At 41.6% G+C, this 256,245-nt stretch overlaps 10 protein-coding genes, 1 long non-coding RNA gene and 1 other non-coding gene across 21 annotated transcripts; 6 read left to right on the forward strand and 6 right to left on the reverse strand.

Annotated features, from left to right (window-relative positions):
* Nucleotides 1–6: 6 nt before the first annotated feature.
* Nucleotides 7–6,232, reverse strand: LOC121851616. Its single transcript, XR_006085936.1, has 4 exons — nt 6,152–6,232; nt 3,186–3,280; nt 962–1,028; nt 7–85 (listed from the first exon to the last, which is right to left on the reverse strand). It is a non-coding gene; the product is annotated as an uncharacterized LOC121851616 (long non-coding RNA).
* Nucleotides 6,233–11,745: 5,513 nt separating this feature from the next.
* Nucleotides 11,746–26,008, reverse strand: lamp2 (lysosomal-associated membrane protein 2). 3 transcript variants are annotated; one of them, XM_042345664.1, is made up of 9 exons: nt 25,828–26,008; nt 22,380–22,495; nt 21,266–21,479; nt 20,528–20,689; nt 18,409–18,602; nt 18,202–18,321; nt 17,996–18,059; nt 17,266–17,436; nt 11,746–12,379 (listed from the first exon to the last, which is right to left on the reverse strand). In XM_042345664.1, the coding sequence occupies exons 1-9, from the start codon at nt 25,871–25,873 to the stop codon at nt 12,237–12,239; spliced, it is 1,230 nt and encodes a 409-aa protein (XP_042201598.1). In that variant the 5' UTR covers nt 25,874–26,008; the 3' UTR covers nt 11,746–12,236.
* A 4,263-nt stretch (nt 26,009–30,271) lies between these two features.
* On the reverse strand, nt 30,272–51,746 carry cul4b (cullin 4B). The gene is given in 21 exon segments (XM_042345666.1): nt 30,272–31,056; nt 32,047–32,070; nt 32,073–32,201; nt 32,417–32,589; nt 32,886–32,991; nt 33,151–33,264; nt 34,969–35,076; nt 35,806–35,891; nt 36,494–36,604; nt 37,244–37,348; nt 37,717–37,909; nt 38,861–38,979; nt 39,217–39,284; nt 39,720–39,802; nt 41,397–41,486; nt 41,571–41,733; nt 45,976–46,049; nt 46,200–46,269; nt 47,371–47,474; nt 48,579–48,702; nt 51,328–51,746. Coding segments are annotated over 21 exon segments (2,544 nt in total). The 5' UTR covers nt 51,732–51,746; the 3' UTR covers nt 30,272–30,960.
* A 2,130-nt stretch (nt 51,747–53,876) lies between these two features.
* On the forward strand, nt 53,877–58,402 carry mcts1 (MCTS1 re-initiation and release factor). The gene is made up of 6 exons (XM_007893410.2): nt 53,877–54,069; nt 54,308–54,460; nt 54,670–54,767; nt 55,569–55,702; nt 56,857–56,924; nt 57,512–58,402. Exons 1-6 carry the CDS (start codon nt 54,059–54,061, stop codon nt 57,591–57,593), a joined length of 546 nt encoding a protein of 181 aa, XP_007891601.1. The 5' UTR covers nt 53,877–54,058; the 3' UTR covers nt 57,594–58,402.
* A 550-nt stretch (nt 58,403–58,952) lies between these two features.
* Nucleotides 58,953–64,370, reverse strand: c1galt1c1 (C1GALT1-specific chaperone 1). 2 transcript variants are annotated; one of them, XM_042345672.1, is made up of 3 exons: nt 64,318–64,363; nt 62,853–63,107; nt 58,953–61,365 (listed from the first exon to the last, which is right to left on the reverse strand). In XM_042345672.1, the coding sequence occupies exon 3, from the start codon at nt 61,355–61,357 to the stop codon at nt 60,407–60,409; it is 951 nt and encodes a 316-aa protein (XP_042201606.1). In that variant the 5' UTR covers nt 61,358–61,365; nt 62,853–63,107; nt 64,318–64,363; the 3' UTR covers nt 58,953–60,406. The 2 variants fall into 2 exon arrangements, with proteins under 2 accessions (XP_042201606.1, XP_042201607.1); XM_042345673.1 differs by lacking the exon at nt 62,853–63,107 and having other exon boundaries at nt 64,318–64,370.
* A 14-nt stretch (nt 64,371–64,384) lies between these two features.
* On the forward strand, nt 64,385–92,233 carry LOC103178559 (non-POU domain containing octamer binding). Of its 4 annotated transcripts, none has more exons than XM_042345671.1 (11): nt 64,385–64,531; nt 66,087–66,453; nt 67,493–67,794; nt 68,613–68,708; nt 69,007–69,203; nt 70,231–70,315; nt 70,822–70,933; nt 71,299–71,353; nt 72,341–72,379; nt 72,676–72,803; nt 91,472–92,233. In XM_042345671.1, exons 1-11 carry the CDS (start codon nt 64,458–64,460, stop codon nt 91,505–91,507), a joined length of 1,491 nt encoding a protein of 496 aa, XP_042201605.1. In that variant the 5' UTR covers nt 64,385–64,457; the 3' UTR covers nt 91,508–92,233. The 4 variants fall into 4 exon arrangements, with proteins under 4 accessions (XP_042201605.1, XP_042201601.1, XP_042201602.1 ...); XM_042345667.1 differs by lacking the exon at nt 91,472–92,233 and adding an exon at nt 77,675–78,723; XM_042345669.1 differs by lacking the exons at nt 64,385–64,531; nt 91,472–92,233 and adding exons at nt 65,641–65,737; nt 77,675–78,723.
* A 1,743-nt stretch (nt 92,234–93,976) lies between these two features.
* On the forward strand, nt 93,977–105,513 carry LOC103178602 (heat shock factor protein 3). Of its 2 annotated transcripts, XM_042345677.1 has the most exons (14): nt 94,023–94,074; nt 97,156–97,338; nt 98,176–98,284; nt 98,704–98,831; nt 99,658–99,782; nt 100,279–100,354; nt 101,086–101,147; nt 101,713–101,791; nt 102,092–102,216; nt 102,613–102,825; nt 103,610–103,715; nt 103,825–103,890; nt 104,026–104,104; nt 104,546–105,513. In XM_042345677.1, the coding sequence occupies exons 2-14, from the start codon at nt 97,333–97,335 to the stop codon at nt 104,875–104,877; spliced, it is 1,506 nt and encodes a 501-aa protein (XP_042201611.1). In that variant the 5' UTR covers nt 94,023–94,074; nt 97,156–97,332; the 3' UTR covers nt 104,878–105,513. The 2 variants fall into 2 exon arrangements, with proteins under 2 accessions (XP_042201609.1, XP_042201611.1); XM_042345675.1 differs by lacking the exon at nt 97,156–97,338 and having other exon boundaries at nt 93,977–94,074.
* A 4,152-nt stretch (nt 105,514–109,665) lies between these two features.
* On the forward strand, nt 109,666–117,407 carry LOC103178603 (myelin protein P0-like). The gene is made up of 7 exons (XM_007893441.2): nt 109,666–109,751; nt 111,789–112,154; nt 112,912–112,950; nt 115,521–115,631; nt 115,870–115,891; nt 116,027–116,062; nt 117,245–117,407. The coding sequence occupies exons 1-7, from the start codon at nt 109,700–109,702 to the stop codon at nt 117,405–117,407; spliced, it is 789 nt and encodes a 262-aa protein (XP_007891632.2). The 5' UTR covers nt 109,666–109,699.
* A 4,712-nt stretch (nt 117,408–122,119) lies between these two features.
* Nucleotides 122,120–122,199, forward strand: trnam-cau. Its single transcript has one exon. It is a non-coding gene; the product is annotated as a tRNA-Met (tRNA).
* A 37,595-nt stretch (nt 122,200–159,794) lies between these two features.
* arhgap20b (Rho GTPase activating protein 20b) lies at nt 159,795–193,711 on the forward strand. Of its 2 annotated transcripts, none has more exons than XM_007893442.2 (15): nt 159,795–160,243; nt 175,311–175,396; nt 179,469–179,639; nt 180,973–181,122; nt 181,273–181,314; nt 181,656–181,740; nt 182,231–182,308; nt 182,606–182,681; nt 185,119–185,307; nt 186,558–186,736; nt 187,086–187,247; nt 187,403–187,512; nt 187,725–187,914; nt 188,505–188,622; nt 188,976–193,711. In XM_007893442.2, the coding sequence occupies exons 1-15, from the start codon at nt 160,025–160,027 to the stop codon at nt 190,688–190,690; spliced, it is 3,570 nt and encodes a 1,189-aa protein (XP_007891633.2). In that variant the 5' UTR covers nt 159,795–160,024; the 3' UTR covers nt 190,691–193,711. The 2 variants fall into 2 exon arrangements, with proteins under 2 accessions (XP_007891633.2, XP_007891634.2); XM_007893443.2 differs by having other exon boundaries at nt 159,795–160,210.
* Nucleotides 193,712–194,739: 1,028 nt separating this feature from the next.
* On the reverse strand, nt 194,740–201,684 carry fdx1b (ferredoxin 1b). Its single transcript, NM_001292498.1, is given in 4 exon segments — nt 194,740–195,689; nt 197,564–197,693; nt 198,965–199,092; nt 201,475–201,684. Coding segments are annotated over 4 exon segments (549 nt in total). The 5' UTR covers nt 201,654–201,684; the 3' UTR covers nt 194,740–195,577.
* An 8,589-nt stretch (nt 201,685–210,273) lies between these two features.
* msna (moesin a) lies at nt 210,274–248,610 on the reverse strand. Of its 2 annotated transcripts, none has more exons than XM_042345674.1 (13): nt 248,585–248,610; nt 228,043–228,126; nt 221,382–221,477; nt 220,650–220,924; nt 219,085–219,168; nt 218,653–218,799; nt 217,515–217,611; nt 216,662–216,825; nt 215,766–215,896; nt 215,420–215,580; nt 214,833–214,925; nt 212,743–212,979; nt 210,274–212,416 (listed from the first exon to the last, which is right to left on the reverse strand). In XM_042345674.1, exons 1-13 carry the CDS (start codon nt 248,594–248,596, stop codon nt 212,252–212,254), a joined length of 1,746 nt encoding a protein of 581 aa, XP_042201608.1. In that variant the 5' UTR covers nt 248,597–248,610; the 3' UTR covers nt 210,274–212,251. The 2 variants fall into 2 exon arrangements, with proteins under 2 accessions (XP_042201608.1, XP_007891636.1); XM_007893445.2 differs by lacking the exon at nt 248,585–248,610 and adding an exon at nt 233,418–233,438.
* Nucleotides 248,611–256,245: the final 7,635 nt, after the last annotated feature.

Consider the following 256,245-nt stretch of genomic DNA (forward strand, 5'->3'; position numbering starts at 1 on the left):
CTAACATTTGACAGCCCCAGTGTTTTTGGCAAAATTTGTTTCCCTGGGGTGCTGAGATGAGAAGATGCTACTGTCACTAATGCAACTGGAAAGAGTAAAACAAGATTGTCACCTACGGTTATGAACACAAGAAGGACGGCAGTTACAAAATGTTCTTACATGGTTGTATTTGACAACTTCAGGAAAGGCAACCCAAATAACTATTAAATTATCTTAAGGAAAGAATCCACTGCACGAGGGCTGCTCAAGTATAACAGACAAAAACGCACAAACATCTTGTGTTTAAACATTACTACGAGATAAAGGATGATAAACATGTAGCAGTAGCAGATATGACGGGCCCAAGTGACTCCTATGTCGAAAATGTTTCTATTTTGTCCACTGCCATTTGATCACAAGCATCAATAACTACAGTTTGATGAGATAAAGGTTTATTCCTTCAATCCACAAAGTCAGAAATTCTCATTCTGATTACACCATTACAGAGGTGTATTGTGGAAAGAAAAACATTTCAGGCCACACTCAAGCATATCTCAGTGGCTGGCTTCAGAGTACAATTGGCAGAGGTTTTCAAGTAGGCGGTCTGGCTACAAGAGATCAAGAAAGGGAAAGGGTGAAACACCATAGCTTCTAACAATGAGTTTATTTACCATCATCAATTTACAGGCCAAAGCTGCCGCCTCCCATTTTCAACTTTTTCTTTCAAGTAAGATTCCTTGCCCCTCTCCCACTTTGAACAGAGCAGATCAGGCAGCACCCGCTGCAATTCTGCCAAATCTTTTAATTCCAAAACTGTACAAGCTTACAGAACCTGATAGTTGTGTTTGAGTCAGCCCAGAACATTCCACCCTCCCACCTGAAGGAAGATGAAGCGTTCTGTGCTTGTGAAGAAGGTGACAGATAAACAAAAAACTTCAAACCATGGGGAAAAACTGGAGCAGCCATCAATAAAATTACTTACTTTTTGCTGGGCTAATATTTTGATCCGTAAAAACTTTGATCTCCCCATTAGTTTCTATTATCCCAACCTATGAAAAGAACACAACACAATGCTGGTTTAAGTGCTTCATAAGCATTGTAATCAAGGTAATTTTGAATATTTCAATATGACTTAATTTTTGTTTCTGTTCATGACCAGAAAACGAGTCAGGTGTGAAATCTGTGCACAGGTATCCACCAACGCTGCTATATAACCAAGCACTGAGGGCCAACCCAACAACAAAATTACACTGATATAGTGGGAGAATGCCCCAAGGCAATTTTGCCTCAAATTGGTCATCTAGCTTCCACTCTGCAACTTTACTAATCCACTGCATAGCACTACATTTCTGTTGGGCATCACTACTGTCCTGAATGTTTCATTCAAAACATCAGCATTACCATCAAAAGAACACACCGGGAATGTCTAATGTTCGGTTAAAAAAAAAAGTGGTTTCTGAAGATGGACTGAAACAAAGCAGGAAGGGCTACACCCCAGTAAAATAGCCCTCTTTACAACATTTATGGTTATGTAGCAATTCAGTTAAGTGCAATTCCCCATTAATATTGCACTATTTCAATGCAGCTATTCCATACGTCGAATCCCTTTGATGCAACAGAAGATTTTTGATCAGTTTTTGCAAGTAAGCAGCTCCTTCTCCCCAGAAATATATTTGCATCATCTTTTTGAGGTCATATATTCAGGAAGCAACTGCAAGAAACTATAATAGTTGGGGGTGTGAGTAACACACACACAGTGGAAGTGAAATTCAAATAGGAGCAGTTGAAATGTAATTAGAAATGCAATGTACTGTAGTCACAATCTTTCGACTGACTGCTCAGTACACATTAAAACCCCATTGCTGGTGCATGATCACATTTCACAACACTTATTTTCGCAGCCTGGGACAGAAGAGCTATAAACTTCATATGAAGTAAAAATGAAGCCAAGTCATTATTGATCAGTAACACAAATTTTTCTCTTCTCTCTCCAACGAAAGATACTGTTTTAGGCACATTGACATAATTCAAACTTTTTCTTAAGAAGTTGATAACCTGTTCTGACATGATTCACGAGGTAAATGTACCAAAAGGCATAAGATCAGGAAGGCCCGTAGTCTGTCTGAGTGAGGTAACAACGATTAGTGGCACAACCTCAGTATCCCTGATGGTGGGGTAGAAACAAAATGAGAGAAATAAGTGAACCTAATATTGGGACCATAATGTTCCAGGAAGCTGTTCAGGTGGACTTTAAAGAGCCCATGACTCACCAAGAATTGTGCTTACAGTTGGACTGAATAATATGGCACAGAAACCGGCTACTCTGTGTAGCGGTGTCTGATCTCGCTGATGCAAATGGTTGCCACTCTGCCTACGAGAGCAGTCCTTGCAGCTCATAGTGATTACTTGGAAGAATTTGGGGCAGTTCGACAGAATGTGACACTCTAAAAAATGCAGTTGCTCCTTTTGTTCACGCCACGAGAGCGAAGGGAGTCACAAACCTGAGATGGAGAGGCAATGAGCAAACAAGAGATGGGAGTTCCTGAGGGAGAAGTGGGCACCACAAGAGGCAGAGAGATGCCCGTGGGGTGTAACAACAACAACAACAACAAGATTCCATTTATAAAGCGCCTTTCACGTCAGGAGGACGTCCCGAGGCGCTGCACAGTTGGGTCATGACCCGAGCATTGGGGGGGAAAATGGTCAGGGTGAGGGGAGGGAAGGGAGGGAGCGAGGAGGGGGGACATGGTCAGGGTGAGGGGAGGGAAGGGAGGGAGCGAGGAGGGGGGGACATGGTCAGGGTGAGGTGAGGGGAGGGAGCGAGGAGCATTCAGTTCAGTGAGCAAAAGAATATGGGGGGGGGGGGGGGGCATTGAGCCAGAGGGAAGATAGCAGCAACACTCTTCCATTCCACCCACTGCAGAAGGTCCTGGGGATGGAGCCTTCTCTACAAAGGCGAAGAGAGAGCCCCCCCCCCCCCACCACCAACATAGACATTCCGGGTTGACTGGTGAAATAACACCTTTATAAGGCCGGGGCGAAAAAAAAAAGTTACCGATATTTACATTCTTTTTAATAAAAAGTCAAAATCGCTTAACGGGCTTTTAAGCGGAGAACGATGAAACAGCGCAAAAATAAAAGAAATAAAAAACAAAATATATACATATATATATGTATATATATATATATATATATATAGCACTTACATCTTTGGCCATGTTAATGGTTCTTTTATTGCTGAATTCGGGGTTCTTCTGTGGTCAAAGCTGGAACAGGCAGAGGGTTCCCACCTACACAGCACCTGAACAGAAACACGAATGCAATTACACGCGTTTGCAAACGAATCCCCTCTTCTCCCCCTCTCTCTCCCCCTCTCTCTCTCCCCCCCTCTCTCTCTCTCTCTCTCTCAGCACTTACCGGGCGCTCCGACGTGGAAGTCCACAAAACTTACGCGCTATTCGGCAACGAGAAAGTGCTCAGTGACCCCCCAGTGAAACTCCCACGTCGGGGGTGGGTGGGTGGTGTTTGTCGTGAGAAAGCAACACATGTGTCCCTGTGCAGTCACAGGGAAAAGGAAAACCCTCCTCCAGCGTCGGTGGTGCTCCCCCCACTCCCCCCCCACCCCCCCCACTGATGTCCCACAGGGGCTAAATTACCGGTGGGCGCCGAAGCCACAAGGCACCGGGAGGGGAGTAAAACGTCACGTTGAACCGAGTCCGGAACCGGCGGCTCTCTCTCCGCACACAACAACAAGAAAAGCTCTTCTCTTCTCTCTCTCTCTCTGTCTCTCTTTTTTTTTGTGTGGGGGGGGGGAAATATATACACACATGTACACACACACACACACACACATGTACATCAAAAGACGAGCGCGGCCTAGTAAACCCCGCAATGCGAGTGGACAAATGTGTGCGGGGAAAAAAAACCCCTAACGCGACGATTTGAAGCCTGGATTCGTCCACAGCGCCCCCACCCCCCCCCCTACAGCCCCCTCCCCACCCCCCCACAGCCCCTCCCCACCCCCAGCCCCCCCCTCCCCCCCCCACAGCCCCCCCTCCCCACAGCCCCCTCCCCACCCCCACAGCCCCCACCCCCTACAGCCCCCTCCCCTCCCTCCCCACCCCCCCCCCACAGCCCCCTCCCCACACACACACCCCCCTACAGCCCCCTCCCCACCCCCTCCCCACAGCCCCCCCCCCACAAGACAAAAAAAAACAACTCCTGATTTGCAAAAATAACGATGCAACAGTCCCGGCAAAGGCAACAAATTGCCACGACTGTTTCCCGCGGACGGTGCGGCGCCCCCCCGGGGTGGGGGGTGGTGTGGGGGGGGGGGGGGGGGGGCTGCCGGGCCTCATGGCCTCTAACGCCGAATAAACAAACATCAAAACCCCCCCTACAGAAAAAAACCCAAACAGCACTCACTTTTATTTAATAAAGGCGCGCGTTTTTTTTTTCTTCCTTCCCCCCACTCCCCCCTCCCCCCCCACTCCCTCCCTCCTCTCCCCCCCCACTCCCCCCTCCCCCCCCCCCCCCCTCCTCTCCCCCCCCACTCCCCCCTCCCTCCTCCTCTCCCCCCCCCCTCCCCCCTCCCCCCCCCCCCCTCCCTCCCCCCCCCCCCCCCCTCTCCCTCCTCCTCTCCCCCCCCCCTCCCCCCTCCCCCCCCCCACCAGCGACTCGTGCTTTCGCATTTATTATATGAGGTGAAGGGGTGAGTTTTGACCAACAACGGATAAGGCCATTTTTTAAAAAAAAATGTACAAATAATAATTTTTTTTTAAAAAAAATGATGGGAGTTTTATAAAGTTTGCGGACACGCTGGAAGCAAACCTCACTCTCCCCCCCCCCCCCCCACCTCTCTCTCCCCCCCCCCTCGGGGGCTTGGGAGCCGCCTCCTTCACTCAACTTCCACCACCACCACCACCACCAAAAAAAAATATATATATATATACCCTGAGATGTACATTAAGGATCACAACCGAGTTTTTTTTAAAAAAAAGTCTCTACTTGTGTGTGGGGGAGAGAGAGAGAGAGGGGGAGAGAGAGAGGAGAGAGGGGGAGTGAGAGAGAGAGAGAGGGGAGAGAGAGAGAGAGAGGGGGAGTGAGAGAGAGAGAGAGAGAGAGAGCAGTGCCTCTGTGAGCGCTCACTTCTCCTCTGGTAACAGCGGCCCCGGTTTTAAGACACACACATAAAAAAAAGAAAAAGAGAGAGAAAAAAATAAACCGCACCATCTATCAACGGTGAACCGAGACATTCACGGGGTGCGGGTGGGGGGGGGGGGGTCGGGTCGGTCTGCATTTGGGATCTGTGCCCCTCTCGGCTGTGTGTGAAAACTTGGGGACCCCCTCTTTTTATTTTTTTAGGGGGTCGGACAGTGCCCCTCAAAGCCTTCACTCACTCACTCACACACTCACTCACACACACACCCTATACTCTGTACTCTCCCTTCCTCACCCCCACCTCCTCCCTCTCTCTCCCCCTCTCCCTCTCTCTCTCTCTCCAGCCTAGGCCCAAAGCCAGGGTCTCTCTTAACTGCAAACACAAGCCAACTGGGATGGGATGTGTGTGTGTGTGTGTGGGGGGGGGGGGGGGGGGGGGGTTGAAGGGGAAAATATCTGTACATTATTTCTCTCTCTCTCTCTCTCTGTCTCTGCTCCTCCGCCCCATTAAAAAAAAAGGCAATCGTTAACGTCCCGTGAAAACTCAAGGCTCTGACACACACACACACACACACCAGAGAGAGAGAGAGAGAGAGACCACCAAACACGTTCCTCTACCCACTCACCCCCCCCCCCCCACACCCACCACCACCTCATCGAACGAGAATCGTGTTGGAAGAGAAAATATAATAATAATAATGTGTGTTTTTTTAAAAAAAGATATACAGATATACAGAAAGAGAGAGAGAGAGAGAGGGAAAAAAAGGCGTTTAACCCTTCGAAGATGGAACTTGGGGCCCTCTTCAACCCCCAACACACACACACACACACACATAGATATATATATATAAATAAATCTCTTGCAAGAGTTCGGAAAGAAAGGTTAATTCCCGCTTCTTGAGTTAACGTTAAATGTTTTTTTTTCTTTCTATTCCACACACACACACACACACACACACATAGATATATATCTATATAGGTATAAATTTTTTTTAAAAAAAAAGAGCGATACCTTTTCACACATCAATCTGTCGGGTCTCCACTCCACGGGCGGCGATTTCTCTACCCTTTACTTTTGGAATATATATATAATATATATGTATATATATATTATATATATATATATAGTGAGGGGACGGCGGGGGGAGTGGGAGTGTGTGTGCGGTGAGGGGTGGTGTGGGGGGGAGGGGAGGTAGGTGTGTGTGTGTGGGGGGGGGGGGGGAAGGTTTGCGACAATAATATATATATTTATTTTAAAAGAAAACACGAACGGGGAGTGCACTGGAGAGAGGGGAAAACGATGGGGGAAGTAAAGTTTTTTTTCTCGAAAAATAAAAGCCAACCGCCGAGAGCCTTCTGCCTCGGCCACTGCCACTGCCTCCTCCTCCTCCTGCGGTACCACCTCATACACAGGAGCGAGAGAGCCGAGCGAGTGAGTGAGGGAGGCCCGAGTGAAGCTGTGAGGTAGAGGGGAGGCGGCGGGGAGGAGAGAGTGGTGGGGGGTGGGGGGATGTGTTGGGGTCGGGGTGGGTGGGTGGGAGAATTACATGGTGACCGGGTTGGGGCAGTGCCGGTTGTGGAGAGAGAGAGAGAGAGAGAAAGGGGAGGAAACGGGGTGGAAGGGCCGCTCGTCTTGAGAGAGCTTTCTCGTCTGGGGACGGGTGGGGGGGGGGGGGGGGGCGCCGGGCGCAGACACCGACTAACACCACGACCACGGCCTCGAGCCGCTGCCCCCACCACCACCACCGCCGCCGCCGCCGCCGCCTCTCCTCCTCCTCCTCGCGACTGTTTTCATCCTCAACCGATCTTGGCGGCGCTCGAGCCCCGCTCGGCCGCCATTGGCCGCCCGCCGGCCCGGCCCCGCCCACCCTCCGCTCCCATTGGACGCCGCCTCGCCCGCCCATTGGCCGGCCGGCCGCCAGCCCGGGCCCAATGGCCGGAGCCGCTCCACTAAACCCCGCCCCCCCGCCCCCCCTCGCGCTCTGATTGGCCAGCTGGTGGAGGAAAGGGGGCGGGTCGCCCGTTGGCTGGTGGAGTAACCCCCGCCCCACCTGCTGACTGTCACTAGAGCGCGCTGCTGAGCAGCTGGTTCCCAGCTCCAGGTGGGGGGGGAGGAAGGGGGGTGGGGGGGGAGGAAGGGGGGTGGGGGGGCATTTAATAATCCTTATAAACTTGATACAGCGCCTCACCACCTCTTCAAGACGACTCAAAAGCACTTCCCAGCGAATCGACCGCGCGCCTTTGCGGGCGGAAGGGCAAAAGCCCGTCCGCTCCGCTCCGCGGGGATGGCCGAGGCCGGGGATTCCCCCCAAAAAGATTTCGGAGGCGACACGCATTTCCCCGTCGCTTAAATAGCAGCGGGCGCGCAGAAAGGGGCGCTACGCCCCGACGGAAAATTCACGGCGTCGAGCAGAGGCGCCGTCCTCCGTCTCCGCTGAATCTTCAGGAGTAAATAAGCCGCCGCCTGCCTCCCCGGCCCCATACTCCTGCACATTACGCTTGGTTTTTATCGATGCATCGCACTGAAGGAATAAGTCGTGTTGTTCGTAGCACATTAAAGATAGCTACACCGCTTGTCCTAAAAAACCTGATCCCTTCCACACGTCGCACCCCCTCCCCCCCCCCGCCATTGCGACGAAAGGTTATCGATCTGAAACGTTAACTAATTTTCCTCTCACCGTAGACGCTGCCTGACCCGTTACATGTTCCCACCGACTTATGTTGTTATTTCAGATTTCTCGCATCTGCAGTATTTTGCCTTTTGAAAGTTAGCATACTTGAAAAAAATAAATGCGTGCGACTAAGGGTTAGTGCATGCAATTCTCAACAAGGGTATCTTACTATGGAGACTCCTACTCGGCAAGAAGCTATGTGGTCCCTTACAGTCCCAGGCCTGCAACATCTTTTTAAGTAGCTGGCCTCAAAACTTAAGAGTATAAACCAGGGACTAGTCCTGAAGGGTTGAACTGGGTGTGGCCCCGCTTTCACTTCATTGCTGTACAAAGTTTTTCCATTCAGTGCTTTTCACATTCAAACTTTTCGTACTATGCAGCGGTCTGTCAACAAAATTGTCAAGCAAAAGAACAATCAAATCAAACGTAAACCAGTTGGATTAGTGAAATATCAGATGACAGAAAAGCACCTGATCTTGAAACAGGAACTAATTTTTTATATTATAAATAATAAGTTAACTCAGTCCAAGCTTTTTTTCTTGCTGCAGCTGAAATGAACAGAACCAGATACAATCCTGGTATTGCATGATTAATTTAGGTGACAGGCAATCCATCCAGAGGTGCACAGAATCAACTGGACAGTCCCTAGTTCTGTATTATGTACACTAGGACTGCAGATTTTTAACACAACACTGCTGGGACAAAATGTTGAAGGACATTTGCCAGCTACTGCATTTCCTACATTAATGGTTAGTCAAGATATTTGAAACCTTTTTCTGGACAAAATAAATTGCTAGTATATGTAACTTCACTACAGAAATCTTATGGCAATACAATATTTGCCATAAGAAACATCATAGCAACCTGGATTGTACAATGTATTGAATGACTGCAACATTATCTATTCCTGAATGAATGGATAAATCAAAGTTTTGATTAAATAACGATAAATGCTTGTGGAATAAAGTCTCAGCTGCTTTGACATTTAAGAGGCATTTTTCCAGAATAGTATGTGTCAGATAAATCAATAAAAATGCAACATCTAGTCTGGGATTAATCCTCATGAAATCCAATACAACTACTGCAAATTAACAACTTCCATTTTGAAAGTGGGAATTTTTTTTGCCTAAAACACTGATATAAAACCCAAGGTTGGACGAACCAGTAAATGTAAACAATCTTATTTAAGGGATTAAGTCAGCACGTCTTGGATAGGTATAAAGAAAACATTTTGATTCAGGTCAGAAGTCTTTTTAATGTCTGCCGGTCCCAAGTACCTGCTCAACACCAATGATGCCACCTTGTAAACCAACCAAAGGAGCAAAAAAAAACACACACCCAGCTGGCTCTGACTTTTCCCCTCTTCCCCAAGTACATTTTAACGCAGCATAGCTCAGAATGGGGGTTGAGCAGATAGAAGTCAAACCTGCATAGAAACAAATTCTCATCTGTGTGTGCAGACTCACATTTCTTCAAAATGCCATGCAAACATTATAGAATTTGCAACGAAGCTGTGATCAGTGGAGGGAAATGGAGACATGAATTGTTTGCGGCAGGAAATAACCTTAGCAGCTTAGTCAGGCACTTTCAGCCACAGTGATGGTTTGCAGCAATTAAGACGAGGAATGTGAGCAAAGAACAGCGATTGACTGCCCTTTAATGATCTCCAGACTGCGTGACAAGTACAATTTATCAGGTTTCACACTGTAGTCAATCAGGAATAAGATGAAAACAATAAACTGGGTTGAAGTGGCTATGGGCTTTTCTCTCTTGCATCTTCAGCTAAAACAAGTGTCACTCAGTGTCTCACTTGGGGCTTCTATCACTTTTTGATAGCTGGTGATGAATAGGCCTGAATACTTTGGCCTAACAGGCCTAAAACTCATTAGGATTAAGACATTACATTTGTAATTAAATTTAACACTTCCCTCCTCCACGAATCAGTGATCTCTTTAGCCTTCAAACCATTTGGGAAATACTTGTACATGGTGAAATATTGTACATTTGTCCCCAATCACAAGGTAGATCCAATGGTCTGACTTGCCTCCTTGCTTCCATTATTTGTCAAAGTCGGCAACTTCATTTGCAGTTTCCTTCACAGAGGCTTGTAAACGCAACGTAAGCTTAGCGTCAACCTGTTTCCAGAATGATGATTTTCACCTGCCTGTATTCACGTCTCACATCCAAAACAATTCAATCTGGTAGTGACAAATCAGCCAATTCAAACCTACAGAAGACAGGCCGCAAACAGCAGGGGTTTCTGGTGCAGTAGTCTAGCCAACATTGCAACAGGAATTGCTGCACTAAATCTGAAAATATAACAGCACACAGAGCAAAAAAATCATGTGCAGTATAATTTGCAAGAATCATCTCAGTTATCTTCAATTGTTCAAGCATGTTGGTATATTCTTATTACAAAAAAAGGTTAAACTATCTGTAGTATTTCAGATAGATTCTTCCAAATTCACCTAAGCTTGTCTCTTTCTTCTACATTCAGCTTGTTTCACAAAGCACTTACAAACGAGCATTTCATAAGCTGCTAAAGGTCCTCCACCTTAATAATAATCTTTGCATTTGATATAGTGCTTTTCACGTCTTCTAGACGTCTCAAAGCGCTTCACAGAATATACTGTAAAGTGAAGAAAAATAAACCTTACTGCCTGATGTTCTACTTATGCGGTCTTGGTTTGTTCTTGCCCACCTCCACTCTATACAGGAGTCTCAAGATTTATTTGAAGTAGAGAATTCTGGGAGTGTTGACATTATACACTGAACTGTCCTTCAACATATCTAGAATCAACAGAGCTGTATTGGGAGCTCCTGATAGGAAATATTTTAAAAGCCTAGAAGTGTGCAACAAACCACATTGCAGCACTAATGCAGGGTGCCAGAATCAAGAAGCAGGCTGTTGAGTTCCGGATCTCGGTTGCAGCAATAGAGGAAACCTACCAAAGCTCATCCAAAAAAAAACTCAAGGATACAATGGAAAGTTAGGGGGTAATACATCAATCTGCCCTGTCAAATATTAGTATGTCGTAATGTGAAGACACATCAGCTGACATACTTCAACAGATCCTCAAAACTCTGCTGAGTCAAAACCAAAAATGTACAGTTAAATCACTTGGTTAAAAAAACTTATTGTATTATAAAACTTTGGCCAGCATGTCACCTGATTCCAAGTGAATGACACCACATGAATGAAACCTGAACAGGAAGCCAAAGTATATCTTGTTCAGCAAGTTAAAACCAGTTAAAGATTAAGGATCCTCTTCCCCATAGAGAAATACGTCTACCTGGCTTCATGTGGGAGGAGCTGCGACTAGGGCAAGATTATGGGTGCTAGTGTGGAAGTTCACACCAGCACAAATCACCACCTTCGGAGGAATGAGAGCAATTATTCTAACTAGTGGATTCAGCAAACAACATTAATTTTAAGTGTCAGGCAGATCCAGTTCAGGAGATTATCATATATTAAAACAAATCCTAAAGTGGAACTCATAAAAGTTATGCATTTGCAAGAGTTGAAAAAGTGTTTTTGTCAAGCTATTAGCTAGAGCTTTGAATAGAAACATAGCGCACAATCTCAAAATAAACTGTTGTGATATTTTTGAAATAGAACAACCCCACCCCAAGCAGAAGAGTGCTTTTAACAGAAAAAAACCCCAGAAGTGACAGGTGATTGGTTGCAACTTTATAATATCCTGGAATTTGGCAATGGAACAATTTAGTTGCAGAAGGTCTCACCCAAGAAGATTTCTAAGCGTATTTCCTGAAATATTAAACCAGGAAAAAAGTGAAAAAAGTTGAAAAAACTTCCCAAGGGCAAAATGCAACACAAGGGAGACGCAGAGTCAGATGCACACTGAAGCAACAAGCAGCAGTCTTGTGTTCTATGCCAGATCATGAACATTAAAATAAACAGTCTACACATAGGTCTCATTAACACTTTATTGGAACATTTCACTGTTATTGCTCATCTCCTAGCATCAAGAATTTACTGCACTTAAAAGTAGGTCTATCTATCTTATGGTTTGCAAATCATGACAAGCTAAAAGCTATTTTTAGTTACAGCCCGATTGTAACCAAAAATTATACAATGCTAAAAAAGTTATGTTACTCAAATATTAATTTAGCAGCAGTGTATTTGGCCCATTCCTGAATTTGTAAAACAGAAGATCCCATAAACATAGAAAAAAATTAGATTAATACAAATCACATGACAAAATCACCAGTGACTAAGGCATTAATTGAGAGAACCAACATGCAAGATGATTTTTTTTAAATGTTAAAAATCAGACGCAATACTTACTAGATAGATTGGTACTTAGTTTGCCAGAAATGCTTGACAGAAGCTTGCACAGAAAGTTAATCAAAGACAGTGAGGGCCTGAGTTAAAGACAGATGGCAGCATTCGAAAGGTATGGATTACACAGATTGATAGCCAGTCCTGCTTTTTCTTCGCCCAATTATATAAGAGATAATGACAAGAATTATTAACAAGCCCAGTGCAGCTCCAACAGCAATTGGCACCAGAAAACTCAAGTCAGAGTCAGCAAGACATTCTTCAGCTGCGATAGAAAGAAGTTAGAGAGTTAGTGAAAGCCAGGTGTATTTGGAACAAAGCAATGACAAACAAAGCTATTCATGTCAACATGTCATTATGAAACGCATGAATCCCAGTTGCTCACAAGTAAGCCACCCAACATGGTGAAAGGGGGCAATTCTGAAGTATTTTACACCCACATGATTGCTTTGCGAGAAAGGGATGTAATCACAAACAACTGTGATTTGAACACCACTGCAGGGAACTTTGAATTTAATCATTGGTCAACTTCAAGAAACTTAAATGTTCAATTTTAAACAGTTGCCACCAGGAACAGTTCACACATTTTGATGATCCACAGCATTTATGAAGCTCTAGAATTGTAGCTTCTGTGCATTTTTGATAAAATGTTCTTTGCTGTCTTTTTTTGACAAGACACTGCTGTATCCACAAGTACTGAACAAAGGTGATGCGTACAATAATTTTAGTGCTAAACAAGTTCTGACAGATTCTCTAAGTAGTTATTCTAGTCACTCAAGGGAAATATTCTGATAGAATACTTTGTCCATTCATGACTTGAGAAAAATATACATAGGCTGTTTGCATTGGCAGGTAGCTTGGTAAACGACTGCACAAAATTTTGCTTGTATATATTTAACTCCTAAAGTATGTATTATATTATTCACTGCATAGCATTTGTCCTGACTTCTAAACGTTCTTGAGCTAGTTCCACAAAATTTCAGAAACTACTGCTGTAAGCCAAAGCTTAGCCACTGGAAGCGATCAAACCAAACATTTAAAAGACTGATCAGTATTAGTAGTGCATTCCATTTTATTCTGCCACTAGGCATGCATTTGCTTCAGGTGTTTTCAGTTAACAGCCAAATGATGCTGACTTGCATGGTGAACTGACAGAGGGAACCATTCGGGTAGCCTGACATGGTCTTCAAATGGCAACACACATTGGGGGTTCATAGGCAGCAAAGATCAGCAAGAATGAACAATCTCCCAAGACAGGGAACCCATGCAAGACCCCAAGCAGATTTAAATGTTCTGTATGCATTGCTTAGTTTTACTCAGAAATGTTTCAGAATTTTTTTGTGCATCAGTGCTTTCTTCTCAAAGCAGCCATTCATCCTCATTCCATTCCCTCTGTACTCTCCAATACCTTTCCCCTACAATTGCTAGTCTTTAATATCCCCAAATTGCACAGCTGTGACAGCCACACCTAGAAAAATCATCCCAATACCCACTGATCAATTTGAGATTGTTTAAAACCACATTTCAAGCCTGTAACACAATGCAACAAGCAAGTTATTAATGAGCCATTCAAGCCTTTTATAAACATGCACTACAAAATACACACCATACCAATGGATCTGGATCAGACTCCATTATTATTGTTGCATATGGAAATTAATAGCAAATTCAGCAAAGTAAGATAAAGCTTCAAGAATAGGTTGGACAAAAACATTATTAGCAGCAGTAATGCTACATATAGCAAAGCCTCAGTGCGGCAAATACTGTACATAGTGTTTTATTTTGTAAGCTTACAAAAAACTCAGCATACAAATGTTTGTGATCAGGCAAATAAAATCCAGGCTTGGAAATGCTTCCGTGAATTCATTTAAAGCTCCAAAAAAGAAAAAAAAAAGCTACTTTTTCAGCAACCAGAAATTAACTGGTTTATTCACTTTCACTGTGCAAATTGACAATTACAGTGCAATTTTACAATGCACCATAAACTTTGCACTCCTGAAACCACAAAGCTTAGAATTGCTGATATCCTTCACGATTTCGCATACCGCCAAAGAGGTAGACCACAAGCACTATTAAAACTAGGGCACCCAATGCTGCTCCCACTGCAATGGGTACAATGTAGTTCTCATCCTGTTTGCAGTCTTCAGCTGGATTTGAAGAAATCAACAAATAATCGGTGAAGTCAGTGACCCACCACAAAATGAAAGAAAAAAAGAACATTAACAGTACAGCCTAATATGAAGACCATAGTCCCAGAATGAACAGAAAATGCTGAACACCCTATAAGAAATGAGCAATTTTTACTCCAGAGGTGAATTCCTGATGAACTACACAGAGAATCAAGTAAACATCCTGCAAGCACATTTCTGAAGGAATGACTTAACAATTCTAGTTTAGTGAAAGGTTTTAGCATTGGTAATTACATTGCATCTGAGTAATATAAGGAAGACCATAAATGGCCAACCTCAAAAGCCAACACTTTCAGAGATGTGCTTTCCATAATCAAGGTGGCACATTAATTAAAATCTAAGAAAAGCAAGTAATTAGAGGCTTGGGATCAGTTTTCTATACATCTCAAATGATTTGGTTCATGCAAGTCTACAATTAAGAAGCAAGGTTGTAAATCCATTTGCTTTATATCACTGAACACTGATCGAAAGAAGCATTTGCTGCACTACCTATCTTTACACCAACACTGAAGCTTAAAATCAAATTGAATCTGGAGTATCCGATACAAATATCCACCAAAATGCCTGACTATTTATTGCTATAGCTTTATCTAGAACTAGTCACTGGCACAAATCACAAGTTTGAAATCTGATGACTGAACAGCTTCCTATTTATAATATACAAATGCAGGGATTGGCAGCTCACTCCATAGGTTTTAAACAAGGTAAAGATAGCCAAGTCTCAAAAACAGCTCCACAATCCAAACTACAAGAACATAGTTCCAAATAACTGCTCAGGCTAGGATGATTAAAAGTGGTCTATACTTTAGTGGCTGAATAATAAAGCTCTTACAGGAGTAAAGAAACTCTCGAATCACAACCTGAGTTACCTAGACATTCGGGTAGGTTTATCCAATGCAATGGTGCTCCACACAATATAAGCTATGTAAACCAAGATCAAAAATTTGACAATGCACAGCAGTCTCATCAACTCTAAACACTACATTATTTATAACCTATGGAAACACTATCATTAAAGAGCCTGAAAGCTAAAACCCAAGAACCACACAGTGGTTGCAAGGTTAAAGCACTAGAATTACCTAAGCACCGGACTACTAAATAGAGGAATGGGTTGGAAACCCTTTAAAACTAATTCTGGTTAGTCCAGTTTCATTGTGCTTTGAAACTATGTACTGTTGCTGCCTGGAAGCTTTCTAGTTGGATACTGGATGTGTAATAAAGCCACAACACTATAGCTTCAGAAGATTCTTTATTATAAATTTGAGTTAAACTTTACATACAATTAAACCACAGAAATCCTAAATAAACCTGGTAAAATCAGTATATCCAAACAGCCGAGTTTCCAGGAGGAAAGGCCAAACTGAAATTTCAAAGCCGAGTGCAGTGCTCACAACACTATTAGTCAAATTAGAAAGATAGTCAGTGGCCAAAGTTAGAACTAAAGTCAAGACACTCATTAGAACACTGACACAAGGAACGTTATCTGCATAATTCAAGGCTTCCAACTAACAAAGTTGTCCTGTATGCCAACTGATGGCTTAAAGATCAGCCAAAAGTTTATATACAACTGTTATTAACATTTATACAGTTTTCCACAGGTACATCTAGAGCCAAAACCAAGCTACATCTCTAGGATCCCACTATACAACACATGTTCATTTCAAATTTCATATTAATTTAATCATTGGCATAAGATGTTGACAGTAGAAGTGCTGGCAATTAAGTGGTTTAACAGGACCACAAATGTTAAGGGAAGTTATTTGTTCCAGACACACATCACCAAGACAAGCTTGCAAGCAACTTTTAGAAACTGTTCCCGGAAAGCATTTCCTGGGAATAATGCCAGAGGGTCAGTGTAGGTGAGTTTTGTTATCCCTTCATAAATAATGCCAGCAGAACACTCCTCAACATTTCCTCTGTGTCCATAGTGTGGATGCAAGTTTAACACCAAGAAACAAAGGCTGAATAGTGCAATTTAAAGGAGCTTTAAAAAAACAAGACAAAACATGAACTTGCATCTACCACCATGAACAGGAATCACAGGTCAGGATCAAAACCAAATCAATATTTAAAGCGTTTGATATCCAGCGTAGCTCTTCCTTCTACCAATCACATAAGCAATCACAACAATCACAATCAAGCCAGCAAGAGCAGCACCAACTACAATTGGGATAAGAATGCCATCATCATCCAGGAAACACTGTTCAGCTGTGGACAGAAAATAGTATTTAATAAGGCATATTAATTACCAGCATGATCAAATTTGTCGCAACTGCAATATTCATCCTCCCTTTCATAAATTAGTTAAATAGATGATTTTTGAATTCTGACCCTTCACAAAAACATTTCAGTCAAGCACTTAAGTCAGTGTTACTCTACTCAAATGCAGTAGATGGGGGGTAACTGTACTTAGTGGCTTCAGGTGACATCTAGCAAACAATCTATTACACAAAATGCATGTACTTACCTATGAACATGCTTATTACAGGAAATTTATCCTTCAACTGCAGTGTACAGACACTGTTATTAGCTACCCAATATTGATATTCAGGTAATGCATTAATAATCCACTCATAGAACATATGCTGCTTTCTCCTCCCCCCCAACCCCATTTGACCCATTCCTAATTCACTTACCTTTCTGCAGGTCTTAAACCTATTTGACAATTGCAGTTAGTTCAATCCTACTTGATTGCAGCAAAGACAAAGCTAAAGATTAAACTGGCGTGGTTGCACCAATCCATGAGGATTGGCACAAGTTCACATATGGAAGTCTCCCACACCCTCAAACTGGACTATAACAAGCAATCAGGTGAATCCTCTTGAACTGAGTAAATTACTATAGTTGATCTTGTGTAAATGCCTTAATTTGAAGGCTGTAAGTACATGTTGAGGAAAGATGCATTCCAAAATCAGGTTAAGTAGTTATAACTTGCCACCACTGAACCAGTAACTTAGCTTACCTTTGGAGAAATTTTCACCCTTCAACTGGAAAGGCTGCACCCACACATTGAAAGTATTGATGGTGAGGTTGACAGACACGCTTAACCTTTGCTCCTTGTTGCACAAGTAAGAACTCCCTAAAGATGCGTGCCAGTAACTCAGATTGCCATTGGTGTCGGCATGCACAGATTCTAAAGAAAAGAACAAGTTAATACAATTTAGAGCTACAACTATCATATCCAGCCGGTCGTTTGATGATTACAAAAGTAGTTTGAAAAAGGTTGCCAACATACTATCCATAAATCAGATTGGAAAGTTTGAACCAAGGTTACTTTTTGGGCAGGCAGTGAGTGTACAGTAGCTATCAATATACAATTTACATGCCACAGTACTTAAGAGATAACAAAAAGGATCATTACCCAAGTCTTCTCAACTTTTCACATTGTGCCATATTCTTGCCAGAACTACGATTTTGCTCATTGCAAGTTTCAAGCTACATGATTGAGCACCAGTGCTCATGCACTAATAAAATGTGCCAGTATTGCCTCACATCAAGTGCTCAAATTTCAAAGCAGTCTCCTCTATCCAAGGCACTGCAAGTTTTAAAAGTAGGTCTCATTTTAGCACTTAGCTTAAACAGCTAAGTGTTTAGTTGTACCTAGTTGTAATGTACCATAATGGGTCATCCTCCCGACGTGAAAGGCGCCATACAAACGTAATTTTGTATCGTATCAAATGCACAAGACTTACCCGTTCCGTTCACAACAAAGCTTACATTAGCTTTCACCTCATTCAAGAAGAATTTCGAGTTATCCTGCAATCAAAAACAGCATATATAAGCAACGACAGTAACCAAGAGCACTCAATTTGACGAACATTATGCATTACCTTAATTCTATTGTCAAGCATCGCACTGCAGAAATGCTACAATTACCACACACATCTCAAATACTTACCACTCTAAAATGGAACTGAATAATAGCAACACTGTCTTTTAGCACCAGAGTTGCATCATGTTTCCCACATTGTCCAGTTGCATTGGAATGTGGATCAATATTGTGGACAAAAAATTTAGTCTGCAGAAACAAAAGTGAATTCAAAATTTAAGAGCAACCAATTTGCAATTTAAAAATTATAAAAATCTATGCGCAATATGGAAATACCTGGTTTCCTTCTTCAAATGATTGATTTAACTGGAGTCCAAAATTGGCAAGGAGGCAAGAGTCACTTCCATTTTTAACACTATAGTTGCCTACTGTTGGCTTTTCCAGTGGTGGAGGTGTGGTTGGGGGTTTGGTTGGTGATTGTGTGGTAACAGGTGCCACTGTGGTGGGCTGATCTTCCTTGCACGAGGTTTCTATAAACAAGATGTGCCTTTGTGAGTTCACCAAATATAGAAATAGTTAACTTATACAATACTATGTAGTTTTAACGTTTGGCTTGGGGCATAGGAGAGGTGGGGAAAAAGAGGTATACTGGTTTTAAATAAACAATTGGATCTTGACAGAATAATGGGTTAGATAGCATAGTGCCTGATAAAGGTCACAAGCAACAACAACAAGATTTCATGTATAGAGCGCCTTTCACATCGGGAGGACGTTCCAAGGCGCTGGACAGTTGGGTCGGGACCCGAGCCTTGAGGGGGAAATGGTCAGGGGGAGGGAGCGAGGAGGGGGTAGAGAGTCGAGAGGGGAGCTGAAGGCACGGTCGAAGAGAAAGGTCTTGAGACCAGCCTTGAAGGAGGAAAGGGAGGAAGCAAGGCAAAGGCACTGGGGGATGGAGGTCCAGAGCCTCGGGGCTGAGAGGCTGAAGGCCCGGCCACCGATGGTAGGGCTGGGGATGTGGAGCAGACCGGAGCCAGAAGAACGGAGGGTACCGGCAGGTAGGTAGGGGGATAGTAGGTCGGAGAGGTAGGAGGGAGCAAGGCCGTGAATGGCCTTGTAGGTGAGGATGAGGATCTTGAATTCGATCCTCTGGGCAATGGGGAGCCAGCGGAGGCGAGCGAGGGTGGGAGTGATGTGGTCCCGAAACCTGGTGCGGGACAGTACATGAGCTGCAGAGTTCTGAATGACCTGCAGTGTGGAGGGAGGGCCGGGAAGGCCGGCGAGGAGAGAGTTCCCATAGTCCAGCCTTGAGGTGATAAAGGCGTGGACCAGTGTTTCAGCAGCGTGAAGGGTGAGGTAGTGCCATAGTCTGGCGATATTCCGGAGGTGATGGAAGGCAGTGCCAGTTGTAGCGCGGATATGAGGAAGAAAGAACAGCTCAGGGTCGAACAGAACGCCGAGGTTCCTGACTGCTTTGAGAGGTGGAGAGTGCAGCCTTGGATGCTGATGCTGTCAGTGCCTGAGGTGCGGAGGCACTGACGTGAGCCAATCAGGAGGGCCTCAGTTTTGCACATGTTGAGTTGAAGAAAGTTGTCTCTCTTCCAGGACTCGATGTCGGACAGGCAGCTGTCAGGACATCGATGGTCGTGGATTGAGGGTAGAGGAGGAAAGGTAGAGTTGGGTGTCATCCGCATACATGTGGAAGTTAATCCCATGTCTGCGGATGATGTCACCGAGGGGGAGCATATAGAGGGTGAAGAGGAGGGGACCGAGGACAGAGCCCTGAGGGACACCGCATGAGACAGTGCGGGGGCTGAAGGAAAAGCTGTTTGTGGAAACAAAATGAAGACAGTGGGAGAGGTACGACCTAAACCACTCAAGGACAGGGCCTTGAAGGTTGAGGTGGGAGGACAAGTGGTAGAGGATAGCGTGGTCGACCGTATTGAATGCGGCCGATAGGTCGAGGAGGCAGAGGGAGCCCTGGTCGCAGATGGTGAAGATGTCATTAGTGACCTTGACCAGGGCGATTTCGGTGCTATGGGCAGCACGGAAACCCGACTGAAGGGGTTCGAATAATGAATGGGTGGAGAGGAAAGAGCGCAGCTGGGAGGCAACGACTCTTTCAAGGACCTTGGACAGGAAGGGGAGGTTGGAGATGGGCCGGTAGCTTGATAGCTGCGATGCATAAAGGGAGGGCTTTTTCAAAGTGGGAGTGATGATGGCAATTTTGAGGGGAATGGGAACAGAGCCAGAGGAAAGGGACAGGTTGATGATGTCTGTGAAAAGTGGGGCAAGGAGGTGGAGCTGGGAGATAAGGAGTGGAGTGGGGATGGGGTCAAGGGAGCAGGTGGTGGGTTTAAGCAAAGATCAAAGCTCAAGTCTTATGATATGACCTGGCCTAATTTGCTTTCTCAATTTAAAAATCCCTTTTCCAAAGTTTTACCCAGGTTAAACCTACCATTTGTGCTGATTGTTCCATTCTTCACAAAAGCTTGAATGCTGACATTCCAAAAAACCATGGTGACAAGTCCTTCTGCAACAGCTTCAGCACTTTTACATGTATACAATGTGTTGAGGGGCACAGGCATCATTAAAGCATGTATAGTGACATGCTGCACACCTGTGTGGAAAAAGGATAATTTGTGCGATAAACCAATTTGAGATCATGTAAACAAGCTACTTACACCGCCTTGCTGAGTAAACCATTTGTATCAAACCCCCACACATTCCAGCTGAACCATCAGGGAAACATAGTTAACTTTGACTCAATAGACCTCAATGTCTCCATTTAACACCAAAGGAGACACAATGGAGATCTGTAGCTCAGTGGTTAGAGCAACCGCCTCACAAGTAAGAGACCTGGGTTCGAATCTCAGCAGGGCAAAACCTTGGACAAGTTTTCTTACTCCACACGCCTCTATTTACCCAACAGGAACCCTAAGTAGGAACCTTGTTGTTAGTCGATTGGCGGATTGCTTTTCCGGGATAATAATTCCTTCAAAAAAAATTGGTCATTCAATCCACAACTGTTTGTGGGACCCTGCTGTGTGCAATTGGCTGCTGCATTTTGCCCACAAAATACAGTCAATTCACTTTAAAATATATTCTGTGAAGCGCTTTGAGACGTCTAGAAGACATGATAAGGCGCTATATCAAATGCAAGGATTATTATTATTATAATAGAAAATTGCCATACTTGCATTTTGTGCTCCTGGAAACAGAGTTGAGTCACTGGTGTTGTAGGTGAGAGTCAGAAAGTCACCTCGAAAGGTTCCAGTAGAATGGGAGAAATTTAAACTCAAAGAGTGACCAGTGCCAAAGGTCATGTTTATCAAAGGGGCAGTCTTATCATCTCCACAGAGACTTCCATTTGTGGATACTTCACTTGGCAGCTGAAATGATGCATTTACCTACAGAAGAAAAACTTCCAATAAGTAGAAAGCAGAGCAAAAGTCAAACTAGATCAACCCAAGTTCTGTGAGCAACCTGGATGACATAGTCTCCTGTATCATAAAAGAACAAGTGTGCATTGCAGACCAGAGGTGCAAAAGTTGTAACATGTATATGCAACTAGACTTCCAATCCTTTTAAGATTAGTATCGTTTAGACTGCTTTCACATGTGTATGCAACTAGGTCGAGGACATCTTATTTTTTGGCTCAGAAAAAGTGGCTAACCTAAAAATAGTTGATGGAAAAGTGAATCAGGAAGAGATTCAGCAATTCCACCAGTTAAAGGTGAAAACAACAACAAAATTACATTCATAAAGTGCCTTTCACATTGGGAGGATGTTCCAACATACTGAAGAGCTGAGTTACTCAGTAATCCAAACATCTGCCAGAAATTTACAATTGCCAAGATCCGCAAGCAGATTTTGCAACAACAGTCAAAAGTCAAAGCAGAACCTTGTAAATGCCATGTTGTGCAGAAAACTAACCAGTACCAAGGTTGAAGGTTAGGAGTATTCTCAAGGATTTCTAACGAAGGGTAGTATAAATTGTAGATACGGTGGAAAGGGGAATACAGTACTAAATAGGTGTTCCTCAACAGCAGTCTTGCTTATTCAATAGACAAAAAATTCTTGCTCCAAATAGAAAACAAGAGGTCATCATCCAAGTTGTATAATATAATGGGTGAATCAAGAAAGTCAGGAAGCAAATGATCAAAATGATCATTCAGACTCAGACAAATATGCCGGACAACATCATTCTCCTTCTATAGTTTTACATCTTATGCAGGATGTCGTTTCAATGAAGTCAAAAACCACACAAAACCAATCCACTTATACAAGTAAAATAGTACAACACTTACCATGGTCTCTTTCCCTTCATAGCGAACAGTGAAGTTCACAGATAGTGCAGCGTATAGGCAGACTTGGCCACTCGTGTCACGCAATTCAATCGTCACTGCTTCAGACAGTGAAAATCCTAAAAAAATGTGACCAGAGTTCAATATCATTTGTGTTACTGGAGATTACTACAACTTGTAAAATGACACAGCAAAGGTAAACACTAAACCACTGAATAGGAGTTTCTTATGCATGGATAAGAGGGGAGGACATAATTTCACTGTCTCAGATTAACCCAGACCTTTGGGTATCTTCCTAAACACGATCTGCACCACTTGTGACGGAGATTAAGGATGCATTTAGATCTACAAAAAGTGTATTGTACATTCCTTACATGTAAATGAATCCTCAGATAGCCTGGATATTCATTCAACCAAAGTAAATAGGAGGTGACAAGACACATGCATGCCTCACACCAATTCTACCATACAAGGCATCCATCACTAAAGTAATTTCTACCTGAAAGCTACAAAGCTTGATAAAGCACTTATTTAACAAAGATCAGAGCAATATTCTAAGTGTTGAAATGCCCAGTCTTCATTTTAGAACAGGTTTACAACTGATCATATCCAGCGCACAAGTTTATAAGTTACTTGGGCATAGAAATTTAAGACCTAAAAGAATGAACATGTTGCTAAAGTATGTAGAACACTGGAATGTGAGAACACTCTGTGCCTACTAGTCCACAAATGGGCAGTGATCAGGCCACCTGGAATGGAATGCAACTCATGCAAGCTCTCCATCGCAGCAGAAGATAAGAAAAGAAAATAACCCGTACCCTAAGCTTCTAAACCAACTTCACTATGGGCGAGGCAGGGAGGAAAGACAAAGAGCTACTCTGGCAATTGGTAATAGGAGTTAAAGCAAATAACTGCAACAGTAGGTAGGTCCATTAGGTGGCAGCTCAGCAGCACTGCCCCCAAACCCGTCAGAAGTTTGCCAGGCCAGGCGAGCAGAAAACAACAACAACAACATTACATTTGTATAGTGCCTTTCACGTCAAGAGGTCGTCCCAAGGCGCTGAAAAGAACCCGAGACACGACTCAAAAAGAGAAAGGAGTTTCTCCTGGGCCAACAATTATTATTGTAAATCATTACAGATGGAGCCAGCCTGACATCACACAACAATGCTATCAATCAATTAGACTGAGTAGAATAACTGTCGAGGTTGGGGAAGCAAAATAAGATTCAACATTGCAGCCAATTCCGGGAAACCAGGGGAAGAAAAGGGACTTTAAATGGTTCAATCCTGATAGCATTAATTTAATAAATGTGCTACAGCATTTTGTACTTTAAACAAGAAAGAGTCCTGCAACTCAGTGGTTAACCACTCGCCTCACAAGCGAGACATGGGTTTGATTCCCGGCAGGGCGAAACCTTGGGCAACTTTCCTTTCTCCGCACGCCTAATAATCACTCAAGAAAAAAAAATTATAATTTGGTCACTTCAATCCACAACTGTTTGTAGGACACCGTTGTGCGCAATTGGCTGCCGCGTATCGCCTACAAAAATGCAGTCAATTCACTTTACAGCGTCTTCTGTGAAGCGCTTGGAGACGTCCAGAAGACGTGAAAAGCAGTATATCAAATTCAACGATTATTATTATTATGTATTAAGAATGGCCACACATTGCAGAATATAGAGAAACTGCTGAGGTTGTACATTTACTTGAATTTCTCCCCTTCGCCCCCCCAGCAGCCTGCACCATAGAGGGGCTGAGGCTAGCTCATTTACCATTTTTATTTGCTGGTGGGAAAAATTAGCTTCCATAAGCAGCAATAATAATCCCTCCAAAACCAAAAACAATAATAAATTGGTCATTTTCAATCTACGACTGTTTGTGGGGCATTGCTGTGCGCAATTGGCTGCCGCGTTCGCCCACAAATATGCAGTCAATTCACTTTACAGTGTGTTCTGTGAAGCGCTTTGGGACGTCCTCCCGACGTGAAAAGCGCTATATCAAATGCGAGGATTATTGTTTTATTATTTAACTCGCGTCTTCAAATTTGCTCCTTTGCCAAAAACAAGTCTGTAGCCCACTTTAGTTTAACACTTAATTGATCGACATACATTATAACCTGAAGGTTGAAAGGGAGGCCATACAGACTATTCAAGAGGAACACGACACATCCAAATGACAGGCCCACCACACTCGCTGGCATTTTAGTCCTTTCATCTTACTCTTAGGATTAAAAGAAAACCTGAAAGCTGTCTCAGTGAAATAAAATGGTCCATTCCGTTTCCAACGTAAAGCGCTTTTTTTTAAAAAAAATTATATATATATAATATATATGTATATATATATATATGTATAAAAAGATGTTGAGGGATGTCACAGTGTAATCGAGAGCCACAGATGCCAAACGGGTGCCAGATCCCATCTGCTGATCGGTGGCGTTGTTATCTAAGCTCAGACGCGGAAAGCAGCGCAACAAGGCCTCGGGAGATCTCTGCGGGAAGTGGGAAGGGAAAGGGAGGAGACGGAGGAGGAATAAGTGTGTCGAGGGACCGGCGTCAGGTGCGGGTGAGCGGTTTCTTGGACACGGCGGAAAGCCCCCCCCACCCCCAGTGTGGAGCGAGGAGAGGCCACGACAGACAGCGACGATTACAGTCTTAGCGATAAGAAACAGCAGCGTCCGATAACGAAAGCGGGTTGGGAGGGAGGGAGGGAGGATGGGAGGGAGGGAGAGAGGGAGTGAGTCTGAAGGAACGAGGTCCCTCCCTCCCTCCCTGAGCCGCCAGTTCGCCATTTCTGAAGCCGAAACGCTTACCCCCAACACTTCACTCCCTCAGGTTTTGCCACTCATTGAGGGGGGGCGGAGGGGGTGTGTGTGTGTGTGTGTGTGGAGAGAGAGAGAGAGTGTGGAGACCAGAGCGCCTTTTTGTAGCTGTCGGGACGTTTCATATATACACACACACACACATTATATATATATAATATAAAAACAAGTTGTTGTTGTCGTCCTTGACGGTGCACCAAAGGAGCGTCGCCATAAGGCGGCGGCACCGCCCGGACCCACGCAAACAGCTGCTGGCGGGGCGGGGGGGGGGGGAGGGATAGAGACCAGCTCCGTTGGCGGGGGGGGGGAGGGCGCTTGTTATCCGGGGCTGACGACGACCCCTCTCTCCCTCTCCCTCTCTCTCCCTCCTCACAGACTGCTCCGACCCGCCTGAGCGCGGACACAACGAGGCGCGCGTACGCACACACACACACACACACACACAACCCCACCCCCACTCCGTCAAAGCGACTTCCTTCGCCGACTGACGAGACAGGACCGACTCGCGCGCTGACCCGAGTCCGACCGCTCCGGAGGCTTCTGCCCCGCCGCTAGGCCGTCAACACCCCGGGGGAGGGGAGGGAGGGAGGGCTACAGCCTGAGGGGCCACAGGAGGGAAGCCCACACTTACCTAAAGCCACCAGGAGGATAAGGCAGAGACCGGAGGAGCGATGCATTTTGTTTTCGGTGCCGGGAATCGTTAGACCCCCAAAAAAAACCGCGCGCACACACACACACACAACACACGACCGGAGGGGCGCGAGACCGGACTTTCCTCCTCGAGCGCAGCAACGACTGAAGGCGGCGGGCGTCACGTGATGGCGCCCGCCGTCACCCACACCTGCCAATCACTGATCGGGCCCCCGCCCCCACCAGCGGCCAATCCGTCCGACAGCCAATCAGAAGCGGGTATTTGTCCCCCCCCCCCTCGCCTCCTCTTCCATCACTCAACCAATCGAAGCGGGTATTTGTTCCCCCCCCCTCCTCCTCCACCACTCATCCAATCAGAAGCGGGTATTTGTTTCCCTCCCTCCTCCTCCTCCACCACTCAACCAATCAGAAGCGGGTAGTTGTTTGCCCCCGCCTCCTCACCCCACTTAACCAATCAGAAGCGGGTATTTGTTCCCCCTCCTTCTCCTCCCCCCACCACTCAGCCAATCAGAAGCAGCTACTTGTTGTCGATCAGCCAATCAAACGCAGGTGCAGGTATTCTCCCCCCTCCCTCCCCTCCTCCTCCACACACACAGGCACTGCCCACTGGCTGTAATGATCAATGAGCCAATCACATACCACGTCCAATGAGCCCCCAGGAAGGGGCAATGACCTGCCCCATGCAATTCATGAAGGGGGATTTAAACAGCAATATTGAGGCTTGGTTCATCTTTCTTATGCACACACATCATACACAACACACACATCATACATACATACACACACATCATACATACATACACACACACATCATACATACACACACATCATACATACACACACACACATCATACATACAACACACACAACAACAACACACACACATCATACATACACACACACACACACACACACATCATACAACACAACATAACAAAAAAAAAAAACATACATACACACACATCATACATACACACACATCATACATACACACACACACATGAAATGTAATTGGAATGGATCACCTGGTAATTTTTGGGGGTGATATTTTGGATTATTCCTGCGTGTTTGTGCAGATGGTGGTAGATGATGTCACCTGCAGATCACGAGCTGGGACCGGTTTGCATTTGCAGTGCAAAACACACACACACACGCACACACACATCACTCGTGATGATGAAATGATTCGTTCGCCACGCTGGGAATGTGCTGCGAAGGCTGCCAATGGGATTGTTTTAACAACATTGTCCAGCTTGCAGGGCACTGTTGAAATGCGAACAGAAAGTGGGAACGAAGCGCACGACTAGGTCTATGGGTCGACTTAATAGTCAGCCTGTCCCGATGTGCAGTCTCAGAGCGACGTAGCTTTGAGCTGCAGTAGCCAAAATATAAACCGACTACCATTTCTTGTCATATGTAATCTGTGGCAGCAACAATGGAAGTTTCCAACTCAATAAGGAAACTTAATAATAATAATAATCCTTGCATTTGATATAGCGCTTTTCACGTCCCAAAGCACTTCACAGAACACACTGTAAAGTGAATTGACTGTATATTTGTGGGCGAACGCGGCAGCGAATTGCCCACAGCAATATCCCACAAACAATCGTAGATTGAAAATGACCAATTTATTGTTTTTGGTTTTGGAGGGATTATTATTAGGCTCTGTGTGGAGTAAGGAAACTTGCCCGAGGTTTCGCCCTCTGCCTGGAACTGAACTCAGGTCTCTCGCTTGCAAAGCGAGTGCTCTAACCACTGAGCTACAGGACTCCACGAATAATAATGAAACTATCCGAATAAAACACAAGGTATTTGTTTATACACTAGCATAAAGGCGGATTACAGTATCAATGCTCTTGATTGTTTTTATAACTTTTAAGATTCTTTTAGTTTATGATATATAATGTAACTAAACCCATGTGGTTGTGAATATAAACTGCAATCTGTGGGATAGGTGACCACCATTAGGGATCAGGAAGCATCTATTCAGAACTTTTCCCGGGAGGAAGAGCGAGAGAGATGAAAGTATATTAAAGTGTAAGTTTTTCGTGCTTTGTAAAATACTCAAGTTTGAAATTGTCCTTTCTTGTTTCATTTTTTCTTCCCAGTGACACACACGAAGCTTGGGAAATCAGCGAACCAGCATCCTATTAACTCTTATTGCCAATAAGATCATGTTATTATTATTTAGTCAAACTAAAACATGTACAATTTCAACCCCTAAATTGATCATATTTCTCCCAAATGAACAATTGAAGAAAAAGTCCTGCATCATTCAGGCTAAAATCAGGCTTCATTTCAAAGAGAAAACAAATAATATCAATGTTTATAAACTGCTATTACAAATGCAATATTTTTTAAACATTTGTTGTAATATTGATATAAGAAACATATGATCCAGAAATCGTAGGGATATGTGAAGTATAATAATCTTTGCACTTGATTTAACCCCTTATCAGATTTTGATGCATTCCAAAGTGCTTCATAGGATTTTACTATGAAGTATAGAGACTCTGTAGATCTAGGTGCAATATTAGCAATTGATTACATAGCATGGACTGCAAGAGAGTTAAGAGATCTGGACTTCAGCCCATACATTTTTAGTACAACAGAGGAAATGCAGTTCAAGTTATACTGAATTTATTACCATCTAAATTAGATCATATCGATTAAACTTTAACACCGGAACATTGAACAGACAGTACAGAACAGAGGGATGCCATGCATTCCTGGAATGTTGCGTGTTTTAATCTTTTGAAAATTACAGGTGAATCTTTACAGTAAGCATACATTCAGATTCCAACTGACTCCTTTTTACTTGCTGAATTACCACCCAATGATGCACTAACAAAAGGTGAGACAATTTAACTGTGGGTCTGTAGTTTAATGCTAAATGTTTGCTTACAAAAAGGCTTTGAGACACGGCGGCGGTTTTTTGATATGCCTTTTTACACCAGTTTTTTTTTTAACTTTGACCTTTCAGTCATCTTGGTGCATTTGCTCTATAAATAAAGCTCAGCGGTACCATTGTTTGATAATGGGGACTGTAGGAATTGTTCAATGTCATCAGTAGTTAAGCACAAGTGATGTAAACAAAATCACTTGAATTGTTTGTAAGAGTTTAATCTGGACTCTATGTTTCCGATTGAACCTTGTGCTGGTACTGATAAACTTAAAACACATTGAGTCGATCAATTTACATAGTGGTTTACATAAAAATATATTAACATAGAAATCTACAGCACAGAAAGCAGATGGACATTCGGCCCATCGACTCCGCTCACAGAGCAGAGATCAGTTCAATCCCTCCGCCAAGCCTTATCCCCAGTCAAGCCTACCCCTTACTATTAGCCAGTAACAGCTTTATTATGCAAAATCCTTATCTTTTTTTTAAAAAACTGTCCCATTACATTTAATAGCAGCACAATACAAATAGATAGGCCTGACAGCCGTTATTGTAGCATGAGCCTACAAAATATAGTCACTACACTTCACAGTAAATCCTCGTGCTTTGTGATGTCCTCCCGAAGTGAAAGATGCTAAAAGCTTTTTGCACTATTGAGTGATGTAGGACTGGGAACATTATCCCATCTGAAATCATATTTTCATAGAGAAAGCTTAAGAAATTGTACTGGAGCAAGCTTATACTACTGCTTAAGCCAGAAATGTTCAGTTAAAATGTACTACAAAGCAATTACAATCAAACAATACCCACATGGTTTGTTTCCAGCAGTTTAAGCAACACTGTCAATTAAACAAACAAATGAAAGACCCAGACTCTGACGATCATGCCCAGTGTTTTTTTTTGTTAAAAAAACCTTAGGGATTTCCAGATCATAGTACACAGCCAAAATGACCAGCAAACACAATTAGTGGCACAGACAATTAAAGGCTTAGTACACAAGATTTTTTTTCAATATTTATTCAACACGGAAAAAAAACTTTTGAGTATGGATTTGTTTCACTTTTTGTAAGGGACATGTATGTACATATATAACAATTTAATTTGGAAACTCCACAGTAGTCTCTGTGCATGCACCTCCATTGTCCATTTGTAATTACAAAGGCTTCAATTGTGCATTAGGTGTTCGATTTTCACATTCTCAAAAGTACTGAGCAGTTTAGTTAACCTGCTTTGACAGTTTTTTTCTTCTTCCCTGTGTTAAAACGTTTAACAGTACAGGAAATGAGCAAAGTTTTATACAACTACAGCTAACTGTAAAGGCTGAAAAAGAAGTTTTGTTTCATGGTATTATGATTATTGAACCTGCACCCAGATGAAAGGGAGAAGTTATTAACAGCATTAAGTTTTCAAATGCTGTTGCTTTCTCAGTGGTTAAATCTTTTAGGTCTGTGATAAATACAACATAGTAAATGCTTTGGCATTTGCAACAGGATCAAAATACAAAACAGAGATCACCAAGTTACACACAATATTTTATATCCACATTCCACTTTGGCACCTCCTTTAGTTGTCAAGAAAGGCTGGCAAAATTCGAACAGAATCCACATTTGCGAATTAAAACAAAAGATAATGTTTGCAACTAAGAGTCAATACCATTACTCTTCACAATACTAAAATCAATGTTAAAACAAAATTTCAGAAACAGTGAGCAATTCTGTCTTGCCTTGCAGCTGTTTCAAATGTGAAGAACAACAAGATGTGGGATGACAAATGGTGCCAAAACGCCTGCCGACTTCTCGTGCTAGTTTACAAAAGGATGAGGAAATAAACAAAATCCAAAATAAGACGGACGCAACTCAAATAAAATTGTTCAGTGATGATGTGGCTATCATCAAGGTAAAAACGATGAGGTGCAGTTCTGCGTGGTGTCTGTTCCTCGCAATTATATAGTTTTAAAAATCAAAAGTTAGTTTAAAGGAGAGGCTACACTGTTTTGGTTGTCCATTGCTACCTCAGAAACGTGTGGAAGTCCATCAATATTCTCAGAGATTCTCAAAGCTCCAGATGGACCAGTTTGCCTTCAGAGAGGTTCTCACCCAGTCATTTCAGCATCGCCACTCTCCATACATTTCTGGGCAATACAGGCGGAAAAACTCATTTCCTGGGATCAACGTGGTAGTAATAAGTGAAGCGTTTCTTCCTCTAGTTCTATGCCACATAGTTGTACTGGTTGGTATTTTCTTTGTCTCTCTCCATGTAGTCCCTGTCAATTAAAGATTCTATTCTTTTCTTCAGATCAGCGGGCTGAAAAACACAAATAGAGTTTAGAAAATTGATACAAATATGTAGCGCCTTGCAGGTCAGAAGGACTTCCCAAGGCATTGATATCTTGGTTTCAAATTGCTTAACAGTCTGTATAATGCACCATAAACTCAGGCCAACCAATTGGGAAATAACTGTACTGGCACATTTTGGTGACCCACAATCTAAGTGAAGGTAGTTTGGACAACTGAAGAAATGTGTGCTCCAATTATATCAACCTCAGCAGCATGAGTAAGGTGCTTAGAATAACACTGCGTTGCTGAAATAAACAGGTTATGCTTACTGTGCACAGTCGCTATGATTTTATCTGCAACTCCACAGGCACACAGTCTGAATTGTGCATTGATCATTGGTAGCTTCAAGTTCAAATTAAGTTGAAACAGCATCACCAACATGGTCATGTACACAATACATTGACTGTGCTGATTCTATCAGCCTGAGGGGTTGGAGAAGGCAGGTCCAGGTCGATTTCAATGCAAATCAGAATAATTGAAACTGATTGCAATTAGGTAGCTACATTCAATTCTATGATTTGCAAGTTCAGATATAAATTTAGTGTAAAGGCAATTAACAGGGGGGGCGCAAATGTATGACATTTAATGCAGTCAGAAAACAGCGAATGCACAATAAAAATATTTAGTTATGTTAAGCATAAAACCCTCTCCCTACCCAGTGATTGTTGTACTGTTTTTCCTAGATTGGATCAGCTTGGCAGCCACTGGGCTGCACTTTGCTTTAGTTTCCCACCATCGCATAAATTAAACTATAATGACTGAAAGCTTAAATGGGCCTCTGTTACGAGCCCCAAAGCTCCTTTGGAAGACAATGAATCCATTTTATGTTTAAAAAAACACTCATTATGGCTAAATTCAAATCAGTTAGCTATTCTCCATGAGGTCACAAGCTTTTGATTCTCACATGTGCTTTGCATTATCTATACCAGAATGGACCTTTAAATTAAAAATTACATACCTTGACTGGAAACTTCAGCTGATTCCGTACACTTCTGATACAAGAAGGTTGTGGCTCAGAGTTTTTCTCATTTTCATGATTCGAACAATGGCAGCATCAATCTGATACTGCCTGTCTTGGAATACTCTCTCAGTGGTACTGGCCTGTTCTTCCACCTTCCAGAAAACAAATAACAGTTTCAGAAGCTGTGTTTACATTCTACTTTTTAAATGTTTGCTCCCTCTCCTCCTTTCTACTTAAAGCAAAAAAGTTCAGTTTTATGAAGCAACTTCAATCGAGTAACAGATTTAGTTAGATTGAGCTGAAATCTTAAATCTTTCCAGTACAAGTATAGTGTAAGTAAGTCTTTGCGAGAAAATATGTAACATACCGTTTCTTTCATCTGGATCTGATTAATCTTGATCCTGAACAACTTGTGCTTGAAATCATCATTGCAGGTGAACTTATCACAGTCTTCGACATCTTTGCTTTTTGGAGTCTTGGCTAATACACGAGCTTTGCCACAAGCCAAAGATTGCAAAGTTCTTCTCAACTCTCCGTCCTCTGAAGAAAGAAAGATTTTACTTTTAATGAAACTTGATCATGTTCATCTATTAAAGGGTAATGAAAGTCTAGGGTAAGGTTACTTGAAAATATCTGTCAAGATTTTTTTGCCTCAACATCCACCAGTTCTTCAGTAAAACGTGTTCAACAAAACTCTCAACATTGAGCAAACAGTGAACGCATTTCACCCACAAAATATAGTCAATTCACTTTACACATATTCTGTGAAGCGTTTGAGACGTCTTGAAGACGTGATAAGGAGCTATATCAAATGCAAGGATTATTATTATACAAACCTATTCCAGTTGCAGCTTTTATTTCTTCCAAGCTGAACTCCTCCCCTTCGTTAAACATGAGTAATACCAGAGTTTGGAAAAGTGACACCTGGAGCTCTTTCTTACCCTGTTATGAAAACAAGTTTACATTTTAATATTTGAAATCCATGTAAAGTATTTGGAAATTATATCCTACACGAAAAGCACTTTAAAAATACTCTTGTTTAAAAAAATGTCTGCTGTTTATTAGGAAATCAATTCTTCAAATAATTTTTTAAAAAATTACCTCTTTAAATTCTGCTTTCAGCACACAATGCCCCAACGTTGACTGCCACTGCAGCTTTCTACCACTGTGCTTACCCAGATAAAAATCCTTGAACACTTCCTGAAGTTTCACCATCTATATTATAAAAGGAACACAAGCAAGAGTTTTCTTCAAGCTACAAATTCCTCCTTAACCATACATCAAACAAGGGTGGGAGTGGAGAATGCAACCCACTCCTTGGCTTCCAATTCCATTCCAAGTGACTGAAAAGGCAGTCTTGTACAGTTGGTACCAATGTGATTGTCCTCTTCTGATTGCAGTGAATCATGCTGAAATGCACTTCAATGGTTGATGGCAGATCTCCAGTAGCTTACACAAGAAGCCATTTTTTCCTTGTAGGATAATGAATGTCGGCAGACAAGTCACAGCCAAGCCTAATGGTGTTCTTGCCTGAGGACCAGACATGCCACCCTGCATGCAGCAGGGGTCACTGGATTCCATAACCCACACATCGCTCAATTAAAAATACTTAAAACAAGTAACAAAAATTCTTTACAAACCAGCAATCTCACCCAAACAGCATTCCAAAATAAACCTGGTTCCATCTATTCTTAAATCTGCCTGCTTATGTGTTTCACCGAACTTAGTGACAATAGCTCATTATTTTAAAACTACAGATTACAATCAATTTAAATGGTGGTAGTGCTGTACACTGTGCTGTCGCTGTTTTCACTGACTGTTCTTACTTCAGTTCATCAATGACACATTAACCTGTATCATAATTATATAAAGAAAATTAAATACAGAATAGAAACAAATTCTAGCTCAAAACTGAACATTGTGTTGCGCCTATAAAATGCCAGAATAATCAAACATTAATTCAGAATCAATCACGACTAGGGATACCCATATCCAAACGTGTAAATCAAAGATTCAGATTATTGACAAAACGCTAAATACCTCAGATGCTGGAAATCTGCTTCAGTTTTACGAATATGAGTCAAAGTTTCGGATCCACGACCCGTTCTGACGAAGGGCCGTGGACCTGAAATGTTGACTCATTTTCCTTTCACTATAGATGCTGCCTGACCTTCTGAGTGTTCCCAGCGACTCCTGTTTTTGTTTCTTATCACTTCTTGTTTTTCCTATTGCCCCTTTGGCCAAATATTTTCTATGGATGAGAGGACACGCTGCTCCTAGGCACATATTCTGTTCAGAGATGTGAGACCAGCCATGTGACAACTTTCTCTGATTTTTTTCATTGACTCCATCCACCAGACCCTCTGCTAATAATATCTTCAAACACTGTAGCTGAGATCAGGAATTCAGCAAAGTTGGGATGAAATCTGATTTTACTATTTTGTATCACTAACCAGTAAGTTTGTGTTTCAAAAATTCTGCTAAAATATGCTGTGGCTACAGGCATCTCCATTGACCTAAAAGAGAAAGGGCCACACAAAGTACTACAAAGCATCCCCCTAGCTTAAGAGAGAAGAAAAATCAAGAGATCTTATTTTTTGATTGATATCTGGTAACCTCGACTGGAAATGACATAGGTAAGGAACAGATCAGGCTCAACTGTAATGTTCCAACACAATCAAACAACCCTGCTAACACCTACCTCACACCTAGAAGAAAAGCCCAGTACAGAAATCTGGCCTGAGCCTAGGGTATGGAATTACAGTAGGAGTCTGTCTTTAGTATTAAATACTAATACATTGGAATCCATGGAAAGTTTCATTTTCATTCTGGTCTGCGTTTGATTGCTTTTCATCATAAGTCAATTTTTAAACACTTGGATTGTAAAACTGCTGTATGTCGCTGATGCAAAACACTTACCTCCAGGGGTAAATGGACCTCCATAGGTACATAAGTAGGCCAGTAGCCCATTGTAAGTATGTTCACAGTCAGCTCAAGGTTGCCTGGGATGTTTTGATTCTGTGTGTACTGTAAAATAAAAAAGCACAACAGTTTTTTAAAAAAATGTCAAGCTTAAGAACGTCAGAAAGAAACAGATGAACAAATAAGTGCAGCACAGTAGCCTGTAGTTGAGATAAATCCTGCCCCTTCAAGAAATTTGAATTATACTTCGCAAAAATAACAGTATAAAATAAGCTTGTCTGACACTATTTTGCAGTACCTAATTGTTCTTTCAGAAAATTACTAATTCAATTTGCTGCCCATTTTGATCTTCAATCTGTAAAAAGCGTCCGTGTAGCACTTAAAAAAAAAAATCCTAATTAGAACTGGTAAAACCCAATTGCGTTTCTTTACAAATATATGTTCTGTTATCATGATGGTTCATTCTTGCTTTCAATGAATTCAACAATGTAATTACCAATTTTAGTACAAAAATCTTACAGTATTACAGACCAAAAGGCTTTCCAGATGTTTTTGCAAATTAGTGTCCCAAATTCTGGAATTGATAGCTAAGACACTATACCAGGGAAAATTATTTGCACCTCTTTTTAAGTGATATTCCTTTACAGAAGGCAGGCAGATAACCAGCCTCTAGCTTTTGCCAGCATCAAGGGCAAGGATAAAATACAATTTTGAATCAGTAGAATCATGGTTTTAAAAGTTCTAATTGTATCAGTTTTATTAGTTGATATTTAGAAATATAAAAGCTGAATATTATGAACTTTTTTTCAAAACAGGATAAAAGTGAAATTTTACCTGTTTAAAATGGATCATAATATCTTTTGAAAGCTCCATGTCTCTGAACATTCCTTCCAGTTTGCTGGTGAATGCAGCTCCACATTCTAAAGAAAAAAAAGCATGAGTGAAACAGATTTTTTAAAAAAAATGCAACTTATTTGATTAATTACGGCGTGCTGCCAGAATTATTATTATCCATTTAATACAAAATCTGTGGTTTTGGTTGATGCTTTGCATTTAACCCTGAAGGATCTGATCAGGGCTAGATGAACAAATATGAATTGATAACTGGGGTGCAAGTGAAAGCTCTCTTCCTAGAAGGAGCTAATCCAGGCAGATACTTGCACCTACACATCATCATTCTAGTTGCTGAAATGAAAGGAAAAATTAAATTGCAATTCAAAGTTGGTGAATTAATAAGAAATGGAACAGAAACATTTGAGAAAAGGACAAGCAAGACTTTGGTACACTGCTCAGAATATTTTTTTAAAAATTAAGAAATAACTGCTGCTAAAATGAAAAAGAACACCTGCAAAAATCACATCATTGGTCAGGAACAGCATCAACGATTTCCCGTTTGGGTGTCAGCCTGTTGAACTGATGGTTGAGGATGAAAACGTACTCTAATATAAAACCAAGTAACCAGTCACCTGAATTGCACACCCATTTGTGCTCTATAACTTGATTATGAGAATTGGAAACTCACCATGTTTCAGTTTGGAAAGCATAGATTTTTCTGCATCCACCGACGCACTCTTTCCTACCAGCAGTCTCTTTGCCAAGTCTTTCTTGTAAAAGGCCTCAAACACGTCTTTTCCTATTTTTGGTACATATATAATGCAAATCAGAAACAAACCAAGCAAAGGGTCCAAATTGCTTTACCCTCCTCACATAAGAATCTGGAACTCTACTAATAACCAGGCTTCAAATTACGTCTCAGTTTCCTACAGACAAAATGTCTCCCAGAACATTAAGTATTTTGTAAACTGCAATCAGAAATACGATTGCATTGCCAATTTCCCAAGCAGATTTTTCATTCAATCTTGGAAGATGCTATTAACATTTTGTGTACTAGGTTCACTGTGAATTGAAGCATTCCATGACTTCATGGCTCTTAATATTCCATTTTACAAAATTTGGCAATAGAAAATAAAGAAAATATATTTTTAATCAACAACAACCTGCATTTATACAGCGGTGTTCATGCGGGGTAGCGTCCCGGAGCCTTTTACACACTGCAGACTAAGTCTATATCCGAGTTAGTGCTAAAAAATTGTTTAATAGATTACAAAATCAAAAGTAAAATATCAATCTCTACTTGTAAATTCTGTATAACAAACATTACCAATGCAAGCTGTATTTAATATTTGAAAATTACAATGAACATTTTGTATTTTATGACATTAAAATGCATATAGACACCAATATTTTGAAATACTTATTTCATACTGCTTACCATAAATGAATCTAAATATTATCATAATTTTGTCCAGCATCTTTTCAAGTTCTTCATCGGTAGCCTCTTTGTTTCCGGCTCGAAGTTTGGAGTCCACATATTTGGCTGAGACAGAAAATATAAAAGGTATTTTGTAGGCACACAGAACAGCTCATTCGCATACAGTAATCTTCCCGCAAACAGTCATGAAGTGAATGACAAATTTTATCTAAAAGATTATTGCCCCTTTTAAAGGATCTTTAAACCTGATGAAGCAGACAGGACATTAGTTTAATGTCAAATCTGAAGGACTGCACCTCTGACAATACAGCCCTATCCAACACTGCATCAGTATGCCAGCCTAAACCATGAGCTCAAAATACTGACTCAGAGGAGAGTGTTAACAATGGAATTAGGTTTCAAACTTCAGATGAAGATTATAACGACTGAATTGCTAATTTTGTTTCTTAATCTTGCCCAGAACTTGGTCTTACCTATCAATTCAGCTGGTTTGTTCGGTCGTTTGTTTATGAAGGTTTCAAAAGCTTCCTTCATTGCATTGACAAATTTTTCATTCTTCAGGAAGCAGACATCGACTACATGATCCACTTTATCCTTGAAATCCAACAGTTCTTGAACCATTGTTTTATCTTTTTCTGGATTAATTACTATTGTACTTCCAAAGGTCTGGGGAGAAACACGAAAGAAAAATGTATTATTCTCAGTAATAACAATGTTATTAATACAACATTAGATTAGGATTCAGAGTGGGTTTCTGATACGAGGATACAAGTTACTCCTGAAAATACCTATCCATACAGGCACAGATTTTTTGAAAGGATTTATTATCTTTAATATTTAAACTCATGCTAGTGCAAATGATAGTCTGTTCACTGTATTTTACGCTTACAATGGGAAATTCATTCAAGCAGGATTTTCTGGGCTACACTTTTTGCCACAAGGTAAACATAAGAGAAAGGGGTATGGGAAGACATTTAAGATTCATTTATTTTTGTAACAAGATTAATATACTTTTAAAGTTATACCCCAAATCAGTTGCTTTATTACCGTGATATTACCAATTTATTAATGAACTCTATCCAAGTTGAAATTTGATCTTTTGAAGAAAACTGTAATTTTGATACACCTGGTGGCAGTCTATGGTCTAATATCATCACCACACAATTAAACAAATGATGGTTTATAAATACATTAACAAAAACCTACAAGATACTAGTATAGAACTTGACAATGCACAGTTATAATCTGATGGCAACATTTGTGACAAACACTCAGGTTAGCTTGCACATTGCCGTAAGAACATAAACCCAACATTATCATGGACTGCAAACCAACCTGGCTCAGGTATCGGACCGGTATCAGGTTGCGAGACTGCCACAGTAGATCAATTTGATTCAGATTTTATATTGCCAAATGCATCACTTTGGAGTCGACTCAGCTTCAAAGAAATCCTGCTTACATACTTGTTACTCACTCACCACCTGAGGATACCTACAACATGTACATATAACTCAAACCTCAACAACTAACTAAACACCTATACTGCTGCATTATTCCACACCTACACACGTCACAAGATCACTTGAAAAATAATCCATAAATTTATTCACAACATACCTTTATATATTCAATCCAGTGTTGCAAAAGAACTTGTACCCCACCTCGAACCCTACTAAAAAGTTGGTAGAGAAGACAAAGGTCCTGTATCCGGTTTTCATCCAAAAGGCTATTTAAACCTAAGGTAGTTTAAACATAATTTGGATTACAAGACAAAAATAAAATAAGCATCACAATACCCTAAATCCATACTGAAAAAATGCACTACAAAATCAAGATCTAAACTGCCCTAGTGGTTTACATCATCATTCTCTGGAAAAAGACATTAAAATTAACCCATGAATTATTTATTGCTCAATACAAGTTTATATTTGTGTGCAACAAAATAAATGGTGATATTAAATAAATTCACTTACCTTTTTGGAGAATGGCTGGTAAATGTTCACCTAAGAGTTGTTTTTCCACAGTAGCTATTAGAGGTTTCCTGAAAGATCAAAGCAATCAAATTTAAGAAAAATAGAATTAATGCAAAACAATATTTTGATGACATTTAAGTCTTAAGTTGATATCAATGTGGAATCTGCTCCATAACCATTCTTATTCTCTGCATTCTTTGAATATGAAAATATTCAATGAGTTTCCCAACACACTAGGAGTGAAGTGACAAATTGGGGAAAAAAATCCTATTAAAAGGTCCCAAGTAAAGGCTAATTTATTTTATTAGCTGGGATACTGCTGTTTAACTATGTACCATTTTTGCTTACCCCTAGTTTGGTTGGGTGCACATCTGTCATTTCAAACAAGAGTCACTAGAATACAAAGTAATTAATATAATAAAATAAAATTGTGTAAAGGTGAAGGGAACAAGATAGATAATTGTAAGATCACATTATTAGAATTCTTAAATATTCATACTTACTGCGTGCTTTGATCTAAGTAAGTGATAACACGGTCTGCTTCTTCCTCTAAACGTTTATTAACATGGTGCAAATACTCTGGAACCTATAATTGAATTGAAAGTACAGAAACAACTTAAGCAAGGACTGATCAGATGATTGGGGGAGGGAGGTAATGTAGGCAATGATTTGTGCCGAAATCCACTGATTACCCAATGATTTGCTGAATATAAATCTAGGGAGAGAATACTTTCTTGTAAGTGATGAATTCCATAAAACAAGGGTCAAGTGCTTCCACACAGGAAGGAAAAAAGATCAATCACTTCGGCCTACTTTCACATAAAGTGCACATGTGCTGGAATTGTATCTGTCAAGAGAGAGCAATTTACCATTCAATCCAATTTCTCACCAAGGAAATACAGTACAATACAGATACAATAGAATCATAGATGAATCTGGGAAGCTACTGGAACTGGACAAATGAGACTGGCTAGGGTAAGGAGAATTAACTCTTAAGCTCTTTAAATATAACTTATTGTGGTTAATTCGGGCGCTGACACCATCAGCATCCAAGGCTGCACTCTCCACCTCTCAAAGCCAGTCAGGAACCTCGGCGTTTTGTTCGACCCTGAGCTGTCCTTTCTCCCTCACATCCGCACCACAGCTGGCACCGCCTTCCATCACCTCCGGAATATCGCCAGATTACGGCACTACCTCACCCCTCACGCCGCTGAAACCCTGGTTCACGCCTTTGTCACCTCAAGGCTGGACTATGGGAACTCTCTCCTCGCCGGCCTTCCCGGCACCTCCCTCCACAAGCTGCAGGTCATTCAGAACTCTGCAGCTCGTGTACTGTCCCGCACCAGGCTTCGGGACCACATCACTCCTACCCTCGCTCGCCTCCACTGGCTCCCCATCCCCCAGAGGATTGATTTCAAGATCCTCATCCTCACCTACAAGGCCATTCACGGCCTTGCTCCCTCCTACCTCTCCAACCTACTATCCCCCTACCTACCTGCCCGTACCCTCCGTTCCTCTGGCTCCGGTCTGCTCCACGTCCCCCGCCCCAACCGCCCTACCATCGGTGGTCGGGCCTTCAGCCTCTCAGCCCCCAGGCTCTGGAACTCCATCCCCAGTGCCTTCGCCGCTTCCTCCCTTTCCTCCTTCAAGGCCGGTCTCAAAACCTTTCTCTTTGTACCGTGCCTTTCAGCTCCCCTCTCGACTCTCTTCCTCCTCCTCGCTCCCTCCCTTCCCTCCCCTCACCCTGACCATTTCCCCCCTCCTCTCTCCCCTCCCTTTCCTCCCCTCACCCTGACCATTTCCCCCCTGCTCGGGTCATGACCCAACTGTGCAGCGCCTTGGGACGTCCTCCTGACGTGAAAGGCGCTCTATAAATGGAATCTTGTTGTTGTTGTTGTTGTTGTTAACCCTTGCAACTTAAAAATATTTTCCCAGTCTTCTTAAAGTGGCAGCACATCAATCAATTTATGATGAGGCTGGCTCTATTTCGAAATTGGAGAATAAATTGACAAGCAAAGAAGATCAGATGGAATCCTAGTATTTCTGGATAGATGGCAATTCTTGCTTTTATATGCTGATTCATTCTGGGAACTTGCCTCCGAACAAGATAGAAATGCACAGCACCAAAAATGATTTTTGAGGTCCTTCTGAACAGTAACAAATTTAAAAAAATCAGATACCTCTCGTTCCTGCATTAGTCGTTGACCTTCTGCAGCATACAGACGATTGGTCTCCTCCAAAAACCTTTGTTCAAATGAATCTTGATATATCTGAAGAAAAAAATAATAATGTTGTTTTAATTGTTACGAATAAAAATTGCTGCCTTAGTTGCACCTGAAAGCATTCAAACGTACCTGCAAATCTGAGAGCATACTTAATAGACTTCGAAGTAAACTCCGATCAATAGCTTCACCATTTCGCTCCCTCTCAATTAACAGAAGAATACCATCAATAGTCTTATTTTGAACCTTCCGATCACTTATTACGTGGCATCTGAATAATTCCAAACCCATATCCCTGCAAACAAAAACAACCCAAATAAGTATCATTAAGTCCCAGGCGCAGCTGTATCCATGAAACATTTGTGAACCCTGGTCTGATGAAATATTTTCATTTTAAACTACAAGATTATGTATCGATTAATTGTAATGTTTCTTAAACATCGAATTTTTACCTTTAGAAGCGCAATCTCAAATTTTAATTCTTAAAACGTCTCCATGCTGCTGCATTTGAAATTTATGATCAATATTGCACACACACTTATTTGGCAAGTTTCCTGACTCAGTTGGTAGTATTCTCACCTCTGAGTCAGAAGGTTGTGGGTTCATGCCCCCAGTCAGGTCTTTGAGCTCATAGTCTAGGCTGACACTGCAATGCAGTGCTGGGGGTGTGCTGCATTGTCAGAGGTGTCATCCTTAGGAATGAAACGTTAAACTCAGGTCCTATCTGCCTGTTCAGGTGGATGTTATCGCACTATACAAAAAGAGAAAGGCGTTTCTCCTGGTGTCCTAGCCAATAATCTGCCAGATAAAAATTTAACTTCATGACTATTTGTGGTACATTTCTGAATCCAAATCGGGCTGCCGAGTGTCACTCACAACAACATTTCAAAGTAAAACAACAACGACGACAACTTGCACTAATATAGCACCCTCCACACAGGGTAGCATCTCGGAGGGCTTAACAGCGGCAGAGCCTGACTCCATAAAACCCTGTGATGTATTTTGAGATGTTGACAACATAAGGTGTTATATCATGTTACATATGTTCTCCAATATCAGTGGGTAATTCAATCACTATTGTGCCCAAACAGATTCCAATGTTGTAACCAATGTGTACATTGAATCAGCAATAACTGGGTAGTGAAGGAGTGGGAACACAGATGCCACCAACACTCGTATCCCATACAGAACACATTCTTCAAAGTTTCTAACAATGCACAACATTAAATGCGATAAGAATTTTGACTCAAATCAAGTTTTTCTTTGAAAGAAATCTGTAAAATCTTGCATCTCTGCCGTCTTATCAATAGGAATCGCACGTATATCCAGGGAAGAAAAGAACTTTAGAAATTTTATTAAAGAATGCAATTTTCATCAGGCATCAACTCATGTCATTCTTTATGCCAGTTGTACAATTTGAATTTTTGTTGGTGCAGAAATAGATTGCCATGAACAGAGCAAAATATGAACCAGAGAAAATAGAACACTGATAGTTTCCAAATTGTGCAATAATACAAATAATACAAACATTGTATTGGTTTTAGGGGAAGAACTTAAACACAAAGGAAAGAGAAACAATTGGAAAAAGCAGATTTATTAACCATTAAGAACAGTAATTAAAAGGCAAACTGCACAGAATATGGGCAAGGTAAGCAATACAAGACGAAAAGTCAGCAGGAATCTAATTGGCTTTCCCTTGTCACACCTAAATGAGCCTCCACAAGCAGTCCTCTTCAGTTCCTAAAACCATAGAGAAGTAAGCTGAATAGCAAAAATGCACGTGGTCATTTCCCCAAGGACAGAAACCTCTCAACGAGTTGAGCAAGTCACAGAACAATTTCTATCTGCGTTTAGTTTTGCTGGAAAGGAACCTGAGCAGAACTGAATTAAATACAGTAAAAGCTATTTACGTCAAAGCAAAAAAAAAATCAGTGTTTTCAACCTTCAAGTAGTACAATAGAAAAGACCCAGATAGGTATAAACTGGGAATTGATACGTGGAATATACCTCCATTTGAAGAACAAGACTACTTCATCTGAAAGTAACATTCTTTAATTCTTTATTTACGGCATCCTCTTTCCACATCTGGAATTTAAAGATCTTGATGCTTCAAATGGAAATGATTTGGGCATTGAAGGCATCAAATGATACCTCCCTGGATTAGGAACTTTATGGAATTACCCAACAATTGATGCCATGTTTTCACTATTCTCATCTGAAGAAAGCCTTCTTGCTCTAGAGGAGACTGCACTATAGGAACGTGCTGTCAGTACCTGCCCTGGATTAGAATCCTGGTGGGAAACCCCATGATCGATGCCATAATGTCTTCACTATTCTCAGCCGAAGAAGAGAGCCACCTGGCTCTACAGGATACTTCACCGCAGGATCATGCTGTCGGTGTTGAGCTAAGATGGCTCACGGGCATAAAATCCACAGACGAGATCGAACTAGCACCTGCCAACATTAAGGAAAGTGCCTTAAAAATCTGACCTTTAAGGTCAGGGTTTCATGTAGGTCAGTACACCTATTGCTCGGGGTTAATGGTGTTTTTTCAAGGCTCTGTCCCATGGAACATTTTTGCTCCAAATAAGGGGTTTGGAAAGTGTTGACAACAAGGAAGTGCCAGCCACTCACCCAGGATGACTCCTGAGGACCCAAATACCTACACTTCCCCAGTTGGGGGTGGATTATGCATCCGAAACCTTGATCAATTACCCACATTGTAATCGGGTTGCTCACCAGTGCAGTGAAAGTACTACTATATCAAAATGGCTGGATTACACTGGAGCAATTTTGTCTATGACTCCACACTGGCTGTCGAATGCAGGACATCAACTGAGGGTGGTGATTTCCTCAAGGACTTTTCTTACCTACAAATGTGGTTCTTCACTGAATGTATGCTGCTGCACAATTTGTAAGGAAAATGATCTTGCAGCCGAAACTATGGCAGAATCCTTCCAACATCTCACGTGTCCGATGGAATTAATGATTCAGGAAGGAAGTTGAAGGACAAGGGTTCAACCGATCCAAGTCCTTCGACTTGTTTTGCTGCATCTTGCGCAACATGCTGCATGTCATCTGGTTCTAGATGATCTTAGGGAGCTGTTTTAGTCTTAATCTTTTCATCATACCTTGAAAGTTCTGGCATAATTTGCAATCTTTGAAGCAGTGGTCAAGCAGGAAATCAAGGACAACAAATGTGACAATTGGTGGCCAAAAATCCCCATCCTGTGACCAATGCAAAACTTGGGAGTCTGGGCCTAGGATAGCCCAAGATCCTATGACAATCACAGATGAGCACATCACAGGACAACTAAAGACTAGTGAGAAAGAAAACTAGTTCGGGAAAAACAAAAATAATTGCTTATACAATAATTCAGGTCCATCTCATTCAGTAACACCTCCAAGCCTCCTCACACAGATAGCCATCTTAGTCAAGCAGAGGTCTCGAGAATAAACCAGACATTTTAACGTATGAGGAGGATGAAGAAATGTTGAGACCACTCTTATGCCTCAATCTATTGAAGGAATGGAACAGGTCACCTGCTCTTCCTCTCAGCTGGGGATTGCATGGGATGAACGGAGGAGATTTCCACAGTGTTTAATGTTTTAAATAGACGTTCAGGAAAACAAATGCAAGTAACACTCCCAGAGAAGATGCTAATCTTAATTTTTTTCTAAGCAAATTCTGGTATGAGATTCTCTTTTGAAAAGGATGTTTTGCTGAGATGTGGAACATTACACACAAACAAACTTTGATTTGAGCAGTAAATTGATAAACAGAAGACTGGAGATGCCATAATCCTGTACAACTGCTACTTTATCAGTAACTGACTGATTTTAAAAATAATGCATTCATGTTTGTACTTTCAGAAAAGGTAATTTCAGTGCATTCCTTAAAACGTGTCAGTTTCCATTCATCTAAAAGTTAAACTTGCCAAGGATTGCTTTACAAACAAAAACACAGAATGTGCTTGGACTTCAAAGACGCCAGCTTGGCACTGAGCAGTTTTGCTTATTAAACTAATCAACATCCATTTTATTTTGGTCTGATGAATGCTGTAAAACTCGTTAAAAGACAATTATGCTAAAGAAAATATTTCCTTCATATTTTTCTCCCCTTCCCAATTATGCCTTGCCTTCGCAAGTTCAACATTTCTTAAAACAACATCCAGTATTTTAATCCCCTTTAATCCTCAAGTAAAACAAAGTTTTTAACTATAATTAAATGTTCTTTAAGAGAAGACATCAGTGAGATCAATTCAATGGTTAACAGGTAAGTTGACAGCAGTTACAGTATTAAATGTACTTTGTAACTACAGTATAAAAACATTCCTGCCATACAGTACATCAAAAATGTTGAGTTCAATATTAATTGAATATTAATTCATCAGGGAAGGGGTCAATGTACATTTAATTCTGGTATAAACTTACTGCTGTTCCACGTTGAACCAAAATGGGCTTCATGACAAGTACTCTGAGCCAAGCCCATACTGTCTTCAATATAAAACAAATTTGATGAAGTTCTTAAACTTACCAAATGGATGGAAGCATTGAATTCTGCAGAACATAAGTTCTATCCAGAAACAAGAAGATACTCCTAATCATGATCTGGTAATAAACAGAAGTAAACCAATAAATTCAAATTGCAAGATTAAACACACAGGTTTGTGAAGCATTTGATTAAAATTTTCAGTAAATCAATGGCTAGTGAATCAGTTCTTTTTCTGTCCCAAGAGACACCAATTATACCATACTTACCATTTGTCTGCAGTGATCCTGCCAGCATTTATCTATCTTCTTTAGAAACAGGACACTATCTAAGGAATCCGTACAGTTGGTTAAAGAAAATTCTTGATTGAATGTAAAAGAACAAATTAAGTACTCAATTCTCAGAAGTACATTTGTTAACATGTTATATTCAAATATAATTTAACCAACAAATAATTCCTTTATCTACCGTTGTACAATTTTCTCCAGTATTCTTTAAAGACCCTCCACACTATCTCGCAGCTTGCGAAGCTCAGTGGATTGAATGAACAGTTTTAGGATAATAGGGGATTGTTGGCCAAGACATTATAGAAACTCCATTACAGCTTTGAAAAGTGCCATGGAATCTATAATGGAAACCTAAACAGGCAGAGAGGATTTCGGATTACGTCTTATAATAATAATTTTGTCACTCAATTCACAACTGTTTGTGAAACACTGCTGTGTGCAATTGGCCGCTGTGTTTTGCCCACACAATATACAGTCAATTCACTTCACAGTATATTCTGTTAAGCGCTCTGAGATGTTTTGAAGAGGTGATAAGGCACTATATCAAATGTAAGGATTATTATTATCCAAAGGATGGCAGTTCTGACATTGTAGCTCTCCCCCAGCAGTGCACTTGAGTGTCAGCCTAGAATATTCAGGTAACAATGAACAAAATGTGCGTATACCAGGGTTCTTACTACAGTGGTAATCTCTATATAAGTGGTGAATGACAAAAATAAAATATCAATTGATATGATCAAAAGCTGTTGCAATACACTTTTGCCATTTATTAACATCTCAGTGAGCCATCTAATAGCAGTTCCATTTTTTTTAAAATCAAATTTTAAAACAAATGAATTGTAAGCGTGGTTCAATCTATAATAGGCATCCTTTTTTTAAATCTTCAGTTATTCACTGATAAAGGCACCAGTAATTACTCGAAAGCAGATTAGTCACTTCACACCTAGCAGTAGAGCCATCACACGTATAGCACATCCTACTCAGTTGGTTGCTACGGTTACCAATGTTTTCCACAAAGGACGACTGATAATTGAAAGATGAATCCCATATTTTGTGACTCAAGATAGAGATGGTTCAATAGCACCGATAAGGGTAAAGTCTATTTAACCATAAACATATTGTACAAAAGAAGTACTGAACATAGAAAGGATATTCTCTGAATTGGTGAATTTGAGCTTTGATGTGATCCTCACAGACCTGCCTCAACTGCTTGTATAAATTTGCTGATACTTTGTAGGAGCAGAGATTCTCAACAGCCTAGAAACATGAAGAACATTTTATCATCACATATGCAGAAGCATTTTAGTAAAATGGAACATTTCGTAGTTACTTAGCAGAACACATTTTCTAGGAATAAGTCCAAGTGTCCCTATAGCCCAAACCATACACGTTTGAAATTCCTGACATTTTACCAAATATTACAGGACTTATACACAGAGTAGGACTAATGGATAATCACTTATTTTAAAAACTTCTTTCAATTTTCAACCGAAGTGTTTTCATGACTTCACCTTTTGTTATCCTCCCAAACTCTTCCTAATGTATGAATTCAAGCTCAGATTTCACTTCAACTGACCTATTTTACCTCATCTATGCAGCTGTTCTTCACAAGGTGACCAGAAATAGTAAGTGTTGGCAAACTGTCCCATCCTGAGGAAGGCCAAATATGATCCTAGTCTCATTGCAAGCCCATACACAGTCATACTTTTTGGGGTTTTTTCCCATTCAACTCCTCAGTTGAAGAAGCTGAAACATACCAAGGTATTATTTCAAACCCTCGACTGTCCAACGCCTTGGGACCTCCGCTTGACGTGAAAGACGCTATACAATTGTAATGTAAAATGAAAGGTACTATACAATTGTTCACATCCACCCTCCTATATCTCGTCCAAATGACAATTCTACATATACAAGCCTAAAGAATAATCAATACTAGCCACCCCAGCTGAGCCAGATACATTGCTTGTGTAACATGTACACACTTCAGCAGATGGAGGTGATGGATGGGTCCTCCAGATACTCCTCAGAAGTATTTGCGATTGAGATACTTCTCTCCAACTTCAACTCTGATTTTTGCTCCATGAATAATAGCAAAATTCTTCTTCAGTAAAGGAACCTGGGTTAACGGAATGCACAAAGGAATTTGGTTTCTGACTGAAAATCAGCAGCTTTGTACGCAAGATCCCCAGACATCACTGCAATTTCACATACATGGAACTAAAGCTTTTTTTTTGTGCGGAGGAGAGAAATAAACAAAAACTATAAATTAACATTTAAAAACAGAATCATTGTATTTCCTGCAAAACTTATTAAACTACCTGAATCCCATGGGATGAATTGGACAGATATTCCATCCATTACCTGATAAAGCTCCTCCAAATTATATTTGATTGAAGTACTGTTCTGAATTGCTTCCACCGCTTCTTTCAGTTTCTGCCAAGTCTCGTTGGTGTAATTATCAGGCAATTTAGGTTTATCTGCAAAAGAAAACGCTATATCACAGTTCACAAGAATAAAGATTGAAAATAAATGTACAACATGATGCAACACATCTCAAAGCTGCTCTTTGTGTGCTAATATTTGAATGATTTTGGTATATTATTGCATACGATGCATACCCAATTCAAATAGGAGTGGTAAAATCCATGCAAAATATCTAGAATAAACAAGATGTCCTGAAGTTCACCACAAATTTCCAAGTTAAGTTGAAATCTACAATCGGTAAAAGTTGACTGAAAAAACAATTAGTTAGTACCCCTTGCAAGTAAGTGAAAGAACCACTAATTTACATGATTTTCTGCGCGTTCTTTCACCTACGTTATTTTTATGTAACAAGAGCATGTTATAGTATGTGGCGCCCACAGGCTGTTATTTCAGCTGAATGTTACATTCTTTCACTCATATGGAATACCAATTAGTGTACCTAAACTTATCACTCACATTCATAGAACAAAATTCTACACAGGTTGCATAGGCTTTATAAAGCAAATAAATTCAGCGTCCTACAATCCAGAAATGCCCTGTTTGTTCATCCCAAACCACATAAAATACTGTACAAACATGACTAAGTTTGCATTGACAGATGATTATTCCTCTTGTTGTTGATTATTCCTCAAGAAAAAAAATCGGTCACTTCAATCCATGACTGTTTGTGGGACACTGCTGCGTGTAGTTGCCTGCTGCGATTCGCCCACAAATATAGTCAATTCTCTGTACAGTATTTTCTGTGAAGTGCTTTGAGACGTCTCGAAGACATGAAAAGCACTATATCAAATGCAAGGATTATTTATTATAAACAGTCCAGAGATTGACCCCAGACATTCATATTTACTAGAGCCCAGGCAGTTATACAGCTGCTATTGCACTTCAGTTATTGTGTACAAATTGCAAGCACCCTGTACCTGACTGAACTATGAATCACAAAACACCATTAATATCTGCTAGTGTTTTTGTTTTTAGATTTTAAACATTTAAAAACAGTCATAATGGCATTAGAATTAGCATTTGCCCCCCAAAAGTTGTTGGTAAAGGCACTATCTTCTGCAAAACAGGTCTAAAGTTCAGAACTGTCAGTGTAATATTAATTGATCTCAACTCTGCCAGTGCTGGAAGGAGGGCCCTGGCCTATGATGAAAACAAAAAACAGTCAGGATTCTGATTACAACTCAGTGACTTCTGGTGAGAAGTACAAATGAGGACACAACGCAGATTGGCTGTAACATTCCCTAAATATGAATAGCTTGCCCATTCAAAATTTGGGATCACAAAGAAAGAACTTGAGTGGGGTCAAGAGAGAACCAGTTCCCCCACTGCAACACAAATCAGGGCCTTCAAGAGCAAGTGGAGTAAGAAGATTTAATCTACATTGAGTGTGAGAAACATCCAGCAGTGCAATTATAGATGTGAACTGAACAGACCTGTATAACACTAATATAAAACATCAGTGGCTAAATAAAATGCAAGGATTATTATTATATATAATACCACTTCCTTATGACACAGTGCCGTTCATGTCAGGAGAACATCTCAAAGCACTTCACAGGATTTACTGTTAAGTGGAGTGACTTTCTTTGTCTATTAATAGTTAGTAGAGGAATTAATTTGACCTCATGAAATGTGCTTCCTGGTACAATGTTAAAGCATGCGTATTAAAGTGTGATTGTTTCCTGTACCATATTAGTGCTAATATACTAAGTGTCTTGTAACAGCAGCCTTATAATTTGGAAACTGATTCAAACGCTTCAACCATGATCATGACAAGGTAACAATCGTAACAATTTTAAACAGTGCTTGTTAAACATACTGCCTAAATATTTCACATTGAGAGCATAACTGAAATTCTTTCAAATTTGTGCTCAAAACACCTACCATTTTTGTAAAGATTCAATTTCGCACATTACAAACGTGAACTATAAATAATAAAAATAAAAATAATTTCTGTAGAAATGAACATACATATCATGCCACTGTCGCAATCAGGCAGCACCTGTAGATAACTGGAAGTTATGTAAACGTATAATTTTTCAAATATAATTTATTGATCATCGGCCTTCTACCAGTAACCCTTTGTTGCAGTCTTCCTACTTGCAGGAAGGTGAAGGGAAAAAAGCAAAGGACGATTGCTATTGTGCGACAACGGGCATAGGTGAATGTGCCCGAATGGTGAATGACGGGTCTTTCCTTTCCAAACTTGACTTGTCAAATTACGAGACTGGCAGACCTTGTTTCGGCATGTGGCAGGCGTACAAAGAACATGGGTGTCATTTCCTTTTTTACACACCAACACACACACACACACACACATCGCCGCCGCCGTGATCAGCAGAGGCCCTACGGTAGCTTCGTCCCTACGGTTAGCTACACATTACGCAGGCCACCAAAAAAAAAAGGGGACTTGCTGGAGACGAGAGGCTTTATGCACATCAAAAAAAAATGCAGCGACAATTCAACAACACAGGCACAGCGGTCCCGATTCCTAATCCCTTGCCCGAGGACCTTATTATTATTATTATTATTATTATTATTATTTTTACACACACACACACACACGCGCGCAAGAAGCTCGTTTCGCCTCAACCCGCGTCCAAGCTATTCCGTATACCTTTGAAATTTTTTTATGACTAGTTTTTTGGCCGTCCCCGGTTTACTGTTGGCGAACGTGGAGGATTTGGTCAGCCCGTTGGCGTGCACGCCCGTCAGGACGGAGCAGCCGCTTTTCCTCTGGGCCGCCTCCTCGGCCATCGCATCGAGTCCGATAAAGTCCAGCGAGTCGTCGTCGAACTTGACTTTCTTGTGGGGGACGTGGTGGTGGTGGAGGTGGTGGTGGTGGTGGGCGGCGGCGGCGGCGGACGAGGCGGCGGGCCTGGCGAAGGGAAGGTGCTGGAGCTGGGCTTCGGGCTGGGGCTCGAACTCGCCTGCCTCTGCCTCGGCTAACTTTCGCTTCCTCGGGCCGACATCGGCCTGCTGTCGCACCTCCTGCGGCGAATTTGGAGACGGGAGGCCCGTTCGAAACATCAAAAAAACCGCCGCCGCCGACGACGCCGCCGCCGCCGCCTCGGGTTTCGCTGGGAGTCCCCCTCCCCCGGTTATGAGGCGAAAAGAAGCGGAGGGATCGATCGATCGATCGATAGATAGATATAGAGAGAGAGAGCGAGGGAGGGAGGGAGGAAGGAAGGAGAGAGAAGGAGGAGGCTGGGAGAGAGAGAGAGAGAGAGAGGGGAGGAGGGGAGGGGAGGGGGAAGGGAGGAATAAAAAAAAAGCCTCCGAACCCGAGCCTCCGGAGCCGCTTGTTTTGTCAATAAAGCAAAATGGCCGCGCTTCCGAGACAGCGGCATGCCGGGAACCGGAAGAGGACCCGCTGCACTCGGCGGTTTACCCGCCAAAACGCCCTCCATTTCCCTCCACTTCAAGTCACACCGCCTTAACCCTCTGTCCGTCTCTCTCTCTCTCTGTCTGTCTGTCTGTGTGTGTCTGTGTGTGTGTTTGTTTGTTGCTGCAGCCGTGCTTCGGTCAGTCTGCACTGTGCTGCATAATGATAACATGACTAAGCTTTGCACCTGATACGGCGCCTCATCACGTCTTCAACGACGACAAGATTCCATGTATAGAGCGCCTTTCACGTCTCCGAGACGCCTCTAAAAGCGCTTCACAGAAAACGTACCGTACAGTGAACCGACCGTGTATTTTGTGGGCGAGACGCGGCGGCCAATTGCGTCCCCCGCAAACGGTCGTGGATTGAAGGGACCAATTTGTTATTTCTTTGAAGGTATTGTTACCCCCGGAAAAGCCATCCGCCAGTCGACTAACCACCGGGTGCCGACTTACTGCTGGGTAAACAGAGGCCCGTGGAGTAAGGAAACTTGCCCAGCATTTGATACTGCATAGATACGAAGGGACGATGCAGTTCTGCGCCTGGAGGCAAGTGCACAAGGGAGAGACCGAGGAATAACCCGCCATCACCACCCCAGTGTGCAGTGGAATGAGTTGAGGCAGGATCAGACACTCTGGTGTTGAGAGAAAAGTCAATGTTGAGAGAAAACGCCTGGGGCGATCTTGCAGAGGTGTATATCAATTTAACTTGGATTGAAAATGTAAACCCAGAAAAAATACTTTAGGATGCAGTGGAAAACAAAAGGACATTGATTTAGAATTATAATGGGCAAATTCAGGACAAGCACCAGGAAGTTTAATTTTATCCAGATGGTAGTTAATGATTGGATCTGGTTGCCAGGAAGGGTAGTTGAAGCCAGGACTCCCTTTTCATTTAAAAAGAACGTTGTGATGGGAGAGGGTGGGTGTTCTGCAAGATGAGAGAATATGGGGCTGAGGGTCTTCATGTTGATTGACTTTGCTTTATTTCTTCCGCCTCCCCCCAAAAAGCGTACCTGCCTGCAAACACAGTCACTGCACTTGACAGCAAACGGATGCAAAGACATTACACAGGCACAACATTATTAATAATAATCCTTGCATTTGTTAACATCGCACTTCATCACTTGGGAAGGACGACTCAAAGCGCTTCGCAGGACTGGTGGATTGCAAAGGGCAGTGAATGCGTATTCGCAGACAAACACCGCAGCCGATTGCGCACCGCGCAAACAGCCCCAGCTGCGCGGACGATCATAAAACGTAAGAGTATCGCAGCGCAGAAGGAGGCCGTTCGGCGACCCGAGCAGTCCCACTACGCCGCTCTTTATAATAATAATAATAATAATAATAATCCTTGCATTTGATATAGCGCTTTTCACGTCGGGAGGACGTCCCAAAGCGCTTCACAGAACACACTGTAAAGTGAATTGACTGTATATTTGTGGGCGAACGCGGCAGCCAATTGCGCACAGCAATGTCCCACAACCAGTCGTAGATTGAAAATGACCAATTTATTATTGTTTATTTATTTATCTTTCTCCACCGCGTAGAAATGGGACCCCGATCAAAAGGAGAAGGTTTAATTCGTAACAGGTTGAGGAAAGTGAACCACTGACCGGGTCTTCCCACTCCCCCCCCCCCCCTCTCTCCCCACTCCCACCATAAGCCTCGTGCAGAGAACGGCAGGTGGCGACACCTGGCGGCCTCTTCTCTGCACTCCCAACGGCAAACCGCGATCCACTTTACGGCCGGCGGTCGTGCTCGCTGTCGCCCGCTCGCGACGTGCCGCAAAGCGTTGCGTTTTGCTCCGGCGGTCGGGTCGGGTCGGTCGGGTCGGTCGGGCCTCGTGGAGAAGGCGCTGCTTTTTAACCCCGAAAAAGCTCAGGAGAGGGAGAGGCTGTGAAGGCGCAACGCCGCGGTCGGGGTGGGGGGGATCTGACTGGACTGCAAACCGCCGAGCTCCGGGTCGCAGGATGTTTAAAAAGTGAGTCCCCTTTTCCTGCCTGGTCTTTCTTCTTCCTCTTCTTCTTCATCTTCTTCTTCATCATCTTCTTCATCCCCATCATCATCATCATCAGATGTTTTTTTTTTCGCCTCAGGGACGGCGAGTGCCAATTGTGTCGCCGTTTTTTTTTAAAAAAAAAGAGAGAGATTCGGAGGGGGACCGAACCCGCTGATATAACGTCTTTTGTGACCGTTTTTTTTTTTCCCCCCGCACACAGGTTTGACGAAAAGGAGAATGTCTCGAACTGCATTCAGTTGAAGACGTCTGTCATTAAGGGCATTAAGAATCAGTTGGTGGAGCAGTTTCCCGTCATCGAGCCGTGGCTGAACCAAATTATGCCAAAGAAGGACCCGGTAAAAATCGTGAAATGGTACCGACTGGAGTTCTTTTCTCTTAAAAAAAATATCAAACCTTAACCATTCTTACAATTGTACTGACTGTCTTTTTTGTGGGATGTCGCTTTTCGCTCAAGAGGCGGGGGATCCGGTGGGAATAATTTGGTCTTCAAATGCTATCCATTTTTTTTTTAACGCGCCCAAAAAAAAATGTGGTGCACTCTTTTCTTTTCTCGTCCTATAGCCATGAACATGTAGAAATTCTGACTGTTAATGGAGAACTGCTGTTCTTCAGACAGAGGGAAGGACCTTTCTACCCCACGTTACGATTGCTTCACAAATGTAGGTCTGCGGCATTTAATTGCGAATCACCTTATTTAAACGTGCTGATATTAATTTGTAGCAGTTGTGCTATTTTTCACTATCTTATGTCATTTTACAATCGGCACAAATGCCTTTTGAGTTGGAGGGGATGATTATTGTGAAAGACTGTTGTTTTGAGCTTTCTGATATATTAATTTTGACCACAAATTTCTTCAGTGGTGGTGGGGGAGCGCATTCACAGGACAAGCCTTACCAACCTTTAATATCCATGTGTCTTGCTTTCTAAGAATCATCTGGTGTAATCATTTTGTTGTGGATGCTGGTATGCCATCAGGAAGTGGAATATATTTAAAAATATGTAACACTGGATGTTACACTCGAGTGCTCTGAGTCGCTACGCTGTGTGGAGGGTGTTATATAAGTGCAAGTTGTTGATGTCATTATCCTATGTTCATAGGGTGACTTCTGGAAGGTCTTCGTATGGTGTTACAGCTTCGCTGTCATGCTCCACGGCTGATTATTCATGACCGAATAACCCATTAGTATTTATTGTACAGGCTCAAATAGAAAGGAGGAAAACTACAAACCTGCACATTAAAGTATTTTTAATTGATTGTTTTAAATTGGGTTAAACTTTACCCCTCCTCAAACGCTGGTAGATAAATCCATTATAAAGGCCAGCCATAGAAGATGCCTTTTAAACTCTAACCTGTTCTCAGATGTGACTTTGGATGTGCTTTGTCAAAGTGAGTAAGTATTTGACTTCAGGGTTTACACTATAGTAATGTAATTTCTATGTTCTCCAATTCTTTATTACAGATCCATTTATCTTGCCACATCAACAAGTTGACAAAGGGGCCATCAAGTTTGTACTGAGTGGGGCTAATATCATGTGCCCGGGTCTAACTTCTCCAGGAGCCAAACTTCATCCAGCTGACACGAATACCATAGTTGTATCCTTGATATCAATGATATTTTTAGCTGTGGTGTATTTCAAAGTAGGAAAACTAGAATGTGTTTTGCTACAACTCAGGTCTTTTGAGGACTGTTTATAAGTCAGCAGTACATCTGCACAAAGGGCTTCTCTTCCGCTTTCACCCGGTTACTTGCAGGGTACCCCAAGGATCCATCCTTGGCCCCCTCCTCTTTCTGATCTATATGCTCCCTCTTGGGGATGTCATCCATAGATATGGGGTACACTTCCACACGTATGCGGATGACACCCAACTCTACCACCTCACTTTGCGACCCCCAGTCGCCTGATGTTCTGTCAGCCTGCCTGTCAGACCTCAGGCGCTGGGTGAGTGCAAACTTCCATCAGCTAAATGTTGACAAGATGGAAGCCATACTCCTTGGCTCTCGTCAACGTCTAAAATTTCACGATTCTCACCTTCTCCACCTACCCAACCTCCCCCTAAAACTCTCCGAACTCGTACGCAACCGAGGCGCCTTGGTCACCTTCCTCCCCCTCCCCCTGGCTCGGCCTCGGGATCCGTTACTATGAAGCGCTCTGAGACGCCGTCCGGCGTGGAGGGCGCTATATAAATCCAAGTTGTTGTTGTAGACTACCCTTGCTGCAGCATCCTTATAATTATAATGGTCTATGATTTAATCTAATCTCTTAAAAGACAAGCTTTTACTGGGGCAATAATTTTAATTTGTCAGCAAATCTGCTGTAACCATTGTACTAGCTCAACACTGTAGCAGTTTTAGGTTTATAAATTAACACCCTCCCAACAAAGCCAACTCTTGTAGATGATAGTATGTTAGCCTGTTTTCTATGAGAAATTCTTGCTTTTAAATTCTATACTTTTTATTTTTTAAAGAAGGTTATGGGTCCCTCTGCAGAGACCTGCAGATGCCCACAGAGAACATGGATTACTCACTAGTGTTAAAATTACATTTGTTTGCTTTGTTTCAAAGATTTTCTTTTAAAAAAAAACTTATCAGAAAACTTTATTTGTCTGCAGCTAAAATGGAGGATTAACAACAAACTAGATTATCGTGTTTTTTTGTTTGAAACCATTTATGTTGTGGTTTTGAAAAAAAACATATTTTAGGTTTGCTGTTTTGGCACTGCGTTTTCCTTAATTGAATATATCTCAAGGCTATAATGGCAGAAGGCAAGCAGCATGCATTGTGTGTTGGAGTCATGAAGATGGCAGCTGAAAAAATGTAAATATATTTACCATTTTATTATTATATTGGAGGGTGAAATGAACCTGATGTTCTCAGTAAGGGTGCCCAAATTAGAAATCACTAAATATCACTTTGTAATCTTGTAGTCCTGTGCATAGGACAAAAATGCAAGTAACTGCTAATAGCTACTAAGGCTGCTAATACTCTTTTCGCAGTCAGTAAAAAAAATAGCTGCAGTGTGGTGCAGTGGTGAATACTGTGATGACCGTAACAATTTGGTGGAAGGCCTCGCTTCCTTCTTCAGTTCGTTTAAGATCTGTCTCAAAACATACATCTTTTGAGTATGCTTTCAGTCATTTTTCCCCTTCCCAATCCCTTCGGCTTCCAGTCCCAACCCGGGTCCCCATCCACCAGTGATAAGGGCTTTTACGTCCTCCTGATGTAAATTGTATTTCAAGAACAGTGTTTATTACCTTCAGCTCCCCTCCCCCTGCCCCCATGAGGTTAAATGATTACCACAGAATGTTAAACTTATTTGTAGTTGGCCACAGTCTTGGCTAAAAAAAATGTAATCACATGAAACGTCCATTTCTAATTGTGGATCTTTTGGTTTGTTTCCGCAGTGAACAAATTAACAAAGGTATTGGTATTGAGAATATGCATTATTTAAACGATGGTCTTTGGCACATGAAGACATACAAATAACAAAGGATGTCGTCGGCGAGATAATCTACTGTATGGACAAATAGACAAAACTTATAGACATCTGCATTATTGTTTTTTTTCAAAAAAATGGTTTGAAAAAGTCATTTCATCACAAAGCCTTATTTCCACTTAAATGCTGGGTTTAGATTACAGCACTGTCGCTGTTTGCAGCAGGGCTAAAATATAAACAAAGTTTTGGTGTTGCCTATAGAGGCTGTTACTACAAGTTCCCAAGTAGGATCATCATCCCAACTGCTCCTACACCAGACTGCCATGTTTATCTAGACTTGGTGGGTGAGGACTGTTAACCTGTCCTGACATGCTAGCAATGTGATTTTGGCATTATCGGCTTGTAGGTACAGAGCTTCTCCAGCTCATAGTTAACGAGGAAGTCAAGTAATTACCGTTGCATGCAGTGACTTTTTGTAGGCAAATGAGGCAGCCATTTTGCACACAGTAAATTCCCACACCAACCATATGATGAATAACCAATTTATTTGGAGGAGCTTGAACCCTAAAATAAGCACACAAGTTTTTTCTGGTTTGGGCTGATCAGTCTCTTCCAGTTTAAATATCATTTTCTGAACTTTGAAACTGGTTTTGGAAAAGACCTCATAGCAACACAAAGGCGCACAGAAACAGTATCGCTAGTGCCCAGGTTGTATTTTGGAAACAATTTGACTCATTAAACTGTGTTCTGGGAAAATGCTAAAATGCAGGTGTTTTTAGCACTATAATTGTTTTTTACAATTGTTGTATTGGTGAAACATCTGATGCCTGAATGTTCATTAAATTAATACTGGAGTATATGCAATGTCTTGAAATTATTTTAAAATAAAGGTGTACTGATAGTTTTTATAATTCAACCTTTGGTGGTGGTGGGGACTTGAAAAATAAAATTTTAGAAGTGGGATTCCAACAGCACCCCCTCAGCGCCTTGGGACGTCCTCCCAACGTGAAAGGCGCTCTATAAATGGAATCTTGTTGTTGTTGGTGTTCATGAAAAAAAAATAGACGTAAGTGACCACTTTAACAAGGGAAATTGAGAAAGTGCAGGTTATTGTTTTGAAACGCTGCAATTGATAGTTTTGATTGGCGAGAATTTAATTATGAATCTACAAGCTACTGAAAACCATATTTATCTTGCAAACTTAAAAACCTGGAATCTCTGTAATCAAGTCTAAAAGACAACTTTCAGTGGTGTTATTCCTATTAATAATGAGGTCAGAGTGGGAAGGAACCAGATCTTACTCTCCAAATAGAATAAAATTGTAAATATATTTAGTTTAAATCCAACAATTAGATTTAAGGTCATGCCAGAGAGTTGTAATCATTAAACAATTAAAACTGCTTAATCAATTTTATTTCACAATTTTAATTCAAGGTTCACAATCAAATTTTATTCACCAACAGAAAATATTGAAGTTTAGTTTTTCCAACATAAAACAAGATACTGGATTTTTACAAAACATCTCTTAATGGAATGATTATATTGTCAAGATAGGAACCCCATTGATTCAGATAGGCCAAAGCAAGAGTTTATGAATATACACAACCATAGACCCCTGTATACCACTGTCTATAAATTCTGATACACAAGTGCACGAATTTTATATGAGCCCAAACCCTAAGAAACATTGTTTCTGATTGGAATAGTAGTTCTCCAGTAGTTTAAATGCAGAAGAAAAAAAGTTTTCAATTGTGGAATTAACATTGATGTTTCAAGACAGACTTCCAGTTAAATCTATAAAGGTTCCCTAAGAAAAATTATATTATTCTTCCAATCCAGGATTTTCTTTTGTTGATTCGTCAGATAATTAAAATTGCAGCAAAATGCTTCCAAATTGCTAAACATTCTGCAATAACCAATGTCTTTTGAGACTCCAGATTTGTGACTTCGCTGTTTTAGGCAATAAATTACAAATCTTGGCAATCAGTCATTACGATCTTATACTTTGGGGAAAATTTGATGGGTGAACTAAAGGTAATGGTATTCCATGCAAGCACCAGTCATTGGTGTCTCCAACTGACATATTGGAAGGAGTACTTCAAAGTAAGGATGTGTAAATAGCTTTATCGCGTTTCCATTAAAAAGTTATACACTGTACAAAAGCTACACTGATAGTTGGATGAATCAAAGCCACCATTATGCTTGATTCCCATCTTGAATGGAGGCTGAGGTTTAGATAAATTATTCAATTTCCTGATTGTTGTTTCCAACACTGAAGCAGAATTAAATGGAAAGAAAATCCCTCAAATTTAGCTTCGGCATATTTTAATTGGGGAAACAACAAAACAATATCATAGAGATACTCCATTGTATAAATAGAAGAGAACTTGCAACATTATAGTAGGAAATGCTTTTTCAGCCTCCATTCAAGTTGGGAGTGAAATTAAAGTGTTTTCACAAACAGGCAACCCATAATGGACAAATGCAAGTTAATTGTATAATGCGGTGTTCAGTACATCCCTTTCCACTTAAAATAGACATTTGTGCTAAGATTTTGTGCTCACTTACATGAGGGGAAATTCTACTTTAGGTATTCAGTACTGTTGAGGCCGGGAAAGCACAGTAAGTTGCAGATACCCATACCTGTTCTGCAACTCAATCAAATCCTACATTATTATTATATACAATATATACCAACTAGCCTTTGAGATTGACCACATTGAAGGGTGGTGTTCATCTAAAAACAGTGTTTCTTTTGAGGTTTTTCAAATTGAACTACTGAATGGACAAGTTATCTGTTTGCCATCATGGTATTCACAGTTAACACAGTCTGGAATGACTCTATAGTAAATATCAATGGTATTTAATCATTGATAGAATCTTTAGGTGGCATGAAAATCAGTGCATCATTGAAGATATGTCCGTAAGGTCGTAGTCTGTAAACACCATACATCATGAAGTGCATATGATTCGGGGAATCGGTACGAAAAGTAACAGCAACATCAGAGCAGCATCCTTCCACAACTTGGTTTGGACGATTAGACATTGCCTCGGTGACAAGGGTGCTTACAGACTTTGTATTAAATAATTCTTTTCCTTCAGCATCTTCTGCATTTTCAGCAAAGACTCCAGTGTATTTTAAGCATTCAGCTAGTCCTTTATCTTCGGACGTCTTCCATAATAAACCTTCCTGTTCTGGGCATTTCACAGGATCATCAAGAACTTCATGAAGCCTTTCAAATGCTTCAATACTCAGGACAATCCCAGCTGAAAATTCAACGTACTGCAAGTCACCAGATTTTACAGTATGACCAATATAGAAAGGCTGGGCTGGGTCTTTATTTAATACAAAGAATTTAAGATTTTCAATTATTGCGAACGTAGTTGAATCAACTAAGAAGATCCAGTTGAAATCACCTTTATAGTTTTCATATGCATGTTTGACAGCTTTCCTGGTCATTATCCATTTGTTTTCTGTTTCTAAATTGACTGATGGGAAGATTTTAATGGATTCTGGGCTATAAAAAACAGCCTTGTCACAATGTTTAGTCCACGTATCTCTTACAGCAGCCCAATAACCAATTTCTTTTGGTTGAACCATGACTAAGCATAAAACACGAATGCTCTGGCTTAGCTCTATACGCTTTGCCTCTGGTAGAGACAGAAGTTCCTCCTTATTGGGAACTTGTAGGTGGTGGTGTTGATGGTTTGGCAAATCTCCGTACATTCTGGTATTGCCAAAAAGGGTGATTACTAAACAGAACAGTCCACCAAACATAACACCTTTCACAAACGAGTTGCCTTCTGCAATCATCTTTGCCTCTAAAAGATACACAGAAAGTCATAGTGTCACAAACGTAAGTCAGTTCAACTTAGATATATTGATAAAACAATAAACTTGCATTTTATGATTAAACGCTTCAATTTCATACAACGTTACAGAGACTAGCTCTGTGACAATACAAATGAAAAGGCCCTTAAAAGTTCTTAAAACATAAAATATGTTGGAAATCTGAAACAAAAACAGAGATCACTGGGAGCAGCTGACAAAGGGTCAGTCCTCCATAGATACTGCCTGACCTGCTGAGTGTTCCCAGCGATCTCGGTTTGTGTTCCTTAAATGTTATTAACTGGTCCATTCGACAACACAAGAAGCCTTTAAGAAACGATTTCTGTACAGAACCCGAATCGATTTTAATCACTCAAGATTTACACTGCAGCAGGTACACCAGCGTGAATTTGCAGCATAGAGCGGACACCGCATTAAATTGACCGCCAAGTACCTCTTCTTTCAAATAATAAACAGGAACTCCAGGACTGTGTTTTTTTACACAAAACGAAGAAGAAAAAAGAGCAGGAAAACAATTAGGACCTCTTACGACCTCACACCACGACAACGTAAACCTGAAAGGGCGCTACACAAATGTCATTTTGTTGTTGTCATTGTTGTTGTTGTTGTTAACTCAATCGATTGCCCGACTCACTCAAGAGAGGACAGTAAATTCTCTGGTGTGTTCACTCCGACCTTCTTCTGGACAGGACACAAGGCAGGACTGACAGACAGACAACAACAACACCACCACCACAACAACAACAACAACAGGGGGGGGGGTTGACATCATAATAATATGAACGATTCTAATCTCGGGGAGACTTTGGGAAGATGATCTCAATCCAATCTCAAACGATAAGGGAAGCCTCGGCACCCAGGCCTGGGGAGTGAGGCCTGAGGAGTGAGGGGGGGAGGGGGGCCTGGGGAGTGAGGGGGGGGAGGGGGGTCCTGGGGAGTGAGGGGGGAGGGGGCCCTGGGGAGTGAGGGGGGGAGGGGGGCCTGGGGAGTGAGGGGGGCCTGGGGAGTGAGGGGGGCCTGGGGAGTGAGGGAGGGGGCCTGAGGAGTGAGGGGGGCCTGGGGAGTGAGGGGGGCCTGGGGAGTGAGGGAGGGGGGCCTGAGGAGTGAGGGGGGCCTGGGGAGTGAGGGGGGGAGGGGTCCTGGGGAGTGAGGGGGGCCTGAGGGCTGAGGGGGTCCTGGGGAGTGAGGGGGGGTGGGGTCCAGGGGAATGAGGGGGGGGGGGGAGGGGGGCCTGGGGAGTGAGGGGGGCCGGGGGGGGGGGGGGGGGCTAGGGAATGAAGGGGGGGGGGCTGGGGAGTGAGGGAGGGGGAGGGAGGCTTTGGGTGTGTGTGTGTGGGGGGGTATTTGGGGGGGAGGGGGGCAGCCACAGGGCCGAGGGGAACCTCTACCAGGGTGAGAGCAACAACAACAGCCGCCTCCCCCGGGGACGGGTCAAACTGACCACCGGACACTCACTCACCCCTTGTCCGGTCTCTCCGAGTGCCTCACTCACCGCCCCCGGTGCTTCCCCGCCCCCTCCGTTGACTTCCACGTGTGTATTTCCGGGTGAAACAGCGAGTGTTGGCAACTCCTCCGGTGACTCATCGATGGCTCACACGGCGGCCATCTTTACTGCTGGCAAACAACTCCCCCCCCCCCACCACCACCACCAGCATCACAGTGCTACTGACTGGTCTGGTCAGGTCAATGCTAATCCTGATGTTTGATTTAACACCTATTCCCGTGAAACAAATAATAATAATAATAATTATTAATAATAATAATCCTTGCATTTGATATAGCGCTTTTCACGTCGGGAGGACGTCCCAAAGCGCTTCACAGAACACACTGTAAAGTGAATTGACTGTATATTTGTGGGCGAACGTGGCAGCCAATTGCGCACAGCAATGTTCCCACAAACACTCGTGGATTGAAAATGACCAATTTATTATTGTTTTTGGTTTTGGAGGGATTATTATTAGGCTCTGTGTGGAGTAAGGAAACGTGCCCGAGGGTTCGCCCTCTGCCTGGAATTGAACTCAGGTCTCTCGGTTGCAAAGCGAGTGCTCTAACCACTGAGCTACAGGACTCCACAAATGCCACCCCCCCACAGAACTTCTTGGGTAATCAGAATAAATTATTCATCGAATAAATACAGAAGTGGCTGCGAACACTCAGCAGGTCAGGTAGCATATTCGGGAAGTGGAAAGCGGGTTAACGATTCGGGTCAGTAAACCTTTCGTCACAAAGTGTATATTTTGGATTTCCAGCATCTGCAGTATTTTGCCTTGTTTTTTTAATAGTAATATTCATAATACGTACACTTGATGCAGTGTCTTTCATGTGGCGGGTGGGGCCTGTGTCAAAGCACCTCCCGGGACAATAACAAATAATAATAATAATAATAACAATAATCCTTGCATTTGATATAGCACTTTTCAAGTCTTCTAGACGTCTTAAAGCGCTTCACAGATATTACTATAAAGTGAATTGACTCTATATTTGTGGGCGAAACACGGCAGCCAACAGCAGTGTCGCACAAACAGTTGTAGATTGAGTGACCAATTTATTATTATTTTTTATCTTGACGGATTATTATCAGACATGTGGAGTAAGGAAACTTGCCCAAGGAATTGAACCCGGGTCTCTCACTTGCGAGACAAGTGCTCTAACCACTGAGCTACAGGATTCCGTAATAGTCCTTGCATTTGGTATTGATGCCTTTCACGTTGGCATCTTTCTAGCTTTCATGTTTGCTTCATGTATACCTTCCAATATCCGGGTGCACTTCACCTCAAGTCTCTGCTCCACATCCTGTCTGTACTTCAACCTTTGTACCTCAGAGGTTTATTCTGCTCTCGACTGTGTCCGTCCTATTTTCCTCACCTCTGCCCTCACCCTTTCTCCCCTTCCCAGAATTGTGATAGGGTGCCCTCAGTCCTCACCTTGTACCCCACCAGCCTCCACATTCAACGGATAATCCTCCGCTATTTCAGCTTCAGCTTCATCAACCCCTGCGGAAAAAGACGGAGCAATAAAAAGAAGACAGAAACAGGAAACGTGGTAAAAAGACTGCGAAAGAAAAATGTGGCTTGGGTACCCTCAATCAACTTTTGTACAAAGAGTTTACAGTCAGTTAAAAGACAAGCCTCATGATAGGTATGTTCAAATCTAATTTTCAGTAAAAAAAATATTACGGTTGCATTTGATGTAGTGCCCTTTCACATCGGAAGAACGCCTCAAAAGAGCTTCACAGGATTTAATGCGAAATGTGGACAGTGTAGACAAACGCGGCAGCCAATTTGCACGCAGCAATCTACCGCAAACAGCCATGTAGTGAATGGCCCAAGTTAATCTGGGAGATTTTTTGGCCAGGACATGGCTGTAATGTGAAGTGACTGTGCACTTGGGGGCAAACATGAATTGAATGTCTCAGGGTGTGGACAAAAAGCTTTATTTATAAGCTAACTTATGACAGGAGCTTATAATTTTTTTTCATGATGATGTTGAATTTATCACTGTGTTGCTGAGGCTCGGGTTTCATCATCAACAGTTTGGTTGGATGTTAGATGTACGAGTTAAACTTTGGGGAGAGGGGGAGAGGGGGAGGAGGGGAGAGGGGGGGAATCATGGAATCCAACTTGAGAATTTTTTTAAAAAAGTGCAAAACCACCAACACGGGTAAAGCTATCGTAGGGACTCGTTCTGCAGCATTCCTTTCCATTGATGAACTCCCCACTGGAAATGCGTTGTAAAATATCAGGTTGCAGATTGCAACCCCACTCCCCCACCGCGGAGGGAACGCCCTCCCGCGCGCGAAAGACAAGAGAACCGCAGTTGCTAAACAGAGAATTTTTAATCCGGTCCCCGCCGGCCCAGATCTCCGGGAAAAAACACCCGAGAGGTGCCACTCCCGCCGCTATTCCGCGCGACCAGACGCGCCGGGAGGACGGCCGAGCCGTTGTCTTTCCACTCCTGGCCGTGTGTCCGTCCGGAGGCGCGGAAACCGAAACGAACGGAACCGCGCGATTCGTCGCGTCGCCGCCCGCGCCGCCGCGGAGAGGCCAGCACGTGCCTCCCGAGCTCCCCCCCTGCGCTCGCACAAACGTGCTGGCGGTTTGCTGAGTGACAGCGGCGCCGACCGATGAGCAGCCGAGCGCGCTCTGGCCCCGTTGTGACGTCGCCGCGGCCTCCCGCCAATCCGAGGGGCGGAGGGGGGTGGGGGTGGGGAGAGAGAGAGGTCGGAGGGCGGGGCGGGGCGGGAGGAGAGCGGAGTGGCTGACGTTCGCCTTCAAAGTTAGGTCGACGCGCGCGGCCGCCTCCGCTGCCATTCGCGAGAAGGAGGGAGCCGCCGACATCGCTGAGGTACGTTAGCCGAGAGGAGGCGGGAAAAGGGGGGGGAAAAAAAATAGAAAATAAAAACACTTTAGCCCGACCGAATATTTTCAGCGGACTCCCCACACCCCCCTCCCCCCCCGCCCTCCCCCCCCACTCCCCCCAAAAAAAAACACGCGTTTGAAGGCCTCACCGACTGTTTGGAATCAGTTTGAGCGTCAGAAGAAAAAAAAGCTTTTCAAACGTCCGCCATTAAAGATTGAGCAACGGCCATCGCCTTCTCCCTCCCTCCCTCCCCCGGTGCCTCGTGTTCCCCCCCCCCCTTCCTACTAATATATTTTTCTCTCTCTCTCTCTCTCTCCCCCCGTCCGGATCCCAGAATCATGCAGGACCACATGCAGAAACCGGGAGGGAGGAACCGAGGGGATACCAACAGCCCGAGGAAGCGAGACCACCGCCAGGAGCAAACGCCCGCCAACAACCACCACCACCACCAGCACCACCACCACCATCAGGCGGCGGCGCAACATGGCGGCGACCAGGCCCCGGCCGGCCCCGCCATCACGGTCGACCTGACCAATTTCCGCAAGCCGGGCGAGAAGACCTACACCCAGCGCTGCCGGCTCTTCGTGGGTAACCTGCCGAACGACGTGTCCGAGGAGGAGTTCAAGAAGATGTTCGAGAAGTACGGGGAGCCGTCTGAAATCTTCATTAACAAAGATAAAGCGTTCGGCTTTATCCGGCTGGTGAGCGGCACATTTCCCCCCCCTCCCCTCTCTCCCCACCCCTCTCTTTGTTCTCTTACCCCACCCTCTCTCCCCCCTCTCTCTCCCCCCTCTCTCCCCACACTTGTAACATCGAGGCTGCAGCTCAGGTCGATTCCGCCGCTTTTTACTGTGCCTTTTGAGGGCTAAACGGAATATATTTTTACAGCCGCAGATACGTTCATTTTTTTTTCTCTCTCCCCCCTCCCCCCCCCCCCAAAAAAAATTGAATTGAAGTTTTTTTAAAAAAAATAAACCTCCCCTTTCTGGGCCGAAGGTTTCCGGTGTAAAATGGCACGTTCTCTTCCTCCCCGTTCCCCCCGAACAAAACCGCCATTGATTTAATCTTTTTGAGAAATGCGTCCTTCTGGGTGTTGAGCATCAGTGGTGGGGGGGGGGGAGAAAGGGGGGTAGAGAAGAGAACCTGTACCCAAGGTGCGGTTAATGTTGAAGTAGTAAGGATTGTTTTTTTGTGAACTGAGTGGTAAAGATTCTCGCCTGGACTTCTCGGTGCTCCAGGAGAGATTGCAACGTTTTCTGTAAAGGGAATTGTGTTTGCTCTGGCGCAGTGCACCCGGACTTGGTGTATTTCGTTTGATGACCTTGCATTGTTCCGAGCAGTTCTTCACGCATGTTTCTTCGCAAGTTTTAGCAGTCACGTTAGATTAGCTGCACCAGTGTGTAAAAAAAAATCCATGTTGCAACTGATGGAGAATAAAAAAAAATACTGTACTGAATTTGGAGGATGTATATTCTACTCTTCACTTTATATAGTTCCTTAGTTTAGGAACCCGGTTGTTTAGTCAATTTGTGGATTGCTTTTCCAGGGGTAATAATTCCTTTTAAAAAAAAATGGTCACTCAATCCACAACTGTTTGTGGGAAATTTTGTTTCTTAGTTACTCTTTAAATGAGGGACTTCTTCAAGTTGTTGTCCTTCGCAAAAGATGTTTACATTCAGATGGCCTAAATGTCAAATTTTGAATCTTCAAAATTAACAATTGATGAAATATTCAATGTAGGAAACCAGGACTCTGGCTGAAATTGCAAAAGCAGAGCTCGATGATACTACACTGAGAGGAAGGCAGATAAGAATTCGATTTGCAACACATGGAGCAGCTCTGACGGTGAAGAATCTTCCTCAGTTTGTATCAAATGAACTGTTGGATGAAGCGTTCTCAATCTTTGGACCAGTGGAGAGAGCAGTGGTAATTGTAGATGATCGTGGCAAGCCAACTGGCAAAGGCATCGTGGAGTTTGCAGCAAAACCTGCTGCTCGAAAGGCGTTGGACAGATGTACAGATGGTGCATTTTTACTGACAGCGTAAGTAAATGCCATATTCATAATTGATGTGACATTAGCAGAATATTAATAAATATTAAGCAAATGCAAGACCAATATTATGATTGTACTTCTAGCTAAGTCTCCATGAGTGATCTTCTGGCTTTATTAAACCCTTGTTCTGTGATCTTGAACTTTTCACTTGCAGGATCGTACCTAAATATAAACTGGTTCACTGCTTTTGGAGTATGAATTAGACAACAAAAGCTACTTTTTAAAAACAAAATTCAAATAAACAATGCAGGCATATAAAAGAGGAGCTTGAGACAATGGGATTGAATTGATTGCCAACAAATTACTGTGTGGCCTGGCGTGGAATTGAAGACTTGAATGGCACACAGACATGCCAGATTTTAGAATAGAATGGTGATGTTTTACGATTGTCTATTCCACAACACTCTATAAAAAGATGTCAAGCAGCAGAGCAAATGCCCTGGCAATGTGAAGGAGAAATATTTCAGCAATGTTTAAAGCTGGCACTGCCTATGAAATTTGGTGTCCTAAGGTTCAGTGTCTTGAGCCTCTCAATTCTTTGTTAAAATTCTCTTGGGATTTTAGTAGGTTTGAATCATGGTTTTCCACATCTAAATTCCTTATTTCGAAATCATTTGGTGAAATTAAAAAGTTACTAACTTAATTGACCAAAAACTGTAGATCCCATAATTTATTTTAAAAATTAGGACTTTAAGGGGATTGTCATTGATGGAACTGGGAATGTAAAAATATTACTATCTTAAGATAATACCAAGTACAGAGTTGATTATGGTATATTTATGGTAGTTATTCTTTCTCCTTTTTAGATTTCCAAGACCTGTGACTATTGAACCAATGGAGCAGTATGATGATGAAGATGGGCTTACAGAGAAACTGGTCCAGAAAAATCAACACTATCACAAGTATGCACAGGCTATTGTTTTGAATAGATGTAACTTTCATAATATCAAACCAGATTGTTAATTAATATAAGACATTCTTTAGTATTGTCTAAACAATCCACCCCAGTCAAGTGCTTAATTGAACCAGTTGAGGATCCATGATCTGTTCTGTTTGCAAGATCAGTATGGGTTTCTTCCAGTTGTCCTAAATTCAGATTTCCTTGAGGCATTGGCGGGACAGTATTGAATTAGTTTGCACAATACTTGGCCAGTGTATCAGTTGGATAACAGTAAGTCTTTGGTTGATTTGTTTTCAAAGGGAACGGGAACAGCTTCCCCGATTTGGTCAGCCTGGGACATTTGAGTATGAATATGCCATGAGGTGGAAAGCTCTGCTTGAAATGGAGAAACAACAACAAGATCAGGTGGACCGAAATGTGAAGGAAGCACGAGAGAAACTGGAAGTAGAATTGGAAGCTGCACGACATGAGCACCAAGTTATGCTGATGAGGCAAGGTGGGTTGACAGTGTATGATTGAAAAGTAAAATCAGCCTAATTGATTTGTTGTGTGGTGGGGGGGTGGAAGAGGAGACATTTAGGACTTTGTCCAGTGCTTAAATGCAGTATGGCATGTTGAGTGAGTTTTGGGTGAAATTATGAGAATGCAAGTACGTTTCAGACCTGGTAGAAAATTTTGCGATGCTGTTTTAAATTGAATAACCATCAACATTATGAACCATTGAAACACAAAAATAGATGTGTTTGGAGCTGATTTCTTCCTCTGAAACCTACGTTACATGTTGTTACATCAAGCCCCAATGTTTAGTGTGTACTTTGTTTCTGTCTTTGTATGTGTGGGATCAGAGCCTAACTATTCCCCAGTGTCACGTTGCGCTTGAATATTGTTTCATCACCACTTTGACATAATCACTAATCGTTGCCATTTTAAATGTAGCAGCAGCCATTTTGTAATGGCCATTTACAGGTTTGATGTGTTCAGGGGATTTCGGGGGCAACTTGGGTAATGTCCACTTAACCTAGTTGTAAAAGTTATGATCATGAGTTTTGTTTGAAACGTGTTGAAATATAGCTTCCTAGTATTAGTATTATTTTCACCTGAAAGGCTGGAGTATTATGGTATAAAATGTGTTGGGCTTCTAATAGGAATCATTTTGAGGGATTAGAGATGTGCAAATGGGTACAACTTGTGGTGATAAGCATTATGTTCATTGACATGTAGGAACTCCACTCTGACTCCAACGTCTGTGTTCCTGGGGGGGTCAACGTCTGTGTTCCTGGGGGTCCATGTGTGTTGTATTCCAATTGGATTGTTCCTCTCCCCGCCCCCCCCCCCCCCCCCCCCACAAACATACATTTATTTAGTAGCTGGTGAGAATTTTAGTACCATTTTTGTTGATTTTTTTACTTCTGGAGATGAGAAAACATTTCACAGATGTACATACTGTTTATCGTACAAAAATTAACTTTTTAGGACATTTCTTAATTTGCAGATTTTTAATAAACACAATTTGTCCTGAGCAGATTTAATGAGGCGTCAAGAAGAGTTGAGGCGTATGGAAGAACTTCATAATCAGGAGTTACAGAAGCGAAAGCAAATGGAGTTGAGGTAAATAATATTGAAACCACGAATGAGCTACACCACATTTGTGAAATTTCATCACCTTTCAAAAACAAAATATAATTTTATGACAAACCTATACAATTTGAATTGTTACATAGAATGATGCGACACAAAAACAGTCCAATTAATCTGTACTATTTGTAATTACACAAGCCCTCAATCCTCCTATTCCCTTACCTATGCCTCTTTATCCCTTCGCACTCGTATATCCAATTAATTATATGAATAATAAAACTATTTCACTTTCATGGATTCGTATACCACCAGTTTTAATTTGTCTTAAATTCCTGACCCGTTCTGTAGAAAATATTAAAAAAATCAATAAAATGTAAGATTTATGTTTATTGCTTGAAATGAGGAATTGGCTAGCTCTATTTTCAACAGTTTTAATGGTGTTAATTGCTTTTTGTAACTCAGACTTATGAAAAATTAGTCTATCATTTTTTTAAAAGTTGGTCATTGAACTCAACTGAATGTGTGCTTCTCTGCAGGCAAGAAGAGGAACGGAGAAGACGTGAAGAAGAGATGCTTCTTCGTCAACGTGAAAAGGAAGAGATGATGAGAAGACAGCAGGAAGGATTCAGGGGAAACTTTGGTGAAAATGTTAGTTTGTGAAGACTTCATTTGAACTTATTGGACGTTTTTAGGGGTGAATGAGATGCCCGTGGGGTGGTTTAATTTGTACAGTGGTGTGTGCGGCTGGGGGAGGTACTCGTCACAAAGGAAAGAGCTGCTATAATTTTTTTCCCCACTTCGGTTATAAAGCAGCAAAATTTGTGACCTTGAGGTACAGGGAGTATTGGTCATAGAGTGAACGAACATTGTTTTAACAGAAGATAAAGCATCATTTTCAACTGAATAGATGAGGAAGGCACAATATAGAACATGGAATGAACTAAGATACTCACTTGTATTGAATGGTAATCCAAATTAATATACAAATAAGCATACAATCAATCTCTTTTCAGAGAGAAAATCTGAGGATGGAGGATATGAGTCAACGTGGTGGAATACCAATAGGAGGTAAGATTCTAAGACTGCATTTTTGTCATATCGATTTTAGATTTCTAAACGTCTTGCTGTAATTAGCCATTTTGTGGTATCCATATTACTTAAATGGATATGCAAACTGGAAAGGACTTCAGATTCTGCAATTGCCCCACAATTGTACAGAGTGATTTACATTATGCTGCCTTTAAAGGTAGAAAAATAAGTTGATAAGAGAGAAGAGTCATGATGTGATTGGTTTCATTTAAACATTTGTGCAAACAAATTGTGTTTGTATTTTAATAGTTTGGGATTAATGTGATAAAGCTGAACTGGTGTCTGTAGATCTGTTGCCAGTCATTAAAAGTTGAGAATAAATAACAATATAAATATAATAATCCTTGCATGTGATATAGACACCTTATCACGTCTTATAGATGTCTAAAAGTGCTTCATGGAATATACGGTAAAGTGAATTTTAAGTTTGTACCTAATGAGCATAAATTAGTTTTTTTGAACAATCCATAAATAAGTCAAAGTAGTTTTCCTTCTTGGGTCCTTGAGTAAATATCCACACCCCCCACCGCCCCATTTGGGACTGATGTATCCTCCAAAATACTATACTAATTAAGCCTGGCATAGTGCATTCTTGACTATGTGTCAGTGGGATCAATTTTATGGTTTCATTATTTGAAACAAGCAATGGTTCATTCAGACCAGTCGTGTTTTGTATTTTGAGAATTGCAACCAGAAATTGTGCTTTCAGGAAAGGTCTCTGCTGTACAAATGCCTCTGAAGTCCCATGATTCTGGAATAGCTACTCTGTTAGACCTTTTCCTTTTTTTAAAAAAAAAGTTAAAAGCTAAGAAATGAATAAGTGGGAATTATTTATCTTGTGTTACAAGAGTAGTTAATTCTTACACCAATTTCTCATCTCGATGAATATTTCAGGGATTCTTCAGTCTGTAGATTGAAATACAACATATAGATATATATTTTGTTCCCTATTTCCATTATTTTCAGTGGGACTGACTGCAGCTGAATTTATTAATCTAAAAGCAGGTATGGTTTAAATAAGATCTTGAACAAGTCATTCTTGAGTTATGTCTAATGTTCTTGTATTGTAAAATGAGCCAGAAATTCAGGTGTTGCAATGTATTTGCTAAGAAGTTGATTTTATAAGTTTGAATTTTTTTTAAGAATTCCTTGCATTTGCAAAGCAATTGTTTCAGTGTAGAAATAGAAGCTGATCTTTGTTAATTTGCTAAAGTAACATTTTTTTGTGAGCCAGGTACTTGACTTAAAAATTGGCTAATGTATTTTATGCCCATGCTTTATCAAAAATATTCTATTCCCAGCTGCTGCAAACCAAGTTCCGCAGCCACTTATGGGAATGAACAGAGGAGCTGTGAGTGCAAATGCAGCAAATCCACAAGGACCACCTGGAAACCTGGGAAACCAAATGCCTGAAGGCAACATGGGAATGGTAATGTATTGCAATATGTAAAATAGATAAAATTGCCCTTGTGTTGTAAATTGTCAGCCCGAGGAAGAAAACCTTTGGTTAAAAATACTTTCCAAGCATTGGGAGCGCTAGATTGGCACTCTATGGCACTGGTTGAAAGCCCATGGAAAACTACTGATATTTTTTGAAACAGCTCATTTTTGATTTTAGTGCAAGTCGTAGTTCTTGACCAGTTGGCTGCTACAAGTGCAATGTTTTTCATTGGGTTCAAAATACATAAATAATTAAATAATGCTAGGTATTCCTTTAAACTACCCCCTAAAATGGCCCCCTAAAAGGAAGCACTGTAATCTGGTTTGTTGAACTTTTTGAAAATTGATATGTAGAATATTTTTGTTTTGTCCATGGAAATCCTGATTAATCTGGGATATAAGAATTGATCAATATATAATTGGTGTTCGAATTCCATTCTTAAAATGCACTTGTTAATGTCATGATTGGAGTTGTCATGAAGGCTTGTTTTCCTGTTATTCCTTGCCATTTGCTGATTTGAAATTTGAAAGCTTAAAAAGGTAGTTCATTTAACATGCACAAAAGTGTCCAGTGAATTCTTGTAAACAAATATATTCAAATTGGAAAACTATTACCTGGCAATTGAGTGGCATACACTTTTATTGAGACATGACTAGTTTGACTTGTTAGTTTGCTTATATTTTACTTCCATCAACTTAAAAAAAAAACCCAATATTTTTGTTTCATTTGTGGAAAGATGTTTAAAACTATGGTGTAGAACAACTTTATTTTTAAATGCACGAGAAACTATTTGAAATAGGGTTACAGCACAGTTTTACTGTACTTTTGGTATTTCTTGATGAGTCTGCTTTTTCTGCTGTGGTTTTCAGTTATTGTACACCTTTTCTGATGCCATCACATCTGCTATTGGATACATTCTTAAAATATAATCAGTAATCGAGTGCTTATATTGTTAAGAGGCTATATGCCAAACTCTTCACTTGCTTTATTGTGAATAAAAGGAAAGGTTTTATGCTGTAAGAAGAAACAAAGGGAACCATGGTTACCTCTAGTTTCTGTCTTGCTTTTCCAACCTATAGCCTTCATTTCCATACACCACTGTACTTTGAAGACCAATTGTAGTTGCACAATATCTTCTGCAATGTTTTAGTTGTGAGTAGGTTCGTGAATTTTTACAACAGCTGGGTAACTTGTAGGCTGATTGATAATGAAAGCTTCTCTACTTTAAAATGAAGTAACGAATGTGATGTTTTCCTTTAGTAATTCATTCATGTGTTGGGTGTTTTTTTACATCAAGAATTACAAGTTCTTATATCAGTTAGGTCTAAATTTGAGACAATCACTCTTCACCATTTCATTGAATTACTGAATTTTGTATGCAATATGAAGACATTTACTAAGGGACAGCGATTATTCAGAAAAAGATTGAAGACTCATCTGTTACTTTATTCTGTTTGGTGTGTGAAAGTAACTTCAATGAGTGGAGTTTGGGAAAGGATGATAGAAATATCCTTCTCTTTGAATCGTTTATTTGTATCGTTACTGCCACCTTTTTGGTGGTGATCATAACTATGGGGAATGAATTATTGTCTTTTCAAAATAGCTGATGTTACATTGGTATAAACGTGTACTATAGCAGTCTGTTAAGGTCGTAAATGACTTTGTAGGCTGCCTGGGATTTCGAGCTTGTACAATACTTGGGCTTTAGTGAAGTTAAATTACCAAATAGATGTTTTAAACTATTAAGTATTTGAATAAATGCTTTATGTGATATTACCATTTTCATCTGTTCAATGTGTGTGATCCTAGAAAAAATCCTTACCAATTAGGGACTATAATTAATTCACAAATTGTAAACTCAGCCAATTTGAGCACATCAATATTACCATCTGACAAAATATCTAGCTAGAAATTTGAAGTATGCTTCACAAGTAGTTTCAGTGTTGACTATGAAGCACCATAAGTACTTAAACAAAGTGTAGTATTTTCTAAGTACACATTGGTATTCTAAATCAAAGCAAGCATGTCATTGAAGTTGAATTAATTTTACTGCCATTTTTCTGTAGACAACCAGGTGATATGGTGATTTGTTGTTTTTGGGTGGTTGCTGGCCTATCGCACACTGAGGGAGGGGGGCTGGTTTAGAAACACTAGGAGTGTCTCTGTGCCAGCAACTTCTTGCTGTTAGCCAGAATTGGTTTAAAAAAATTGTGTATCACCACAGTTGCTATTGCGACTCCTGCCCTCTCTACAATCCCCATTTCAAGATAATGTGTGCATTAAGCACTGCAACTATTCCTGCCTGCCAGCCTGGAGCTGAGATGTTAAACTACCATTGTCAAAGGTTATTTCCTCTCCATTCAATGTTTCCTCTTTGTGTACACTTTTAACAGTAGTCTCTGGAAAAGAAATGAGATTTCACATCCCTGAAACCAATAGATACCGAGGCTGATGTACATTTTTATATATTAAATATGTACATAGTGTAAAAGTTAGGAATGTAAGCTACTGTTCTGTATGGTTGGGTAAGCAGAAATTTCCATTGAATATTTGAAATGCAGTTATAAACTAGTTTGGTTTCAGTGACAACCACTTTTGGAAGCTCGACTAACTGTCCATTCTTATTCATAATCTTGGAGAGTGTGTGTGAAGACCAGTTGAGCAGACTGAGGGAAGAAGAGAGATCACATAAGTGACCCAGATTTGTGGCAGCTGACCGTTTATATATTTAAAAAAAAGGGGGTTGAGTAGGAATTACTTGATTATAGGAGCTTGCTCGGGAGACTTGAACTTGTTGCATTTATGCAGGGATTTAATTTTCTTGGAAAAATACAGGTTGAACTAGTAGTTCTGAGTGTCTATGGTTTTACCTCCCAACGTGAAAGGCGCTATACAAATGTAATCTTGTTGTTTTAGGCACCCCCATTTTAAGAATGATATGGGGAATGGGAAAGGTGAAGCATAGACTCTCTAGAATATTACTAGACATGATTGGTTTTGGGTAGGAAGATAAGTAAAGGATTACAGTTGGGTAGGTACATTTGGATTACTTCCACGTGTCAAGTCATTAACTTCACAGTTGAAGTTTTTTTAATTAAAAGGTGTGGTGTTAGAAAACTTGACAGAACATAATTAGATTGTTGTTGAAGTAAGTTGTGCATTTTTTTTGAAGGAGCTAGATACTTGGAAGACTTGCTGAGCTGAGTGGGCTGTTTCTGTGCTACAGTAAAACTCGCATAAATCTTATCTTTATAAATTGTTTAATCGGTAAGTTGTACACGCGCCCAAGCTAATACATTTGAATCGTGAGACATGAAGTTCTGACCCATGCGCACTTACTTGCTGCATTGTAATATGCATTCGCAGTGTGGATTATTGGTTAAATCTGATTTTATACAGCTTACGCAGGTTTGCCTGTAACTCTTACATCACGAAAGTCATATTAAATGTTATGGTCCACATTGATGGAACTTGTGAGTTTTACTGTAACATTCGAAAGTGAGAGAAACTAGCTCAGTACAACCAGAGGTATTCAGCTAAACCTGGTTTGTGTAACTCCAGTTTAGAATCAGCAGTATCTTGCAAATAAGATGATTTCCTCTTCCTATTATTTCTCTACCAGTTGTCACATTCATATATATAAATGTGAAAAATATTGATTTTAGTTTTTCAAAATCCATTGCTTATTGTTACTTGTTCCATGGTGCATTATAATTGGAACAAAATGTGATTTTATCTCCTGTTGGATTGATATGGCTGGTTACTTGCTTGGGAAGCATTTCAGCAATTCATGTGTCATAAGACTTGTGTCTGGAGACGCTGTTAAATCTATGAAACATGGTTTGTAGAACTTGTTGATGACAGTTAGTGATCGACTTACTATTTTTGAAAAGTATTTTTGTGAAATCTTACGTAGTGTTTTACTAAGGCAGGGTTGCTGGTGCTGAATAGCTATTTGAAATAGGTGACAGCTGAAGGCATCCTATATGTATAAATAAACAGATTGTCTTGATAGGTAGTGCAACTTATATTGGTTATGCTTTTTAGAGAGGGAATGCAAAATTATGATTATAAAATCACTGCTTGTGTATTGAATTGAGACAAGACGTTCTAAAGCAGGCAATAACATTACAGTAGACTACAATAATGGTGAAATAGATTGGACAAGATGGGCTTGATGGGATGTTTCTACATTTACAAGATAAATCTGTATACTGTAAAAGCAACCTTTCACTAATCAAGGGTTAAACAGTTTTGAATCTGTTTGGAGTGTTTAGTAATGCTACGATTCTGTAATCTTTTTTGTGTTCAAGTTGGTGATCTTACGGTGTCTCAATATTTCACTTGAATATATTTTCCACCTTTTAACTCCTTTAAGAGAAACATGCTTTAGCTAGTATCTACGAAGGCGTGTACATGGTGTGAATCATAATACTCAAAGCTGAGGTTATAGACATTTTTGAGGAACACAGCATTTTATGAACTATGAAAATGGTAATATTTGAACAGAAGTATTCAATGTTTTATGGTCCATGGACTATTTATTGAGTTCAGAAAAAAAGTTGAACAGATTTTGTAACTTTTCTGATCTTAATTTTAGTCTATTTCATCTTGAGAGCAATATTTTCAAGTTTTGGGAAACTTTATGTGAAGGCAACGAATCAAGGGTGTTTTTCCACATTTTCTGTTTAGATAAGTCTAACGTCGTTACGCCTTTCCCTTTCCTTTTTTTATCGGTACTTCTGGACTCTGCTGACTTTCATCGTTCCATTGGGAATATCAACCTGCCTAATGTTAATTCTACGTGGGACTTGCAATGAACATTAATCAATTCTATATAATTGACTAAATATAAATAGCCTAATGATCGATTTGTTCCTGGAGGTATGGATGGTCAAGCAAATAACATGGGTGGACCGATGGTTGGAAACCCTGCTGGGTTTCCTCGTGGAAATCAAGTTGGAGAGTTTGGTGCAAAACGCCGTAGATACTAATTGCAGACCTTGAAAGTACAGTAGCCTTTAGCCATTCCACTTAAAGTTGGCTTTAAGTATTTTTGCAGACTGTATCGGTTGTAATGAGCTTTAGTACATATAAGGTCTTTGATATTTTAAATTACTGTTTTGAATATTCTTTTAACTTCCTGTTGGATGTCTTGGTAAATGTGCATGATCTGTTCAGTAATCAACAATGTACATAATGTATTACATGTTGCAGAGAAATTGGCAAGGATACACATTTGGATGTTACTATTTTGATATTTGTTTAGCTACTTCAGCAGCCTTCTCCAATTACACAGTCCTGAATAATTTTCATATTTTGTGACGTATTTGAATTTTTTTTAAGTGATTTCAGATGGTAAAATCTGAATCTAAAGAGCTTTGTGTACTTATTTTCTATTGCTGATGGCTTTTGTGCCTAGTGCGTTTGGTATTTTACAATGGGAAAATAAGAGATGGGCTTAGGTGGGTTTATGTTTTAAATAATTGATACTACTTAAATATGGATTGTAGAAGTTAATTTGGCGTAGTATAACTTTTAGTCCAATAACACAATTCCATAATCTTTGATGGTTTAAAGCATATTTTGATCATATCTCTGAGAAATGTGGGTTTGTTGCATAGGTCTACAAATGCCTTCGAACGTGGGCCTGATTTACAGGAAATGTAAATCAAACATAAACCCACCTGTTCAGATTTTCAGCCTTTTTCAATCTTATTTTGAATGAGACATCAAGCAAAGATACCATTCCACACTTGAAAATGCAGATAAAGTTCTCAGCAATTTTTCCTGTTTTTGTAATGTATTCATTTACTGCCCTAACTGTACTTTTGTTCAGAGAAGTTCTTGTATTGCTGTTGCTGCTCATTTCAAAGCAGCTAATTAAACATTTCTGTTTTGAAACTTCTGTAATTCTGTTCCTAGTTATTTTTGGATGGAAGGTGAATGTAAAAGGACCTGATAAAAGTAGTTCCAGTTTCTAGTAACTTTAAGGGAGATGATATATTTATGGGGGAAGGGAGTTGAGGCTTCTGAACTTTTTCAGGCAGTTTCAGTGATTTTTTAAAAAAAAATCTTGTACAATTTATTTATATTACCAGATTTATTAATTTGACATTGAAATGATACTCAGTTTTGTAAAAAAAATTGACTGGTTAGTGAAGTTTGATTTTGCAACTGAACCCTTATTCATAGTACTAATTTTATCAATTTTCCGCTAAACTGGATCTCTAAATAAATCATAATGTTTGCTTTTAAAGGATAATGATATGGGATGGGTTTGATCCAGTGGTTGTGTTGCTAAAGCTGAGCATTATCAGTAATTAGAATATGATAATATGGTGGCAGGATAGTTTGGCTTTATTAACAACAATTGGATAAACAATATTGTAAGCTATGGAAGTAAAACAAAGGGGGCTTCTTGCACTCTGGATTTGTGTTGCTACATGACAGAAGCTGATATCTATAATCAGGACTGTGGCTTTAGGATTATTTAGGCATTTTTTTCCTCTCTGTGCCGATACCCTTCATTACTGATAGATTTTGAGTTTCTGCTTGTACAAAATATGAGGTGGAAATTGTTTTTCAACGGATAAGTCATTTATAGTATATATGTACAATAAATTCTTGATAACAAGACCAAGTCACTGCTACTTAAGTAGTCATGTTGTCAAAATCCCACTGCTTCCCATTTCAAAATGTTAAGGGACTTGTTGCCCCACTTAATAAGTAACTCGTTGCAATATAGGAAGTCTTGTAAGTACTTATTTCGAATAATTTGTCCTATAAAGTGACATCTTGCATCGTGGAGGCCTCACAACCTATTCTGTGACTGATGTGCGCATGCTTAGTTGTACCGCAGAGGCCTCTGGCCTCTCTGTTATTGGAGGATTTTGCTATGGCTTCCTTCCTTATCCTGTGACAGAATACCTCGGAGGTGGGTTTGGGTGGTCACCTTTTGGCCTGGGAGGACCTATGCCTAACTTGCCAGTCCGGATGACTAGTTTCTGAGACTCTTTCCCTTGGAGTGATGAGTTATCGTGAGTTTACAGTTCATATTTGGCTGCTTTGATAATTTATCAAAAGATCCCATCCCTAAAATAACTTTCTATTATGAGAAGCCAATAAATGCCTGTGTGAAATTATAATTTTTTTTGTAGAAAAGGTCCTGTGCAATTTTTTTCTGTATCTATAATTAGCTTGTTTTTAAATAATCTACTTTTAGTTGTTTTCATTTAATTTTTGCTTGAAACTGATCCGGTTAAGCTTGATAAATGTATGTTCTCCGGTATCCTGGGAGCTGGAAAAGTCATGTATAAAATCAGTTTGGGTAGTCTCAATTATTTCTAATGGATGTGAGCTCACAACAGAAAATCCACACTTATTTTGTTGAACTCCAGAGGAATGGCTTTTGTGACTCACTATTTGCACATTGGGGATAAGCCAACTTTTTGAGGCAGAGTTTATCAAGCTCTGATAATACTATATCGACCTGTGTACCTGAAACTTTTTGTTTTATCTTGAGGTTAACATCTTCTGTATCTTGAGTTCAAATACTTAACTGAGATCGCTGCTTTCGATGTTTTATGGTGGAGATATCACTCCTTACGTCTCCAATCAGATTGCAAAGTAATAAGAGTTTTTGTCATCAGCAATCAATTTGAATTTGATAGATAGCTGACATTTTTCTGTGTCATGCCTAAGAGTTTTTTTTATAACTGATGGGTAAGTAAATTGCTTATTAAATTGAACTGTTGGCCAGAAAACTATGGTTTTTCTTTACCTTTTCAACAAAATAATGTACAGAATTTGTCAGCCCCTCTATAGCTAACTTGGCATGGGGTACTTCCAGTTTGGAAGGTGAATGGAAACAAAATGATAAATGGAAATGAGCATTGTTTCACTTCCTGATTCCTTTTTCTCAACTTTCTTGTTCTTTCCCTGCCACATGAATTTTGCTGCAAATGGAAAACGTTTTAGTGAATCTTTTTTGGAAGGTTGGAGATGTTGACTTTCAATAATCTCAAAAAAAGCTAATAGTTATCCAAATAATGGACTTACTTTATTGACCTTAAATATATGGTAACCCGTTTAAATACAAGTTGTTTCCTCCAGTTTTTATGAAATCTGTTGATTTATGTTGACGTGATGAGCACAGCACCTTGGCCACCTCACACTCATTCGCAAGATGTCATCATGGTAGAATTTCTGACCTGCTGTGGTCATGTCTGTCAAACTCATGGCCATTTGGAAGGGCTTATGGTGAAAGAAGAGTAATAATTTTGATGGATTCAGGATCTCCACAAATATTGGTCATTGCTTAATTGTATTTTAAAGGTAAACTACTTTCAAGCTACCTTCACTTCCAAGCATCTCCCTATCTCTGATCTGCTTGAACCCTCTCCGCTCAGATATCAACAATAACAAGATTCCATAGAGCACCTTTCATGTCAGGAGGACGTCCCAAGGCGCTGGACAGTTGGCTCAGGACCCGAGCCTTGGGGGGAAAATGGTCGGGGAGGGAAGGTTGGGAGAGAGGAGGGGGGAAATGGTCAAGGGAAGGGAGGGAGCGAGGAGGGGGTAGAGAGTCGAGAGGGGAGCTGAAGGCACGGTCAAAGAGAAAGGTCTTGAGACCGGCCTTGAAGGAGGAAAGGGAGGAAGCAAGACGAAGGCACTGGGGGATGGAGTTCCAGAGCCTCGGGGCTGAGAGGCTGAAGGCCTGGCCACCGATGGTAGGGTGGTTGGGGCGGGGCATGTGGAGGAGACCGGAGCCAGAGGAACGGAGGGTACAGACAGGTACGTGGTCGGAGAGGTAGGAGGGAGCAAGGCCGTGAATGGCCTTGTAGGTGAGGATGAGGATCTTGAATTCAATATCGCAAGCTTGCTGTGCGTCCTGTCCTCCATGTCGCCACCAGAGGTGAAACCCTCAGTCATTGCACCTCTGGGACTCCCTGCATCTGTGACTCTGCCTAGTCGCCCTCTATCCATCTTTAAATCCCAATTTAAGCCTCTTCCCATCTCTTTGACTATGCATATGGTCATGTCCCCTTACTCAGCAAACATCCCAACCTTTGTGAAGTGCTCCAGTGTTATCCTACGTGAAGTGTACTATGTAAATTAATTATTTTGACGTCTTTGAATCTGAGCCTAGTCATTTTCGCTTTGCTTTCTGCAGATAGCAGTTCACACTCTGCTGTTGGGAGCAGATCCAGTTGCCTTCCAACTGGAAATTGCAGCACATGGTAGCTAGAACTGATTAGTAAAGAGAGACTGGCAAAGGTAGTTAAGGTATTTCTCTGGCTACCTAAATTTTATGGGGTGGGTAGTAAAAGTTAACTTCATGAAATTGTAGGTTGAAGAAAAATGCTGCATGATGCAGATAAAGTACAAATGATCCCCAAAACTAAGCTTTTGTTTTCTGAAGGTGAAAACGCTTTGAGGTCGAGATCAGTTCCATTTGTCTCACCACCTATGTTATTTCTAATTTTATTTAACATTTTGAGTGCTGCTAAATGGAATGTTTTGTTGCTCAACTTCCTGTGCTACCTCTTGGGCCAATTCTGGCAGCTGAATATCAGCTAGACTTTTCAGTCTACTCTGGTCACTTCAATGATATGATCAGATCAGGTCCAGTGTTCACTCTCCAGATTGGCCAAAAAACCCAACCTGGCCTCAATTGGAGGATGGAGGAGACTGAGAAAGCAAGGTAAGAATCTTATTTCAAATTAAGAAAATTGCCAAATAGAAGTTGAAACTACTAGTGTAAAATAAATTGACTGTAGAATAGGGGAAACAAGAATCCGTTAATTTCATTTGAAAGATGGTGTATTAGTACAATATTGATAATCGTAAAGCTCCTGATGTAAGTGTTGCTGTGAATTCTTTTCCTGGCTGTAGACTAAAATTGGGGAGGAATTGTGGTTATATTTAAATGTGCTATTTGAATTCAGTTGGTTCTGGAAGCCGTATGGAAACAAGAGGAGAGCCTGAATTTAACAGCTAATGGGTGAGATGTTGCAAAGCACATTGGACATACCAGGACTTTTTAGTGGGGAATCTAGTGGTTTGTCATTGCAGAGAAGTATTGGAATTGAGAATAGTTCTTATTTTGGGAGGCAGGTTTATATATTATCCCTGAGTTTCTCAAGATCTGCTTTACTTAATGTTAAGCCATAGTGCCTTTAAATTAAATCAATTTTAATTGTATGTCAATAACTTCTCACTGTTGACTAGACAGCAAATTGAAGAGGACCAGTAATCGTCCCAAATGAAGACTTGAACTTCTGATTGCTACATATTTACCTATGTTCAGTAATATTCCTGATTTATACAATGGGATCAGTCGAATTGTGGGAGTGCAGATTGACATTTGTCAATCCATGTGCAGGATTCTCTAAACATAGACTTTTTGCCAAGTTAGATGTAGTATGGTGAGAGGAAACTATAAAAGTGAGACAAAAGAGAAATTAATGGAAACCAGCTGGTAGAACATACTGCCAAATTGGTTATGTGTAAAATAAGATGATGTGTATTTTGAAGTAAATGCTCAATTGAACATCTTTATCTTTAATTTGTCAATTCTTATTGATGTTCATTGGATTTCCATGCAATATCATCTAATTAAATGAGCATTTAGACTTCCTCGTTTCCATTTATTGCTGCCAGCCCCACAGAGATTAGCTGTGGCAAAGAATGTTTAGTCACTTTAGAATACAGTGATTACAAAATTGCAATCACAGCTCCTCCAGGTTAAAAAGATTAGTTATAGGGAAAATTCAGTCTTTTAATTGAAGTGATCATACATCTGCAATGACAAGCCTGTATAGGAATATTCTGAAATCTTAAGAAAAGCAATACTGTGTTGCTAGCGTCACTTATGTATACAAATGCTACTGTACATACTATGTATAAGGACAGCTACCTGTCTGCGGCAATAAACTATACCGTAGCTTGATGCACAGTGAACGAGGCCCATCGTCCATGATTACCTATTAAATTTTGAAATTTCTCAATTAACCTTTTTGCCATTACAGACTTCTCAGCTGGAAGCCAGGTTGCATGTACAGGAACAAAGAAACTCGCAAAGCAAATTCCTCCTATTATTTCATCAATGACCCATCTTGAAAATTTTTATTATTCTACACATATTCAAGAAACCACTCATATCATTATACAATTGTAAATCCATTCCTTACCATTCTGAAATTCCCAAACCCCATTGTCCCAAGTACCGAGTGGAACAACAATGTCTGCTACTGAATTCAAACCCAGTGGACGAGCAGGAGAAGTTTTATAAAGTCTGCTCTTCAATAATTTTGGGTATCACAATTTAAAAATTGTACAGATAATCTTTTTAAGTAATGCTAGGCAGGTGTACATCAGAAAATGGCTTCGGGGTCCCTGATTACTGGAGGTTAACGTCAACAGTTGCTCCATAGTTAAAACCATCACAAGTGGAGGTGATTTTTACAAAAATCTATTCAGCAGTGAAATGAGAGTCCACATCTGTAAGCTGCTCTGAGTACCATCTGGAGTAAGAAGAGCATTGCATCTTTTTTTTAAAAAAAATCAGTTATACAATTTACATTTATATGTGTCTTTCCTGTTGGGAGGAAGTCCTCTATTCCTTGCAGAAAGGAATTGGACTCCCATCTGTTTAATATTCAGTAAGTATCCTGGTCTGTATATCTGTTTACCTTCAATGGGAATAAAAATACATTTTTTTTTACCGTATCTGCTATACAGTTATAAAGAAAGGCATGTATTAATCCTTTGCATTCATCAGTGGATTGATTATACCTTTTCAAAATGTTTCCGAAAGTAATTTAGGAAACATTTATACATCTTGCGTACCTATTCTGAACTTTGTGGTTTCGAGATTTATAATATTGTGCTGTACTTGTCCGTGGGGGGGGGGGAGGGGGTGTTCTTTGTTTCACTAAATGTTCATCCTTACTCTGAGGGTGACTCTTCCCTTCATCTGGGATACATGGGTACATGGTGCTGTCTAGTACACAGGGTCACTAGAAATAATAATAATAATCCTTGCATTTGATATAGCGCCTCATTCACATCTTCGAGACATCTCAAAGCTTTGACAGTGATGGTGGCAGACTGCAAAAAGCATTACAGTGAGTCCTGTCCTTGCATACAGTTCCAGAAGGTTTTGGGATAGTTATTATAAGGGGAAACCACTCCCTTCCTCCAGGCACTAAAGTGAACTTGTGTCCTCGAATATTGCCTGGCTGAGAGAGCTGGCTGGTTCTGTTGGGATTGGGATCTATATTCTACATTGAGTGATTGGGCATGGAACCTAGCCATTTGGCCCAACGAGTCCATGGTGTTAATCTCCACACTGTTGAAATTTGCTTGATTCTTTCCTTGTTATAGAAAACTGTTGGTTCCAAAAGGCTATTTTATCGGCCTGCTGTAAATTATTTCAGTTGAGTTGGCTTTAAATCTAATATCAATACTTGAAATATTTAGTACATGTTAAACCACAAAGAATTTTATAAGCATGGGAATTTTAAAAATATATATATTTTTAATACTGGTACGATTCGTCGTGCTCCTGCAAGAAAGAGGGATGGGCGAGACTGGGGATTTCTCAATGCCTCTTTGCTTCTGCAGATAAAATTATGTATCCATGTGATGCAATATCCTTGCACAATAATCATTCTATATACCAGGCTTTGTTCTGATACAACTGTCAATGGAGAAGTACAGGGTGACATACCTGCCAGCCAACCCACTTGATATGCTTGGGTTGAGTTGTCTGCAGTAAACAAACGGTTGCTATGTCGGTCTTCATTTTGCTGAATAGTCGTAAATTGTACTTTATCCTAAAATGGAGAAATTTCTTAACCCAGCTGACTCTTTCATAGGGCGATGCTGTATTTAAATCTAATGGCAGGGCATCTTGTCACTGGGGGCCTACAGCAACAGACATTGTTCTGATAAGTTATAATTAAGCACCTGAGTTATAATGGCCCACAGAAGCTGGGAATGTTCACACTGAAGTAAAAGGTTCTGCAGGTCTTATTGATGTATAAAAGATCCTAAATACTGAATCCTAATGATGTTTAACATGAGCAATTAATCTGGAATAATGGGACACTGACAATGACTCAGAGAAAGGGATGTTTAGTTGAGTTTAATTATTTTACCTGGAGAATGTAACAGACAATTCGGAGACGTTTTTTTAAACTTTGGAACTGACTGTCAGGACTACAATTGTCTATGGTCCTGTGCATCCATTTGCAGTAAAAAAAGGATATCTGGTTCCTTTGTTATTAAAACATTTCTCACTTTACATTTGAAATATTTCTAGTAATCATAGACTTGTAAATTGAAGTTGTGCTCTTAATGTTGCATTGCTGGATGGTGATCAGGAGTGTGAACTTTGACCTGATTGTTTTTTCTCCATCCTTAATCCAGAATCCTGAGGCCAGTTAAGAAATGGGCTTCAGTAATGGACTAAGCTACAGTATGTCTTTGAACAAAACCAAAGAGAGGGAGAAAAAAATGTACTGAAAACACATATGAAAACACCATTATGAATACACATTTTCCAGAATTGCTATTTCAGATCCCAATCTAGAAAAATGAAACATGATCAATAATATTCAACAACATTCTGTTTATGATGTGTAATGTGTCAATACCAGCCATTCCTTATGACTACTCTTAATTCTGACAAAACGCAGGCAGGTGTGTCAAATATATGGCAATTTGGAGCTGCCATTTCTGATTTTAAAAAAAGATAATTTTTTTTTAAAAAATCACTTATTCCAATGTTTTATATTTAACATCTTATTTTCATCATGACCCAAGAAGCAGCAATAAAACCATGTAGTAATAATGAAATATGGATAGAGGTATAACTTGATGAATCATTTTAAGGATTATAAACTAGGATTATTTACTGCATTAGTACTTTAATCTTTTATTTTTCTTAGCTCTGTTCAAATAGGTAAGGATTAAAGTTGAATTACCGATCGCAGCTAATTTTGTACCCAGGCAACTTACAAATATTCCAAGATTATTCTGTGTTACCTTTTTAATATCCCCGCTTTGATGTGCAGTTCAAAAATGATTTCCATGTCTGATTAATCTTGGCAATAAGTAAGACAACCTGTTGTATCTCCTGGAAGCTGTGATCGGACTGCTGTAATTTACAATTGGGGTCCATGGAAGATGCTTTAATAAAAGTAGTCTAACCTGTCTAACTCATGCAGCAACACATGACCGTGTTTATCAGTATCCAAACTAGATAGAATTTCTTGTGCGTATGCCATCTACACATTGGAAATTTCTGCATCTGGAATGGAAAGCGTATTTTTTCCCTGGAGGAATGCTTCCTGCTTACCTATTTCCAGAGAGTAATTCTGCACGAGTTGACGAGAGACGGGACTTGGTTAAAAGCAATTTCCAATTCTTTAATTCCAATGTTTCTTCAGATTTTAGTGTCTTCAACTTTAATTTTCAGGGTTGCTTTGTGAAGCTCTATAATCGTCTTTCAGGCAGTATGAAATTATACAACTTTGTGGATTTAGGACAATATTCCCCTGTAGCAAATCTGGATCACAGAATACAGATTTATTTCACTTGAAAGAATGACTCTGAATTCATAAGAGACCCAAATCAATTTTGAGTTTAAATGACTGACTGTGATATTCCAGATTGTCAAATGCAGAACAAATTACCCATCCCGTACTATACAAAAGATGAGGAAGAATGAATGAAAATGATTCAATTCCAGGACACTTTAATGACCTATAATCTTAAGAGGCCTGGTGATTTCTGACCTACGAGCATCTTAATGGCTTGGAATTAATTCATTCCATTTAGGACACTTATTTGGAGACTAAAAGGTCAAAATCACTTCAACATTAGAATCAGAAGGACCCCATCCTAGTACTCTAGGATAAATGTAGACAATAAGCTGTCCCTACAATGGTTTTTCTTCAAGATTACATTGAGATTTCATGAAGTTCTTGTCTTATTGCCAGCCTTCAAAGCATGAAGAAACCCCCACAAGGTAGGTAATCTCTCTTTAAGTTATTTTCTGTTCAACTCATAAATAGGATATCACACAAGTTGAATGTGTAGTTGCATGATTTGTTTTATTCAGTGTAAAAGACTGGGTGGGTGGCTGTAAATTGGAAGCCAATCAAATTAATACCTTGGTAGAATCTTAGAAATTACAGCATAAGGCGAGAGCAACCTGTTCTATTGAGTGTAGAGCTTTGCTAGATCTTCCACTGGAGCTAACTCTTCTAATCCCCAAATCATATCCTTTGTCCCTGTATTCTTATTTTGTTCAAACGTTTATCAAATTTCCATTTATCTTATTGAATCATAGACCATATGAGTGAAATACATTAAATACCCAATTCCAATAAAGATTCAATGCTTTGCTGAATACGGGACTACAGCTATCACCACTTAATATCAACAATGATTTCCTCTTTAGAATATACTGGAGGAAAGAGTTGGTCGTAAAAGATTCAACAGTGTATCCTGCTGCAATTGGTACTGTGAACTGATCTTTTTTGTTTAGGAATGTTCTTTGGATTGAATTTAGCAGGAAACTCAAAGCTAGCAGCCTTGCATTAAATCGATTAGAATGGAAAAACGTCAGGACAAATATTTTATGTAGTTGTAGGTGGAACCTGCGTGGCTTCCAGAAATCAGGCTGCCTGATGTAAATGGATATGGTGTTTACACTTGTATAATTGAGGACTTTATGCCACAAGAGCAGAAATCCCTACTTTGTCAACATTTTAAAAGGGGAGGATTATAAATGTTTAGAAAAATTATGAATGCAAGAAATTAAGACAGGATATTTATTAGATACGCTTCGACCTTTGAGCCCACACCTTGAAGAAGTGTTTTACGAAAAGGATAGCTTTAGTCATGACACTTCATGAGGGACTTGTTTGGTCACCTTTCATCTTGATTGTTGCTTTATTTGAAGAGAGAGACTTGAGTAACCAGATTTATCATTGCATTTCATGCTACTGTAGCATTAATAAAACAGGCCTGAAAGTAGCAAACAGAACCAATGCTTAAAAAGATTAATACACTATAACGTTGTCCTAATTATATAATGTTAGTTTCTGGTTGTGAAATTAGCTATCAAGATTTATGCAACATGTATCAATTATCTGGTCCACTTGGATGAGCTCAGTTTCATATGCAGGTTTTTTGGGTTGGAATTGAATCTTGTGTTAGTAATTAACAACCTTGGAAACTATATAAGTACAATTTGTTCAGGGAAAATCTTGCGTTGACTCCATTGTATTGCTACAACAACGTACTGATTTGGGGGTTGCGTTAGTGTAAGAAAATTTGCTTCCACTGAATAACTAGAGTTTTCAATTGAATGATCTTATGTGTTTATTTGAAATGGTATTTTTTTGCTGAAAAGGTGCAAAGAATCATTTTTGATTAAGATATAAATTTTACTGGTGATGTATGAAAGCACAATTAGCCAAAAAGTGACTTGTTTTTTTTCTATATTTTGTCTATACTTGCATAGATCATTTCACTTCCTAAGCATTATCCCGTTCATCAAATTTATTATTGGCTAATCTTGCATTTCAATGTAGAAGAATGACTGGCGATTGCAGCCGTCCCACCTGTCCTGTCTCAATTTAAATAATCTATACTTTTCTTGCTCGTTCCTGCAAAATTGAATTCTTCACTAAACTCTAGCTTCATCTCTTGAATTTCCTGGTCCAATCTCTACCATTTTTTTGTGTAATCTATTTCACATTCACTATTTTCTCTGAAAAAATATGAATATAATTATGAGCAAACAGAGAAATTTCAAGTACCAAGATGGCATCACAAGTAAAACTCCCAAGCCCCAGCCTGATAGCCTTCTGCTTCTACTCAAACCTACTTTATTTGACAAAAAAAATTATTCCTCAAAATAGCTCAACCATAATATTCAGAAGTTGACAAAGCCATTTGGGGATTACTGTTGGTCATTTTTGCTTGCTTAGGACTAATTTTTCTAAACTTCTATTTTTCCCCTCAAAAAAATCTCTGCTGAAACTAGTACCTCAGGCAGGAATTTGAATAACTGAATGGATAGCCTGTTCAAAGAATATGCAACTGCACTATATGGATAGCCTGTTCAAAGAATGCATCTGCAAAGAATGGTAAGCATGGCAACCATGATTCATGGAACTGCTCAATGGCTGAAGAAAGTCTTCTAGTCCTGAGCTCCAATTAATCTCTTTGGATTTCCCTATATCATGTATTTTAACATACTAAGTGCACAGTAATGAGAGACCTGCAAAACTTACAGTTAACATTCTTCTTGGGGGTACATTTGTTTAAACATTTATGATCTATAGAAAAACCTGAGTCTTGAAGATTACTGTGTCGAATGGAAAAGATTAGTCGTCATCATTAAACTATGAGATGATTGATTTCTTCAGCAATTTCTTGTTTGTTTGATGTTCAGCACTTGAGATTGAATCTGGGACACTCTTGGTCATTATGATATAAAAATGCCACACATTGTATGTGACATACTGAACTATCATTCTGTTTTGTGATGGTGTATGATTGCATATGTGCTGAATATTTCACATTACAAATTTCACTTGTACTCTGGAATACTTTTGACTATTTTAAATAATGAAGTAGGTACATTAGAACTTTTATCATTAGACAGTAATTGCCACAGTTGGTCGTTCCAAATGTCTTACCATTCTGGCGCCATAATAAATTGCTGGTCAACGGTTTCTTAAAATAATTCCGTCAACCATAAATGTACACAATCAGTGGATAAGCCACACAGGTTTGTGTGTATGTATAATAATATATAGAGTGCCACAATAGTTTTCGGTTGAACAGTTTGTTCATACTACTATTTGCTCAGATTGATCAATTATTTAAATCAAAAGCATTTAAGAAGGATATCTTAAATAAATACCTGATGGTGCTTAAGTGTGGAAGACATGTTATTACTTTCCAGGTGCATCATAAAATATATCCCTTTTATGTTCATCAGCTCAAATCAAAGATTATCAACTGATTTACATTATAAATACATTATTCATATCTGTAAACAAAAGGTTTAAAGCACTCTAAACAAAAGGGGAAAAAATGTGAGACTTGTGACACAACTACAAATCATGTTTGGTGGGGAATTGGGGAGACTGAAGGCAGACCAGATAATAAGCTTGTTTGTTCTGTTAGGCAATATTGCCTTGGGAAGCACTGCAAGAGATTCTGAGTTTTTTCTTTGCTGACTGAACTTTTTGATCATCGATTTACAATACAAAGACAGGAATTAAGAGTTTAGTTTTAAAAATTGCTATATATGTGCTAGGTTTGCATGCCAGTGGATTTTGAACTAAAATCTTGAGTGGCAATCCTTTCGATATACAGGAAAATTTCCATTTGTAGGTGGTGTACATCTGAGGAACTCTGTCGTAGAATCATACAGGATGTGAATATGAATCCTTTAAAATTATAGGCCAGTCTTGGTCTTCATGTCTGATTTAGACAGTTCTTTGTCACTGTAATTCAAATAACTTTCATATTCATTAGCAGTTGTAGCACCCGCTTGCTGATAAATGTGTTCTGTATGTTCTCATTTCCACAATATTGACTGAAACATGTTTTACTTACAGGTTCCTAAGAAGAAATCCAGAGGTAGTAATGGCTGAAAGGTTTGTACTATTGATGTATATTTCTTCCCCCCTCACTCCTAGTTGCATAATTTCTCAACTTTGTTACTGGATATTTTTTTTCTTAGGAATTGTATTTCTTTAGTCATTTGCCTCCAATTATTGTGGACAATCCAAAAGATCCCTAGGAAATAGATAATTTTCACCATTCACAACCCATCTTATTTACCTGCCCATATTACATCTAGCATCGCATGGTGATGAGCAAAAACAAACTGGGTGTTTTTGTATAAAAACATTAAAATACAAAGCTGCAAATATAGTTAAATTCCACTGGGTCATCGAATATGACAGCAATATTCATAATTGTTTAATTAATGCAAAACAGTCAATGACTAGTTATCCTTATATTGTCTACTTTTGTTAGTGTTTCCATTCACATTGGTCTCTTCAAACAAAATTATAAACAAGTAAGTTCATAATCGTATGAAGTTTTTTTATTGTAAGCTATCTTAATATTTTGGCACCCAATTCCCTATTTTCTTTGATTTCCGTCTGCCAGCATATTGCTGGGAGTGCTTTGGGATGTCCTCCCGACATGAAAGGCGCTCTGTAAATGTAATTTTGTTGTTGTGCTACTCTTTCGCCCATCAGAACAGCCGAGTGCAATGTTGGATAATTTGCTGATTATTTTCTTTTTAAATCAGAAAACAGATCCCGCATGATCTTTTTTATAAGTTAAATAAAATGGATTTTGTACTTAAATGTGTGTGGTGTGCTTATTTGTCCATAAAGTAGTCATAATTACAGAAATATTGTAAACATTACAGATTTGATTGTTATATAATGTACATAAAACTAAACCTGCAATCACTTGCATCTTAATACAGCCATACATTGAATATAGTTCCTTATCACATCTTTAAAACATCTCAAAAGCACTTCACAGGATTTACTATGGGGTGTAATGACTGTATTTGTCATTGAATGCAGAAGCTAATCTGCATACATCAATGTCCCACAAATAGCCATGAAAGATGTGGCCAATTTTAGCTGGAGGATTGTTTGCCAACTCACCGGAACTTAATGGGGATCACAACAGATGCCAAGATACACAAGTTAAGCGTCAGTTGGTAGCGCTTGCCACAATTCAGAAGGTTGTAGATTTAAGCCCCACATAAGGACTGATTCCATTGCAGTGCAGGAGGTTTGGTGCACTGTTGGGAGGACGTGTTAAACCAGCTGGAAGTGTTCTACCAAACATTCGCACAAGCCTAGGCGAGTATTTTAAATCAATGTTTTGTTTCCAGTTTTTCCCCCGATTGAATATTTTTTAATATGGCATAAATCAATATTCAATTGAGAGCATTTATTTTCTTGATTGACCAAAAAGGTTGGCCACCAGTGTGCTGGTCCAAGCTCTTGTCTGCCTCCTTGGGTAGACATTGATAATAATACTTGCATTTGCTTTAGTGTCTTATGTTGAGACTTCTGAAAACGCATCAAAGGATATACTGTAAAGTGGATTGACTGTATTTTGTGGGTGAAATGCGGTAGCCAGTTGCGCGCTGCATTGTCACACAAACAGCCGTGAAGTGAGTGATCAATTTTATTTGGAGGACTGTTTGCCAAGTCATTGGTAGAAACTCCCTTCTCTTTTCAAATAGTGCCAATGGGTCCTTAGAGGACTCCCGTAGCGTCCTGGATAGCTTGCTTGCCATACTAGTGAGAGGACTCGAGTTAGGTTCCCAGGTGTGTGGGGGGGTGAAATCTTAGGGAAGTTTCCTTACACCAAATACCTCCGATTACCCAGCAGTAAGTAGGAGCCCGATTGTTAGTCGATTTTGGATCGCTTTCCGGTAGGGGGTGGGAACGGTTTTTTGAATAGTGCCGCTGCACCTTCGAGGTTCACCTCAACGGGCAGACGGGACACGGGTTTAACGGCGCGACCGAAGGACGGCAGGTGCTGACGAGGCCACAAACCGCGCCGCCGCCTCTCTTTCCCCCCCCATACCCCCCCACCACTACCCCCACAGCGCTGCCTCGGAGGTGAAAAAAAACGACGACGACAACGCCATCGCACTCCTGGCCTTTGATGCAGCGCTTTTTTCTCCCCCCCCACGTCTTCTCGCCGCCCCCGCAGCGCTCGAACCCAATATTTGTGGGCGATAACTTTATAAACCCTCGAGTTTTTATTGAGAGGTGACATCAATTCCAAATGCTATGGATAAAAAGTTGAACCGACGTGGGGTGGGGTGGGGCGGGGGGGTGGGACTAACCGACTAACTCCTCCTCCCAGCACCCCGGTCGGTCACGTGGCACCTGGCTAGCCAATGAGAACCTCCCCCTCCCCGACCACCAGCCGCGGGCGCCATGTTGGGTGCGTGCGGTGCGTGTCCGTGCGTGCGGTGTGCGTGCGTACGCTCGTGCGTCTGATTGCGTCGTCGTCCCGTCCCCCACCACCACCACCACCCTCCCTCCCTCCCCCCCCCCTTTACAAATAAAGCACCGACATGAAGCACGCGAGCGCTGTGCCGGCGTTCCTCACTAAGCTCTGGAGTTTGCTGGAGGACCCGCAAACTGATAGCATTATTTGTTGGAACGGGGTAAGGATTTTGAAGGGGTGGGAGAGGGAGGGGGTGAGGGAGGGAGGGCCAAGGCCTCGAGCGCGCGAGTTAAAGGAGAGGTAACAAGGCCCCGAGGGGGGGTCGTCGGCGGCGGTGGCGGAGGAGGAGTAGTCTGTGAGGAGATTTAAATAAATCAGTGGAAGAAGCTGCGTTTAAAAGCGTCTCTGTTTTTTGTTGTTGTTGTTGTTCAAATCCTTGGGGTTTCCCCCCCCGAGAGCTCCTTCAACTTGAGGTTTATATATTTTTTTTGGTGTGTGTGTGTGTGTGGTGGGGGGGGGGGGGTATTATCCTGTCGTTTAAAGTCACTGTTGTTTGCAGTTTATTCTCGTGGGAGGGGGGGAGGAGGGGGTGAAAACATTTAAATTTAAATTTTTTTTCAAAAGGAAGAAGGAAGAGAAAGCGAGAGAGAGATTGAGAGAGAGAGAGAGAGATGAGAGAGAGAGAGTGAGTGAGTGGCGATGCCGCGAGTGGCGGTGTGTAAACCGCCCGAGGCCCACCTCTCAGGCAGTTTTGTAAACTTTTGAGCCGGTTTCGACCTCCGGGGATTGTTTCCACGGGACGAGACTCTTTGCGACCGAAATAAAACGCATGACCGCCCTCAGGGGCTGGTGGGGGGGTGTGTGGGGAGGGGGGTAGTGGGGGGGCGGGGGGGGGTAGTGGGGGTGGGGGGGGAGGGGGGTAGTGGGGGGGAGGGGGGGTGTGGGGAGGGGGGTAGTGGGGGGGGGTAGTGGGTGTGGGGAGGGGGGTAGTGGGGGGGGGGGGGGGTAATGGTTGCCGAGTTGTAAAGCAACAGGATTTTAAACCTACTTTAAAAAAGTAAATCCTCATAGGGGTGGGGTGGGGGGGGGTTTGCTTCTGTTTGTTTTGTGGGTTGGGTTTCCTGATCCCTGTGATGCACTCGAAGGCGTTTGGGGTTTTGTTCAGGGTTCAGGGTTTAACCCTTCAGCTTCAGCTTCAGCCTCGGGAGGAGGGGGAGGAGGAGGAGGGGGAGGGCTTGTCGTCATGGAGTGGTCTGACCTGTTGTCATGGAGCGGTCTCTGTCTGGTTTGAGGATGGCCACGCAGTTACAATCGCGCTTGCACCTCGACGCGGCGTCTTCTCGGCGCCTCGCGGCGCTCCGGCGGATCCGCCGCGGAGTGAACTGACCGCACGTTTGCGGGCGAGGCGCGGCAGCCGATTGCGCACGGCAGCGTCCCACGCACCGTCGTGGATTGAGTGACCCAATTTATTATGGGGTTTTTTTTTCTTCTTGAGGGATTATTGTCAGGCGGGTGCAGTAAGGAAACTTGCCCAAGGTTTCACCCTGCCGGGAATCGAACCCCGGTCTCTCTCGCTTGCAAAGCGAATAATCTAACCACTGAGCTACGGGACTGTACATTTGTTTACAATGTTATTTTGACGGGATGGGGAGAAGGAATGCACAGATAATTAACCACATATAAAGAGCAGACACCAAAGAGTGATTTAAAGATTGAATGCCGGTGCCTACAGGAGGCTCTTAGCTTCACGCTGCTGTGTTAGCCAGTGATTTTGTTTACATTTCATTGCGATTAATTTCTTACCCTTTAGGAGTACCAAACACTAACCATTTTTTTTAAAAAAAACCTAGGGAACGCTTACGTCCACCTCTTCTACCTTTTTCCAATTGCAGAATTGGTCATTTTTGATCAGGAATATTAATTGTAAACCTGAACTTTAGCACAAAATGGATGATTAAGTGGTATAAATTAGTCCAACTCATGGCTTCCACTAGCTTGCAGAATACGTAGATTTAATTTACATTCAGTAATTCTCTTTTTTCTTGAAGTATTCTGGAGATATTATTTGGCCAGCAAAATGCCTGTTGGAACTTTTTTAAAAATATAAACAACATACCCAGGACATTGAGCAGCTTTATTGGAGTTGAGGATGCACATTGTCATCTGCCTAAATACTGGAAGTATGAAAACTTTTGGGGTTGCATGGAGATAATACACCCTGGGTTTGAAAAAGTGCACCAATGTTCTAACCCAACCTACTGAGCCCATCTTTGGCTATAACAATAGGCTACAGGAGGTTGTCGATGTACAGCCTTTTTCTTCTTAGTCTGCCCATATTTAATATTGGTAGTAAAGCACCATAATATAGTAGTATGTGGATCTGTGCCCATATCCCTGAATGAGCTGAGCTCTTAATCTCAGTTGAGGGTAAATATTGAACCAAGACAAACATTAGGGTAGAAGGGAAACGTGGAGACTCGCAATAGTCTTCCAGCACACCCAGCAACAAGTTTCAGAGTAGTATTGGTTAAGACCTTGGCTCTTGACAGTGATAGTATATCGAGATTCAGTGAAGAAAGTTTATGATGCAACACTGACTTAAAAATGTAGCAGAGGAGTGAGAGCATTGCTCTGCTTTCAATTGCGTTTTCTCACTGAATATTTTTATTTTCTCAAAATTGTTAATCACACATTGCAATTCCAAGCTCTCTTAAGATGCTACCCTGCCTGAGGGTCGCTATATAAATGCAAGTGAATTATTCATTCGTATTGGATGAAAGTGGGGACACTACACTCTTTATATTCTTCTTTCGAATGACTGAAAATACTTTGGGGAATATTCTTTATTAAAGGCAAACAAAGACAATTTAAGCAATATTTAAAAAAATCTGTATATGCGATTTGTGTAGGTTTTTTTAAAAAAATTGCGTCTTGAGGTGTATTACAGTACTGAGTTTAAAAGAAAAGTAATTTTCTGTTAGTGTGTGAAAATGCCACCTGGTGGCAGACAGCAATATAATTCTGCAGTTCAATACTGACACACAAAGCTGTCAAATGACAATCAAGCTGTATTAAATACTTACTTTAGATGTAACACCTGGCCCATTTGATATACTGCCTTAACACATCATTGAGACATCCCAAAGTGCTTCACAGGGTATATCATAAAGAGGATTGGCTGTATTTTGTGGGAGAAACCACTCACACATTTACCACTAAGTAAACCATATGAACAGAATAATGAAACTCACTATTTCAAAAAATCTGCACATTATCAAAATTCTCTTTTTAAATTTGACAGTTTATTGATGAGCAAGAAATGAAGTGACTGATGGCTTTTCACCAACTCAACCACTGGAAAAACTCCTGCTGAAAAATCAACCCACCTCTTCCACAGTGCCCACAGTTACTCCAATTTGGCCTCCACTATCCCTGTGAAGCTCTCTGAGACCTTATCCTGTGTGAAGGCGCTATATAAATGCAAGTTGGTGTTAACTATTTACTGAATAGAAGTTACTGAATTTGAACCTGCTGTTGATCACCGAAGAGAAGAGAAAATTTAAATGTTACAATTAGACATTTTAGAAATTAAAATATTGTTGATTTAAATGGCAATCATTAGAAGGTGGTGGGGGCAGGGTGAATGTTTGAAGGCACTCATTTTCATAATGCACAACGTGGGAAGGGGAAGTGTAAGTCACATCAAGTGAGTTATCCTGTTGCCCACATTCTTCTAAATCCCCCGACCCCAGAGGTTAGTGAGAATGTGGAACTCGCTGGCAGAAGCTGTGGTTGAAGCAAATAGCATCAATATATTTAAGAGAAACTTGAGGAATACATGAAGCAGAAGGGAATAAAAATGAGGGGAATTGGATAGGGCGGATGTTTTATATGGAGTATAAATGGAGTATAGCATGGACTAATTGGGCTGAATAGCTTGTTTCTGTGCTGTATCACTCTAATATTTCTGTCCACCAACTCGCAGTATCCATAGCCAGACAGCAAATCTGCTGAAGTTCCACTAGTGCTTTTCTGATGCCCCATCCCACAAGTGGCCCGAGGCAGTATTCCCTCAGCTGTTTCCTTTTTTGTGGGAAGAACCTGACTGTTGCTTAGTGTTTCCATACAGTGATGTGAAGAGAATGCAAAAGCTTTGAGTGTGAACACATATCCCATTGCTAGGTGTGCCACGAGTTAGTCCTCTTGCACAGTCAGATAGTGCAGCCCTACACTGCAAAAAAACACACACCGATGAAAACTTGATGAATACTGGCTTCATTCCTTTATAGCATTCAGATCTTTTAATATTCTTTGCTTGCAGAATGGCGAAAGCTTTTATGTCATGGATGAAGCAAAGTTTGCAAAACAGATGCTTCCTAAATACTTTAAACATAACAACATGTCCAGCTTTGTTCGTCAGCTGAATATGTGTAAGTACAGGGTGAATGGGGGGAAATAAAACTAATTATCAATAGCTTTATAACTAGGAGACTTCCTGTGGTTTATTTATGATTTAAATCATAACATTAAAAGAGCATGTTAAGATAAGGAAATGTAAGAGATGATTAATCCAAAGTGATTAACTGTAATGGTGGACTGCACGTTATTTGGTTACAGTCAGACTCTTAAGTGGAAATTAATAACATGGATGCGAGTATGATTGTTACATGTTTAAATGCTTGTTGTGAGATCTCTGTTTTGAGATCCCTTATGCAGACATAGAGGATATGATATGGGAATTATTGTGCACTGTTGAGAGAGAGCATTAACTCAAAATCATCATTAATCTGTAGTTTAAGATTGCCATGTCTGAATGACTTCATGTGCTGTGTTAACGCATTTGATGTAGATGGGTTTCGGAAGGTGTTGCATATGGATGGAGGTCTTTTCAAGCACGACAACGATGGAATTCTAGAATTTCAGCATCCTTTGTTTCAAAGGGGAAAAGAAGACTTGCTGGAAAACATCAAAAGGAAGGTGCGGCACTTTTACTGTGGAGCAGGGGCTGTTATTACAATAAAATACAAAATTACATTTGTAAAGCGCCTTGAGGATGTCCCAAGGCACTGAACAGTCAGGGATTAGGACCCAAGCAGGTGGGGGTATGTGATATTACATACCACAGCGTAACTATTCCAAGAGTGGAGCTCACATTTACATGTATAAATCAGAAGCACTTGAGTTGAATTAAATAAAAGTAATGCTTATGTAGTTTTTTCTTGTAGTTGTTGTAGATAAAGCTTCTTCACAATAATAATAATCCTTGCATTTGATATAGTGCTTTTCATGTCTTCTAGATGTCTCAAAGCTCTTCACAGAATATACTGTAAAATGAATTGACTGTATATTTGTGGGAGAAACACAGCAACCAATTGTGCACAGCAGTGTCACAAATAGTCGTAGATTGAAGTGACCAATTGTATTATTGTTGTTATGACGGGGATTAATGGCTTGGGCTAAAGAGGAAGTTTCACAATCGAGTCTACGTTTTCACAAAGAAACCATTGCAAATAGATATTTATTGACTTAAGTTTTATTGTTTTCCCCCCTTCCTCTATAAATAGACACACAAACGCACAATCAAACTCATTTTCATATGGGTATGATTTTGTATCATACACATATGAAATCATACCCATATGAAAATGAGTTTGATTGTGAGTTTGTGTGTCTATTTATTGTATCATACACATATGAAAGGCAGGAGCCCATGTGGAGTATAAACACCAGTGCAGACTGTTAGGCATGAATGAGTGAAGAATATTATGAACAAAAATCTGATATTAAAAATGGTGTTTTGTAGGTACCATCTTCCAGACCAGAGGATGTGAAATTCTTTCCCAGTGATCTGAGTAAAGTTTTGTTGGATATTCAGGAAATGAAAGGAAAGCAAGAAGGCCTAGACAACATGCTCGTCACCATGAAGAGGTAAGCAGTGCACCTTTGACAACTGGAAACTGAACGAAAGTATCATTATGAATAGTTTTGTAAAATCAAAATCAGCAATAGGAAATTTGATTTGATTTTTCCATTCCCTAACATGGGCTTTAAAGCCGATTGAACGTCCAACAGCAACATGTCCTGAGACCATCAAATTCAACACGCATCAGGCATCGCAAATCAAGGATTCAAATCTTAAAACTTATAATTTCTGTCTTCTCCCAACCCCCAATAGTTGCACCAGAAATACATATTGATAGGAGCTGCATCTTAACTTTTAATTAAATTGCTTCCTTATTCCTTGGTGAAGATTGGTACACCAGAGATTGAGTTGTAGCAACCGGACATTTAGCTCTAACGTTTATTCTGCCTTCATATTATGTGCAGATTAGTATTTGTATTTTAGACATATTAGAACTGTTCTAATTTATTGGCTGGGGAGGAAAGAAGGACCTATTGAAAAATGCTCTGTGCTTGTCTGCAGAGAAAATCAGGCCTTGTGGAGAGAAGTGGCTTCCTTACGTCGGAAACATGCACAGCAACAGAAATTACTGAGTAAGGTAAATAATCTTTGGCTTCAATGGCCCATTTATTAAATTCTAATGTGATTCTCTCTTTGGAGGCTGCTACAGTAAAATGCTGTTTGATATTTGTCTTTCTTCCTGAAGTTTGCTGTGAGGAAACCAAACCTCTTTGGTGACCTGGTCTAAGCAAACATTGAGTTTTCCTTTCATAAGTACTGTAGGTTTGCTGAGAACCTATGCTTACCTTCTAAATCTGCAGTTTAAAACACTTTGAACTTTTAGAAATGTCTCTGACTGTGATCGATGGCTCCGAGCACTAAGAATGCAGCTAAATTCAGTTCTGTGATGCAGAGATACAATTGTCAGGAGGAAAGAAGTCAAAAGTATGTGCTCTGGAGTCTATTGATGGGGGGGAAGGAAGAGGGAGAGAGATAACTGGCAGCTGAATTGCTCTGACTGCCCTAGCATATCTTAATGTAACCAGTTGCAGGTTGACCGTTTGCCCTGCGTGTTGTGCAGAAATATAACCAAGGAGGAATCATAAATAATATTTTAGGAACGCAAGATGTATTTATTCTATAATGCTAGAGTACTGCATTTTTTGCAGTCTGTGCGTGTGGAAAGTTTTACTTTTGAACCTCCATTTGTCGACTACTTAATTATCGGTGTAGAAACCTCTGGTTAGCACAGTTGCCTGATGTTGCAGCGCAGCTCACAGACTCCTCTGATTTTCCACAGTGAAGAGTTGGCTCTCTCTTATTTTGCAGGTTATTGACTTTATTGTCCGCCTAATGCAAAGTAACTGTCTAGTAGGAGTTAAACGAAAGAGGTAAGATCAAATACTGACTGAGTGATTAACTACTTAACCGGATTAGTATAATGTACTATTGATGTTGATTTGCATCATCAGACTGTTTTGTTATTGTGCAATTTTATCTGGATAAATGGATACTTGATCCAATTGCATACATTGGCCAGTTGTCTCAGTCCTTCTGCCTTGCCCGTCTTCAGATCGCACCTTCCCCTTTGATCGTGCCTATGGTCGGTTTCCCCTCTCTCCCCAGCTCGGTGTCAAACTCTGCCACTATTAAGTGCTCCGAGACACAAACCAACGTCAAGAGTAGTGTATAACTGCAAGTTGTTTGTTAATGTGAGGAGAGATTGTTCTACTATTCCTCAATATTTCATTAAAGTACATGTTTCCTAGTTCTTCAGTTTGTAGCTACAGGTGAAATATGGTGGCAGAATGACCAGAAACAGCATTGCCTATTGTGGGGAATCATTTACCTGTAACTCAGATGACCCCGGAGATTCTTGAATGAGAACATGAACAGTGGTTTAAAAAGACGTTAACTTGTAAACAATCATATTTCAGCTCTTTTTTTCATTTTTAGACCATTTATGATCGATCTGACGGGGTCTCCGTCTGCAAAGCACAATCGTCAGGCTGCACTGAAGTGTGAAGAAGCTTCTGTAAGTATTAAATTGCTAAATTTTTACAATCCTGCACAAAAAGCGCCCTCCCACTCACTCATTCCGAGAGCTTAGTGAGTCCATTCAGTAGGTCTCCAAGCAACTTATAGGAGCCCCCCCAGGTCAAATCCCTATCTTTTGCTGCATTAACAAATCTACTATGCTGGCTGTGGAGTACTAAAACTGATCTCATAAATGGGTTCACGAAGATTAGGTCCGTGTCAGCAAGTAACTTATCAGTGAAAGAAGTAAGGTAAATGCTTGAGTTGTCTTTTTAACCAACTACACTTTACTTTGTAGGCAGAGGTTTCAGAGCATCGCACTGCAAATAACGAGGATTGCATTAACGATACTGGATATATTGTTGAGAGAAGTCAAGTGGATCAATCTCTCCCATTATATTCAGGCACAGATTTGGTTGGTAGGTAAGTATTGGCCATTTGCTTTATCCTTTACGTATCTGATTAATCATAATAATAATAAATAAGGCTGCAGCTTGTCATAGCATTTCTTATCAAAAATCACAGAGCAGTCGATTTAGTAAAAATCATAGATTTAGGAGGAAAATATTGTGTGAAGTCAGGCATCAGTCCTGTAGCTTCTTATAGTGGGGAAGGGGGCAAAGCTGCACAAAATTCACTTAACTGGACTGAAATAAATACCATGAATTATATGGATGTGCCAACAATAAGAGATTAGATTATCATTTTAGAGGATCCTTGTAGGATCGCCTTACTCATCTTGTTTGCATAATTCCCCCCCCCACCCCCACCCAATTGTAGGAGAGAAATAATTTGTTGTCTTCAAAATTAAATTCACAGTGATGCTCCTGTTACCATGGATCAAGAAGTTGCTGATTATACAATTTTACATCATTTATTGGATCAAGATGCCGCAGAGCCTGATTGTGAATCTGCTGCTGGTCAGACGGACACCCAGGCCAACGTCACAGAGGACCCTGTCACCATCATCAAATCCTTTCTGAACGAAAATGAGAATAACCTACCTGCACAAAGTGAAATTGTCCTGGACAGGTAACGATAACATTATTGACATGATTGCTGCTGTTGTAGAAATTTCACCTTTGTGTCTCCACGTGGAGCTCTGGGTAAAAACCGCAAGAACTTTGAAACTTGATTTAAATAGGTAATTTAGTTCAGTGATTCAGTTTCAATCACTTTAAAATGTCGCCGTGAAAACTTTGGGGAAAAAAAGTAGTGTTTTTTTAAAACAGTGGTGCACACAATATAATCTGCAGCTTGTTGCAAATGCAGGTAACATCAGAGTTTCTGTCTCATAGTGTGTACTGTAGTATCAGTATGAATTCCCGTATAGTGTACAATACTGGACCTGCGAGACAGCTCACAGAGATGGTGACTTCAGTGCTAAAGTAATGCATGGGGTGTTTTCTGACATTTCTTGGATAATAGCTTCCAGCCTTTGGAGAAAGTTATTTTCTGGGATGGATTGGCCATCTACAATACATCTGGCTGCCAAATGAAGCAAATACACAAACGTCAAATAATATGTACCTCCACGACTAGTTAGCGAGTACATTCGGAAATGTTGTGAAATAAAAAAAGAGTAAATTGTGCCATATAAATCGAATCCACGCAGGCATTGTGGTTCGCCAGAAACAAAATCACCCCTGTGGCAGTCAACATAGCTTATTCAGTCCTGCCCCAAAGTAGAATTCAGTTGTTGAGTGGTTCTCAATAGTCTGCATTCCATAAATCACCAAGCCAAAACTTGTATGGAATGTGATGTCTAATTAATGACCTACATCATTTTTTTCTTTCTTTGTAAATAATACAACAGAAGTGAAATTCAGGATTTTCTGGACTGCATCGATTTGAGCCTAGAAGAGCTCCAAGCACTTTTGTCACAGAAGCAGTACAATATTGACAGCGATTTTATCAGTGAAGTAAGTTTTTGTGTATATATATATATATGTGTATATATATATATTTTATATATGTAAAACTTCTCTCCCCTTTTCACTCCACCTTTCTAACCTGTTGAATTTTTTTTAGCTCTTCGGTTCTGATCTACCTGCTTCAACTGTTGACCTGCCAGATACTACTCCCAGCACAGCAACTGTAAGTATACAGCAACAGCTTGCATTTATATAGTGCCCTTTATGCTGGGGAGTGGAAGTGCTTCCCGATATGTTCTCTTTATATTTTAAATTGTATTATACGTGTTGAAAAAAAAATTTCTGCCTCTTATCCTAGCTTGAAGAGTTAGTTGAAAGCACCAGTAAATTAGCAGCATGTGAAGAGGTGGCTAAAAATGAAAAGGATCCAAGTGAAGGTTGGTATAAAGTATTAAAATTGAGACTTGTTTGGCACTGTCATTGCTTCCATTGTCAAGCTCATGTCGGGACTTTGATTTCACATAGTCTTGGCTGATGTTTGTGGATCAATTTAAGAAACTAAAGAGTATTCTGTAGTGATAAATCTCCCCAATTTCTCTTACAATTTGTGGCACTTATGTCAAGATATCCATTGATATGAATAATACAAGAACAACTCGACTTGTAATGCTGATTTGTGATAGTTTTGTATTTGTGGGCTGCTGCATTCGCCTGCAGAACTAGTCACTACACTTTACTGTATATTCTGTGAAGCACTTCGAGAAGTCCTGACGTGAAAGATTGTTATTGTAAGCGAAATATCTGGGGCGAAATCTTGAAGTTATGGTGCATTTTGTTTATGATCTGTTATTTGCCCCCCCCCCCCCCCCCCTCCACAGCCAAGCAACTGATCCAATATGTCGGAAACCCAATACTTACCAAATTGGAAGAACTATCTTCATTTGAAGACAAATTGACAATCCCCAAAGATGTTCCTCATATTTCTGAAGAGAAAACCCCATCCTTTGTTACATTAGTACAGGATTCCTCTGTGGCATCATCTTCACAGCCAAACGTAGAAGCACCTGTGCCCTTCACGGGACCTTATGACTTTGATCTCTCACCGGAAATCGTGAATGGAGATTATGCTTTACTCCCTTTGTTTGGATTGACACCGGTTGAACATCTGGAAAAGGAGAATGATGAAGCGACAGGAATTTCACCCTTGTGAGAAGTTACCATTTTAATAAGTACTCAATGTGGAGTATTTACAAAATGACTGAGGACATGGGCTATACTTTTGCCTGCTGTAAAACATTTTTAAAATATTTTTCTAGTATTTTAAGTTGAGTTAGTGGCCTCCTTTCGTGTCGCACATAATTGCAATATAATATCATGAAAGTATCACCTGTTTTAATTTTTCATCCTACAACACATTTGTTTTAGAAAAAGTGAGAATTATGGTGCAGGCAGCGGTTCCGACTGCCAGCAACGATGACAGGACAGAACGCAACTGAATGCTAAATCGCACAAAGGTCTTGCAAATATTAATACTTGCAGAACCAAAAACAGTCAAAAAATCTGTGGTAACTGTCTTTTGAAATGGCATCACTTCTTTCCATTGAAATGAATGGAAGACTTAACTCACCTGAACAGAAAATAGTTATTTTAACATAGCTCCGAGAAGCTATCCCGCATGAAAGGCACTGTATAAAGGCAAGTTGTTTTCATTTATAATTTGCTGAAAATGGTATGACTCCCACCAAAGGCAATAATAATAATCATGGACCCTATAATGGTAAGCTATTTGAGGCTATTTCGGCCACAAAATACACAGTCACTCCACTTTACAATATATGCTGTGAAGCGCTTTGAGACATCTCACTGACGCAAAAGGCACTATATCAAATGCAAAGATTATTATTTATTATACCCAAAGTCAGCAACTTTCAGATATTGTTGAAATTGCTTTTGATCATAACTGCTCAATGACACAATTATTTTCTATTTGATTTGGACTGTATTCAAAAAGATCTGTAACAACACCTTTTGGGTTGGTCTGTGAAATATTGAAAAGTACAGGGGTTCAATTTAAAAATGCTTGTTTTATATGACTGGCAACTGACCCAATAAGTAACTGCAATGTGTCTCAATATATCAGATATCTAGAATGCATCCATCATTTGTTTCTATTCTACTTTTGTACATAGTACATATCAAATGCAAGGATTATTATTATAGTAAGAACTATAAACATAATTGAGGCTATTGTTACCAATGTAGGANTTTTTTTCAAACCTGTAATGGGCATCATTTACATATGTATTTGCCTAGAGAAGATTATTCACGTGACTTAACTATCAGCATTTTTTTAAAAAAAGCCTAGTGGACTAGAATGTACAAATTCTCAAACCCCTATTTTGTTTTGTGTTATCAACCAGGTATATATTCGTATTTTACTTCTCAGCAGAGAATAATAATAATTTTGAGTAATGTTTCTAATGTCAGCCAGAACATCTAATTTCAGCTGTACTTGATGTGAAATATCAGGTCAGTCTCCGAGACTCTATGACACCCTTCATAAACCCATTGCACCAAATTAACCATTGAGGCTAGGGGTGTTAGAACTGGTCTCAATCTCCCCGGACAAGGGAATGGAAGGTTCAGCCAAGGTGACCCTTTGCTGGTGGTGTGCTTGGGTGTCCCATGTTGGGTGTGACGTGGACAGGATTTGACTGATTTCTCAATGATCCGCTGACATTTAATCATTGAGGCTTGGACGTGAAGAAGGGCCCCTAAGGGTAAAATACCAGAGAATTGCTGGCATCTCTCTGGAAACGTATGCCATCTTGAGTCATGACTTTCAGGAGAGAAGGGAAAAGGATAGAAAATTGGGGATTAGGAAGAAAAGGGAAAATACTGGTGTCACATTTTATCTGAGGCGTTTATCAAATGGAACAAAATTGCTGCTGAAAACCAAATTGGGTTTAGAACCTCTTGTTTTGACCACATGATGAATTTACTTTTCTCAGTGCAGTTAATGTTGATGAAGAAGTTGGTCTCCATCAGTGACTTGTTACAGCTGCAACGCTGTACACTCTTTGCAGCTTTTTGTGGTGCCTATGCGAAGTGGAAACGGTCAAATCTTTGTCCTTGGTGTCGAATGTTGTAAGTTGTGCTGCACTAAGAATGTGCATGAATGATAGATCGTAGACATTTTTTTAATTCGGATTTTCTAAACGCTAATTGTGAAATCCATTGGTTCCAGTCTGTTATAAGTGACATTTGATTTATAAGTTGGCATATACACAGCTGATAATTCAACAATAAAGGTGTCTGGATTCATATTTGTGTTCTGTGTGAATAGTCATTAATCCGGTTTGCACATTCTTACCAGACCATCAATTCTAAAAAAAAAGGAGCCATTTCATAGCAAGACTTTTAATGCTGACCGGTGTCTTTGGGGCACTTGTTAGTCTTTAAATGGCTACATTTACTTGCAATTGTGTTTGTTGTATTCTCTGACGTTTTAATGCCTGTAACACAGTGACTTATTTGGCCACTTATTATTTATCACCCAAAATACACATTTGTAAAAAAAAACTTCCAACGTTTCACTTGTAACATTAAATATGTTTGTTTTCAGTCAAACTTCCAGCTAAAAGAAAATTCACAGAAGAGGAACCTAGTCTGACGCAAGACACTATCTGACTTTTCTTTGGTATAGTTGTCAGCACTTTTCCTGTGCTCACTAATGACTCATAGTCATGTAGCAAAAGTGTTATTTTTTTTAAAAGAAAGTTGTAAGGAACTTGAATTTTATGCATAATGTTTCCATCCAAGTTTCCAAGCTATGAGCTGCCTAATAAAGTTTCAGGGCAGTATTTTTCTGCATTGTGTACATATTAATTAATCCTTATTCAGTTACTGCTGATCCCAAAGGCTTTTCTGAGCTACTGAGTTTGGCAGGTGATAAACTATTGCAAAGGTGTGTTAATCAGCATCATTCATGTTTGCTCCATTAATAAGTAGAGGGGAGCCACTGAAATATATGCACATGAGTGTGTGCCTTATTTGTTGCTCCTATGATTAAAACGGTGACTAAAAGCAAGTTTCAATGCAGAATTAAGGCATCTTTAACTGGGGCAACTTTAGGCAAGTTTCCTTACTCCACACGTCTCTGTTTTCCTAGGAGTAAGTAGGAACATGGTTGTTAGTTGACTGGCAGATCACTTTCCGGGGGTAATAATCCCTCAAAATAAATAAATCACTCAATCCACGACTAGGACTCTGCTGTGCGCAATTAGCAGCTGCGTTTCACACAAAATACACACTCAATTAACTTTATATTCTGTGACGTGCTTTGAGAGGTCTCAAGAATGTGGTAAAGCATTGAATCAAATGTTAGGGAAGGATTATTATATTATAATTTAGACTATGTGATTCCAAGTCCCAACTTGGGACATGAACCCATATCTTTGATTCGGAGATGAAATGCTACCACTAAACCAGGCTGTCGCACAAATATCATCAAAATCTTAATGTACATCACAAGTTACTCACTGTCATCTGATCTATGCCACTTATAAACATTGCGCAACTAAGACTCAAATCCTATTTTAAGAAAAAAGGGAATTGTTCTTTTCTAAGGAGAAAATGGCTTATCCATTGTTGTATTGTTAATACAGTATGATCTGTGTTAGTCACTTCTATGCTTCTATGCACAAATGGCAAAAATAGCGCACCTTATGGGCCTATTATTCTATTCAACAACAACAAAATAACAATAATATGGCATTTGCATAGTGCCTTTTCACATCGGGAGGACAGCCCAAAGCACTGGACAATCGATGTTTCAGACCCGAGCTGAGGGTCGGGATCGTGGAGGGGGAAGGCAGTGGTGAAGTTGGGTGATTGAAGGCATGGTCGAAGAAAAGGGTCTTGAAGGAGGGAGGGGATGAGGTGGAGGGACTGCAGGATGGAGTTCCAGAGGGTGGTGGCAGAGTGGTAGAAGTCTCACCCGCCAATGGTGAGGCGTATGAAGTGGGGGACATGAAACAGGCCGGAGTCCGCTGAGCAGAGGGAGCGGGTCCGTTGGTAGGGGGGGGTCACAGAGGTAGGGAGGAGCAAGGCCATGGAGGGCTTTGAAGGTGAGGACCAGAATCGTGAACTGTATCCTCTGATGGGGAACAAATGGGGTGGGGCAAGGCTGGGGGTGATAGGGTTGTGGACCCTGGTGCGGGAGAGGACACAGGCTGCAGACTTCTGGATGATCTGCAGCCTATAGAGGAGGAATTGGGGAGACCGACAAGCACGGAGTTTGGTGAGTCGAGTCTGGGTGTGATTAATGAGTGTATGAGTATCTCGGTGGCCTGCGATGTGAGACAGTCGCGGAGCCGGGCGATGTTGCGGAGGTGAAGGAAAACAGAGCAAATCATGGCATGGTTGTGTTTCATTCACACAAAAAGTGAAAAAATCTGAGTTTCTGACATTAACGCAGATTTTACAGACCAAAGCGTTGATATATAGCAGATGGCGTAGAAAATGGAGGGTTACCAGTGTGCTGGTTATCTAGAGACAATTGCAAAGTATGGAATTAAGATTATTTGATTATTCAACAACAATTTGCATTTTTATTAAAGATTATTTTTCATTCTTCTCAAATAAAGTTATGCTCCCACATTTCTAACTACTTCTAGCTAAGAAGTTATCATGGTGAATACATCCAACAGAGACACAAGCAAGGTAGGCATCTCTAATTCAGGCTGTATTACAAGCGCATCGTTGCAGTAATTTAATGTTTCATAATATTTACTTGAAATGGATGAGTTAATCAATTACCTTGTGTATGATAAAGACCTGACAAAATTCTAAGGATAAGTGAAAATAAATCCTTTCAAAGAAGGAACCACAAAGATCAGATTACTGACTCATTGTTTTGTGTCTTGGAAAAAAAGGAAGTATTTTTTATATAGCCTGTCTAATAGACTGTTACAACATTCTCAGGGAAGTTCACATAATCACTGCGTTTGCCATACACACAAAGCCATATCATGGAGAAGCAAGTTTGTCCTATTTTATTTTTCATTTTAGGACTGAATTTCGGTGAGTGTTAAAACTTTATCTATATTGCTTTCTGAAATTGGCTGTTATTGCCTATATCACAATATGTTTACAAATATAAACCTTTACTTTTGTTCTGCTACTTCTAGTAATGTTGCAATAAAATAAAAATCACCATTAATAAACTATTATATCTGTCACACTGCCGTTCTGATACAATTGCAGTGGTTGAAGCTGAATCAGTGTACATCAATATTGGTCAATTCTGTGTCAACGTTTTGTTTCATTGAGTCCATTCTTTCCAGGTTTCACTGTGGTCGTTAAGATTCCTGATCTTACACCAATTCTTAATTCCCCTCTTGGGTATTCTTTCTTATGCTACAACTCTGCCCTAATTAAGTTTGGATTCATCCTTCCTGTGTTCCATCAATCTCATCGTTGCTATTAATAATAATGATGATTAACAATGTTTGAAATTAGTGAGTTGATCGGTCAGAATAAGCTACGGTATTTGGTTTTTGAAGAGTGGAATTTGGTCTCAATTGGATTATTTACAGATGAGTTGGTCACATTTCCATGTTGTGGTTTTCCATTTAGATTTCAAGCTTTTGCGTTTTTTTAAAAAAAATCCGTATTATGAATGTTGACGTGGACAACAGATCTAGAAAAAACTTTAGCTCATCTCTGAGGTCGCAATTTCTTCACTCCAATTTGAATGTTCCTTTGCAAGTCACGGGCTGTACTGGAAGATAATCAGAATGTCACAACCGGCAAATGTACTTTGTTTCAAATGAGACATCATTGTTACTGCTTGTTCATCTTACGGTTACATCTGATTGCATAGCTATTGGTTATGGCACATTAAAAGTTCAATGTTGTGTTCCGTAGAAGAGTAATAAAGCAATTCTGTGGCTCATTGGAATCAGAAGTACTTGTGACATTATCAGTTGGACTAATTTCAGAGACCATGCTTTTGACATGTACAATTTTATGCCGTCTTGACGAAGGGTCGTGGACCTGAAAGGTTGACTCACCTTCCTTTCTCCGTAGATGCTATGCTGCCTGACCTGCCGAGTGTTCCTAGCGACTTTTGTCTGCAGGATTTTGCGTTTTATTTATGTCGTCTTGTTCCTTTTCCTCTTTGATAATTTCAATTCCAGTACATAGAATGAAAGCAGTGTCCAGCCACGTGCATATTTATCACAACTGAAGCTAGAAACCTTGCGGGGAACAAAAATGGGTTGAGGTTTTGACGAATGTTATTCTTCCCCTTACAGAATGTTGTCATTGCTGTGATTTTTTTGGGGGCAGTTTATTGCAGTCCCTGATAGTTCCTCTACTTCATACCATTTGGTACAAATACAACGCAATGAGTACTGATCTTTGAAAAATTCCTGTAGTCCTTGAAAGACAATGTATTCTAGCACTTGATAATGCGATACTCATATTAATAATAATCCTTGCATTTGATATAGCACCTTATCACGTCTTCGAGACATCTCAAAGCGCTTCACAGGATATACTGTAAAGTGAATTGACTGTATATTTTGTGGGCAAAATATTAAGACAAAAATTGATAAAAAGTATTTCCAGACACAGTAACACACTGCTTAAAAGTCTGGTATTAAGATGACATTGATAACAGGCATTATCTGTTCTTTCTGGTTGTGTGGAACAAATTGTTCATTGTAGCTGCATATTTCTTCTGTCTGCACTGGAACTAGTACTGAATCAGCATGTAAATAACAATAATACGTAAATGTAAGCGCCCCGAGATGCTATCCTGTGCTATATAAATGCAAGTTGTTGATATTTAATATTGTGCCTTTCATGTCAGGAGAATATACAATACTGTAAAGTGTATTGAATGTGTTTTTTTGTAGGCAAGCACAGTAGCCAATTGTACACAGCAATGTACCACAAACAGCCATGAAGTAAATTTAGTTGGTTATTGTCAATTTCATTTATTATTTCATTTATATTATTATAGTAATTATCCTACGTTAGGTAGGTTTCTAATTTAAATGTCATGGTGAATGAAGCAAGCACTGAATCACACAAAGTTAATCTGTTTTACAGGTGATTCGGCCCATCTCTTTGCTCCCCAGGAGGTTACAGGACAGTTGAGAAAATCGATTATCCTACCATGTAGTTATAAAGCATCCCATTTTTACACTGAAAAACAAGTTACCTGGTACTTCGGGAAACACGGCCCTATTCTACACAGAAATGCATCAGAGGTGCACACTTTCCCTTCATTCAACCAGAAAAAATTGAGTATAAACAGTAAACCTAGGTCTGGTAATGTCTCACTCACCCTTGAAAACCTGCAGTACAGTGACATGGGAACCTACACTTGTGAGGTGACATTTCGGCACTTTTATGAACTATTTCACAGAAAGGTCATCAAAGAATCAGTCGACATCACTTTATTTGTGAAAAGATGTAAGTCAATCCCTTCTCATTCTTCATATGTGGCACAATTAAACGCGTACTGATGTTCTCTTCCTTTCGTCCGACCTGTAATTCTCAAAAGCTGCAAGGACGGTTGAGGTGTCCTGATTTGGCTTAGTCTGTCGACACCTTTCTGTTGTCAGCCGGGCATCCAACACATGTGGAAACCCACTTATCACCATGCTGAAGAGTATCCAGGCCGGACTGAGAGTTTCCCGTGTGCACGCCGCCCATTTTCTTGTATCTGGAATGGAATGTACCCACTCTCCCTGGAGGGCTGCACCCCGCTTCACATAATTCCAGAAAGCGTTAGTCACAGGTTGGCAAGAGCCAAAGTTTGGAGGTATAAAACTGACATGGGATGATGGAAATTTTCCAGGTGAATTTGAAAGTTTACCTTAATTTGGAACATTTTCCTCCCAAGATTGAAATGAGAGGACTTGAGTTTGGAGTCGATCCTTCCGCTTTGTTAATGTCACTTTCTAACTGCTTGTTTGGTATTGAATATGCATTTAATTTCCCTGTAACTTTCTTTAGAAAGACCCCTAATTTTACCCGCATTCTGCACTGAGTGGAAATTTTACATGTGAACCCGAATCAGGAATTTGGATCACAACTGAATCAATTGTGCATCCAGTTTGGAGCTTATCCCAGTTTTGACAATTTTCCTTGCATTGTGAATTGCCCGTGCAAGATGTCAATATTTTAAGTAATTTATTTCATTGTTTTCCTCCTCCCATCCTCACAGCAATTCAACCCACTATGATGAGTGTCATGTCCACCTCAGGTAAGATTCTAATGATCAACCTTCCTCTTCAACTGTGCCTACAGTCACCTTCCCCCTCCCCAAGCTCGGCATCGGGCTCTGCCATTGTTAAGCACTCCGAGACACCATCCGGCATGAAGGGCATCATGTAAATGCAAGTTGTTGTTGTTAACATTTGATTTACATCTGCAGTAAATGGCACTTGATTTATTTACGAGCAAGAGATCAAGCCATTCAGATTATTCAGTATCTATTTCCACTGGTTACGGTTTCTCGCCATCATGGATTGCAACAACAACACCAACAAGCAAAGCCATATTGACACAGATCAGGTTGTGTCACAGGACGACTAAGTTGTAAGGTTCTTCTGTAGAGTCCGAGATCCCTTATATCACTCGTGTCACTTAGACCTACAGTTGCTGAAAGTGAGATGCATGTCCAGCGCTGATTAGCGGGCTTCCTGTACACACTCATTACAACAACAAGAACTTGCATTTATATAATGTCCCTCATGCAGGGTAGCATCCCAGACTGGTGGAACATTGAGAGCAGTGGGGGAACAGTAGGAGGAGGGTCTAAATTTAGTGGACCCTTAACAGATGAAAAATGTTTGGTTCAGGATCTGGGATAACTGGACTTAAATCTCTCCACAGTGACTGAGCCCTCTGCACCTTTTGAAGGCTCCGCTGAAGAGTGGCCAGATTCTCAGCTGCCATCAGCCTCTGGTGAAAAACATGAAGGTGGTTAGCAGATTTTGTTTTACACAAACATAGACTTTTCGTCCGGTCCAGAAACTTTGGGCATTTAATTAGATCTTTTTTTTTCTGAAGATGAGATGAATGATTAGAGGTGCTTAAACAGCAACAACAACAAATTGCCTTTATACCATGCCTTTCATGTCGGGGGGATGTCCAAAGGTGCTGCGGGCCAGAGTCAAGTCAATACCGTATAATAATATAATAACCCTTGCCTTTGATATACAGCTCTTTGATATCCTGAAGCACCTTGTCACATCATCGAGAGGACTCAAAGCGCTTTCACAGAACTTCATTTAAAGTCTAGGGACGGGGTATTTGATAAGATCAGGAATATTACAGCAGTTCCTCAGACCATTATTAACTCTTTGAATAGCTGGCACTTTCTGTTTGTTGACGGATTTTTTTTTCTATACGATGTAGAATTTTTTTTAGTTGTTCGGGGGATAAGAACAGATCATATTGCGCCTTGTTGTTCAGATTGAATAACATTTACCTATATCGATAGACTTACATGATAGAATAACATGTTAAAAACTTCTCCCTCCTGAGCGGAGCCCCTATGATGCTGATAGGTTGAGAATTCTCAAAATCGAATTTCAGTCACATTTCAGTCACATTAAAACTGAAACACTTTACAACAACAACTTGCCTTTACGTAGTGCCTTTCACACAGGGTAGCACCTCGAAACGCTCTGCATATTTCAAATGGTGAGTTCTGTGTGAGGAACGTGTATTAGAACCCCCGGCATATAGAACTGAGCGTTGAGGTGTTATTTCTCCACTACACTGAGTTCACACATGTGATTGCAACCCTGGGGGAGGTGTTGAGAAAGCCAGGTATAGCTGGCAATCAGCTGTTGCTGAGCATCCTCTAGCGGGGATGTTGAAGATTGGATGACAAGTGCCTGTTGCCCTCTCAACTCCAATGTTCGTCATGTCAGAAAAGAGGAAACAAAGGGGAGGAAGTATAACTATAAGTATGTATAAGTATAATTATGTCTTCTTGAAATTACAAAACCATGTTGACCCTCAAGCCTATTACTGTTGATCATCTCCAGAGGAAGTGGAAACTCACTTTGCTTTTACAGAGTTAGACACTTAGTGACAGTCAATTCACTTCACAGCTTATTTTGTGAAGTGTTTTGAGATGTCTCGAAGACGTGATAAGGCGCTGTATCAAATACAAGGATGATTATTATTATTACTATTATTATTAGAGACGAACTCCTGGTGCTATATGAATGTACCTTGTTGTTGTTGATGATGTTGTTGTAGTCAAGCACTTTTGTGCTCACTTGCAGAAATTAATGGCAGCAGGCGTTCAATTCTTGTTACAAGAAAGGATCTAATAAACTTGCGATAGCTATTCTGAGAGAGTGGAAGCTGCTCTGTAGAGTGAAATCTAGAACAACAGAGGGCAGCACTGGCTTACTCATTTCGTGATCAGAAGTTAAATGATTCCTTCCCTCTCTCTCTCCTACTGCGGAGAGAGAACTTTGATTCCCTGAAATGCAGAGAAACAGTTGGGAGGAGACCTCAATTCTAATCTTGAAGAGAATAAACATCATATGTTCATGTTCCGAGCCACTTGCCCATCTGAACTCGCGCTATTTAAAAAGTGAACGGAGTTTTTCCTGGCGTCCTGGCCAACAATCCCCCAAATACAAATTGTTCATTTACTTAATGGGTGTTTCTGTGTGCAGATTAGCTGTTGTGTTCTACCAAATACACCGTCATAACACTTTACCCTATATGCTGTTAAGTGCTTTGAGCCGTCCTACTGATGTGAAACTATTATCAATTGTGAATCTGTTTCCCTGTCTATTTTCCTAGAATCCAGCAGGACAGAAATTGCGCTCTGGGTATTTGTGCTGTCGATCATCTTGATTCTAGTATTTTGTGCTATTATCGTTCTCACTGTCATTCTCCAATCAAAGAAGAGAGGTAAGACTGCAGCTCACTTGGAAAATAATTCCTTTTGGGTGAGATGATTACAGCCCCAACCTCTCCACTTCTCTCCCCCCCCCCCCCCCGAAAAAAAGATTTCTCCAGGGAAAACTCTTAAGGGAAGAGACTTGATATGACAAAGTAGGAAGGACTCCCTGTTTCTTAACAATTGAGCATTTTCTACAAAGAGTTTGACCTTTATATTCTAATCATGCCTTTGTTCTTCTTTCCCCAGGGAACATGCACCAATCACAAAGGTAGGTGCACATTTATTTCCTGCTTTTTTTCCGATGTGAAAGGTGCTATACAAATGTAATTTGTTGTTGTTGTTGGAGGCTTGGCATTTTCCGTAAGATACAGATGTTAATTGTTTTAATACCCTCTCCTTCCAGGCCTTTTTTTCCAGAGAACATGCACCAATCACAAAGGTAGGTTCACATTTATTTCCTGCTTTTCTCCCGATGTGAAAGGCGCTATACAAATGTAATCTGTTGTTGGAGGCTTGGCATTTTCTGTAAGATACAGATGTTAATTGTTTTAATAGCCTCTCCTTCCAGGCCTTAGCTCTGCAGGACTAAAAAGTGTAAAACTGTACTAAGAATTTTACAGTGTCCAAGGAGGTCACTCAACCCATGTGGAATCCTGTAGCTCAGTGGTTGGAGCACTTGCCTCGCAAGCGAGAGATCTGGGTTCGATTCCTGGCAGGACGAAATGTTGGGCAGGTTTCCTTACACCACACACCTCTGCTTACCTAGCAATGAGTAGGAACCCGGTTGTTAGTCGATTGGCGGATCACTTTTCCGGGGATAATAATCCTTTAAAAAAAATGATAATAATTTGGTCGCTCAATCCACAACTGTTTGGCTGCTGCGTTTTGCCCACAAATATTCAGTCAATTCACTTTACAGTCTGTGAAGTGCTTTGAGATGTCTAGAAATGTGATAAGGTGCTATATCAAATGCAAGGATTATTATTAATTATTATCATGTTTGTGCACTCTGAAAGAGCTAGGCATATCCTCCCACCTCCCTGCCCTTTCCCTATAATAAAATGCAGCAGCAAATGTGATCTACATTTGCTTTTAACAGCACTGTACTTTGCATAGCAGTCAAAGTAACCTTCCACAGACTGTAGACAAAAAAAAATTATTGTAAGGCTGGTCAAAGAGGTGAAATTTGACACAGATGCAGATTCCAGTTCACATAAAACTGAACTCGTAGAGATAATATACTGATTTAAGGTGAAAATGTTTTAATAACTAGTGCAGAATGGAAGTAAAGTGGAACGAGTAAGTAGATATTTAGCAAGTGTGCAACTGCAAGTGGTTAGAGCACATCACAAACTCAACCAAATTGTTCCAGTTTTCACTGTGAAAATTGCAATGTCCTGCATGTTCATGTGGCAAATGAACATAGACTTAGGATTATTATAATAATAATCCTTGCATTTGATATAGAGCTTTCTCACTCTGAAAGAGCCTCACAGATTATACTGTGAAGTGAATTGACTGGTAATTTGTGGGCGAAATGTTAGCAACAACCGATCCATCCCTGCATCCTTTTCAATTGTTGCCACAACTCATTGGGACCTTTTCTTTTTTTGATCCTCAGTGTCACGTACGAAAACTTCCCCCAGGTTTTCGCTCCGAGCAGCGAAGAGGTTGAAGCCAGTCACGAGTACGAGGTGATGAACAAAACCAATGAGAACGAATATGCAATGATGTCAGGGGCTTATCCCAGAGAAATGGAAGAATTGTATATTTCAGTGGAATGAAGGTCTTATGTGACCTTGTGACTGAAGGCTTTGCCCTGCGCAGCACTAGCTATACACACACATTGGAAAATTGCAGGTTTGAATTGCTAGGTGTGTGTGTGTGTGTTACATCAGTTGACCTAAGTCACTGAGATGCTACATTTGGCTTCAGTCTTGATATTGGAAAATATTCTAGTTTCAAGTCTTAACAAAAAAAATATATTTTGCAATTTTAACAGAAACTCGTTCATTCAATACGTAATTCAAGAAAAAAAAACAAAAAATTGCAAATACGGTGGTGTGGTTGCTTTGACTTCTGCTAAGTCTGAGCTACAGTAGAGTTGATCTACGCCTCATGTGATTATGCATTAATTTACATTCACGTACATTATAATCCATCTGCCACTTATTTTGCTGATCTGCATTATCGATCAGGCCTTGAATGTGGTTTAGCTTAATAATATTTACCTATCCACATGGCTTCATATCAGCTCTGAATTTTGTATTAGAAGCTATACTCTTCTACAATTCATTTATGGGGTGGGTGGATCTGTGTGTGTGTGTGTGTGTGAATAGTAGGGAAACAGGTGGCTGAGTGAGTCTTTTAATCCCCATCTCTCATCTGAGTTTTTTTCATTTGACATCATCTTTTGGATCGCATTGATCAACCGTCTTTCAATCCAACTAAGTCATTTTTGCTTCATTCCGTGATCTTTACTTTTCTTTAAAGATTTCACACGTGTAACGTTATCAAATGCCTTATGAAATTTTAATCTTATATCGGTGCAAATTATATCCACTACTGGACTGTCATTCACCAGTTTAGTGACTGCCATTCCTTAGCTAATAGCTGACTTAGCATGGATGGTGGAACCAAACCAAATCTTGATATGACCAGATCTATATAGTTCAGTTCCACAATGTTCATACAGGTTCACGTGTGAACCTTGGCAGTGAATGTCGACAGGCCACTTGCCTGTAAAGGGCCTCTGACCTCTACCCACCCAGATGGCATAATTTCAATCCACCTTGGCATTTGAGGTCTGTAAATTGAAACTGTTTTATGTAACTGCATTTTTACTTCTGTGTTTCTCAGGCTCTTGCTTCCTTGTATTCATGATTTTGAGGAATGAGCATCAAAGTGCACTTTAATTAAAAAAAACTAGGAACAGGTCACTGCATCTGAAGTGGTAGGACTGAGGGCAACACTCAGTAGTTATGCCAGACTTGAAACAAAAAAACAATGGGTTAATTTTTTTCTCGTACGATCATTTTATTCTATTTAAATGGCCATTTGGGTGATTGACGTTATTGGAATACTTGTTTACCTTTTATTTTTAAATTTGTCCTTATCAAACAGAGTGCTTGGGAACAGAATATGTTCCTATTTGAGGAACCCAGTGTCAGCCTCAAGCAGTCGTAGGGATTAGTTATAGAGTAAATTTCCCTCTGGTATTACCTGATTAGTTATAGAGTAAATTTCCCTCTGTTCTGCTGTAATGTGCCTCAGGCCCAATCTACACCATTTTCACTTCCTATACCAGCCATCCTGTGACCTCTGGCTGACGACAAAACCAACTCAGTGCCAAATTGTCAAACAAGTGAATGAAGTTGAGTATAGTTTAAAAATATTTTCACTTAATGGTTTTTAAGGTTTACAAGTCTTGAGTTTGTGGTGCTTTTCTGTGAGATGGAATCTGAGTAACGTATGAATCCTTTATACTTAATTTGTAATGCATTTAGATTCCTTTGTATAACTTGACAGCAATTTAAAAGAACAAGTGCAACCGCCACCGGCAGTATTGCATTTGTGGTGAGCCTTAAACAAGGAAAGCAATGGGTAAAGATAAAGCTACTTCAGGTCAAATTAGGAAGTCCATGTTCTTTAGTTATAGTTTCTCAAAAAGGTATCTTTGTTAGTTGCATGTTGAGTGCTAAGAATTATCTTGTTTCACTAGAAACAGTCTACACCAGTCTACAAAGCGATTACTGACAAAGAAGTGCATCTGATCCCAACCAGCCTCGTCTACAGCATCTTCTGAAGGAAGCAGTGCTGTATAAATAAATTGAGTTAAGAGCAAAAGCGTTCACGTGTCACAAGGTGCCTTAAAAAAAATCTGGAAACGTTTTCAAGAGTTATTGATAGGTTTACAGACCCTGAAACCTTGGAGAGGGTGTGAGCGTGTCTTTGAGAAAATAAACTCATCTGTAAATGTTATTGTGAAGTAGGGGAATACAGTGTTGTGAGTCAGAATATTCGAAATGCAAACAAGCAGATTCTTAATGTTTTTTATGCAGGTTATTGAACTTTTGAACAGTTCTAGAGATCACTGAGTAAACAGTAATGGCACTGCTAGAAACATTATCCTTGTATTATAGAAGACACGGTGTAATGAGAATGAAGCTGGGGGTACTTCATAACCAGTAAAGTGAATTTCAGGTCTTTGATCTTATCTCATACAAACAAACCCAGGGCTGATTTGCTGGGGATTCGAACTTTCTTCTCTCTCAAACTTATTTCACTTGATACTTGAAAGAGTTTGGTTTGAAGCAAAAGAAAACGGTTGTTCTGCATTACTCAACCTCCAACATGCACTCCAAATATAGCTATCTGGATCAGCAGTCCACCACACATCCCTTTTTGCTGAAGCCCCATTCTGTTGGAAGGGGAAGTTGTGAGTAACACTGCTTTGGACAGATAGCAGAAATGAGCTATTAGGACATGCCTCTCTGGTACTGAGAATGATTGTTCATCTCCCTAATCACATAGGAGGCTTCCTCACATTATTAATATTTACCATCTCACATTCTAAATTGAGTAGCAAACTAAGGTGTTTCAGCATTTAGTATCAAATTTGTTCACTGCAACAACTAAGTTAAGTGGTGTGTTCAGCAGTCCTCCATTCATCCCGCTATTTACCCCCTTGTTTCTTTCTCTCTTTGCCTCTGTCTCAGCATTGGATCTGGCCTCTTCACATATCAATGTATGAAAAAAATGCCTTTTGTAACTATTCGTAGTATTTTGAGCTTCTGCTTTTTTTTAATGAAATCACAACCTGTAACTTCCCCTAAATGGGTTTATTGATCAGTTATAATCTTTAATTGTATATGAGTTCATATTCTAACTTTGGAAGTCTGTGACTTTTCATACATTTCTCCATGTGCAATAATTCCTTTTGACTCCGATTAGTGGATCTTGTAATAATATCCTTGTTACTAATGTTCTGTCTGTTTTCGTTTCTGTATTTGAGAATTATAAATAAAATGTTTTTTCCTTTCAAAGTAAAAGGAAAGCATTAAGGGGACCGTTTATCTGATGAGATATTTTGGGGGAATTAAATCATTGTGACATACTTGAGGGGTTGGGTGGGGAGGGGGCATTCAACTGAGCCAGGTATCAACAGAGACGTCAACAGGTGGGATTTTTGATGGTGTGGACAACGGTGGTGACTATCAAGTAATACATTGCATGTTTTACCCCAATATTTATAAAATCCTGTCGATTGCTTTCTTTGCAACTATTTAAGTTCCGATTAGCGTAACATTTATTTCAGTGGTGGCTTTCTCAAAACATGTTAGCATTGCTTCCCTCAGAAGCCTATATACAATGCCTATACAGTGAACCATCACAGAATCAGGCTCAGAATGGAGCCTTGTGAGACCAGCGCGGGTAGGCCTGGCGAGAGAGTGAGATTTGACTTGTGGCCAGTGGAATTGAAACCAGTGAGTGAGCGGGGCTGGGTGAGGGAGGAGAAATGACTAGCTCATGGATAAAGGGCCCCTTGCCGTGATAACCAGGTACCTTGGTTAGGCAAACTCTGATCGCCTCCCCTGCCAAAAGAGATCACCAGTTCCACTGCTCGGAATGACAGTAATTCACACAGGAAATCATTTACTTCAAACGTGAGTAGCAAACGGCAAAGAAATTCACCAGCAGGTTCTGTGCACGCACACAGCTGTAAGTGTCATTTACCCTCTTCTAACAAGCATGATGTTCTTCTTCAGTCTTCGATCAGATAAGGCAACGCAAAGTTCTAGCTGAAATGTGATCTTTGATGAATCGAACTCTCTAAAAACAGAGATGTCTCAACAACATGATAAGGCCCTATATCCATTACAAGGATTATTATCAATCCTAATCATAATTAATATTCATTTGATATAACGCCTTATTGCATTGTCGAGTTCGCGTCGCCAGACCATTCGAATGAAGTTATTTCCTGTTTACCTTAGTTTTGCTTTTGGTGCATTTCTGTTGACTGCCTCACCAACTCGCAACAGTTGAGTCAATGTAGAGAAAAACATAATAAAAATTGTAGAGGAGTTTGTTACACTCACAGTGTGTATCTTATCCTTCAAATGATAGAAACCAAAATCTTAATGCCATCTTTTTTTCCAGATGAACTTGAGCATCAAAGAAGTCTGTGTCAAGTGTGATCTGTCCTCAGATACACTGTTTTATTTATTTCTGTCTCTCTCTGAAAGTAAACTGAAACGCTGAACAAATTGTTCCAACCTCTCCTCTGCTGGATCCTGGCTCCGAGACTGGAGGGAATGGATGAGCAGGGCAGATGTCAGGCTGGTTTTATAAGCAAAATGTCTGGGTCCCAGCGATAAAACAAATCTTGTCTTAGTCAAACAGATCAGGCTTGGCTTGCATTCTACGCTTGAAGATCCACACGTTCAAGGGCTGAACTTTCTGCCTTCGGCCATCGGGTACCACCTAATTTTGTGGTCTTGTAGCTCAGTGGTGAGAGCGCTCGCCTCATAAGCGAGAGGACCCAGGTTCGATTCCTGGACAGGGGCGAAACCTTAGGCAAGTTTCCTTACTCCACACGCCTCTGTTTACCTAGCAGTAAGTCTGAACCTGGTTGTTAGCTGATTGGCTTTACGGGGGTAATAATCCCTCAAAAAAAGTGGTCATTCAATCCACGACTATTTGTGGGACATGGCTGCGCGCAATTGGCTGCTGCATTTTGCCCACCCAAAATACACAATCAATACACTTTACAATAGATTCTGTGAAGCGCTTTGAGACATCTTGAAGACATGATTAGCCGCTACATCAAACGCAAGGATTATTATTATACTATTATTTTATTATCTTAACACGAAAATATTTGATTTGGGGGGTGGGAGGGATGCAGTTTGAAAATGTTTTATTCTTTTGTTCCCGTTTCTTTGCTCTTGTGAAGAGGTGCACAAAAGAGTGTTCCAAATTTTATTGTCCTCTTGTAATATTTTCCTCCTCCCCCTTAACCCCCTCCCCGCTCCTCTCTTTCCGTAAGTGGAGACACTGACTCTTACTAAGTATTTTATTACCACAAAAGTGCCTAAACCATAATGTACTTCAATTAGATAAACAAACAGTATCGAGCAATTGTGTTGAGTGAAATCTCTCCCCAGATAAAAGGCCCTGATCGTGTTCTGATGGAAAGAAATGTTCTAATTGCGTGCTGGCCGCTGATTCTGTGCAATCTCTTAGAAGTCGAGGGCTTTGTGAGCAAACATTTCCATCAGCACAACTCAATGACGAATAAAATTACATTCAACCTAGCCATTTTATAAGACCTGACTTACAAAATGACTAGGTTGAATGTAACTTTATTGGAGAAGCGAGCTGATAGATAACGCTTCATGGATTTGTGCAGTTTCTGGAGAATATGGTTGGGAATGTGAAGGATGTGCCCCCACCCCTCGCCCCACCTTCCCATCTCGCTGATTTTATTTCTCTTCCTTTCTTGACGATAGTGAATCGTGCTGCATTATTGTTCCGTGGCTGGTCATCAATCGCTCTCAGGTTTTCATTCGAAGTATCTTCAGCCAACATTTTGCAGAAGCAGGGTTAGCAATTGAGAACTTGAATGGTTCCCACACAAGCCCCAGGGACATTTTTTTTTAACTTCCCAATTTGCTTAGGAAACATAGGACCTTGCTGGTCTTCAGGGCTCAGCATCACACTGTGGTGCGTTTACCTACCTCAGAGACACTTCTGTTGCTTTGCACATTTAAAGAGCTGTTATTTGCATTTAGTTGGAACATCTTCACAGGATTTTATTCGGTGTGAGTTGCCGGTGGTGAAGGAATTAGTTTGCTTATTCATCTTGTTATTCAGATATTTTATTGCTAACGCTAACAATGCATCATTCTGCATTTGTCCTGCGCCAAAAGCAAAACAGCTACGATTCACATCTTCACCACAAATGTGAACAGTTGAAGAAATTGCACAAAACCTGGGACAATTTCCAGCACTGTGAAGAAATGTGCGAATGGTTTTCGCTAAAATGTTCAGGAAATGTGCAAGCATTTCTCAATTTCTGCTGCACATGCGTGAGGCTGGAGTTCTGCTGTCTGATTGTGAAAACCCACAGCTTCTCCTTTCACAGACACCATTACAGCAGTTTGCACTCTTCACTTGCTAAAGAATGTTATTTTGCTTTCAGCTAAATTGCCGCCTGGCTCGTTAGCTTACACACCGTTTACAATGAGGATACAGCATTAAGTATTGTCTCTCACCTAACCTGTGACAAGACCTTGTGCATTCCATTCCAGACATGTGGAAATTTCTATGGTGGGTGGCAGGCAATATGTGGAAACTCCGATTTGGATTCTCTGGTTTGAAAACTCATAAGCATATGGTTTCCCCATATGTCAGACAGCCGGCCAACCCAAAAAAAATCCTACTTTATTTGGTGAAAGACTGAAGACGTGTATAACTGTTGGGGAACAGCCGATTCTCTAGATTATATTAAAAGCAAGTAATCTTCAAATGCCATGTTTCCCATATAAAGATTGTCCCAATGTGTACGTCTGGTGGGCAGAACAGCTTTGGAAGTCTTAAGTTGTAGTTTTGAACTTTAAATTAAGTTTCAGATTCTTTAAACTAACTTCAAAATGACCCAAACTCTCCCACTCGCTGAAAGAATTACTGTACCATGGGGCTGAACTGTGAAGATAAGGCCTTCTGACAGCTTAGTGAAGTCAGGCTGTTTCGTGGCTGTTTCTTCAACTAACCTCAGATGTTAAGGGATTAAAACCACCCACACAAGTGACAAATGGCAGTTGAAGTGTGCAGACCAGTGCTTCACGCACTGCTGCTGTAGTTGCGTATTATTCATTTAACACGTTGGAGCTAAATTTAATTATTTTCTTTTTCAAATAGCGAGTTTTCTTAACATTAAAAGCTTCCTTGTTATACGCCCCTCTTCACAGCATGCATGTTGTGTGCTTTTATTTTGTTCCACTTGCAGGGAGTTTAACTTTTTGTGACTCAGTTTTGCTCTGAAATATATTCAAACTCTGTCGACTTGTTAAGATAGAAATTATGGCTTGTGTTGTGTGTGCTTCTGAAAAAGCTTCCTGTTCGGATGAGGGCAAACACAAAGCTATGGGATGTCTCATCACATTCAGTCACGTGGAGATCTGTGGAGTTTTTTTTCACAATGACGATAAGTAATTGACACTAACAGCCTCGTAAAGATATATTGATGTATCAGTTATACTCAGATGATTGTGGTGCATGTATTTTGGTTCAGAAGTATTGGAGCACGCAGTGCTAGTGGATACATGAAGCATCAATTGATCTGATAGCATTTATAGAGTGGCTTTCACGTGGGGAGATCCCAAAACTCTTGATGATCCTGAGCTGAGGGTGGAAGCCGAGACGTTTGGGGAGGGGTATTTTTGTTCAAGAATCTGAATTGAATGTCACGTGGACGCCAGGGCTTGTATCTCGTATGTGTTCGCGTGTGTGTTTGTATGTGTGTGTTTGTGTGTGGGGGGAAGGGGGAATAAAGTAACATTGTACATCTTGCCCTCACTTAGTCTCTTCCTTCTGATCGCCAGTCATGAAGCAGCTTTATTGTTACTCATGGAAATAATAGTAATAATACTAATATCCTTGCATTTGATATAGGGTCTTATCACCTCTTCGGGACGTCTCAAAGCGCTTCTCAGGATATACTGTAAAGTGAATTAACTGTATATTTTGTGGACGAAAAAATAAATGAGAGAAAAAGAAGAAAGGTTGTGACAGGCAAAAAGAGACCAGATGGGAGTGAAGTCTCACCTGTGAGATAGATAAAGACCTGGGATGTAAGAGTTGTGCTGTGGATTTCGAGCACTCATACAAGCAAAGCAAATGAAGGGCAGTCAGAGAATTCAGATAAATCTTTGGTTTATTCTTTCATTTTGATATCCTTAATGTAGCGAAAACTTTTGACATTGACGTGATATACTTATACATAAAATGTGTAAGGACCCAAAACACTTTGATATCATCTAAACTCACTCTACAGATGGGAGTACAGGATTCAGATTTAAAAATGATTCTTACCTAAGATCCAGGATAACACATATCACATTCAATTCACAGAGTTCTATGTCAGACTATGGGGTTATGTATTTGTATATTTGCAGGTGATCACACTAAGGTAGCAGTGTTTTTTTCTTGAAGTCGTGCGCCGGTCTAGTTGCTGGTCAGCTCTGCACTTGGGGTATTTGACAAACTGACACTCTTATGAATGGAGTGTCTGAATTCAGCTTGTCAAATACACTTAGCGTAGAAGCTGTGATCAACCGGTTGCTGATGTGAAGATTCTCGCTCCTTCTTTGGTCCTTGGATATCTGAAATTAAACTTGTTGAACTCAGCAATAAAATACACAAACACTCGTAACTGTGACTTCCACCGGGCTATTGAGTCCCAACCCATGTTGAACTCGGAGCAGGAGAGGAACTAGAACAGCAAAACAGAACACTGTACGCAGGGATGCACATCTTTGGATTCTAACACTAAGCATTGGCGATTCCCCTTTAAAACTTTCAATAGTTCATAAAATGGTTATCGAATTATTTCAATCCTTTTTTCATCAGAGCCTCTAAACCGTTCATGTAGAATTTTGCCATAAGAGCAGACTGATATTGTTACTGAATGCTGTAAATTTGGCTGTGAACAGTTTTGTTCAGACAATAATAATACTACAAACAAGGGTGAAGGCAAGGCCAAAAAAGGAATGTGACAATAACTATTAAGAGAAAAGAGGTGAAGCTTATGCCTCAGCGAAGCTGGTCTGAAAGTATGAAGTTTAGCTGCAAACAACAAGTTTGCAGGTAGCAATGTGCAGCTTTTAAAGTTGTCCAACCAAATATTTGCACAATAAATGGTGGACACCAAGAGATGCTTAATTCCTGAGCTCAATTTATTCTCTCGATTATTTTCATTGAGATATTTTTAAATAAAAAATAGATTAATGATATGCTTTAAACTTTTGTCGAATGTTTGTAATATAGACGTGCATGGATAAAATGTTGGATGATTTCAATCCCTTGCTTACATCTATCTGGGTTAATTTCTTCTTAATGTTAAATGGTTGCGCAAATATTAAATGTTTACAGGGGAAAGGGAAGTAAAATTATGTCTTATCGGCATCACTGTGCTGTAGTTTATTCGAGACATTTATCTCTTATGTTTCCTAAAAGACGACTTTTTAAAAATTGAGCGAGACTAGAAACTGTAGAGGCTGATCACAGTTTTGGTTTGTCACAGCGATTAAAAAGCAAAAACATATTTCCTCTAACACTGCAGAAATTCGTACCTCGTCAGTCGTGGCCAGTTCAGTTGAAGCTCTCAGCAGTGGTACCTGGAAGGCTGTTGGTGTCTGGCAGAAGGTGAACTGGCTGCTGGTAATGAGGCGAACGATTTTCAGTCTCTAAGATGTCATTGGACATCCGAAATGGGAAGGCTGGTCATATTGAACTCACAAATTCTTAGGAGGAAGCTCAAAATGAGGAAGATAAGTCTGAGGTTTGTTTGCAGGAAATATCTGTTCAAGAAGCAACAGCATCTGTTGCAAAACCAGCAGAACACTGCATCTGAAATTAGGTTTGGGCTTTTCAAAGGGTTTAGCTGGAATTTATCTCTCTTTTGAAGGTTCATATGGAGACTAGTTATCAAAAAAATTAATTCCACCCTTAAATCTTCTTTGACAAGCTTAGCCTCGTTGTGAATTTGCTTGCATTTTGTTTTGGTGAGAAAATAAAACTGGATTTAAAAAAAACTGATAAACAGAGGTCGAGTGTGTCTTTCAGAACAGTAAAGAGCATGTCTCCTAGTTTGATTATATTTTTAGATGGTGCTGTCAAAACCTAGAGTCTAAAATATCAACGCAGGATATTTCATGAATTGATAGAAACATATTGAAACAAACATTTCCATTACGCACAAAAAGAGCACATGATGAATTATTTTGAAGGTTAAAATATTAAAATAATGTTAGTGATAAGATTAGGCATCGGCCTGGCTGGGTTGGTGGCAGTATTGCCTATGCCAAACAAAATAAATGCTGGGTATGAAACATTTAAGAATTGTGTATAAACCACTGTCAATTAATCTCTCAGTCAGATCATCCTGTAGCTCAGTGGTTAGAGCACTCGCTTTGCAAGTGAGACCTGAGTTCAATTCCAGGCAGAGGGCGAAACCTTGGGCAAGTTTCCTTACTCCACACGACTAATAATAATCCCTCCAAAAACAATAATAAATTGGTCATTTTCAATCCATGACTGTTTGTGGGACATTGCTGTGCACAATTGGCTGCTGCGTTCGCCCACAAATATACAGTCAATTCACTTTACAGTATATTCTGTGAAGCGCTTTGGGCGTCTAGAAGACGTGAAAAGCGCTGTATTAAATGCAAGGTTTATTATTATTATTATTATCCATGGAGGAATTTGGGTGAGGACTAAAAGAAGCGCATATTATTTATCATATCACACTAATGCATATTTTTACCTGAATGTGCAAAAATAAGTTTTTTACAAGACTTTTTAATACACAAATATGATGCAAAACTATTTATACCATGTACATTAGGCGCTGGTGACAGAAAGATGTTATTTCAACATTTGAGCTTTGGAGTTGCAAAGTCACCATCAAAGGGAAGTGCCAGTGTTAACCACTGCTGGCCAGCTCTTGCACCTTGCTCAGTGAGAGTTGCTCAAGAAAGGGTACTTAATGTTCATCCACTAAATACGTGCAAAAGGGGATGGCTGCAATTGTTACCCATCACGGTGTAAAACTCTTCATTGCTTTTTAAAACGGTCTCAAGATTGATTGCATGAGAGCTTTCCAGTGGCGGCATTGTTAGATAAGCCACGTTGCACTGTAAAAAAGGCTATTTATCTATTTAGTTAGAAAAAATTGCAAAGGGAGTGGTCAGGGGAAATAGCCTTTTCACCCTAACTGTAAAAGGTGGCTGGCACAAATTTCATCATAGGTTTCAAAAGGGAAATTGGACAACTGATTGATAAGTGTGCCAAGCCAGGATTGTTAAGTGCTTGGGATGTCCCCCCAACATGAAAGGTGCCATACTCCATAAATGTAACTTTGTATAGCGTATTGATAAAGAAAGATATTGAAGGTTGTCTGAAAGGGCTGGGAAGTTGGTCTAAGTGGATAGCTCCTTCAGAGACACACAACCAGGCAATGGCCTCAGTATTGTGTTGTAAAATTCTATTGAGGCAGCCTCTATAGTAACGATTTACAATAAAATTTAATAATAAAATTGTTCACTTCAATCCACTGCTGTGCGCAATTGGCTGTCACGTTTCGTTGTATCAAACGCAAGGATTATTTATATTATTATTATGAATTCCACCATGGCTATTCTCCAGTCAGTTAGATCATCTCATTTGTTACTTAGCGTTGCTGATTTACGGGCCTTATTTTTGCCCTTTGGAGATTGGCAGATGAGGGTTAAGGCCTGGTCTCAAGGTTTACGCAAGTTTCCAAGTTATTGAGAAATACTGTATCTCCCTTGTTTCTCAGATGGTAACTGATAAAACCAAGAAGCTGCATTTTACTCTGATTGTTGAGCTTTGCTCCCTCTAGCGTCCAGTTGTCTTAGATCCAACATTTTACATAACAACAACAACAAGATTCCATTTATAAAGCGCCTTTCACGTCAGGAGGACGTCCCAAGGCGCTGCACAGTTGGGTCATGACCCGAGCAGGGGGGAAATGGTCAGGGTGAGGGGAGGGAAGGGAGGGAGCGATGAGGGGGAAGAGAGTCGAGAGGGGAGCTGAAGGCACGGTCAAAGAGAACCAGTTTTAATGTGGGAGTGAATAGCACTTTAATGTCCAAATGCCCTCAGAAAGCCTTCCTACGAAGTTTGTTTGCTCGGCATCATTCCACAGTAGGAAGATGTCCAGAGCAGACAAGCCAAGCCAAGCCAGCAGGTTGATTGTGATGAACCTCATTCGCCTACAAAGCATACAGTCACTACACTTTACTCCGTGAAGCACTTTGAGACATCTGCCTGAAGTGAACAGTGCCATATCAGATCCAAGCATGGAATTTTGTAGAGGGAGATGGCACATTGGTTTAATATGTCCCTCAGTCTCTCAGCACTGTATTGAAGTGTCAACCAAGACTGCGAGTCCCAACATAGTGCTTGAACCCACAACCTTCTGACCAAGAGCGTTTCCAAATGAGCCGGGCTGACAGCAGAAACTCTTAAAGAGGGAATTGAAAAGTATCAGTTCCTCGATTCCTCAAATCAGTTCAAAAGCAATTTCTAAAAAAAAATTTAAAAAATTGCCTGGTTACAATCTAGTGCAATGGGAAGAAGGCCTAACCCTTTTGATGACAACAACAGCCACTTGCATTTATTTAAAGCCCTCTGACGCATGGTGAAGTCCCAGAGCACTTGAGTACAAGTTATGTAGCAGAGTGAGACGGAAAACAGACTGAATTCCAATTTCCACAGGCGTTATTTATGTATTCGGACTGAACAATCTCAGGCTCGTTACGTTTAGTATCTGTCTAACCCTTTCTTCTAGTCTATTTTCTACCATTTTGCCTCCTTACTAAACCAGTTTGATGTTCGAGAGATGCTGTCCCGGGCTCCTCTGGGAAACATGTTTTCTGCTGAAGAATGTTCCCATGCAGGAGTTTTTTTTTGCCACCGGTCATGGGAATGTACTCTTTACAGACGGGCTACGCAACAGAAAAGCAAGCGGCCAGTGTAACTGCCGGGGTGAAGCACTGAACATTCTGCAGGGTTTCCAGTGACGGGTTTGAACACAAAACGTCACGTCACAAAACTAAACGTTTCTCAGTATTTCTCGGCACAGAATAATACTAACAGTTCAAAACGGCCTCCGAGGTGTCAGTGCACATTCCTTTTGTATCGTTTCTTTTTGTTTCGAACTATTTCGCTCCCTCCCTCCCTCCCTCGCGTGTGAAATGACTTCAGTTCAGCTGCTCGGGGTGAGTTCACCGATCAACACGGAAACATTATGAAAACGCTTTCTTTGTAAGGGAGGGGACGGTAGACAGTGGAGTAGAAGGCTGCGTTTCCAAATTCTGACAAAGTCTCTGTGCGTGAGAACATCACGTGGCATAAGGTTTAGAAGGCTCGATCCACACTTTGATTGAAGTGGTTTTAAGTGCTCCCAGACACTACCCCTGCATGAACAAATGCAAGCTATTGTTGTTGTTGTTCTTAATTGATCCGAGGGATGTTGGTGGGGGTTGTGCAATTGGCCTCAGCATCTGTAAGGCAGGACAGTTTACAAAAGAAGGCCTAAGTTTGTCATCCTGATTACTAACTAGTGAGTTTGTGGGCAATCAGGTGCTCTGGGCTGGGGAGGTGATAAATAATGAATAACTCACAGACAAAAATTGGTAAAAGTCAGATTAAGCTTTTATTCTCCGTCAATTCCACGCACACACACACACAGAAATAACCCTCCCCCGCCCCACCCATGGCTGGATATCCTAGATAAAGTCATCATCCATGCTACCAATGAACATATTTGAGATGGCTGAAGGTTGCCACTGCCAGTGGACATGGATCCACAGTGAGAGTAACTGCCTTCGGGAAAGTAATGGTACGATGTCATAAATTGTGATGAGCAGATACTTAAGGAGTTTATTATAAACAACAGGAGAAGCCAGAGGCAGAATTATTTGTGATTTATTAAAAATTACCATCTATTATAAGTTATTGTTAAAATATACTGTTTTCTAAACTTTTCTCACAATTGGGCAGTGGGTGTGCTCCGCAGTTCGGGGGCAGCATGAGAGAGGGCACTAAAGCTGAGAGTGACATGTCAATGTCACTGGGAGGTGGAGATGTCTCACTTGGTTTTGACAGAGAATATAGTCGTGGCAGCAGATTTTTTGGCAGTGGATAATCCAGAAGCATTCAGTGTATATTAACAGCTGGAGACAGAGCTAATCCAAATAAGGGATACTACAGTGTTTTTCTGAAACATTTGCTCAGCCTTGTTCCACCCAAAATGTTTCTGTGTCACTTTCCAACCTTTCCATTCGTATTTAGCCGTGCCTTGCTTAATGTTTCCCTCTCATTGCAAAAAGCCCAGGAAAAACTCAAAACCCATTAGCAACATATCTCGAATGAGTTCTGAGTCATCTCCACACCCAACAACTCCGATCTCTAACAAGTTGTTGTGGCCAGGGTTGAGGAATTCAGGAGAAAGATGGATAAATTGGCATCTGCAGGGAAGTGGGATTAGAAGAGGTCCATGGATTGGTCTGTGGCAGATCATATAGGCAAGCCCTCTGATGCTCCTACCTTCCTATAAGATCCTATGGTACTCTGTCGCTAACCGTTGGAGGAGGTGATGAATGACTGAGGGATGGAGGGCTGGTGTCCCTCTTTCTCTGTGTGAGGGACTCCCTGCTCTCCAGTCATCACTGTAGCACAAATAGGATCATGATTGGAAATTCATTGGGTGGCGAAACCACGATCGTAAATCAGTGTCACATGGCTTCTTCCTCACTGATGGCTTAAATATTGTTGCAGGTATTCCGTTTTAATGCTTAAAAGGCTAAGGTTAATTATTTAACCTTCAGTGAGCTGAAAACCTTCTTTCACTCCTGGGTTCTATTACATCGAGACTAATAGGATGAAGGTTTCCATACCCCGCCGCCACCACCCCAGGTTAGTTTAAGTAGTTTTGATCCTATTACTTGCTCATGAAGGTCCACCGCCCGAGATTGCCCATAAAGTGAGACTGAATCGAGTTGAGAGAAGACCACAAGGGGCTGCGAAGGAAAGGCAACGTTCCAGGGATGGAATCCACAAGTGAGCCTGGAGCTGAAATACATTCCGACAACCTAGAGGAACTGCATCCAACTCAAAGCTGTACATGACTTGAGAGTGATATTGATATTGATGTCAACAAACAAGTCCAAAAAAAATCCCAGCACTTTGATGGGCACAAAATGTATGGATAATTTACCTTAAAAATGGATTCACCGTGGAGGAAACTATATACTGTATGCCTTTTCATTGAAATTCAGCTTTCAGGTTGTTTTTCTACAGTTAAGCCACAGTGTGGAGTACAAGGACATCGCTGTTACACTGCTAAGTAGTGGAACATTGCCAAGTGGTAAATTGCTTTGGGTGGGAGGTGGGGGGAATCACAGGAATACAATTTGTTTTGCTGAAGCCGAAAATGAGAAACACCCTTCAGGTTATTGTAATTGGATGGAGTTAGATGGCAAGAGCTGTGCATTTAATTTATCCCATTCGTGCTGCTCTGCAACCACTACGATGGATAAAACGATGCCGGAAACCATTTGAATCTGGGTTTCTGGAGTTTTCTTTTCTTAAAAACTTAAGACTGAGTTTAAGCTACTTTTAAAATATCTTTTAAGATCTTTAGGTTTTAAATCGATGCTTTGTGTTGCCCACTTGGAAACTCACAGGGAGTTCCTGGTACCTACCATTCATCTCGTGAGAGCTCAAACCCATGCTTATCAGATGACAAATGACTAACTAGTGATCATCCTCCTGTGGGGAAGGTAAGCGGGGGTCGCCTTGGAGCTGAACTGGCTCCAAGGTGACATGTTTGGCAACAGAATGCTGGAATCAAGCCAACCCTCTGTGGCGGTCTTGGTAGACTGGTTCCTGAGCAAGGCAGGTCCGCAGTATTCCAATACTGTGCTGTTGACAGCACAGCTGCCTGGCTCATCAGCAGGAATTGGAAGGTCAGACCATTCACTGAGAGCAGGGAATCCTCCCACTCAGCTCCTGATAACCCTGCAAGCCAAAGCCCTAATGGGTAGGGTTAGTCCTAGCTGGACAAACAACGGGAAAGCTTGTCAGGCAGTGTGTTAAGTGGATGGTCTTAAGGCTGAGACTATGATGAGGGCCTATGGTATTTGCTGAAAGTTGAATCTTTAGGGAGAGCACGACATTCCTCGCATGTGGAAGTTTTCCCACCGCGACGGGTGAGTGCGAACCTCCTCTGCTACGTGGGAGGACAGGGAGAAAAACCCAGAGCAACACCATAGGGGAGGAGGAGGTGGGGAGGGATGACAGCTGTCATAGCAGTAGAGAGCATGGCACCAAACATTCCTGGCTATAACAGGGAGATATGCTTGTGCTGCAGATTGACCAGAGTTATGGGGATTGGTCGGGGGATAGGGGTGAAATTATGACATTTCATAGTAATGTGTGTCCTCGTGTCCAGAAAAAAAAAGAAAGGATTTAATTCATCGTGGATACATGAAAACCTCACAAGTCCAAATAAAGCATAAGACAGTGTTCCGAAGAATGGCTTGCGGGAGCGTTTCTGCCTTAGTGTTTTGTTTTGTTGTTAGCATAGTAACAGAGGACTTGGGTTTATTTTGATAGTCTTCAAGTAAAAATGTGTTTGATGGATTAACAGGGGTTTCTGAGAAAAGAATAACATTCTAGTCTTGCGCGAACATAACTTTAATTAAATTAACCTCTGTGGAAGGGTTATAAAATACTTGGCCAGGAGTAAAGAGACTGCAATTATCTGGACTATTTCATGCTTTCAGTGTTGCAAACATAACACAGCTGCAAAAACCTGACAGGAAGAAGTAGAACTGTTGAGGCCTATAACAATATTTCTTCATTGTACGGTGGAACATGAAAAGAGATATGTTTGGGAGGTGTAAGATACTGTGAAGTAAATTACCATACAGTGACCAAATATATTCATACTATTCCCCATTGTTACTAAAGCCATGTCACATGAAATAATAGTACGTTATAGAAATCGTACATCTATGGATCCATGAGGACTGTTTCCGAGATCAATGAGGAGCAACAGTTACTTACGAAGTTAAGTAGCCAACAGACAAAGTGCAAGAAAGCAGGCAGCGTAATCGCAGATGCAGTTTTAGGTTGAGTGGTGCTCAAGTTCAATACCTAAGAGTTCTGGGTTGCCTCAAAGCTCGCTATGTAGTTTACGTTCACTCACTTAGCTATATCGACTTGCCCATTTTTGGCTGCGAGGGAAAGTGTCTGTCAATATTACGGGAAAGGTGGTGTAAGACCGGGTATTACAGCGGTGGCTCCCAATCGCAATGCGTCAAGCAACCTCCTGGATGACGCATTCTCGGATAATTGGCTTTCTACCAAGTGAACCTACAACAAGCAAAGGACCGCACAGGCATATTTAAGAACATGTTCTTGCAATAAAACCCCCAGCTTTGTTTAGTCATTTGTCCATATTGTGTTAATTGTTCCTGTCATATTTGTCATAAACATGATGCTTCATAGATATGTGACCGATGCCTTGACCAAGTGGTGAAGTTCCCTCCATTATAATAATAATAATAATCCTTGCATTTGATATAGCGCTTTTCACGTTTACTGACAATTGGGAATTAATCCCCCGCTGATCCCACCCGCCACACCACACAGCCCACCACACGAAGTATCTCTGTGTGCATAAGCACTGTCAATATCCAATGTAACATACACTGTAAATGCACAGAGCTGCCAAGATCTGCAAAGCAATGGAGCAGTGGTAAATACAATGTGCTAGGCTACGGGGATATAGACATTTACCACTACCTCTCCCTGGGTTTGGGATCAACGCAAGGACATATCCCAGGCACTGCCTGCCTGAAAGTGGTGGATGCAAGCTTTTACATTCCCACAAACAGTAATCCCCGACTGCTTTGTTTTTGGGTCAAAGCTCGCCCTTCTATGCCTTCCTCCTTCACATGTTTGTTTCATTTTGATTCAAATCTTTATTTTACGATTATCCCTCAGTAACACTTCATTCCAAAATTGGACTTGGGTTGCCAATGTGCTCTTTGGCAAATGCTGCGAACGTTTTCTTTCCCCGATTCTTTTCACTCAACTATATGCCCGCCCCCTTTTCAACTTTGTCATAAAATACCTATTTTTGTTGGGGATGGAACTGACTGTGGGAATGCCATACATTACATACTTCCTACAATGATGTATTTGGAAGCCAGACAAAAAAACAAACAAACTGTTACAGTCAGAACATATACAGAGAGCTTGCTTTAAGAAGGGCTACAATTTCGATACCTTCTTGAAGTGTATTTCTTTGTCCAATCTCTGCGATTTTTCTTTTCAGTTCTCCACACTTCGTCAGTCAGTCCTTTGACTATTTTTGTCTCTATTCAGAGGATAACTAACGACTGGAACAGTTTGCCAGGAAAGATGGTTGAGGCCAGGACACTGGACTCATTTAAAAAGCAAGCTTGACGCAGTGATGGGGGGATGTTCTGGAAGGATAAGATCAGATGGGCCGAAGGGCTTTCTTCATCTAAACTGATCTGATGATGTTGTGTTAACCCTTGTACATTCACCCATGAGTAGAGCTTATAATAATACCTCACTAAGCCCTGGACTGTTCAGATTTAGGTCAATGTGGTGGGAATAATGTTTTTCAAAAGGGTAAAGATGATGGGAGTAAAATCTTGATTATTTTAAGTTAAATGGCATGAATCCAAAAGAGAAGAGAGTTTCTCTCTCCTGGTCAACAATCCCCCAAAGAAAATTGATTGTTCAAAGCTTGAGCAAAGGTTTGGGAGCGCTTATTATTTTTAATCTGGTCCCATCATATTAGCAGGAACCTATAGCTTGCAAACCAGAAATTCCTGCATGGAAGCAGCAATCATCAATGTTTAAGGTTGATAAGAGGCATCAAGGACAACGTTCAACCTGAGAGCCCATTACAATTGTTCTAAGACAGTGCTTTAGAATGGTTTCAAAAGCGGCCTCTGATCTTGTTCTCAGTGTTGCTGCTGTGAAAATAGTGCGGGGCTGAACGTCGGAGTGAATGTTCCTTTAAGAAGAGTAATCCTAAGGCAGGTTTGAAAAGCTGGAGTTGAGCCATGCTTTTGCTCATGCTGCTTGGATCCAGCTCTGAGCTCAATGGGCTCAAGCTATAGCTTGAATGAAGTTACACTGAATAGTTGAAGTCCAAAACAGCTTCAAGCATCCTAACCGAATGTAAAACAATATATCGTCCTGTTTCTGATACACTTTACATTTGACCAACGGCTTGTTTTAGGTACGCTTGAAGAAGCGCGGGAAGAAAGGGAATCCTTGTTCCTTTTTTTGGTCAGCGGGTGTCTGACGCATGCGAAAACCCATCACCGTGCTTTACGAGTATCCAAACCAAACTGAGAATTGTTTGAATCATATTTCTACCCGACCCGACCACGTTAAATCTCTTTGCTTCCCTGGTGGAGTGGGCATGTGCTGCAAATGAGTAGCTACCTGCTAGTGGGAGTTCACTTAGAGAAGATTTTTTTTAATGTGTGATAAAAACAAATTGTTCCAAAATTACATGAATTCACATTACATTTTAAGAGAGCCCTATCGCATCAAAATATCCGAGAGTGCCATACAGTAATTACTGGCACGTGTAGTGATTGTATTTTGTAGGCAAATGAGACAGCCATTTTGCACACACAGAAGGTCTCATGAACAAGCACGGAGTTAATTCAGTATAGCTGTCAAACAAATGATAATATTTTGTCTACAGAATAGACTAAAACTCACAGTAAACACGGTATAACACTTTGAGATGTCCTTCCGAGATGAAAGGCGCTATATCAAATGCAAGGATTATTATTATAATATTATAGAATCACTCGATGAAGAACTACAACGGTAAAAACCACAAACACACAAGTCATTGGAAATTACTTATAACTGAACAGCTCTGCTGGGGTATAAAGTTGTACAAAGTTACTGTGATCCACGTTGCTGGAGCTAAGTTTGCAGAATTAACTCAACTGATACATTCCTCTGAACTTATATTTTGTTATCTGCATAGAGTGCGTTATATCCGCTGCTGGCATAAACCACGTGAAAAAATGCTCAGTAAAGTTAAGGCAGAAACATGTTTGTTTAAGGATTAAGCAATATTCAAATGCTGGGCAGGTCAATAATGTTTTCTCTCATAATTATTATCTGAAAAATTTCCTTGTTGTTAGTTGCAGAATGGACATACCGTACTACCAGCCTCAATTCCTGCAAATTCCTGCAGGCTGACACACACCCTCTGACGTAAAACACTGTGGAAGGATCATGCACTTTGCATGACTAAAAATCAGAAAGCATGTAACCCTGCAGAATAATATTACCCTCTAGCAACAATCTGCTAACATTGCATTCTTAATTCCTTAGCTTTGGATTGTTCACCTGATGCATAAAGTTTGTTCCAAACAAAGGACTCAAAATACTGTGCCGTGGCGTTCAGATCTTTGACACTTGACTGTTCTCTTTATTCGTCTCACCGTTATTAATTGCACGCTAGGGGCACTGAAGAAGTTTTGAACTAACGGGATAGCGGTGGTGGGAGCGGATAGAATTATAGGGCGGATTAGTCAAGGAAATATGCAGGGCTGCAGTTTTTGTCCGTGTGAGGTTGGGTGGTGCAACTCTACACTGTCACCTCTGGGACCTGGGTTTGGATCAAGCCCAGTGTGATAGAATGTTTCTTTGCTTTGCTGGCTGGAAGGCTTCGAAATCTGTGGGGTTTTGAAGCTAGCTAGGTATGGGGACAAGTGCACAGCACAAAACTGACAGCAAATAACTGAGTTTCGCTCACAAAATACACCGGCAATTCACTTTACAGTATATTCTGTGAAGCGCTTTGAGACGTCCACTGTCATGATAAGGTGCTAAATCAAATCCAGGGATTATTATTATTATTATTATTATTATGATTTAATTGCCACTCAGTTGATAACAGAGCCGAGAGGAATAGTTGGGATTTGTACCCTAGTGGAAGGAAAAAGAAGTCAAACATTCCGAGGAGAGGAAGGGAGGGGATGAAGAGAGCAAAGAAAGCTGGTGGTCAGTGTAAGGGTTAAAGCACTTCTGGCACAGGATAGATATTGCTGAGTTCATTCATGTGTAATTCTGTCTAGGGTAAAGTTGCTAAAGGAAATGAGCAAGAAGGGAAGCATTTTTGTTTGGTTTCTCGGGCTAAGCTGTAGCAGCGAAAAGCACTCGAAATTCGCCAGCTCTTTCAGCTCACCAAGCGTACAGAGCAGTAACATCTCCTGCAAGCAAAATGGAATTGGTCATTTCATAAACAGCAGATGTTATCCAGGGCGAGGCCTTCGTTCAGTCGATTGCTCATGTTTTTATAAATCTTATCAGCCTGTTATCTAATACTGGCGTGCAAGCGGATCTGATAGGGAAACTTCCTACCTAGAAAAGGAATGCCGTGATAAACCCAACAAATTTAGCTATTAAAAGATGGTTAACAAGGCGCGGTTAAGAATGGAGGTTTTTTTTGCACAAGTGCTCATATCCAGAAACCCCAGAGTTTGGTATGATGTCTTAATGTCTGGTTGCCCTACATTGCTCTTTCATCTCATACCTCAGAAGAAAAAGCTCCTCCTGGGATTGGGTGGTACAATGTGAGAGAACATTACGTGGTCAACTCTGACGTGAGTTTGAGGATAGAAGGGATTTCTTCACTCAGAGGACTTATAGGGTTTGCATTCATTACCACAAGCGGTTATCAAAAATCATTCCAAAGACACTAATAAGTGAATTTAATAAACATTGGAGCAATAAAAAAAATACATTAAGAGATATGAGGAAGAGAGTTGGAAAGTAGGAATTGATAAAGGTGTGTGGTCTGTGTGTGTGTGTGGGGAGAGTGGGAGAGGGAAGATTGAAAAATAGGTACTGTAGTTGTGGCACAGACATGATGGCCCAAATACTTCCTCCTTCTGTGCTAAAGATGTCAATTTTTGAATACAACACAATTTACATTTATAATGCAGTCTTTCATGTTGGAATGATTCCATCCATGAATACTTCCTTCCTTAGAGGAAAGGTGTCAATATTTTCTAATCTTTCCTGCCTTAGAGAGAAGAACAGTTCATGGTGGGATGAGATGGCACAACGTGCTGGAACCATCAGCTCTGGAACGAGTTAAATCAGGAGCTGGCAACTCTCTCAAGATCAGAGCTCACAACATGAACAAATTCCATTTGTCTTCATCCCGTTCCCACAGCAGAGACTGATGGAGAAGCCTGCGAAAATAGGAATTGGATATAGACCTATTGACCACTAAATCCCGCGTTGAGCCCACTTTTGGCATTAAAAAAATGCTTTAATATGAAATACCATTTTTTTAAATAAATGAAGCAATTAATTGGTCAGTTCCTAGAAAATGGAACGTCTACCCTATGCATGTGGTTTAATGGAAGAATATTGCCTCATGGAAATCTGAATTCAATTTACACGGCTCCAAGTGGGAATGTTACAAACCGCTTCAACCTTTGTTATTTGCTAAGAAAAGGTTTATTGCTGCTATTTTTCTAAATCTATCCTTCATTATTAAGCAATGTGTGTCTGAAGCCTTAGGGCTATATTTTGTAGGTTTGGGTCCTATTCAGCAGGCAGTGATATTTTCACATGGTGTAGAGCGAAGTACAACATACGGTAACATCATTCACATGTGTGGATGAATCATACCAGTCAAAGGCAACATTTTTCGTGGTCGCACAGTGTAGAAATGGAAATGATTGAAATTAGCTCAGCCTCAGTCATTTTGATCGAAAATGGACAACGGCAAAACAAAAATTACGTTTGGATAGCGCCTTTCACGTTGGGAGGACGTCCCAAGCCGCTGACAAAAGTAACTCTTGAACACTACAGCTTTACGAATTGACTCATATTAAAAACAAATTCGAGACCAATGTTAACATTGTTCAAAGTTCAGCCCCTAACATTTACATTTGAGAATCACAGTGTATAAGCATGGCAATGTCATACACTGTATGTGTTTTCCCCAGTTCTGCTAGCAGCAGGTTCCAAACAATTATATCAAAAGCTGTGTGAACTACAATCATATCATACATTCCGTGCAATGAGTGGAACGCTAAGCCTCCAATTTCAGCAGTGCCCCGTTTTCTCTCCAGGTCGCTCAACTTGGCTCAGAATTTTGTGGCTGGTGTCTCAGCCTTGGTAGCACTCCTCCTTTGAGGCCGAAGCTTCTGTGCATATTTTGCTGATCTAGAAATTTGATCAGTGAAAGCTATCTCTAATAGTATAATAATAATCCTGCATTTGATATAGCGCCTTTTCACGTCTTCCAGACGTCTCAAAGTGCTTCACAGAATATATTGTAAAGTTAATTAACCTTATGTTTTATTGGCAAAATGCAAGGTTAAGTGTGAAACGATACAGGTACGTCTGTATGCTACAAACAGGCAAGCTCTCGCTGTTCAGAAGTATTTTAACCTAAAACAAATGGCCGAGTAGGGTGGGGGAGTGGGGGGTGGGAGAATGTAGTATGCAATGTGCTAATTACTACATCACACACCTATGGATTCCATTATGAATGTCGAAAAATAGTACTGAAAATGGTCTGAAGCCATGAATAATAAATGGTTGAACGTACAGGTTTCTGTGCATACTCTCTGAAATTTCTACACAGGAATTTGCCGTTTATATCCCCGACGCATCTTTTTCTTGAAGCAATTTTTTTCCAATGTGCCGATCAGATAAGGTGCCCACTTTACTTTCTCTGTTTAAACATTCAAGGAAATGAACCACTAAGTGTTACTGTTTGTAGAGCTTGCCCTTCCCTCTCTTCCCCATCCATCTCCCCCTCCCAATAGTTGCCGTGACGATTTGGTACATCAAATGTATCTTGTTTATAGAAAGATGAAAGGAGTTTTAATGATTTCCTCCCTGTGACTGGGGTGCACATGTGCAGGCCAGCCGGAGGCATAATCGTGGTCCAATAGGACTGGGTTTGGAGGGACAGGCCTCAGAGTTTGGGACTTCTGAATCATTATGTAACTCATGCAAACAATAACAGGAACTGAAGGCATCTCATGCTATCTAAAAACGTAGAACCTTTGAAACTGGTGTCATGTTTTTGGGATGTGCAAACCACATGTTCAGTTCTACAAACAGGAAAGATTTCCAAATTTCTTGATGAATCTAAAGTACCACAGGAATGCATTGATACGAGCAGCCCATTCTGAGCAGGAGCAATCAATCGCTCTTTGTTGCAGATTGCTTTTCTGTTATCCATGAGTTTGACACAGTGCCCGCAGACTTTCAAAACGTCTCAAAGGTAATTGCTGTCAAGTGTAATGACTGTATTTCTCAAAGCATTTCACTTTGAAGTGTCCTCCTGATGTGAAAGTGCTACATAAATGTAAATTGTTGTTTTTGATCTTGTATATGTTAGCAAATGCAACAATCAATTGTGCACAGCAATGGTTGAACGGTCAATTTACCTGAAGGATTGTTGGGTAGGAAACTGGGAGAAATTCCCTTCTATCCTTCAATGTTGAGGTGGGATCTATCATGCCCACCTGGACAGGCTTGTTGAGATGAGAGCTTGTTTTAATGCATCAACTGAGGGATGGCACCTCTGACAATACAGTGCAATGGCTCGAAACACTTTAAAATAGTCTGAGTGGCTGTTTTGTAAGCAAATGGCACAGTTAATCAGTGCCAGCAACATTCCATAAACATCAATGGGGTGAATTACTTTTTTGTGTGGATTTTGGATGAGGTTGGAATATTTGCCTGGGGCACTGGGTTACATTCTGCTGTGCGCAATTGGCTGCTGCATTTCGCCCACAAATACACAGTCAATTCACTTTACGGTCTATTCTGTGAAGCGCTTTGAGACGTTGAGAAGACGTGAAAAGCGCTATATCAAATGTAAGAAGAATTATTATTATTATTATTATTAATAACATACCAGAAAGGGACCAGGAAGGGTATACTTTAGGGTAGACATTAGAATACATTCTAAGGTATTCTAATGTATACCCTTCCTGGTCCCTCAGTTGCACCACTATTTGACCTATGAGCTCCAGTCAACAGTCTAAGTGGATAACTCCCTTTTGCATTGTGCAGTCAGAGGAAAGGTTCCCCATTGATCCTCTGTGCCGCGTGGCACTGATGCTTGTTTCTATTGCAAGAGAGGAGCTGATTTCAAAGTCCCAGTATTTCATCTCAGTGTCTGTAACTGTGAAATAAGTAATAAGTTTAAAACATAAAGTAAAATTCTTATATTTTGTTACTTCCTGATAACCGTACTGCATGCCTCAGTTGTGGCAGCTGTCCAAATATTTGCCAGACAAATATAATCTGTAGATGTCAGAAGATTTGCCAGAGGCTGAAGAGTATCATCTTCCTCACACTGTTACTTCAATCACAGGAGATTTGCCTTTTAACTAGTTTCTTTTATTTATTGTAATCTACCCCGTGATGGTTTCATGTGGTTTTAAATGTTTAACCTAAAGTGCGTTGTTTAAGTACTGAGCGCTCTGCATCTTACAGAGCAATAGTGGAAGATTAATAGGGACAAATTGACAATGTCATGTTTATAACAGGGGTCTAATTTGTGGTATCGGTTAATGGAATTTCTTAACAAAGGATCTCATTCGAATTCACTTTGATGCTCAGGAACATGCCTCTAGAACTATCATGTTAGAGTGGACTTCCCTCAGGTTGGCTTGATCTACTTCCAGTTACCATAAGGATTCCCCAATTTGTGTGACAAATTCAACTTCTTTGATAACCAAATGCACATCACAGTGATTAATGGGAGCCCTCCTTTGACGCGATTTACCTGTGGAGCGGAGTTTTACGAATCAATAGGAATTCCTAGTTCAGGAACCCCATGAAGAAATATCACAACTTAGGCTCAAAAATGTTTTAACCATCTTAAGAGGGGTTAATAACAGGAGCATAGATATGGTCTCTAATCTTTCTGTGACACCTAAATAATACACATCTTCTCAGGTCTCAGAAATTCTAAAATGAAGCCACGCAGTTTTAGATTGATGTGGTTTAATGTTGAACTGTTGACAGAACTGAAATATTCTGCACAGGCAATCACAAATGAAAATGTTGGCAGTGAGGTTGTAAAAGAAAGGCTTTTAATATATGCAGGAAGGAAAGGAATACTCCACACTACTAATTATTCCACACCGACCTCAACAAAAATACGCGCTCAGCAGAGAAAAGCTTTTAAACAGCCAAACTTTGTTTGGAATAATGCTAGATAAATTCAACTTGATAAAATATTAGTATTAATTAACATGAGAAATGCTGATTGCTCGCTTCCTCTGACTGCAAATATGTGATAGCATTTCAGAGCAAGGAGTCTGCTGTTTCGCAGCACATTTGTTTTGCAGAGAACATGTGATATAAAAGGCTCAAATTGTATAAGCTCTGTTGAGGAAGTGTATGTAGTGTGACTGCAGAGCTACTGCTTTGATCTCGGAGTCCTGGCCTTGTCACATCAGCTATCGAGACAATCACGGGCAAAGCTGATCTTCAAATAAAGTATTTTCTCTAAAAACACTCCAGGGTAGTTGCTGGGGGAGCACAGCCTTCTCACAGGTGCTGTCCTTTAGATGAGCCGTCAAACCAAAGTCCCGTCTGGCTGTTCAGTTGGATGTTAAAGATCCCATGGTGCTGTGTGAAAAGGGAAGGGAGTTACACCTGGTTTGCTGGCCAACAATCCCCCACATTAAAACTGGTCACTCACTTCATGGCTGTTCGTGAGAAATTGCTGTGTGAAATTGGCTGCTACGTTCACCAACAAGTACACAGCCAATACACTTTATTGCAACAGCCTGTGAAGCGCTTCGAGATACCTCAATGACAAAATAAGGTGCTATATCAATGGAAAGGATTATTGTTAATTATTTTTATGATATTTTACAAAATAGGGAGAAGATCCTTTTTGGGTGGGGGAAAGGGGGACAGTTTATTGGAGTTGTGTAATTTCACCTTTCCAATTGAAGTCAAATTATTGGAAGCAAAATTGTTTTTTTCTGCAGCAGAAGGCAACAATAAAACTCTGGTTCCCTGCAGGGTGATTAATGTTTCTGAAAAAATTTAAACTTCTCGGTGTGAACACTCATTAAGTCCATGTTAAGTGGGTGTATGGGATGTATTTATGTATTTTGCGACCTCTCCTCTCCCCCCCCAACCACCGTGTCCCCTGCTGTGCTCCCATTACCCCTGTTGGAAAATGTAGGAAATGGGTGGATCAGATTGAATTTTTTTCATTCCACAATATCCTCAATAACATTTCTCTTTTATTCACCAGATTTGCCCGGTCTCCACCGAACATATTTCCAGTCTCTGAGAATGGGAAACGTCAGTCGGAGAGGTCGACTGTGCTGAACTTTTGATAAGTAGGTTATCTTTCCACGGCTTATAAAATTATCTGAAAGGGGTCCCAGGGGATGGGGAGGGGAAGGGAGAATGTTCAAAGAACAATGCTGTGAAATAACCGTTTTAAAGCTAGCTGAGTAAGTACCCATATGAACACCAGCAGATGTTTGTGCGTAGTGGATTAAGTATACAACAACAACAACAAATGACATTTGTCCACATGATCGGTGTGTAAATGTCAAAGAATTCCTAACTCTAAGTAGTAATATTGAGTGATACTATTGAGTGGAACCCCAGGACAGAATTCTCCCCCGACTCTATTCTAAGTTAATGGAGGAAAACATTGCTTTCTTGACAACAGCACCTAAAGTCACACATGATGTGTCGTACCCTCTCGCTGCTAAGGACTGGCAATTCTGGGTACATATCGAGCACAGCTCCCACAAAGCAGGGCCCATTATTTGCCAAGGGTTGGTCGTGTGTTTTCAGACTGGTTTAGGATGTGACAAGCCCATAGGAGGTGAAACCAGACAGCATCAGAATGGGATCAGTGTCGGTGCAGCCCAGCCTGCAGGTGCCTTGGCAGCGTATCTCATCGCAGAGTCTTTCAAAACTTGAGATTAGTTGCTTAACAGCTCCATCGGATATATTTACAACTCGTAATGAAGACAAACGGCCTAAAAAGAATTGCCTTGGGGACTCTTTATTGCAATGAACAGCCAGGAGGTCAAATTGCCTGAGTAAAGAGTGAATACTCACCTCCCCTGCCTCTTCCTAACAGTGGGTCTTTTGAATACAAGCTTTCTAATACTTTTTTTTATTTCTCCAAAGTATGGGGTAAGAGCAGGATTGAAGGAGATATCTCCATCGACAAAGTTAGCAAAAGAACAAACAAAAATGGGCTGAATGGCTTATCTTCCTGCTGTGAACATTTTAGAAGGTGAAATTCATCATGTTTTATAACACGTTCCTTGATCACATATTTCACTGTAAAGCAATCTCTTACAATGCTCATAAGATAATTCATCATCAATAATCATAAATTTCAGGGGATATCACCTAACTCCACACCTTGGACAGACTCAAGTAATCAACCCATCGCCCACTGAACATTCACAGTCGTCTAGGTGAGTCCATGTTAATAACAATAATAATCCTTACGTTTAATACAGTGTCTTATCACATCTTCGAGACGTCTCAAAGCACTCCACAGGATATACCGTGAAGTGCAGTGACAAGTATATTTTGTGGACGAAACTTCAATCAATGGTGTGCTTCCAGTTAATTCTTGATTGAACATTTCTTGAGCTATGGCAGAATTCAGGATATTTAAATGGGTTCCTTATAATGCAGGAATCAATCGACACAGAAACTGTATGCAGTAAACCAGGACCATTGTATGCAAACATTAAATTTTCTATAAAGGAAGATGGAAAATACTTTAGATGGTGGGTAATTCAGGGGAAGTCAAAACTTCCAGTCGTGACCATCTGCCTGCAGCCAGGAAGCAGCTGTCTTTCCATTTCCACTGTTTGATCTCTTTATAAATAGTTTTGAATATAACAGATGGCAGATCAATCATCGAAGAAAAATAGCATTTGAGCATACATTCCACCAAATCCAATATTGCAGTCACAATCACTTCGGTCTGAAATGAATGCGTGTGGGTTTTTTTTCAGCTTTATCACAGAGATCAGTAAATGATTCACAATTAACGTATCTGCTCTCTGCTCAATGTGGGATTATCTAAATCTCCGTCTGATTCCCATTGTGCTCATTGTCCTTTTCACAACCTTGTTACGTGAGAAGTTTTTCCTTATTTTTGGATAACTGTCCAGGAAGATTTTACAGGATATAAATATGGTCCATCAATGTTCATTTGCAACTGCAATGAGTCAAGCTACATATAGTATGACAGCTGTGTCCTGTTAGTGAGACTGGATCAAGTCATGTTGATGGTAGGATTTAAGGCTGCAGCACGCAAGGTCAACTCCACAAGCAAAACAATGCTCCTGAGCCTTTGTGTGGAGCTCCTACTTTCAATCAGCATTGTACATTAACCTTTTACATTTTCACCTATTATATCTAAGCATGGGCATCTGCTTATGAGCAACACCCAGTGGCAGACATCACATAATAATAAATAAATATTAATAATCCTTGCATTTGGTATAGCGCTTTTCACGTCTTCTCGACGTCTCAAAGCGCTTCACAATAGACCGTAAAGTGAATTGACCGTATATTTGTGGGCGAAACGCGGCAGCCAATTGCACACAGCAGCGTCCCACAAAAAGCATAGATTGAAAATGACCAATTTATTATTGTTTTGTTTTGGAGGGATTATTATTAGGCTCTGTGTGGAGTAAGGAAACTTGCCCAAGGTTTCGCCCTGACTGGGATTGAACCCAGGTGTCTCGCTTGCAAGGCGAGTGCTCCAACCACTGAGCTACAGGACACATCAGCAACAGATTCCTAGACTGGTCCACAGATTCACATGAATGACATGGAACAACCACAACAACAAATTACTGCATCTTTCACGACATTTCAGATTGAAAACAGGCCATTGGGCCCACATCTGTGTTCTGTTAGTGATGGTGTTTATAGTCCACCTGCGTCTCCACCACTCTTAATCACCTCTCCCTTACCTCTCTTTTCCCTGATATATGCTTTGAGTTTTATTGATGGCTGTTGGGAACATTTGCCACACCTGGGTTCTTATTGGTGCGCAGTACTGCACCTGGTTCTACAGTACATTACTTCCGTTGTTTCATCAGGACCATTAACGTCTTCCACTCAACAACATGTTCCTCTGGGCTCGGCCTATTCATGAATCATAGTTTAGTATTTGACATAATTCTGAATTGCTTCCAATAGTTTAACTACCTTAGTACGAGTGTCAAGTTTAATTTATAATTCCTAAGCCTGCCCCTTTTATTAACAGTTTGTTCCATATTATTTCTGCTATCTTCCTTCCACTCTATGTCTTCCTTTATTGTCCAACATCCACAAATGTACGTCACCTACTGTTGTACTCTGATGTATTTCCAACGCTCCAACGTTTTAATGATCCGAGCTCTACTTTTATTCTTCTGTGTTCCCTCCCAGATGCTCAAATCAACTCAGCGTCCCCTTTATTGTAATGTTCAACTTTATGGAATTTATAATTAAATTGAAGCAGTAAATTAATGCTTCAACATAGACCAGACTCAAAGCCAGGTCTGAAAGGTGAAAGGACGGTGTGCTAACTCTATGCACTGCTCAACACCGAGAATATGTACATTGTGAGAGTTGCCTTGAGTTCCATAAATTGCTTCGTTATTAGAAATTAAGGAATTTAGTTACAGTGTAAAGATCACCGTCAGTGAATTAGTTGCAATCCACAGGTGTCTGACTCAACCACAAAGCAGCTGGGTTTCAGAATGAATAATGACGACCTTAAAAACATGAAGATTACCAACAAAAAGACAGCTGATGTGTGAGAAAAATTAAAATGTTGTGACGAGGAAATGAACCTTTGTGTGAGTTCAACATGGCACATTGTTGAATTTAATAAAAAGTCTATTATTTTTAAAATAGGGCTCAGAGTTGTAGATTTGCTTTGAGCAGTTTCGCAAACACTCTCATTCACTCAGCACCTCGTATTTCTTTCTTTACCCGTTGGTTGATGGAAAGGTCGCTGACGTGCAACACAATGTTTTTATTATTTTATACCAAAGAGATCAAAACAGCAAAGCAGAACAAGGTTGACCTGACACAGCAGTTCTTCTATTCTTCTCCCCACTTCCCCTTGAAATCTCACGCGCCCCTTTAAGTATCATCTTTCCCTTTTAGACCCTTCAACCCGTACTACAACAACACCTTGCACTTATGTAGCATCCTCCACTCAGGGTAGCGTCTCAGAGCGCTTACTATAATGAACAAACTGAAGCTCCAGAGTTAACGTAACAAGTTACAGTGACTAGAACTTGAAGATGACACGATAATTATATTGCATATAAATTTTGTAGCTGGAGGGAGTTCGAAGAAAAATTCTCAGATCTATTTTCACACGCTCGCTTAGTACTCTGTAAGGAGCAGTATTGTCAAAGGTCTCAGATACCAGGCATTTTCCTATTATTAACCAGTGTCATTAGTATTGGCCCTTTAATAAGAACATGTCAATGATAAGTGCTGATAAAGGACTAATCCGCAACTCAGACCACTATAACGGGAGGCACCACTTCTTTTTCTCCCTCTCTGTTTTTCAGTCAGTCACATTGCTTCCCTGAGCTGTTGCTCCCAGCCATTTCTTCCTTCTATTGTCTGCCAACGATCAACAGCTGAGTGATGTCAACTTTCCACTGAGTGTTGTCAGCTTGACTCAGTTGTTAGCACTCTCGTTTCTGCTTTTGAAGCTTGTGAGCTCAAGCACCACGACAGGACTTTGAGACTCATAGCCTAGGCTGGCATTCTATAATGATAATAATCCTTGCGTTTGATATAGCACCTTATAACATCTTCAAGACGTCTCAAAGTGCTTCACAAAATATACTGTAAAGTGAATTGACTGTATATTTTGTAGGCAAAATTCTAGGTCAATTCTGGCAAATAACTGCATTAAAGGAAGTACCATCGTTTGAATGAGATGTTAGACCGAGATCCCTTCTAGAAGAAGGTAAAGATCTCAAATAGACATTTTCTCCTGGTATCACAGATAAAATTGGTCACTCACTTCATGACTTTCCTGCATGCAATTTGGTTACTGCGGTGCCCACAAATGAACAGTTTGGTTGCAATTATCTGTCAAGTATTTTAAAGCCTCTATATCAAAGGGCAAGGAATATTATTTCTATTTACTATTGCAGTGAAACTCTGAAAACTCACCACTGGGATAAGTCGTCAATCCCACATATCTAGTCACTCACTCAATATTGCGGGTATTCGAGTACTTTGTACTTTCGAGATACTGTACTTTGGATAACTACTCTGATAAGTAGTCAATTGAACTATTTCCCTTGGGGTGACAAGTTATCAGAGTTTCACTCTGTATGTTGCATTCCGTCTAGGGGAACAGTCAAAAAACAGGCTGAAACTCATTTACCCTAAGTAGACAGAACAAGACACAGCTCTGCTTGATAAAAGTGTAAAGTTGTAGAGGAATGCATTCTTGTGAAAGTAAGGTGGGTTTTAAGTTTTAAAAACACTGTGCTCTTACATTTCCTTTACCCTAAACTGTGTTAACACACCTTCATTTCACATTTACTGCTCACCGTTCCACTGCTCAGCCTGTTTACTTGTATAGTCAGTATTTATACAGTTGTGGATGTGAGTGGTGATAGATTGATGGGGATATTGTGCACTGTTTTCTATGGCACATACTCATATACGTTTCAGGATACAATAAAAATCCTGAATTCTCAATGGAAGTAGGGTTGGGTGGGACTGTTTTTCATTCGCTTCAGTTAGTTGCCAAAGAGAACTGCAGCACCCACCCCCATCCTATCAATAGTCATCTGAATTGCTGCATAGTAATTAAATACTTAGAATGTCGGCTTATCCGGCCCCTAGTCTTGTCCTGATTAACCCTTTCCTATCAAGGTTGTGCTGATAACAGTGTGCTGGCACTGTCACACTGAAGATCAAAGCACAGTGTAAATCTCAGCCGGAGTTTTCTCAGGAAAGTGAAGAAAGTTAAGAAAAGACGAGTCTCCAACGTGAGAGCAATTTCCATTCACTGGATACACAAAAGCAAAAAGGTCACAGTTTCAGGGCAATTTTGGGACACTGGAATTTCTTTGCACAGTTAGCAATGAACAGGTGGAATGGGTTACCAGGACGGGTGGCTAAAGCCGAGGGTTGCAATTATCTGTCAAGTATTTTAAAGCCTCTATATCAAATGGCAAAGAATATTATTTCTATTTACTATTACAGTGAAACTCTGATAACTCGCCCCTGGTGGATAATGTGGGGGGGTTAGTATTTCTGGAAGAATGAGATCAAATCGGCCTTGTTTATTCAAACCTCTATTATGACCCTGTGAGCTGGACAGGATCCATTGAGTTCCCCATCTGAACGTGTCAGACACCCGGATGACCCCCAAAAAATCTGATTGCCTTTGCCCAAGTTATTTAGCTCTTTGTTTGTGAGTTATTTCTGTGCATGTGAAAGATCATGTGCGCTGTGTGGATGGGTAAATAATAGCCAGCAAAATCTGTGTCACAGTATCAGGGATAGAGCAACCTTGAAAGTCTACAAGGAAAGTTTACTGGAAGCAGATTGCCACATCTCCATGGATAGTTTCCACTTCCCTGAGCTGTTTTCAGAACCATCCAAGCACTCTGGGACACTACCCGGCGTGAAGGGTAGTGTCCTTCACGCCGTGTGAAGGCTATATAATGCAAGTTGTTGTTGTTGTTGTATCCAATAAGCTCTTCAAACCAACAAGAGATTGAGTACTTAGCATCAATATATACTCCGCTATAGTAAAGACCAAAGACCGGTATTATTTCATGACAGTCCAGTAATTGGTAACGTTTTGCATCTTTAAACTTATAGTTACTTTAAGGAGGTGCCGGCTTCAAGCAGCCATGTGCACCACTTCCTCGCGAGTAAGAAGTGAATTACGTTATCAAGGGAACTGGTTGCCAACAAAGGAGGTGCCCCACATTAGAGGGCAAAATGTGGTCGACAAATAATTCTAGGTACAATCCATTTTGTTTACTATGAGGTGAAATTTGTGGCATTTCCTAAGGCGTTGCTTGTTGAAGTTATCACAAGGGAACGAGCGCAGTATGAAACTTAATCCTTTTCACTACTTCCAACATTCAATATCTCCAGATTCTGACTGACAGACTGACTGACTTTCATATTAAAAGTTCCTTGTTCTGATCTCCTGCTGTGTGGCAGCGAGCAAACGGCATAATTATAAAATGTGTCTGGAAGTTTATAAGTGGCATATTTCTGAGAAATTCTGTTCCCACAAAGGCAAATGCAGTGATGGAATCACTTACTGGTTAAGCAAATAAATCTGGATAAATGGTTTCGGAGCAGTGCATTTACCCAGAAATAAACCACTGAGTTACATCAGCACCTGGAACAGGCATGTGGGTTATGCGACTACATTTTTCACCAAGTCATTATGATTGTCTGTTTTACATTCAGTAGCTTATCTGAACACTAGAAGCTGACTGATTGAAAGATAGCTGGATTCTTGACAAACAATGAGGTGTATTTTGCGGTGACTTCATTGTTTATTGATCACATCTCGGGCATTACCTGTATTTCACCCCATAATCCCAAGGAGGGTCAGGAACCGAATCTATTCTTAATCAACAACAACAACGACTTGGATTTATATAGAGCCCTCCACGCCGGACGGCGTCTCAGAGCGCTTCATAGTAACGGATCCCGGGTCCGATCCAGGGGGATGGGGAGGAAGGTGACCGAAGGTGCGGTCGAAGAGAAAGATCGTCAGCAGGGACCAGAAAATAGGAAGAGAGGGGCCGAGGCGAAGGGAGTAAGCAAGGGAATTCCAGTGCCTCGGGGCTCAGTGGCTGAAGGCACGGCCGCCGAGGGTGGAGCGGAGGACTCGGGGGACGAGGAGGAGGCCAGACCCACAGGAATGAAGGCAACGGGTACTGTTTTGAGGAGAGAGGAGGTCAGAGAGGTCGGGGGGTGCAGATGAGTGGAGGAATTTGAATACAAGGGTGAGGATCTTGAAGTCGAGCCTCTCTGGGACAGGCAGCCAGTACTGTCTGGCAAGGACTGGGGGGATCGGGGAGCGGAGTTTGGAGCGAGTGAGAATGCGGGCGGCAGAGTTTTAAATGATCTGGATTTTATGGATGGTAGTGGATGGGAGACCGGCGAGGAGGGCATTAGAGTAGTCCAGCCGAGAGGTGACAAAGGCATGGATTGGGTGTCAGCAGCTTTCGAAGAGACGTATTGATAGGTATTGCCAATCAGTTGGTTGGACACCCGAATAACATTGGAATATAGTCTTATTTACTCAGTCATCCATTGCTGTTCTGGGGTGAATTTTTTATTTCTTTTGTCAGCCTGACACATGCAGAAATCCATTGCCGTGCTAAAAAGTATCCAAACCAAACTGAGACTTCCATGCATCCCACTTACACGTGGAAATCCCGGAGATAGATTATTGGAATGAAATGCGCCCTCTCTCCCTGGAGGGTACAAATCCTGTTTACATAATTCCAGAAAATATTAGGAGCAGGTTGGCAAGAGCCAAGGCTTGGGGACCTCAGAGTGCGCGTTGGGATAACTGCTGGAGTCTAACCAATGAATGGCATGTGTAAACCTGCTCAAAAACAACGGGGTGAAAAATTGTGAAATATGACTATCAAGTCATCCACATAGTTTTTCACAACCGTACTTTAGGCGGTTTCCAGCCCTTAGCTCAGTTTGAAACTACTTTTGCTTTATTTTGAATGTTCCACTTCCCGTTCCCCAAAGGTCAGCTGCAGTTCTGATACATTCAGCCATTGATGTCAATTGAAATGCTGAGATTGTGACTCATCTACTTCCCCTGTACAGCTCTCCCGCACCCACTCTGTGCTTGAGGGGCTTTGCACTATGCACCACCAAAGTAGAAGAGCAACAAATCTACAGTCACAGGTAGATTGTTCTTTGTCGATCCTTTTTCCAACCTAAAACCATCAATACCACTCTGCCATTACCACTTATGTTCATTTTAGTAGCAGTGCTAATACAGAACGGAATAAAAATGTTGTTTGAAAGACCTCAACTGAATTGCTTAGGTTGGACTGATTGGGACTGGAAGGATTGTTGCATTGTTAGAGGTGTTGTCCATTGCATGAAATGTTAAACCAAGGTCCTGTTTTTCTGTGCTGGGGATTTAAAGTAGGAGTTGCATGAAAAGACTGACTATCAGTTCAGATCTTTTGCTCAGCAACCTTTTAAAGTGCTGACTGTACGTCATTGCAACTGAGACAGTCAGATTTGAGATATAGAAAGTCTTGAAACATGAACTCTTTGACCTAGGGATCGTAAACCTCAAGCTTTCTTTGCAATGCTTGACGGCATTTTCTTGGGAATAGATTGTTGCTGCTCTAGACTCCAAAAGCTTAACACGAATAGGTTCATATTTAGCTTGGATACGGTTTCCTATATTTATTATTGTAGGAAACCGTATTATTGACTATTTCCTACGATAATAAATGACTGAAGAATGTTTCATTCACATTGGCTGAAAATCATGTGAAATCTGTTTATAATAATCCTGCATTTGATATAGCGGATTTCGTGTCAAGAGGATGCCTCAAGCGATTCACAGGATTCACTGTTCATTGACTGTGTACTCTGTAAACGTACGAGGCAGTCAATTTTGTGCGCAGCGATGTTCCATGATCAGCCATGGAGTGAGTGACCAATTTTATTTGGGGGATTGTTGGCAGGGACAGAGGGAGAAACTCCTCCTTTCGAATAGTGCAGTGGGATCTTTAAGTCCCAAACTGAGACAAGAAAACCTACCCAGTCAGGTGCTAATAGGCACCAATTTTAGTGTACGCACAAAAACAATGCAAGTCTATCAACATACCAAAATACAGACAACAACACACAGGGCAACCCTGTAATTAAACTGCTCGCTGGAGTGTGGGTTAGGTTCACAAGGTATCCTATGGTCCCATGCTTACCGGAGGCATGGTACATTTTCATGGAACACTTTCATGACACAGTTTCGTGGAACACTTTCTGCACATGCATGCGACAGGCAGGAAGCAAAGTCAGTGGCGACCTGGTGACCGGGATGTCAGGCATATTTTGGTGCTTTATTTTGATGCGATAGCCTGAGATATTGAACTGAGGACATTTGTTTTTTCCTGTAAATAAAAATAACTATTTCAATGAGAACGAGAGAAGTCCTGGGATGGGAGCAGGGACCAAAGTCCTATCTACAGTGGAAGTATATTCTGATGGTGCCAAAGAGGGGTGTTCCTAAGTATCTCAACACATGCGGAGAGAGGGCAGAAAACCAACCTTGTGGAGGATAAATCTTATTTTTACATTCATTTTTGCACAATAGGACCGCATCAGCTCTTTGCCTTCATCACAAAATGTAAGCGTCGGCAGCCCAGAAGGATGCGTGAACATATAACGACTGAGATTATATCAGTTGCATTATTTTCCTCTCTGTGACATCCTACTTAAAATAGGTGCCCACTTCACTGTGTAAAGTGGCTGTGTAGATTTGACCAGGGAACCAGCAGACTGGGCCTTTCTACCCCCACTCGGAAAAGCTAACGTAGTATTTGTGCAGTTGGCTGCAAAACAACCTTTCATCGGCCAACTATGCTCACGGCTCCACAAATAACTTGGGACTTATCAGTATGAGGAGGCAGCGATTAGAGACCATAAGAATAGCAGCTGCTGACATTGATGAATGGGCCGTTTCAGAGTATCCGCCCGTACCCCATGCTGTTCCTGTTCCTGTTCAAAAAACATTTTCTTTTGTACATTGATGTTTGCTGTGTTTTCACCACTGGTATAGCTGACACCATGGTGTGCATTTGATGCTCTGAGTAAGAAAAAGGAAAAGCCTTCAGTTGCAAAAACAACTTGAGTGGGAGGCCTCTGCTTAGTGGAATTCCTATGGCTGTGCTGTTGCTTTGTGCTATGTTACAAGTTCCTGCCATACACTCACTCAATGTAGAGACATGCCTTTCATCTCAGCGCTCAGCTCTGCATATTTTACATTTGCCTCTTTTTGTGTGTGTTGAACTGGAAGGTTCACACTTTGTTTCAATTGGGTACCTTAAGCAAAATTTGAAACGCTTTAGCAAAGTGGATGTGATTTAACAGAAACCACACGTACACATGTGGAACTCTCAGTAGTTTGGCTTGGAGACTCTCGGGCAGGGTGAATGGTTTCTGGATGTGTCAGACATGCAGCTGACCCCCCAAAAATATAATCACTTGTAAACAATTATTTGGAGCATAATGTACCATTTCATTTAATTGAATTGAATCCGCACTGTAATAGGCTTCCACACAAATCAGCAAGATGAAGTTTTGTTTTGAATAAAATGTTTAAACAAGATGTACACCCAGCAAACACATTATACCCAAGAACATACGTTGAGAAATAGAGTGGCTGAATTTTGCCAAAATTACTTTGCTTGTACAATTTGGCATCAAATTTAATATTGCCCAGATTCTGGGCTTCCCAAAGGTAACATTGGTTAAACCACCATCTAAAGTACAATTGAGCCTCACAGCTTTGATCCAATGGTGTGCTACAATAAACTGATTAGTATCCAGTTCTTCCCCACTGTGGATGGGACGGGACTTTGATCTCATGCCCCCCTGTGGTCTCGCAGTCTGCTGATGCTCATGGTCAAAATCTCCCTCGTAAAAAGCTCAAGGGTGAGTGTCTGTGGAATTGGATCCTCATAAGCGACTGCACTTTCAGGAGAGGAGAAAATCTGAGCAAAAAATTCTTCTCAAACTCTCCTGTGGAAATCACAGTCAAGGTGGGTAACACCATCGTTAATGAATTGCTGCAAACAAACATCATATGATGTTCTGATGCACTAAGTGTTTTTATTCACTGGCCTGATGTTAACATTATTTACAGAACAAGTCGGTCTTCTCTTGATAACTTTGTGTAGTGAAGTATGATCAAAATACTTCTCACTCTACTTCATCCAAAGGAAAAGGTGAAATAACAAGACATCTCCATGCTTAACATGTTAGACCCGGACAGATTACGGAACAACCCGATTATCTATTTATATCACGTAGACTATTTTTTTAGTAAACCGGACTCAAATTAAAGTGCATGAGAGTTTTATTCAGGAATAGCCTCACTCAAAACTGCTTAGGAGTTCTGCATCAGAGGCATTCCAAGCACTTCTCTTAACTTGACAACATCAGACCAGTCTTTTGAAACTTTTGAAGTTTGTAATGTTTTTGTGAGCAAGGCTTTTACAAAGTCTGTGAGCACTAACAGTCAAAATCCTACCCCCAAACCCCCCACACTTTTTTCCTATTACATTCTCCAGTGTTAAGTGAGGGTTCTTCCAGAACAGGCAGATTGCAAGACAATTCTGCTTTCATCTTTTTTAACGGGTATTTGCTTTGGATGACTCATGGCCTTTTTTTTCCGCAGCTAGAATTGGCCAATTCTAACTGATTCAAGTTGCTTTGTCCACTTGTTAACTTTATGCCAAAGGAGTACAAGTCATAACAAGAGTCTCAAGCTGCTCTCTCCACCACAGAGAGAGAAGTTCCTTGATCAAAGAGTGGAATGATTGTATAGGGAGCCACAAAGTCCTATTTGTCCCATCTTACAAAACAGTGATCTGAGACTACAGAGGACCTGAAACAAGCTGTCAGAGATGCATTTTGTCTCCTCACTCCATCCATGTTACGTAAGATGTCGAACCGAACATGGTGACGGATTATTATCTGCCATGAAAATGAATCGCTCACACATACTAATCCTCTGGATGCCCAAATACAGTTAAACACTTGTACTGAATACAATTCTAAATAAATATAACTATCATCATTCTTCCACAGGTTTCAGTTGTTGGTCAGAGCTCTGTAGAAAAAAAATGGTATAACGGGACTTTGTGGACACTGTAGAGCGATCTTTAAAAAAAGGGGTTGATTGTAAAGAAAATGTAAAATATAACCCAACATTTGAGGAACTGTTTTGACAAATTAACTGTGCTATTATAATTTTAAAAAAAATGAAACCAGTATATTTAAAAAGCTTTAAATCCTTTAAAAATTGTTCAAAACATTACCCAAGATGGACAATCAACATTAATCACAAATCATAAATGCATTGCATAAAGATATTGCAACTTTTATTTATAAGTGATTAAAGCTTTGCATTTAATATCGTGCCTTTTCACATTGTTGAGACGTCTCAAAGCGCCTCACAGAATATCCTGTTAAGGAAATCAACTGTATATTTTGTGGGCGACAAATATATTAACTCCTTGCATCAGATAGTGCACCTTTCCTCCCAACGTGAGGATGCAGAGTCAGATTGGCGAACATGGTCAGTGAAAGCGAGAGGCAAACAGGATGAAATGCAACAAGCAAAGTTTCCAGACTAGTCAGGATGCTGTTGTTAACATTGTATTAATGGAACATTCTCTTTGCTATCAGCAGTTTTCTCCGGGCGCTATCACTTTCATATCCTAGCCAGAGTGCACCATATTGGATTGGACCTCACAACAATGTACAGCAGTCAGCTCCTGAGCACGTCCCAAGATTGGACAGGCGCTAGGATTAAAATAATAATGGGATATATGAGGAATTGCATAAAAAAACCTAAAACTTCCTCTCATTGTCTCGGACTAAGCGATGGAGTTTGTGGCAGGAAATATTATTGCAGCCATCAAATTAATGAAGGGAACAGTATCATGTTCAATATTTCTTCAGAGGTGACGTTAAACCGAGTTCCCATCTACCTGTTTAGGTGGAGGTTTAAGAGCCCACAGCACAATTCAACTAGAGTTTCTTTTTCTCCTGGTGTCCTGCCCACCCCCCCCCCCCCCCCCCCCCCACCGTGTTCGCTTAAAAAATAATCCTGAAGAGCTTTGAGACGTCTGTATCAATGCAAGGATTAAGTTAATTGATGTTATATTCCTCAAAAGTAAACTGATTAAGACGATTAATCTTATATGGATCAAAACCTTGGAATATTTTAGTGGATGAGGGTTTCCTCTGCTGACCCTCATCTCAATCAGAAGTCATCTCCACTGTGCTGCATTTCCCCTGTAGTTTGTAACTCTTACTTCTTACTTACTCCCAACAAACCAAGAATTTTGGGAGGAAGCTCCAAAGATTAAAAACTCACTGAGGATTTACAGCAGTTTTTTTATTTTACGTGAAAAATAAACACAACCAGATGAAAATCGTTAAATTGTTTTTAAAAATACCAAGAAATATTAGTGCTGTACTATTCAGCTGTTCAGCTTTTAACAGTTGGAACATCTGATGTTTCTGGAAAATCAGTTCTAATAATAATAAATCTTGATTTGATAATAGCGCCTTATCACATTTTCGAGACATCTCAAAGCGCTTCACAGAATATACAGTGAATTTGCTGTATACTTTGTGGGCGAAACGCAGCAGCCAATTGCGCACAGCAGTGTCCCACAAACAGTTGCGGATTGAGGGACCCAATTATTATTTGTTTAAAATTTTGTTAATAAGGGATGATTGCCCCCGGAACAGCAATCCGCCAATCGACTAACAACCAGGTTCTACTTACTGATAGATAAACAGAGGCGTGTGGAGTAAGGAAACTCGCCCTGACCCATTACTCTGACCACTACACTACAGAACTCCAGTTGTATCACTTGATGTCCACTGCAAGAAGATGTACATATTGTCAGAGCTGAAAGAGAGCCCTTTTTCATTATTACTCAGATAGCTGGAAGGACACTGTCAAAAACTGTTAAAAAGGTTCCCAACAAGGAAGAACACTGATGTCACAAGACAAGAGTGCAACCTTGGTCATGAATATGTAATTGTCCTGCTCTGTTTGTACTGTGACCCTGATTCATCATGAAATTGACACTGAAAGGACAGAGCCACAGAGACACAGCAACGTGTGAAAATCAGAGCATTTGAAATGGATCGTCCCTTCCAACTAAGGCATGATGATTTGGGTTGTAAGCTGCAGCATTATAATAATAATAATAATAATAATAATAATAATAATAATATTGGGATATAGCAGAGATTCCCACACTGTGTGTGTATGTGTAAGTGTATGTGTGTGTGTATTTGTGCCTTTGATCAGATTTCATGTCGAACCACAAGTTGCTTTCGTGCTATTTTCTTTTCTTTTTGTCATTCTGATTGCTCTCTGTTTGCGAAAAAAAAAGTTGCCTTGCATGAAAAATGCAGCAAAATGGTAACATTCATTTTCATGGGGAATTCGTTCCCTTCTTTAAAGTCGTGGGGTGGGGGTTGAGACTGGAGTAGTAAATCAATTGTAGAGTTCCTCAGCACTAAAGGGTTACAGTGGAAGTGAGGCACTGGTAGATGAGGATGACCTTATTTAGTCAGTGAGGAGGAACAGCTCTGGATAGAATAGGACTCAGTCCTAACTCAGTAGAGAGAGAGAAATCATGTAACTCCCACATTTCCAGATCAAACAGTGTACAGTCAGATCACTATCAGAGGGGAATTAATGCAGAACGCAAAAGCCAAATACTGTACCCAAATCATTTCTCCTGTTGGACATGGCAAGCAAGAGTTGGGAACATGTGCAGTGAAGGATCGAGTCAATATCATGACTCCTCAGCAGAACAGCTGTCAGAGGCAACCAAAAGCAGAAGGTGGAACTCGACAAACTAAAAGACCGGTGGCAGACAAGGTTGGTTTGAAAAGATACTTGCCAACCACAGAGGTAATTCTTTGTTAAGAGCTCAACATTTTCATATTGTGGTTTCACATCTGTATAATCAGGTTACACAGTCTCTGGCATTTCCAGGCATGTTTCACTGTGCAATTTCTTTTTTTTTTGGAAGCGACTTTTAACTCCACTTTTAAATGAAGACATTGAATGTGGCAACATGTCTAATTGCAGCAATAAACATGCTCACAAACCTGGGCATTTTACTCTCTCAATAGCTGTAACTGCACTGTTGCTTTCAGCTACACTCCCAAAACTTTTTCTTAAAAGGATATTGTTTGTCAAAAGGCGCACAGAGAGAGAGAGAGAGAGAGAAAGAGAGAGAAAGAATGGTAAAGGTGCAGATTTTAGTGTTTCATTGTTTTTGCAATTGATTATTGTTTATTGATTGATTGATCATTTATATTCTGCCCTCCTCGCACATCAACAACTCCAGTAACCCTGTGAATACTGAATGCGTGTTATTGTTGTTCGCTCGAACAGAGTAGGTCAGTTGTTGTCTTCGATTTTACTTGATATTTTGGGGGGCTTCGATTTGTTTTTGGGTGGTGGGGAGGGGGTCGGTGGAGAAACAGTGGCAAATACAGTATCTGTTCTCTATTGATTCGTAAATTCGAACCAAATGCATTTGGTGACTTTGCAGAGAGATGATTGTAGAGATCTCTTCTCATCTCCCACCCCCAGCAGAGAGGAACTGCTGCAACAGTAATTACAAGTGTCGAAGTTCATTAAGTATGAATTAAAGCAGCCATCTCTTTATTTAGATACCAACAAGGACTGTTCCCCAGGGGCAAAAGAGTTCCTCCTACAATCTCTAATTTGCATTGATCTCTAGATAGGCGATTGCAAAGCGGGAGGTTTGTGGGAAGTTTAATACCTCAACATCGACTGTGCTTAAAGCAGAAATTATGTCATTTGGCGGAACCCACCGAAAAGTGGTCACAATTGAACCCATTCAGCGCTGCACTCCCCTTCCACGTTCTCCACTTATCATCATCGTAATAATCCTTGCATTTGACGTAGCGCCTTATCATGTTCTTGAGGCGTCTCAAAGCGCTTCACAGGATATACTGTAAAATGGATTGACTGTGTATTTTGTGGGCAAAACGTGGCAGCCAATTGCGCACAGCAGTCCCTCACAAACAGTCGTGCTTTATTATTATTATTATTGTTTCAGAATTCTGCACTGATTCTCAATTCTGCGATAATTGAAAGAGATTTTTTTCCCCCCAAAAAAAACCCAGACACGGGACAGAATGCTTTTTTTTACTTTCAAAATCACAATCCTTGGTCTAATCTGACGTGAATGAACCTTAATTTTATTGCTGCAGTCAAAATGCTCCGAGTACAAATTACACCAAAAAGGTTGTCGGTTGTTCTTATACTGTGGACCATTAGCATTAATATATGTATTAATTAATATGTTAATTAGCAATACATAATTCATTATAATTAAATAATAATTGATATATAAACAATGCACGATTTTAAAAGGTTTTAGTGATCAATGTGTCACATATTACAGACATTTGGAATTTTTGGGTCTCTCCCCCCCCCACCCATCCCAAACCTGCTCCTCCAGTAATAAGTTCAATGGTACAATACATTATAACAGAACCTATCCACCCACCTGTTTAAAGTCTTTTCTGACAAGTAATAAGCAGGATGGGGGGAGGAAGGCAGGGCAGGAATTCCACCTGGGTCTGGATTTACTCTATTGACGTAACATTTCACAGAGTGCAAGATTTGGCAAATTGTTCAATTAATTTTAACTTTAAAGTCGTGTTTCTTTAGTTCTTAAACAAAACTTACAGAAAAGCGAGAATTCAAAATTTAAACAATTTATAGAATTTGCCCCATTCTGGACGCTCTGAAATGGGAAGTCAATAGTATAAATCTAGACCGAGGTGAAATTTTCTTGCCGGGGGTTTGTTACCTTAGCTGGTCATGAATAATAAATGTCCTTACGTGTTTTTCTGCTGTTAACTGAACGTGAGCAACTTTGCTTGACACAGCATCAACACATGTTTCACAACAGTACTCTTAAAGGGTTAACGTTTGCAGAGATTGTAAGTGGGTTGGGGGGGTGGTGGGTGGGGGTGGGGGGGCCGTAGGGTTAAGGCTACATTTCTGAGATGTCTGAAACTGACATTATGGTTTGTTATGGAAAAATGTAATACGCCCTGAATCTAATGTGTACGGCTCATTCAACGTCTGCTATTTATTTTATAGCTCAGTAGTTAAGTTGGGTCTAGCACCTTGGGACGTCCTCCCGATGTGAAAGGCGCTATACAAATGTAATTTGTTGTTGGTGTATTCCAAGTTCTTTGTCTGCATCTTACTTGACCTCCTAGAGATTCAGCGGGCTTCAACAATTCACTGCTCAAGGCAGACTTTGCTACGATCTTCTTTGCCACTGCAATCAGGGACTCAGGAAGGTGATAGATGGCATCTTTCTACAAGAAGTTATGCAGAACATATTCTCCCGTGTCATAGCTTGCATAGGCAGCTGGCAATGAATGAGTTACAAAAAAAAAGGACCAGTAAGGGAAAATGTATAACCCTCAAGATTTTACTGAGTTGATTGATTTGACCTTTGTTTCTGAAAAAGTCCATCAAAGAAACTTGACTTAAAATCAGATCTTATCAATTCATTGCTCGCTAATCTTTTTTGCCATTAGGTTGGGGGTGGAGGAGAGAAAAAAAGAGAGAGAGAAAGAGAGAAGTACTGTAGTTCCATTGTTTGAATTCTGAGCTAAATTCTAAGGCCCAGCTGGGATTGAATATGCTATTTAAAAAGGGTTTATTTTTCTTCAAAGGACTTGGCATCACTTGCTTGAGCTGGTACACTGTTAAGTCACCAGGTTAAAGTCAGCCAGGCCACTTAAAGATGACTGGAAAGCCCTTCTCAATGCTGTTTATAATGCTCTTAAATGCGAACTGTTTTTACACAGTGCAACATACCTGGCTCATAGGAATATGGGAACATAGGATCAGGTGTAGTCCACGCAGCCACTTGAGCCTGTTGCGCCATCAACCATGAACTCATAGAATGGTGGAACAGTTATAAGGGGCTGAAATGGCCTACTTTTGTTCCTATGTTCCTCTGAGCCATGTGTGTGTGTGTGTAAAAAAAAATCCTCTCGTTTAAAAAGTTCACTGAAAACAGAACATATTCCTGCACAAAAAATTGTGTCAGAAAAGTTTGTGGTGCAGCAAAGAGCACGTCAGCTCTGGTGGTAAGTGTCTCAGCTAAACAAAGTGGGGGATCTGAACCTGACAGATGTCCCCGCTTGCGTTCCAGACTGTTCCAGGAACCCAGTCCAACTGCTAACTCCCCGAGCACTTCTTACGTGTTTCGCCCACAAAATATAGAGTCAATTCACTTTGCAGTATATTCTGCGAAGAGTCTCGAAGACGTGATGAGGTGCCAAATCAAATGCAAGAATTATTATTATTATTTTATTGATGGCCACATGCTTCTCTCTGTTCGTTCTGTGCAAATGGGCTGAGTGCCAGAGGCAGCTCCAGCAAGATCCCATGTGTGTCTGAAAGGGCAGTTTCATTTCTGCCTCTGCTCTGACTGATGTAAAAGATGTATTGCTAGTATTCGCAGCAGAATGTAGAGTGAGCACAGCATCCAGACATCATCCCTAATGGCCTGCTCCATGTCAACTTGAATCCCTCCATGTTATAAGACATGCCTTCGGTCATTCTCCCACCCTCAACCCCCCCTTTCCTTCCACCCTTCTTAATTCCAAACCCCCAGCTCGGGTGCAAAGCCTTGACTGCCCAGCACCTTGGGATGTCAATATATATATATATGTGTGTGTCTAAAAGCATTTCACTTACAAAATATACAGTCAGTTCACTTTACAGTGTATTCCGTGAAGCACTTTGAGACGTCTCAACGACGTGATAAGACGCTATATCAATTGCAAGGATTATGATTATTATTATCTATTCATAATCATTTTGCTGCTGCAATGGAATAGATATTTATGGGGAAAAAAGTGCCTCAAAGAGTTCCTTTTTATCTAAGATTATCCTCAGCTTAGTTTATTTTTAACGTACCACTTGACATAAGGTGTTCTCATTTTAAACCCAATCCATAGACAGTTTCTGTGTTGTAACGTGTGAGTACTTCAGTGATTCTGTGATAGATGTTTTCACATTTCCAAATATAAGGTCCATTAAGTGTGGTCAAATTTTGAATACTACAGTCAAATATTTATCTTTGCTCCTTGCAAATCATTGCTCAAGATACTGATAAATGTATCTGACCAGATATTGTTTGTGTTGGGTTCAAGTTGTGGTAATGCAGAGGCCTTTACTCACAACACTATGATGTTAATTCCTTATTTTCTGTTGATTTCTGACAGTCAGTTGACAATTGTGACCAAATTTTCATTGGTTGTACCTGTTTTGTGGCTGTTTTGAAATCACAATTTCATTTGCAAAATGACACAAATTTTCTGCGTTGTTTCTTAACCAGTTCAATTTACTATTGAGCCCTAAAGTGCAATAAAGTGACTTATCTTACACTAACAGTCCTAGACNGGGGGGTTTCTCTCCTCCAGCATATGGGAAGAATTGCCCTTTTCATGATCCCTCAGTGTTTCACCAATAAGGTTAATACCTTTGCTTAACCAGAGATTAGCTTTGAGAATGAGTAATAGTAATACTCATCACACACATCCGTCAGGAATTTGATTTGTCTCCAAGAATCACACACGAGGCTTTAATCTGGCCAGCTAAATAAATGTAAATACTTCACGTTCCCAGGGCCACAGAGGCCCCTTCTGGTAAGGCACAGGCTCCCCCCACCCCTAATGAAGTCCGGAGATCGCTTGTTACACACTCTAAATTGTCAGTGCCATAATAATAATAATGATCATAATATATAATAATAATTATTTCTGAATAGTCTTATTAACAGTCTTATAATAACAGATAATAATAATCTTATTAACAGTCCCAGTTGTACCGATCATTACAGGACCTAAATGTTTATTTTCTCCTGCCACGTATGTCTGCAATCAATTTACAGATCGATGTATTTCCCGATCTTTTCTAGTTCCTTATTTCTTACGATGTAATCACTTGGGATAGTGAAGTGCAGTGACTGTGTACTAACGGCAAATGTGGCAACCAATTTGCAATGTCCTACAAGCAGGCATGAAGCAATTTTTTTTATTTGAGAGATTGATAGAAGGGACACCAGGAAAGAAAAAAACACTTCTCTTTTCAAATAGTGCCATGAAATCTTTAATGTTCACCTGGATAGATAGACAAGACTTCGGTTTCATGTCTCATCCACTGAGGTCTAATTTGCAGTATTTCTTAATGGATTCCTTAATAAGCAATTATGGTTAGAATTCCCGTCGGCCTTTGGGAACGCCATTCTGGACATAGATTGCGTAATTTTTCAAGCGATTGGTCAGCAAAGCCATGCACCAGAACAGTAACCCAAGTAAGGGGTTTTGGGGGGAATGAGTGGGGAGTGAAGCTTTGACATGATTAAAAGCAGCACCTAAATGACTGATTGACTAACAGGAGAGCAGGCTGCCATCATCAAAGGGGCCTCTTCCCTATCTGACAAGGATGGCGATGATATGATCCCAGGAATGGTGCCAGGAACAGTCACGAGGGTCTCTGGAGCAAGAATTGAGTTAAGGCACAATGGCAGGATGTGATCAATGAGGTCAATCACTGAAGGAATGGAATCACTCACTTTCCAGAATTCCTGACACTGAAGGGAAGGAAAAGGAATGACACAAAGGAGTGAGGAGCATCAAGATTAGGGTAGGGTTGGGAGTGTGTGATAAAAATGGCACAGAATCTATCAGTGCTGATTATGCTTTATCGTGTAGCGACTCGGAGGAAGTTAACAAGCAAGGCAGTTGCTGAGATCATGGGAGAAGCTCCGATGATACAGTGAACCATAAGGGACGATGACTCCAGGGGGCAGCCCCGATGGGGTAGTGGATAAAGTGGCAGCTTATGGAATGGGAGCTTCGCTGGTTCGAATCCAGGCTGAGTTTGCTGGTCCCATTCAGGGCTATGTGGTGAGTTCTCCTGGTTGTGGCAGCCGGGTGAGGAGAAGTTAGACTTGACTGTAATTCCCTCCCCCACACACACATACACACACACACACGTACACAGAGTTGAGCGACCTGCCGAGGTTCACAAAGGAATAATAGTGGGGTATGTGATACCCCATCCCAGCACGAAGGGCCTGGGGACCAGGAACAGAGGTGGGGAGATACCAAAGGGGAGAAAATTAGAAAACTACCTAAGCATGTTTAAAAATTAATGACGTGATTCACTCTTTGATTTACTTGCCACAACTAGCATTGTTTATTTCCTTTTGCGCTTTATCTGTAAGTTGCCTCCTTTTGTTCAAAAAAACCCTAAGTACAGGCCTTCCTGCTGCTGAGTTATCTCTCAGCATCTAACAGCAATTGCATTCCTTTGCTTTGGGTTTGAGGCCAGCAGAAATTGTCTAAAAGTTTATCTTGCAGCGCATCTAAGCTGTTCCAAGGGTTCAAAGCCACGTAAGGACATACAGATGGACGGTCTGGGTAAGCATCCAGCAAGCACTTTTGCTGCGACTTCCTTACTATGTCAGTATGTCTTCTGTGGCTGGTAAAACGTTAAGTGAGAATTGCACAAAGGAAGGAGAGAGAAAGTGTAATCGAAAAATCACTCTACAGTAAAAACCAGGCATTGTCACTCAACTACTTACACACTGAAATGTTTTCGTATCTGCTGTTTCAGACAGAAGAGCATCTTTGCTTTCTTCTTATGACCTTTCACGTTTGGTTCGGGCACTCCCCCACCCCCCCCATTGCCATTGACATTGCTAACCTCTATTCTAAGCTATGTGTCGTTTTTCCATATGAAGCTACAATTTACTGCAGCAATAAGAGTTGTGTCTCGCTGAGTTTCATTTGTTCTTCACTCTGGCCCCAGTGCCTGATTCTTGCTCCCACCCACGCTCATTATTAATATCAGACGTTGAACATCTCAGCCACGTTCCTCTTAAGGTCCAGACAAGTCCAGTCCAATAATCATTATTCATATGGTGAGTCCTTGGGTCGCTCAATGGAAATTTCTATCCCTGTTTTGATGCTGCCAGTTCCGTTAGTACCGTGTTTATGTACACTATGTTTGGAACAGTCCATTCTGTTTCTATGGTTATCTTCGAAAACAAAATTTCTCCGAAACAAACAGTTGAAACAAACTACAATTAATTACGCCCTAAAATAGCAATGCAAGAGGCGCATTTCCATTTGGAAATAAAAAGGACACAACGACATGGCAATAAGAGAATTTTCTAAATGCATGAAGATAGAGGCATGTGGAGTCCTGTAGCTTTGTGGTTGTAGAGCACTTGCCTCGCAAGCGAGAGGACTTGGGTCAGATTCCTGGGCAAACAAAACAATGGGCAAGATTCCATACTCCACACACTTCTGTTCACCTAGTAGTAAGTAGGAACCTGGTTGTTAGTCAATTGGTGGATCACTTTTCTAGGGGTAATAATCACCTAAAAAAAAAATAATAATTTGGTCACTCAATCCACGGCTGGGCAGAATTGGCTGCCGCGTTTCGCCCACAACATATGCAGTCAATTCACTTGGGGGGAGGTGGCCCGAAGCACGGTTGAAGAGAAAGGATTTCAGGCTGGACTGGAGAAAGGGGGCAAGGCAGAGGGATTGAGGGAGTGTGTTCCAGAGTTTCGGGGCGTAGTGGCTGAAAGCGCAACCTCCGATGGTGGGGCGGAGGGTGTGAGGGACGAGCAGGAGTGCCAGTCGAGTGGAGGTGCCGGGTGGTGGATTGGGGAGGGAAGAGGTCGGAGAGGTAGGGAGGTGCCAGGGAGTGAAGGAATTTGAACACGAGTGTGAGGACCGTTCAGTGATGGGATAATGTTCTTCATTTGATACATCGGCTTTCACCTCAGGAGGAACTCTCGAAGAGGTTCACAAGATTTACTGTGAGGCATAGTGATTGTGTATTTGTAAGCAAAGATGAACAATGATGGTTCTTTTAGGTGCATGAAAGCCATAGAGAGAAATTCCTCCTGTGACTAGATTTACTCTGTTTACAGATCATTTCTGAGTGCTCAGGATTTGGCAGGTTCTTACATTTTGACGCCAGTTTTCTGAAAGTTTCTTTCAAGAACTAGAGAAAACTGACATCAAAGTTAAGACTGAATTCATCAATTTGCCAAATGGTCCTGGATGCTCTGAAATGATCTGTAAACAGAGTAAATCTAGACTCAGTGGAATTTCTCTCCAATACTGCACCTCACAAGAATTGTCAAGGTTTTGCCTGTTAAAAATACACAGTCACTACGCTATGCTACACAGTAAAACATCATTGTCGGGGGCAGCAAATTTGACAACTCAATCCTTGGAACTTCTAAATTTAAGCTGCAAGTTAGAGATGAACAGGAACACACTTGAAAGAAGATTTACCAAAGGCAAAATAAAAAGGAACTCCTATGTTCCCAGTACAGCAGAACCCTGTTATAACTCGGCTTGTTATAACGCTTCTTGTTAAGCATTGATTTACAGACCGGACGAATTTCCGAGTGCTAAAAAATGTCTGGCTTCTGGGTTGCCGGGTCACAGCTGACCTCACTCCCTGTGTTCCACGCTATCGCGCTCTGCGGAGGAAGTGCCGCCGACGTGACATCACGAAGAAACCTAACAGGCCCGCAGTCGGCCATTTTCCTCATTTCATTGCAATGCGGAGCCGAAGAGGTTGGACTAAGTTGCCCCTGCGCAAAAAACAATAACACCAATGTGTTGTTTGACGTTCAGTTCAATCCACTCGATTCCATATGTGAAGTGAAATTCCATCCGTTTATATCTGTGCAGCATTGGAGCTGACCCACAACTGATCTGCGTTAGCACTGCAGATTTCAAAACTCTTTCCCAAGTGAGATCAAAAAGTCACACATGGTGGATGCGAGTGAAGTCTGGCAGCAATGTGAAGAGTGGCAGTTTTTAAAAAAAATTTACAGTGTAGACATACCCATTTTCTTTCCAAGTTAGCTTTGCTGGTAAGCACTATCTGCCACTTGACTGAGCTATTCGCCAGAATGGTGGGCGTGGGGGGTATTTGAGATTACACAGGCAAGCTGCTCATGATCCAAAAATATTCCCGCACTGATTTTCATTGTTTTTTATCATTCACAAAAGCCTCTGCTTTTCTCTCAAGGGCAAGCTTTCAAACATCTGTTCCTTCCTCCTCAAAATGCCATGCATGTTTCAGAACCTCTTGAACTCTCCAGTATTTTTTTGAGTCTCCAGTTTCCTATCCAATGTCAGCATTCCTTTTAGATGTTTTATTTATGTAATTTCAAAACAGACACACACAGATTGACCCTGTTACTAGGGTATTGCTCAGTCATCATCTGCACTTGGTAGCTGCCATATTTTGCAGTGGAAATATACTCCTGAAAGGTTCAATGTTAGCAAACTTATCTTGGCCAAAATTGGTTGGAATATCCCAGGTGATGAGAGGGTTTGAACTTGTGACCTTGGTGTTGGTGACAAGAAGATCCATATTTTCATCCCTTTCAGCTCAAAGGTCAAAGGCGGTGATTTGGAATGGGATTCCTTAATTAAGGAATTTGAGTGGGAATCGTTCACTGTGATACTGGCAGGAACTTCCTTCTCATTGTTTCAGTACTGCTTTGGGATCTCTTAACGTCCGGGTGGACAGGCAGACGGGACTTGAGTTTCACATCGCATCCAAAAGGCAGCACCTGCAACAATGCAGCCACTCCACTGGAATCTGATCTCATGTCCCGGTCGGTGGGAGGCTTGACTCCACAACCTTCTGTCCCAGAGGGAAGAGTCCGACCAACTGAGCCAAGTCAGTGTGATGAATAGAAGTGTACTTTGTAATGCATTTTGGGGTCAAAGACAACACTCTGAGGGTGAACCATGCTGATGAAGCTTGTGTAATATGGACCCAATTAGGGTACTTGTTACAGACCTCATGCTAGTACCATTATACTAAGATACTTTGGGATTGTAAATGTTTAAATATCAACTCGCAAAACCGCTTGAGAGCGAAGAGAGATATTGGAAACAATTTATTCAGGGGGGTTTGGCTTTGAAACTGATTTGGACGGCATTCTGACACAATAGCTAAATGCTATCAAAATGAAGATGCTGTAGATTGTGGCAGATAAATCCCAGTTCTCCAGCTCGCTGAAGGACTTTTTGTTGAACAAGGCTGAAGAATTATGACACTGATGTGACGGATATGAGGCACAAAGAAGAACTAATAGCGCACGTTTAATGCACACCAGATGTAGAAGGGGGCCGAGTCTTGTAGCAACTGTATGCTGTGTGCCAGCAGAAATAAAACATTATTGAGACTCCTTGCTCAGATTTGGCCAGCTTTGTAGTGTAAAGAACCAGGAGAGGGAGAAACAAAGGGAAGTTTTTCAACCAGGGCTCCAAGACTCCACTGAGAGTAGAATTCCTTGTGGGAAAATATTCCAAGACTTAAGTGCAAGTCGGGGTGATTTCTGGAAGGGATTGTGGAAACTGTTTGCAAAAAGAAGTGCGTCAACATTCTGTGGACAGAAAGAGACATTTAGGTAATATAACAGTTGCCTCAATAATAGTTCCATGACAAATGTAACGAAGCTGTTAAATTAAGGGTGGCATAAAACACAGGCACATTGGATCCAGTATTGATCTCGGGTCACCATTAATGTGAATTGGTTTAAAGCTTTGTTTTTAAAAGCACAATGTGGAGCCTCTTAAGACTTATGAAAAAAAAGTAACTGTTGATATTGTATCTGGATTACCACTGACTAATCACTGACTAATTAACACTGACTTACCACTGCTTCTGTCTAAAGTGCTATTCAATCAATAGCGTTTTTTTTCAGTGCAGTGTTAACATTTTCATACATTGATGCTTTTTACTCTAACTGCAGTTTCTGGCAGCGAGTTCCACATTCTCACCAACCTCTGCTTGAAAAAGTTTGTCTTGAACTCCCTATTAGATCTACTACAAGCTATTTAATATTTATGCCCTGCAATGATTTGTAATGATTGTAATGACTTGTGAAACCTTCATTAATCTCTCTGAAACATTTACCTCCTGTTGGCGTGGGTACTTCATGTTGCAGCTAAGTTCTGCCATAAATATTTAATGATACATCCACCTTCTGTGAATGCTTTAAAAACACAGTTTGAAAAGAAAAGCTTTTTTTTCTCATTATTAACAACTTCCGTCTTGTCTCTAGTAATATTCATTATTGGCATCTAATTTACATTTGCTTATCTACATAACAAATAATCCTCATGGCTCCAAAAATACAGGTGAAGTTCAGAATAGCCAAGGGCTGACACAACTTCCTTTAAGATGCTTGGGAAGAAAATGTTAGTTTAGCTTACACACATCCGCCAAAATGTCCGAATTCCCCGAATGACCACTTAAATTAGCGTATTTGCTGCCTTGTTTTTTGTTGTTGAGTTTGGCATGGGATGGGCAGAGCCTCTGGGAATTGGCTCGCTGAAGGCAAGCTAGAGACATTAACCCTTTCCCATGGATTTGGTTGAAGACTTTCCATTACTCATTTGGGCAATGGTTAATTATGGCTGTTTACAGTGCATAAAGGTTGAAGTGGAACAAATACTGAGGAGCTCTGCTGGGATGGGTGAGAGATTGGTAATTGGCTTGAACCCATTGCCTGGTGTCACCATGTTTCTGCTCCAAGGACTACAATTGTTGTGAGGTGGTTAACGAATTGCTCATCCATTCCCCTGATGTTTTGCATGTATCATAAATGCCTTAAAAGACTTTAAAGGCTTGTGTTATATTTTTCTCGGTAAGTAGAGGACGATAAACATATATAATAATGTGTGTTGTGTTATTTAATGCTGCTCTTTCTGTAGGTCTCTGGAACAGGAAGCCAAAGCCTATATTGTCGACTATAGTAGTGATTGTTGAACTGGAATGAATTATCAACACAAACTAACCAGCTCATTGCTCACAGCTTTAACAGTGCCATCCAATTTGACGCTTCATTTTTAGTCATCATTAATTGGTGACTAATACTGAGATAACGGTGAAATTTGGAATTTCACAATATCTATCCACTTTCTGTGTAAAGATTAGATTTTCAATGTGTCATTTTGTTCTAAGTAAGGAAACAACTCAATCAAAGCAGGGCTATAAATTGAACAGATGATAACTTTGCTGACATTCTCTCTCAACAATTTTCCCATCCTCTCCTTTCCTGCTGAAGACATTAACTCCTTGTTGAGGTGTGGTTCTACTTGTGGAGTTCCAGCTAACTCCATACTGACCAATAAATACTGAGAACAACAACAATATCCAATTACATTTGTATTGTGCTTTTCACGTCGGGAGGACATCCCAAAGCGCTGGAGAACTAGAAAATGCAAACTGGTACAGTATTCCATTGCCTGAAGTATACTTGTAGCTATCAATTACAATGAGCATTAAGAGAATCGATGTGCAAATTGGCTACCACTTTTGCCTACAAAATTCACATTCACTACACTTAACAGTAAATTCCATGAAGCGCTTTGAGATGTTCTCCTGGACATGAAAGGCGCCATATTAAATGCAAAGATTATCGCATTATTCTGGCCATGTTGCCACAACCAAATTCCAACAATTAAAGTGTCACGTCTTCACGAAACAAGTTTGGCAAAGTATTTTTTCTTTCTCCTTTGGGCATGATGCAAATTGCACAAAGTAGATTGTATAGGTTGTGGATTGTATAGATCAGCCATGATTTAAGTATAGTTCAGCCATGATCTAATAGAATGACAGAACAAGCTCAAGGGGCTGAATGGCCTACTCCTGTTCCTGTGTTCCTATGTCATGCTGATATAAAAAAAAATCCCCGGCTCTCAGCCTTCTCCATCTGAGATCTAGGAAGTCTGACAAACACTGTGTCAAGAAGGCGATGCTCCTGGGAAATTAGGCAACAAACCATTTGGTCTCTGGCACCTTCATGTAAACACAACTAATGTACTGTTTGTTTACTGGCTTCTTTTTACACAAGTTTTTATAAGGCTTCCCACTTAAGATTGATTGTTTTTTTTCTCTGGTAAATACTAAGAGAGTTACACCACACAAGATCGTGGCTTAGTTGCACCAAAAGCAAAAAGTTTAGCAACTGCTAACGGTAGTCAATTAAAGGGTCAAAGAAAACACCTATTGTGCATCCTGATTATTGCCTTGTTTTTACGTTAGGTATATGAATATGATATCAACACTCAACAGATAGGAGCCCAAACCAGATCCGAAGTTCTAAAGATTCTGCAGGCACAGATGGTGAAATGACCACAGATGCAGAATCATCTCCATACTAGTTCACAGCTCAAATCTCTCTTAATTAAACAGTGCCATTCGGACCACTGGACGTTATTTACCAGTCACTCCAGTGTGGTTGTTAAGCGATCACAATCTGTCCCACTTCAGTAAAGTGAACACAGGGCATGTTTTATCAGAGACTTGATGCACAAACATTGCATCCAGCATCTCTCCCGTACGGGGCGCAGAAAGCACGGAATAGAAATTGGGAACTTTGTGTAGGAGGAAAAAATAAGTGCGTACAATGGTGGTACTGTGCATTTGCCAAAGGAATGCTTGTTTAGTGAGTTATCTGCTGTGGGGTAGCAGAACCAGCTGCTCTCAGGTTAAAGATCCAAAGTGTCCTAGAACGCCCACATAAGGAACTGAGGCAGTTCAGAGGAAATCACTGCTGGTGGACAGAACAATGGGACTTGTGGTAGGAATTCCATTTAAGTAACGTACACGTTCATACGAGCACTCGGGTTGTTTCAGCCACATTTTCTCTCCATTGTTTCAGGGTAGCCTTTTCTTTAAAAGTCTATGACTTTTTAGCCCAGACTCCCCAAAGCAAAGGATTAATTTATTACCCCCATATTGCGTGTTTTCCAATTTGTTCCTTTCAAAATGAGTTAGATTAAGACCTTGTATCCATTAACTAGCTGAGGAGGAGACATGCCTTCTTGATCCACCATCAAACTATTTTATTATCATCAATGTGAAAGAGGATAAATTGATATTAATAACTGAATGTTTGCGCTCCAGGACACTTGTACGTGTGTTCATTAGAAGTGTATAGCTCAGCTAAAACCATCAGTGATTGTAAATTATTTATACTTTAAGGGAAATGTAATACATCAACATCAGCGTCTGATTTATAACATTCATAAAAGAATCATAATTTGGACATTCAGACTTATATGATGTAGCAGTTGTAATTTAATGGTATGTGTAATTTACCGGACATACTTGAAAGCAGTCAATTGAATATTTCATGCACTTTTGCCACTGTAACTGATGTGAATAGTGCTCCTAAACTTGTGAAGTACAGACTCTTAAACCATCCAGCCATCTATTTGCTCTTATATCTTTGAATCGGTGTCAATTGACACAATGGGGCAAAATCTAGACTAAACTAAAACGTTACAGATAAATACTGAGGCATCACAACCCAATCCAAAACAAAGCAAAACTTCTCGTAGTGGTGATCGTGTCATAAATTAACACATTTTCCTATTCCTAGCACTCGCTACAAGGTTTGTACAGAACAAACCGCTGTGATAATTCTGGTTTCCTTATGCAATGTGCTTGTCGTAAAGATCACCACTGGAGAAACACGAATGCACACCTGCAAAACACTCATAAATATCAGCGACTGGCAATGGTCAATTTAAAAATGGAGTTAGCTTTTTGGTAAATAACATTCCTGTTACAGTATGAAACATTTCTACTATATACAGAGATAATGTGCAAAGGCGGTCGTAAATTTATTTTATGATCGCCTGAAAACGTAGGTATATTTGGACTGGAAAATAGAAGTATTCCTAGAAATGTTCACGAGCGGCAGGTTGCCAATAACGTTAACTGGGAGTGGGAATGAGCTTAGCCACTTGCTGCTGTGAGCTCAGTCAGGAAAGTCGATGAACTCTAGGAGGTGATGATGAGAAAACTAAATGCGTGTGTTTATCTCACACAGAGGATGAAGCCTGCGATACAGAGAAGGCGTTCAGCACCCACAATGGCCATTAGCAAAGCACTGAGCAAATCAAGAACCCCATCGAGGTGAGTGTTTCTGTTCTTTAAGACGATTGGATTCTGGAAACCTGTAACGCTCTCCCCCAAAAGACCGTTGGATCCATTCACATCTTCAAAACTGTGGCAGATACCTATTTGTTAGGTCATGGTATTAAGGGACACGGGGCAAGGACGGGTAATTGGACTTGAGGTACAGATCAGCCATAGAATGGTGGAACTGACTCGAGGGGCTGAATGGCCAACTCCTGTTTCTGTGAGAGTTCCAGGTGGGTTATTAATTAACGCAGATCTGAATGTTCAAATTGTTTATTTCTGTTTTCTTCACATTTTTGTCATGTGATTTTTTTGGCAAACATTTGAGTGGTCAGCAGTGCAGCTTGAAAGGTACAAAAAATATTATTGCACTTTTACTGGAGCTCAAAATCTAGATTGGCGCTCTGCAGTCTACTTCTCTACTTCTTGGAGATGGCACCATTGTGCGAGACGTTAAACCAATGCACAGTCTGCCTGTTCTGATGGGTATTACTTTGGAGTATAAACACTGGCATGAACTCATTGGGCCAAATGCTCTATTTCTGTACCATATTGCTGTGCAACAACACCTCGCATTTATATAGAGCCCGTCATGCAGGATTCCGTGGCTGAGTGCTGATTCTTTGTCATTCCATGTCCATTCCTTTTTAGCCTTGTTGATAATGAGCAGCTGGAAGACATTTCAAAGCTTCGTCGTGTTTTCATTCTACAGTACTTTTAAAGCAATCGAAAAAATAAATGTTTTTTTTCTCAATCAAACCTGCAATGTTATTTATTCAGGGTTCATCGATCACAGTCCGTTTAGACTCAGACTGAAGCATTTCACGTTATGAGCTTTGAAAAAAATTCCTCAAATGTACATTTTGCTCTTAATTGTGGTGTGAAGGATCGATTTCATATTTCTTGATCTACTTGGGATAGTTGGCAGGGTCAATCGTAAAATGCTTCCCAAGAATGGCTTGGATTCCATCCCAAGGCAATTTCCTGGTTAAAGCCATATCTCAAAAACAGAACATAATGTACAATTTGTACATGGCACTTTACAGGGTTTATACTATATAAGATGCTTGTGGTCTTTTCAGAGTTTCAAATTTAGCTCCTTTCCTCTTCTGCATATTGAGGCACTGTATTTGTGTCAATGACCTGCATATGGCACATTTTACAGTCAATTCACTTGGCAGTATATTCTGTGAAGCGCTTTGAGATGTTGCGAAGACGTGATAAGGCGCTATATCAAATGCAAGGATTATTATTATGATGATAATTATTTGCACGCAGGTCCAGTATTCTTATGTATTGAGATGGCAAAATCACACTAATTATTATTATTATTATTAAAGAACTCTTGAAGGCATTTCATCTCCCTCTTTAGGTCTCCACACCTCATATATCATTTGGGAATGGGATTGGGGCAGGGGTGGGGGATTAAGCAACCGGTTTCTAGGCTGTCACCAGTGTTATTAATAATGATAATCCTTACATTTGATGTTACACCTTTATGGGAGAGCGTTGCAAAGTGCTTCACAGGAATTACTATAAAGTGCAGTGACCGTGTAGTCTGTAGGCAAAGCTCAGCAATCAATACGCACACAGCAAAGTCCCACAACAACAACAACAACAAGATTTCATTTATAGAGCGCCTTTCATGTCGGGAGGACGTCCCGAGGCTCTGGACAGTTGGATCGGGACCCGAGCAGGGGGGGAAATGGTCAGGGTGAAGGGAGGGAGCGAGGAGGGGGCAGAGAGTCGAGAGGGGAGCCGAAGGCACGGTCGAAGAGAAACAGCCATGAAGCAAATGATCAATTTTGCAGGCTCGGGGGAAACTCCCTTCTCTCTTCGAATAGTGCTAAGCGATCAACAGCGTCCACCTGAACAGACAAAAGTTTAGTCTCTCAGTTCAGTTGTTTCATCCGAAGGACGTTACACCTCGAACAAGGTTGTACTAAAGGTGAAGAGCAGGGTGATGAACTGGCAAGTAGCTTGCTCTCTGACCTTATCCCCTGAACGCTAGACTGTGACTTCACTGAAAACAAAGATCAAGAGCTGCTCCTGTGGGAATCACAGGAGTAAGGCCACCATGCTGTGCACAAAGCATGGGAGGATGGGATTGAAGTGTGTCCTACTGCAACAACAGCATACTTTAGAATGCTGACATTCTCTTTTGCACTCGGATTTGGCAGTGATTAAGAATTGGCCTGACTTGACACCAAGGTCAATAGAATGATGCTGAAAGGGAATTTTTTTCACATAAATCTATGAGACTTAGAAAGTTTGGAAGCCAAACCATCCACAATAAAACACAAAAATCATGCTGTTTCTACAACATAAAATAAAAGCCCACGGAGGCATTAAAAGAGACGAGTGCCACTTTTATTAAATACTAAATTTGCCAATTTAAATTACGTTTCAACACTGTTAACCTCTCGACTCTCTTCCCCCTTCTCGCTCCCTCCCATCCCTCCCCTCACCCTGACCATTTCCCCCCTCCTCGCTCCCTCCCCTCCCCTCACCCTGACCATTTCCCCCCTGCTCGGGTCATGACCCAACTGTGCAGCGCCTTGGGACGTCCTCCTGACGTGAAAGGCGCTTTATAAATGGAATCTTGTTGTTGTTGTTAACGGCAGAACACTGCAGGGTGAAATGGCCTTCTCATTGTCAAGCCCTTGACCACTCTGGATGCTTAGCTCTGATAATGAAGCATTAATGATGGTAGTTACAGGGAAACCCACAGCCCACATTTTATCCCCCGCCCCTTTCTGACTTTGTCGAGAGGACATCTCAAAGTGCTTCACAGGATTTACAGTGAAGTGTAGTGACTGTATATTTTGCAGATGACCGGTGCAATGTCGCTGCAAATAACCCATCTACTTAACCATATATGTGTAAAGGCGCATTTCTAAACATGTGCCTGCCTGCTTGCTTCCCTGTAGGCTGTACATCAACAATAATGCATGTGAATGTATGTATATGTGTGTGCATGTATTTGTAATATAATTGATAGCCGGAATGCATTGACGTATCCTGCTCTGAATGGTTGCTGGGGTTTACATTAACCTGACCTCTGTCCTTGAAATGAATCAATCCCAGGATTCGCATCCCCCCGGAATGCTCTGCACATACTCGGTACCACTCTGGTGTCCCTTGCTGATGAAACTCAGAGCAAACTTTGGGTCCTGAACGCTTTCTCAAAGAATTCTTGACTTTATTTGGCAAGTGGCTGAACTGAAACGTCTCCGTCGTGGAAACTGGGACTGAAAAGTCTAAACAGCTGCTTTGATTTACGACCGTATAATGAACCGTTGTCAGCTTGGCTTAGACTATGAGAGCGTTAGTGGAATTTTTGTACTCCTGGTCTGTTTACAGAAACCAGAATTTATCCAAACCTAAAACGCGGGTTCAACGTTTCACTGTCAATGATTTGCCACTGCGTTGACGCACAGGCAAACTGCACGAGCCATGATTGGTAATTATTCACTTTTACAAGGGTTGGCACCATCACCAAGTATTTTCAATAAAAAAAAAGTGGTTAAAGATACACATATAAACCAAGCTGCGATACCAAAATATAGCAGCTCGCCAGGCCTATAAACGAACAGAGATTCTGCTAACTTCAAAGCTTCAATGGATTTACCTTGTTATTAATCCGTTCAGTCATTGGGTTTCCTAGCTTTCATCTGCTACTTTATTTGTTGAAGTACACGGTCTCGAGTCTAGTGAGGACTCATCACATTCTTGTGGTGAGAGAACTCAGTAAAACAAATGTTTAGTGCTCTTTGTACCTTCAGAAGTTCAGAAAGTTAGCGGTTTTAAAGCTGATTGGTCTTGTACCAGGCGGAATTTAGTGTCAGCCTGGCTCAGCTGGTAACGTTCCTGTGGCTACAAGCCTCCACATCGGGAATTCGTACTCCCAATACAATGCTGGGGGGCTTGCTACATTGTCGGAGATGCTGTCCTTCGGATGAGACAGCATCAGGGTCAACAAGTTTAATAATGATGTTTCTAAGACTGATGGTTCACATTAGTACATTTTAGATGAGATTCAATGACGGTCTCTCTTCCTGCACAGAGATGGACCTCTTTCGCCTACATCTCCTGACAGCAAGTCACTTGTCCGTGCCTTCAGCAGCTCCACTTCAGCTTTTATAATGGACGAACGTGTTCAGCTCACGACAGGACTGCAGACACAGGAGCGCCACCTCTTCCTCTTCAGTGATCTGTTGGTGATCGCCAAATTAAAGTGAGTGTTTGGGCCGCGCTCTTCGGTCAGTTCCAAGCGACTTCAGTTACGATTCTGTGTTGAGATGAAATAAGTCAAAGAGTCAAGAGATACTGCAATACTTCAAATGGGTTGAAGCAAGCACTGTGGTTCCTCATTCAGTTCAGATTGGTAGCTGTGGGCGACACTTTAAGGGATTCAAAAATAATAATTTGGTCACTCAATCCACGACTGTTTGTGAGATACTGCCGTGTGCAATTGGCTGTCACGTTTCGTGCACAAACGTCACACTTTACAATATATTCTGTGAAGCGCTTTGTGGTGTCTCAACGACGTGATAAGGCGCAATATCAAATACAAGGATTATTATTGTATTATTATATTTCTCAGGGGTTACTGTAGATGCTTGTGACAATTCTTATCCATTATTTTGTAAAATATATTTTAAAAAAAGCCCTGAAAGAACAAAAAGGGGAAATCACCAGCTGGATCTGTTCAGGCTGGGTCTTTGCAGAGGGTTCGGTTCACAACAAAGTGTGAATGAGGCCAGTTAGTTTATAGTAATATTGTTGTAGCCAAAGCCAGTGTCAAGTGTTAAGCTTGGGTAATGCTTTAATAATAATAATCCTTGCATTTGATAGAACTTCTCAAAGCACTTTGCAGAATTTACTGTAAAGTATGGGGACTTTGTATTTGTAGACAAGTTTTGCATTAAATGGGGATAAAATAAAATAAGGAGTTGATAGACGTGGATATGTATTTTTTTCAATTGCTTGAGGACTGCAGTACATGAACTAAATAACATCAAGGTTGTGTACAATATATATATATACAGAGAGAGAGAGTCGGAGATGGGCTTTCCTGACATTGAATATGTGTAAATAAACACTCGGAGAGAGGAAGGTCTATTAAAAATGTTTTTGAGACTATTTTCAGCATTTCCTTAATCATTTCTGAAAAAAAATTGCTATTTTAGCACTTAACATTACAGTTAGCAAATGGCCAGTGCAGGCATGATCTCTTGCTCTATCCTGTGCATTAATACTGCTTTGGGAATACAAACTGAGACTTTAACTAGCACCCACAGTTAAACAGCGAACAGCGACTGAAGCTTTCTGTAGATCTTTTATTACCACCCATCGTAATTTATCCTAATTGTGAGATAAAAAGACTTAAAAAGTATAGCTTGAGATATTCTTGTTGTTAACCATTTATGTACTATGGAGAGAAATTAGCACCATATCATAATGTGTTTGTTCTAATAATTATCAAAGTAAACGCAACAACAGTGCCGCAAGTTGTTGTTGAACTCTTTTAGATTTCAACCGGAGATTCCCTTTCTCAATTGACACAGATTCTCTACGAGCTTAAAGCCGAAGAACCAGATCAGACTGTGTGAGATGTGGACTGCCTTCTGCATCGATGAAGTGTGTGAGAGGAAAATGACGCCCGAAAATTCCTTCGTCATTGGATGGCCCACGACTAACTGCGTGGTCACCTTCAGGTGAGTGAAGTGAGGGAGTGAGCAGAGGGGGTAAGGGGTTGTAGAAGTTTGTGACGTTCCCTTAGCATTCCTCGGAGGTTGCAATACTTTAATGGGGACTCCAAAGCAACTTTGCTTCTACTTATTAGATCTCAACTGCATCTCTTTCAGTTCTTCGGAAGTGAGAGAGAAATGGCTTTCAGCACTGCACTGGTAAGAATTTTTATTCACATTTAATTGGTGGCATTCTTGGTGCGATCCTAACAAATGATATTGTTTCCTGTAGTTAAACTACAATCGTCTTCTCCACTGCACTTAGCTTGATAAATCTGAAATAATATAGAGAAGATCATTAATTACAGCGTGGTCACTAAATTACAAAGCGGACACTAAATCAAATGTAAGGATACAATTTTTTTTAAAGTCATTAAGATTATCTACCAGTAGAACAAGTTGTTTCAGTCCCACGAGATCCAGGTAGATTACTGAAATCGAGGTTGACTTGCAGTTTGCAGTGGAGACATAGTAATCACAAATGTTCGGTCTCTCTACAGGCAAATCAAAGAAATGAAGCTGGATGAACTCCGAAAGAAAATATTTATGAAGGTTACAGTGATGCCAGCTAGGAGTTGTACCTGTGTAAGTATTAGCACTTATATGCTTCATTTTATAGATAAAAAGAGCCATTAAAAGGACCTTTCGTATTCCTTCCTTCCCTTCAGAATGTTCTGAGTACTTTGGCTAGGTTTATAATGATAGACTACGTTATAGTGATATTCTAAAGATAGACTTTTGATCCAAAGATGTTGTCTAAGTGAGGAATCTCTAGCATGAGATAACTGCAATCTATAATGTAGCTCTACAAATAAACAACAATAAAATGATGGGGTGCATTTGCGGTGATCGATAGTTCTCACGGGGAACAGGTTATCGAACCCGCAGATTTTACCCCTCAACAACACTTGAATAAGCATTTCACCCTCTTTAATTACTGAGCGCAGAACACAAAAGGAACTTGCTACACTCAATTGGTATCTGCCCTCGGTCCTCAAAAACACATCCTTGTCAATAATTATTGCGTATTGAATTGATGTGAATTGAACGGTTTGTTTTTCATTTTTGTTCTCAGACATTAACGCTTTCCGTGAGCAACACAGATACAGCGGAGAACATCATTAAAATGGCAACAAAGCAACTGGAAGCAAGAGTGAGTTACCAATAGATTCATTCTCACTCTTGGTTGGCGCTAATATTAAGCCTGTGTGGTTTATACTGCTTGTAGCATTTAAGATACGCGGAGGGCTTATGACAGGAGTTCATTTTTAATGGAATTCTAATAGAAAATCACTGCGTTACAATATAGTGAAATCGTTGCCTTTTTTTTTTTGCGATCGCTGAGGTTTAGATCCTCCCGTGTGCACCTTGCATAGTGTCTAGGTTTAGCTGAGGACAGGCAACCTCCTCCTCCCTACAACTGATACCTATCGTTCTCTTTCGTTTGAAGCACAAGCAGGGGAGTGTTGGTGACTACCAGCTTTGGGTGATTTCAGGAAAAGAGGATGCCCCCTACCCACTCATTGGTAAGTCTTGTACCTCGGCTGTGATTTTACAGTGGTTTGCCACGCAAAGAGGTGGGCCTAAAGAAAGCACAAGATTCGACTATTATAACAATAATAATCCTTGCATTTGATGTAGCGCCTTATCACGTTTTCGAGACGTTTCAAAGTGCTTCATTTATTCCTACTAATAGAGAGGGAAGGATGTCATTTTGCAAGGTAGCCATGGAACGCTGTAGCTCAAAGGTCCTCATCCAAATTGGAACACACAAGAACCACTGGATTGAATGGGACTCAAACCAAGGTTTGTTCTTGAAAGATCCAGCACTGACACAATGGGCTGAATGGCCTTCCTCTGTGCTGTAAATCTCTATGGTTCTGTGGAAGAAGAGCAGACTTCTCTGAAGGTCAACTCATGGTCAGTTTTCCAAGTCCAGTTGGGATTGTCACCAAATCAACTTGACTTCAAAGTAGCTTTTTGGTAACAAGGACTTGACCACACCAGAGCTCAACTGTATATTTATAGAGCAGCAGATGGAGAACTTTGGAGTATGGGAAAGCACTCATTGGATCAACGCCAAGAAAATATGACCGACAAGATTGAGGGTGGGTGGTCATGTAGTTCTTGACATCACAAGCTAGTGCAGAGGCCTGAAATTCCTCAGCCCTGGACCTGTCTTAACCTCTATCTGTCTTACAATTCAAGTTCATGCAGAGAGGCATTTTTTTTCTGCTGTTCCTAACATTTACCACCTGCTTCCAAATTAACAATGAATTTTCCACAATCTGTGTGATCTTAAATTTGAAGGAAAAAAATGGTCTCATCCAGGTCCAAGACTGGATGGAATTTTGGAACCCTGGTGCCTTTTCTCTGGTCCCAGCAGCTCATTCAACTTATTTTATTTATCCCTCACAGTGGTGAGTTTCAACTTACAAGTTTTCTTTATTCAAAAAAAAAGCAGTCACTTTTTCTTTGTAACATCTCAAAACAACACATGGTTACAGAATGAAGAGTTTTGCCCACAAAACACCCCATCAACTCACTTCACAGTATATTCGGTGAAGCACTTTGAGACGTCTCGAAGACGTTATAAGGCGCTGTATCAAAATACAAGGATTAGTAGTAGTGGTAGTAGTAGTAGCATTATTTTAACAATTTATTGCAAGGAACGGTCAATGTCTTTTAAAACTGAGGACCCATATAACAACGTGTTGCCGTGGTTGGGTTTTGAGGTTGAGGCTGGTGTGATCAATAGGGAAGATGAGCAGACCGTGATGAACAACATGTTGGCCCACCGAGGTCACAGCGGAGGATACAAATCCATGGGCCCTGACAAGCCAGGTGTCCTTGGCAACAGATATCCAAACCTCATAGTTCACAGCGATATAAAAAGTCAGTGAAGAACGTTGGCCACATCACGTGTAAATACTTTAAAACTGGATTAGCGGTGTGGCTAGACTTACACCACAAATAGAATGGTATGTAACTCCCCCACAGGAAAGCTAATGGTAATCTCTGCTATTTAGTAGAATGTCTATTTGTGCCTTATGCTGTATTCATTACATGCAAATTTCTGTACGTGTAAAGGTTCCTTCTATTGGGTGTCTTTCTTGCTCAGGGAAGGAACCTCTTTCCTACATTTAGGGAAGATGTACTTCAGGTTGACTATTGGATTGTGCTAATTTTCGGTCTTTATTTTTACAATCAAAGTTTGGGGCTTTCACGTTTATCATTGCCAATTCACGGAATATGAAACTGAAGAACGTAACTCTGTCGCAAAGATAGGTCCCCATTAAAGAGACTCAAGGACAAACTGATAGTATTGCACAGTGGCAGAAGCAGCAATAAAGTTATATTGTGACTCATCAAGTTGCTTTTTAAGTGAGTCCAGTGTCTTGACCTCAACCATCCTTTCTGGCAACCTGTTCCACTTATTAATTATTCTCTGGGTAAAGGAAATCTTCCTCGTATTTGTCCTCAAATTGCCCTTTGAAATTCTAAACATTTATCCCCTTGTTCTCGTGCCTGGTGCATTTCTCCCCCACCCCCACACAAAAAAATCCATTTGAGAAATAAACATGTAACCATCGTGTTTATTGAGAAATAAACATGTAACCATCATGTTTATTGAGAAGTAAACATGCAACTCTCCTGTAGCCATCCTCCCCAACTCTGGCAATTGCTTTGTCTTTGATGTCCCATTACACAAAGAATAGTGGAAATCTGGAAGTTTCTGCCCCAAAAGTACTGGACCCAATTGAAATTCTCAAGACTGAGATGGAGAGATGTTTGTTAGGTAATGGTATCAAGGGATTTGGAGCAAAGGAGAGTAAATGGAGTTGAGATACAGATCAGGCATGTTCTAATGGAATGGCAGAACGGGCTCGAGGGGCTGAATGTCTACTCCTGTACTTCTGTTCCCGAATTAATGACTGATTTATGATCCCTTCTGTATTTCAGGGCACGAGCACCCATTCAGCATCATAATGAACTGCCTGAGAGATGTTGCCGCCCGGTTGGAGAGATCTGACAGCTACGTGCAGTCACAGGATGGCCATCGAGACATCCCCTTCGAGCAGCTGTCAAAGCGCAAACAATGTCAGTTCATCTTGAAGCCGAGACCGCAGGCTGATGTGCACGTGACCAGAGGTGAGCGCAGACTGAAAGAATCCAAGCCATTCACTGGGGGAAGTCTTTGCATTCAGCTGTTTCAGTAATCCAGCACAGCAGGAAGCGCACTTCACATCTTTAGGCAAAGGAATAATTCTGCCACAGTTCGGTACCGGTTTATTTTTTCCACAGTCGATGATGCAAGCGTGACAAGCGATGTTTTGTGGAATAATTTAGTTCTACCACACCCTTGCACTAACACGCAATGGTCTGTTTATGATCAGGCCTGTTCCACTTCACGACCCTGCGCCTAATACTTTCCGGAATTAGGTAAGCAGGATGCGACCCTCCAGGGAGAGAGGGAGATTCCATTCCAACAATCTATCTCTGGAATTTCCATGTGTAGGCGGGATGCATGGAATTCCCAATCTGGTTTGGATACTCTTTAGCGTGGTGATGGATTTCTGTACGTGTCAGACACCTGCCTGACCCCCCAAAAAATTACTGGCACAGGTTCGGTAGAAATTTATTAAAAATTACAGCACAGAAGAGGACCACGCGGCCCATTATTTATGAGCTGGTCCTTTGAAAGAGCAACCTATTTAGTTTGCTAAGCACCTTTACCCCAGACCCCTGTAAATTACTCATTTTTAGATATCTACCCAGTTCCCTCTTGAATGCTAACATAGATCCTTGGGCTTCAACAACAACAACAACAACTTGCATTTATATAGCAGTCACATTGGGGTGTAATTAAGAAGATTCTTTCAGATAAGTTTGCTTTGTTGGTACTGGGAAAGAAGATACATGTTTATGCATTAGGAGGGTTATTATTTCCTGTTGCTCTGGTTAATTGCTGTACTAATTGAGATGCTTTAGTGTTCCTTCACTGAGGTCAGGCTATTTATGGTATCCTAGCATGCAGACTCTTCCTGCATTTGACTGATCTGCTGGGTGTATGTGATCCAATCATTCTCTGTGAAAGTGTAGTTTTTGGGTCTCTGTGTGTGATAGGGATCTTTTTTTTACAGATGACATTTTGAAGATTAGTTTCTCAATTCAACAGCCAGCAACTTGCCGGTTATTACTGCTGTATATACATTGCTGAGTGCAAATTTGAATATTGGAAAGTTTCTCACCCATTCGCCTGTTACTCTTCTGCCACCTGCCCTGGCCTTACAATTATCCCTACACTTTGAGAATTGTTAATACAATAATAAATGCTTGGCACGTTAAACCTTAGCCATAATAGTCATAATCTGATTTTTTGTTTCTTTCTACATCTTTAGTATCTCTTCCGAAGCCTCTTAAAAAGAAGAAGTCGTTGATCAACTGGGCATTCCGCCGTAGCTCTCACATTAATGCTGACAGCGACTCTCAGTCGGGATCTCCGATAATTCCGAGGAAGCTTTTTGGCCTCTCGCTGCCCTCCATCTGCAAGAACGGGACCCTCCCCAAGCCCATCAGGGTAAGTGGCCCCTTTAGAAAGCTGCATGCTCCTCAGTTTGGTGGTCACGAGAAAGAGATCCCCTCTTCATCCAAACCTGTTTTGTGATCTTGCGCGATACAGCCTGCAAAGTGACCCTTGCGCGTGTGTGTGTGTGTGTGTGTATGTGTGGTGCCCATGAAGGGAGCTTTGTGTGTCAGTCCTTTCGGCAACCAAAGGAGCTTGCAGCACCACTTGTTTGCTTGCCCCAGAAAGGAGCGTCAATTTTGTTTCTCTAGAGTTTCCGTGTTAGTGACGTGCCAAAAAAAATACTGACTGGCTGTGGGAGCTGTGACACATTCTGACCTGCGACGCATGTGGTTTCCTCCAGGACATGCTGCTGCTTCTATACCATGAAGGTCCCGCGACCAAAGGTATCTTCAGGCGCTCTGCCAACGCCAAGACCTGTAAGGAGCTGAAGGAGAAACTGAATTCTGGAAGTGAAGTGCACATGGAAATAGAATCTGTCTTTGTGGCAGCTGCTGTCATCACGGTATTATATTCTGTTCAAAAGTCTTGTATGTTTTTTTTTGATGGTGATGGTGAAGGGCGAGTGTGTGGGGGTTGGAAGCTAACTGTGTTTCTCGTGGAAGATTTTTTTTTAACACGTATAAATATTTTCTGACGGGAGATTACTTTCCTGCGCAGGATTTTCTCCGTAATATCCCCGGCAGCGTTCTTTCGTCTGAGCTGTACGAAAGGTGGATGGAAGGAACGGAGAACGAAAACGAAGAGGAAAAGATACAAGCCTTGAAAAAGTGAGGGCAGTGCCTCTTTGAGGATGTAATTGTGTGCCTAAGCATCGATCCGAGACTGACTGTGTCACTGTACGTGCGTAAGGTGGACAGTAGTGTTGCTGGATATGTGATTCCAAGCAGAGAAATACTATGAGTTTAGAGATCTTGCTGTTTCCAAACACTGGGTCTGCGCTTAGTGATGGAATAGTAACGGGTTTCCCGATGTCTTGCAGACTCGTGGAGGAGCTTCCCGAAGCACATCTTCTTCTCCTTCGTCACTTGTTCACCATTCTCCATCGCATCGAGAAGAGGTCTGAAGAAAACCAGATGACGGCTTTTAACCTGGCTCTTTGCATAGCCCCCAACATGCTGTGGCCCCCTGGTCCTGTGGACCCAGAGGAAGAGAGTAAATCCACAAGAAAGGTAACCCACCTCTCTTTTCCTGAATTCTACAGAACCGCAAAGTTCTGTTACCACCCCCCCCCCACCCCCCACCATGTTTCTTTTTCTACAGTGCACTGACCAACAACTGAAACATGTGGAAGAATGATGATAATTGTATTTAAAAATACTTAATTGTATTCAGTACAAGACGTCCAGGGGATCGGTATGATAGCTTTCAATCCCACGCTCTGGGTAACACCTTCCAGCCACTGTCAATGGCCCAATGCTCAGAGAATCCTTTACAGCCTCTTCACAAAGATCCACCTTTGGTCCGATGGGGAGAAACTTGGTGATTTTAACTCAGCGGAAAAGCTTGACCGCATGTGCGCAATTACACTAATGATCATAAGTGTGTGTAGTTGGGGAGGATCCACATAGATCCATGTATATGATAATGCGACTGTGATTGATCTAACAGTACAGTTTGAAGTGTAGATGTACTGCATAGTAGTGTGACTGTGATTTAGTTTTTTTTTTAAAAAAATGAATGGTATAAAATATACTCTGCGGGCAAACAGAAACGCAATACCGTATTGTTGCTGAGTTTGGGATTTCTTGGTCTCTCTCAGGTGGCCCTGCTGGTACAGTACCTGATAGAAAACTCTCACAGGATCTTCGGTGATGAAGTTCTTTTACTCTTTGCGGGATCCACGGACGTTCAGCAGGAGAATCTGGAAGATTCGCTGGGTCAGTGAAATCTCCTCATCGCTGCTGCTTTTTTTAAAAAAAATTGTTATTATCCATTTTAACGCATCGAGTTCCTTTTTAAATGAGTCCAGTTTCCTGGCCTTAATCAGCCTTCCTGGCAACCTGTTCCAGTCGTTGATTATCCTCTGAATAAAAAAACATCCTGAAAGTAATTATCCTGAAATGGCATTTACAACTCTAAACCTATATCCGCTTGTTCTGCCTCTTAGCGAATCCTAAAGTATTGACCTTGCTTTACGGTTTATGTTCCTACAATCTAAAGGTCTTGTTTTTGCCTGGTGTCCTCTGATCGTGAGGTCCTAATCCTTCTCTTTATTTTTCTGATGTTGCAGATGTTGATTCGCTGAAGCAGCACTATTCCTCCGATGACATGGATTCCCCGTTATCCGATCAGGAGAGTAGGAGGGTCAAAAAAGGGGAGCAGAACGACAATATCTTTATCGCCCTTAATGACTCTTTGCTGGATCCTGACGAGGAGATGAAGGAGACGTGGAGTCAGCGGAGCTTCTTTGACGATGACGACTCGTGCAAAAACGTTCTTCTGGAGAATAGCGATGGTGCCGATCTTTCCGAGCAGCTGGAAAGCGAGTCTCTTTATTCCTCGGTCTCTTCGCTTGTTGGGATCCAGAGCATCCGGTCAACGCGAGATCGCTGCTCGTCGGAGCCCAGTGTCTGCCTGGCCCACCACCTGGCCTTGCATCACGAGCCTGTCGCCCGCCAGTACAGCTGTGACGCCGCCATGACTCATGGCCACATTGATTACCTTCAGCAGCTGAAGAGACTGCAGATCGAAAGCCAGAAGCTCTTAGATGGCGGGAGGGGACCCGGCTCAAATAAGACCAGATATGTTTATTTGAGATCCCCACAGATTAATCCTAGGCTGATACAGCCTAGTTCATACAAAATGAATCTATCGACAAGATCAAGCTTATCCAGCCTATCTTCTCCCACCACATCCCCCTCCGAGTCCTCACTCAGCTCGGTGGACAGCGCCTTTTCCTGTTCCGACTCGTCCGTGTTTAGCCGGAGCGAGACTGTGTTCGGAAATTCCGGGAAAAGCCAGGTGTCCTCACCTTGTTCTCCCAATAAAATGCCCGGCAAACTGCAGGGAGCCTCCTCGAGCTCGATGGCTCATTGCCTCGACGACGTAGACTGGTACGACGAGGAAGCAGAGAGGGACACAGACTTGGAGGCTGAGCGGGAAGATCTGGCTCAGGTACCACAGGGTTCAGTGTCTTGTCCAGAGGGTCAAGGGCTCGTCATGGACACCCAAAGCCAAAGGAAGGACGGGGAAAGCTTCACCAGTGTGGCTTACTTCCAACAGGGCAAAACAGGGACTTCATTTGCCCAGAACGACACAAAGGAAGCTAGCAGAGGGAGCTGCTGGGAGGCAGAAAACAAGGCGACTCGTCCCAAAGCAGCCCAACCGCTCGCCTCGCCCGACACACAGGCACCCTGCAGCGAGGATATGAAACGCACGAAAATAACCCTCTACATGACGCCAGGGAAGGTGCTAACCCTCCAGCACGGAGGAGATCCGGATGGGCAGGAGCAAGGCAGCGGTGGCGATTGTGAGACGTCAGCGACGCAGGACAGAGACGGTCTGAATCGACCGGTGCAGACGCTGAAAGTCCACATCCCACAAACTGTCTTTTATGGTCAGAACGCACCGTTAGTCCTCCAGTCCGCCACGCGCAGGTTAAAAATTGCACCGGGGGACGCTTTTCTAAAAGGGTCGTCCGTGGATTCTGTGTCCCAGGGCAATGAACAGTCGCTGGCTTGTTCCGTTCAGTCCGTGTGTCCTCAAAGTTACCGGGACAACCCGAACAGCAAACGGCACAGAATCCGCATTATCTTACCTCCGCCCGTCCAAACCACGGTCCATCAATACTTCCTTCAGAACGAGGCCCAAAACTGCATGAGGGAGGCGGCAGGGGTGGAGAGCGAGTTAATAAGGAGCAGACAAGAGTGGCAGAACCGACGGTGCACTGACTCCCAGTTAGAAGACTTTGAACAATTAATTTTCACAGAGGAATCGTATGTCTGAGAAATGTATATCCCGCAGATGTTCTTTATTTTACTAAGTTATGTGTATTGCAACTTTCAACCGCACACTTTTAGACACTACTACTGCTCCAGCGTGAATGGCCACGTATAGGTTGTCATCGAGCACTCGGACTCTTAATACAGTAAAACTCGCATAAGTCCTACCTTTTTAAAATCTTACAACGGACCAAGTCATACATGCTCTCAAGTCCGTCCCATTCAGTTTCCCATCAAAACCACTTAGATTTCGTTGCACTTATCACATTAATCATCCTCTAAATCATAACACCGCACCCCTATCCTCCATTACTACCACATGTGCACTTAGCAGCTCTGCTGAATTACATGTGCAGTGTAGACGATTGATTAAATCAGATTTTATATGGCCTGCCTGTAACTCGGATTTCACTCGTAAGTCATATTAAATCTTATGGTCCCGACTGATACGACTTATGTGACCTTTACTGTATTAACACAGTGCTTCTCACTCCGAACCTTCCTGACCTCAGCATGTGTGTGTTTCACATCGATCCTTATCCTACACGTTACACAGCAGATCATCTATGGGGGCAAAGAGGTGGGGGGTTGGGGGGGGAATACGGAACGTGATGTTATCACAGGTGATCATGTCACACTCTGTAGTAACCCCCTCCTTCCTCCCCCCCGTGCTTCAATCTGCCTTAAACCTATCTGTTTGATTCTAACACCTGACATTGAGCCAACATGTTATTCCTTGAGCTGTTTAATTTCTTTCTCATTTGCTGCCTCTGCTTCTCAGGAGAGCTCAGGGTGCTGAGAGCTCACACCTGATAAGCCCCAGAGGTAGGTAACCCAGCCTTGTTATCTGTCGCTTTGGTACATTCCGTTTTTTGTGTATAATGTTTGGATTTTTATATAAATATATACCAAGGTACACGGTTTTGTCCCTAGAATGTCCTAGAAGATGTTTATACTTTTTCTTTCATTAAAAAATATTGTTTCATTTGTCACTGCACGAACAACAGAGGCTGTTGCATTGTACAATACTGATTCAAACTGTAAACGATTTGCCAATTGATTTTTAGTCCCAACTAATAGTTACTTTGATCACATTGTATTACTCAATGCAAAGAATTCTATAGAGCACCCATATATCTATCGACTACATCTGGCAGACACTAAAATATTTGCGTGGTTTTTTTTTAAAAAAAGGTCGAAGCCTTTATTAAAGTGATGAATTAAAGCAACGTGCCAATACAGCGTAATGCTGGATAGGAACCCGTCAGAGCTGTGCTTCGTATGTCTTCTTGTGATTCAGATGTAATCGTTTATTACAGTGGCCTGGTGTCTGCATGAGCATTGTGAGCTGGTGTGCTAACTGGAGACTGGGCAGACAGCTGATCCACCCACAGAGCATCTCTCTGCTTGGCATCACAGTCAAGACTTCGCATTTATACAGGGTTATTCCTCGTGCTGTTTCCAGGTGTCGAAAGTTCAGGGAGAGCCAGAGCTGGCTTGGCCCCCAAAAGGATCTACCGGTGCAACGTGAGGAGCAGGGGAAAAAAACTCCTTTCATAATTGACGACTGACATCACAGCAACTCAAGGCAGGAGCCATATCAGCTGTCAATAGGGAACCAGTTAGATATCTGAACGGAGTAATTTGCATGGGGGTGGGTGGGGGGGGGTGGTCAATGGAATTGAATGGGCTTCTCTCCCAAAGAACCAGCTGGGCCGACTGGCTGTGACTTGTAACTTGGTTATCATTCGACCCACAATACAAAGTTGCATCCCCGATGATTTTTTTTTATATATATATATATCAATAGCATTCTTTCGCTAAAACCCTCTGTGGGGGGGAAAAAAAATGCTTGAACTTCACTTACACGTTTGTTACAATTGTAAATCTGAGGACCACATCCTCTGCCCCAGTGAGATAGCCAAACAAGGTCGTCAAAACGGCCGCTGAAATTTTGTTGAAATTGCTGACAATCTGTGAAACTGACCGTTTATAACTGGTGGCTGTTTTAATTGAGTTTACAATTGTAGATCAGGTACTGTTCGAGGTTTAGTAGTAGAGAGAGAGCGAGAGAGAAAGAGAGCAAAGGGTTCGTACTGATGGAGACACCAGGGAGAGAAAGACTTTCCACTGTGTGCGTTTTGTGGGGGTTGGAATGGCATTGTGTATAATAGGAGTTTAGAGAGAAGAGCTAGTATTTTTGGGGTTCTACAGTCCCATCCTATCTCCTAAAGGAAGATGTTTTGGGGCTAGTATAGTACATTCTATTTGGTCTAATGACCTGATACCTAATGCACTGTTATTCCTTTCTATAATTGGGGCTGGTCCCAATCAATGTAGTTATGGAGCTCTCCACTGTTTGGCCATCCCATTGCGTTGTGTCAAACCAAAATAAAAATTTGCACGGGCCTTTCAGACGCACTCCTAAATTGGAGTGAATTTTCTGGATGGAAATGTTTCATTTTTGCGCTAATCCCAGATCAGCCGATGCCTCCTGATAAAACTCACGGACGAGAATCAATCTCAACTCTTTTTATTTAGGACTGAGCACACTGAAGCATCATCTACAGCGAGCACCTTCACAAGAATTCCTCCGCTGCCGATTCAACACAGTTGAAACCTCGGAAAAAAAAAAGTTAATTATTAGGTGGCGAGTGTGGGCATTTGGTGGGGGGGCTAAGGTATGTCTTAATTCCCCAACATCTGGGAACAGCACTATGAGCTTGTGGCAAGAACTTCCATTCGGAAGTAAAACATAAATTGGCCACCGTGGATTTAAGCACAAGCCACGTTAACTGGTCTTAGGGGATCAGTAAGGGTTTTATTTCTATTTTGTCGAGTCCCACTGAAGTGCCAGTAGACGTGAGCCTGTCCCGTGCTGTAAAGGGGCGATCACCTCTTGTTGATGTACACACAGAGCTGTTCGTTGTTGGGCAGCTGTGGAACATCTTGTTGTCCTTTTCTGTGTAACTGAGTTGTTGATAACGAAGGAGGGCTTATTACAATAAAACATAGTCACGCTAAACCTTCCACACGTCTCATTTGATGCAGCCACATTCTTTTACACCATTGGTGACTTGTCCTGTTTCCCATCAGTGTTGTTAACTGGAAGGATTGCAATGGTTGCTGGTATTTTAAGCATCTGTACCAGCAAGCGCGCTTGGCATTCCACAGCACGTACCTTGGGTTCAACCTTTTTTTTCCATAGATGGTACAACTTCTAAAAGGATCGTGGGCTGAAGCTGGGGAAGAGTTGCCACTCGACAGCCCTTGTTCTATCCTTGAGAGGACAACAAAGTGGAAATAAGAGTCCACTTCTTAAACCCGGGTAGGGGGGTGAGGACTTAACCAATGGCTATGGGTTTAATGGAATTTTCCCATTTGTTGATCGAATCCCAACAGGCTGGGGATTTAATATTCCTGAGGTGGGGGAAGTAACCTCCGCGATAAGTGTATTTACCAGGTAAATTAATCCTCTTTCTTCCCAAGTGTTGTCAGGTGCAGCAGAGTAGGGGGTGGGGTGGGGCAGCTCATTGTGTGAAGAGTTTTAGGACATTATAAACCACTTTATCCAATGCAAGTACTTTTATATATTAAAGGGAGAGTTGTTCTTTTGTCCCTTGCAAAGCCACCCCCACCCCCCACCCCCGTCGTCGCATTATTGTCACATTTCTGATTTGCACATTAACTATTGACGCAATTAATAATAATAATACTCCTTTAATCTGATGCCGCACCTTATCGCATCTTCGAGACGCGTCAAAGTTATTCAGCTTAATCTGAACTGAAGTAACACCAGCGAGAGGCTGATAGAGAGGATATTCTACAAAGTGAATTGACTGTGTATTTTGTGGGCAAATTAATGTGAAAACTGGGAAAACTGCACAAAGGGAACAAAATGATCTCCCCAGATCTCGGTAACTTGGCGACAAAAATCCTGCGAGGAGCTTTGAGACGTCCTCCTGACGTGAATCCAAAGTAAGGAATCAGCATTGTCGAGAATTTTTTTCTAAAAACCATTACTTCCGACAAAACACAGCAGACGGTGCGGTTAATTGCCATTTCGTGTATTTAATGAGAGAGCGAAAGAGAGAGAGAGTTTAATAGTTGTGAAGTTGTAAAAGCTTCACGTAGTAAATGCAGTGTAATTCCCACAGACAGAATGGTGACTGGTATTGCGTTATACTGCTCCCTGCTGGTCAACTAGACACACACCACAAGTTTTCAGAACAGAAAGCCCCCACCCCCCCCCCCACCTTGCAAACACACCGCACGATTGATCCATGTGGTCATGAACCGCACAGTGCTTTACGAAACCTGACATCCAGGTCAGCGTTCCCTTAGTTATGCAGCTTGATCTGAACTGAAGTAACACCGGCGAGAGGCTTAAAAGAGAGCCTAGAAAGAGACCTTTTCGTCAACGGCACGTGTGGCCCGAACTGTAGAAACAATGTCAAATCATCACACGCAGAAACTCTTAACAAGGACCAACATCGACACAGTGAAGAACGTCCAATGCTCTTGTTGGGTTTGTTTCATGGCGATCAGCAGCGTTGCTTAAACTGGTTCTGCGCATTGTAGAACTGTGACATATAACGGTGACGATTTTGTCACCGCCAACCAAACGTGAAGGGGTGGGGTGGGGAGCCTGGAAGCCATACCAGGGAGGCTCTACTCTGCATTGTAATAGATTAATCAGCTAATACATTTCCGTGTAGTCGAACCGCATGTACCGGACATTGCCTCTATTGGCAATGGCAGAACTGGATCCTGCTCAGATCTGGCCACACTGGTGTATTATTACAGTGTCCCTCTCTTCAAGATTCTACAAAGGGAAATGGGCAAAGTCGAGCATACGTGTTCACACTGCGCGGCAGGTGTTGGCAAGGCATCACTGCTTGTTCGCACCGACAGATTTCCTGATATCAGCCACGTCTTTCGGTACCTTCACAATCAGTCCCTCCATGGATCTATTCAAGCAGATCTGGCAACCCAGACGCGACCTGGAAAAGGGATGCGTTGGTACTGTGAGAGGAGTGTTGTTAGACATGAGGAGGGTGGGTATTGGAGAATAATGGCGATAATAATAATAATAATAATAATAATAATAATAATAATAATAATAATAATAATAATAATCCTTGCATTTGAGATAGCAGCTGATCACATCGTTGTGACGTCTCAAAGCTCTTCAAAGACTGGAGTGTAAAGTTGTTCAGGAAAGTCACTGACCATTTATTGCTCACAAGATTAAATCGCCTGTTTACTACGGCAACTGTTCTGGCGGCACGCGTTCCGGAAGCTTCTATTTTAAACAGAGGCTTGGTCCTCTTTGCGTTTTAGTTGACAGGTTGTTCCTGGGGTTTCTTGGTCCTGGGAGATCAATCTCTGTATTTTTTTTCATTGAGATAAAAATCGAAATGCGTTCAAATAAAAAAAGAAATGACCTGAGCAGCTGAACTCCACTTCTGCTCAACAGCTTGTTTCAGAAAAAAATGCCACACCCTAGAAATCTGCCAGACATTGTAGGATTGGACCCATTGTATTTGCTCTTCCATTGAACCATCTATCCCAAGCCCAATTCCCTGCTCTTCACCCTTAAAAAATAAATCGGTCACTTCAATCCACAACTGATTGTGGGACACTGCTGTGCGCAATTGACTGCCTACGCTTTTCTCCCACAAAATATACGGTCAATTCACTTTGCAGTATATTCTTTTGAAGCGCTGTGAGACTTCCTGAAGACGTGATAAAGTGCTAGATCAAATACAAGGTTTATTATTATAATGTAGCGTGTTCTCGCCCACATTTAATTTGTGTTGAAAAGAAATGAAAAATGCAGCAAGAAACAAGAGAAAGTAAATCTTCTGTAAAATGTGTTGAACATTTTCTCTCTCTCTACTGCTTCCTGCTTCTTTGAGGGATGCCTGTACTTTGCTTTGTCTAACGCTACACAGTACAGTATTTAAAATAACTCTACACAGATAATTTCAAGGACTCCCTGCAGTATTTCAATTATAGCCGTGCTTAAAGGACAAGGACGAACCTTTGTTACGAAACTGTTGCAGATGTTTGTATTGGAAAATATGGTCTGCGCCGTTTACCTCTTATTCCTGAGCAACTCGACTCTTAATTGAGGTCGATTTTGCATGTTGAGTTAAGTTCCCTGTTATCTCAGTTATTGAAAGAGGCATTGCAAGGACTACATAATAATAATAATAATCATAATAATAATAATCTTTGCATTATCACGTCTTGGAGATGTCTCAAAGGGCTTCACAGAATATACTGTAAAGTGAATTGACTGTATATTTGGTGGGCAAAACTTCACTTTAAGTAAAATTGAGGATCTTGGTGAAATGGAGGATGGAAACAATGTTAGATGTTACAGTGGGTTTTCATGCGACTAATTCACCTTTTTAACAAAAAAAACTGGTCACTTTTGCACGAACAGATTTTTCTATCAGCGAATAGACTACCAATTGAATCCACCCACCTGCCCCTCTTCTCCCTCCCCCTCCCCCTCCCCCAACCAGAAATTCCTGACATTTCCAGGATTTTCAATTGGAAAAGTGGCGGCTATTTCACAAAGCCAATTTGGGTACGAAAGGCTTGATGTGGGGAAACAGGAAACGGAAAATCGTTAATAAGCCTTTGAACATTTTGGCTCAGGCTCACAAACCTGTATAATCCTACTGAGAACCCATCTGGTCTGACCGTGGTTTCAGAGTCGTAGCTGATTAATTCTGGCAATAAACACATGAAACATACTGGGTCCTTTAAAAGCATGTTGCAGTTCAAAGGAATGGCACTGGGTTCTTGCACACAATCTGCATATGGTTCAGGAAACAGCCTTAATTACAAAAGCATCGCTTACGTATCGCTCAATCCATAGGCCAAATCCAGCATATCCATCTCTTCATCCGTGATCTTGTCCAAATTCTCATAGTTCTCCTCGTCAAAGATTAGATGACAGGTTGAGCAGGCCAGGGTTCCTTCACAGGCACCTGTGGCAGACGGACAACTTAATAAATGCAGTTGACAATCGTATAAAATTTTAATTTAGTGTTAATGAATTAACTGGATCAGATAGCTTACAAATACATGCTTTGAGACAGCTCACCAATGTGATAAGGCTCTATATCAAACGCAAGAATTATTATTATTATTATTTTATAGCGCATTTCACATCAGGGGGACTTCTCAAAGTGCTTCACACTGATGATAATAATAATAATCTTTTATTGTAAGGAGTAACAATACAGAAGTTCAACAATCAAGAAGCCAGGTCAATAATCAACAACAACAACAACAACTTGGATTTATGTAGTGCCCTCCACGCCGGACAGCGTCTCAGAGCGCTTCACAGTAACGGATCCCGGGACCGAGCCAGGGGGGAGGGCGAGGGGCCAGGGGGAGGGGAAGGAAGGTGACCGAAAGCGCGATCGAAAAGAAAGGTCTTCAGCAGAGACCTGAAAATGGGAAGGGAGGGAGTGAGGCGAAGGGAGTGAGAAAGGCAGTTGCAGAGCCTTGGGGCATAGTGGCTGAAGGCACAGCCACCGAGGGTGGAGCGGAGGATGAGGAGGACAAGGAGGAGGCCAGACCTGGAGGAACGAAGGCAACGGGTACTGTTTTGAGGAGAGAGGAGGTCAGAGAGGATGGGGGGTGCAGAGGAGTGCAGGGACTTGAATACAAGGGTGAGGATCTTGAAATTGACCCTCTCTGGGATAGGCAGCCAGTGCAGTCTGGCAAGGACTGGGGGATCGGGGAGCGAAGTTTTGTGCGGGTGAGAATGCGGGCGGCAAAGTTTTGAATGATCTGGATTTTATGGATGGTAGTGGATGGGAGACCGACGAGGAGGGCGTTAGAGTAGTCCAGCCGAGAGGTGACAAAGGCATGGACCTGGGTTTCAGCGGCTTTTGGGCAGAGGTATTGGCGGAGACGGGCGATGCATTGGAGGTGGTAGAAGGCGGTGCTGGTGAGGGACCGGATGTGGGGAAGGAAGGATAATTGGGGGTCGAACCTGACGCCTAAATTGCATAATCAATAACCTACAGTACTCGCAGAGTAGCATTGAATCACTGTCTACAAAGCAGGAGTAATATAATATTATATAAATCAGTACTTGGTCAACTTACCATGCACTTGTTTTAATGAAATGCTTTGATCTTTAAAACAATGTCCAATTCAACCTTATGACAGTTGCTGATTTGGTTTAAAACATCACTAAAAAAATGTTGAGCAACAAACTATAGACGTGTGTGTTTTATACACTCACCAAACCCATTGATATCCAAGTTGTGCTTTATAACAACATCCAGCAGACTGTCACCCTCCTTTGCTGTTGCTGTAAGAGTTTCACCGTCTCGGTTGATGAAGTGTACTGTCACCTTATCAGTGAGTTGGCTGCCATGTGGAAACAGGAAAATGAACATTAAAACCCCCAGGGAGAACAAAAAGCTGAATTTTGTACCATGCAATTCACCCCACAATCAAAGGGAACAAAAGAGAATACAGAATGTGCTAAGTTATTTGGCTCAGAAAACCCAATTCTTGCCCACTGGGTCACAACCTTTAGCCAAACTATTTATTCTGAGAAGAAAGATTGCATAAACTCCCTCCCGTTTTATAGATATTTAGTGAAATTCCAGATGACTGTGAAATCACCTCTCTACTGCACCAAATTTCGCCTGCAAAATACACAGTCATTACGCTTTACAGTGAAGCACTTTAAGATACCCTCCCAAAGTGAGAGGCGCCTTATCGAAAATAAGGAATATTGTTAATGTGAGTGAACTAAAAACAGGTGGTGATGAGGAGGAATCTCAATAATCACAAACTTACCTCTGGCCACGAGATGTCAGCGCATGCAGAACGTTGAATGTTATGAACCCGGCTCATTACCCGGGTGAAAGCACTGACTTTGTGGAGTTTCTTTCAGATAATAATAATAATAGTAATAATCCTTGCATTTGATATAGCGCTTTGCACGTCGGGAGGACGTCCCAAAGCGCTTCACAGAACACACTGTAAAGTGAATTGACTGTATATTTGTGGGCGAACGCGGCAGCCAATTGCACACAGCAATGTCCCACAAACAGTCGTAGATTGAAAATGACCAATTTATTATTGTTTTTTGTTTTGGAGGGATTATTATTAGGTTCTGTGTGGAGTAAGGAAACTTGCCCAAGGTTTCGCCCTCTGCCTGGAATTGAACTCAGGTCTCTCGCTTGCAAAGCGAGTGCACTAACCACTAAGCTACACTCCACTCCACGCCATGGTGGTGAATGATAGCACATCAGTATAAAACACCAGTAAACACACATGGGTCTATGAGAAATGTTAGTGAATTTTACTCATAAAACAGTATGGTCGCTCATTGTTTTAGCCTTAAGACCATTTGTTGAAAATTCAAGATTGTGGAATGAAGACAAACAGTATCCAAACCAGTCCAAGGACAGAAAATGTTCACAAACCCCGTGCCTTACAGCTTGTGATCTGCAAATTTCCCCCCGCGCTGGTATTAAGGTTAAGACCATGAGCAATCTTGAGCCTCTGGTGTTTTGCTCTGTTTATTAAGATTATCCTTGTCTCCCAATGAGGTTGGTATCAAAACCCTGACCCGTGCAGCCTTGAAACCAAGGAATGCGTCATCTACAAGGATGCTTGCAAAACATCTCAGTGATTTACCAGCAAACCTGCATGAAAAGGAAATATTCAGTGGCTCTTACACCCTTTGCAATTACGGACTTTGATATCAATTTAGAAGCATGTCAGAGCTCATAAATTTAAAATACTGGGTTCAAAACATGAAAGAATCTCTCTGCGTACTATTAGAAGCTTGCGTTTTCAATGGAGCTCAAGTGAAAATAAATAGTCAATGTGACTGAAAACTTCTGCCAATTATTTATCCAGATAAACTGGTTCCTTGCCACACCAGAAAATCAAACGTGAAGGGCATGAAAATAAGTAAAAGATACTTTCAGCCAGAGTGAAGCTGCTTCTAGTCTTAAAATGAAAGACACTGAACGTTCTGTAGTTATGCAGAGCAGATGCTTGACAGTGTGGGAGATAATTCAATGTAGGAGGTAAAGTGGGAGAAGGTTCACGTCATGTCATAAACCACACCAACTGGTTTGCAGTTTGCATGAACCACAAAATATACATTTTCATTTGCTTACATTCTGGATCAATCTGGAAGAGGGAAGAATACAGTAGCGTTCCTTTACACACGTTGGTTCACCCTTAAAGCGGATGCTGCCTGGACCGACATCCAGTCTCCTCCGCTCAAAACACGTTTTTAAAATGATCCTTCGTAGGCGAATGCAATGCTAAATAAAAAGGGCCGTTTTGAAAGTGTGGAAAATAGTTATTTTCCGTAACATCCCACAGGAAAAAAAACAAATCCTACAGAACCCGTTTAGCAAACACAATGGTGAAACTCAATCTCATGTTTCCAACAGGCAGTGAGCACAAATTACACTGACCCATTTGAAATTCTCATGTAATATTTTGAGCGCTGGTACAAATACACAGTCACTCCATTTCACACGGGAATATACAGCCAAAACCACTTTATGATATATCCGTAAAACGCTTTGAGACGTCTCAACGACATGATAAGGCTGTGTGTCACATGCAAGGATTATTACCACTGTATAACCCCTTCCACTTCCCCTTCCTAACCCTAACAACAGCACCTTAGGTCACAGAGACCCTAGAACACAAATCACACCTTCTGTTCATTCTGGGTCAAAGCAGATGTTTTCGCATAAGTGTGAGCCTCACCTGCTGTCTGCTGCAGCGTCACACCGGAGCCCGGACGACAGACTCAAAAGCCTTTTCTGCACCTTCACGGCAGGTTGATCAAAGGGAACTCTTTCCAACGCAAAAGCCCCAAAGCACCGTGTTTGTTCGAAAACCGATCCACGCAGCATTTGCAGCCTGGCGCAACACAGAGTCATCATCTCTGCAACTGCTGGCAAGTCTGGAGCAATTGAGCTTGGACTAGATACGGATTGTTTTGGCTTTGCTTGTGATTTGGCTATGAGTTGCAGATTGGCTTGAAATGAAGGGGGCTGGCTAACCAACATGAGGTGTCCCAAGGTCACTAAGTGTTGCGAAATTTTGCAGGACTATTACCCTTCCTCCCAATTGATTGTTATTCAGCGCTGTTGCTGGAGCTGGCAAAACTCGGGTCAGCAAATAAGAACATCCCAACTCTACAAATAACGCTTTTCACTGACTCACTGACTCACTCACTCCAGAGATAACTTCTCAATGTGACACGGAGTGAACCCAGCATTCACTCCAAAGATCAAAATGTACAAAATCCTTTCAAGCATTAAATTCAGGGTCACGTTTACATACACAAGGCATTGGTCCAGGTTCTTCCCTATTATTGGAGTCCAATCAAAACAATGCACATTTACACATATTAACCAAATTACTGCAGACAATGCCTGTGTTCTTCTGTGAATTCACCCAGCAATACTCAATTGAATCCTAACTTTGAAGTCAGTTTCCTGTCCTGCTTAAAAGAGCTTCCAGAGATACAGATGGTAATAAATCAACATGCTTATTGATTTTTGTTTACCAATTAAGAGCAAAAGTTTAATCTATCCCTCTAAATTAATTTCAATTATAATCATAATAAAAGGTTAGTTTTAACATTTTTCTACTTCTTTCTGCCTCATCTTTATTTTTTTTTAAAAAACAACTCTGAGAATGTAATATTTAGGTACAATTCTTACTTGGCTATAACTTTGCACAAGAGGAAATTTTGCTTATTCAGGGAACAACATACAGAGTTAAAGTTAAATCAGTTAATGAATAGCTAAAAAAAAACTTTTGCTTCAAGTACACCATTAATCAGTGTTTTGTAACAAACAGGGATATTCTTGTGGTTTAGTCTTTTCATTATCTTTGGAGCTTTTTATCATGTCTCAAAATTTTCTCTCTCCACCCCCTCACACTCACACACACATAGTTTCTGCCTGGAAATAACAGCATCATACAAATGCAGATTAAAAAGAATAACTGAACATATTGAAAACACTGTATTTCTATATAGTTCCTCTACAATGTACTAAGTGGCAATATAGCTATAATCACTCACCATTGGGAATATAATTAAAGGCTGTTTAGCCTGATCAGTGTTCCTTCATTTTATTAATCTTTTAATTACATTTCTGTGCCTTTTCCCTATAATATACCTGTCTTCCTTTCGAACATCCCACTTGATTCTGCCTGTACATCCTTCTTGGGCAGTGAATTTCCCATTCTCATGGCTCTCTGTGTGAAAAAACATTATCTAATGTTTCATCTATCTTAGCAGAGACATGTTTTAAGATAGAGTGGCCCAAAGGGACAGGCCCCAGATGAGGTTTTGTCTCCCGGGCACCTTATTTGCCTGTCTTCAGTTTAGCAACGAACTGAGCGAGAACAATAACAAAACTACGCTTTACAGTGTATTCTGTGAAGCTCTTTGCGACGTCTCGAAGACGTGAAAAGGGCTATCAAATGCAAGGATTATTATTATTATTATTATAAAACAGATACACTCATCAGAGGAACACAGCCATTAATCCGACATGCTTCTCCAGTACTGCAAGCATTAGGAATTTTGGCAAGTTCAGTTGTTTTTGTATGAATTCCTGGATTTGTTTTGCAAAATATGGTCACCCAAATTTAAGATTCCACAGCTGCATGCGTGTAAAGGTCATGTGAAAGCAACAACGCAATCTCTTCAGCAAACAATACAATATAAAATTACGTTTAGACAGCGCTTTTCATGTCGGGAGGACGTCCCAAGGCGCTGGACAGTCAGGGATTTGGACCCGAATATGAGGTCCAAATCAACCATCTGAGACTTGTTCAAGATTTCAGAGATTAGGAAGAGAGCGAGAATTTTGACTTCTGCTGACATAAAATCTTTCAATGAACGTAGCGTTTAATCTTCTTATAGTGTTCTTTAACCAAGGTTTCCCTCTTCGCAGCACATTGCTATTTATTTTCTAACTCAGAGACTCTGCAAGTTTCAGTCACCAGCATTCAGCTACTCAGCATCAATAGCCATTACACTGTAATTTATACTGACCCCTTTCTAAAGGGTTACATTCTAAGAGTCTCCTTGAATCATTTTCGCTGAGCGCCTTGGTTTCTTTTGTAGCCATTTTTAAAAAGATAACAACAACAACAACAACAACAACAACATCAAGCGATGTGGGGAAAGAGCTGGAAAGTGAGATTAATAATAAAAAAAAGTATGACTTAAGTCTTAGAGAAACAGGCAGCCATGGCACAGTTAGAATCATAATAATAATAATAAGCCTTGCATTTGATACAGCGCCTTATCACATCTTCAAGACGTCTCAAGGCGCTTCACAGAATATACCGGACAGTGAATTGACTGTATGTTGTGTGGGCGAAACATGGCAACCAATTGCGCACACCAGTGTCTCACAAACAAGTCGTGGATTGCGTGACCAAATTGTTATTACTTATTTAGCCTCCGTAGGCCCCCTCCTTCCCTGTTGAAAAAGGCTCTTTATTGGCAACAGTATAATCTTGACAACAATGTAAATGTGCACAAGGTGAAGAATCAATGTTAGTGGGGTCCAATCAATGAATATTGTTTGTTCCTTAATGGAGGTACCCGTATCTCTCTTGAGATGTTGAGCTGAATAGTGGCACCAATTTCACCTTTGTGTTGCTCAGAAGGAAGTTTCTTTGTAAATCACTTCCTGCTTTGGGCAGTAACCAAACCAGCCTAAAACAAGATTTATTTGTTTGTTACATTCTGCTGAAAACAGTGTGTAAATACATCTATCTTTACTGCGCAGCGAAATGGTCGGGCAGAGAACATTGAGTCCATTGTGGCAAGGAATAAATTGTACATCTTTAAGAAGAACGACAACTCTCTCCAACTCGTGAATGTAACACAAGTACCAGCTAGGTGCAGACAACCGCAAAATTACATATATACATATAGAGGGCCTTTCACATCGGAAGGATGTCCCAGATTTGATGGAAAATCACAGATTATCCATGGCAAGTCTGTTTGTCAGGAACTGGTCAATCAATCGCTCCTTTAAAATAACTTTGCTTCGGTCGTGTGCCTGCTGTCACGCACGTGTCAATCCCGCTTTACACGGACATGGTCTCCTTGAGTCATACGTTTAGCGGAGGTGAAACTCCCTCTCCCTCTCAACGTTCAAAGCCCGCCTCAAGACTTACCTCTTTGACCGTGCTTTCAGGCATCTTTCCTCCCCCCTATCTTCAGCTCGCACCCATCGCCCGGTCGCCGAGTCAGCAGTGTGAAGCACTTTGAGACATCTGTGACGAATGGTGAAAGTGGTTATATAAATGTCAATTGCAGTGTATGACTGCATCCAATGCAAGCGTTATATCATTTTGTGAATTCCAAGGATTGTTCCTTGCCATAAATTCTTTTAGCCACAGGGTGGAGACAGGAGGCAACGAATTCCCTAACACACACACACACACATACACGCGCGCCAAGCTCTCAAAAATCAAATGGTGCAGTTCTACAGGAAGTGGTTCCACCTCAGAGCCGCACAGGATGGATGAGTGGTGTACCTGCAGCTGAACATTTGTGTCGAGGATGAAAGTATGCACAGGTTGAGTCTGCTCAGCGGGTGGCTGTTGAGTTAGTATTCAAGCTCTCTGGGATGCTACCTTTGCGTGAGGGGTGCTTTATAAATGCATGTTGTTGTCGTTGTTGTTGTCGTTGTCGTCGTTGACTTTGGCCAGTCTGGCAGCGCAGGCGAAACAATTGGGGAGGCGGGCGGGAAGGGGGAGGAAAATCAACCCAAGCTCTTGATCGCTATCGGGGCAATGCAACAAAAATGTCTCTGGTGGAGCTCGCCGAGAGTAAGCGTGAGAACAGAATTCATGTTGATCAGTAGCGAGAGGGATTCAAGCACAGTTCAACTAACCCGTCACCATTCGGTCAGAGAAGTCTCTTCATTTCGTAGACCGCTCCATCGTTTTACCTGCAGAGTTCAGTACATTTTGTTGCTTCAAATATTTATATACACAATGTTTTTTTTTTGGGGGGGGGGGCAAATATCCTAAAGTAGTCCTGTTTGTTGCCTTTTTCTTTACGCTGTAATGCCCACATACATCAAGGTCCGAGGGGATACAGGTGCTTTGTATTCTAAGGATACGGGTGAGAAAGCAACAGTAACGCAGGTGGTAATGGATACTTCAGTCAATTCTCCAAGTGCCCAGTGAAAGTCTTCAACTTGCATTGTAACATGGTGAACAGAGAGTTAACTCCAGACTGTACTCAGCCGCCACCTACAGCGATTATTTAATTTAACGGTAATTAAGAGACCATATTGCAGGCTGGCTCTAATCTATTTTGGGGCCCTCAACACAAAGTGTGTTGCGGGGGGGGGGGGGGGTGAGCTTTTAATGAAACTCTTGTACGTAAGAACACAAGAGGCTTGGAATTCCACCTGGCCTCCGCCTGTAAAGGCCATTCGGTCTTAAAATCGGACATCGCGAAAAATTCTGAAATTCAGTCTCGAAAGAGAAGTCGGTTCCTTTTCAAGAACTGAAGAAAATCAGTCGGTTTCCAAATCAGGGAGAAATTTGAGGATTTTCCACAATTCTGCCAGATCTTAAATAGCAAGACAAAGTGTCTTGCCCCAAGGGCTGAGACTTGATGGAATTTAGTTCCCATGATTCACCAAGTTTCTAACCAGTTACAAATGCCCTCTTTGTACTGTGGTTGCAAACTCATATGACTGTGGTAAGGGTCTGTGGCTGGTTCGCAATGTGTAAAAATGATGCAGCTATTGGCTCCCATTGTACTCTTTGTGCCAAGTCTAATATACCCTGGTATTAAATTTGGGGCGCCTCAGATGAGATAACTATTTAATTTCAACCTTCCACATGACCTATTTCCCTCCTGTCACAGCATCAAGCTTTTTCTTGAAGAGTCCAGTATCCTTGTCCCAACACCCCCATGATCTCTACACCAAATTTACACCAACAGTTCTGCTCTAACTAATGCTAGAGACCATCTCAGAATAGCAGCTTTTGTCTGAACCTTTCCTCAACCAGATATCAACAAAGAGGAAACAATCTGTTTCCAGGTTTCAGTAGTTTGAGTCAGCGATTGCACAATCAATGTCTAGTTTACAGTATATTCTGTGAAGCACTTTGAGACGTCTCGTAGACATGAAAAGCTGTATATCAAATACCAAGGATTATATTCTTATTGTAGTTGAGGTTTTCCCGCACGTCAATCCTTATGCTGGTTACTAGGCTGAGTCAAGGGAAAAGCTGGCAAACTCAGCTACTAACTAAACCGTGGTTTTCCATCAGATTGACTTGTCAATTTAATTACTAGGTGTATCTCATCCCAGACACCGCAGTGTAAAATCATTAGCACTTCTCACTTCAGGATAAACCATACCATGCCAAACAGAGAGTGACTGGATTTCACCACACACTGGTTGAATGTAAACTCCAGGTAATGTTAACGCCACACCCTGATGTTAAGCAAATAGAAGGTGGGAGATTTCTGTTTCTTCAAAGTTAACTTTGCTGAAGAGCCACAGAAGAAGTCTTAAAAATGATCCAATTGTCCCCCATACGCCTTTTGGTAAATATAAGTTTGAATGGAAAAATTTGCTTTCGCTTTGGCTCAGTTGGCAGCACACATGCCTCTGGGTCAGAAGGTCGTTGTGGCTTCTTCACAAGATCACAAGAGGAGTTTTGGGGGAAAAAACAGCCCTCAGACACGTTTGATCTCATCCTTCCAGATACCCACCTCCCATGGCAGCATAAAGCTGTTTCTTAAAATAAGATCAATGTCCTCGGCTCAAACACCCTCCCTGGTAACCTGTCCCCAGTCTTTAATTATTCTGTGCAAATGAAATACTTCTTTGTATCTGTCCTGAAATTGTTCTTTAGAACAGTGAATCTGCACCATTGCCGTTTTAAGTCTATGATTAAACTTAAATCAGGAATTGGTCTAAACTGATACTCCACTGCAATACTGGGGAGAGTACTGCACCATCAAAGGTACTACCTTCATCCCTTTAAGCTGTGAACCTCTGTCCTGTCACTTTCTCCTACTCTAGCTAACTCCATTTGTTGTTTGCCTCTAGTCCCATTGGATAATTATAGGAGCTTTCTGTGAAATCATAAAGGGCAATGAAAGAAAAAGAAATGACATCTTTCCAAAATGGGTTTGAACCATCACGACTGGAGCCACAGTGACACTTTACCACTGAAACCCTGACTGAAAGCCTGGGAACAAGGTGGTCAGTCGGGTTTGTGTAGATCAAATCTTTACATCCATCAAAATCAATGTGGTCGGCACCAACAGCCCTGCCTTTTCTCATCCAGCCCCTACTGCCTTACTACCTCAAACTGAAAGTCCTTAATGAAATCTCTGGCACCCAAGGCTGTAGCTGGAAGATTGAAATGATTGATTGATTTTAATCAGATTTTCACCCACACAAACATCTTAAAGACTGGAGTTCACAGCGATGCTCCAAAGTAATTTACAATGTCATGTTACGACTAAAGGTCCAGTTCTAGGATTTAAGGCGTATAATAATAGATTCACATCTCAGTATTCTGCACTCGTGTTTTGCTGATGTTAAAAAGGGAGCCTTTAAACCTATATGTCAAAGTTTACATCATCTTAGCAGGAGTCCTCATCATATCTCTGCATTTCCAAGCTCAAGTAGTGAAAAAATGACAAGTGGCATGGTCTGTGTTTAACTGTGTTTAACGATAGGGATTAATTGACAAGATTAATTTTGCGACAATTCCAATCACTCTATTGTAGATGACACTTGCCAAAGAAAACATAGATAATTCTATCAGGAGTGGGGGATTGGATGATGTTAAAAATGAGTTAGTACTGAAATGGTACTCGAGTCAAGAGCGTATAGGATGGCTGGGGCAATGAATGGGCAATCTACCAACATAGTGGGTTGGCAGATTAAGCTGCATTAGTAGGACAGAATAGAGATTTACTCCGCATCAAGCTGTGTCATACATCAAGTGAATGTTTGTAATGGAAACAATTCCTCACCTTTAACAGGGACAATGTAATTGGAAAACAGCTAGAACAAAGAAGACCTTTTACACCAATGAAAGCTGACTTTTCCCCCAAAAACACAGCAATTGTGTAGAACGCAGCCTGAAGCATTTTTTGATCACAGATGGGGTCACGAGGCCAAAATTGAGCAATTCGTTCTAAGACTCCGCAGGAATCAAGCAAAGAAAGAACTGCGTGATATTTACCTAAAAAAAAACAGCAATCAGTTCCGAGTATGAAAGTCATATTTACTTATGGCCATGCTGAGAGATTCAATGGCCAAATCACACAGCAAAACAGGATTGAAAGGCTGGTCAACACATGGTGAACACCCATATCACTGAGTAAACTCATCTCAACAAACGCAGCTGCCTAAGGAACCACGCTGCAGAATAAATCACCTCCTTCAGGAATGGAGAAAAGTGGGGATGTTTTAAGTGCGAGCCAACAGGCCAGAGACAACAGCAGAGTTAATATAACCATTTATTCTGTACTTTCACTCCTGGTTTCCAACACATTTTAATTTGTCTTCCTGCTATACACACACACACACACACATACACACACACAATTAGCTAATTTTCCTCAAAGCTTGGTGATTTTCCTCATGTCCTTGGTAAAACAGGCAGCCCTTAGCAAAATGCTCAGACAATGAGCTTCAATCCCCTACAGACCCAGCTGAACAGGAAGGCGGTTTAGTTTACAGGTTTGTGTTATTTCGAGCACTTACAGGGTAAGTGCCCTGGTTTGTCTCCCAAATCATCCTCAGTCATCACTGGATTCCGGCTTCCACATTTGCCCATAATCACACTCACTTAATTTCTAATCAAATTAGATTTTGTAAATGTTTATACTGTATTTACGTGAAAGACTCTTCATATTTACGTATAATGACGTAATTACGTATTTATAAGACAAAAGCAATGCCCTCTCACCCCTCACCTTTGGGTGACAGGAGGGGAGTGATTGTTTTGTTCTGTTGCGCAGTTCAATCTAGTCCTTCGTAGCCACTACTTGCTTCCTCTCCTATCAATTCCCATCTCTTGCTCTACCCCTGAAATGGGAGGCGTTTTGATGGATTGGAAAGCGACAAGGTAAATGAATTGCAGCGAGATTCTTCCCATTCCGCAAATCCCGTTCTCTTCAGGAGCAGTATGACAAGCCACAGTGATGGTGACAAGAGCTAGCGACAGTTTCACAGTAGTTGGAAATGTAACATGCAATTTCATGAGGATAACATCAAAGGCAGGGTCCAGCCAGAAATGTCACTTGTGTTTTCAGCTGTTGACTCTTCCAATTGGCAACCCTTTACTGTTTCACAATCTTTGGTCACCTGAGATGAATCATGATGTATACACACACACACACACACACACACACTAGTGTAGTGGAGATAAGGAATCCATCCCCCACTCCAATTAATAGCTAATTTGCATCAGAAAATAATTCAAATCTTTCACAAAAACGGCTTCAATAAACATGAGGGGGAAACAAAGTTTGACTTTATGAAAATTTATTAGCACAAAGGTGAAAGGAATACAAATCCAGAACAGCAAAATATTTTGTTACCGAGATCCCATTTGTAACTAGTTAAATAGCAAATAGATTTCACTAGCAAGAAGAAATTTACACTGGCCAATTTCCTACTTAATTTACAACACAGAATATGAATAAGCAGCGAATGCTAACAAGCTCCACAGCATTGTTAACTATATAAAGAATTGCTCGTTATACAGTGACATTGAAACCAGGAAGATGAACTTTTTTTAATACAAATCAACAATTCTCTTTTAATATAATACTGCGAGTTCTTAATTGATTCTCCTGCAAATTATAAAATGCCTTCACAAGCATCAATACTCTGTGAACAAACAGGTACGGAAAAGAAAAAAAAACTTCTAAATAAATTTGCTCTTCCTACTTTGCATAGATAGTTGTTTTTGAAGTTCAAAGTAAATAAATTGAGTATAATACTATAAGGAAAAAAGGAGAAACCAACTACATAAGGAGTAAACATGGTTACAAACATTAATACAGGTACAGATAACACTGTAAATATAATGTTTTTTGGCATTTTCATTGTTTTTTCCTAAAAAAAAAGTGACACTCAACACAACAGCCCCCAACAGAGTTTTCAATTTTAAATATGAAGTTCAGGTAACAAGATCCGCAATTAACATTTTGTCAAGAGTGCTCACGGACTTAAAATAAAAAGTATGGTTTCAAGCATTCAGTGGTAAGCTGGAAATCTTGATCCATACACACTTCAAAAAGCCAAAGGATAGAGCTGTCCGTTAAAAGGAAATGGCGGTGCTTTTAATACTGCAGTTTAGCCACCCCGCTGGTGGGACGAAATCTGAAATGAACCAGAGCTAAACCACCAAACTGCACGTAATGAGGTAGTAACTGCTCCCTCCCAGGTACTGCTCTCTCTGGATGATTTCGACTAGCTGTGGGGGAATAATCACATCGCTCTCTCCCTTACAGATACACTTGAAATTCCAAAATAAATCCTTTATTAGTAGTACAATCAATATTTTCCACAGTCGAAGTATATGCCGTTTTACAGAATACAAAAAAAAAACATTTTTTTTTACTAATCCTACGAGTGAGATGATGGTCTTAAGGCTACGGTGTATATGCATGAAGCAGAAATACTCGGGATCTTTAAATAGTTTCTATTATTTCCAGCTGTAAAGTTAGTTTCACAAAATCGAAGAGCTTCCCATTTGAGAATTTTAAAAGTGTTAAATTCACAATGGCATGGCAGACTGATGGAGCTCGGGATCTCAAGAGATTTGCTCATTTTTCTTGGCACTTTGTTTAAAATGATTCAAACACAAATTTGAAAGTTGTTTTTTTCACAACTATTTCCTCCCTCCCCCCCACCCGATTCATTTTTGCCCCATTAACTGTTCTGCTTGAACCCACAGTGCAAAAGTGAACAACATCAAAAAGGAAAGAACACTCGACTAAATAACCAATAACCGAACAATTAAGTCACCTAAAGCCTCTATTATTGTGGTGATCTAATTTAGTCATCAATTTCAGTGTAATATCTTATTTTTTTTTAAAAAACAAAATGTGGGCTACAATCTTTTTTTTTGAAAAACGATAGGTCAATATAAGTTAATGGAAATAGTCAAGTTTGTTAGTTTAAATCGTGAAGAGTTGACGTGAGAGAAAAAAAAAATGGCATTTGGGTGGGTTTGGAGAGTTAGGAAATGCAATTCACGTAAGCTTAAAAAGGGACAAGCTCTAAAACAACCATAAGCCAAAAAGATGTGCAACTCTGCAATCAAGGACTACATTTTGTGCTAGACTAGACTTCAGAACTGAGGAACAATCGGATACAACTCTGTTTCTGCTCCAGATTCTGCTGGATGCTGACGTGCTGTAGAATGGGGCTTCTCTGCAGCTTGCGACAAAACCAAATTCACTCCTCTGTAGTGGCCGAAAGCACGTCTCGGAACCTCACATGGACTCAAACTCATCGATGCGCTGCTTCGTGTTGCCTTGCCGGATCTGCCTCAAGGTTTTGTATTTGTCGCGCCCGGCCTTCACGTTCTCCGCGTGCAAGATATCGTTTTGGGTTTTCTTCGTCTCGTCTCGTGCCTGGGCCAACTCTGAAGTCAATGTCTGAAAAGAGAGGTGGAGGGGGGGGGGGGGGGGGGGGGAGAAAAAAAAATCACAACTTTGTCATCGCGATTGGGTAGTGCTTTTAAAATTTCAGCCAATTTGCCCAACAAACTATGGCAGAGTTCATTTAAATCGAAATTTACCGTCTGCAATTCTACTTCCATTATAGCTATTAATGCACAAGTGCTCGATTACAGAAAACCACAAGAAAGTAACATTAACTGGATGTACGGTTGCCACAAAACTCTGGTTCGATTCAATCAAAAGAAGATTCATTCTACGTGATGCTCTCCGGCTCAAAAGCTGGTACTTAAAAAAAAACTTACCAGCAGCTGCCTCTGCACACGCACGTTCTTCTCGGCCTCGGTCATGCGCTCCTCCTCGCTGCGGTCTTTAGTGGTTCCCTCAGAGGAAAGCTCGGCACTAGCCTCCGCACTGTTCTCATCGTGCTCGTCCCCGTGATCGTTCTCAGCCTGCAGGATGATCACCTGGGTGGGTGGTGGGCACGTGGCCGATTTCAGCTCCTCTTTGGTCTTCTCCAGATCTTGCTGCACCACCTCAGCCTGTGACAAAAGAAACGTTCGGAAGTTAATAAGGAGACTTCAAATTAGATTCGTTATCCGATGATTGTAACCGGTAAAAGTAGTGGTCGACACGCTCGCCTCATAAGCCGAGAGAAACCGGGTACGATTCCCGGGCAGGGCGAAACCTTAGGCAAATCTCCTTTCTCCATATGCCTGTTTACCTAGCAGTAAGTAGGAACCTGGTTATTAGTCAATTGGAGGATTGCTTTCTAGAGGTAATAATCCCTCAAAAAAAATGTGGTCACTTAATCCACAAGCGGGACATACTGCTGTGCGCAATTGGCTGCCGAGTTTCGCCCACAAGGTATGGAGTCAATTCACTGAACAGTTTACTCTGTGAAGCGCTTTGAGACGTCTAGATTTTTTTTAGTAAATAATCAGTCGTGGTTTAGGTCATGCCCCTTTCATATCAGGAGGCCATCTCGAAGCATTTCTTCACAGGCTTCACTGTGTAGTGTAGATTTTGTGGTTGAACTCAGAAGCCAATTTGGACACTGCAACACCCCACAAAACAGCCTTGAAGTGAAATTACCAATTTTAGATTTAGATTGTCGACCAGGAGAAACTTCCTTTTCTTTTCAAATAGTGCCAATGGGATCTAAATGCTAAATGAACTCTTGATAACAAGATGATGTGTCATCAATACCGACCGCACTGGGCTGAGTTCTGGTTCAGCTGATGCGAGTGGATTTTGTTCCAAAACCTCCTAGAGGCATTTTTTAGATTTTTTTTTTTTGCAGAGAGGCCTAAAGACATCAGTGTGACGTCTTGAACCCATGGTTTTAGCAGAATTTACTGATTGATGTGAAAGTCTCATATAAAGATGGCATTGTGGAGTCCTGTAGCTCACTGGTTAGAGCACTCGCCTCTCACGAGAGAGACCTGGGTTCATTTCCCGGCAGGGTGAAGCCTTGGGCAAGTTTCCTTACTCCACACGTCTCATAATAATCCCTCAAGAAAAAAAATTAATTGGTCACTTCAATCCACGACTGTTTGTGGGACACGGCTGTGCGTAATTGGCTGCCTACGCTTTTCTCCCACAAATATACAGTCAATTCACTTTACAGTATATTCTGTGAAGCGCTTTGAGACGTCTAGAAGATGCGATAAGGCGCTATTATCAAATGCAAGGATTATTATTATTATTGGAGTCAACTCATCGGAGAATATACTGCAGGCTGGACTGATCCGCTTAATGCAGATGAACCAAGAAGAAAAGTCACAATGGCACCTCTTCCCAAACAGCATTTGTTTCCCCCCAGTTTAAGGCCCTTAAGAGCGTGCAGACAAATAACAACAACAACAAGATTCCATTTATAAAGCGCCTTTCACGTCAGGAGGACGTCCCAAGGCGCTGCACAGTTGGGTCAGGACCCAAGCAGGGGGAAATGGTCAGGGTGAGGGGAGGGAAGGGAGGGAGTGAGGATGGGGGGAAATGGTGAGGGGTGGGAAGGGAGGGAGCGAGGAGGGGGAAGAGAGTCGAGAGGGGAGCTAAAGACACGGTCAAAGAGAATAACCTAGAATAACCTAGATACGCATGTCAGGCATTGCAAATAGAGGAAGCTATTGTATAGCATACAGATCCCAACTATCAGCAGTTTACTGCGAGGGGAAAGCATTAACCCACTCGCTACCAGGTGATGTGGTCTTCATTGAACGTCCCCAACTTGGGCCAGTAAAAGGAGTTGCACTCAATTCAGGTTAAATAAAAGTACTCAAATCCAGAAAGTCCAAAATTTGGAAACCACGATGCACCAAATTCAGAATGGAAATGTGTGAACTTGGCACTATTCCAACAGCTCTTGGAATGGATGAAAAATGTCCAGCCTCACCTTCTTCTGCCATTCAATGGCTTCATCTTCCTTCTTCTGCTTTGTCATCTCCAGCTGGGCGATTTTGGAAGACAGGGCTGAGAGTTCTAAAGCCTACGAGGAAAGGAAAAAGATCCGCAGTTACTTTACCACGTCTTTCAAATGCTGCATCTCTCCCCCACCACCCCTCTCTCTCTCTTGGGGAAATAATCACTTGGTTGGTAGGTCTTTTCTAAAACTCACATCACATGGTTCCTAAAGTACTGAATTCAAGTTAAGATACGTTATCAAGAGCTCCGGGGAGTTGATTACATTAGTCTACTCTTCGACCTCCTCCCTCCCCAATCCACCACCAGTCACCGCCACTCGACTGGCACCGGCCTCCTGCTTGCCCCTCGCGCCCTCCGCTCCACCATTGGAGGTTGTGGCATTCAGCCACTATGCCCGCAAAACTCTGGAACACTCTCCCTCAATCCCTCTGCCTTGCCCCCTCTCCCCTTTTTGAAACACCCCCCACCGGCTCAGGATCAGCCACTGTTAAGCGCTCTGAGACTCTACCCTGCGTGGAGGGCACTAAGTAAGTGCAAGTTGTTGTTGTAGGCTTTTACCAGTTCCTCCTGATTCTTCTGCTGGTTTTCAGACTGCTTAATCAAGGCATCCTTCTCCTCCTCTGCAGCCTTGCGGTCCTGTTCTATTCGCTCGGCCTCTTCCTGAGAACGTTTCCTCTCCTGCTCCAGCTCTAGTGCTCTGCGGGTCTGCTCTTCCAGTTCTAGAGGACGCAAGACAAAACAAGGTTACTTGGGCTCCCGTTTCCTGTGGAACTGCATTCAACTAGGAGTGAAAGGAAGGAGCTAAACCCCTTCTTCATATCGGCAGAAAAATGACCGAAAATAAATGCTGAATAGGCTTTGGAGAAAAGGTCTTGCTTGTAAACAGCAACGACAACAACATTACCTTTTTGAGCTTTCAAAGTTTGTTCTTCAATTTGCTTCAGCTTTTCCATCAATTCATCCTTCTCTCGTTCGATCTTCTCTCTATCTTTCTCTGCCTGCTCCCTCTTTTTCTTCTCATTTTCCAGCTGTGCTCTACACAAACCAGAACAACAACAAATTACACCTACATGGCGCCGTTCACATCGGAAGGACGTCCCACGGCGCTGAACAGTGAAGTGTTTCCACCTGAGCTGAGGATTTGGAATCGAGAGGGTTGGAAGGTAGGTGGAGTAGGGGAGGGAGTGTGGCCGAAGGCAAGGTCAAAGAGAAAGGTCTGGAGATGGGAGTTGAAGGAGGAGAGGGATGAGAGGTGAGAACAAGGAGCAATTAAGAAAGCCTGATGCACATGCCAGGTTGTGGGATCTCCATAATGCCAGAGCCATATTATATTGTTGGGGGGGGGGGGGAAGGGGAGAGGGGGGAATAAAGAGTATGGACAGGTGTGCAGGATAGGTATGACAGTGTCAGACTCCACCACTTTCAAGTGCTCTGGGACGCTAAGGTTTAATCGAATAAGGAAAATAAGGCATCCAATTAAACCAATATATCAATCAACAGGTCCAGTGAATGTGGATACTTGACGCACAGAAGTGGAAAACACTGGAATCTTTTCGAAAGAATAACAAAACAAGAGGAAAAAAATCAGTCTCAATTGCTCCAAGATTCAATATGGCCAGTCCTGGAGCAATGAATGAGGTGCAGTATATAGCAGTTTGCTGAAAAGTGCAGGAGATGCTGAAGAAAGAGGTAGGATTAATAAAAAATCATGAGAAAACCAGATCACAGCAAAACGTGCAAAGCCATAACCCTGACGTTCAAAGGACAACTTTGCTCTTTAATCCCATAAGGATTTCTGACCTGTCGAGCTGTTTCTGGTGCTTCTCCTCTCTGGCCTGGGCCTTCATCTGCTGAACTTCAATAGTGTCTGGTTTACGTCTGCGCATGTACAGCTCGTGGTTTCCCATGCACAGTGCTAAGATGCGTTTGTTAATACGGAGACGGGGTGCGAGGAAGACAAAATCCTGCGAACGTAAAAAATGGAAGATCGGTGACTCAATGGAACGAAGCATCAAATGAAACTGTAGACTATGTCCTAGGCACCAGTGGCTTAACAATGCTATCTGAACACTGGCTTTAAGGTTTCTTCGCCCCCTCCACCCTCTTCCTACGTCACATTCCCTTTTGAGTGGGGAGCCGAACACAGACAAACTAGAGATCCCACGTCATAACAAAGGAGGACGACACTATTCATTCAACGTAACGGCATGTGCCATTCATCGTGCTAGCGCCTTGGGACGTCCTCCTGACGTGAAAGGCGCTTTATAAATTCATTTTGTTGTTGTTGCTCGTTGGCCAAATGTCAAGCAAAATGAAGAGCGTCACTCCCAACCACGGACCTCAATTTGATAAAAAGGCGACTGACAAATCTGGTGGAAAAAGGGTCCGGACACAGGAAGGAAATAGACAGTAGAGCCATTGTTGTGTCTGTAGCAGCGCTGTAAACCCTCGGCATGAATGCTGGTGTTTTATCAGGTAGTCTAGGACTGGAATAGTTATCAGCTTATCTCTCTGTATTAGTTCTATAACCATAAACAAAGTTCAATTAGTAACACTGACATACACACGCTGCCAATATACTGATAAATATAATCCCCCCCCCCTCCATTTTAGAAATTTATCAACTATCAGTTTGACGATCCCATGTACTTACTGGAGCTTTTTTATCAATTGGTTTGATAACAAACTTCTTGTCGTTAAATGAAATGTTTCGAATTTCACTCCACGGGAATCCAATCTTGGGAGTCAACCTTGGTTTAAAATAAAAAAGGAAAGAAAAACGTGTGAGATCACCTGTTAGAAACACAGGAGAAACTGTTCTCCCACCACAAATAAAGATAATTCTTGGGTCTGCAAATAATACAATTATTCTTCACTAAATATGAGCAGGTGAGAAAATCCGTCATACATTTTAAATAATAGATTTATTTTCTATCGTTGGCTTGGTGCACTCTAGTTCATTACAGAATATAATCTAGGGAGGTTCAATATTAAAGTCACTGCAAACAGCCTCCTTGGATGGAAAAGCTATAACTGGACTTTTAAAGCATTGCGATCAAACACACTTGGGAGGGTACAGACTAGTCCACAATGGAAGCAAAGTGAAAAGATCTTAATTCCATGTCGCAGCTTTAATAATAATAATCCTTGCATTTGATATAGCGCTTTTCACGTCTTCTAGACGTCCCAAAGCGCTTCACAGAATAAACTGTAAAGTGAATTGACTGTATATTTGTGGGCAAACACGGCAGCCAATTGCGCACAGCAGAGTCCCACAAACAGCATAGATTGAAAATGACCAATTTATTATTGTTTTGTTTTGGAGGGATTATTATTAGGCTCTGTGTGGAGTAAGGAAACTTGCCCAAGGTTTCGCCCTCTGCCTGGAATTGAACTCAGGTGTCTCGCTTGCAAAGCGAGTGCTCTTGGGATGGTGTGGGATGGCCAATGTGTAGAAAAAGGTTCCCTTGTACTGTCCTGAGGGAGACTGAACTGGGATCCGTTGAGTGTGTGTTGTCACGAAGATTCCACAACACAGAAGCTATTACATAGGTTTCTTCATCATCCATTTAGAACAACTTGCAGTTTTGTCACTCAATGCCCCAAAGCAACACACGTCTCATAATAAGTGGTTTATTTTTGAAATCATTGCGATCGCAAACCTTTTCAACCCGATGCAATTCAAACTGAATTATCGACTGTCAGCTTACACTGCAATTAACGATGACTGGAGGAGCCACATGCTCTGTAAATAAATGTAACCCACGTTTATTCAAAGTGGGGTAGTTTACCTGTCATCGTGCTCGTAGATATTGAGTCCCAGAGCATCTACTCCTAGCCACAGCTCCGAGCCCTTTTTGTTTTTGATGTCAAAATAGTTAACGCCATACATCTCAAGATCCTGAGCAATTTTCAGGTACTCCATCATGGCATCCTCCCTGTCAGTGAAAGCAGGACTCAGTGTTAAAAATGAACTATACAGATCTAACCGCGCGAGGTGGAGGAAAGGGAGAGAAAAATACACAATTGATCTTTGCCGTCTGTACACGTGGAAGATTAAAAGTTCGCTGGTTCTCAACAGGAGAACCCGAAGGGGTGACATTCCTCTGGTCAAAGTTAATCAGCAAAGTGGAGGGTTCATTGAGTTTTGAGAAAGATCTTCTTAATTGACTTCCTTTAATCTGCGATGCGAAAAGGGTTTAACTCGCAAACACTGGCATTACCTGAGCATTCCTCGGTGCTCCTCATGCCAGATCTGGATCCGGTCCTCCCACTGTTCTTTGTTCAGCTTGTGTTGTTCCAGAACACTGAAGAAGACAGAAATATAAACAGTGACATAGAACCTTACTGTAGAACAGGCAATAAGCTCCCAATCCAGTCTGTATTTCATTGGAATTACATAACTATTAGATATTTCAGCCACATTTACAGTACACCATTAATCTTATTCAGATCAGCAGGATCCAGTAGCTTTTTCAATTAAATTACATTCTGTGCAAAAGTATTAGACATGTAATACAGGAAATAATTTAGTTGGTGGTGGGGTGACTGTTTGAGAAATGCCCAAGGATCGTTGGTTGACCTGCCCACCCTTTGGCGTTCCGTTAGTTAAGGAAACTGGAGAGCTGTGAAGAAAATTATCCTTGCATTTTGATGTAGCACCTTTCACTTCAGCAGGAAGCCTCAAATGTAATGACTATTTTGGAGGCCAATGTGGCAGCCAATTTTGAATACAGCACTACAAATGCTCATATCCATGCTCAAAGTCAGAGAACGGCATTGGAAACTGAATGAAGCATTTCAAAAATGGTACACAATAATAATAATATATTGCATTCACGTTCGCTTACAAAAAAAGCAGCAAGTCGTGTGAAATGTTTCAAAACGTCCTCCTGACATGAAAGACGCTGTATCAAATACAAGCATATACTATTAAATAATGCCCTCAAAATCCTGCTACAAGTATGCTTAATGCCCAGACACAAGCTTCGGAAGGAATTTGGAAAATGTTCTCACTCATGTTTTAAGAGTCTAAATTTGTTCATAATTTACAGAGCAGTTTAACAATTGCACGCGATAATTAGGGGCTGGAAGCTGTTTATTGTGGCTCATCCCTAAAAAGAAGGGAACTGGATTGTGTCCAGGCAGCTGGGCACTTCACCACAACATTCCTGGGCACGATTTCTCAGTCCCCGATTTGTCTGCATCATCACAGCGATAGGATTACTGCACAGAAAAGCCCAAACTCAGCTCATCCAAAAATCAAGGCCACTGACCCATGTGTGGCCAGGACTTGTAATAAAAAAAACAGCATTTATGTTTTCTAGTCTAACAACAACAAAAATAAAAGTGGTCTTGACTGTTCCCAGATACAAGGTCCCACTACTAACTTACTGTGATCAAGTGACCCATGTTGAAAACTGAATTAGAGTCAAAATAGGAGGATTCAGGACAGAAAGAGATTAATCAGGTTCCATGTGGCCTGGGAAGCAAAGCAATCCTCGACGTCTAATTTGCCTTTGTAAAAAAACTATATAAATCATACAATCAATTCACTTTACAGTATATTCTGTGAAGCGCTTTGAGATATCTCGAAGGCGTGATAAGGCGCCGTATCAAATGCAAGGATTATTATTATTATCCGACTCTGGATTGAATTTGCTGGCATTGGGCGACAACACGATCAGACTCCACTGTGATGTCCAACCGCCTGATGGGGCCAATCGTGGTCTGGGTATTGGGAAGAGCCAGCACCTTGGATAGGAGAAAACGAGGAGCCAGGACTTACCGCTGGGGGAGAAGACGATCGTTTGTCAGGTAACCCGCTTTGTGAGCATCTTTGCTGAAGTCTCCGTGTTTGACCTGCACCGCGTAAGAGGCCAGCAGCACCGCGGTCTCCGGGGGACAGTAGATGTCGTCGTTCAGAATCCCTTCCTTCACTTGAAGGAAGAAGAGGCGCTGGGTGATCTCCTGAATCAGTTCCTCCGACACGTCCTCGGGGAAGAACTTTGCTCTGAACTTGAACAGCAATGGGCTTTCCTTCCGGACGTCTTGCTGAGTTACCTGAGGAGAAGGATTGAAGTCAAAAGCTGAGCAACTCGGATGATTTAGGCCGACTAAGAACGAGGAAGGGTGGTGGGGGAAGGAGGAGGAAAACTCCTCTGCTACCTGGAGCTGTAGTCAAGGCAGAAACTGTATTAGCTTTTTAGTGGGAATTATATAAATATCTGAAAAGAAGAAACAAGGGGCAAGGGAAAAGGTTGATAACTTTCAAAGTATCAGCCCAAATAACCTCTTTCTGTGCTGCAAGTTACTATGGTTTAATATATATAAAAAAACAAATCATTGAAATAAACAGCTTACAACTTTGATGTTCCACATTTATTCATATGAAAAAGGTCAAGGCTTTACTGAGCTGGAACCTCGTCCTTTGCGGATAGACACACATCTGGTTAATGAACCCCTCTAACACAGCACGGCAGTGCGTCGATCAATACAGAGCTCAAATATGGTTACAAACCTTCTTGTTAAGTTTGAGCCAGGTGGAGAAGCCCTTTGTATCTTGGTACTGAAGCCCGAAGAACCAGACCTCACGGAGCCCGACTGTCTTCACAACCTGGTGTGGAAATAAACCAGAATCAGAGGTGAAAACGGACATAAACAGCTCATGTCAAAGCTCACAAAGAAAAGCTCAACTCCTAGTACAGGACTCAGGTACAGCACGTGAAGTTTAAAAACATACTGATCAGATTCAGATAAAATAACCAGATTGAAAGAGTTACGAGTTTACAAAGCACCTTTTATATCAGGAGAATGTCTCAAAGCACTTGACATAGTGGATTGGGAATCTGAGCTGGAGAGGGCGGGGAGAGAAAAATAAAGGCGTCTGAAAGCCCGTTCAAAAAGATCTGCCTGCAGGATATTCCAACGTGTGTGTATAGAGTCAGCAGAGACCCTAACATTGGACTTATTGTTCCTGGGTAAGTGTGAATTTCCAAACCTCTCACACGAGCATTGCCCCCTCAGACCCGACTCTGCCAATTGTAACCTCATGCTCACTTCATGACACAAAGTACAGGGAAAGTGAGCGGCAGCTTTTGCAGTGGTTGTCTGGCCTTCCTGGCAACCAGCTGTCTGAAAGATGGTGCGCCTTTTCCCTAACACTGTAGGGATGAAGGTCACCTTGTGGTCCTGCATCTTTTCTACACATAGAACAAGTCACAGCGAGAGATCTCTTTCACATAAAGCTGACGTCAGTGTATGGTGGGGGGGTGGGAGGGGGGGAATTTAAATACCAAGCTTTTGATCTCGTTAGCAAGCCAGTGGTGTAGTTTTGCAATAGCAACGGCAGGGAAGAAAGAGATAAAAACTGAGAAAGTAGTGCCCAAAGTTCCTTGGCAGACTAATGTACAAACATTGTCTTCCATCAGTGTCACCTTCACATTCTACTCACTACAGTCCAGGGTCAAACAGCTTAAATTCTCATCCCCGATATTCAGTTATATTTTCTTGAAGTCGATGTGGTTGTTTTTTTAATAAAAAAAACAATCTACAGGAATTTGCCAAAGCTCTTGCATCCGGTCGAGTGGAACAGTGAAGGGGTTAAGAGGGTGGACTCTGGTCTATCAAGGCAGTTCAATGCTCGCTCTCATTCCACTTTCACAGCATTTTAATTAACTCTAAAGTGCAATGACCTATGCAAACGCATCGCATTCAGACATAACACAAGCGACTGGAATGTCTGGTCAATTTGGCAGCTTATTACTAATATTCTTGGCTGAAGCAGTCAGCAAAAGTACCAGGCCTTATTTGGCCACAGGCAGATCTTTGAGCTTGAGGGACACTCCTAATGGAGGCAGGAAATGGTTAGCTACTGTGTGCAAAGAGGTATTTCTTCACAATGAGGCATTAGTCAACATAGTGAAAAAGGTTTGTTACAATAACCTTGGCACTTTGCCATACCCCAAAATAGTCAATCAGCTAAGAGTCACTCATACGCTCCCCCTCCCAGACACCAAAGCTAAGTTTTTCTGCTGGTTGGCATTTTGAAGGCAAATCATTAAGGTCAGCAAATAAGGTGCAATATCCTTTGACAAGCTTTGCATTACCAAGTGTATGTGGCAATTTAGTGGAACTTTCCAGTTTGTGAACTCGATTATGGCCACGGAGAGCCATATTAAAGAAAAATCGGAACTGAAAGTGTTGGGGAGTGAAGCAGGTTGGTCAGGATAGAAGCAGTTTGTTTTATTAATAATAACATTTGATATAGCACCTTATCACATCGTTGAGACGTCTCAAAGTGCTACAGAATATATTGTAAAGTGTATATTTTTTGTATACTGTATATTTTGTGGGCGAAATTTTTTCCTTTTACAATTTGTTGGGACTTAATTATGTAAGATCTTACACATAAATACATGCTCCCTGTCTTTTAACAGCAGAGAAAATTCCCTAATTATGTGTGGGGATTTTAAAAAAAACATATATATTTAAATACATTTTGCTTTTGCGTTTTTGCACTGGAGCCCAGATAATACTCTGAATCAGGAATTTAGTGATTCGGAGGTATTGCTCCTGTCATTATGAGCCTGAGTTAGTAGGTTTAATCCAGTCTGCAAGATAAAATTAACATCCCATGAAATCCATAGCTTTATGTAACTGAATGCGTAAAAAGACACCGGCTATTAGCAAAAACCTGGAGGAGGACTGTCATAAAAACAGAAATCAGCTGATAACACTGAGTCAGAAGGCTGTGGGTGGAAATACGACGTCAGGATATCGAGCTCATAGACTAGGCTGACAATCCCAATGGAGTGCTAGGGGAAAACCTGCATTGTCAGAGATGCTGCCCTTTAGATGAAACAAATCAACCAACCAAATACCACAGAGTTAGACCTCAGCCTCAAGGTCCCACCTGCCCACTCACATGGTTGTCAAAAGGTCCTACGGCGCTAATAAAAATGGGAGTTTTTCCTTTTTGGTCCAGGCCAACAAAGCACCCCCCCGCCCCGCTTCTGGGACATTGTCATGTGCAAATCGGTCTCCATGTTCATCTAGAATTGCAGTAATTACACTTCACAGAAACTTCTGTGAAGCTATTCAAGGCACTGATATGACAAAGCAATTTATAAAACTGATTATTACCTGTAATTTTCAATTTTTTTTAAATTCTCCTTGGTTTATTGATATTATAGGCTTTCCAACACCTTTGCTGTGTACTGTAGTACACGCTGGAGATTAAAGTCTTAAAGTCTGGTAGCCAGTGCCCGATAGTGGGGATTGTCAGAAAACCCATTACGCAAGTGGCTCTTATTAATATTGGTGTTGATACACAATTAGTAATTTAAGTACCAAATGGGTTTGTCTCCGGATCCAATGGACATATCTACTCATTCCCCAAAAGTAGAAGAAAGGAAGGCGTGGAAAGAAGCTGTACAGGAAGGAATTTCATCCATGTTCAGTGTTTCCCATCAATGATGAAGCTTCAAGATATTCCACGAGGAGTGAGATAATGTGCAAGCGCAATTTGCTATCGATGATCAAGGTGACACACTTTGAGATGTTTATCCCATGCAAAAGTTCATGTATGTTAAAAGGTTATTCCGAGTTTCACATTACGTCAGTTCTACCGTCAGCTGAAGGCACTCAGCCACCCTGAAGCAAATTACCACGTAGCAAAATTAATTATGGACAATTCTGTACTTGTTCCACATCGCTCCCTCCGCTCCTCTATTCTGTATTAGAATTGGAATTCTCGCTGAATCACTTCCTGTGCATGTGGCTGCATTCACATTCATTTCAAGTGTACACTTGTCCGCAACAAAGTGTGCTAAGTTGGAACGTTTGTCAGTTCAAGATCATTTATGGCTCTGAGATGATTCACATGAAATGCTGGGGTAAAGCTACATCAAAGGCATTCCCCTTTGGTTGAGAGGTTAAACTGAGATGCTATCTGTCTACTCATGTGGACGTTAAAGATACCATGTCATCAACAGAAAGGGAGTTTATCCATCAAAGATCTCTCCTGTACATTAGGAACCCACAAAAGGCCCATTAGCTGACAGCTTATCCTTTGGTTTCCATGCTCTCACGGTTCCAACACTCCCAATATCTTTACAGACGATAGTCACTACTCCTCCCTGAATTGATCCACACGCTCCCCGAATTCTCACCAAGTTAAAGAAATTAAATCTCACTGCAAAGTCTTCAACTTTCCCTGAACCGTAAGACAATGAAGCTTATTTTACTTTCTTTCCCCACGTACAATCTACAGGCTTTTAAAAACTAGACTTGGCACAGTCTTAACAACTTCGACTGAATTTCTCTGCTGCAATTATAAATAATTTGTCCTTCCCCCTCTGAAGCAAAGTTGCAACATTAAAAAAAAGCCCAAAAGCTGCTATTGAGCTGTAAAAACAGAAGCACCGAGTCCCAGCACCACCCACGGTCCTGCACCTCTCCATCAGGAAAAATTCTGTTTCCAATAAGGGAAAGGCAGAATTCTTTGGAAAAGGAACCTTGGGGATGGAGAAAGCGGGATATAAAACAGCATCACCGGACTACTCCCCCATTCGCATCAGGAATTGTTCGATTTTCTGGCAGTGGTGGGAGTGCAGCGAAACAGAAAAAGGAAGAGGTGGAGAAGGGAAAGGTCAAAGCCAGATATATCCAGCACTGCTCAATAAGCATTCTTCCTGAGTGAGCTGCACCAGAGTGGACGTCCCAGCGGTCTGCAATAAACTCTCAACTCTGAAGATGTCAATTCAGATATTGTGGGGGGTGGGGGTAGAAAGAAGAAAGAGGAAACACTAAATCCTGTGCTGAGCTAACATAGGAACAAATACAGCAGCGTTAGACCACAGACTCAAGCTGGACTGAGAGTTTAAAGTCCTGATGTGGAGCTTCAAACTACAAGCTACAGATTTCAGAGGCGAGAGTGCTGCCGAACTTGACAATTCTGCTACTCAGACAAATGTGGTTAGTGATGTATGTAGATGGCAGCCTCCTTGAATACTAAACTCTCTGGCAACAGGTACAGGCACGAACAGGAATCAATCATTCCACATGTGGAGTCCCGTAGCTTAGTGGTTAGCACGCTCGACTCACAAGCGAGAGGGCAAGGGTTAAATTCTTAACCCTCCGGAACATCGCCAGACTACGGCACTACCTCACCCCTCACGCTGCGGAAACCCTGGTTCACGCCTTTGTCACCTCAAGGCTGGACTATGGGAACTCTCTCCTCGCCGGCCTTCCCGCCACCTCCCTCCACACTGCAGGTCATTCAGAACTCTGCAGCTCGTGTACTGTCCCGCACCAGGCTTCGGGACCACATCACTCCCACCCTCGCTCGCCTCCACTGGCTCCCCATCCCCCAGAGGATTGATTTCAAGATCCTCATCCTCACCTACAAGGCCATTCACGGCCTTGCTCCCTCCTACCTCTCCAACCTACTATCCCCCTACCCAACTGCCGTACCCTCCGTTCCTCCGGCTCCGGTCTGCTCCACGTCCCCCGCCCCAACCGCCCTACCATCGGTGGTCGGGCCTTCAGCCTCTCAGCCCCGAGGCTCTGGAACTCCATCCCCAGTGCCTTCGCCGCTTCCTCCCTCTCCTCCTTCAAGGCCGGTCTCAAAACCTTTCTCTTTGACCGAGCCTTCAGCTCCCCTCTCGACTCTCTTCCCCCTCCTCGCTCCCTCCCTTCCCTCCCCTCACCCTGACCATTTCCCCCCTCCTCGCTCCCTCCCTTCCCTCCCCTCACCCTGACCATTTCCCCCCAATGCTCGGGTCATGACCCAACTGTGCAGCGCCTTGGGACGTCCTCCTGACGTGAAAGGCGCTTTATAAATGGAGTCTTGTTGTTGATGTTGTTGTTCTTGGGCGTGGCAAAACCTTAGGCAAGTTTCCTCACTCCACACACCTCTGTTTATCTCGGAAGAAGGAACCTGGTTATTAAGTCGATTGGCGGATCACTTTCTACAGGTTATAATCCCCCCAAAATATCACAATATATTCTGTGAAGCTGATGTCAAATCATGGGGGAAGAGAAGTTGGTGAAGAGTTAAACTTGTCATCTGTAAAAAAAACTTGGAAGTTGTTTTTTTTAAAAAAAGTTGAAAGCATTTTTTTTTCTCTGGCAGAGAACACTTCCAATATGTAAAACTAGTTGAAGCAATGTATTAAAATACTTTAAGTATGGGACCTAGGTTTCAATTCGGGCTGTACTTTGGTTAAAACGGGTCAACCAATTTAAATAAGCTTCAGTCAACTGAAATTTTTAAAAAAAGGGATTTGTTCCTTTCTTTACACTGCCCAAAAAGGTCACAATAAAATTTACAGAGCGCGGGAAATGGCAAAGCTCCTCTTGTTCTGGGGAGAGGGCTGCCAATGAAATGTCACCAGGGCAATTCAGGATCCTAACCTCATCCAACTGACTTAACCGATGCCATGTGTGGAAACATTTTTCATTGATTCATACAAGAGGGTTGAGGGAAGGGTGTAGTTACTGTTAGCTCTAGACAACACCCCCTCCCCACCTCCTTCTTTTTTAAGACATGCACTTTACGGTATATTCTGTGAAGCTCGTTGAGACATTGCAAAGATCTGATAAGGCGCTATATCAAATGCAAGGATCATTATTATTATTATTAAATAAGCCTAGTAGGTTCCTCTGCATCACACTCCATTATTTATCTGATAGGAATAGCAAGGCAAACAGCTGCCAACGCATCAGTCAATGCTTCTCGGTAACAAATCCTCAAAAGTTGGCCACCCCCCTCAAAAAAAAGCGTAACTGGCTTCACTTTCTCTAGATACACCCAGACCAAATGCAGAGGGGGAGGGTGGAAAGATTGAGAGGATAGCTAAAATTTCCCCTCGATTGACAGCTCTGATAACAACCCACAAAGGAAGGCATAAGTTATTATCACAGATGAAACAATGGAGCGGCTCAGATGCCATTTCTACAACAATGCTTCACACGTGAAATCTCCTGGATCTCACAAAGTGGAGAAGGTGTTTTTTCTCGGTTGGGAGGGTGGGGCGCAGAGGAAAATGCCAACTACTACTACTAAAAAAAGTTAATTTACGAGGGGTTAAAAAGGGGAGGTTGGCCCGTAGGAATCCTAAAAAGGTGCGGATAACTAGGACAGCCGTACAGTGTAGCGCTTTCAAAGTTCAACATACCTGATCAAAGAGCTGTTTGCCGGTGGTATTCGGTTGGATGGCAAACTCCAACTCCGCGTCCATAGTGGTAACCCTCACATTGATCTGTTAACAAGGAGAGAGAGAGAGAGACTTACATTAAGTTTGGTTAATTTTAAAAATGCTTAAAGTTAAATGTAGTATAACTGTTACATTCCTCTTCCTGGCAGCCCAAAACATACACCCACAGCAGTTTGTCCATTAGCATGTTGCATTTCTTCAGGGCATCAGTGTAGATACGGTTATAGCCACATTCACTGCATACGAAACATCGAATGCCATTTCTGAGGAGGGTGTGAACAGTTTTGAGGCTGTAAAAACAAAGGCAGAGCAGCCTTTTGGGATGCCTGATCTCTGGGGACCAGATATAAACGGAAACAAAGAAAATCACTGTGGCCGATGTGCTTCATAGTCTCTGTAAAGTACTTTGGAACTGTCCTGCCACCCAACTTAACTCCATTGGTAACTGCTCATTCGTGGCACTCTTATCCAACGTGTAAGGGTACAGCACAAGCGGAAATGGACTGTAACGAGTAGGGACTGGTTCAAAGATTCATTAAAAGACTGCACGTACAGAGCACTAAAATGATTGTCTAGTAAGTGTGCACTCCTAAGTGGCATTCAAAGGGAGGTTTCAGATTTTTAGGAATTAGAAATAGTGGAACAAGTTTAAAAGCGGCCGAGTTTGGCTACTTGTTATATAAATGTATTTATAAAGAAAGGTTTTTTTTAAAAAAAGGCTTCTTTCCTGCCTTGGGAGTCAGACAAAAAATTGGGGTTTAAAGGATTTCATTGTGACCTTCGATGTGCTGACTTTTATATCAAAGTAGATTAAAGTGAATGTGACTTTGATAGTACCCAGTGCCAATGGAAAGCAAAAACAATCAGTTGAAACCTCCATCTCGACTGACAACTTAAAATGGCAAGGCGTGCTTTAGGCTAGACTTAGCTGAGCTACCGTGTATTGCAGGAATTTTCTTTTTTTAAAAAAAAATCAACTGAATGGAAAATACAATCAACTGTGAAATGCGAAAATTTCAATTAACAAGGACTTTTTAAAAGTTGCTGGGGGTTTCATCTGGTATGAATGCAGATACAGTCAAGTGTGAAGACTTATGTAAAATTTGTATTTTATATTAGTAACTTTTAATACATTACAGGATTATGGCCTCAAAGTGGCTTGCACGCAATCGGTCAATGATTACAAACTTTGCGACACATCAAGAATTAATCATTTCCAGCTTGTTGTTTTTCCTCCATTAGACTATCATTTTATTATACCATTCATCAGAATAAAAACCAATCTGCAGCAGCAAAAGGCTTGTCGAAGTTCAGATTGACCAGAGGAGAGTCAAGCAACACTTTTTGGCCAGATGTGGTCAGTGGCTCAGTCAGAAGTCATCAAAAGATCATGTTACGCTGTGTGGATTTCAAGAAAGCTACTTTAATAACCAACAAACATAACTGTCCAATTCTCTAGAGATCACTGATTTTTTTAAAAACCCAGTCTCAATTCATCAGCAGAGGTTACTTGCTGCTCCACGTCAGAAGGCTCTGGGTTCAATCTCCACGTTGGGCACTTCGATCTCACAGTCTAAGGGCCGACACTGAGGGAGTTTCTTTCTTTCGTTTTAGCCAAAAATTGGCCAAATAAAGCCGGTCGCTCGCTTCATGGCTTGAACTCACAACCTTCTGACCCAGAAGTTACAAGAGTGCTACCAACTGAGCCAAGCTAACACTGAAGCGACTCCCAATTTACTTGGACGCAGTTAATAGAAATAGGTTCACACGTTCAGAAGTCAGAAATAATGGGTTCCTTGTTGGTGCTTTTAAACCAAAGCTGCAGCTGCAGAACAGCAGTGAGTAAAACACATCTGGACCATCCTACTCTTGGCCAGCACTCAAAATGGCAGAACGAGAAAGAAAAACTATAGTGTGAAGAAAAGATTTTATATTTAAAAATCAACCCTCCCCATTACTTGACTGGATATGGCTGGCGACTGTGCAACAGAACCGCTCGTGTTCCTTAAGCGGACTGACTAGTGCAGACACGCAACAGATGTTAACAGTCGTTAGATGTAGATGACACTGCTCGGTAAATACTTTCAGTTCATGGAGGACTTGCAGCAACATGCATTGCATCGACCTGCAGAGCTGCTTAAATCAACGAGGGCACTGCATTTCAACTTTAAGCAAATACAGTAACTAGTCATCTATTGGAACATGCAGGTACCAACTAATAGACAGATACCTAGCTGATGAAAAGTTTCCTTTACCCTTTTGATTAGAATCTCAAGACTAGACTGGAGATCCAGTGAAGTATTGGGGGTGGGGGAGTGAGGGGTGGGGGGGGAAAGAGAGAAAGGGCTGTATTGTCGGTGGTGCCGTCCTTTAGATGAGACATAAACAGCGCCTGCTCAGGTGAACACTAAAGATGCCGTGGTGGGCGGGGGGGGGGGGGGAAGGGGAGAAAAAAAAGAGACCAACTGATTTAGCCTCACAAGGCAGTCACTTCACTTCACACAGCTATCAGGTTAAAAACAGGAAACGAAAAGCGAGACTATTTTTATTTTACGTCTCTTCAGCTGGTGTCCCTGGGTGTGAGGGGTAATGGAAGGTAAGTGAGAAACCATTTAACTGCAGAGCTAGAATTAGATTCTCTACCCACACGCTGGCCAGATTTCCTGCTCAGGGCAGGATCAGTAGTTCTGCTGGAGTTAATTTGTTCAGAGAAGCCTTACGTTTCAAAATAGTGGAAGGCACAAACTCAAATAGCCATTAGGAATGCTCATGTACGGAGCAGCTTGCATTTTTAAATGCAGTGGCGGACACAGGTTTTGCAACGGGGGGAGGAAGGAAAGAAAGCGAATGGTTATTAGCGTTGCTACCTTCCTGTCACTTGTGCAATCCCGTGAGATGCAGCGCGGAAGACACGTCTTTGAAACGTCTCAAAGGGCTTCACGGAATAGACTGTGAAGTGAATTGACTATTATTTTGTGGGTGAAACATTTTCATTCACTCATTAAATTCAGATCAGTCTGCTCAGAACAAATAGTCTATGGAAACTAAGCCAACATCATAAACCTTGGACTACTTCCATTGCTCAACTGCAGTTCCTTCTTAAAGCCACGTCAAGCAGATTTCCAAATATAGCTGAGCTAGGAGTGACAAAAGGGAATGGTTCATTTGCCTAGCGCTGGAAATTAAATGGGAGATTGGGCCAACTGGATCAAGCCCCAATACCATATAGGCTTTTAAAGACTAACCCAAACAATGTCCCAAGTTTTACACAATTAATTTCCAGTACAAGAGACAAGGTACTGAGATTCGGGGGTGGGGTTAGGTTTGTGAAGTTGATTGGGCACATAGCAGTTAAGTGCCTGGAGACTAAAAGAGGTCAATAAAGAAAAACCTCATTGAGGAGTTAATCCTGTTGAGTTCTTTTTTTTCTCAAAAACCTCCCCTCCCAACCCAACAGCTCATTTAGAATCCAAGCTAACAAATGATCGCACTTAACCCCTATGATCAACAGTGCTTGTCCATGCATTTAACGCAACGTGAGAGCCCTGGACGGTTACTGGTGAGGAAGAACCATAACTTACTCCCAGGAAGAAATCTTGACCATGATTAAAACTTTGCCCTCGATACAGTTGATACTTCAGTCACAGGGCGTTGGTCAAAGTCAAAAGGACTCGGATGCAATGGGGTGCGGGGCCGACTGACGCGAAACCTAGTTTCTGCAGAGTCACTGCTGTGGTTTTAATAGAACAAAGAGGCCAATTCCTGTACGCTTCTACAGAAGTTAAGGCCTTTAGAAACAGCAAAAGGGAGGGTTTATCTGTGATACGCATCCAAGCTAAATGCAACAACTGCAAGGAAAGTATTTTTTTTTAAAAAAAGAAAAGTTCAATACAAGTCTAAGGTTCACAAGCTGCCTCCTACCTGCCTGTGTGTATTTTTTTTAAAAAAAATTCTAAGACTTCTACTGAATCCTAACAATGGACTGTCAAGAGTTTCTCCTCTCTCTGAAATTCAAGTCACTGCAAGGGGAAATTGTGCATCTGGCCATCTGGATTTGTGCTGCTTCATCCAAAAAAAAATCTTCCCCCCACTTCGCCCGCTCCGCCAATAAATGTTAAAAAGATATCCTTGGGCTCTATTAAGTTGAGGGAGAATTGCTTAATACTAAGAGGTGGCTTGAGCATTAAACCACTCCCATTTCCTTTCCCTTTTTTTTAAAAAAAATAAAAAAGTACAATTTTTCGTTACCCTCTCCAAGCGCTGTGTGTTAAAATTAGCCCTTCCTTGGAGCTATCTTTGTGAAGGTATATTTGGCTTTGAAACATAAAGGAAATGTGAAGGACAACACTTGCAGTTTATAAGAAATGGAGTCACAGCATCACTAATAATCCCCATGAAGTGCAACTGAAAGGGAATTCTACACAGCGTTAGATTAGTTCTAGGAGAGCAATCGTGGACTATTTTAAACGCGAGCACACAAGTTCGCCCGGAGTTCTGGGCAGGGGTAATCCTGGACATGCTGTTAAGTTTGAGTGTCAGTTCTTTTCCCCTCCATTACAGATCTCAATTAAAAAAAACACTTTCAGTCTATCAGATTATATATGTGTGTAAATATTACATATATATATATATACATACACACATACACAAAATCACACCACACTAATGTACCGTAGTAAATCTGGAGAGAGGAGAAAACAGAAGAATGCTTTGACATGCCAATGGCATAGATTCAGAATGGACAATATCAGGGCAGAACAGATTTCTTTACACAGTTTAATTAGCAGGTGGAACGGGTTACCAAGGAAGGGTGATCGAGGCCAGGACACCAATTTAAGAAGCAGCTGAATGCTGAAGTGGGAAGTCAATGGGGTGGATATTCTGGAGGGACGACCTTTCTTTTAATCCGTGATCGCACCAGTGTGATATGGTGCAGCAGGCAAGGCATAGATTACAAAACGAATCCATTCCCAAAAAATAGAGAAGAGCAAGAACTTGCTGAGCATCAGACACACAAGACTGAATAAAAGTGCTTACCAGTATAGATTAGTTTCCCCCCACAAAATACAGTCAATTCACCTGATAAGGCACTATATCACACGCAAGGATTATTATATTTTTACAGTTCGACTGTACATTTCTGTGGATATTTACGATCTTTGCACATACCGACATCAACATTTCAATCATTCAGAATATACTTTAAAGCACATCAAATCTTGCTGTTCTCCAGCACTCCCTCCCTAAGAGAAAAACACAATTTTTTCCTAAAAAGATGAAATGCAAGATCTCTGCATTTTCTATCAAGTTTTATCAAAAAATTGCCCAACACTTACAGACATTTGGTAGCGTCTTGCTAAAGGTTCAACTCCAGAACCAACCTGCAAACAAGCAAGAATCAGCCTCAACCAGATCACATGAAAAGGCTTGCAATTTTTGTAAGGATTACACTTAATTAAACTATTCCCCCATTTTGGCATTGTTAAAGGAGCCATTCATGCCTATAAATCCAACCTACGGGGAAGGGATTCAATTGGGTGCAAATTACTAGGTGGTAGCAGTCTTTACCATACTGCTGGAATTTAACCATCTCAAGTTCTCGACTCATTTTAGTCAGATGAACTTCAGGCTACAAGAAAGAAAAAGTTTTTCAGCTCTAAAACAGAACTGCGAGAGTCGGTCGACCATAAAATGGCAGAATACGGTGAAGTAAATCACAAGGTCTACCGCACTTTAATTGACCACTTCAGAAGCGGAAAGTTATAAGTTTATAAGATTGCCCATAATGAGGAAGGCAAAAGGAACTAACGAAGGTCAAAAGGAACCAAAATGTAATGGGTGGTGTTGTGTGTGTGTGTGTGGTTGAGGGGTGGGGGGGGGTGGGAAGAGGCATTTTGCATGCTAAAGTTTGCGCCATTGCATTGTGCGGCCTGAAAAAAACAGTTTGAACAGTTCAGATGAATGGATAGAGCATGATAGCATCTTGCCACATATGAGACCCACTATTGTGCAGTTGCACAAACTAGTCGCAACCTGAATGCACAACTCGTGCTCACGCTCGGCAATTGCTGTGTAAAGTGGGTGGGAGGTCACACCCCCCCCCACCGCAGAACTCATCGTGCCCCACTTCCTCTCATTCACAAGTAGAGAAGGAAGTCACTGGATTTCTTAGGAACAAAATAAAAACACAAGAATGAATGTAACTCTGAAGGAGGGGTTTTAAACCAGGGCTTGGAAACACAAGCCAAAAGTTGAACTAGTTACTTGTTTATGGGTGAAAATAAAATTGAAAGATTCATTGCTGTTATTCTGTAGAATTCATTGGCTTCGGCAGATTTTACATACAGTGCTGCCTCTTAAGACCTCCCACCCTCCCTCTCCGTTATAAGCAAGAGGTCCTGTGCTGCCACAGTTGCCATTAGCACACGGACTGGACCCCTGGCTCAGCATCGTGCTCCGTCACCTTCAAGCGCTCTGGGACACTGCGTGGGTGGCGCTACATAAATGGAAGTTGTTGTTGGGACAGTTATCCTTGTAGTAAATAATGGCCGATATCTGGATCGTCAGGTCGCTGCTAATGTTGCTTCCTGTGTACCAGGTGGCAGGAAGAGCATGCTCATGCCATTTCCTATGCTCTGCACATGCGCAATATGCAGCGGAAGAGATGTTAATGGTGTTCTGAGACAGGGCACACATGTGCAGCACGCAGGAAGCAATGTTGATTGTGTCCCGATGACCTGGAAGTCTAGACATTTTTAGTGTAAAAAGCCAAAGCAGCAACCCGATGACCGAGAAGTCCGGCATTTTTTTTAAATATAAAAACACACACATTCAGTTATAACGAGAGACCAGAGGGAGTGGATCAAGACACACTAAAACCCACTCTCACTAAAACTATTGTCCCGTTAAGTGAAGAAATGTTTTCTAAGGATTTCAGAACACACAAAAGCAGAAGCATGAACCTCGTCACTTAAAACACGACTGAAAGTCCCAAAACAAAATCAAACTTGGTTATAAAGAATGTCCTAGCTCCAGAGGAACACAAGCACAGAACCGATATATGAAGAAATATGGCAAGCTCCAATGTGCGTATCCATAAACTAGGGAGAACAAGTCCTTTCACTTTCAAGTGCTTGTTATTATTGCATCCATTTAAGATGAGAGCTCCTACAACTAATGTAAGGGAAGTAGAGAATCAATCCCATCTGTAACCAGACGCCGAATACCGGTTGATCCACAGATCGCTCCGCGCGAAATAACCCCATAAATATAGCTCAGTTACAATAACACATTAAGGAAGAGTAGGTTTCTGGCAAGCAGTGGAGAGTGTTGTTTTGTTTAAGTCAAGAAGTTGACACGAGCACTTCCCAAGTTTGTGCAAAATAAAATAATCATATCCCACTGAAGCAGTTACATAAAACTGCAAAGTTCAAAAATATGGTCCATTCCACAGGTTTTCTTCTGAACTTCTACCACCTAACCTTGCAGGCTGCTCGTGTAATTGTCACCATTTCCTCTTCCTAGAACAAAACAGCAGGAACTCAGCTGCAACATTGATTAATCTTTTCCTTTCCCTCTTTTCACCTGCTGTTAAGAGATTGGGGGATCCAGTATCCAAACTATCTTACCCATCTTTATAAAGCTCCGTACATGAATGAAACCGGTCATTTTAAATAGTCTTCAAATTCTTTTACATAGGAAAACAAAAACAAAAAACAAAATACGCAAGTCCATGGTATGTATGTATGTGGAGATGACTAAGAAACTGCGTTAAGAACGAGAACCTTTCACTGCTGAAAGATTGATTAGGAAGGAACAATATTGCTTAACAGCAATACTTCGCACGTGTTTTTAAAAAAAATACACTGAAGCAACCATTGGCCCGAAATTCCACCTCGTCTTGGCCTGTAACACCATTTTGTCTTAAATTTAGGATTGTTCAAAACTGGGGAGGGGGAATCTTCATCCTGAACGGACTTCCCCAATTAAGGTCAAATGTAAGAACATCCCACAATTCTGCTTGATCTTACATTTAAAAAACCCAGTAGGTAGAAAGTTTTTTTGTTAACAACTTAATAGAACCAACAAAAGGCAAAACGATTGTGGTTTATGTCAATGCCAAATAGAGTGAAGAGAATATCAGATTGCCACGCTCAATTAAGGGAATGCACATTCAAAATTTTCCCAATGCACTGTGAAATCCAAATTAAAAGACAGCACTATTTCAACCGCACAATGGCACCACTGAGCGGAGCGTCGCCGGACAGAAGATTCAACACAAGCAGCAACCGGGCAGAACATTTAATAATGAGCAGCTCGTCCTTTTTCAGCCGTGGGAAGTGCTGGAAAGCTTTCGTAGGGGACGGACCTGTTCCTTTTGAAAATCAGCAGATCGTTGTGCAAGTCACATCCTCCAGAGCGAACAGTTTAAGTGACATCTGCATAGATTATACTTGCAAGGGCAGCTGACAAGTCACTAATAATATATGCGCATACACACACACAAAATCTGCTAACAGGAAAGAGGAACTAACTACCGCAATTTGTAGAACGAAGCTTTGGGTGGGGTGCGTTATCACATCATGGGAATTCACAAAATAATAAGGATCTGAGTGAGAAGTGAAGCAAACCTAACTAAATTGGATGGATTGCCTAACCAAACGCAAGGATTATCATTATTAGATCTGAGTTCTCCAATAAACTCGAGCAAAGAAACTTCAGGAGTTCCAGCCACAAACCGTCTTGCGATCGAGTGTGGAACTAGTGTGTCCTAAACTTGGCATCTGTAACATTGAATCATCTCAAAGTGCTTCGGGGGTAATCGTTATCAAGTGTAGCGACGATTTGTAAGCAAAATGTAGTGACTGTACTTACAAGCAAATGCAGCAGCCAATTTGCCTACAGCGAGTCAATGACTTCAATTATCTGAGGGATTGTTGGCCAGCAAGCTTCAAAATATTAAAAAAAAACTGCTACAGCAAGTTCCCGCAGAAGGTGAGAAATTAAAAGAATAGGATTGGAAGTCAATAACCAACCGTCAAAAAAAATTCACACCTTGTATATAGACATGAGACCATTCAGGTCCTAAGTCTATTCCCCTGTACAGGATGCAGCCTACTTAAATAAATAATAATAATAATCCTTGCATTTGATATAGCGCTTTTCACGTCGGGAGGACGTCCCAAAGCGCTTCACAGAATATACTGTAAAGTGAATTGACTGTATATTTGTGGGCGAATGCGGCAGCCAATTGCGCACAGCAATGTCCCACAAACAGTCGTGGATTGAAAATGACCAATTTATTATTGTTTTTGGTTTTGGAGGGATTATTATTAGGCTCTGTGTGGAGTAAGGAAACTTGCCCAAGGTTTCGCCCTCTGCCTGGAATTGAACTCAGGTCTCTCACTTGCAAAGCGAGTGCTCTAACCACTGAGCTACAGGACTCCACAATTAAATTAATGTGGCTGAGAGCACATGGACTGCTAAGCAGGCTTCATCTATCGTTGATGCTCTTCAACCAACTGCAGCTCCTCAAAGCGCTCTTTCCCATCGACCCCTCTTTAGGCTCATGACCTTGGCTCAGCGTACACGACACGCAATGAAGCCGAGGTCAGGAACTGAAAACTACTCGTCTCCACGTGTTGAGAATTGAGCAGCGAGCACTGCGAATGTTATTTTACACTGAAGAAGCTTAATAAGGAGGTCTCCAAGCCAGAGAGAGAGAGAGAGAGAGAGAAAAAAAACACCTTCCTTTATCCAACTATCCTAATTACACAGAATCTACAACAAGGATACCAAGGGGAAAATACTCACAGATCTACCGAGTATCTTCTGCCGCATTTTACAGGTTACTTACTCCAAGCGGACCGGCACTAACTGCTCACCGCAAGCAGAATGGAGTCGTTTGACAGGACAGAGTGCACGTGTGCTGACCAGCAAATGGACATTGAGCGCCCATTGCGTTGTGTCAATATTCTACGAGGGCGCAAGGGTTTCAAACAGAAAGCACACGTGTCCTGCAGTTTCAAAATAGCATCTAGGAACAAGAGTGGATGACTTAGGCCCTGGGAGAGACTCCAGTCATTTGTAGCACCAGCATTTATGTGGTGCGGCGATCATGGTTTTCCTTCTGAAAATAGCCTTCTAAAAGTATCCGAGTGCCACAAGTCATAGTTGCGCTGTGATAAAAGGTCCCTGCCAGCCCCCCCCCCACCCACCCCCAACCGAGACTGAGCTGTCTTGGAAGGGGATCTGCTGGTATTTCGAGGTACTGTTAATGGTCGACCAGCCTGTGGGGCTTGTTAATGAGACTTTGGAGGTGTCGATAGGCTCTCCAACTAAAGCCACAGCAGTTAAGACGCTCAGCCCTAAGCGAAGTGGAGAGATACCTCACTGAGCAGTCACAAGTCAGAATTTAGACGGCTCTCTCGTCTTTTCTGGGTCACAGGAAAAGCACATTTATCTCGATATGGTTTCTGCTCTTAGTAAGTCTGAGTACAGTAACAAGTCATTTTGCAAGTGTAGCAGAGTATTGCATCAGACTGCACCAAAGCAGTAAGATTCAGATCAACAAGTTCAAAGTGAGTTTATTTCGAATTGTATCCATCCGCATTTGACAGGGAGCACCTTTTCTCACGAAAAAAAACCCAATCGATACAGCTGGAAAAAAAACTTCACTCGATGAGCTGATCTGATCTGAGGCAACATGGGTGGCTGTCAACTTGGCCAAAGTGCAGCGTTCAACCCACACCAGCAGCATCCTACGCAGCAAATGGGCCAAGAGGAACGCTAACATATGGAAAAGCGTAAAGTCACCGGTGTAGCGTAGCAGCCGACAAAACAGCTGCGGTTCAACCCAGATGGTACATCCCATGTGTCAAACTCAACTCCCAATAGGGGTCGCGTATATACGCAGGAATAGAAAACAGCCAGAGCTGAGCAGCCGCGACAGTCAAGGAAGTGCAAACCGATCCCCACCGAAGTCGTTTTGCTCAACTCCTTGCAACCAGGGTATCTGCTCTCGCCGTCAAATTCCCGGCTTCCTTCACGTTCAGCAAGAGAGAAAAAAACGTGAAATTCATTAAAAGCAGCAGCTTGACATTTTGAAAAGGTCATCGGGTCTTTAGCTGGCAGAAGTCGACCTTGAAAGCAAGCTCCTAAACGACAAGACCATTTCCCGTCCTATTCCCAGGATTATACATGTATAAATATCTTTGTCTGCCCAGAATCTAGGCACCAATTTCACTTCCTACCCGTTAAAAAAAACAGCCAGAAGGAACATCCGAGTGCCTTCCATTTCATCAATTCAGTGTTTTTTTTATACACACACACACACACACTCATATATAAAAAAAGAAGTTATTTATAGGTTTTTTTTGTACCAGACAGTACAGGGGATTGTAGTTCTCTATGATCTCATCCGTCCATTTAACAGACAGTTCAGTCAAAGCCTAGTGTCAGGCAACAAAGGCAATTGAATCGCCGCACCCAGTACACAGATTGGCGCTGTGACACTGGCTCTTCCACTGCCAAAACCCATCACATGCATCTGAACCTCGGCTTCAGAGCAGAGGGAAGCAGAAAACCTGCTTAAAGCCAGCTGCCGTGGGCCACGTTCAACAGGCCTGGTGACGTAACCGAATAGACTCCGAGAACAGATGCAAAATTCAGCTCAAGGTTTCCAAAGCAGTGAATTCAAAGCTGCTTTACTTTTAAGAATTTGCAGGTTCCAATTACACGAGAAAACAAAACACATGCTCTTTAGGAAGAAAACGGGTGCCTTCATACCACTGGGGTGGCCGGGTTACAGCAAGAAGGTCTCAGGTTATTAGTTGTGCTGTGATTGGTTTTAATTTCTATATGTTTCAGTCCTGGCTAACTAACCTAACCTCCTGGATAACCAGCGTAACCTCCTGGATAACCAGCGTAACCTCCTGGATAACCAGCCTAACCTCCTGGATAACCAGCCTAACCTCTTGGATAACCAGCCTAACCATTGAAATTCATTAGGCAAAAACTTGCACAATTAAAGGGCTGCTGTTCCTCAGGTGTTTTATTAATAAACTGGATGCTGTTGGTACGAAATTAATAAACTGTGAAAGACTTGAGAAGCCTAAATGGCACTGCGTTAAAATCTGACACTCCCTTCTCCTCTGTTTCTACCAACACGAGCATAGTTTTAGCTTCATCGTGCACAAACGCAGTCCCTCGCTCTATTCCTGCTTACGCAATCAGCAAATCAGCATTCTTAATTGTAGAGCAATAATGAATGCAGCATCAGAGACAGCGGCAGAAAACCAAACATCTACGCATACAATGGAAAGACACAATTACAAGAGTTTGGGGGAAGAGTGGGAGAGGTAAGGAAATAGGGTGGGGGAGAAAGGGAAAGCAAAAGCGGATTTAATTAAACAGAGCCTTTTAGGAAAGGAGTATTTCTCAAAGCATTATTAAAAGAATCACTAGGTTAGAAAACCACGAACAATGAAGGGAAAAGGGTCAAACCCTGCAATGGATTGGCCAGAACAAAAGAAGAGAAAAATTGTAAATTTTCCTTCAGTTCCAGAATTAAATTTCCTGTTTTCTGAGAACAGGAGCCACAGGGTTTTTTTTTTTGGGGGGGGGAGGGCCTATTACATTTCACAATCATTCCGTGAGAGAGGCATTACCTCCTGCATTGATGTTAGTGGTAACACCAGATTTTATTGCCTAAACTGCTCGTCTCCATTGGCAAAGAAGCCTCAAGACGAGCAATTGTTTTTTTCCTCCACCCCCTACCCAAGCTCATTTTATTTCAACATTTTGCTGTCTAAAGCCATAAAATAAATCTTATTGGGCCCAAGAGAAATTGCCAGCGTAACGTTGAATCGATTTTTTCTGCAGGACTTCTAGGAACTGCTCTCCTTTTCTTTTTTTAAGCAACAAAATTCCAACATTCCTGTAGTTTCTGAATTAGTAGTTTGTTCCACAACTGAAAGGAATAGCTTTTAATTGATCTCTCAGTTTGCAAGTCAAAAAACACACCACCCACAGCCACAAAAGGTCATTTCACACCGTGAACAGCTATTGTAATGTTTGTGGTTCGGTAATTTATAATGGTTCAGCTCGATGACATCACTGCTCAGCAGTTATTACACTGGCAATTTCTCAACACAGATCCGGAAAATGTTTCCTGAAAACTAGTAAAAGCTTCAGGGGTCATTTTTAAAGAGTTTCGAGACTCCCCACCCCCCCACCCCACCTGACATGAAAGACGCTATATCGAAAACGCAAGGATTATTTTTAATAATTTCTTTTGCACCACTGAAGGCCCTTTACAAAAAGAAAATTAAATGAATCTTAGGCTCAGGTCAGTGCTGTTTAAATATTACTTGCAATAGCTTTGGGCACAGTCACAAGCCTGAAGTCCAAGCTGGTGCTTATTTTCCAGCTAATAGAATCGAATAAAGTTTAAGATGCAGATACATACTGTGGTTACTTAAAATTGTCAGTACACAAGTACTGGTTCAGTATTTAATCAACTGAGTTAACTTAAGTCAATTTCAATTTTCTGCGGATCAAATTTTATAACATCACGACTGAATGACAAGAAAGAGTTTGATTACTATTACTGAAAACGGACAAATCTTCCCTCCCATCACTCATTGCCAAGACTTGAGCGCGTGCAATTTGGGGCAAACATTTCTGCACTTTTCTATTGGTACAGGTTATGGCATTCAGATGTCAAAATCTGTCTTCAACAACCACTCAAAGGAATGGGCCAAAGTGGCCTTTGTATAAGCGTGGCCTCGGAGCGGGTGCGCAAAACAGGTTCCAGGGAAGTTGCTAACTGGAAGCGGTTGCTTCAACAGGTGACTTTACAGAAGTCCAAGATTTATTGCTTTTGACTAAAACTCATGGGCAAATGGTTTCAGCGTGAAACTTCACTCCATAATCATCTGCTTGCAGTTCATGTTAATTTCACACCCCGTGGCAAGTTAATCGCAGGGTGTGATTAACAGCAAAGGCACACAATTAGTGACCTAATCAACAGGGGAAAGTACTGTTATGGATTGAGTTGATTGCTTTCCCGGAATCAAAATACAGTAGAATACTATTTTCAGCGTTATTAAAACACAAGAAACTTTTCTAGAAACAATACATATTTATGATACACTGACTCAGTTTCCTGGTCTTTGAATAGGGAGAGAGAAAAAAAACATGTTGTCTCACTTCATGACAGCACTGATTTCCTTCTCTTCTTCTAAAAAACATTGATTTGTGGTGAGTTACAGTTCTGTGCGTGCTACCCTTCCTGAAAACCTCACCCAAGTGATCAGTGCTCAAATGCAAATCCAATGGTCATTCTTCATGGGAACCTGGACACCAAGTCTTACGTTCTTATATTGGCAGGTTTTGCCAATGCAGAGCACTAAATAGTTCTTATATATATAAAAAAATTAGTGGCACAGCCTGCCTGGCCATCATCCTGCCTCTTCAGAGCAAAGGGTGAAAGTATCTCCTCTATGACGCCTGCAAGGGTCTTATTCAAGAGACTGGTTTGGCCAGTTTCCATCCACATTCCAGTGGATACCAAACGGTGCACAATTTGGTACAAAACTGGCAAGTTTGTTCAGGGGAGTCACAAGAATGGTTGGGTGTGGGAAATAGGAAGTTTTTCTAAACCGTTCTTTCAGTCTCGCTTCCCATCTCTCTTCCAACTTGTTCGGTGATGCAACACGGCTTTATAAAGCACAATGTGATGCAATTCTATGTGAAAGGTGTTATACAAGAAAAACCTATTGTATGCAGAACAAACAGGAGTGATTTATTAGCCTCAGCCATTCTCTTCCCCTGTGTGTGAGCACACAAGAAAATACCATTGCTCAGCTTTTGGGACATATCAACAAACTCCAGTCTTTCATGTCCCATGTAAAGCCATTGGTTTTCCACACCACAACACTTGGCGACATTGAAAGCTACTGAATAGCACATAAATGCTTTAAACATGCTCACATTTGTGCCTAAGAGTTCAAAAAGTAAACTATGCCATCCACGGCCACAGGCTAACCTCAATACCCATGACTATACTGAAGACGATTAATAAACTGTTGAACCAAATACACTGGGAAATTAATACAGTAAAACTCAGGTGGGACCGCAACATTTAATATGATTTAAGCGAAGTCCAAGTTGGAGGCAAACTGTACAAATTGCATAAAACCTTATTCAATCAATAATCTACACTGCAAATGAGTCATTCAATGCAGCCGATAAGTGGGCATGCGGTGACAGGCCGAGACTGTTTCCCGCGATTCAATGGAGCCGGTGAATAAGTGCATACGCATCGACACGTCAGGACATCATTTCCCTCAATTCGATACAACCGGTAATTGCGGGAGTAATGGAGGATAGGGGAGAAGCGTTATAAGTTCGGCGGTGATTAATACAACCAGTGCACAGAAATCAAAGCGATTTTGAGTGGAAACTGAATGGGACTCGGTTGGATGTATGACTTGGGCGATTGTACGATTTACAAAGATAACACTTATGTGAGGTTTACTGCATACATCTGCTCACAATCAATATATGGCCTTGTGCGTGGTGGCAAAGCATGAGGATGAGATGGAATAAAAGGCATTCATTGTCTCCTTGCAAAAACAGACGAGGTGAACACAACTGGTACCAAATAAACCCTTCTCAAGCAGCTGCTCTGAAATGTGGAGAAGCATTTCCAGCCGCTCCTCCTGCCTCAAAAATGTGGCAATGGCTGTTCTCGAAGTATGACAAACACACAGTGATAGAACGATTTGTAAAGCATTGTAGAGTCGTGTAACACAGGATGTGAGACACCTCACCACTTCCAGTATTCGCAGGTGGAAAGACAAACTGCATGTGCTGACCTACACAATTAACACAAATCATTCAAGATACAATGCCTCTACGGTAACTGTTTAAATTGAGTAAATTGTGGCATGTGCACACTATGTGGGAGGGGGATGGGCAGGGGGAGAAGAGGGGTTATGCAAGCAATGCTAACCGAAGAGATTCCATACACAGTCGAAGACGGGGGGGGGGGGGCTTCCAGAAATGCTTCTGGAACGTATCAATGACTTTTTCAGTCTGCGCTACCACACCCTACCAGACTAAACTCACCATTCGGGCGCTGAATAAAGGATCTGTTTGCAAATGAGGGAGGGGTTGCAAAAGAGAGGAAGTAGATTTGTGTATATAACTCTGAAGTTATTGCGTTTTTCGAGTAATTCATACATTTACAGTTTTTAAAACATCTTAAACATCAATCATTTCAAGGGAGGGTTTTTTTTGTGTGAAAAGTCAGCTAACTTTCACTTCACCCTAAGCAATGAATTACTCTTAATAAGTGTAAGTGCAGTACCAAAACTACTGCTTGCCATTAACTTCTTCCACAGAGGATATATTGTACTGCACACACACCACACACACACACACATATATATATGAAAGAGAAAGGATTAGAAGTGTATTGGGGAGACTGAGGGAGGGAAAGAATTAGGATGGGTGGAAGCTCATTTGCCAAATCCTTGCATTTGATATAGTGCCTTTATGTCAGGGCGACTTCTCAAAGCGCTTCACAGGATTTACTGCAAGGTGTAGTCACCATCTTTTTTAAAAAAGGTGAACAAGACAGTCAATTTGCACACAGCAGTGCCTCACAAATGGCTGCAAAGTGTACCACTAATTTTACAAGGGAGGGTGCTGGCCAAGACATCAGGAGAAACCCCCTTCACGCTTCAAATTGTGCCATGGAATCTTTGACGTCCACCTGAACAGGACCTTGATGTAAGGTCAAGTCTCAATTCAAAGGACGGCACTTTCCACAATGCTGGACCCCCACAGCCCAATGCATTGAAACGTCAACCTAGAATATTTTAGTTCAAGTCTGAATTCGGAGACGAGAATACTGCCAACTGAGTCGGGCTGAATTTAAGCACTGGTCCCCACTGTTTTGAGCCAAATTGCCCGTTTGATTGCTGTAGGTTCTGTGCGAATCAATTCTATAATGTTATCGTTAAAAACCTTTGCTGACAAGAGATGGTTTAAGGAGCCATCTCAGAGATCACCATCTCAAATATTTTTTGGTCGCATGCTTTGGGACTGGAAGCCTGTTTGATTTGTTTGTTTGTTTGTTTGTTTGTTTAGCAAACAAAATGGGCAATATCAGTACACTGGAGGGAAACAGCAGCAGTCGAGGTAAGAGCAGCTTAAAAGCTAAATTTTCAAAGCTAAAAGCCACTCGCCTACAGGTTTCTTTTGCTGTCAAGATTTCCGTGACCAAATTAAGACTGTAAGTTCTCCCATACCACTTCACTACGCAGCCCACTCGCACATAAAGGCAAAAGAATGAGCGGGGTTAGCTCACACGTACACCCATTTAATATCAGTGACCATATTTGTCACCAACACCCAGGAAAATTGTGGTCGCAAAGCTTATCTTTTGTTACAGCATTATTGAGAACACAGAAAAGTTCTCGAAACTGCAAACCTAATTTCCTTTTGAGAAAACCTATGACTACGGTAGTCTTCTTTGGCTTAGCTGCTGAGGAAGGCGTAATATAACAAACAGGACTCAAGTTCATTCATTAAAGCAGTTCGTTCAGATTCAATTTAGCATGGGGGAGGGGATGTAGTTTTAAGTTCAGAAGTTTACTTTTACTGCCAAAAATGCAAGCTTCAGATTTCTTTTTTAATACATATATATATAACATAAAAAAAGAAACATCTATGCAAATCATCAAAGGGTTATAAATGTGAAACTAGACCGTTCCAATGAAGCATGGCTTGATCTAACCTGGGGGAGGGGGGCGATGACTAAATTGAGATAAAAACGGGACTATTGTGCTAAGTCAGAGGCTTTATGGCGAAAACCTGCCAAACTGCCAAATAAGGCGCTTCCATTAACGACTGGACTACTGTTAGGAAAGATGACGCATTGCAGGAAGCTTTGAGTCACTTTGGTTCCACCACTTTAGTTGGACAAAAGCCAACAGAAAAAGTAGGGGGTTTTTTTTCCAAAAAAAAAACCACACACCACTTTCTCCCTCCAAAAAAAAAAGGTTCAAATCGCCGAATGAATAAATACCAATCGGCGCACCTTTCTCACCAAAAAAAAAGGCCAATATAAGATCCTGTAAAGCAAACCACCGGCTTTTTTTTTTGATTAAGTTTTTTTTTGTGGGGTGGGGGGGGGTTTTGCAAAACTGGTGTGTGTGTTAACCGCGTAATAAAACGAATCTCTCTCTTACACAAACATATACATATATATATATATAGACGCATATATATTCACATTGAAAACTACTCTTAAAAAAATCACTTTTTCTTTATTATTATATAAAAAAGCACAAAAATCAAGGAGAGGAGTTGGGGAGAGAGACATTGGCCTGTGGTGGGAGGGGAAGTGGGGGGAGAAAGAGATCCGGCGCAAAAGGAGAGAGGGGGGAGAAAAAAAAGTGAATTGTAGATGGGAGTTATTTGGGTTTGGGGGTGAAGTGTGGGTTGAGCTGTGTGAGTGAGTGAGGGAGTGAGTGGAGTGTGAGTGAATGAGGGGAGTGTGAGTGAGTGAGAGTGAGGGGAGTGTGGGGGTGGGGGGCAGTGTGGGGGGGGCAGTGTGGGTGGGGCTGTGGGGGCAGTGTGGGGAGGGCTGTGGGGGTGAGGGGGCAGTGGGGGTGGGGGGGCAGTGGGGGGGGGGCGTGGGGGGGGGGTAGTGTGGGGGTGGGGGGGCAGTGTGGGGGTGGGGGGGCAGTGTGGGGGGGGGGGGGGGCAGTGTGGGGGTGGGGGGCAGTGTGGGGGTGGGGGGGCAGTGTGGGGGTGGGGGGGCAGTGTGGGGGTGGGGGGCAGTGTGGGGGTGGGGGGCAGTGTGGGGGTGGGGGGCAGTGTGGGGGTGGGGGGCAGTGTGGGGGTGGGGGCAGTGTGGGGGTGGGGGGGCAGTGTGGGGGTGGGGGGGCAGTGTGGGGGTGGGGGGCAGTGTGGGGTGGGGGGCAGTGTGGGGTGGGGGGCTGTGGGGGGTGGGGGGGCAGTGTGGGGGGGGCTGTGGGGGTGGGGGGCAGTGTGGGGGCGGCAGTGGGGGGGGCAGTGTGGGGGGGGCTGTGGGGGTGGGGGGGCAGTGTGGGGTGGGGGGGCAGTGGGGGGGGGGGCAGTGTGGGGGGGCTGTGGGGTGGGGGGGCAGTGTGGGGGGGCTGTGGGGTAGGGGGGGCAGTGTGGGGGGGGAGGGGCCGCCGGTCGGGGGCCCGTTACAAAGTAACAGTCGCCGCCGCTCCGCCTCAACCCAACTTGAAAAAAAGGGGTGGGCGGCGCCCCGCGCTCCCGGCCCCGCCCCCTTCCTTTGTGACGGAGAGGGGCGGGGCAGGAGCAGCCGGGGCTCTCGACCAATCGCAACGCGCGGCCGGGGGCGGTCCATCCAATCACGGGAGGTGGAGGGCGGGGCGTCCGGCCCAGCACGGTAGGTTGCGCCCCTCCCCCCCCCCTCCCCCTCGGGAGCAGAAACGTGTGGGTAATGGGACGAGACAGAGAGAGAGAGAGAGAGGAAACGACTCTCTCAGTCGCAAAGTTTTTACAACAAAGTTTCGAGCCCTCAACAGCATCCGAGGCTGGAACTTCCAGGTCGTTATCATGTGTCTCTGCCCCCCCTCTGCCCCCCCCCTCCCCCTCTCTCTATATATATATTATACACACACATATACATACATATATACACATATACATATATATATACACATATACATACATATATACACATATACATATATATACACATATACATATATATACACATATACATATATATACACATATACATATATATATATACACATATACATATATATACACATACATATATATATATTTCTCATCTGTCTCTGCAAACAAAATGCACGTCCCGACTCGAACCAACTTCAAAAGATCAACCCCACCCCTTTTTTTTTAAATCTGTAGATATATATATATATATATATACACATAGACATACACTCACTCAACTCACTCGCGCACAACTTACATACATACATAATAGCAGTAATGATCGATATAATGTAAAACAAATCTCGTTCAATTAAGGGAGAGAGACAGAGAGAGAGAAATAATAATAATGATTGGTCACCGCTGTATTTTTTTTACACACACAAAAAAGTTTTTCTTAGTTGTGGAGAGACGGGGAAACGGTGACCCATTCGGGGTCTTTTTTTGTTGCCCCTCTCCCCCCTCTCTCTCTCCCCCTCCCCTCCCCTCTCCCCCTCCTCTCCCCCTCCCCTCCCTCTCCCCCATCTCCCTCTCCCTCTCTCCCCCTCCTCTCCCCCCCCCTCCCTCTCTCCCCACCCCTCCCTCTCCCCTTCTCCCCCCCTCTCCCCTTCTCCCCCACCCCTCCCTCTCCCCTTCTTCCCCCCCTCTCCCTCTCCCCTTCTCCCCCCCTCCCTCCCCCCCTCTCTCTTCCCCTCTCCCCTCTCCCTCCCAATCGGATGACTCGGGCGCGTGGTAACTTACTCACCGTCTTAGGCATTTTTTTTTCTCTCTCTCTCTCCTCTCTCCTCTCTCGGGTCTTCTTCCTTTCGGGTGTTTTTTTCCCCCAAAAAATTGATTGCAAAAAAAAAAACACAAACGGGGACTTCCCTTCTTTCCGCGCTCTCAAAACCGAAAAAAAAAACCCCGACACAAAAAAAAAGTCGATCGGGTTTCGAAACCGAATCGCCGCCTTTTCTCTCTCTCTCTCTCTCTCTGTGTGTGTGTGTGTGTGTCTCTCAAAACCAGATGTTGCTTCTGCCCATCGGCTTTTTTTTCTCTCTCTCTCTCTCTCTCTCTCTTCGCTTCTGTTGGCGATTCGATGGCAACGCAAATATCAGTCACTTCACCTCCAGACACAGAGACACACAGAGAGGAGGAGGAGGAGGAGTGGTGGTGATGGTCAAAAGTAATGAGATATATATATGTGTATATATATATAGAGAGAGAGAGAGAGAGATATGGGGCGAAAAAAAAAAAGGAGTTCAGCAAAGCCTCGTTCCACACTGCGAACTGTCTCCAGAGGTCCTATTTTGCGGCACAGTTCCTGTAACGGAACTTGAATGTCTTGAGGCCGACACCACACCCACAGGAACACCATCACATTTTTAAACGGTGAGGAAACAGACTCCGCCTCAGCGTTACACACACAGCGCCGCGAGTCAAACCGACTGCGCCGTGAGCGCTCCTGTTGGTGTTACAAGAGCTTCGGGAGGGGGTGGGGGAGGGAGGGGGGTGGGGGGGGTACACAGAGCAATGCTGCTTCACCCCCCACCACACATACACATACCCACACACACATACCCACACACATACCCACACACACCACCCCACACACACACCACCCCCCACACACACAGCCCCCACCCCACACACACACTACCCCACCCACACACACCACCACACACATACCCACACACACCACCACACACATACCCACACACACACACACAGCCCCCACCACACACTACCCACCACACACACACACACACATACCCACACACACTACTCACTCCACCCACACCACCCACAGCCCCACTCCACACACACCACTCCACCCCACACACACAGCCCCCACCACACACATACCACCCACTCCACCCCACACACATACCCACACACACCACTCCACCCCACACACATACCCACACACACCACTCCACCCACACACATACCCACACACACCACCACCACACACACTACTCACTCCACCCACACCACCCACAGCCCCACACACACACCACCCACACACACACACACAGCCCCCACCACACACATACCACACACACACACAGCCCCCACCACACACATACCACACACACACACAGCCCCCACCACACACATACCACACACACACACAGCCCCCACACACATACCACACACACCACCACACCACCCCACCACACTACCCACCCACACACACCACTCCACCACACACACACACACACACAGCCCCCACCCCCCACCACACACACACCACCCACACTACCCCACACACACCACTCCACCCACACACACACAGCCCCCACCACACACACACCACACACCACACTCACACCACTCCACCCACACACACACACCCCACACACACACCCCACCACCCCACACACAAACCACCCACACCAACCCCCCCCCCCACACACACACCACCCCCCCCCCAAAACAAAGGGGGGCAAGGCAGTGTTAAGGTCCAGGCAATTGATATACAGTTTATGCCTTAACCATTTTGTGAATGTCCGGCAATGGGTTCCAAGAGAATTCTCTTTCGCAATACTGCTTAAAAATTCTTTTTTTTTTACCCTAAAATAACTTGTTTCACGGTGGCGTGAAACTGAGCCCTCAAGGGGACTCAGTAATTCCAGATTTGACTCCTGGTCCGCGCTAATTGCGAGCTAATCCCAGCTACGGCCACGATAAATCGGGTCCGATCGACCTCGAGGGATCCGGGTTAGAGAGGAACTTCAGCAGACGGTGTTCTTACTCCTAATGGCTCTCCGGTGAAACCCGCTGGAAAGTGTATATGTGCTGCCAATCTCGTCAGGATCTGATGGACCGGAGGTTTTGACGTTGCCTGGTGGCTGAATGGGGTTTCCGATCGCTATTCGAGCGCGGTGCACCTTCCATTCCAACAATCTATCACTGAGATTTCCACGTCGAGTTGGGCTGTATGGAATCCTGTTTGGTTTGGATGCTCTTTAAGTGTGGTGGTGGGTATCCGCACGGGTCAGACACCCGGCTGACTGAAATAAAATCACGATTCGATGACCTCCCCCCTTGCTGGAAGGTGAGCTTGTATGGACATTGAGTGAGGAAAAGGCATGACTGAGCTGTAATATTATTACTATACGGTTGTATAGTTACTGTCTCGCCTCACGTGTAAAGTGTGATCATTTTGATGTGAGGTATTGAGAAATACCAGTATCAATGGAGTATTAAAAGGAAAAGGCAGCTATGTTGCATACTGTGGTTCCTTTCTTACAGAAACCAACATACATTAGTGAAGGGTGAGCAAACTATTTATTTCCAGATAAAATTCGGTGCTCTAATACAACTTGTACTTTGCCCACAAAATACACAGTCACTACAATTTACAGTATATCCTGTGAAATGTTTTGAGGAGTCGCGCTAGATGTTATATGCGTTGCAATGATTATTATCATTATTTATTGTGGAATTAATGATGTGAAGCAATAAGGATTATGATAATATCATTGGATGGCTCAGAAAAAAAACATACTAATCACCTAGTGTCAAATTTAATTCATATTTTTCCTGTTTGTTTTGGGCAAAGCTATTGAGATCTAATTGGGGGGGGGGGGCGTGAGTCCCAGCAATATTAAGAGGAATCATACAGCTGTGAATTGCATCTACAGTAAGTATAATAGTAATAATTCTTGCATTTGATACAGCGCCTTATCATGTTTTCAAGATGTTTCAAAGCGCTTCACAGAATCCAATTAAACGCGGCAGCCAATTGTGCACAGCAGAATCCCACACACAGTCGTGGATTGAGTGACCAAATTATTATTATTATTTTAAGGAATAATTATCCCTAGAAAATATATATAATTATGATATATCTGAACAAGTTCCAATTTCCTTTCCTCCACCTGCTATGGTGCCATTATCCGGATATACTCGCTTCCAAATCCACGAGGTGGAATGTGATTATTTCTCTCCCAACAATCAATCACTTTGCCTTCCTGATAAAGACAGAAATTGATAAGCCCAAGGAATAGGGCCTGGCTTCTACGGAATATGAGGTCACTGTGGGGAAGGCCTTGAAGACAGCCTTCAAAGGCTTTACCAATCAGCTAATGAATAAGGAATAAAATATTTTTTGGCAGCAATAGATTCCAAAGGGAGGTAGAGAACACATGAAGGAAGTCATTTGCGTAGCCTTGATGAAAATAATTCAAGCAGTTTCTCCCTATAAGTACCTTTCTCTGAGGACGGTGATTGCAATTTGGCTGGCGGATATGGCAGAGATATTTTGAGAAAGGACAAGGTGAAGAAGTGTTTAGATAGCACCCAAATCAAGTCAGACATGAGCACTGAGGGGTTTGCAGGCTGAACCCACCCTTCCAGAGTAACGTGAAGGCTCAGCCCGAAAGGCTCCTTTCTGTGCTGAACGTTACTGTGTAAGAGCAAATTATGTGGTTATTTACCTACAGTGGAAGAGAACTCCCACTACTGTACCTGACCTCGGAGCTGCATGCTTCTACAGTGCATGCGATTTATGTTGCTTCAGTTTTAATGCATCATGTCAATCTCACAAGGTTTAAGCTGGAAGTGGTGCACACGTCAGAAGGGTGACTTATTGCCCCCTTCCCGAATCTTAGAAATCACAGCAGAGGAGGAGGCCAATCAGCCCATCAAGCCTAAGCGCTCCGGGCTGCTACCCCGTGTGTAGGGCACTATATAAATGCAAGTAGTTGTTGTTGTACCACCAAGCTATATACCATAATCCACTGTGGCTGACTCAGGGGATAGGCTTCTGTATAAAACGTAGAGAATCACATTCCGGTTGGATATTGTGACCGCACCTAGATGTGATCTCTATGGCATCAGGAGTATAAATGGTCTATGGTTTCAATGCCTCAAATTCTTGTTATTGTTAACGTAGAAAATTGGGACCACCTTTCAGGGATAGTGTTGAAAGTGTTTTTATTTTGAAAGGGGTGCTGTTTATTCCTGCGCTGCGGGAGGCCAGAAGGCCAGAGCAGCCTGAACCAGGGATATCTCCACAAGCATCACAAATACAGCTCCGTCATGCAAAATGCCATTTTCAAACAAGACATTTCCTGTTATTGTAATTTTTTCAAAGGTGCCAACATGTAATTTCCAGCTTTTAAAACGACCAGACTGGACGTGCACCGTATTCGCAAGCAAAACACTTCCTTTTGAAGTTGAAACAAGAAGCAATGCGTTTTCTTACCCCCTCAAGATGAACGTCATTCGGTTTCTTGAGCTCCAGCAAAGGAGGTAAAACACACACCGCAAATCGCGTTTCAAATTACTGTGTGCAACAGATGTTTGTGGATTCAATTTATTTTCAAGTGGAGCACTGCTTCATTCCAACCAGAAATTGTGGGTTTAAGTCTGTTTGAGGTACTAAATATAGCAGCAATAATGTTTGGACCTTCACTTAGAAGGGCCGATTTCCACTAATCTTACCAGAATGCTGTCTAATTAAACATTTTATTATATGACCAGTCCTGGAAACATTACATGGCAAGGGGAAACCTGATTGACACAAATCCAAACCCTTTAATAATAGTTTGGCTTCTTTGTAATTTGACCTTTTACTAAATTTGAGCATTTCTTCACTTAGAAGGCAAACTCTTTAAGTCATTCCCAAAGGGATTATGGACATGGTGTTGTGTTGACACAATGGTTTTATTAATTTGTCATAGCTTTACAGAATGTTACAGCACTGACGGAAATCATTCAGCCTTTTATGTCTGCTGGATTTCTGAAAGACTCACTCCCCTGCCTGTATCCTTTATAGTTTGCTTTGCCAAATATTTGCTTAACTGCCTTCTAAAATATACTCTGGATTCTGCTTCAACTAACCGTTTTTCATAGAGCACTCCACGTCCTAATAACCCTTGTGTATAAACAAAATTTCCCCCTTGTGCGCGTGTGTTTTTTTTTGGTGATGATTTTATACGTAATCTTTCTAGTTACCGACTCACCGAGAGTGGAAATAGTTTCTTCCTATTTATGTTGCAGCTTTACTGCAGTTCACATGGAGGCACACGTTGTGTGTGGCATGTACAGTATGGGTACTCAATGGGAGCAGTAAAGCTTTACTGCTTACACAGCAGCAAGTGATCATCATTCTCCCACCAGTGAGGTAAGACAAAGTGGATCTGACATTCCGACCAGTTTTAGCCTGGGAGACCAGCCTGACTTAAAAATTGTCACTTCGCTCATAATTGTGGAAAATTAAATCAAATTGGGTCTTAATTTGCGTGTGTGTAAAAAAAAAGACGACGACTCTTGTGTTCGAAAGCCCTTCCTCTACGTGTGTCCCAATGGTCAATGATTGCTCCCAAACCAATTATTCTACATGTTGAATTTCCCCTTGGTCACTTGGAACCCTACTAATCACCCTGTGAAAGTGGATATTATTAAACAGATTATGAATTTACAGGGGGTTGGGGAGGCGGGTGTGGTTGGGGTGGGGGTAGCGAGGCACCACATCTTATTGATTGTTTCACCTGCGCACAGACACACACACACATCAGCAAAATACACAAAACATCCATTCGGTCAGCGGGTTCACCAGCATCAAATAGTGACAGGTGAGGAACACATCCGAACAGAGAAAGAGAGAGGCAGGACGTATCAATATCCTTTTTCAGCTTCATCCAAGGAAACTCCTGCACCCAATGAAACTCCTGCACCCAATGAAACTCCTGCACCCAAGGAAACTCCTGCACCCAAGGAAACTCCTGCACCCAAGGAAACTCCTGCACCCAATGAAACTCCACCCAAGGAGACTCCTGCACCCAATGAAACTCCACCCAAGGAGACTCCTGCACTCAATGAAACTCCTGCACCCAAGGAAATTCCTGCACCCAATGAAATTCCTTCACCCAAGGAAACTCCTTCACCCAAGGAAACTCCTTCACCCAAGGAAACTCCTTCACCCAATGAAACTCCTTCTCCCAAGGAAACTCCCCAGCCATACTGCAGATGGAAACAACTTATCAGTCACCCTTTCAAATGTGTCCCAGCACAGTACACCACTAGCTTGTCAATGCCAAACCCCTGGAACATCAGTGCAGCACCTTCCAACTCCTATTTCTGTCTTAATATTGCCAAATCCTCTTTGATTTCTGTGTCGCCTAACTCTCTGGAACTCTTCACATGATAACAATGCATCCTCTCGTTCATCAATGGGTAAATTCCCTCGATGGCCCCGGCGGTTAAAGGCACTTATGCAAGTGAGCACCAGCTAGGTAGGACTCTTCAGCGTTGAAGGAAAGGGAGACGGGCATGTTTCTGTCTTGTATCCACAAATATCCATCTAATTCACTTTTAAAATGTATTATTATGAACTATGCTTCACTCACTGATGTCACAGGTGTCCCATGTCCCCAAATCCTAACGGGATTAAAAAAAAATGTTCTCCTTAACCTCGTCTTTTGTTCTTTCGGTAACGAAACTCACGACCTCTAGTTATCAATTCATCACTGGAATACGCAGCAGGGAACAGCAACAGGAGAGCTGGCCACATCTATTTGTGGTGGTTATAGAGAAACCTCAGCAGGAGGTGATCTTAAAATCCATTACCAACTGCATTGCAACATTACCAGCTCATTTGCATCACCCGATGGCGTCAAGTTTAATTAGCTTTTTGATAGAAACATGTCAGGTTTGGCTGCTGAGATTTGGTGGATCCTGAAGGGGTTGTTGTGGGAGTTTCTATGAAGAGGGCAAGGGATGGATAATCCAGACGTCTCTGGTTTCTGTCTCCTGATATGTTGCAGATCCAATAATAACAGCTTAGCTCAATCGAAAGGGAAGTTACATGGAACAAACACGTTCGAAGAAAGAAAGAACTTAACACTTGGAGTCCTGTAGCTCAGTGGTTAGAGCACTCGCTTTGCAAGCGAGAGACCTGAGTTCAATTCCAGGCAGAGGGCGAAACCTTGGGCAAGTTTCCTTACTCCACACAGAGCCTAATAATAATCCCTCCAAAACCACAAACAATAATAAATTGGTCATTTTCAATCTACGACTGTTTGTGGGACATTGCTGTGCGCAATTGGCTGCCCGCGTTCGCCCACAAATGTGCAGTCAATTCACTTTACAGTGTGTTCTGTGAAGCGCTTTGGGACGTCCTCCCGACGTGAAAAGCGCTATATCAAATGCAAGGATTATTATTATTGTAGATCCCCCCACTTAACACTGTTTCAAGTCTCAAACAATTATTGCCTGTGTAATGATTTGTAGTTTCAGTGATCCTTGTAGTAAGTATTTATTGCACGGATTTCTGACGCACTTCATACATGGTGTCCTGGTGAATATCTAAACATTTTACTAGTTTCCTGTCCCAGTTAATACACAACTTGAGAAATTTACCAGCAATGAACACAACACAATAACCCCTCCCCATCCCCTGTAATCTTCAAACTT

Source organism: Callorhinchus milii, unplaced genomic scaffold (genome assembly GCF_018977255.1).
Source record: "Callorhinchus milii isolate IMCB2004 unplaced genomic scaffold, IMCB_Cmil_1.0 Scaffold72, whole genome shotgun sequence".
Taxonomy (NCBI): domain Eukaryota; kingdom Metazoa; phylum Chordata; class Chondrichthyes; order Chimaeriformes; family Callorhinchidae; genus Callorhinchus; species Callorhinchus milii.

Coding starts and splice junctions, on each gene's coding strand:
- lamp2 (XM_042345664.1), bottom strand. CDS start 25,873: ATGCATCGCTCCTCCGGTCTCTGCCTTATCCTCCTGGTGGCTTTAG. Junction 21,480..22,379: donor ATGAAGGGAAAGAGACCATG/GTAAGTGTTGTA, acceptor TTTCTTCTGTAG/GTAAATGCATCATTTCAGCT. Junction 17,437..17,995: donor CTTTGTTGTGAACGGAACGG/GTAAGTCTTGTG, acceptor TCTTTTCTTTAG/AATCTGTGCATGCCGACACC.
- mcts1 (XM_007893410.2), top strand. Junction 54,461..54,669: donor CCGGTAAAAATCGTGAAATG/GTACCGACTGGA, acceptor CTCGTCCTATAG/CCATGAACATGTAGAAATTC. Junction 55,703..56,856: donor CTGACACGAATACCATAGTT/GTATCCTTGATA, acceptor ATATATCTCAAG/GCTATAATGGCAGAAGGCAA.
- c1galt1c1 (XM_042345673.1), bottom strand. CDS start 61,357: ATGATTGCAGAAGGCAACTCGTTTGTGAAAGGTGTTATGTTTGGTGGA.
- LOC103178559 (XM_042345667.1), top strand. CDS start 64,458: ATGTGGCTTGGGTACCCTCAATCAACTTTTGTACAAAGAGTTTACAGT. Junction 67,795..68,612: donor GGTGCATTTTTACTGACAGC/GTAAGTAAATGC, acceptor TCTCCTTTTTAG/ATTTCCAAGACCTGTGACTA. Junction 69,204..70,230: donor AGTTATGCTGATGAGGCAAG/GTGGGTTGACAG, acceptor TGTCCTGAGCAG/ATTTAATGAGGCGTCAAGAA.
- LOC103178602 (XM_042345675.1), top strand. CDS start 93,982: ATGAAGCACGCGAGCGCTGTGCCGGCGTTCCTCACTAAGCTCTGGAGT. Junction 94,075..98,175: donor GCATTATTTGTTGGAACGGG/GTAAGGATTTTG, acceptor CTTTGCTTGCAG/AATGGCGAAAGCTTTTATGT. Junction 99,783..100,278: donor ATGCTCGTCACCATGAAGAG/GTAAGCAGTGCA, acceptor GCTTGTCTGCAG/AGAAAATCAGGCCTTGTGGA.
- LOC103178603 (XM_007893441.2), top strand. CDS start 109,700: ATGGAGAAGCAAGTTTGTCCTATTTTATTTTTCATTTTAGGACTGAAT. Junction 112,155..112,911: donor CACTTTATTTGTGAAAAGAT/GTAAGTCAATCC, acceptor CCATCCTCACAG/CAATTCAACCCACTATGATG. Junction 115,632..115,869: donor TCTCCAATCAAAGAAGAGAG/GTAAGACTGCAG, acceptor TTCTTTCCCCAG/GGAACATGCACCAATCACAA.
- arhgap20b (XM_007893442.2), top strand. CDS start 160,025: ATGCAGAACGCAAAAGCCAAATACTGTACCCAAATCATTTCTCCTGTT. Junction 181,123..181,272: donor AACTGCGTGGTCACCTTCAG/GTGAGTGAAGTG, acceptor CATCTCTTTCAG/TTCTTCGGAAGTGAGAGAGA. Junction 186,737..187,085: donor CCCTCCCCAAGCCCATCAGG/GTAAGTGGCCCC, acceptor GGTTTCCTCCAG/GACATGCTGCTGCTTCTATA.
- msna (XM_042345674.1), bottom strand. Junction 220,925..221,381: donor GGCTCAAACTTAACAAGAAG/GTTTGTAACCAT, acceptor CCTTCTCCTCAG/GTAACTCAGCAAGACGTCCG. Junction 215,581..215,765: donor AACTTTGAAAGCTCAAAAAG/GTAATGTTGTTG, acceptor TGCGTCCTCTAG/AACTGGAAGAGCAGACCCGC.